This window comes from Salmo trutta, chromosome 3 (assembly GCF_901001165.1).
Source record: "Salmo trutta chromosome 3, fSalTru1.1, whole genome shotgun sequence".
In the NCBI taxonomy this organism is placed as follows: Eukaryota; Metazoa; Chordata; class Actinopteri; order Salmoniformes; family Salmonidae; genus Salmo; species Salmo trutta.
The window spans coordinates 37,845,765-38,134,122 of NC_042959.1; the positions used below are offsets into that span (position 1 = coordinate 37,845,765).

General features: G+C 42.6%; 8 protein-coding genes across 20 annotated transcripts in view; 5 read left to right on the forward strand and 3 right to left on the reverse strand.

Moving 5' to 3' along the window:
• The first annotated feature begins 51,127 nt into the window (after positions 1–51,127).
• Positions 51,128–56,672, forward strand: LOC115174769 (C-X-C motif chemokine 14). Of its 2 annotated transcripts, none has more exons than XM_029733660.1 (4): positions 51,128–51,454; positions 52,302–52,407; positions 54,215–54,328; positions 55,278–56,672. In XM_029733660.1, exons 1-4 carry the CDS (start codon positions 51,388–51,390, stop codon positions 55,291–55,293), a joined length of 303 nt encoding a protein of 100 aa, XP_029589520.1. In that variant the 5' UTR covers positions 51,128–51,387; the 3' UTR covers positions 55,294–56,672. The 2 variants fall into 2 exon arrangements, with proteins under 2 accessions (XP_029589520.1, XP_029589509.1); XM_029733649.1 differs by having other exon boundaries at positions 51,129–51,454; positions 55,275–56,672.
• A 13,582-nt stretch (positions 56,673–70,254) lies between these two features.
• LOC115174779 (protein FAM13B) lies at positions 70,255–146,948 on the forward strand. 3 transcript variants are annotated; one of them, XM_029733671.1, is made up of 22 exons: positions 70,255–70,474; positions 87,698–87,859; positions 88,550–88,741; positions 91,408–91,620; positions 91,871–92,048; positions 92,680–92,821; positions 114,954–115,001; positions 117,225–117,352; positions 133,545–133,586; positions 134,586–134,681; positions 134,964–135,117; positions 136,304–136,413; positions 136,922–136,973; positions 137,083–137,197; positions 139,171–139,387; positions 139,669–139,810; positions 139,938–140,019; positions 140,443–140,592; positions 141,245–141,456; positions 141,614–142,095; positions 142,647–142,748; positions 142,993–146,948. In XM_029733671.1, the coding sequence occupies exons 3-22, from the start codon at positions 88,591–88,593 to the stop codon at positions 143,114–143,116; spliced, it is 2,940 nt and encodes a 979-aa protein (XP_029589531.1). In that variant the 5' UTR covers positions 70,255–70,474; positions 87,698–87,859; positions 88,550–88,590; the 3' UTR covers positions 143,117–146,948. The 3 variants fall into 3 exon arrangements, with proteins under 3 accessions (XP_029589531.1, XP_029589550.1, XP_029589540.1); XM_029733690.1 differs by lacking the exon at positions 140,443–140,592; XM_029733680.1 differs by lacking the exon at positions 114,954–115,001.
• A 1,439-nt stretch (positions 146,949–148,387) lies between these two features.
• LOC115174793 (kelch-like protein 3) lies at positions 148,388–186,352 on the reverse strand. 2 transcript variants are annotated; one of them, XM_029733703.1, is made up of 15 exons: positions 174,129–174,759; positions 171,717–171,839; positions 170,281–170,387; positions 169,946–170,067; positions 168,558–168,720; positions 165,284–165,393; positions 164,525–164,641; positions 164,141–164,290; positions 163,847–163,964; positions 156,226–156,423; positions 155,763–155,864; positions 155,366–155,494; positions 151,427–151,567; positions 151,152–151,295; positions 148,388–151,039 (listed from the first exon to the last, which is right to left on the reverse strand). In XM_029733703.1, exons 1-15 carry the CDS (start codon positions 174,146–174,148, stop codon positions 151,011–151,013), a joined length of 1,773 nt encoding a protein of 590 aa, XP_029589563.1. In that variant the 5' UTR covers positions 174,149–174,759; the 3' UTR covers positions 148,388–151,010. The 2 variants fall into 2 exon arrangements, with proteins under 2 accessions (XP_029589563.1, XP_029589572.1); XM_029733712.1 differs by lacking the exons at positions 148,388–151,039; positions 151,152–151,295; positions 151,427–151,567 and adding exons at positions 175,434–175,564; positions 185,229–186,352 and having other exon boundaries at positions 154,946–155,494; positions 174,129–175,170.
• Positions 186,353–186,465: 113 nt separating this feature from the next.
• LOC115174804 (heterogeneous nuclear ribonucleoprotein A0) lies at positions 186,466–188,093 on the reverse strand. The gene has a single exon (XM_029733722.1). The coding sequence runs from the start codon at positions 188,003–188,005 to the stop codon at positions 187,106–187,108; it is 900 nt and encodes a 299-aa protein (XP_029589582.1). The 5' UTR covers positions 188,006–188,093; the 3' UTR covers positions 186,466–187,105.
• A 1,690-nt stretch (positions 188,094–189,783) lies between these two features.
• LOC115174812 (heterogeneous nuclear ribonucleoprotein A0-like) lies at positions 189,784–192,800 on the reverse strand. Of its 2 annotated transcripts, XM_029733742.1 has the most exons (3): positions 191,642–192,800; positions 190,266–190,372; positions 189,784–190,133 (listed from the first exon to the last, which is right to left on the reverse strand). In XM_029733742.1, exon 1 carries the CDS (start codon positions 192,718–192,720, stop codon positions 191,791–191,793), a length of 930 nt encoding a protein of 309 aa, XP_029589602.1. In that variant the 5' UTR covers positions 192,721–192,800; the 3' UTR covers positions 189,784–190,133; positions 190,266–190,372; positions 191,642–191,790. The 2 variants fall into 2 exon arrangements, with proteins under 2 accessions (XP_029589602.1, XP_029589594.1); XM_029733734.1 differs by having other exon boundaries at positions 189,784–190,372.
• A 27,593-nt stretch (positions 192,801–220,393) lies between these two features.
• On the forward strand, positions 220,394–229,401 carry spdl1 (spindle apparatus coiled-coil protein 1). The gene is made up of 12 exons (XM_029733751.1): positions 220,394–220,688; positions 221,308–221,475; positions 221,740–221,916; positions 222,667–222,861; positions 224,157–224,306; positions 224,413–224,511; positions 227,208–227,318; positions 227,417–227,557; positions 227,691–227,791; positions 227,965–228,152; positions 228,268–228,550; positions 229,145–229,401. The coding sequence occupies exons 2-12, from the start codon at positions 221,308–221,310 to the stop codon at positions 229,299–229,301; spliced, it is 1,770 nt and encodes a 589-aa protein (XP_029589611.1). The 5' UTR covers positions 220,394–220,688; the 3' UTR covers positions 229,302–229,401.
• A 9,227-nt stretch (positions 229,402–238,628) lies between these two features.
• LOC115174834 (nucleotide exchange factor SIL1) lies at positions 238,629–242,798 on the forward strand. 3 transcript variants are annotated; one of them, XM_029733783.1, is made up of 10 exons: positions 238,629–238,802; positions 239,358–239,471; positions 239,601–239,736; positions 239,852–239,960; positions 240,083–240,191; positions 240,323–240,505; positions 240,690–240,811; positions 240,921–241,017; positions 241,276–241,440; positions 241,544–242,798. In XM_029733783.1, exons 2-10 carry the CDS (start codon positions 239,370–239,372, stop codon positions 241,910–241,912), a joined length of 1,392 nt encoding a protein of 463 aa, XP_029589643.1. In that variant the 5' UTR covers positions 238,629–238,802; positions 239,358–239,369; the 3' UTR covers positions 241,913–242,798. The 3 variants fall into 3 exon arrangements, with proteins under 3 accessions (XP_029589643.1, XP_029589624.1, XP_029589633.1); XM_029733764.1 differs by lacking the exon at positions 238,629–238,802 and adding an exon at positions 238,955–239,035; XM_029733773.1 differs by lacking the exon at positions 238,629–238,802 and having other exon boundaries at positions 239,043–239,471.
• Positions 242,799–255,182: 12,384 nt separating this feature from the next.
• The window catches only part of csnk1a1 (casein kinase 1, alpha 1), a 34,973-nt gene continuing 1,797 nt past the window's right edge, over positions 255,183–288,358 (forward strand). The window contains exons 1-12 of one of the 6 annotated variants that reach the window (XR_003871864.1): positions 255,183–255,959; positions 256,392–256,498; positions 273,975–274,101; positions 274,337–274,435; positions 276,755–276,838; positions 279,314–279,453; positions 280,401–280,479; positions 283,439–283,513; positions 284,184–284,290; positions 284,614–284,762; positions 285,337–285,435; positions 288,183–288,358. The exon at positions 288,183–288,358 is cut by the window's right edge and continues 1,797 nt beyond it. Coding sequence is in view for 3 of the 6 variants with exons in the window: in XM_029733794.1 (XP_029589654.1) it covers positions 255,837–255,959; positions 256,392–256,498; positions 273,975–274,101; positions 274,337–274,435; positions 276,755–276,838; positions 279,314–279,453; positions 280,401–280,479; positions 283,439–283,513; positions 284,184–284,290; positions 284,614–284,762; positions 288,183–288,190 (1,098 nt within the window). In the remaining 3 variants the exon portion in view is untranslated. Of the gene's footprint in view, positions 255,960–256,391; positions 256,499–273,974; positions 274,102–274,336; positions 274,436–276,754; positions 276,839–279,313; positions 279,454–280,400; positions 280,480–283,438; positions 283,514–284,183; positions 284,291–284,613; positions 284,892–285,336; positions 285,436–288,182 lie in introns of those variants that run through there. The other 5 variants (XR_003871869.1, XM_029733794.1, XM_029733812.1 and 2 more) reach the window with 5 other exon arrangements.

Sequence of the window (288,358 nt, forward strand, 5' to 3'; positions counted from 1 at the left end):
GTATTTACTCTACTATACAATTCTATAGTAAGTACTGCACATGATCGAGAGATACTACAGTGTGTAGTATAGTATTCTACAGTATACTACAGTTTACTATATAATAAGTACTGTAGTGTTCTATCATGTGGGTATGGCCAGCAACCCAGGCAGTCATTGAAAAGATGTGGGGAAATGTGGACAACCACAGTGCCAAGGGATCTATTTTTTACGAGTATAAAAATAAACCTGTCAGTGAGAGAGAGAAAAATAGCCCCAATTTTTCACACAATCGCCAGTCGATCCTGTAATTTAAATTACCTTTCCACGTAAGCAGTTGAGTAATAATTTATGATGTATTGAGAGCAGGGCAAGTGCAGGTAAAGTAAAAGTACTTTCTCATATTTCTAGAGAAGACAGTATTTAACTAGAAGACAATAGCACAACTCCCTCTTAATGAGCCATTGCGTGCAGTAGGTGTCACTCCAGCTAATTGTCACTGTGGCAGATTTGCTCATCAGTGCCAATCCAATTTCCCAGCACAACTACTGCAGCCACATGCATAATGATAACCATAAATATATCAAAGGTTATTCAATCATCCTGATGCCTTAGAGCACTGTTATACCTGTTCTCACCAGACAAGAGCCTCACACACACACCCAGAGACTTGTCAGAACACAACACACACTCGTGTGTGTGTGTGTGTGTGTGTGTGTGTGTGTGTGTGTGTGTGTGTGTGTGTGTGTGTGTGTGTGTGTGTGTGTGTGTGTGTGTGTGTGTGTGTGTGTGTGTGTGCGTGTGCGTGCGTGTGGGTGTGGAGTCCTCAAATTATACATTAAGAGACATAACATACATTGTTGATAGAATTAATGCTAAATAGACACGGAACAGTTTTTTTGGTCAAAAGCCATATTTTGGAATTATACACTATCAAGGAATTATGCTTAGTTTGACGTCAGTATCTCTTCACTGACTCCTTCCTTACTCCTTAGCAAGATCTTAGTCTACTTTGACTCTTTCTACTTCTGTGACCTTCCCTAACCCTCTGTGGTCCAGCAGAATGAATTTGGCCCTCATTACACCCCCAGTTATCCTGTGTCGTCTGTCTGTGTTGACTTGGGGCTGTGACTCAGCACCCCTTCACCTGCTGTGTTTTCCTGGCTATGGTCCTGCTTCACTGAGAACAGGTGGGCTTCCTCCTTCCCTCCTTTCTTCCTTCCCTCCATTGAGGAAGGAGGCCGCCGCTGTCACCGAGTGACCTGAGCCACTGCTAACCTTTGATTTAGCCAAAGCAGCGAACACACGACAGGTCACCCATGCAACTACTTGTTACCAGTATCTTTCAAAGTCCCTGGAATTGTTACTGTACACATAACATTAATTGACAGTGTTTGAAGATTGTAAAGTTTTGTGAGTTTTTACTTCCACATGGTTTAATAGAAAAATACCCCAATATTGTCCAAAACACAAAAGGCACCAACATTAAAAGGAGCATGTGTCCATGTGAGAGCGTGAAGAGAATAATGTTCTAGTCTTGTGGTTTGCTTACAAGAAAAAAGGGTGTTGTTTGTTGTCAATGGAGAATCAAACCAAGGTGTGGTACCTGGACACTCAGGTATACACCTATGGAATAATACCATGAAGATCTACTGTAGGGCATAAAAAAAAGTCATTTAGAGTGCTTCATTAACATAGTGAGGCTGTCAGTTGGTTAATTACATAACTCTTTAGGAGAAGAGCTCCAGGCAGTCACTTCAGAGGAATACATTTACATTTGCATTCATATTTCTAAGTTGATGCAACCTGGACTCAGGGGTAGATGTAACATAGTAAATGTAAATCTGTGTCACTCCAATTTGTATGATATGTTACATTTTATGGCATGTATTAATATGTGGATGTCCATAATCCATTTTGTATGATATGTTATGATTTATAATATGCATAAAACGTTATGAATTGCAATTTGTACAATATGTTATGAATTTGCAAAATGTATGACATGTTAACGTTAGCTAGGTGGCTAATGCTAACGCTAAGGTTAGGGTTAGGAGTTAGGTTAAAGGGTTAAGGTTAGGGTTATGGGAAGGGTTAGCTAACACGCTAAGTAGTTGCAAAGTTCCTCAAATTCTAAAGTTGTCTGTGATGAGATTCAAACACACAACCTTACCTAAACTTACGCCTTATACGTCCAGCCATCCACCCCAAACAACCATACTACTTTAGTTTTTGCCTTAAGTAACCTTCTCTCCCAGAAAAGAATGGCGCCGGTGGGGATGGCTGCCATTTAATGGGCTCCTAACTAACTCTGCTATTTTGTCTGTTTTTTTTATTGTTTTGTCTCTTATGACCGAAAAGAGCTTCTGATATCAGAACAGCGATTACTCACCTCAAACTGGACAAAGATTTTTTCTTTAATGAGTCTGACGCGAAGGATATAATGTTGCTCCCTGACAAGGCCCAAATCCCTGTCATTCGCATGAAGAAAATAAGGAAATACAGGGGGCAGTAATCAGGGTGCCTTGTAAGAATTTGTCAGCAAGTGGGTAACTCATCTCTACCATCCATTCTATTGGCCAACGTACAATCACTGGAGAATAAACTGGATGAGCTCCGTTCGAGGCTACCCTACCAACGGACATTAAAAACTGTAATATCTTATGTTTCACGGAGTCGTGGCTGAATGGCGACACGAATAATATACAGTTGACTGGGTTATCCTTGCATCGGCAGGACAGAGCAGCTATGTCCGGTAAGACGAGGGGAGGGGTGTGTGTCTATTTGTCAATAACAGTTGGTGCGCGATGTCCAATATTAAGATAGTCTCAAGGTATTGCTCACAAAAGGTAGAGTACCTCATGATAAGCTGTAGATCACGCTATCTACCAAGAGAGTTTGCATTTATATTTTTCGTAGCCGTCTATTTAACACCACAAACCGATGTTGGCACTAAAACCGCACTCAACGAGCTGTATAAGGCCATTAATCAAATCAAATCAAATCATTTAAAAAAAAATCTAATCAAATTTTATTAGTCACATGCGCCGAATTCAACAGGTGTAGACCTTACAGTGAAATGCTTACTTACAAGCCCTTAACCAACAATGCAGTATAAAGAATAAGATTAAGAATAAGAAATAAAAGGAACAAGTAATTAAAGAGCAGCAGTAAAATAACAATAGCGAGACTATATACAGGGGGTACCGGTACAGAGTCAATGTGCGGGGGCACCGGTTAGTCGAGGTAATTGAGGTAATATGTACACTATCGTTCAAAAGTTTGGGTTCATTTAGAAATGTCCTTGTTTTTGTCCATTAAAATAACATCAAATTGATCAGAAATACAGTGTAGACATTGTTAATGTTGTAAGTGACTATTGTAGCTGGAAACGGCAGATTTTTAATGGAATATCTACATAGGCGTACAGAGGCTCATTATCAGCAACCATCACTCCTGTGTGATGGCACATTGTGTTAGCTAATCCAAGTTTATAATTTTAAAAGGCTAATTGACCATTAGAAAACCCTTTTGCAATTATGTTAGCACAGCTGAAAACTGTTGATTAAAGAAGCAATACAACTGGCCTTCTTTAGACTAGTTGATTATCTGGAGCATCAGCATTTGTGGGTTCGATTACAGGCTCAAAATGGCCAGAAACAAATAACTTTCTTCTGAAACTAGTCAGTCTATTCTTGTTCTGAGAAATGAAGGCTATTCCATGCGAGAAATTGCCAAGAAACTGAAAATCTCGTACAACACTGTGTACTACTCCCTTCACAGAACAGCGCAAACTGGCTCTAACCAGAATAGAAAGAGGAGTGGGAGGCCCCGGTGCACAACTGAGCAAGAGGACAAGTACATTAGAGTGTCTAGTTTGAGAAACAAATGCCTCACAAGTCCTCAACTGGCAGCTTCATTACATAGTACCCGCAAAACACCAGTCTCAATGTCAACAGTGAAGAGGCGACTCTGGGATGCTAGCCTTCTAGGCAGAGTTGCAAAGAAAAAGCCATATCTCAGACTGGCCAATAAAAAGAAAAGATTAAGATGGGCAAAAGAACACAGACACTGGACAGAGGAACTCACTGTTGACGTTGAGACTGGTGTTTTGTGGGTACTATTTAATAAAGCTGCCAGTTGAGGACTTGTGAGGTGTCTGTTTCTCAAACTAGACACTCTAGTGTACTTGTCCTCTTGCTACCTGAGTTTTTTTTTGAGTCCCCTAAACCTGTGCATATCTGGCAGGTAGCTAGGAGACTGTAGCTATGAAGATGGAGGAGGGAGAACCTGAAGGAGACAGGAACTGTGATGAGAGAAGAGCTGAAGTGAGGAGGAGAAGAGTTGGAGGAGAGTTGGAGGAGAGAGGAGATATGAGATAGGAAAAGAGAGAGAAAGGAGTGTTGGAGGATATAGGAGCTGTGATGAGAGAGAAGCTGGAAAGAGAGGCATGTGGAGCTAGGGGAGAGAGGAGTTGAAGGTGAGAGGAGTGTGGTAATGGAGTAGAAGAAAAGAGAGAGCAGTGTGAAAGTGAAAGAAATGAAAAGAGAGAGGTTGGAGTGAAGATAGGAAAGTGTAGAGGATTTGGGGTAAGGAGAGAGAGAGGGCTCTCTCAGGAGTCTCTGTATGCCCCCAGGCAGAGCCATCTGGCCGACCCTGTGAGTGCTTCTCCGGTGCATTTATCAGGCAAACACACAGAGAACAAAGCACCTAATAAACTCCATACCAGGGGGATAATTAGCCAGGCGAGAACTCTAAACGAGACCAGATTAATGTCAAAGGAGTGCCATTAGTTCTACTTACACAACAGGAACTGCCTGGTAGTCAGGATATTGCCAAAAGCCAAGACAAGAATGTTAACACAAAGGATGAAAAATGGCTTGCTGAGTGAGCTAGCCCTTTAAGGGGTCAGAGGTGGGTGGATGGTTATATTGGCAATATACATTGAGTCTACAAAACATTTCCATGACATAGACTGACCAGGTAAATCCATTTCAACGCTATGATCCCTTATTGATGTTACTTGTTAAATCCACTTCAAATCAGTGTAGGTGAAGGGGAGGAGACAGGTTAAAGAAGGATTTTTAAACCTTGAGACAGTTGAGACATTGATTATGTATGTGTGGCAACATCCCTGTAGAATGCTTTTGACACATTTGCCCCGACGAAAAGGGGGCAAAAGGGTCAGGGGGGGTGCAACTCAATATTAGGGAGGTGTTCTTAATATTTTGAACCCTCATTTTGAACCCATTGGTTGTTTTCTTTTAAACTCCTATACAAGACTACTACATTTAAACTCCTATACAAGACTACTACATTTAAACTCCTATACAAGACTACTACATTTAAACTCCTATACAAGACTACTACATTTAAACTCCTATACAAGACTACTACATTTAAACTCCTATACAAGACACTTTGGATTTAGAGGTCATTCTGTGGCTGTTTAAAGAGGAGAAATAGTATGCTTGATGTGTAAAAGAGTTGGATTTTGTGCGTCCGGCTGATTGGTTTGTCTTTGGCTATCTTCCCTGGTGGTCTTCCGAGTTTGCCATCTGTCCTGTCATATTGTAAACCTGTCACTCTGTAGAGTGGAGGAGGGAGCAGCAGCAGCATCATACTTGTGGTCTTCGCTCTTCTGCTCCCTGCATGGAAAAACTCCCATGTCAACACACACTTACTAATTCCACCGTCTTCCTCCCTCTCGCCTTCCCTCTACCTCCCTCTCCTTCTCTCTTTTCCATCTCACACCAGATGGTCTGTATCTCAGAGGCATTTCTCAGGGTGTAAATGTATTGATGAGTTGTCCATGTCTTTTTCCTTGGGAGTCTGGCATGAGACAGGTATTAGGGGTTGAAGAGCCTCACCCTGACATAACCAACCAACCCAGATAAACCTCTACAGCTCCTCTCTCCAATAAGACACCAGAGGTGCTGTTAACTTTCAAACATCTTTGAAGATAACTTGACCTCTCTATGATGGGGTATTAAAACATGTCTGGTTTATAGCTTAGTGTGCCGACAGCCTGGAAATAGCTTTTGAATGTGTAAGGAGGTTAACGTGCTGAGGTTCCATAGGGTTAGCCAGTGAGGATTAAGCGGTGAAGACTACATTTACATTTTAGTCATTTAGCAGACGCTCTTATCCAGAGTGACTTACAGTAGTGAATACATACATTTCATTTTCATTTCATGCATTTTTTTTTGTACTGGCCCCCCGTGGAAATCGAACCCACAACCCTGGCGTTGCACACACCATGCTCTACCAACTGAGCCACAGGGAATATCAGAGTGAGCAATATCAGAGTGGTACAATTCTTTGCTACCTTGTCATTTTTTTCAGATCATGTATTGTGCAGATTGTACAGATCATGCTCGGTATAACAAGTAGGGAATGTAACGGACTGGGAAAAATAATAATACCACACCTGTTATATGGGCACTCATGCAGCTCATAAGCTTACATGGCGTATGCCTGTACTGCCTTAGTTGGTGCATGCTGTATATGAAGGCATACTGTACATTTACATTTACATTTACGTCATTTAGCAGACGCTCTTATCCAGAGAGACTTACAAATTGGTGGATTCACCTTATGATATCCAGTGGAACAACCACTTACAATAGTACATCTGTACATACACTGTATGCTATATTGTATCAAGTTGGGCCTGCTCCAGTTATGACTGATTACATCTAGTTGTGATTATACACAGTCGTTTTTCACCTCTCCTTGGTCTTGTCAACAGGAATGCTTTAGGGCAATACTGTATACGGAACACACAAATTACACTGGGACTCTTGGGGCAGCAGGCAAAGCAGTAGACTGAACCAACTTTGATCTCTTCAACAATTTTGGGGGTGTCCACATCCACATTAATATTCCAGCACACAGGTGGTACCCTGGTGAGTTGTCGGAGGGAGTGCCAAAGCAGCAAGCCATCACCCCTGGTCACGCCCGTCATTTGAAACCTGGTTGTTCCATATTGATGGGGGAATCCAGCAGGTGTGAAGTGCTGCTGTTAACCTGATTAGAGTGTAACACAGGCTTCCTGTTCATGTACACCTGCCCTGGCCTGTCCTGATGCCAGTGTATTTAGTACATCTATAGCAGGCCTGGTCTATAGGGTCATTCACAACAAGGCCTTCACGTAATCATAAAACTAATGCAGAAAATGTAAAAATCAACATTGATTCCTTGAAAAAGAACAGGTAGGATTGTTTTTATGTATAGATGTTAACCTTATTTGTCAGTGTAAACATATTCACAAGTTCTTAACCAGCCCAAATGGCAGCCAAAAGGATTAGTGTTATTTGATACGCATCTGCTACTCAGCATGGTCTTTAAACAACACCTTTAATTTAAAAAAGAAACCTGTCTTAATAGATAAACATCATCATAACAATATGTATGTGGGCTTTGTCTTGGACCATATACTAGTATATATAATATTACACTCATTGTGATATTGCTTGTAAAAGGTATGCAATTTTTCTCCATGGTTGGCACATGTCTTTCTCTCCACATACTCCCTCTTTAATCACACAGGCATGTGTATCATGTTTCTGAAATCCCACATTAGTAAGCACAGCTTAATCACAGCCGCGGATTGTTGAGACGGGCCCATTGTACTTTATCATGCGAAACTGGAATGCATTAGTATTGATGTACACCAGCGCCCTGAAGACTTCTGCCCTGGCTCCTTGGAGACACTGTTCCCATCAGTGTGGGGTTGGAGGGGGGATGGGAGGGGTGTGCTGGTTATGACCGGGCACAGTGCTCTGTGCTCTTTGGTAAATGTCACTCCTACCTGAGGGAGGCCTGCTACTAATGAGGACAAATACCAGACCAAAGGGGGGAAGAGGCGCTGTGACCTCATTCTGTAATCATGAAACACACAGAGAATCTCACTGCCGATAGACTGCGGATAGGTACTTACCACAGCGGGAGGCCATTCCTTCTCTTGCTAGAACAAAAGTGGTACCTGCTGCGTGCCGATCTGGTAGCGACAAACCTACCGTTTCTACTTATAGAATTGCAATGCTCATCAGTGGCCAACAACTTGACTTTGAGCCAATCAGAGAACACAAATAAAATAGGCATTTTTCTCCGTACATCCACGGATGAGCCAGTCACACTTCATATGCAATGTAGGCTATGGAATGGTAGTTGGCTAAGTGCACAGATGCATTACACACAACATTAAATACTTCCTCCAAGCTAGCTAACCACTGTAGCTAGTATAGAATCCGCTTGATCCCTTCTGTTGAAGACACTTGGAACTTCTTTTTTGATATTTTCAATGGTATTGTTAACAAACACGCCCCCATAAAGAAAATGAGAATTAAGAACAGGTTCAGCCCCTGGTCCGACTGTGATCTTGCAGAGTTACTCCACCTCAAGAGTTGCATTTGGTGAAAGGCTCGGCAGAAGCATACTCAGGCTGACTGGCTATCGTTCAGGCAAATGAGAAATAAGTGCATTCAGGTTATCCGGAAGGACAAAGTGCGTTACTTTAAGGAGCAGTTCTCTCTCTCTGGGTCTAACCCCAAGAAGTTCTGGAAAACGGTTAAAGACCTGGAGAATAAACCCTCCTCCTCACGGTTGCCCATGTCCCTTAATGTTGATGATGTGGTTGTTACTGACAAGAAGCACATGGCTGAGCTCTTTAATCACCACTTCATTAAGTCAGGATTCCCATTTGACTCAGCCATGTCTCCCTGCCCGTCCAACATTTCCTCATCTCCCACCCCTTCTAACGTGACTATCCCCAATACTTCTCCCTCTTTTTCTCCCTCCCTCTTTTTCCCCTGCCCTGCTACAACGTTTCTCCCTGCAGGCAGTCACTGAGTCCGAGGTGATAAAGGAGCTCCTTAAACTTGACCCTAAAAAAACATCTGGGTAAGGTTGCTGCCCCTATCATCGCCAAGCCCATCTCCAACCTTTTTAACCTGTCTCTCCTTTCCGGGGAGGTTCCCACTGCTTGGAAGGCAGCCACAGTTCGTCCTTTATTTAACTGTTATAGGCCTATTTCTATTTCGCCCTGTTTATCAAAAGTGTTGGAAAAACCTGTCACTAATCAACTGACTGGCTTTCTTGATGTGTATAGTATTCTCTCGGGTATGCAATCTGGTTTCCGCTCAGGTTATGGATGTGTCACTGCAACCGTAAAGGTCCTCAATGATGTCACCATTGCCCTTGATTCTAAGCAATATTGTGCTGCTATTTTTATTGACTTGGCCAAAGCTTTTGATACGGTAGACCATTCCATTCTTGTGGGCTGGCTAAGGAGTATTGGTGTCTTTGAGGGGACTTTGGCCTGGTTTGCTAACTACCTCTCTCAAAGAGTGCAGTGTATAAAGTCAGAAAATCTGCTGTCTCAGCCACTGCCTGTCACCAAGGGAGTACCCCAAGGCTCAATCCTAGGCCCCACGCTCTTCTCAAAATAAATCAACAACATAGTTCAGGCAGTAGGAAGCTCTCTCATCCATTTAAATGCAGATGATACAGTCTTATACTCTGATGGCCCCTCCTCGGATCCTGTGTTGAATGCTCTACAACAAAGCTTTCTTAGTGTCCAACAAGCTTTCTCTACCCTTAACCTTGTTCTGAACACCTCCAAAACAAAGGTAATGTGGTTTGGTAAGAAGAATGCCTCTCTTCCCACAGGTGTTATTACTACCTCTGAGGGTTTAGAGCTTGAGGTAGTCACCTCATACAAGTACTTGGGAGTATGGCTAGACGGTGCACTGTCCTTCTCTCAGCACATGTCAAAGCTGCAGGCTAAAGTAAAATCTAGACTTGGTTTCCTCTATCGTAATCGCTCCTCTTTCACCGCAGCTGCCAAACTAACCCTGATTCAGATGACCATCCTACCCATGCTAGATTACGGAGACATCATTTATAGATCGGCAGGTAAGGGTGCTCTCGAGCGGCTAGATGTTCTTTACCATTTGGCCATCAGATTTGCCACCAATGCTCCTTTTAGGACACATCATTGCACTCTATACTCCTCTGTAAACTAGTCATACCCGTCACAAGACCCCCTGGTTGATGCTTATTTATAAAACCCTCTTTGGCCTCTCTCCCCCCTATCTGAGATATCTACTGCAGCCCTCATCCTCCACATACAAAACCTGTTCTGCCAGTCACATTCTGTTAAAGGTCCCCAAAGCACACACATCCCTGGGTCGCTCCTCTTTTTAGTTTGCTGAAGCTAGCGACTGGAATGAACTGCAACAAACACTCAAACTGGACAGTTTTATCTCAATCTCTTTATCCAAAGACTCAATCATGAACACTCTTACTGACAGTTGTGGCTGCTTTGTGTGATGTATTGTTGTCTCTACCTTCTTGCCCTTTGTGCTGTTGTCTGTGCCCAATAGTGTTTGTACCATGTTTTGCGCTGCTAACATTTTGTGCTGATACCATGTTGTTGTTATGTTGTGTTGCTACTGTGCTGTGTTGTCATGCGTTGCTGCCTTGGAATGTTGTTGTCTTAGGTCTCTCTTTATGTAGTGTTGTGTTGTCTCTCATGTTGCAATGTGTGTTTTGTCCAATATTTATATTGCATTTTTTTGTATATTTTTTTTCCAAGGCCCCCGTCACTGCAGGAGGCCTTTTGCCTTTTGGTAGGCCGTCATTGTAAATAAGAATTTGTTCTTAACTGACTTGCCTAGTTAAATAAAGGTTAAATAAAAAATAGTATTGAAATTATAATTACATCACAATGAATTAGCTAGTTTCCATGAAAGAGCTGCCTGTGTTAGCTGCTGAGTCCTTAGTTAGCTAGCGAATATGCTAACATTAGGTAGCTAGCTAAACATTTGGCTATGGGCTGGCTCTGGCAGTATGGGATTATGGAGAGTGAATTAAATTGCTTCTTCATCATCTTGGTAGGTAGTAATCTAGCTGTGCCCATCTGGCAAGTGTCAACAAGGGCTTTCTACAAAACAGCAACATTAGCGCAGCTAGCTTGGAATCTAGACCATTAGCAACACACACGGACATGTATTGCCAAACAACTCTACTGCCACCTTCTGGTTTGGAGTATTTTAACAATCTGAGTGGCTGACGACTTCCATGGTCTTTGCTGTTTGAACACAAAAGAGATTGACCAATTGCATCACCACCTGGTATGGCAACTGCCCGGCATCTGACCGTAAGGCGCTACAGAGGGTAGTGTGTCGGCCCAGTACATCACTGGAGCCAAGCTTCCTGCCATCCAGGACCTATATAATAGGCGGTGTCAGAGGAAAGCCCATACAATTGTCAGAGACTCCAGTCACCCAAGTCATAGACTGTTTTCTCTGCTACCGCACGGCAAGCGGTCCTGGAGCGCCAAGTCTAGGACCAAAAGGCTCCTTAACAGATTCTACCCCCAAGCCATAAGACTGCTGAACAATTAATAAAATGGCCACCGGACTATTTACATTGACCCCCCCCCCCCCCATTTGTTTTGTACACTGCTGCTACTCGCTGTTTATTATCTATGCATAGTCACTTCACCCCTACCTACATGTACAAATTACCTCAACTAACCTGTACCCCTGCACACTGACTCGGTATCAGTACGTCCTATATGTAGCCTTGTTATTGTTATGTTATTGTGTTACTTTTTATAATTTTTTATTGCGTTACTTTATTTGTGTTAGTTTATTTGGTGAATGTTTTCTTAACTCTTCTTTAACTGCATTTAAGGGCTTGTATAAGTAAGCATTTCACGGTAAGGTCTACACTTGTTGTATTCGGCGCACGTGACAATTAAAGTTTGATTTGATTTACAGACACTCTGTTCAGAGGTACTAAGTACTGTCGGCAGGCAAACTTTTGGCAATCCAACCGATGTGTCTGAGCTTGCAGTATTCACTAGACTGCAGTTAGGTTTTCAGAACCACCCATAATAACCACCCATAGACGATGAGATGAGATTGTATTTTGCCAGCTTACACAGGAATTAATTTTACATCACACGCTTCATGTCATACAGGTATGATCATGATTAGCATCAGAGCTACTGTACTATCTGGTTTAAAAGTACCCCTGCTCTTGCTGCTCCAAGATTGACTAAAGCCTTTAGCCAACTGTAATTCAGTGTGTTTTCCACAACAGTGCTTAGGTGGACTATATAAGGAAGGCGCAAACATGGATGCCCCAAAATAACTTTGAGTAGAACGGGAACTAAAGGTAAGCTGCCAAACAGGCTTTGGACCATTAGTAGCAGAGCAGTCTGGTCTCTGCCTTGTGTGCCAATTTATTTTCAATCAAATATGGCATATTTATTAAATATTTAAAGAAATCAATCATTCTGACATGGTCAGAATGTGCAACCAGCAATCAAAGTGTGTTTTAACTAGACTGGAGGGTTGAGTGGGAAGTTTAGCTTAGCCCCGGGGTCTGTAGCCTCACCCTATTGCTGAGTACAGTATGTCATTATTCTCAGTACCTTGTTTACAGACTCAACCTCCCACCTATGTCTAAGCACCACTGCTTTAGCCTGGTTCCCTGAAACGAGGATGTTGCACAACTATCTCTTAGTCAAATAAACGTTCCTTTTCCTCCAAACACGCCGAAACATTCCATTTCATGTTCTGAAGGACTACAGCACTGGCAGCAGCCAGTCTCATTTCCAATGTACTGTACAACTGAGGTTAAATCTTCCATGTTATCTAAGTTGAGCATCTCTTTCATAAGGAACATATGAAACATAAGCCTCAGGGACAGCACTGTAAATAACAAAAACAGAATTCCTCTGAACTTGAGGAATGCAACTTTGAGGAAAATCTGTGGATACTACTGAGTCAGTTACAAAGTAATGATATGGTCAGAATGTATGATGGAATTCATCGTGAGACATTAGATTACCTATCGTTTTATGGTGCCAGAAAAGATAGACTATGAGAGTAGAAGATAGCTTTGTTCTTTATAGACTTTACTACGACAAGGGTAAAGTACTTCCAGTTTCATTCATTCTGGTCTAATCAACCGAACATGACATGGCAGTATTCTCACAGTATCCAACGATGGGAACTAGTACCAGCTCAGTTCCCTTTGACAACATAAAGTGCCATTATTTCAAGATCTCCTTTTTCAAGCCAACTCATTTGGCAGTTGAAAGGGGGCATCAAACACTCCATCAGGCTAGTATACACATAAAGTGGTCCTCTCTGTCAAAGACAGAGTAGTGTCCTTGCTGGAGTGTTGACTTTCGTTTGGTTCATAAACTAATTGCAGTTTATGTCTAGCACAGCTCCAGAAACACAGGACCAACTTCAACTGCAGCTGTTAACAAACAACAATCCTCAATCCACCCAGAGAGCCTTGCAGTCAAACAATAATACTGTAGAAAAGAATCTCAAAACAAAAAACAAATTGCCTGTGAATGAATGCTATTGCCATCCATCTCAGTAGGGCATACATAATTCTACATAGATCCTCTCAACATCACGTGAGTTTTGATTGTGTCCCATGGGAGCCACTGCCGTAGCCTCAGATGAAAGGGGAGCGGAGCTGGGGCCTTTTTGGGAGAAGGAGAGGAGAAGGAAAAGGAAGTGGATGTGGATTTGTTAGGTAAAGGGGCTCAGGGCCCAAGAGAGAGACGAGGTACAAGAGAGAGGCAAGAGAGGGAGGTAGGAAGGGATAGAGAGAGGGGTAGAGAGAGAGAGAGAGAGAGAGAGAGAGAGGTAGAGAGAGGGAAAGAGAGAGGGGTAGAGCGAGAGAATAAAGAGAAAGAGATAAAGAGAAACAGAGAAACAGAGGCTAGCTCTGTCACCCTGCTCTACTTTTTTTCTCCCCATCATGGTGTGTCGGAGGCAACATTGTCAGACCCCTCATGGCGCCAAACAGACAGTAATTAGCCTCATGCTGGGGAACAGTAGCTAGGATCCAACCACCTAATAGTGTGCAGGAAGGGGTGGATGCACACACCATCACCACCACCACCACTCTCCTTCAACTCAACTCCACCACCACCATCACCCCTCTCTAGATTAATGGAATGTTCCGGTCCCACTCGCTGTGTAATTGTGTTGTCAGAGTTTGTCCTACATTACTGTGTTTCAGTGCATTCAGAGGCATGTCTAGGCATGTTTATGGTAAACACTGTTACTAGGAGACAAAGAAAGAGTCAGAAAGGTGTCTTTGTGTGTAACATAAAGGTTGTCACAGGTGAAACAGCTTTGAAGTTTGTGGAATACATTTCCCAAATGTGTTTTACATTTGGAAACTTTATTTTCTGACAAAACAGGAGCAAAAGAACATCCCACGCAGAGCTCACTTTGGCTAAGCTCAGTCATTTTGGTAGATGAAAGGCAAACTAACTAAAGTCATGGCTCCTGGTTTCATCTGTAATCCCAGGTTTACAATATTGGTTTCTTCAATCAGACAGAGGGGGAAGCAGTGTTGTTGCACAACAGTGCAGTAAACAGAAACACTAACTCCACTAATTGTACATGTTCTCTTTACCCTTTGAATTGTCGGAAGTGGGAACAGACAGAGTACATTATTTATCTCTGAAAAATGAGCACCCGCCCTTTGTACTACTTTTCTGCTGAGCAATTGCAGTTAGACAACAAAAGGTACTTTTTGGTCCCATCCCATCCTCTCTGACTGCTCTTCCTCTCCTTTTTACTGTAAAAGACAGTGGAAAATGTTGTCCTCTATGTCTGAGCTCCTTGGAAGAATATTTCTCTATTTAACCAGGCAAGTCAGTTAAGAACAAATTTGTATTTACAATGACAGCCTAGGAACAGTGGGTTAACTGCCTTGTTCAGGGGCAGAACGACAGATTTTACCTTGTCAGCTCGGGGATTCGACCTAGCAACCTTTCGGTTACTGGCCCAACACTCTAACTGCTAGGCTACCTGCTGCCCCAATAGCCCTGTCCACAGCTGTAATAAGATCTTTATTAAGTGGATCAGTGGTGTATCCCCTCTGTTTGCCTAATGATAGCCGTCCTGGACTCAATGCTTCTAGCTAGCCTCTTTTCAAGTGCCTCTTTGACCTTCTCTGTCAAATACTGCTTCCCTCACAGACAGACAATAAAAAGGTCAAACTAAATGTTGTTTATTCCAGGTGCATGTGGTGGTTTTCTTAAGTCATCGTCAAATCAAATCAAATTTTATTGGTCGTGTACACATATTTATGTTATCGCGGGTGCAGCGAAATGCTCATGTTTCTAGCTCCAACAGTGCAGTAATACCTGACAGTACCTAACAATACACACAAATCCCCAAAATAGACGGCGTGTTGGGCTCAGCAAAAAGAAAAACGAAGTAATTGAACCGACGTCAGTCAATTAGTTGTAATAACCAAAGATATATACAAAAATGGTCAGTACCCGACACCCTGGACCCACAACAATTTGCATACCGCCCCAACAGATCCCAATTGACGCAATAGCCATCGCACTGCATACTTCCCCATCCCATCTGGACAAGAGGAATACCTATGTAAGAATGCTGTTCATCAACTGTTATCTGCTCATCACTAATCTTGGGGTCTTGGGTCTGAACCCCACCCTGTGCAACTGGTTCCTGGACTTCCTGGCAGGCCTCCCCTAGGTGGTGAAGGTAGGCAACAACACCTTCGCTATGCTGATCCTCATCACGGGAGCACAAGGGTGTGTTAAGCCCCTTCTTGTACTCCCATGACTGAATGGCCACGTTGCCCTCACGTCTCCAACTCAATCATCAAGTTTGCAGACAACACAACAGTGGTAGGCCTGAATGCCAACAACAATGAGACAGCCTACAGGAAGGATGTGAGGGCCCTGGCGGAGTGGTGCAAGGAAAATAACCTCTCCCTCAATGTCAACAAAACGAAGGAGCTGATCGTGGACGTCAGGAGACTGCAGAGGGAGCACGCACCCATCCAAGTTGATGGGGCCGCAGTCGAGAGGTTGAAAAGCTTCAAGTTCCTCTGCGTGCACATCACTGACAACCTGGTCCATCCACATAGACAGTGTGGTGAAGATGGCGCAACAGTTCCTCTTCAACCTCAGGAGGGTGAAGAAATTCGTCTTGGCCCCTAAAACCCTCACAAACTTCTACTGATGCACCATTGAGAGCATCATGTCAGGCTGTATCACCCCCTGGTACAGCAACTGCACCGTCCGCAACCACAGGGCTCTCCAGAGGGTGGTGCGGTCAGCCCAATGCATCACCGGGGGCACACTGCCTGCCCTCCAGGACATCTACAGCACCCGGTGTCACAGGAAGACCAGGAATTTCATCAAGGACCTCAGCCAGCTGAGCAGCAGGCAGTTCACCACGCTACCATCAAAGTGCAGGTGCATCAAAGCTGGGACCGAGAGACTGAAAAACTACATTTATTGAAAATGAAATACAGAAATATTACATAAGTAGTCACACCCCTGAGTCAATACATGTTAGAATCACCTTTGGCAGCAATTACAGTTGTGAGTCTTCTGGGTAAGTCTCTAAGAGCTTTGCACACCTGGACAGTAAAATATTTGCACATTGTTATTTTTAAATTCTTCAAGCTCTGTCAAGTTGTTCATCATTGCTAGACAGCCATTTTCAAGTTGCCATAGAGTTTCAAGATGATTTAAGTCAAAACTGTAACTAGGCAACTCAGGGACATTCAATGTCGTCTTAGTAAGCAACTCCAGTGTATATTTGGCCTTGTGTTTTAGGTTATTGTCTTGCTGAAAGGTGAATATCTCTCATTGGAAAGCAGACTGAACCAGATTTTCCTTTTGTCTGTACTTAGCTCTATTCCGTTTCTTTTTATCCTAAAAAACTCCATAGTCCTTGCCGATGACAAGCATACCCATTACACGATGCTGCCACCACCTTGCTTGAAAATATGAAGAATTGTCACATGTGCTCCCTCTCCGGCCTCTAGGTCACCAGGCTGCTCGTTATGGCGCACACCTGTCACAATCGTTACGCGCACCTGCGCGGCATCAGACTCACCTGGACTCCATCACTTCCCTGATTACCTTCCGTATATATGTCACTCCCTTTGGTTCCTTCCCCAGGCATTATTGTTTCTATTCCTGTGCGATGTATGTGCGTTGTTTGCATTTCTTATTTTGTATTATGTTGTGTTTATTTATTTTAACAATCACTCCCTGAACATGCTTCCTACTCTCAGTGCACATCGTTACAGAATAACGCCTCACCTAAGGGAAGCATCGGGGAGTGTTTATTTTGTTTTGTTTTGGTGGGAATGACGTTGGGTCTAGGAGCTGCTACAGGCTCTCATGCCTCAGACAGATTGCCAGGCTGCCCTGCCTCCGCCGGCTCGTCAGGCTCTCATGCCTCTGCCGGATACTTTCTGAAGGAACTTTATGTTTGATTTAATTTTATTTGGAAAGGTGAGTACAGCAGCAGTATATAGGATGAGCCTTGACTAGAATACAGCATATACATATGAAGTGGGTTAAACAGTATGTAAACATTATTCAAACTATGACTATGTACATATGGAAGCAGTCTCTAAGGTGCAAGGTAGAACACCAGGTGGTAGTCACATAGTAACAGTGACTAAGTTCAGGGCAGTGCTTGATTTTAGCCGGATATTGCCGGAACAGGAACCGGCACCTCTCAGTTTTGGACAGTTTCGTTTTGGAACCCATTTGCCAAGCTCCGGTACAAAAAATTGAAATGTCAAAATTATAATGAAATCATTCCGACTAAATTCAAGTTGCCTCCTCTGTAATTCTCCTGCCCCCTAAAAAACATAACGTGAAAACGTTCCTGATATTGTAAGAATTGATTTGTGTTTGTGCAACATTGTAGCCTGTAGACCAGGGCTGTTCAACTATATTCTTACAGGGGCCATTTTCCACAAGCGATTATTGTTCGGAAGAGCTGTATAAAAAAGCAACACACACACACACACCAACAAAGCACTTTTCTTAAAATGAAATGTTGCTAGAAGTAATTAGGAAAGAAGTGGAGGATGCTCAACCAACATGCAACCAAAAACATTTACAATCATTGAAAAGGAAAAGGCACAACACTCGCACAGCATTTTTTAAATTTTTTTAAATCATTGGAAAACTAAGCATCTCAATGAATAACACAAATAAGTCAAATCAGGTCATGCCAAATTCCAGTCTGAAGGAAGTATGCTTTGAATTAATTTCCCTCAGTCATTAGGTTAATTGTTTTTGTCACACTCCCTTCTAACAAGTTATTGTCAGCATCCTGAGAGTCACAGCTTTCAGGAATGGGGTCATAATATTATTTTGCTTAAACCGCTCAAACGCTAGAGCCAAATTCATATGAAGAAAAAATAATCAACATGCCATATAGGCGCTAGAAACCGCAAAAAAATGCTAGAAAACACATAGACAACCACACTATAGACAACCACACTAGAGACAACCACAATAGTGCTTGTCATTTTGGCACTGAATGTTGGATTTTGGCGGGGATTGTTTTGCAGATCCTTTATAAATGTTCAGAATTGATCAAAGGGCCAGTCTAAATTAAAAAACGGGACAGATCTGTTAGTCCTGCTTTAGACCAACACGTGGTCATTGCTGTGGTGAGAGAGAGAAGCGCCTGCCTATATCTCTCACAGAACTAGAATGAGAAAAAATAGCCTAGCTGTGGATTTTGTGTAGCCCAATGACAAGTCATCCCTACAGTCGGGAATGCGCAGCAAATCTGTCAGTGAACACTATGCAGACAATACAGGCCTTTTTCAATATTTCAAATACAATTGAGGGAAAACACAGGTTGGAAAGCAAATGGCTACTGCTGAAAAGAGAAGACTAATCTGTCTGTAGGCTACCAAATATGTTATCAACTTCCAAATAGGCCTATTGAGCAAAGAGCATTTGTTTTAGAAAGTAAAACAAGAGAGAGATAGGCTTTTGGCAAGAGCGCATCGGCCATCGCCTGAGAGTGAGCTGCGCATCAATGTGAAACTGGAAAGCTTTTTTAGGACTATAATTTCTTCCTCATATAGTATAATATGTGTGTTTCTCTAAGCCTAGGCTATTGATGGTTTCAAGACAAGGTCGTTTTTATTAATTTCAGATTCTCAGTTTGTCAGTGTCAAAGTAGCCTGTCATTTCGATCATTTGTTAGGTATTAAAGACTCTGCTAAAGTCTCCAGACATCTGAAATGATGTAGAATTTCATGAAATGCGGTTATAAAACGGCAACATTTTCCCGGACCGTAGGCTTGGAACCTCCCCATGTGTGCAACTTATGCAAGCGTCTCTACTCTGCTGCTCTATGTAAGCACGCAAAAGCAATGATAATGCATGTGATGCTTTATTATAAAGGTGATTTATTATTATGCGTTACGGTACCTCAGAGCCCCCGAGGTCACCCCCCCCTCTCGGCTCACATTTTGTTCTGGCACCTCCCAATTCGCAAATGAAGCACTGGGGCAGTGGTGATTATTTAACAGTCTGATGGCCCGTAGAAGCAGTTTTTCGGTCTCTGTCCCAGCTTTGATGCACCTGTTCTGTCTCCGCCTTCTAGATGGTAGTGGGGGGGGGGGGGGCAAGACAAATTTCTTCAGCCTCCTGAGGTTGAAGAGGCACTGTTGCACCTTCTTCACCACACTGTTTGTGTGGATGGACCATTTCAGTCTGTCAGCGATGTGCACGCTGAGGAATTTGAAGCTTTTCGCCCTCTCCACTGCGACTCCATCGATGTGTTTAGGGGCGAACTCTCGCTGCTGTCTCCTGAAGTCCACGATCAGCACCTTCATTTTGTTGATGTTGAGGGAGAGGTTATTTTCCTGGCACCACTCTGCCAGGGCCCTCACCTCCTCCCTGTAGGCTGTCTCGTCATTATTGGTAAATCAGGCCTACCACTGTTGTGTCGTTTGCAAACTTGATGATTGCGTTGGAGACGTGCGTGGCCACTCAGTCATGGGTGAACGGGGAGTACAGGAGGGGGCTGAACAAATCAAATCGTATTTGTCACATACATGTGTTTAGCAGATGTTATTGCGGGTGTAGCGAAAAGCATGTGTTAGCACGCACCATTGTGGCTACCCCATGTTGAGGATCAGCGTGACGGAGGTGTTGAATCCCATTTCTGTACCCCACACATACAATTATATGTATGGTCCCTCAATCGTGTAGTGAATTTCAAGCACAGATTCAACAAATAAAGACCAGGGAGGTTTGTCAATGCCTCACATTGGGCACCGGTTGGCAGACTGAATATCCCTTTGAGCATGGTGAAGTTATTAATTTGGCTTTGGATGGTGTATCAATACACCCAGTCTGTAAGGACCGACGTCGGGGATGAGAAGCAGGTACAAGGAGTCAAACATTTAATCAGGAACAGACATAAAACAAGACAGGATCAGACTCAGCATACGGGTATACAAAGACATAAGACAATCAATGCAGAAGCAGGGAACAGAGCGGGGAACCAGACAGATATAGGGAAGGTAATGACCAGAGGTGATTGAGTCCAGGTGAGTCCAATAATTGCTGAGGCGCGTGACGGGGAGAAGGCAGGAGTGCGCAATGCTGGCCTGGCGCACTCGAGCGCCAGGGGGGTAGAGCGAGAGCAGGCGTGACAGTACCCCCCTCTAGGGGTGCCACCCGTTGTTCCACCTGGGCGAGCCTGACGGACCGGCCGAGGCACAGGTGCTGGACAAGCCGGCTGGGCGTGAAACCCCAACGAACCGGCAGAGGCATGAGAGCCTGACAATCCGGCTGAGGCATGAAGGCCTGTCGATCCCGCTGAGGCGTGGGAGCCCGATGATCCTGCTGAGGCGTTGCAGCCTGACGAGCCGGCTGGGCGTAAAAACCTGATGATCCGGCTGAGGCCTGATGTGGGATAGGCGCCTTCCGAGCCAACTGGGGCAAGAAACCTCTCGAGCCAGCTAGGGTGTGACAGCCCGACGAGCTGGCTTAGGCACCACCGGTTCCATCGGTATTGGGCCCCAGACCCGACGTCACCACTAACCGGAACGTCAGCACTCCCTGATGCTTTGTATGATGGATTCTGCATTCTGTAAGGACCAACGCCGGGGATGAGAAGCAGGTACGGGGAGTCAAACATTTAATCAGGAACAGAAATAAAACAAGACAGGAACAGCGTCAGCACACGGGTATACAAGGACATTTACATTTACATTTACATTTAAATCATTTAGCAGACGCTCTTATCCAGAGCGACTTACAGTAGTGAATACATACATTTCATAAATTTTTTTTAAAATATATATATTTTTTTGTACTGGCCCCCCGTGGGAGACATAAGACAATCAATGCAGGAGCAGGGAACAGAGCGGGGAACCAGACAGATATAGGGGAGGTAATGACCAGAGGTGATTGAGTCCAGGTGAGTCCAATAATTGCTGATGCGTGTGACGGGGGGAATGCAGGTGAGCGTAATGATGATGGCAGGAGTGCGCAATGCTGGGGAGCCTGGCGCCCTCGAGCGCCAGTGGGGAAGAGCGGGAGCAGGCGTGACACAGTCACTACAAAGATACAGGTGTCCTTCCTAGAGAGGAAGGAAACTGCTCAGGGATTTCCCCATGAGGCCAATGGTGAATTAAAAACAGTTACAGAGTTTAAAATGGTTGTGAAATGAGAAAACTGAGGATGGATCAACAACATTGTAGTTACTCCACAATACTAACCTAAATGACAGAGAGAAAAGAAGGAAGCCTGTACAGAATAAAACATATTCCAAAACATGCATTCTGTTTGCAACAAGGCACTTAAGTAACAATGCAAAACTTTTTGTCCTGAATAAAAAAGCGTTATGATTGGGGCAAATACAACACAACACATCACTGAGTATCACTCTTCATATTTTCAAGCATGGTGATGGCTGCATGATGTTATGGGTATGCCTGTCATCGGCAAGGACTAGGGATTTTTTTCTGATAAAAAGAAACAGAATAGAGTTAAGCACAGACAAAATCCTAGAGGAAAACCTGTTTCAGTCTGCTTTCCAACAGACACTGGGAGACAAATTTAGCAGGACAATAATCTAAAATACAAGGCCAAATCTACACTGGAGTTACCAAGATAACAGTTTTTACTTAAATTTGCTTGAAAATCAATGGCAAGACTGGGAAATGGCTGTCTAGCAAAGATCAACAATCAACTTGACAGAGCTTGAAGAATAAAAAGAATAATGGGCAAATATGGTATAATCCAGGTGTGCAAAACTCTTAGAGACTTAACCAAAAAGACTCACAGCTGTAATTGCCGCCAAAGGTGCTTCTACAAAGTATTGACTCAGGGGTGTGAATACCTATGTAAATTAGATATTTCTGTAATTTTCAATAAATGTGCAAACGTTTCTAAAAACATGTTTTCACTTTGTCATTACAGGGTGTAGATGGGTAAAAAAAATGTTTTAATTCAGGCTGTAACAACAAAATGTGGAAAGGGTAAGAATACTTTCTGAAGGCACTGTATCTACTTCAGGCTTTCATTCAAACAGTGACGCACTCTCACTTTGGGACGACTCTCAGTGCAATGACTCACAAAGTATTTCAAGCCAGGGATTTCAAGTCAATATAAAACAATGAGAATATTTTATGTCATAAACTTACAAAGTATTGTCATCTTTGCAGAAGCCCATGTTTTTACAGAACACACCAATTTTTCCATTGCGGGCTGACATTTCAGGTCCATGTGCCAGTAGTCTTTTGTTTTCCCTGATTCTAGGAAGACAAGGCATAACAAAACCTCAGCACATTTCTGGTAATCTTAGGGAAATTAATCCCTGTCCCGTTGGTAAAAGGATTACATTATAGTAAAGGTAATTATTGACTTGACTTCTGGGAATACAAGACTATCTACCCATGATAATCATTCCATCATTTCTCAGAGAGCAAGATTTATAGATGTCAATTTCCCTAACCATTTTTTGTGGAATGACCTCCTGTAGTCTTTCCTGTAAACCCCTCATTGTCAGTTTCCAAATATTCATGTGGGGAAGTTTAATGACGAAGGTATGTAAATGTCCCTTACGTCAGATCAGATGTGCTCCAGAAGTGTGTCATGTAAAAATATGCATATTGAGTGGGACAGTCGGATATAAAGTACGTCACTGAATATTTCTGGGGGACAAAAGGATTCCTTGATGGATTTTGCTTTGTTTAATTTCCACCCTAAAACAAACTGGTAATTTCTGTACATGAAAGGGGAGGACAACCCACTGGGCACACCATATAATTTCAACGTGAAAATGTGTGTAATATTTGGTCGTAATGAGTAGACCAAGGTGCAGTGTGGTAAGTGCTCATGTTCAATTTATTTATATAAACTCAGAACACTAAATCAAAATAACAAAACAAAAGGAAAATGACCATCACATTCTGCAGGCTATACTGAGCTGTACAAAAACAAGATACCACAACAGAAGGTGAGGGAAAAAAAGGGATGCCTAAGTATGATTCCTAATCAGAGACAACGATAGACAGCTGCCTCTGATTAGGAACCACACTCGGCTGAACACAAAGAAATAGAAAACATAGAATGGAACATAGAAAACAACAACCTAGATTGCCCATCCCATATCACACCCTGACCTAACCAAACTAGAGGAAAATAAAATGTCTCTCTAAGGTCATGATCAATGAAATTTCAACCTTTATTCACCCACTCAAAAAGACAGCCAGAAGTTTGGTGAATTCCCATTGTGGTATCAACCATCTAAAAGCACAATCAAATTCCAAAGGGAAAACAATGTCTGATTTTTGGTTTAGTTGTCATCTGAATGTGTTATCATTGCGCTTTCAACCATTTAAAAGCACAACAAAGTTCAAATGGGAATACAGTGTCAGATATTTTGTATCAATACAACAACTAAATGTGTTCTCACTGTGCTTCATCTAATTGCACAACTAAATGACCTGGACTGCATTTGAGATTACATAGTGAAAGTGATCAATGCTGTTCGAGATTCTGCTCAGATTATTATAGCAATTGTGAAGATCTCTACAGACCTGCAACCTTTGCAAGCTATCTTGAACATGCTTTCTTTGATTACATTAGAAGACATTTATAGTTAAAGTAACCTTAAAATATGGCCATGGATGTCTTACTAATTTTAATGTTGAATAAATACTGTTACACTATTACATATACACACTATCATTCAAAAGTTTGGGGTCACTTAGAAATGTCCTTGTTTTTGAGAAGAAAGGCACATTTTTTGTCCATTAAAATAACATCAAATTGATCAGAAATACACTGCAGACATTGTTTTAGTTGTAAATGACTATTGTAGCTGGAAACAGCAGATTTTTTATGAAATACCCACATAGGCGTACAGAGGCCCATTATCAGCAACCATCACTCCTGTGTTCCAATGGCATGTTGTGTTAGCTAATCCAAGTTTATCATTTTAAAAGGCTAATTGATCATTAGAAAACCCTTTTGCAATTATGTTAGCGCAGCTGAAAACTGTCGTTCTGATTAAAGAAGCAATAAAACTGGCCTTCTTTAGACTAGTTGAGATTCTGGGGCATCAGCATTTGTGGGCTCGATTACAGGCTCAAAATGGCCAGAAACAAATAACTTTCTTCTGAAACTCGTCAGTCTATTCTTGTTCTGAGAAATGAAGGTTATTCCATGCGAGAAATTGCCAAGAAACTGAAGATCTCGTACAACGCTGTGTACTACTCCCTTCACAGAACAGCGCAAACTGGCTCTAACCAGAATAGAAAGAGGAGTGGGAGGCCCCGGTGCACAACTGAGCAGGAGGACAAGTACATTAGAGTGTCTAGTTTGAGAAACAGACGCCTCACAAGTCCTCAACTGGCAGCTTCGTTAAATAGTACCCGCAAAACACCAGTCTCAACGTTAACAGTGAAGAGGCGACTCTGGGATACTGGCCTTCTAGGCAGAGTTGCAAAGAAAAAGCCATATCTCAGACTGGCCAATAAGAAAAAAGATTAAGATGGGCAAAAGAACACTGGACAGAGGAACTCTGCCTAGAAGGCCAGCATTCCGGAGTCGCACTTTAAACGCACTTTAAATGATGACTTTTTTCAAATCAAGTGTATTTTCCACGTAGATTCCATGTCACAATACGTTAACACATTACCTTGAAACAACATTGATTCAACCAGTTTGTGCCCAGTGGGAAATGCCTCAGGGGCTGAATTGCTCTTATACAGTATATCCTTTCATAATGTCTGAGTCATAATAACCAAGAGTCAGAAAGAGGTTTTACTCAGTTCTGACTCATTCCATGACATCTCTGCTATCTGAATCTGATTAATGGCAGGATGGAGATGGAGTCAAGATCTGACTATAAGTTGCTCTGAATAAGAGCGTCTGCTAAATGACTCAAATATAAAGATGGAGGCTCAGATGCCTGCTCTGAAATGCAAAATGGCCTGTTCCTCCTGGCTTATGCAACAGTTGTGGCTGTGTCCAGTCCAAGACTGCAGCCTGCTGACGTTGGAGCAATTACGCCAATAGGCATCAGCTTTCCCCCGTGCCTGCCATTCCAAGTAGGGTTCTCCAAGCCGGCAGATAATGTGTGTACAAAGCAGCCATTATGACCGATGAAAAAATACCCTACCCACTGAGTGCCGGCTTGTCTCGAACCTTGTGTCTCTTTCACAAATAGTTTCCACAGCAGGTCAATAGCAGTTGCTTGGACGCTGGATTGGTCACCCAGGCCTAGCCGAGGTTGAGCTTAAATCAACGAGGAAGGTGCCTGATTTTATGCCTGAGCTCAAATCATCTGCACCCTGAGCAGTATTTGTTTGTTTTAAGACGATATTCTTGCATGTATTTGTTCTTGGTCAGCTGAAGGTGTAAGCTGTGTGTACATTTTCTGTGATTCTTTGGATAATGCGTTACTCTAGGTTAAGAATGACTTCTGTACAATCCTTGTATATGTATTTGGGCTGATTACAATGTTTTTTTTGTGATAAATAACACTACTTTACAGTAATTTAGCAATGCTTCTGCAGGAAACAAAGGAAATCAAAATCATACTGACTTATAGTAATATGTTTTAGGAAGGTCTACATGAATAATAAGGTCAGTTCAGACTGTTTGTGACTGTGCTTATGATGAACGTATACACTAGTGAGTGGAGAGATGGTCTAGGCTATTAGTAAAGTCAAAGGCAAAGAAATATTAGACTTGCGAGGAGAATCCAGTTCCGAAAAAGCCAGGTGATAGTGTCTCTGATGCATGCTACATATATACTGAACAAAAATATAAACACAACATGTAAAGTGTTGGTCCCTTGTTTCATGAGCTGAAATAAAAGATCCCATAAATGTACCATAAACACAAAAACATATTTATCTCAAATTCTGTGCACACATGTGTTTACATCCCTGTTAGTGAGCTTTTATCCTTTGCCAAGATAATCCAGCCACCTGGCAGGTGTGGCATATCAAGAAGCTGATTAAACAGCATGATCATAACACAGGTGCACCTTGTGCTGGGGACAATAAAAGGCCACTCTAAAAGGTGTAGTTTTGTCTCACAACACAATGCCACAGCGTGCAACTGGCATGCTGACAGCAGGAATGTCCACCAGAGCTGTTGCCAGAAAATGGAATGATAATTTCTCTACCATAAACCACAATGCCATTTTAGAGAATTTGGCAGTACGTCCAACCGGCCTCACAACCACTTGCTGATGTCAACGTTGTGAACAGAGTGCCCCATGGTGGGGATATGGTATGGGCAGGCATAAGCTACTGACAACGAACACAATTGCATTTTATTTATGGCAATTTGAATGCACAGTGATGAGATCCTGAGGCCCATTGTCTTTGTTCTGCCCCTGAACAAGGCAGTTAACCCACTGTTCCTAGGCCGTCATTGAAAATAAGAATTTGTTCTTAACTGACTTGCCTAGTTAAATAAAGGTAAAATAAAAATTGTCGTGCCATTCATCCGCCGCCATCACCTCATGTTTAGGCATGATATTGCATGGCCCCATGTTGCAAGGATCTATACACAATTCCTGGAATCTAAAAATGTCCCAGTTCTTCTACGGCTTGCAAACTCACCAGACATGTCACTCATTGAGCATGTTTGGGATGTGTATGACATGATCAATGTGTATGACAGCGTGTTCCAGTTCCAGCCAATATCCAGCAACTTCACACAGCCATAGAAGAGGCATGGGACAAAATTACACAGGCCACAATCAATAGCCTGATCAACCCTACGTGAAGGAGATGTGCCACGCTGCATGTGGCAAATGGTGATCACACCAGATACTGACTGGTTTTCTGCTCCACGTCCCTACTTTTTGTAAGGTACAGTGCATTTGGAAAGTATTCAGGCCCCTTGACTTTTTCCACATTTTGTTACGTTACAGACTTATTCTAAAATGTATTAAATACATGTTTTCCCTCATCAGTCTACACACAATACCCCATAATGACAATGCTAAGACAGGTTTTTAGACATTTTTGAAAATGATTTACATAAGTATTCCGACCCTTTGCTATGAGACTCGATATTGAGCTCAGGTGCATCCTGTTTCCATTAATCATCCTTGAGATGTTTTTACAACTTGATGGGAGTCCATCTGTGGTATCTTAAATTGATTAGACATGCTTTGGAAAAGCACACACCAGTCTATATAAGGTCCCACAGTTGACCGTGCATGCCAGAGCAAAAAGCAAGCCATGAGGTGGAAGGAATCTTCCGTAGAGCTCTGAGACAGGATTGTGTCATGGCACAGATCTGGAGAAGGGTACCAAAACATTTCTGCAGCATTGAAGGTCCCTAAGAACACAGTGGCCTCCATCATTCTTAAATGGAAGATGTTTGGAACCACCAAAACTCTTCCTAGAGCTGACCACCCGGTCAAACTGAGAAATCAGGGGAGAAGGGCCTTGGTCAGGGAGGTGACCTAGAACCCGATGGTCACTCTGACAAAGCTCCAGAGTTCCTCTGTGGAGATGAGAGAACCTTACAGAAGGACAACCATCTCTGCAGCACTCCACCAAAAAGGCCTTTATGGTATAGTACGCCAGACGGAAGCCACTACTCAGTAAAAATGCACATGACAGCCCTCTTAGAGTTTGCCAAAAGGCACCTAAAGGACTCTCAGACCATGAGAAACAAGATTCTCTGGTCTGATGGAACCAAGATTGAACTCTTTGGTCTGAATGCCAAGTGTCATGTCTGGAGTAAACATGGCATCATCTCTAAGGTGAAGCACGGTGGTGGCAGAATCATGTTGTGGGGATGTTTTTCAGTGGCAGGGACTGGGAGACTAGTCAGGATCGAGGGAAAGATGATCGGAGCAAAGTACAGAGAGATCCTTGATGAAAACCTGCTCCAGAGCGCTCAGGACCTCAGACTGTGGCGAAGGTTCACCTTCTAACAGGACAACAATTAATAAGGCTGTAACGAATCACAATGTGGAAAAAGTCAAGGGGTCTGAATGCTTTCCGAATGCACTGTATATATGAAACCTAATCACGTTGAAGAACATCGTTTCTGAGTATTCAGCCATTTTTATATTCTGAGAATTAATCATCTTTCAAAAACATTGACACAGCTGTTCTTGCAACAGTTGATTATTTGATGAACACCCAAGATAAGTGATTCACACATACTGTATGTAATAGCTCCAAAATTACTCCGATCTAAACACTAAGACATACTCTGTGCCAGAGAAGATACAGACAGATAGACTACACATTGGTCTTATTGAGTGAAAGGAGTGATAGATGTTGCTATGACCGAGGGTGCCAAAATCCCAGTGCAGACAGACGTTAAGTCATAATGGTAACCTATTCCCTATATAATGCATTACTTTGACCAGGGCCCATAGCCATTTCACACGCAGCCTGAGAGCATCAGTGGTATGGAGATAATGCGGGAGGCGTTGGGCCTCGTGGGGCTAATCAGGTTATTTAACTGCTGTTTATTTACATTGTGGTGTGATGATGTTCTAGTTCTGGCCTGGCAGCCTCAATGACAGCTGAAACCTGCAGGGCTTTATTTTCCCACGAGCCTCCCTCACTAATCTCACCCTGCCTCCATTCCTTCCCATTGTTCTCCGCTCTGACAATTACTCCGCTCCCTTCATCTTTTCTGACGTGCCCAGAGCTCTCTGTTTGGACAGCAGGTTTTCAATGCAGATGGGTTTATCGCGCCACTGGATTACATCACTCCCACACTACACAGTTCAAATAAACCATCTCTCTCTTTCTTGACACAAACACTTACAGATGAATCATGTTCAGGAAAAACAATGAAATGGACCCTCTGAGAAAAAGTTTACCTCTGATTTGATGCTGCATTAATCACTTGAATATGTTTTGGAGGATCAGTGGACTAAGATGTCATCCTTCCTACCAGAAATCACTTACTGTCTTACAAGTGTTTGTTATATTCCAGAGGGCCAAAGGGGTTCTCTCAGTGACATGAATGATTCTGGAATGTTCCTAGTTCTGGAATGCATCACAGAGTAAAATCCCAAAACACCAGTAAAGTAATAAAAACACATAAAAAGTAGCCTAAGTGATAAAACTACTTGGCATCCCAGATAAGGACAAATCCCTATGAACATACCAGATAAATGTTCCATGTGTTCTCTTTGTACATACCACAGAATGTTCTTCCTGCTGCCTGAATCTGTAATCACCATCTATCTGGGACTGTTGACAGCCTGATGATAAGAAGTACAGGGACATCGCAGGATTACATTCAGCCCTGGATTCCTTTACTTACATGAACAAACCTGGAGCCTGATGAAAGCTTACTTTTTCAACCCAAGCCAATCTGACTGACCCTGCCTCTGGCTCTGAAAAAAGCTAAATAAAACAAAAAGCTAAATAAAATAAAAAGTTAGCGAGTATCTATTTCCTTTGTGGATTTTATGTAAAGTTGATATAATTCAAGTAAACAGTGACTACAGAGTTCCATGAAGTATATATTTGATGCATTTCAAATTTCAGCTAAATATGTAAGCTGATAAATGTGGACTGCACTGTATGTTTTAAGAATTGCACTTTATATCATGGTAACTTACATAACATCAACAACCAACCTGCTCACTTAGAAAACCTCAAAATAGTACAAATCCTTGGCAAAAATGTGCTGCTTCAATTAGGACCTGCTAAAGCTATAACTTACATAACATTCTTTGTGAGTGTCGTTCTCATCGCACATTAACCCACTCACCAAAACCCAGCCATATTAATGATGAGAATTATGTATGTAAATCTGCTGAGGCATAAGGCACGGCATGTGTATGGTTGTGGCCAAAGGTTTTGAGAATGACACAAATATTAATTTCCAAAGTTGCTGCTTCAGTGTCTTTAGATATTTTTGTCAGATGTTACTATGGAATACTGAAGTATAATTACAAGCATTTCATAAGTGTCAAAGGCTTTTATTGACAATTACATGAAGTTGATGCAAAGAGTCAATATTTGCGGTGTTGACCCTTCTTTTTCAAGACCTCTGCAATCCGCCCTGGCATGCTGTCAATTAACTTCTTGGCCACATCCTGACTGATGGCAGCTCATTCTTGCATAATCAATGCTTGGAGTTTGTCAGAATTTGTGGGTTTTTGTTTGTCCACCTTCCTCTTGAGGATTGTCCACAAGTTCTCAATGGGATTAAGGTCTGGGGAGTTTCCTGGCCATTGACCCAAAATATCGATGTTTTGTTCCCGGAGCCATTTACTAATTTGCCTTATGGCAAGGTGCTCCACCATGCTGGAAAAGGCATTGTTCATCACCAAACTGTTCCTGGATGGTTGGGAGAAGTTGCTCTTGGAGGATGCGTTGGTACCATTCTTTATTTATGGCTGTGTTCTTATGCAAAATTGTGAGTGAGCCCACTCCCTTGGCTGAGAAGCAACCCCACACATGAATGGTCTCAGGATACTTTACTGTTGGCATGACACAGGACTGATGGTAGCGCTCACCTTGTCTTCTCCGGACAAGCTTTTTTCCGGATACCCCAAACAATCGTAAAAGGGATTCATCAGAGAAAATGACTTTACCCCAGTCCTCAGCAGTCCAATCCCTGTACCTTTTGCAGAATATCAGTCTGTCCCTGATGTTTTTCCTGGAGAGATGTGGCTTCTTTGCTGCCCTTCTTGGCACCAGGCCATCCTCCAAAAGTCTTCGCATCACTGTGCATGCAGATGCACTCACACCTGCCTGCTGCCATTCCTGAGCAAGCTCTGTACAGGGGATGCCCCGATCCTGCAGCTGAATCAACTTTAGGAGACGGTCCTGGCGCTTGCTGGACTTTCTTGGGCGCCCTGAAGCCTTTTTCACAACAATTGAACCGCTCTCCTTGAAGTTCTTGATGATCCGATAAACGGTTGATTTAGGCGCAATCTTACTGGCAGCAATATCATTGCCTTTGAAGCCCTCTTTCTGCAAAGCAATGATGACGGCACGTGTTTCCTTGCAGGTAACCATGGTTGACAGAGGAAGAACAATGATTTCAAGCACCACCCTCCTTTTGAAGCTTCCAGTCTGTTATCCAAACTCAATCAGCATGACAGAGTAATCTCCAGCCTTGTCCTCGTCAACACTCACACCTGTGTTAACGAGAGAATCACTGACAAGATGTCAGCTGGTCCTTTTGTGGCAGGGCTGAAATGCAGTGTAAATGTTTTTGGGGGATTCAGTTCATTTGCATGGCAAAGAGGGACTTTGCAATTCATTGCAATTCATCTGATCAATCTTCATAACATTCTGGAGTATATGCAAATTGCCATCATACAAACTGAGGCAGCAGACTTTGTGAAAATTAATATTTGTGTCATTCTCAAAACTTTTGGCCATGACTACAGTCTGTCGTCTGCCTGGTGTACTGTAGCATAGAACAGATCAACACTGCTGCGGGTTTCTGTTACGTCCTAATGCCTCCTTCTGTTTATGTGTTGAATGAGATGTGGGAGCATTTGGTTAAAAGGATTTTAAATGGTTCTCGCTAAGATAAACTGTTTTGTTAGAGAGTTGAAAGAGTTTATTAAGATAACTATTTATGTGACAGTACAAATCATATACAGAGGACATTATGGTCTGCTTAAGTTCTTTCCACTGTTCCTGACCTGGTTCAGACATACAATCTATACTCTCATGCGAAATCTTTACACTGCTCATATGCATGTAATATTATGTAACACTTTATTTTAAGGTACACATATTGGCCACTAATTTGTTAGTATATAAATATCTCTATACGTAGCTTATATGGCTTTATTATGTCTTATTATCCATTTTATTAGGCATTAATTATACTGAACAAAAATATAAATGCAACAAACATGTAAAGTGTTGGTCCCATGTTTCATGAGCTGAAATAAAAGATCCCAAAAATGTTCCATACACACAAAAAGCTTATTTCTCTCAAATTTGGTGCACAAATGTGTTTACATCTGTAACGCCCTGGCCATAGAGAGGGTTTTTTGTTCTCTATTTTTGGCTAGGCCAGGGTGTGACATGGGTGGGCGTTCTAGGTTTCTTTTTCTATGTTGGTGGTTTTCTTTGTTTCGGCCGTGTATGGCTCTCAATCAGGAACAGGTGTAGATCGTTGTTGCTGATTGAGAGTCATACATAGGCAGCCTGTTTTTCCTTTGGGGTTTGTGGGTGAATGTTTTCTGTTTAGAGTTTGTTCCTGACAGAACTGTTGCTGGTCGTTCTTTTGGTTTCTTTTTTGTATAGTGTTCATTCGGTCATTAAAACCTTTCAAGGTGAACACATCCTCCGCTGCACCTTGGTCGCATTTCAACGACAGCCGTTACAACATCCCTGTTAGTGAGCATTTCTCCTTTGCCAAGATAATCCAGCCACCTGACAGGTGTGGCATATCAAGAAGCTGCTTAAACAGCATGATCATTACACAGGTGCACCTTGTGCTGGGGACAATTAAAGGCCACACAAAAATGTGCAATTTTATCACAGAACTCCATGCCACAGATTCCTCAAGTTTTGAGGGAGCATGCAATTGGCATGCTGGCTGCAGGAATGTCCACCAGAGCTGTTTCCAGATCGTTTAATGTTCATTTCTCTACCATAAGCTGCCTCCAACGTTGTTTTAGGGAATTTGGCAGTACGTCCAACCGGCCTCACAACTACAGACCACATGTAACCAGGCCAGCGCAGGACCTCCACATCTGGTCTCTTCACCTGCGGGATTATTTGAGACCAGCCACCCGGGCAGCTGATGAAACTGAGGAGTATTTCTGCCTGTAATAAAGTCCTTTTGTGGGGAAAAACTAATTCTGATTGGCTGGGCCTGGCTCCCCAGGAAATGGGCCTGGCTCCCAAGTGTGTGGGCCTATGCCCTCCTAGGCCCACCCATGGCTGCGCCCCTGCCCAATCATGTGAAATCCAAAGATCAGGGCCTAATGCATTTATTTCAATTGACTAATTTCCTTATATGAACTGTAACTCAGTAAAATTGTTGAAATTGTTGCATGTTGCGTTTATATATTTTTTCAGTATAAGTGATTTGTTATTCAAACACTGTTTATTTTATTTATTTATTTATTTCACCTTTATTTAACCAGGTAGGCAAGTTGAGAACAAGTTCTCATTTACAATTGCGACCTGGCCAAGATAAAGCAAAGCAGTTCGACAACATACAACAACACAGAGTTACACATGGGGTAACACAACATACAATCAATGATGCAGTAGAAAAAAATAAGACTATATACAATGTGAGCAAATGATGTGAGATAAGGGAGGTAAAGGCAAAAAATGCCATGGTGGCAAAGTAAATAAAGTATAGCAAGAAAAACACTGGAATGGTAGATTTGTAGTTTGAAGAAAGTTCAAAGTTAAAATATAAATAATATGGTGCAAAGGAGCAAAATAAATTAAATAAATAAATACAGTAGGGGAAGAGGTAGTAGTTTGGGCTAAATTATAGATGGGCTATGTACAGGTGCAGTGATCTGTGAGCTGCTCTGACAGCTGGTGCTTAAAGCTAGTGAGGGAGATAAGTGTTTCCAGTTTCAGAGATTTTTGTAGTTCGTTCCAGTCATTGGCAGCAGAGAACTGGAAGGAGAGACGACCAAAGGAGGAGTTGGCTTTAGGGGTGACCAGAGAGATATACCTGCTGGAGCGCGTGCTACAGGTGGGTGCTGCTATGGAGACCAGTGAGCGGAGATAAGGGGGGACTTTACCTAGCAGGGTCATGTAGATGACCTGGAGCCAATGTGTTTGGCGACGATTATGAAGCGAAGGCCAGCCAACGAGAGCGTACAGTTCGCAGTGGTGGGTAGTATATGGGACTTTGGTGACAAAACGGATGGCACTGTGATAGACTGCATCCAGCTTGTTGAGTAGGGTATTGGAGGCTATTTTGTAAATGACATCGCCGAAGTCGAGGATTGGTAGGATGGTCAGTTTTACGAGGGTATGTTTGGCAGCATGAGTGAAGGATGCTTTGTTGCGAAATAGGAAGCCAATTCTAGATTTCACTTTGGATTGGAGATGATTGATGTGAGTCTGGAAGGAGAGTTTACAGTCTAACCAGACACCTAGGTATTTGTAGTTGTCCACAAATTCTAAGTTAGAACCGTCCAGAGAAGTTATGCTGGACGGGCGGGCAGGTGCAGGCAGCGATCGGTTGAAGAGCATGCATTTAGTTTTACTTGGAGACCACGGAAGGAGAGTTGAATGGCATTGAAGCTCGTCTGGAGGGTTGTTAACACAGTGTCCAAAGAAGGGCCAGAAGTATACAGAATGGTGTCGTCTGCGTAGAGGTGGATCAGAGATTCACCAGCAGCAAGAGCGACATCATTTATGTATACAGAGAAAAGAGTTGGCCCAAGAATTGAACCCTGCGGTACCCCCATAGAGACTGCCAGAGGTCCAGACAGTAGGCCCTCCGATTTGACACACTGAACTCTGTCAGAGAAGTAGTTGGTGAACCAGGCGACGCAATCGTTTGAGAAACCAAGGCTACTGAGTCTGCCGATGAGGATGTGGTGATTAACAGAGTCAAAAGCTTTGGCCAGGTCAATGAATACGGCAGCACAGTATTGTTTCTTATCGATGGCGGTTACGATGTCGTTTAGGACCTTGAGCGTGGCTGAGGTGCACCCATGACCAGCTCTGAAACCAGATTGCATAGCGGAGAGGGTGCGGTGGGATTCGAAATAGTCGGTAATCTGTTTGTTGACTTGGCTTTCGAAGACTTTAGAAAGGCAGGGTAGGATGGATATAGGTCTGTAGCAATTTGGGTCAAGAGTGTCACCTCCTTTGAAGAGGGGGATGACAGCAGCTGCTTTCCAATCTATGGGAATCTCAGACGACACGAAAGAGAGGTTGAACAGGCTAGTAATAGGGGTTGCAATCATTTCGGCAGATAATTTTAGAAAGAAAGGGTCCAGATTGTCAAGCCCAGCTGATTTGTAGGGGTCCAGATTTTGCAGCTCTTTCAGAACATCAGCTGAATGGATTTGGGAGAAGGAGAAATGGGGGAGGCTTGGGCGAGTAGCTGTGGGGGGTGCAGTGCTGTTGAATGCAGTAGGGGTAGTTAGGTGGAAAGCATGGCCAGCCGTAGAAAAATGCTTATTGAAATTCTCAATTATAGTGGGCTTATCGGTGGTGACAGAGTTTCCTATCCTCAGTGCAGTGGGCAGTTGGGAGGAGGTGTTCTTATTCTCCATGGACTTTACAATGTCCCAGAACTTTTTAGAGTTGGAGTTGCACGAAGCAAATTTCTGTTTGAAAAAGCTAGCCTTGGCGTTTCTAACTGCCTGTGTGTATTGGTTTCTAACTTCCCTAAAAAGTTGCATATCGCGGGGGCAGTTCGATGCTAATGCAGAACGCCACAGGATATTTTTGTGTTGGTTAAGGGCAGTCAGGTCTGGGGAGAACCAAGGGCTATATCTGTTCCTGGTTCTAAATTTCTTGAAAGGGGCATGCTTATTTAAGATGGAGAGGAAGGCATTTAAAAAAAATAACCAGGCATCCTCTACTGACGGGATGAGGTCAATATCCTTCCAGGATACCAGGGCCAGGTCGATTAGAAAGGCTTGCTCGTTGAAATGTTTCAGGGAGCGTTTGACAGTGATGAGTGGAGGTCGTTTGACCGCTGACCTATTACGGGTGCAGGCAATGGGGCAGTGATCGCTGAGATCTTGGTTGAAAACAGCAGAGGTGTATTTAGAGGGCACGTTGGTTAGGATGATATCTATGAGGGTGCCAGTGTTTGCGGCTTTGGGGTTGTACCTGGTGGGTTCATTAATAATTTGTGTGAGATTGAGGGCATCAAGCTTGGATTGTAGAATGGCTGGGGTGTTAAGCATGTCCCAGTTTAGGTCACCTAGTAGCATGAGCTCTGAAGATAGATGGGGGGCAATCAGTTCACATATGGTGTCCAGAGCACAGCTAGGGGCCGAGGGGGGTCTATAGCAGGCGGCAACGGTGAGAGACTTGTTTTTGGAGAGGTGGATTTTTAAAAGTAGAAGTTCAAATTGTTTGGGTACAGACCTGGATAGCAGGACAGAACTCTGCAGGCTCTCTCTGCAGTAGATTGCAACACCGCCCCCTTTGGCCGTTCTATCTTGTCTGAAAACGTTGTAGTTAGGGATGAAGATTTCACAGTTTTTGGTGGACTTCCTAAGCCAAGATTCAGACACAGCTAGGACATCCGGGTTGGCAGAGTGTGCTAAAGCAGTGAATAAAACAAACTTAGGGAGGAGGCTTCTAATGTTAACATGCATGAAACCAAGGCTATTACGGTTACAGAAGTCATCAAAAGAGAGCGCCTGGGGAGTAGGAGTGGAGCCAGGCACTGCAGGGCCTGGATTCACCTCTACATCCCCAGAGGAGCAGAGAAGAATAAGTATGAGGGTACGGCTAAAAGCTATAAGAATTGGTCGTCTGTGACGTCCAGAAGAGAGAGAAAAAGGAGCAGGTTTCTGGGGGCGATAAAATAGCTTCAAGGTATAATGTACAGACAAAGGTATGGTGGGATGTGAGTACAGAGGAGGTAAACCTAGGCATTTAGTGATTATGAGAGAGATATTGTCTCTAGAAACATCATTGAAACCAGAAGATGTCATAGCATGTGTGGGTGGAGAAACTGAGAGGTTGGATAAGGTATAATGAGCAGGGCTAGAGGCTCTACAGTGAAATAAGCCAATAAACACTAACCAGAACAGCAATGGACAATGCATATTGACATTAAGGAGAGGCATGCTTAGCCGAGTGATCAAAGGGTCCAGTGAGATTCAGAGAGCTAGCCGGGCCATAGGTAGTAAGCTGGTGGAAGATGGGAGGGAGGTCTGTTTTTAGCCACCTCGTGCGTTTCCGTCTGTGGGTTAGTGGGGTTCCGTGTGGAAGGGGGGACCTGTCCAAGTTGGCAAAATAGTTAGTTATAGTGGCCCAAGAAAAGTGTCCGATAGACCTATTCAGATCGCAGCCGAAAAGACAGCTAACGATTAGCCGGCCGCAGATGGGCGATCAGGTTACGTCGCGACGGAGGGGCCAGTTGGATAACTCCCTCGGGCAGATAACGTCGGTGGTCCAGTCGTGAAGACCCGATGGGGCTCCGCATCGGCAGTAAAACGGGTCAGGATAGGTGAGTTGTAGCCCAGGAGACACTTCAGCTGGCTAGCTCAGGAATAGCCCACGAGTGGCTGACGGAACTCTTCAGCTGGCTAGCTCCGTAATAATGTGTGTTAATTCCGTGACCGACGTTGCCAATAGTCACTCAGGTAGCAGCTAGTTAGCTGCAAGATCCAGGTGTAAATGTCCAGAGCCTGCGGTAGAAATCGGGGAAAGGAGAGAGAATAGGTCCGATATGCTCTGGTCTGAGTCGTGCTGTACAAAAACTGGCGATAGCTTTTCGAGCTAATGGATAGCTGAGGACAGCTAACCGTGGCTAGCTGAACTTCAACGTTAGCCAGTGAAAATGGCTAACCTCTGGCTAGCTTCTGTTGTGGAATTCAGATGAGGTAAATAATACTTTCTTTTTTTTAAATTGGTGAGGCGGGTTGCAGGAGAGTGCTTTGAGGTTGAGTATTTAGAATAAAAAATGTAAAAAGATAAGTGAAGAAAAAATATGTAAATATATTTATACACGGGACACGACAGGACGTCTGAACTGCTACGCCATCTTGGATCGAAAACTGTAAGTCATGTTGTACTGGACAATCCTTAATAATCCAATTATTAGCTATAATAAAGGCCTATTTAAAATGAATAAAGAGCAAGTTACACAAGAAACAGACTCTTGATGTATACAACTGAAGTTCCATATAGACTTCCATATATGAATGTCGGCTGTATAAAATGGAATTGTAAATTGCAAAGGGGCACACCTCCCCACACCCTTGAGCAAAAGCATATAATGTTTGCCTGAAACTAAGGATTTGTGTAGTTTGATGACATAATAAAATGATTCATATATATGTCATACAACCAACATTCAAGTCTGATGTAAACTATTTATGTAACGTTTGTCGTCGGGAGACGAGGAAGCGGACCAAAACGCAGCTGGGAGCGAACACATGTTTATTTAACACACTAGAATTAAACATGTACACAAAATCAAGGAAAAACTGCCAATACGTTACGTGCTCAAATAACGAGACAACAACCCACAAACATCGTGGGGGAAAAGGAACTTAAATGTGATTCCCAATCAGACTTCACAAGCGACAGCTGTCTGATTGGGAAATCACCCCCGAGCCCAACATGGAAATAAAACACAAAGGCTATAACCAAAACATAGAAAATAAAGCATAGAAATGCCACACCCTGACCAAAATAGCAGAGTTCACCTGGTCAGGGCGTGACAGTACCCCCCCCTCCAACGGTGCGTACTCCCGGCGCACCAAACTAAAGTCTATTAGGGGGGGACCCGGGTGGGCGCCTCACCCTCGGTGGAGGCTCTGGCCCCGGGCGTGTTTCTCCCCCTGCCTCCACCCTAGCCCTACCCCTCTGGCCCGGACTGGACCACTGTGGAGCGGCATGCTCAGGCTCCGGAGCGGAGCCGTCGACCGGAACATGATTGGGCACCGGTGGACCAGACACGGGCCGTGCCGGACTGTGGACACGCACCGTGGGCTTGGTGCGGGGAACAGGAACGGGCCGGACAGGACTGTGGACACGCACCGTGGGCTTGGTGCGGGGAACAGGGACGGGCCGGACAGGACTGTGGACACGCACCGTGGGCTTGGTGCGGGGAACAGGGATGGGCCGGACAGGACTGGGGACACGCACCACTAACCTGGTGCGGGGAGCAGGGACGGGCCGGGCCGGACTGGGGACACGCACCACTAACCTGGTGCGGGGAGCAGGGACGGGCCGGACAGGACTGGGGACACGCACCACTAACCTGGTGCGGGGAGCAGGGACGGGCCGGACAGGACTGGGGACACACACCACTAACCTGGTGCGGGGAGCAGGGACGGGCCGGACAGGACTGGGGACACGCACCACTAACCTGGTGCGGGGAGCAGGGACGGGCCGGACAGGACTGGGGACACGCACCACTAACCTGGTGCGGGGAGCAGGGACGGGCCAGACAGGACTGTGAACACGTACTGGTGACCTGAAGCGTGGAGCCGGTTTAGCCACTCGTCCTGGCTGGATGCCCATCCTAGCACGGCATGTGCTGGGCATGTCCACCGGACGCACTGGGCTGTGCGGGCGCACTGGCGACACAGCGCGCAACTCTGCATACCATGGCTTGGTGCGGGGAGCAGGGACGGGCCGGACAGGACTGGACTGGGGACACGCACCGTGGGCTTGGTGCGGGGAACAGGAACGGGCCAGACAGGACTGTGAACACGCACTGGTGACCTGAAGCGTGGAGCCGGTTTAGCCACTCGTCCTGGCTGGATGCCCATCCTAGCACGGCATGTGCTGGGCATGTCCACCGGACGCACCGGGCTGTGCGGGCGCACTGGCGACACAGCGCGCAACTCAGCATACCATGGCTCCTCCTCCAGATCTTCCCTCTGCAGGTCCTCAATCAAACGCCTCATCTCCTTCTCTTCCGCCGTCATCCCCCACGAGAGCAGTGGTCTGGGCTCTTCCTCTGCCCTTCCGGACCACCCCATTAGCCCCCCCCAAAATTTTCTTGGGGCTGTTTTCCGGGCCTCCTCGACCGCCGCCTGCGACTCCGTCTACCGGCTGGCTTTTCCTCCTCGACCTGGGAGTCCGTCCGCCAGGGTCCTTTCCCCGACATGATCTCCTCCCAGGTCCAGAACTCCTTTCCCTCGCGAGCCCATCTCTCGCGCTCCTTTTCCTCCCGCTGCTTGGTCCTGGTTCGGTGGGTTGTTCTGTAACGTTTGTCGTCGGGAGACGAGGAAGCGGACCAAAACGCAGCTGGGAGCGAATACATGTTTATTTAACACACTAGAATTAAACATGTACACAAAATCAAGGAAAAACTGCCAATACGTTACGTGCTCAAATAACGAGACAACAACCCACAAACATCGTGGGGGGAAAAGGAACTTAAATGTGATTCCCAATCAGACTTCACAAGCGACAGCTGTCTGATTGGGAAATCACCCCCGAGCCCAACATAGAAATAAAACACAAAGAAAGGCTATAACCAAAACATAGAAAATAAAGCATAGAAATGCCACACCCTGACCAAAATAGCAGAGTTCACCTGGTCAGGGCGTGACAATTTATGTAAACAATTAGTTTCAGACAAACATTTTATGGTTTGGCTCATGGGTGTAAGGATGTATGCCCCTTTGCGATTCATAATATAGTCTCATAGAGCCAACATTTATACACTGAGTGTACAAAACATTAAGGATACCTTCCTAATACTGAGTTGCACCCACATCCATAAGATTCTTAGTAGGCATGTATTCACAAGACATAAAAAAACCTAATCAAAACAAGAAATCCCTCATATTTGTCTTTCAACTTCTCCCTCATGAACCTGTCCTGTACTGTTGCACCGATGAGAGAGCGACCTTATTGGTGCCGCTGTTGTAGTCATTCCCTTTAATGCAAGTTATTGGTCAGCGACTACGCTGAGTGTAGAAACATTATGAACACCTTCCTGATGTTGGGTTGCAACCGCTTTTTTTCCAGAACAGCCTCAATTCGTCGTGGCATAGACTATGCAAGGTGTTGAAGCGTTTCACAGGGATGCTGGCCAATGTTGACTCCAGTGCTTCCCACAGTTGTGTCAAGTTGGCTGGATGTCCTTTGGGTGGTGGACCATTCTTGATACACATGGGAAACTGTTAAGCGTGAAAAACCCGGTTCTTGACACAAACCGGTACGCCTGGTACCTACTACCATACCCCATTCAAAGGCACTTAAATATTTTGTCTTGCCCATTCAATCTCTGAATGGCACATACACAATCCATGCCTCAATGTGATTGAAGTGGATTAAACAAGTTACTTATCAATAAGTGATCATAGCTTTCACCTGGATTCACCTAGTCAGTCTATGTGATGAAAATAGTTCTTAATGTTTTGTCCACTCAGTGTATATGGAAGTATAGTTGCTAATTATATACGTCAAATGTTTTACTTGCATGGTGGCTGTATGGCACATGAGGGGAGGTGTGCCAATGAGGTAATGTCTGGAAAAAAAATTATACAAGTAAAGATATGGTCAGTTCTGAGTAGGGAACACCTATTGAGGTGCTATGTCCTTATTAGTCCCACATTGAGACAGCTTACTAAGAGTCTGTTTATTTTGTAACTTGATAATTATTAACTATAAATATGCCTTTATTATAGCTAATAATTAGGATATTAAGGATTGGCCACTACTACGTGACTTATAATGTTTGAATAACAAATCACTTAAGGCCTAATATATGGCTAATATAATATAAGCTACTTACAATACCAGTAAAAACTTTGGACACACCAACTGATCCCAGGGTTTTGCTTTATTTTTGCTCTTTTCTACATTGTATAATAATAGTGAAGACATCAAAACTATGAAATAACACATATGGAATCATGTAGTAACTAAAAAAGTGTATATCAAATATATTTGAGATTTGAGATTATTCAAAGTAGTCACCCTTTGCCTTGATGACAGCTTTGCACACTCTTGGCATTCTCTCAACCAGATTCATGAGATAGTCACCTGGATTGCATTTAAATTAACAGGTGTGCCTTGTTAAAAGTTAATTTGTAGAATTTCTTTCATTCTTAATGCGTTTTGAGCCAATCAGTTGTGTTGTGACAAGGTAGGGGTGGTATACAGAAGATAGCCCTATTTGGTAAAAGACCAAGTCCATATTATGGCAAGAACAGCTCAAAAAGAGAAACGACAGTCCATCACATGAAGGTCAGTTAATCCAAAAAATGTCAAGAACTTTGAAAGTTGCTTCAAGTGCAGTCGCAAAAACCATCAAGCGCTATGATGAAACTGAGTCTCAAGAGGACCGCGACAGGAAAGGAAGACCCAGAGTTACCTCTGCTGCAGAGGATAAGTTCATTAGATTTGCCAGCCTCAGAAATTGCAGCCCAAATAAATGCTTCACAGAGTTCAAGTAACAGACACATCTCAACATCAACTGTTCAGAGGAGACTGTGTGAATCAGGCCTTCATGGTCAAATTCCTGAAAAGAAACCACTACTAAAGGACACCAATAAGAAAAAGAGACTTGCTTGGGCCAAGAAACACGAGCAATGGACATTAGACCAGTGGAAATCTGTCCTTTGGTCTGATGAGTCCAAATTTGAGATTTTTGGTTCCAAGCTGTTTCTTTGTGAGACACAGAGTAGGTAAACGGATGATCGCCGCATGTGTGGTTCCCACCTTGAAGCATGGAGAAGGAGGTGTGATGGTTTGGGGGTGTTTTGCTGGTGACACTGTCTGTGATTTATTTAGAATTCAAGGCACACTTAACCAGCATGGCTACCACAGCATTCTGCAACGATACTCCATGCCATCTGGTTTGCGCTTAGTGGGACTATCATTTGTTTTTCAACAGGACAGTGACCTAACATACCTTCAGGCTGTGTGTAAGGGCTATTTTACCAAGAAGGAGAGTGATGGAGTGCTGCATCAGATGACCTGGCCTCCACAATCACCCGACCTCAACCCAATTGGGATGGTTTGGGATGAGTTGGAACCCACAGAGTGAAGGAAAAGCAGCCAACAAGTGCTCAGCGTGTGGGAACTCCTTCAAGACTGTAGGATAAACATTCCAGGTGAAGCTGGTTGAGAGAATGCCAAGGGTGTGCCAAACTGCCATCAAGGCAAAGGGTGGCTACTTTGAAGATGTCACGTCCTGACCATAGTAAGTTGTTATTTTCTATGGTAGAGTAGGTCAGGGCGGGACAGAGGGTGTTTGTCTGTTTTGTGTATTTCTATGTTTAGTTTCTAAGTTTTGTATTTCTAGGTTAGTTTTTGTTTGGCATGAGCTCCAATTAGAGGAAGCTGTTTGTCGTTGTCTCTAATTGGAGGCCATATTTAAGTTGATGTTTGTCTCACTGGTGTTTGTGGGTGATTCATTTTGTGAAGTAGTGCATACCTGCTCTGTGTCACTGCTTCCTTATTTTGTATTCCAAGTTTATTGTTTATAGCATTAGTTTAACTATTGAAATAAAGATGTGGAACTACGATCGCGCTGCGTATTGGTCCGATCCTTCCGAAAGCCATGACAGAAGAATCTAATATATTTTGATTTGTTTGACACTTTGTTGGTTACTATATGATTCCATATCTGTTAGTTCATAGTTTTAATGTCTTCATTATTATTCTACAATGTAGAAAATCGTAAAAATAAAAGACCTTTGAATGAGGTCCAAACTTTTGACTGGTACTGTATATACATACTTATAAACTCTGGATTATTGGCTGATATTTGTACCTTAAAATAAAGATTTACCTGAATATTACACAAATGTTTCAGGTTAATACAGGTTATTATCAGGATTTGAGAATTACCAAACCTTAATGGTTGTGCACAATTTTGTTTGACAGTTGATAGCTACTGGAATTGATACAATGCTTATTCTATCATCAATAAAACTGTGGTCTGTTCAACGTTGAGAGTTCTTCAACAGGATTTTGAACTAACAAACTTTCTCTGGTGGTAGGACTCATGTGGTGAAAACAGGGCATCTGACACCCACCCATAACAACAGGCCTAAGGCCATCTGACTCACACACACTTCCATCACCTGAGCTTCTTCATTGCCAGCAATTAGCTTTCAACATCTGCCTGACATTTTAATTCTGTATGGACACGTCAATAGTGGAATCCTCCATTCAGGGCCGTCTCTAACAGGGTGTCAAAGCCAGGCATGGACCCCCCAGATAGAATGTGTGCCACCCCAGTTTTGTTTCCCCATCAACATAACAAATGGTATATGAATTACCCTGCTCGGTTTTGCCAATGTAGCACTGCTGGGCCTGCCAGCAGCACAGATCGGGACAAAGGCTATATGCTGGGTGTGTGCTCATGATCTGAGGAGGGGTGGGGGAGAGGGAAGTAATAATGTCATGTTTAGTAGTTAAAATCTAAAAATGTATTCTGATTTTGTCACGTCCTGACCCGTATAAGGGATTATTTGTTATTGTAGTTTGGTCAGGACGTGGCAGGGGTGTGTTTGTTTTGTGTTGTCGGGGTTTTTGGGTTGTGTTCTATGTTTTGTATTTCTATGTTCTATTTTCTAGTTTTTCTATTTCTATGTCTAGTTTATTGTTTTGACCTTCAATTGGAGGCAGCTGTTCCTCGTTGCCTCTAATTGATGGTCCTATTTAGTAGGGGTGTTTTTCCATGGGTTTTTGTGGGTAGTTGTTCTTTGTATAGCCAGTAGCCTTACAGGACTGTTTCGTAATTTATTTTTTTATTTTTTTATTTTTTAAATATATACGTGTTTAATTTTCTTCTGCAATAAAAAAAGATGAGTATATACGTTCCCGCTGCGTTTTGGTCCAATCCCTACGACACCCGTGACAGATTTGGCACCTAGCAATGCAATGTCATAAGGTACTGCCTTCATTACCTTTACCCAGGGCAGGTTTTTTTTCTAACAGAGGGGGAAAAGTTGTTCACTTTTGCAGACAGCTACAGCTAACAATAGGCTAGCTAGTAGGTACTAGATTCATTACATTTTGGTAATAATAATTATAGCTAGTTGGCTAAGCTTTCAGCAGCATGGATATCTGAAAATGGCTGAGCACTGTCAACAGCAAAAAATCTGAGGACCACCATGTCGAGAGCGATGCCAAGCTCACCGACCAGCCTGCAGCAGGCCCAACCACCAAGGTTGAGGAGCCTAGCATCAAATCGAATACCCGCCCATCCCCCAGGCTGCCTGCTGACCAACAAGATCGAGAAGAGCCAGGGCCTAGCACTAGCAGCACGAGTGTAACATAACAAGCACCTGCACCTCCGTTACCCCAGACACTAGCGCCTGACGACCTGTTGAATCTAACAAAAACTGATCGAATGGAAGCATAGTTTATTGTGGCTCGCAGCCTCACACATTCTTGGAAAGTGAAACCACCACAGCCAGCAACAACAAATGGACCCCACTCGGTGTTCTTCAAAGATACAGCGGCCCTTTGTCAACAATGCTGACAATGCTGAAACATTATTAGCATTTTTGGGGCATCTACAGCAATGTGTGAAAATTCGTTCTCCACCCTGAACAACATACTCAGTGAACACAGACTCTGAACACAGAGCATGCTACATCAACGAAAAGCCCAGCTTGTCCAGCTGGCATTTAAGAGGGACCTGACAAGTACATTTTGCCAGGAAGGAGAATAGAATTATAAACTTCTCATGAGGAGCATCGAGGAGGCTGCAACTCTTCAAAATGGAAAGCTACAACCTTTATGGCCCTTTTTTATTCATTGGTTTCCTCGCATGTACACCTACTGGTTCTTTGGGTCATTTTTGAATGTAATGTATAGTTTAGTCCTTTGCTTTGTACTTCAATGCGTCTTTTAGATTTATCTCTGATTCTTAATGTCATTAGGCTACTTGCTTTTGCGGGTCTAACTGCCATTGAAAGATATACACATTTGCGTTATTTGATGGGTATAAGGACAATGACCTGTGGTGTGTGTGTGTGTGTGTGTGAAGCTCTCACACACAGAAAATATTGCGCATCTGGAGAAGTGGCTATTTGTGTAGTGTCACAAATTCGACAGCAATGTAGCCTCTAATTCTAATTATTGAAGTTTACGCTATGAAGCCTGTAAGAATCTTTGATAGCCTAGTGGTGCTCATTCTGTTGAGCTGATCTGTGCGTGTTGGTAGGCGCGTACACTTGTATGTAGTAGTGGGGAACATATCTTTTTGGTGTTATTCTATAAAACAATGGCTGTTGATGTGTATGGCTACATTTCATATACATTTTTGTACATTTTGAACATTAGTAGGACCAATCTACCTTGTTTTATTAGAGCTCTAAAGCAATACTAGTTGTGCTTCCAACATGTATTTAAAATTCCCTCTCAGGTATGTTATCCTGAAGCTGGGTCTGCCTCCACTGAACTTCCTCAGTTTAGTTTCCCAGACTGACAGTGATTCACCCAAGCATCCGCTATTACTTTTAATGGCTTCAGTATGATGGGACCTATACACTGAGTGTACAAAAAGGAGGAACACCTGCTCTTTCCATCACATAGACTGACCAGGTGAATCCAGGTGACAGCTATGATCCCTTATTGATGTCACCTTAAATCCACTTCAATCAGTGTAGATTAAGGATTTTTAAGCCTTGAGACAATTGAGATATGGATTGTGTATGTGCACCATTCAGAGGGTGAATGGATGGGCAAGACAAAAGATTAAAGTGCTTTTGAACAGGGAATGGTAGTAGGTTCCAAGCGGACCGGTTGAAGTTTGTCAAGAACTGCAACGCTGCTGAGTTTCCCACGTGTATCAAGAATGGTCCACCACCCAAAGGACATCCAGCCATCTTGACACAACTGTGGGAAACACTGGAGTCAACATGGGCCAGCATCGATGTGGAACGCTTTCGACACCTTGTAGAGTCCATGGCCCAACGAATTGAGGCTGTTCCAATGGCAAGACGGGTTGCAACTCAATATTAGGTAGGTGTTCCTAATGTTTTGTACAATCAGTGTATATGTAACACAATAAACAAAATTACTTTATGTATAAATTAATTTGTGGTCCATAAAATCATATTCGTCGCCAAACCCACTGGCTCCAGGTCATCTATAAGTCTTTGTTAGGTAAAGCCCTGCCTTATCTCAACTCACTGGTCACCATAGCAGCACCCACCTGTAGCATGCGCTCCAACAGGTATATTTCACTGGTCACCCCCAAAGCCAATTCCTCCTTTGGCTGCCTTTCCTTACAGTTCTCTGCTGTCAATGACTGGAACGAACTGCAAAAATCACTGAAGCTGGAGACTCATTTCTCCCTCACTAACTCTTAAGCACCAGCTGTCAGAGCAGCTCACAGAACACTGCACCTGTACATAGCCCATCCAACTACCTCATCCCCATACTGTTATTTATTTTATTTATTTTGCTCCTTTGCATCGCAGTATCTCTACTTGCACATTCATCTTCTGCACATCTATCACTCTAGTGTTTAATTGCTATATTGTAATTATTTTGCCACTATGGCCAATTTATTGCTTTTACCTCCCTTATCCTACCTCATTTGCACACACTGTATATAGTGTGTGCAATATATGTCTATTGTATTATTGACTGTATGTTTGTTTATTCCATGTGTAACTCTGTGTTGTTGTTTGTGACGCACTGCTTTGCTTTATCTTGGCCAGGTCGCAGTTGTAAATGAGAACTTGTTCTCAACTAGCCTACCTGGTTAAGTACAGGTGAAATAAAAAATAAAATAAAAATACACAATTACATGTAATCTAATTATATCCTGTCCTAATATAATCTAATTTAGAACACAAGCCAGTATTATGTTCTATCTACACTAATGATCATTCACTCTTTTTCTCCCCCCTCTCTCTGATTTGCGTGCCTTTAGCTGCCAGGCAGAACCGTGCCTTTCTTATCAGGCTGTGTGGTGCATGACCAGGCCGGCTCCTGTTGGACTATATTGGGAACCAGGGTAACTAATGTCCCATCACAGTAGAGGACAAGGCTATCACGCAGAGTCAAGGGCCTGCTCCCTAATTCCCCCGACAGACAGGGTGTGCATCCCAAATGGCAACCTATTCTCTTTATAGTGCACTACTTTTGACCAGAGCCCTATTGGCCCTGGTCAAAAGTAATGCACTCTAAAGGTAATAGGGTGCCATTTGAGACGCAGACAGGATGATCTATGGCCCCTCCCGGCCCAGGCCAATTAGAACGGGGCGCCAACGTCTTTATTTGCCTGCCAATGTCAACACTGGCACAGCCATGATGCTGATTTCACTCATATCTCCCAGGACTCACACTGCACCGTATAAATTCATGTAGGCTAGCAGCCAGGGGTCAATTGGGTATGGCCCTAGCTCAACACCAACAAATAATTCCAATCAAGATTAAAAGGCAAATGGAGTGTAGCGGTATAAATAGCTGGCTTTAGGACCATGCGGTAGGCTCAGAGCAGGGCGGGAAGGCTGTTTGCCCAGCTGGCTGGCTTTAGGACTATGGATGGTGTATCGACACAGCTATGCAGTGAACAGCGCAAAACAGTGCAGAGGAAGATGGCTAGGTAAATTATGTTTAACTTGACATGAAACTAAATTAGAGTTTTTGATCCCGGTGTTGAGCTAGTGCATAGCAGCTAATTGCTGTATGACATGTGTTTGTAGAATGTTAAGTCCACTGTTGACTGAGGTGAATGAAGTTACAGCAGCCAAGGTAATAATGTCTGGAGTCAATTTTTATTTTCTTATTTTTTTATTGTGTAGAAATGCAGTAAATGAGCTTCAGTCATCGCATAAGTCATCCATGGGGGGTGAGAGCCAGCATAAGTCACATAGCATATATCAACTCAATGATGTCTGAGGCAGCTCAACCCACATGGCCAACTTTGATTGGGCCGCCAGAAGACAGACCCTGTATATCAGTGAGGCTCCATCACCAGGATCCGATATGATGAGTATCCGACAGCTCTCCTCTTCAGGAGTTGATTGTGTTTCCTCAAAATGACTCAGAAGGTCACAGGCTCATATGATGTCATACATGTAGGCCTTGGTGCTGTCCCAGTGGAAGCCTGACGGGGGAATCTGTCAGTGATCAATGTGAACCAATGTGTTTTTTGCGGTCAGCAAGCAGGCGTCTGTGGTCGAGATGGACTGTGTAGACTTGATAAATCGTTGCCTTCACTGGAACAACAAATGTTTGGAGAGACAGAACCCATCCCCCCATCTCTCCCCGCCTTGCCGCCCAACTCCCCAGGCCAGAGAGACTGTCTGCCTCCCAAATGGGTACACTATTCCCTATATAGTGAGCTTCTTGGGTTCTGGTCAAAAGTAGTGCACTATGTAAAGAATAGGGTGCAATTTGGGATACATCATATGACAATGCTGTGTGCGGGTTGCCTCCTTATTTAGTGGTGTTGCTGCTGCTGCTGAGAGCCCAGAGCATTGAACCGTTGCTTAGCTGATCTGTTTGGGTTTCATGGCATGACCGTCTCTTGGCAGACGAAGGGCTGCGTTTAGGCTATCTCTGGCAGGGCCCCTCCATCAGTCCCAGCACCGCATCCAGTGGAAGACAGAGAATAGAACTAAATGTTTGACTTTGGAATAAAGTTTACTTAGGGCTGTGAATTTGATCTGGGATAGACCATTGCCAAGTGTACTAAAAGCACACAGACACAATACAGGTGTGTTCCTATGAGATAGGGAGTTTATAATTTCATAAACAGTTGTGCACCTTGTGTAACCGATAAATGTAAACACAGCTATTTTTGGAGTAGAAATAATTCTGATTAATCAACTAAAGTGTTCAACTGATGCTCTGTTGAATGTTCTGTAGTATTTGACATTTTTTACTTTTGGGATAACAAACTGAATAACAACCCACCAACTTACAACCTCGTTTTTGCTTAAAATCCATCCTGAATGGATGGAGTAGATATCACTACCTTCTTTGAAGATGCATGAACCAGGTCAACAAACATCAACTTTAATTGATTTGGACTTATCCAATTGATTGGAATCCAGCTTCATCAACGTCTTCACATTGTGATCAGCATCAAGTCAAACAGGGCAAATGTTACATTATGATTGCAAAGAATGACGTAAGGCTTGCTTCACATTTAATTTGCTCACTTTTTACTTTCCACACAGCTTTTGAGAGAATAAAGAGGGAAGCTGGTATGAGTGATGAAAGATGGGATGAGAGGATTGGCTGAAGAGCAAAAGGGTATATTCTGATGAAGGCTTTTTTTGTTCCCAAAATTATTGTAGAATGAATGGGTGGGGTAAAATGTTCTGCTCAGGATGATCTTTTACAAGGAAATACTCTGCATGGTAATCTGCAAAGAAGCAATGGGTGCATTTATTTATGTCACCCTATTAACATTGTTCATCCACAAATGTTCCAAATAACTGTTTTATTAAAAAAATATTCATATATAATAATAATAATAATAATAATAATAATAATTACAACCAAGACACAATCTGCCAACACGTCTACAGTCTGTCACTTTTCATTAGGACTTTATAAGAACCATGGCTTCAGTTAGCTGACTAAATTCCTCTTTTGAAAACAATAATTTTGTTTTGATAGAGTCTCAAATACAACAGCGCTCTATTGTTTTATGGTATGGAAGAAAACAGAACGGTGACAATTAATTGAGTACAAATGTATTCCCATCAATTTCTATTTAAGGTCCCTCCATCAATCCTATTACTTTCAGACGTGTCAGTGTCTGTTTCTCAAGAGTTTAAACAATATCTCTGAAGTGCCTAAGTTGCTAGAAAGTCCTGAGATGGTCCCAATGTACTATTTATTTCACCACCACTGTGATTACAAGACATGTTTGCCCTCAAATCGTGTCATGTCTCAGTCTGAAGTCAGGAGATTCAATCCATCTGAATAGCCTGAATATAAATATTTGAAAATCAGAGGCAATTTCTGGGTTATGCACAAATGATCTTACATTGTTAGAATATTTGAGTAAATTGTGCTCTGTCCCAGGCAACTTTGAGAATCAGCATAATAACTTTAATCAACTGGTATCTAAACTTTCCACTCCTTTAGTGTTCTTCCACTTATATTACCCTCTCTTTTATGTATGCCACTTCTCTTGTACAAGTGTTTGATTCGTTGGCTGGCTGTGCATGTTAATGAGATGGGACAGAGATGGTTTTTAAAAGCTGCTGCTCAACAACATATTGGGATAGACGGCAAGCAGCGTGAAGTCCGAATGACGTTTCTGAACTGAGCTCGCTGTACGTACCTACGGAGTTCGTGAAAACTCAAGAGTATTCGGAAGGCTAGAAATCAAACGTTGTACCTCTTGTCATCTCCTAAAATTAAAGGGCGAATACCAAGATATAGTCGATTGAGTGAGGTTTAGTTGGGGTAACCAGCCGGGAGGAGGTCCGAATTTGAGGTTCCTTATCAGCAGACGAGATGCATCGTTGTACAACGGCAGCGTTGCTTTTGTTAGTTATTGCCTTATATTCCCTCCACACAGAAGGTAAATATATATTTATATTTGAGCAACGTCAAACTTATGTGAAGGAGCCAGACCCTATTGAAACTTATCGGAAATAGTATGTGTTCAGCCGTTAAACATGTTAATCTGATGGTAATGAGTTTTTTTTTTTTTATTATGTTGTGCAGCCGAATTGCTCCTGTAATGTTTTACCATCTCCAAATCTACTCCCTTTTGGCAACAGTATAGGCTATTGTTGTTCATAACAGTTATATTACTGTTTTTGTTTTGTACAATTGTGGCTTTGTTCGTTTATTGCGTTAACCACTCAGCCACAGTCTGAAGCCAGGCTACGTTGTATAAATGTTATCCTTTTAAAGGTTTTACATTTCACCAAATTCATGATGGTTGTTAGCCTTTTATGCTAACCGGCGTTGGTCTTTATCTGATTTGTTTGGTTCACGTGGTTGATGAGAATTGTAATGCCCGGTGTTGAGGAATTGGAGATGACTATTGATGAGGGAGCCTGGAAGATGTGGGTCACACGTTTCAAAGTAAGCACGAGCCTGCTACAGCGGTTCACCGGACCACCTGCATGCGTGTTAAACAGTCTCAGTGGCGGTGGGAATCCGCAAGCCTTGATTTACAGTGGAGACAATAAGGAAGTTTAATGGTTTACAATAGTTACTGAGTCCTATTCAATCGTTCTCTTTGTTCGTTTTTCATACAGGTTAAGAACTACACCAGACAATCTGTGAAGTCGAAAATCATAACTGATCAGTTATTCTCATTAGAAAATATAGATCTACTGATGGTTAAAAACGTTCAGACCAACGTGTTCAGTTGACCTCAATTTTATTGTAACATGTCTGTTTTATTTATTTTACAGCCTACAAGTGCAGGTGCACAAGAAAAGGGCCAAAGATTCGCTACAAGGATGTGCAAAAGCTGGAGATCAAACCCAAACATCCTTTCTGCCAAGAGAAGATGATATTGTGAGTCATTTCTGTGAATCATTTCTATCCTGCTCTCTCTCGCTCTCTCCCTACAATGTTTTTTTTGTCTGCTTGTCTCAGAGATGTCAGTCACTCCTTGTGCTATTCAGTTTGTTTACCAAATGCACAAACTTTTATAAATATTCACTCCCAATTTTCTAATCTCATACTATATCAAAGCAGCTGATTGACCTATTCATATATTTATATGGAATCTAATAACTGATATTTTGAGAACCTATTAGCTTAAAGGTGTTACACATAGTATTTTTTTGAATTGGAATACTGTATATCTGGTGCTAATAGTGGAATGATAGTGTTTCACAGTATTACTTACCCGCCAGTGTTGTGATTGGCTGTGATATTCGCCTATTGATTTCTCCTGCCGGACTTTGTGGCTGTTGTCTAGTGGAAATCGCTGTATCATTTCGTGGTTGCAAAAATTCTATGCTTTTCGCTCCAGTTTGTGAGAAAACAAGCACAGAATAGTGTAGGGAATCATTGTACCATCTAAATCGCTGTGAAATATTATTTTCCATAACAGAAATACAGTTTTTACATCTGTTTGAAGCCGGTAGACAAATTAAAGTTTTGTTTTTTGTCCACCTGCTTCAAACAGCTGTAAAAACTATATTTATTGTTATTAAAAATATTTCACTGCGATTTAGATGGTACAATGATTCCCTACACTATTCAGTGCTTGTTGTCTCACACAAACTGAAATTGAGCAAACAGTGTAGAATTTTTGCAACCAGGAAATTTGTGATTTCCACCAGATAACACAGCCACAAAGTCAGAACCCAGTTTGAGAACAGATGCTGCTCCGGTGGGAGAAATCAATAGGCATCCAATATGGACTTTACCTCTTTAGATATGAGTGACTTTCTAACTCTCTTTTTGAGGGTTCCAAATGGAATTGAATCACCCTATACTATTGCTTTCCCTTTCCAAAATAGATGCTGATCTCACGTTTTTAGTCATTTTCAGTGGAGGTGGCGCTTACTTTTCAACAACAAAAAAAATCACATACTCTTTCGCCATCTGTAGTTCACTTGAGGTATTGCATAGATGTGTTCCCATGAACGGAAAAACCAAAACCATGAATTCAAATGTTTTTCTGTCCCGTTGTCATGGATTATAGTACATTGCTCTTGATTTTATCAAAAGGCCTTAGGGTCCATCCAACAAAGATTTGTTGGCTCCTTGGACCATTAAACTGACATTTATTGCTGGGTCTTATATTCTGGGGGCAATGTGATACATTTTAGTTGAACACCGAACAGTTAAAGCTGGTCTATTTGCATAAAATAGTGGCCACTGACCTAAGTGAAAAATGAGACTCAGCGGGCTCCGGAAACAGTGCCCCTTCTCTCCTTTGTTGGCTGGCATGGCTCACGTCTCAGAATTTAACATTCTGCGGGGCCACCTCCACTGTCACAGCAGTGCCTCCAACTCCGACCAAGAGTTAGAAATTAACCAAATTATCCAAGGCCTCTGTTGGCTGGGCAGGTGAATAATTAATTAAGAAGCAGAAAAACTATAAGAGATTGATTTGAAAAGCCCCTGCAGAGCTCTGGGCACAACACACAGCACATGTCACGGCTGGCTCAAAAATGCCATACAGACGGTCTCTCCAACTGCTGCTCTGAATGTCAATGGGTTCATCTAGCCAGGCTCAGAGATCATGTATACCCAGTGCTGTTTTTAAAGCCTATTCATGCAGTAATGTGGATTAGCTGTTTTCTCTTACACACACTCTCTCTCTCCCCTCTCCCCTCTCTCCTCTCTCTCCTCTTTTGTTCGTCAGTGTCACCATGGAGAATGTGGCGCGCTTCAAAGGTCAGGAGTACTGTCTGCACCCCAAACTGCAGAGTACCAAAAACCTGGTCAAGTGGTTCCGGATCTGGAAGGATAAGCATAGGTGAGAGGTCATCCCACTCCATGATTTGAACGGCCCCCACCAGAGGGCAATACCGTCTGTATTTCGATGTAATTTCTCCTACAGCGGAAATTCTTGTTTAGGTTCCACCTCCGAAGAATGATGCAGGCTGTTAATACATATTCCCGAATTGGGGGAGGGAAACATTGTGGTGATTTCCACATGGAGTGGAGAAATAACAATAAGTAACTGACAGCTGTCAGTGTAGCTAGCTAACATGCTAACCTTATCTACCTAGCTAATGATATCTGTTGCTACAGCATATTCCAAATATTAGCCAGCTGGCTAGGCTATGGCTGCTTCTGGAGCTGGATTTGTCATAAGCATTTAGGGACAACTTCACCACAGATGGGTAGGGAAAACCAGTATCTTTGACTTCGCCATCTATTATCTGCAAGTGTTGGCGTTTTCCATAAGTTGTAGCTGTGAATCTGCCAATACAAAGAATAAGATGAAGCTCTGGTAATATGGATAGCCTAACTATTGAACAGTTTGGACTAGAGGCCAGGGTGACAGCCAAGGCACATTTATTGTGGTGATTTTCACCAAAAATGTACAACTACGGCATTAATGTTTAGCTACTTAAAAAAATAAAATATATCTATATATATATACTCTGCTAAAAACGTACATATTTTGAACACTCTCCCAAGTCACAACTTCAGCAGACAAGTCTCAAATTTCTAGCCACAAGCATAAACTAGCTAGTTGGGAAAGGCTCATCAGGACGACTGACTGAACAGACTAAACTGAATCCATTCGTCTACACTCGACTCTAACTACGCGACATGCGTCGTCAATTTGGGCACCAGGTGTCCCCGTGTAGCATCTCCTGCTATGGAAAGTATGGTTATAGGAATCTATATAGCTAAGTAATCATGTACTGTATATTTGGCTGTATTTAACAACATTTTCCCTTCTCTCTTAGCAGGGTGTATGAAGCTTAAACCATGGATTATGTGCACAAAGGGAACAAGTGGAAAAAAACGCCATTAAGACTGTTTTTATGAAGTACAAGACATAATCTCCGAGCAATCAGTACTTCGTCTTGGAATGAGATTTATCACGCATATAAGAGATTTCTAGTTTGCTGGTGCCGTTTTAGTTGGCCATCAGGCTAATTATTGTTACTCACTTAAGTCATTTCAACTCTAATAATGGTAGTATTTCTCCAATGCCAACGTTCAAGGCTGTTTACCAGTGGATTAGGATACTGGAGGAAATACTGTGAGAAAGGTCCTTGATGAATCTGGCCCATGTTGTTTTTTTGGATAGGAGATGTTAGCCCTTGAACCTTCTGTTTGTTCCAAGGACTATTGTATGTCGATGTCTTGTAACATAAAGGGGTCATGGGATTCTTGTTATTGTATACTGCTACTTCTGTATCTTGGTGTGCTTCCAGAAGTGTTAAACACAGCATACTGTATACATGTGTAGGGAACATGATGAAGGGAATTATTAATTACAGACCAAGCACCCAAATGTATGACAATAATTTTGTAAATTTGAGTCCATTCGAAGAGAAGAGAAAATTGGACACAAGAGAAACACACCCAGGTCAATGTGTAGTCATTTTAGATTTCATTGGTGCCATGCCATTCCCATATGCAATCATTAAGTTGTAGTTTATTATGAGCAGTATATAAAGTCAACATGTTAATTTAGATCTTGTAAGACATATATTTTCTGTACCTGATATGAACAATTGTAAACAGCAATGGTATTATACGTTGTCCATTTACTCTCATTTGTATCCTTGTCCTGATGTCTTCTGTTTTCTTATGGTCTATTCCACAAAGACTGGAGTTCATCAACATGTTTAATTTTAGAAGAAAGTCTTCATCACCTATGGAAAATAAACCTTTTAAGAAATATCTCATTGTACCCCTCATAAGAATCAAGACATTCAATCATTACATTTTTTTAATAAAAAGTGGTTAATTATAGAGCATGTTCATGATATTATCCAACACTTTTTGAATGATGACCTTTGAAAAGGTGTGATTGTTTTGTAAGCTATTGATATACGTTGCTACAATGACAGTTGAATTTTTATTTCACCAAACAGAATGCTCAATATACATTTTCTTCAAAGAATGTGCATTCCTCTTGTTTAATATATAAATACAAATGTTGTATTCTACTGTGAGAATTCTTCTAAGACTTTCTAGTGTAATTTATTGTGTTACTGTTTTGCTATTTAAATGTTCATTCGGTAACAAATGTTAAGTATCTGTGTTTGGACTGACTCACCAAGCACACATTCAAAATATTCCAAGGAGTGTGAATCAACAAGCACAGCAATAAAAAACACTGTCTGAAAACAGTCCTTTCATTGTTTCCTTGATATTTTATCTTAATTGCTAAATCAAAATATTTTCACTCCACACATGAGCTTTCAGACAGCCTAAATATAAAAATATCAGTCCATATGTTATCGCTAGAAGGCGCTATGTGCTCCCCAATGAACTGGGATGGAATTAGCGTTCTTCTAGCAGCAGGATATTTTGCTGGCAACTCAATCGTGGATCATTTCTTTCAAAATAAGACTCACCATGCAAAAAAATGTTTGCACTCTAGTACAGCACGGCTGTGGAAAAACAGCATTGCAACCACATTTGAAAAGTAAATGGATAATTTGATGTATTATTTATACCAGTATTTATTTTGAAAGTTTACACAAATACTGGTATGTTGAACGCTATTGTCAAATCAAATTTTACTGGTCACATACACATGGTTAGCAGATGTTAATGCGAGTGTAGCGAAATGCTTGTGCTTCTCGTTCCGACAGTGCAGTAATATCTAACAATTAATATAACAATTCCACAACCACTACCTAAAACACACATCTAAGTAAAGGGATAGATTAAGAATATGTACATATAAATATATGGATGACCGAGGGGCATAGGCAAGATGGTATAGAATACAGTATATACATATGAGACGAGTAATGCAAGATATGTAAACATTAAAAAGTGGCATTATTAAAGTGACTAGTGATAATTTATTAAAGTGGCCAATGATTTCGAGTTTGTATGGAGGCAGCAGCCTCTCTGTGTCAGTGATTGTTTAACAGTCTAATGGCCTTGAGATAGAAGCTGTTTTTCAGTCTCTCGGTCCCAGCTTTGTGCACCTGTACTGACCTCGCCTTCTGGATGGTAGCAGGGTGAACAGGCAGTGGCTTGGGTGGTTGTTGTCCTTGATGATCTTTTTGGCCTTCCTGTGACATCGGGTGCAGTTGGTGTCCTGGAGGGCAGGTAGTTTCCCCCCAGTGATGCATTGTGCAGACCGCACCACCCTCTGGAGAGCCTTGCGGTTGTGGGCGGTGCAGTTGCCATACCAGGCATTGATACAGCCCGACAGGATGCTCTCAAATGTGCCTCTGTAAAAGTTTGTGAGGGTTTTAGGTGACAAGCCAAATTTCTTCAGCCTCCTGAGGTTGAAGATGCGCTGTCTTCACCACGCTGTCTGTGTGGGTGGACCATTTCAGTTTGTCCATGATGTGTATGCCTAAGAACTTAAAACGTTCCAACTTCTCCACTGCTGTCTCGTCGATGTGGATAGGGGGGTGCTCCCTCTGCTGTTCCCTGAAGTCCACGATCATCTCCTTTGTTTTGTTGACATTGAGTGAGAGGTTGTTTTCCTGACACCACACTCCGCGTGCCCTCAGATCCTCCCTGTAGGCTGTCTCATCATTGTTAGTAATCAAGCCCATTACTGTTGTGTCGTCTGCAAACTTGATGATTGAGGTGGAGGCATGCATGGCCACGCAGTCATGGGTGAACAGGGAGTACAGGAGTGGGCTGAGCACGCACACTTGTGGGGCCCCAGTGTTGAGAATCAGCAAAGTGGAGATGTTGTTTCCTTCCTTCACCACCTGGGGGCGGCCAGTCAGAAAGTCCAGGACCCAATTGCACAGGGCAGGGTTGAGACCCAGGGCCTTAAGCTTAATGATGAGCTTGGAGGGTACTATGGTGTTGAATGCTGAGCTGTAGTCGATGAACAGCATTCTTACATAGGTATTCCTCTTGTCCAGTTGGGATAGGGCAGTGTGCAATGTGATGGCGATTGCATTGTCAGTGGACCTATTGGGGCAGTATGCAAATTGAAATGGGTCTAGGGTGGCAGGTAAGGTGGACGTGATATGATACTTGACTAGTCTCTCAAAGCACTTCATGATGACAGAAGTGAGTGCTACGGTGCGATAGTCATTTAGTTCAGTTATCTTTGCCTTCTTGCGTAGGCTATATTGGAAGAAATACAGTTTTAATAAATTACAAATATTGTTATTGGAATTACTCAATAGAGTCTGCAAAATTGAAATGGGTCTCTTGTGCTGGGCAATGGGTTTAATACAGAGTACTGGTGACTCCTTATTCCATCTACTCCATTCTCTGGAATGCAATACACAGTATATGGGATACTTATTTTCTTGTAGAGAGAAAACTTTTCGACCTGTCTCAGCTAAAGTGTGTTGAGAAATACTCAGTAGGGTCTCTACTAACCAAATGTGGTTAGTTTTGGAGGGGGATTGTGTCGTACATACCCAGAAGCACTTCGTTCTCCACCCCCTTTATAGCCCCCAATGCAATGTACTGTAATAGACTGTACATGAGGTACATATTGACTTGTAGAAAGAAAACCTTTCTACCTGCCTCAGCTTAAGTGGGGTGGGAAATACTCAGTAGGTTCTCTTGGCACTTTTTGTAGAGTTTAACATGTATTACAAGAGACAACAAGGCTACAAGGCTAACAGTACACAGTATAATCAAGCTTCCAGAAAAACAATGGAGAACGTTATCTACAAGTTATACGCCTCTATGTGTTGTTTTTCATTCAAGGTTAGCAGTACACTGCAATGGCCTATTAACCAAGTTTTCAAAAACCAATAACAGAGACAAGATGGAAAGATAATACATAATACAGAGACATGATGAGTATCTATCAAGGTCATTAAAGGCATTTTCTGTAGAGTTAAAAAAATACTAATAATAAATAAATAAATAAAAGATTTCACCTTTATTTAACCAGGTAGGCTTGTTGAGATCAAGTTCTCATTTGCAACTGCGACCTGTTCAAGATAAAGCAAAGCAGTTCGACACATACAACAACACAGAGTTACACATGGAATAAACAAACAGAATCAATAATACAGTAGAAAAATCTATAAACAGCATGTGCAAATGAGGTAGGATAAGAGAGGTAAGGCAATAAATAGGCCATGGTGGCGAAGTAATTACAATATAGCAATTAAACACTGGAATGGTAAGGTGTGCAGAAGATGAATGTGCAAGTAGAGATACTGGGGTGCAAAGGAGCAAGATAAATAAATAAATACAGTATGGGGATGAGGTAGATTGGATGGGCTATTTACAAATGAGCTATGTACAGGTGCAGTGATCTGTGAGCTGCTCTGACAGCTGGTGCTTAAAGCTAGTGAGGGAGGTAAGAGTCTCTAGCTTCAGAGATTTTTGCAGTTCGTTCCAGTCATTGGCAGCAGAGAACCGGAAGGAGAGGCGGCCAAAGGAGGAGTTGGCTTTGGGGGTGACCAGTGAGATATACCTGCTGGAGCGCATGCTACGGGTGGGTGCTGCTATGGTGACCAGTGAGCTGAGATAAGGAGGGGCTTTACCTAGCAGAGACTTGTAGATGACCTGGAGCCAGTGGGTTTGGCGACGAGTATGAAGCGAGGGCCAGCCAACGAGAGCATACAGGTCACAGTGGTGGGTAGTAATGGGGCTTTGGTGACAAAACAGATGGCACTGTGATAGACCGCATCCAATTTGTTGAGTAGAGTGTTGGAGGCTATTTTGTAAATGACATCACCGAAGTCGAGGATCGGTAGAATGGTCAGTTTTACGAGGATATGTTTGGCAGCATGAGTGAAGGATGTTTTTTTGCGAAATAGGAAGCCAATTCTAGATTTAATTTTGGATTGGAGATGTTTAATGTGAGTCTGGAAGAAGAGTTTACAGTCTAACGAGACACCTAGGTATTTGTAGTTGTCCACATATTCTAAGTCAGAACCGTCCAGAGTAGTGATGCTGGACGGGCGGGCAGGTGCGGGCAGCGAACGGTTGAAGAGCATGCATTTAGTTTTACTTGCACTTAAGAACAGTTGGAGGCCACGGAAGGAGAGTTGTATGGCATTGAAGCTCATCTGGAGGTTAGTTAACACAGTTTCCAAAGAAGGGCCAGAGGTATACAGAATGGTGTCGTCTGTGTAGAGGTGGATCAAACAATCACCAGCAGCGAGAGCGACATCATTGATGTATACAGAGAAGAGAGTCGGCCCGAGAATTGAACCCTGTGGCACCCCCATAGAGACTGCCAGATGTCCGGACAACAGGCCCTCCGATTTGACATACTGAACTCTATCAGAGAAGTAGTGGTGAACCAAGCGAGGCAATCATTTGGGAAACCAAGGCTGTTGAGTCTGCCAATAAGAATGTTGTGACTGACAGAGTCGAAAGCCTTAGCCAGGTCGATGCACAGTAATGTCTCTTATCGATGGCGGTTATGATATCGTTTAGGACCTTGAGCGGGGCTGAGGTGCACCCATGACCAGCTCTGAAACCAGATTGCATAGCGGAGAAGGTATGGTGAGATTTGAAATGGTCGGTAATCTGTTTGTTAACTTGGCTTTCAAAGACCTTAGAAAGGCAGGGTAGAATAGATATAGGTCTATAGCAGTTTGGGTCTAGAGTGTCTCTCCCTTTGAAGGGGGGGATGACCGCGGCAGCTTTCCAATCTATGGGAATCTCAGACGATACGAAAGAGAGGTTGAACAGGCTAGTAATAGGGGTTGTAACAATTTCGGCAGATCATTTTAGAAAGAGAGGGTCCAGATTGTCTAGCAGATTTTGCAGCTCTTTCAGAACATCAGCTATCTGGATTTGGGAGAAGGAGAAGTGGGGGAGGTTTGGGCGAGTTGCTGTGCGGAGCGCTAGGCTGTTGACCGGGGTAGGGGTAGCCAGGTGGAAAGCATGGCCAGCCGTAGAAAAATGCTTATTGAAATTCTCAATTATTGTGGATTTATCGGTAGTGATAGTGTTTCCTAGCCTCAGTGCCGTGGGCAGCTGGGAGGAGGTGCTCTTATTCTCTATGGACTTTACAGTGTCCCAGAACTTTTTTGAGTTTGTACTACAGGATGCAAATTTCTGTTTGAAAAAGCTAGCCTTAGCTTTCCTAACTGCTTGTGTATATTGGTTCCTAACTTCCCTGAAAAGTTGGCTATTCGATGCTAATGCAGAACGCCACAGGATGTTTTTGTACTGGTCAAGGGCAGACAGGTCTGGAGTGAACCAAGGGCTGTATCTATTCCTGGTTCAACATTTTTTGAATGGAGCATGCTTCTTTAAGATGGTGAGGAAGGCACTTTTAAAGAATAACCAGGCATCCTCTACTGATGGGATGAGGTCAATGTCATTCCAGGATATACCGGCCAGGTCGATTAGAAAGGCCTGTTCGCTGAAATGTTTTAGGGAGCGTTTGACAGGGATGAGGGGTGGTCGTTTGACCGCAGACCCATTACGGATGCAGGCAATGAGGCAGTGATCGCTGAGATCTTGGTTGAAAACAGCAGAGGTGTATTTGGAGGGCGAGTTAATTAGGATGATATCCATGAGGGTGCCCGTGTTTACGGATTTGGGGTTGTACCTGGTAGGTTAATTGATCATTTGTGTGAGATTGAGGGCATCAAGCTTAGATTGTAGTGTGGCCGGGGTGTTAAGCATGTCCCAGTTTAGGTCACCTAGCAGCACAAGCTCAGAAGATAGATGGGGGGCAATCAATTCACATATGGTGTCCAGGGCACAACTGGGGCCAGAAGGTGGTCTATAGCAAGCGGCAACGGTGAGAGACTTGTTTCTGGAAAGGTGAATTTAGTAGAAGTAGAAGCTCGAATTGTTTTGGTACAGACCTGGATAGTAAGACAGAACTCTGCAGGCTATCTCTGCAGTAGATTGCAATGCCGACCCCTTTGGCAGTTCTATCTTGGCGGAAAATGTTATAGTTAGGGATGGACATTTCTGGGTTTTTGGTGGTTTTCCTAAACCAGGATATAGACACGACTAAGACATCCGGGTTGGCAGGATGTGCTAAAGCAGTGAATAAAGCAAACTTAGGGAGTAGACTTCTAATATTAACATGCATGAAACCAAGGCTTTTACGGTTACAGAAGTCAACAAATGAGAGCACCGGGGAGTAGGAGTGGAGCTAGGTCCTGGATTATGCTCTACATCATCAGAGGAACAGAGGAGAAGTAGGATAAGGGTACGGCTAAAGGCTATAAGAACTGGCCGTCTAGCACGTTCGGAACAGAGTAAAAGGAGCAGGTTTCTGGGGGCACGATAGCATAGATTCAAGGCATAATGTACAGACAAAGGTATGGTAGGAAGAGAGTACAGTGGAGGTAAACCTAGGCATTGAGTAATGATGAGAGAGATATAGTCTCTAGAGACGTTTTAACCAGGCGATGTCATCGCATATGTGGGAGGAGGAACAACATGGTTGGTTAAGGCATATTGAACAGGGCTAGAGGCTCTACAGTGAAATAAGACAGTAATCACTAACCAGGACAGCAATGGACAAGGCATATTGATATTAGGGAGAGGCATGTGCAGCCAAGTGAATTGTATGGGTCCAGTGAGTGGTTGGGTTGGCTGGGGACACGGCGATTCAGACAGTTAGCAGGCCGTGGCTAGCAAGCTAGCAGTTAGCAGGCCGGGGCTAGCAAGGTAGCAGAAGGGCCTTAGAGGGACGTCGCGATGGGGGAAAGTCTGTTTCTGCCTCCTCGTGCGGTGACGTCGATAGACCAGTCGTGGAATTAGTAGGGTTCCAAGTAGCAGATGGGTCCAAGTCAAATTGGCAAAATGGGTATAGTGGTCCAAGAAACTGGCCGATGGATCAGCTAATATGCTCTAGATTACTGCCACTAACTATATGTTGCATTTCTATGGCTATAACTGTCCAATGTGACTTTAAATTCACAGGCACTATCAGATGCTCAAAACACCACCAATTGTGCCCTGTTCCAGGCACATTTGGCATAACCTTTTTGTCGTCACAAAACAGACTATGTAATTCCTGACTCGCAAAAGACACAGGGGACATTAAAACCTCTTAAGGATCATACCCTTTGTTCAATTTTCGGCTAAAATGACATACCCAAATCTAACAGGAGGGTTGCTCAGGACCTGAAGCAAGGATATGCATATTCTTGATACCATTTGAAAGGAAACACTTTGAAGTTTGTGGAAATGTGAAATTAATGTAGGAGAATATAACACATTAGATCTGGTAAAAGATAATAAAAAAACAAAAAACATGCGTTTTTTTTGTTGTTGTTCCGTCATCTTTGAAATGCAAGAGAAAGACCATAATATAATATTGCAGTTTAGGTGCAATTTCGATTTTGTCCACTAGATGGCAGTAGTGTGTGTGCAAAGTTTCAGATTGATCCAGTGAAGCGTTGCAATATGTTGTATCAAGTCTGCCCAAATGTGCCGGATTGGTCAATTGATACATTTTCAAGTACATAACTATAGAGAACATACAAAAATGATATGGTGATGCAAAATGTAAGTTTACACACTCTCAGGATCATTAGCTGACACTAGAGGTCGACCAATTATGATTTTTCAACGCCAATACCGATTAATCGGCCGATTTTTTTATTTTATTTTTATTTATTTGTAATAATGGCAATTACAACAATACTGAATGAACACTTATTTTAACTTAATATAATACATCAATAAAATCAATTTAGCATCAAATAAATAATGAAACATGTTCAATTTGGTTTAAATAATGCAAAAACAAAGTGTTGGAGAAGAAAGTAAAAGTGCATTATGTGCCATGTAAGAAAGCTAACGTTTAAGTTCCTTGCTCAGAACATGAGAACATATGAAAGCTGGTGGTTCCTTTTAACATGAGTCTTCAATATTCCCAGGTAAGAAGTTTTAGGTTGTAGTTATTATAGGAATTATAGGACTATTTCTCTCTATACGATTTGTATTTCATATACCTTTGACTATTGGATGTTCTTATAGGCACTTTAGTATTGCCAGTGTAACAGTATAGCTTCCGTCCCTCTCCTCGCTCCTACCTGGGCTCGAACCAGGAACACATTGACAACAGCCACCCTCGAAGCAGCGTTACCCATGCAGAGTAAGGGAAACAACTACTCCAAGTCTCAGAGCGAGTGACGTTTGAAACGCTATTGGCGCGCACCCCTCTAACTAGCTAGCCATTTCACATCGGTTACACCAGCCTCATCTTGGGAGATGACAGGCTTGAAGTCCTAAACAGCGCAATGCATTGCGAAGAGCTGCTGGCAAAACGCAGTAAAGTGCTATTTTGAATGAATGCTTACAAGCCTGCTGCTGCCTACCATCGCTCAGTCAGACTGCTCTATCAAATCATAGACTTAATTATAACATAATAACACACAGAAACACGAGCCTTAGGTCATTAATACGGTCGAATCCGGAAACTATCACATTTATTCTTTCAGTGAAATACGGAACCGTTCCGTATTTTATCTAACGGGTGGCATCCATAAGTCTAAATATTCCTGTTACATTGAACAACCTTCAATGTTATGTCATAATTACGTAAAATTCTGGCAAATTAGTTTGCAACGAGCCAGGCGGCCCAAACTGTTGCATATACCCTGACTCTGTTGCAGAGGTGACACATTTTCTCTAGTTAAAAGAAATTCATGTTAGCAGGCAATATTAACTAAATATGCAGGTTTAAAAATATATACTTGTGTATTGATTTTAAGAAAGACATTGATGTTTATGGTTAGGTACAAGTTGGAGCAACCTTTTTCGCGAATGCGCACCGCATCGATTATATGCAACGCAGGACAGGCTATATAAACTAGTAATAATATCAACCATGTGTAGTTAACTAGTGATTATGATTGATTGATTGATTGTTTTTTCATAAGATAAGTTTAATGCTAGCTAGCAACTTACCTTGGCTTCTTACTGCATTCGCGTAACAGGCAGGCTCCTCGTGGAGTGCAATGTAAAGCAGGTGGTTAGAGCGTTGGACTAGTTTACCATAAGGTTGCAAGATTGAATCCCCAAGCTGACAAGGTAAAAATCTGTCGTTCTGCCCCTGAACAAGGCAGTTAACACACTGTTCCTAGGCCGTCATTGAAAATAAGAATGTGTTCTTAACTGACTTTCCTCGTTAAAAAATATTTATAAAAAAAAAATCAAAAATTAAAATAAAAAAATCGGTGGCCAAAAATACCGATTACCGATTGTTATGAAAACTTGAAATCGGCCCTAATTAATCGGCCATTCAGATTAATCGGTCGACCTCTAGCTTATGCACTAACTTTCTCACATCTAGATGACCGGGCGGGGTGGGTGTGGAGCCAGAGACAGCAGGGGTTCAAACTGTAGAACCCAGTTCTTACATTTGAATATAAACATTTATTTTATCAAATAAAACTATGCTACATTTTATCTCTGGGACCCTCAGGATGACAAATCAGAGCAAGATTACTGAATATAAGTACATTATTTACCTTCAGGTGAATGTATCAAACCAGTTGTCGTGATAAGCTTTTTGTTGTTGTGCACTCTCCTCAAACAATAGCATGATATTTTTTCACTGTAATAGCTACTGTAAATTGGACAGTGCAGTTAGATTAACAAGAATTTAAGCTTTCTGCTCATATAAGACATGTCTATGTCCTGGAAAGTTTGCTGTTACTTACAACTGTCATGCAAATCACATTAGCGGACGTTAGCTCAACCGTCCCGGTATAGTTACACCGATCTCATAGAGGATAATAGAAATTGCATCTTCAGATGTGACTTCAAAAGATAATTGTACCCATCAATTATTCGATCATTGTCGTTGTTTAATGTTATAATCCTCGTTAGTAAGTGAAGATGGAAGGTTGTCTTTGGAATTTGAAGTTTAGTAATTTTTTTGTGCATTTGTCAGAGCACAGATGACCTTTGATATTTCTGAAGAAAATGTAGTACTTTCTCAATGTATTTATTTTCATATGATACCAGATAGAACACAGCTTGCTTCAGGAATTATTGGACCTTCTCTAAGGTAAAGCACACACTTGATTTTGAAACTTGAGTGCAGTCCGTATACCAGAGCTTGCCATGCAGTGTGTACGATTTCCCAAATGGGTAATTATATGAAAATGCTATAATACTAGATCATTCGAAGAAGTGTATGTTATATACAGTATACTATATGCAGGATATTTCATTTGTCAGGCCAAGCGATTGACCTGATGGAGTTTTTGGCACATGTCAAGCTTGGCCTTGGGCTGATTTGAATATGTGTAAAGGCGTAGCCATTACCATCACCATTAGGTTAATCTAGGTCGTTAACAGGTATGCCAGTCCATCATTGTTTACATTTTATTTCACACTGGAAGCAACAAAAAAAAGTGTTAAAGTGTTTTGTCTTTACAACTGATAGTCAACACAACAGAACATTCATTTATTGTTTTGGAATTAGTTTAACACGCAGGACTAAATGCATATGTTTATAACACTGTCTCCCTACAAAACTAACCATATTTGGTCAGTAGAGACACTACTGAGTATTTCACACCCCAGGTAGAAAATGTCTCTCTCTACAAGCCGATATGTACAGTAGCAGTCAAAAGTTTGGACACAGCTACTCATTCAAGGGTTTTCTTTATTTTTACTATTTTCTGCATTATAGAATAATAATGAAGACATTAAAACTATGAAATAACACATATGGAATCATGTAGTACCCAAAAAAGTGTTTTATATTTGAGATTCTTCAAAGTAGCCACCCTTTACCTTGATGACACTCCTGGCATTCTCTCAACCTGCTTCATGAGGTAGTCACCTGGAATCCATTTCAATTAACAGGTGTGCCTTGTAAAAAGTTAATGAATGCATTTGAACCAATCAGTTGTGTTGTGACAATGTAAGTCCATATTATGGCAAGAACAGCTCAAGTAAGCAAAGAGAAACAACAGTCCATCATTACTTTAAGACATGAAGGTCAGTCAATCTGGAACATTTCAAGAACTTTCAAAGTTTGTTCAAGTGCAGTCACAAAAACCATCAAGTGCTATGATGAAACTGGCTCTCCTGAGGACCGCCACAGAAAAGGAAGACCCAGAATTACCTCTGCTGCATGACAAGATATAGAGGATAACATCATTAGTTAACTGCACCTCAGAAATTGCAGCCCAAATAAATGCCTCACAGAGTTTAAGTGACAGACACATCTCAGCATCAACTGTTCAGAGGAGACTGTGTGGCCTTCATGGTCGAATTTCTGCAAAGAAACCACTACTAAAGTACACCAATAATAAGAAAAGACTTGCTTGGGCCAAGAAACATGAGCAATGGACATTAGACCGGTGAAAATCTGTCCTTTGGTCTGATGAGTCCAAATTTGAGATTTTTGGTTCCAACCGCTGTGTCTTTGTGAGACGAAAGTAGGTGAATAGATGATCTCTGCATGTGTGGTTCCCACTGTGAAGCATGGAGGAGGAGGTGTGATGGTGTGGGGGTGCTTTGCTGGTGACACTGTCTGTGATTTATTTATGTCTGTGATTGAATTCAAGGAGCACTTAACCAGCATGGCTACCACAGCATTCTGCAGCGATACGCCATCCCATCTGGTTTGTGCTTAGTGGGACTATCAATTGTTTTTCAACAGGACAATGGCCAAACACACCTCCAGGCTATGTAAGGGCCATTTGACCAACAAGGAGAGTGATGGAGTGCTGCATCAGATGACCTGGCCTCCACAATCATCCGAACTCAACCCAATTGAGATGGTTTGGGACGAGTTGGACCGCAGAGTGAAGGTAAAGCAGCCAACAAGTGCTCAGCATATGTGGGAACTCCTTCAAGACTGTTGGAAAAGCATTCCAGGTGAAGCTGGTTGAGAGAATGCCAAGTGTGCCAAGCTGTCATCAAGGCAAAGGGTGACTGCTTTGAAGAATCTCAAATATAAAATATTTGTTTAACACTTTTTTGGTTACTACCTGATTCCATATGTGTTATTTCATAGTTTTGATGTCTTCACTATTATTCTACAATGTAGAAAATAGTAAAAATAACGAAAAACTCTGGAATGAGTAGGTTTGTCCAAACTTTTGACTGGTACTGTATATATATATTTATACTCTATACTCCAACATTGCTCATCCTAATATTTCTTAATTCCATTTTTTTACTTTTACATTTGTGCGTTTTGTTGTGTATTGTGAGATATTACTGCACTGTTGGAGCTAGAAACAAGCATTTCACTACACCCGCAATAACATCTGCTAAACATGTGTATGGACCGATAAAAAGTGATTTGATTTTGATTTGAGAAATGCAGAAATGTCTGCATTACAAACACTACATTTAATACTGTGGCTACCAAAAATACAAAAACAACAACAAAAAATGAAACACGTTTGGCCGTTTACCTCTGATAGAGACACTGATGAAGAATATATTTTGTCATAGAAAGATGATGGTTGTCTAAAAGCTGGCTGTACACTACCCGATTATGTCCCCGATTTAACAGTCCCAGACAAGTTTTTGAGATCAGACACAAAATGCACATGTTGTTTCCTACTCTGGGCGCGAGGCCGTCATCGACGATCGTTAAATGTGAGCGGGTCAAAGAGACGCCATCGGAGAGCTTTCGATCCAGTCTTTGAGCAGTCACAGGCATCCCGATATTTTCAAACATGCTTGATTTTTCCCGCACAAAATCAGCAATGCTCTTGTAGTGTGAGATATGCAACAGCAAGATTTGAGAACGGCGATCAGCAATAGCCAATGAGAGCTATCCAGAGAACGAGCCAGTGAGACGATGACGTATGGAATCATCCAGAATTTGTACTCTCGAGCAAGAGCAATGACTAGTACTAGTTTGTACTTACGAAAGTGTAAAATCGTTACAGTTCTGACAAGCTCTTTACACGCAGTGTTATTCAGTTGAAAATGTATTGGCTAGATATTTGAACTCTATATGGCAAACGTGAATGTCTGACAAAAAACGTTTATTTGGCTGCTTTGAGCCACAGCTCGTTCTAGCTATCAAATCACATCACATCCTTGTTATTGAGCAAGAGCCTCAACAGCAAAAACAATCTGTAGTATTTCTCCCAGTAGATGGCGCACAAACTCTTTCCGATCATTATGGACAGTCCCAAATTTCAAATCCAAGATGCATCGCATCAGATAAAGTAATCTTTGTTTGAACATTTTAAATAATTTCGAATAAATTTATCCACGATATTCAGGTTGGAACAGTCTGAAAAGTCAAATAATTTAGCCCAAAGGTGGAATGAGCAGTGGCCTACATGTTCATGCTATGTATGTTTTAGTCATTATTTTAAAGCCATATGTTTTAATTTGATCAACATGATTTGTGAACTGCTGCGATTGTATGGACAAGGTGATACTTGAGTATTTATTCACATGGAAGATTGTTTGTAAACCACTTGTATTAATTTGTGTAATTTTACCTTGAAATAATTTCTAATGAAACATCTAACTGTCTGCACTGTGACTGTGTGTTCAAAATATGTAATGGCAACATGTAGCTAGCGATTATATCATATGCTATATCATAAACTGCTACTGTATCTGACATTCTTGCTTCTAGAGATGTGAGATGCGATGTGGATGGATGAGGAAGTTTTCCACTTGCTTTTGTGGTGATATTCATTAGAACACAACGTAGCAAAACGTTTAAAACATTTTTTGACGGAACACGAAAACAAGCGATTTTTATTGGACAATTCCATAAAATCCCTCCATGTTTTAGTATGTTGGATTTAGTTTGGTGCCCAATGAATACAACCCCGAGCAATGGGAGAGGCGGGGACAAAATTTGGCAGCTTCATCTCTTGTGGGTGTGAGCTGAGACGTTATAGCAACGAGCTACAAACGGTATCTGAATTTCAACAAACGGGAACCGAATTGTTTTCAAATAGCTAGCTATGTTATCAATTGTTTGTTTTGCTAATATCTGTTTCATTTTGATCAAATTTGTCGTCCGTTAAGACCTCAATTAAAAACTCAAAACGATAATTGATGGTCATTGCTCTCCGTTCCTGTTGGATTTAATCTGGTAGGTTCACAACATTTGCTCCCCAGTTTAGCTAACATTGTTAGCATGCTAACATTTCCTAATTATTTGTACAGGTGTTTTTGTTTGACTAAATAATTGCATTATTCTGTAGTCACATCCGCAGGCTGATGGGTATGAATGTGCTAAAACATCTACTAGCGATGTTCATTTATTTTCATTTAACCCATTGCCAAGATTTTGATGCTAGCTAACGTTAACAAGGTGAAAAGCAGCTTCTGCCAGTTAGCCTGCTAACATTTACTATATGCTAACCCGAAAGCTAGCTAGCTTTCCACTGTCAGTCCTGCCAGAGATTGGTTTAATTTCGGTTTCGTGTTAGCTAATACGAATGTTCGACATGACCACAATTTTCGTTTTCTCACAAATGCTTACTCAATAGTTTATTTTTCTATTGCAATTTAGTAAACGTTGCACACTGAATTGGCTAGTCTGATTAATCAGACTGTAATACACACAATGTTATGTAAACAGCCTGAAATGAATAGCTACAAAACCGTATAAATGTTCCTTCCTTTACAAGCCAGAACGTTGAATAGAATGACGGTTGTCTGTGAGGTTGGTCCTTTAGCTGCTTGAAATTTTAGACACACACAGCCACAGGAATAAAGCTAGTTATACGTTATAAAACATCTTTAGTATTCTTTACCCGACTTTTTAGAGAGCTGGTAGGTAATTTTAAGTTTGTTTTATATTGGCTATTCGGTTATATTGGATATTCGGTTTTCTCTCGTCAGTAGCTATTGAAACAAGGATGCCATGAAATTGGTATAGTCTGAATCAGGAGAGGATGGATGGAGAACAATCCACACCTGTTTTATTTTTTTAAATTATCCGAATAAAAAAGAAATATAAAATTCACACACAAAGGTGCTGACTGTTCTTCATCTAGCATGTTATTTAACTAGCTAGCTTGTTAGCATATTCTGTGGTCACCATCAACAGGATGCCACAGTTGCATGCTATTTTTTTATGCTTTTCATGTTCTGGGTTGACACTTTTTTTATGTGTGATTGAGTTTTTAATTTGGCTGTTTTCTTTAAACATCCGAGTAACTTTTGACAAGGTCTCTAAAGAAAAACACCAAGCTTATTTATTGCATGGTGGATTCCTGAAATATGATGGAATGATCTCTAAGAATAGTCTGCAATGTGAAAGCAACACAAGTCTTCCTCATCCAACAATAATATTGTGATTAAAATGCATTGTTGTCCTCTGCAATTCCATTTTATTCGGAGTAATCAATGCCAAGCTGAATGAAAATGGCCTACCTCAATAAAGCTAACACCAGCTTGAGATTGTGAAGTACTACAAATGTGTGGGATCCAAAGGTCAGCAGCAATGATGCTCTGATGATGGAAAGCTATAACTAGGCCATGTCCACACTGGTGCTATTGACTTAGATTCTACAAACTACAGTATTACATTTAGGCCTAATCTTTTGGATTTTGGTTATGAATGAGTAACTTTTATTGTTTTAAAATGAATACCAGAATGTTTAACTGCCTGCTATGTTACTGAATGTCATCTCCTCTCTTCAATTACTTCTATGTCAGACAGATAGTTAATGAGTTTTATCTGCAGGCAAACTTTTAATGGTACCTTAGCATTTGAGGGAATGTCAAGAAAGGAAAATAAAGTCACTCGAGTGCACAGCCTCCTGCCATGTGAGATTGTTGTTGCTAGAGGATTGTTTTGTGACGCAAACGGGCCAAGCATAACCAAATCTGGTCAGATGAGCCTAGGACAGGACATCCAAAAGGCCAGAAACCGATGTGTTCGCAGCAGAATGAAACGAACCGGGCTAACCCCAGAGGTTCTCTAAACAGAAAAAGGCGGGCGCTAGAATAACTTGGCTTCTTGGAGCCCCTGAGTAGGCCTATGCCTATATCCAGTAAGAATCCGATCACAAGATAGACCTAGGCCCCACTATGGGGTACAGGTCTATCTTGTGATCGGATGCTTGCAGCAGATGCGTTGAGGTGTCCTGCCCTTTAAACCTGCTGAATGTGTGTCTGTTCAGATTACCACAGCCTAAACCAGCTGTCCATCAGGCCAGGGGATTTCTCTGCTTGGTGAGCTCTCCTCCTGGTGTTGGATTAGGCTCTCCTTTCCATCGCCATCCCTGGCAGCTTAGATGGACATTGGGCAGTCCTGAGACAGTTGGTGCACCAGTATGAATTATCCCCTCTACATAACTGTTTTTGCCTGTCTTGTGAATCTCTATCAGTTTTTATTGAGTGAAAAATGTTCCTATATCTTGTCATGTGATAACTAGACCGATGAAATACGTTTTTAATTTTTTATTATTGTATATCCTTATGAGTGAAATGTTAGAACCTGATGTAATGTTTGATATTATCTAATGTCTGTAGGCAGGGGAGTGGTTTGTAAGCACAAGATTAACATGCTCTGGTGAAGCACCGTCTGCCAAAGGCTATATTGAGCTGAGTTTGTTTTCCTGTTGATTGAGTGGAGAGAGCAGTGGAGTTGAAGGCACAAGATCAGTTTCCCACTGTATGTACGCACTCAAGGTCAGAGGACGTAGGAAGCACAGCAAAGCAAACTTTCTGGACTGATAGGGTCCAAATGAGCTTGGGAGTAAAGTCTCCTATTTGGCACCCGACCCAATGCTTCTTGGATACTCTTAGGGGCGAATTCAATTGAAATGTTTCGTCAATTCAGGAAATTAGTTTAAAATCCTTCATATGGAAAATTACTACGCTAGCAACAGATTCGGCTCCACCCACAAAGGGTAAAGAAAAAGGAATTTCTCATTGAAATGCATTCATTTTAGTGCCGCATTAAATTGCTTAAGTATTTTCAGAAAACCCTGTTTTCTATAGTCTTACTGTTGTTATTGTAGGAGTGGACCCGTTGTTTGCAGAGTGCACAACCTAGGCTACACTAAGTTTTGGTTTATTTATTTCCATTTAAGAGTTGTCAATTTATTCATTGTCTCTTGTTTGGAGCGCTCCTGTCAATCGTGAGTAAGGACACACCTGATTACGCATATAGAAGTAGGACTAGTCTACCTGGCCTGTGTGCAAATGTAGGCCTGCAAATGTAGGCCTATAAATATGCCCATTTGGGGATCTAATACTCTTTCTGATTTGTCTTAACTCACCATCACTGGAGCTTTTCAAAGTAACTTTTTTCTTCACCTCGAACGGCAAGTAAACAAAGTCTGTTTTTACATCCATTTAGAATGATAATAGTTCATCAATGTAATCTTTCGAGCTCTCTCTATTGATTACCACTCAGCATGAAAGGGGAAAAATATGTCATGCTCTGATCAGATGGAAACATCATAAAATAGGCCTACCTGATTACTTCTTATCCCCTGCACAAAATGGCTTACAGCAGTGTATGTCTGTCTGGAGCTCACTGGGACAGGATACCCTTGAGGGAATTTTTTTTTTATACAGTGTTGCAAATTTGCTAGCACTGGACCAAGTTAAGAGTTGATACAATTTTGCAAGTTCGTTACAGACAAGCCATGCTTAGCCATTGTGCTTTTATAGGATATTTATTTGTATCAGGATATTTTCTACCTATGGGCTGCAATGTTTTTATCTGTTGGCTTTATTTAGGCAATTTTTACATGTTGGCAATAAAAGCTACTTTTTAGATTTGTATCATTTTTATTTAGATATAATTTTAATTAACATGACATTGATTTTGAGATATGAAGACTTTATAAATTTTAAATTGTGCCACAAATGTGCATATGAAAATCATAACTGGCATGCAGATCAGTAGAAATGGTACGATAACGTGGCACTCCATATTGAAAAGGTTGCTGACCCATGGTGTAGCCTATTACCAGCAACTTCAGGAGCTTAATGGCAGAATCTGCGAAGGCTAGCAGTGGGAGGAGGGTTGGGAACAGTTTTTTTCCCCCCCTTCTGGCTAGCCTATTGATCTCTGGCGCCCTCTTTAGTAATTTGTCTTCATTTTTAATAGCAGTGTTTAAAGCATCAGACAAGCTCAGCAGCCTACATGGTTTTTTTTTCTGAGTGGTGCAGCGGTCTAAGGCACTGCATCTCAGTGCTAGAGGCGTCACTACAGACCCTGGTTCGATTCCAGGCTGTGTCACAACCGGCAGTGATTGGGAGTTCCTATAGGGTGGCGCACAATTGGCTCAGCGTCGTCCGTGTTAGGGTTTGGCTGGGGTAGGCCATCATTGTAAATAAGAATTTGTTCTTAACTGACTTTCCTAGTTGAATAAAGGTTAAAACCTATTTATTTTTTTAAAAGCCGAACAAGTGAGCGTGGTTTAGGACGAGCAGAAAACAACAGTTGCAGTCAACCAAGACTACTTCTTGCATCACGATAATTAATTTTATTTTACCTTTATTTAACTAGGCAAGTCAGTTAAGAACAAATTCTTATTTTCAATGACGGCCTAGGAACAGTGGGTTAACTGCCTTGTTCAGGGGCAGAATGACAGATTTGTACCTTGTCAGCTCAGGGATTTGAACTTGGAAACTTTCGGTTACTAGTCCAACACTCTAGCCACTAGGCTATGATAAACCAAATATGTTGTTTGGAGAGATCCTCTCTTTGATAAGCTGAACTCTTTTGTAATCTTTTTTTAAATTTTATTTCACCTTTTATTTAACCAGGTAGGCAAGTTGAACAAGTTCTCATTTACAATTGCGACCTGGCCAAGATAAAGCAAAGCAGTTTGACACATACAACAACAGAGTTACACATGGAGTAAAACAAACATGCAGTCAATAATACAGTAGAAAAATAAGTCTATATACAATGTGAGCAAATGAGGTGAGATAAGGGAGGTAAAGGCAAAAAAAGGCCATGGTGGTGAAGTACATACAATATAACAAGTAAAACACTGGAATGGTAGATTTGCAGTGGAAGAAAGTGCAAAGTAGAAATAATGGGGTGCAAAGGAGCTACATAAATACAGTAGGGGAAGAGGTAGTTGTTTGGGCTAAATTATAGATGGGCTATGTACAGGTGCAGTAATCTGTGAGCTGCTCTGACAGCTGGTGCTTGAAGCTAGTGAGGGAGATGTGTTTCCAGTTTCAGAGATTTTTGTAGTTCGTTCCAGTCTTTGGCAGCAGAGAACTGGAAGGAGGAATTGGCTTTGGGGGTGACCTGTGAGATATACCTGCTGGAGCGCGTGCTACAGGTGGGTGCTGCTATATAACTCTAAATGCACTGCGGTCAAACGGACTACTTTTGGTTGACTAAGATTTATTTATTTTTTTTAGCCGGGGAGATACCAAGAACATTATCAAGTTTTTGCTTTGCTTACTCTCCACTGCAGTGTATTTCAGGAGGCTAGGACAGGATCAAGCTGCTGCTAGCTGTTGAGCATTTTGAATGTGACAACATTCAAGCAACCCAAAGACTCTAAGCTAGCTAGTTGGCTAACTATTTTTAAATTAGACATTCGTATCATAACCCTTGTAGGTAAGGTTGAAAGCAGTGTTATCTAGCCGGTATAAAACGTTTTGCTTTGTTTGTCGATCTCCAATGCTGGCTAGCAATGCAATACTAACCTGCTTAGCTTCCCATCCAACCAGCAAACAATGGGCAACTAGCTAGCTAAATATTTCTAGTACAGAAAATACATTCTTCAAGTTGGATATTAGTAGGGCTGTAGTAATGGATATATTATACAGCCAGTTAAGATGGCATTAAAATGATTTACACCTACAAATATAGCAGGTGCTTTGCTTGAAATTAACATGTAAGTGAAGTTTTCCAACGTTCTGAAGCTTTGCCCTTCTTGGTTATTGCTAAACAATGGGCCTCACAACATTGATGACACAAACCTGTCTTCCTCCATTGTAACATGCAAGTCTTTGATCTGCCCAGCGAGGTTTTTGTCATGATGACTCATGTCTCAGTGAGGCACTACCCTCGTTATAAATCAGTTGTTACTTCCTTTGAGCGGCAAAGGAGGGAGCTTCAGTTTGCAAAGTCATTCTGATGTGCATTCTTTTTCATTGTCTTGGTTGTAGTAGGCTCAGGCAAGGTAAGGCTAATTTCTCTGAAGCTATTATAGTTTTACAAGAATTTCTCTCTTTTGACCTGTTGTTTATAAGAAGTTGCTATGTGCTAAGCAATGCATTAGTTATTCATTGCCTCTATTCATAGCTCTCAAATATCAACTCTCATTAGCAGCCATTACTCACCCCCATCAACTAGGTCTGTTTATCCCCACCCCACACATAACAATCTTTTGATAATGGTGAAGGACTGTTCCTTGCAACAAAGCATAGGATTTTTGTTTTGCGCTGGTACAGAGGTGATAAAGTCAATGCTAAATCCATAATCAGAATGTCATTGTCCAAGGCAAGAGAGCAAACTCGGCTGAGTTGCAGGCATTTCAAGCCTACACCCACACCTCAAGCCTTCAGACAGCCGACATCAGTATCCAAGATGGAAAATGTATGCAAATGTACAATAAATGGTTCGGTCTGCCCATGCTCAGACAGTAAAATGGCATTGTGACTGAGACATTTCACACCTGGGTCGTAACTGATTATCTGTTCAATATATAAACTTAGTATGTTATCTACAGAACAATAAATTGGCACCCTGTATAAATTTAGGCTACATCAGTGCTGTAAACTGTAACTTATGAATAGGTGCTGATTTACTGAGAGAACTATTACCTTTTTCTCTCTGCCACCCAGGCCTCTGGGTTAAATAACAAGCCCTTCTCATTCCTGTCCCCTAAAGATCTAGTTATTATGGAATCAGTCCCATGGGATGCTCAGGCAACTGCTGTGTCAAAGGCAAGAGTAGCACAGCATCCCCTATCCCCTACTACTACCCCCTATTTTCTCTTTCTTCCGATATTATTAGCACTCAATTAGAAAATAGGCTATTGGCGAATAGTTAAGGTCAATGAGTTCAACCTCAGGACTAGCATTAGGGTCAACTCAGAGGTAGTGTTGACTCTGCAGACGTTGTCTCTGTCTGCTCCTAGCCTATGTCTTTTTCCTCTCTTCCCTCCAGTCAATATCAGACTGCCCTGTTGTGAAATCTGTTTCTCAGTGCTGTCAATATATCAACCTCTCCTGTTATCTTTACTTGGCAGTGCCACTTAAGGCTTCCACATGCTTCATTTTGGCTGGCACCTAACTGAACGAGTGTGCTCGCATACTCCCTAAGACATTCGCTTGAAAAATGAGAGAAAAGCGTCAATAGTACTGTTTTTCCATCTTGAGACGCTGTAGCCAGTATACACTCCCTCAAAATAGTCAGAATTAATCTAAGATAACTCAAGAAATCTGTCATTCATTTTGCCGTTTTTGCTTAGTCACGCAATTTTACCTCTTAGATGTTTGGTGCAGTATTTCGCAGGTGAAAAAATGTGCATGAAAACTCATTGAATCACCCTAGGGTTTGGCCAGGGTAGGCTGTCATTGTAAATAAGAATTTGTTCTTAATTGGCTTGCCTAGTTAAATAAAGGTTGAATAAAAAATTCATTAATTGAAGAATCCCTACTGTTAACCAATGACCTTCGGCTAATGAATTTCAGCTTGCTTCGAAAAAATGTAGTGTCCACGATCAGCTGAAAAACCCCTTTGCCGAAGACCAAAATGTTGTCGTAATATACACACAAACTGTTCCAAACTGTTTTGGATGGGAAGCATGCGGACGCCTTTAGAGGTTAGGTGAGGCAGTCACCTCAGCCCTACAATAGAAAGTCTGTCGGGGTGAAAGTCAATTACTTGTGTGTTTTTAGTTGGAATACATAGTCTCCATTGAGCTTTCTACTTGCTTTCAGCAGATTGCCACCAAAACGCTCTATAAAAATTAAATAAAAAACATTTGTCGCATTCACACTCTCAATTCTCTGCATCAAGTTAAGTAGCCTACTTCTCCCCTAGTTGGGCATACGTGCATGCAAGATCAAGTACGCCTCGTATGTCTGGTCTCAATGAAAGAGAGTAGGCTGCCTATGCATGGGGCAATTCTTTCCAAGGAAATGTACTTAATAAATATGATTAGGCTATAGATTGCAGGGTTTCTGTTAGGAAAATGTGGTGACAGAAACTTGTCAGCATTAAAATTTACCAAACATTTTAAGAAAGTTACTGGACCCATATGTATTGGTTGTGTAACCTGATTAGGGCGTCCACTAACGGTTCTCAGAATGAGAAATCTCATTTAGTTTATGGTAATTCATCTTAACAGAACATGCAACTCGGATGCAACGGCGTGTGTCATTCTTACCAAATTCCGATGAACAATTTTAAAGATGGAATACATAGGTGGTGAGTCCATAAGGCTAGAGGAAGCTAAGCTTTCCCCAAAGTATACTGAACAAAAATATGAACACAAGTAAAGTGTTGGTTTCATGAGCTGAAATAAAAGATCCCAGAAATGTTCCATACACACACACACACACACACACACACAGCTTTTTTCTCTCAAATGTTGTGTACAAATTTGTTTACATTCCTGTTGGTGAGCATTTCTCCTTTGCTAAGATAATCCATCCACCTAACAGGTGTAGCATATTAAACAGCATGATCATTACACAGGTACACCTTGTGCTGAGGACAATCAAAGGCCACGCTAAAATATGCAGTTGTCAAACACCATGCCACAGATGTCTCAAGTTTTGAGGAAGCATGCGATTGGTATTCTTACTGCAGGAATGTCCACCAGAGATGTTGCCAGAGAATTGAATGTTTAATTTCTTTACCATAAGCTGCGCCAATGTCCTTTTTAGAGAATCTGGCACAATACGTCCAACCGGGATTCAACCTCAGACCACGTGTAACCACGCCAGACCAGGACCTCCACATCCGGCTTCTTCAACTGCGGGATCGTCTGAGACCAGCCACCCAGACAGCTGATGAAACTGTGGATTTGCATAACTGACGAATTTCTGCACAAACTGTGAGAAACCATCACAGAGATACCTTGTGAGATCCTGAGGCCCATTGTTGTGCCACTTATCCACCGCCATCACCTCATGTTTCAGCATGATAATGCACGGCCCCTCGTCGCAAGGATCCGTACACAATTCCTGGAAGCTGAAAATGATCCAGTTCTACTATGGCCTGCATACTCACCAGACATGTCACCATTTAAGCATGTTTGGGATGCTCTGGGTCGACATTTACGACAGTGTTCCAGTTCCCGCCAATATCCAGCAACTTCGCACAGCCATAGAAGAGGCATGGGACATTACAACGGCCACAATCAACCCTATGTGAAGGAGATGTGTTGTGCTGCATGAGGCAAATGGTGGTCACACCAGATACTGACTGGTTTTCTGATCCACAACCCTATTTTTTTGTTGTTGTAAGGTATCTGTGACCAACAGATGCATATCTGTATTCCCAGTCATGCGAAATCCATAGATTAGGGCCTAATTTATTTATTTCAATTGACTGATTTCCTTATCTGTAATTTAGTAACATCTTAAATTGCTGCATGTTGCTTTTTATTTTTTTCCTGTGTAAATGTTATTCAATTGTCAATTATATAGCTTAATTAGCTTACTCCGGTCTATACATAAATAAATAAAATCTTTCAAAATAGGCTAATACACCAGAAAGCATGATTTGGCCACAGAGGATAATTTAGCTTCTTTAAAAGGTAAAAAAGCTGTGAATTGTTTAAAATCACAACCTACCGAAAGGCACGCAATTGAGCTGAGCGCACGGCAAATACCAAATGGATGATTGTATTTTCACTGACAGTCGCAACTCAACAATCGAAGATAAACTGTTGGGAAAACAAATGATACTTTTTCTTGCCACTGTAGGTTAAATTATGTGAACACTTTGGAATTACCTGCGTAAATTGGTCATCAAATTTAATCTGATCTTCATCTAAATCACAACAATAGACACAGTGGGCTTAAACTAATAACACACAAATTATTGCATTTTTCTTGTCTATATTGAATACTTCATTTAAACATTCAGTGTAGGTTGGGAAAAGTATGTGAACTCCTAGGCTAATGACTACTCCAAAAGCTAATTGGAGTCAGCTAACCTGGAGTCCAATCAATGAGACGAGATTGGAGATGTTGGTTAGAGCTGCCTTGCCCTATAAAAAACACTCACACAATTTGAGTTTGCTATTCACAAGAAGCATTGCCTGATGTGAACCATGCCTCGAACAAAAGAGATCTCAGAAGACCTAAGATTAAGAATTGTTGACTTGCATAAAGCTGGAAAGGGTTACAAAAGTATCTCTAAAAGCCTTGATGTTCATAAGTCCACGGTAAGACAAATTGTCTATAAATGGAGAAAGTTCAGCACTGTTGCTACTCTCCCTAGGAGTGGCCGTCCTGCAAAGATGACTGCAAGAGCACAGCGCAGAATGCTCAATGAGCTTAAGAAGAATCTGATAGCTAAAGACTTACAGAAATATCTGGAACATGCTAACATCTCTGACGAGTCTACCATACGTAAAACACTAAACAAGAATGGTCTTCATGGGAGGACACCACAAAAGAACTGAACTTGGCTTCCCTGTGGCTCAGTTGGTAGAGCATGGTGTTTGCAACGCCAGCATGGTGTGTGCAACACCAGGGTTGTGGGTTCGATTCCCGCGGGGGGCCAGTACAAAATAAAATGCATGAAATGTATGCATTCACTACTGTAAGTCGTTCTGGATAAGAGCGTCTGCTAAATGACTAAAATGTAAATGTAAAAGAAGACACTGCTGTCAAAAAAAACAACAATGCTGCATGTCGGAAGTTTGCAAAAGTGCACCTGGATTTTCCACAACGCTACTGGCAAATTATTCTGTGGACAGATGTAACTACAGTTGAGTTGTTTTGGAAGGAACACACAACACAGTGTGGGAGAGAAAAAGGCACAGCACAGCACACCAACGTCAAAACCTCATCCCAACTGTGAAGTATGGTGGAGGGAGCATCATGGTTTGGAGCTGCCACAGGGCCTGGACAGCTTGCTATCATTGACGGAAAAATGAATTCCCAAGTTTATCAAGACATTTTTCACGAGAATGTTAGGCTTTCTGTCCGTCAATTGAAGCTCAACAGAAGTTGGGTGATGCAACAGGACAACGACCCAAAACACAGAAATAAATCAACAACAGAATGGCTTCAACAGAAGAAAATACGCCTTCTGGAGTTGCCCAGTCAGTCCTGACCTCAACCCTATACTTTCCCCACCCTGCACTGTGAATGTTTACACGGTGTGTTCTATAAAGACATGAAAACGTATAATTGTTTGTGTTAGTTTAAGCGAACTGTGTTTGACTATTGTTGTGACCTAGTTGAAGATCCAATCAAATTTTATGACCCATTTATTCAGAAATCCAGGTATTTCCAAAGGGTTCACATACTTTTTCTTGGCACTGTATTCGGTAGGTTATTTTTGCACATTTTAATATTGCCTGTACGGCACAAAATGGCTGTGACCATTGCTGCCAAGTGAGCTGCTTCACATGTCTAAATTAACATTGTGGGACTGTGGTTGGGTTCAGGACCAGTTCTTGCGGTAGCGGGTGGGAGTAGGACAGTAAGCCGGGGGGTGCAGGTGGAAGGTTGATGAGTAAATCAGTCCTTCGCAGAACTCTCTTTCAGAGTAATGTAAGGGAACTCAAGTCCCAATGGAGTCATGCAAGCTTCTCCAATAACCATAACCTTTCAAACTCCCAGGATTTATGCAGATGAAGTGGGAAGATTTAGGAAATTGCTTCTTTTTTTTTTCTCCAATTGCAGATATGTCATTAGCATTGGTGATGTTTTCATTTTTGAAAAGCAAAGAATAAGTGAGACGACTGCTGCTAGGCTTGGCAAATGAAATGCAGAACCGGACAGAAACAATGCACCACCTCATTGACTGATTGTTCTGTTCTGTCTGGCCTCCTCTCCTCCCCCTAACAATGGCTGACATTGTGGATGAAAAGGTTGTCACGCATGATATGTGGGATTAAGATGGACTGGCCCATTCTGTCCATGAAAGCCAAGTACAGGGGGATTTGGGAACATTTTGTCCCTGCTCTGTACACATTGCACCCATCTTCCTATTATATCAAGTCTGTCTGTGACCCTCGCCTAATTAAAAGCAATTTGATTAAGAAGACCATGCTTATTGGAGATGGTTCTGGAAATGGTATGTTGTAAAAAGACCACACTCAGTGGCCAAACCATAGCTTCAGAGGCTGGTGACAAAGGGTGCATCACAAATCGCACCTTATATAGTGCACAACCCTATAGTCCCTGATCAAAAGTAGTGCACTACATAGGGAATAGTGTGGTATTTTGGGATGCAGACACTCAACAAGGCAGTGAAATTAAGTGGTTGGTAAGACAGTAGAACTAGGGCTTCTGATGAGCACAAAAGAGCCCTTTCAAGAGGAATGCAAAGTAATTGAGGAGCTGCACCAGTTTCATGTACAGAACAAGAGGGCTTCTTTGAGATTTCCACCAAAAAGAAGCCAGGGGCAAGCGATTCATCGTCATCTTGTAGAAATGACTTTCATATTGAATGTAGGTCATTTGTTGCGGAACATGGTTGATGGCAAGGACTGACTCCATGAAAGGAAATTCCATTTTCATAGTGAGATAAATCAGAGGATTGTTTCAAATTTAGGTGGGCGTGTGCACAGGGATGGTGCAGCCTGGGTCAGAACACGGAAAATTTAGTAGCATGACGTCTAATCGCATCCCTCTGGAAGGTGAGAATGACCGTCACACCATGAAGCAGTGTGACTCTCGAGCTGGGAGTGGGGACTTCATTTCTTTCTTAAAGGCCCAGTGCAGTCATCAACCTGAATACATAATTTTTTCTTCTGTGTTTTTATATATACTGCTCAAAAAAATAAAGGGAACACTTAAACAACACATCCTAGATCTGAATAAAATAAATAATCTTATTAAATACTTTTTTCTTTACATAGTTGAATGTGCTGACAACAAAATCACACAAAAATAATCAATGGAAATCCAATTTATCAACCCATGGAGGTCTGGATTTGGAGTCACACTCAAAATTAAAGTGGAAAACCACACTACAGGCTGATCCAACTTTGATGTAATGTCCTTAAAACAAGTCAAAATGAGGCTCAGTAGTGTATGTGGCCTCCACGTGCCTGTATGACCTCCGTACAACACCTGGGCATGCTCCTGATGAGGTGGCGGATGGTCTCCTGAGGGATCTCCTCCCAGACCTGGACTAAAGCATCCGCCAACTCCTGGACAGTCTGTGGTGCAACGTGGCGTTGGTGGATGGAGCGAGACATGATGTCCCAGATGTGCTCAATTGGATGCAGGTCTGGGGAACGGGCGGGCCAGTCCATAGCATCAATGCCTTCCTCTTGCAGGAACTGCTGACACACTCCAGCCACATGAGGTCTAGCATTGTCTTGCATTAGGAGGAACCCAGGGCCAACCGCACCAGCATATGGTCTCACAAGGGGTCTGAGGATCTCATCTCGGTACCTAATGGCAGTCAGGCTACCCCCTGGCGAGCACATGGAGGGCTGTGCGGCCCCCCAAAGAAATGCCACCCCACACCATGACTGACCCACCGCCAAACCGGTCATGCTGGAGGATGTTGCAGGCAGCAGAACGTTCTCCACGGCGTCTCCAGACTCTGTCACGTCTGTCACGTGCTCAGTGTGAACCTGCTTCGTCTGTGAAGAGCACAGGGCGCCATTGGAGAATTTGCCAATCTTGGTGTTCTCTGGCAAATGCCAAACGTCCTGCACGGTGTTGGGCTGTAAGCACAACCCCCCACCTGTGGACGTCGGGCCCTCATACCACCCTCATGGAGTCTGTTTCTGACCGTTTGAGCACACGCATGCACATTGTGGCCTGCTGGAGGTCATTTTGCAGGGCTCTGGCAGTGCTCCTCCTTGCACAAAGGTGGAGGGAGCAGTCCTGCTGCTCGGTTGTTGCCCTCCTACGGCCTCCTCCACGTCTCCTGATGTACTGGCCTGTCTCCTGGTAGCGCCTCCATGTTCTGGACACTACACTGACAGACACAGCAAACCTTCTTGCCACAGTTCGCATTGATGTGCCATCCTGGATGAGCTGCACTACCTGAGCCACTTGTGTGGGTTGTAGACTCCGTCTCATGCTACCACTAGAGTGAAAGCACTGCCAGCATTCAAAAGTGACCAAAACATCAGCCAGGAAGCATAGGAACTGAGAAGTGGTCTGTGGTCCCCACCTGCTGAACCACTCCTTTATTGGGGGTGTCTTGCTAATTGCCTATAATTTCCACCTGTTGTCTATTCCATTTGCACAACAGCATGTGAAATTTATTCTCAATCAGTGTTGCTTCCTAAGTGGACAGTTTGATTTCACAGAAGTGTGATTGACTTGGAGTTACATTGTGTTGTTTAAGTGTTCCCTTTATTTTTTGAGCAGTGTACATTTCCACACTATGCAGTTGGAATAATACTGTACAATTTTGAAATGCTGATAATTCCTTTTTGGTCTGGAGTTTTGGCCTGCCTAGTTACATCACCAGGTGGTAAATTAGTGCTGTCAATAAGACTAATAAGAGTTCTAAACCTTTGCTAATAGGCCATTTTTATTTCTTTTTGACCACTTTGTTTTAAATTGATCACAGTAAGGTACTTAATTGTTACCCAGAAATTATGATATTGAGATATAAACTTTTGCTTTGAATTTTTTTTTTTTTTTTTTTTTTTTTTAAACGTGTGAAGCTAGCCTAAGATCTATGAGGCATAAATGTCTTATAAAGATATTACTGCACAGTGCACTTAACGACGCACCATTCATAAGTACAGCCTAGTCTGTTAATATTTTAACACCCCACTCTCTCCCTTGAGAAGGCAACTCCCTTACTTAGCCAACAGGCATTGGCAGCCTGTTAGTTATCGCAGCTTTGTTTTTCTTCATGATTCCTGAGCTGGTGGACTTGTTTGGGAGGCCATGACAGGCCAGTAAGCACAGCTTCCAGTTCCACCATCTAGCTTACACTAGCCTAATTTGGAAGAATCCTTGCACCACTGGGCTCTAACATAGCTGTCATGGCTCTCACACCACATGCATGTGGATGGCTTCTGGATGAAACATCTGTATTAAGGTATTCTCTAGCATGCCAACACTGTAAGCTTTCTGTGGGATCATTTGAATATCTTCATGTATTGTATAGGGCTGGGAATTGCCAGGGACCTCACAATATATTATGATATTTAGGGGCCGATACAATATGTATTGCAGTTTTATACTGCCTTATCGAAGTTCCACATTGCTCAACATAATTTTGTATGTATAGTTGTGGCCAAAGGTTTTGAATGACACAAATATACATTTTCACAAAGTCTGCTGCCTCAGTTTGTATGATGGCAATTTGCATATACTCCATAATGTTATGAAGAGTGATCAGATGAAATGCAATTAATTGTAAAGTCCCTCTTTGCCATGGAAATGATCTGAATCTCAAAAAACATTTCCACTGCATTTCAGCCCTGCCACAAAAGCACCAGCTGACATGTCAGTGATTCTCTCATTAACACAGGTGTGAGTGTTGACGAGGACAAGGCTGGAGATCACTCCAGCCTGGTGCTTGAAATCATTGTTCTTCCTCTGTCAACCATGGTTACCTGCAAGGAAACACATGCCGTCATCATTGCTTTACACAAAGATGGCTTCAAAGGCAAGGATATTGCTGCCAGTAAGATTGCACCTAAATCAACCGTTTATCGGATCATAAAGAAATTTAAGGAGAGCTGTTCAATTGCCAGGACTGTCTCCTAAAGTAGATTCAGCTGCGGGATCGGGGCACCACCAGTACAGAGCTTGCTCAGGAATGGCAGCAGGCAGGTGTGAGTGCATCTGCACGCACAGTGATGCGAAGACTTTTGGTGGATGGCCTGGTGTCAAGAAGGGCAGCAAAGAAGCCACATCTCTCCAGGAAAAACATCAGGGACAGACTGATATTCTGCAAAAGGTACAGGGATTGGACTGCTGAGGACTGGGGTAAAGTCATTTTCTCTGAATCCCCTTTCCGATTGTTTGGGGTATCCGGATAAAAGCTTGTCCGTAGAAGACAAGGTGAGCGCTACCATCAGTCCTGTGTCATGCCAACAGTAAAGTATCCTGAGACCATTCATGTGTGGGGTTGCTTCTCAGCCAAGGGAGTGGGCTCACTCACAATTTTCCCTAAGAACACAGCCATGAATAAAGAATGGTACCAACACATCCAGAGCAACTTCTCCAAACCATCCAGGAACAGTTTGGTGACGAACAATGCCTTTTCCAGCATGATGGAGCACCTTGCCATAAGGCAAAAGTGATTAGTAAGTGGCTCCGGGATCAAAACATCGATATTTTGGGTCCATGGCCAGGAAACTCCCCAGACCTTAATCCCATTGAGAACTTGTGGTCAATCCTCAAGAAGCAGGTGGACAACCAAAAACCCACAAATTCTGACAAAGTCCAAACATTGATTATGCAAGAATGGGCTGCCATCAGTCAGGATGTGGCCCAGAAGTTAATTGACAGCATGCCAGGGCGGCTTGAAAAAGAAAGGTCAACGCTGCAAATATTGACTCTTTGCTTCAACTTCATGTAATTGTCAATAAAAGCCTTTGACACTCATGAAATGCTTGTAATTATACTTCAGTATTCCATAGTAACATCTGACAAAAATATCTAAAGACACTGAAGCAGCAAACTTTGTGGAAATTTAATATTTGTCATTCTCAAAACTTTTGGCCACGACTGTATAGTGTATGTGGACACCCCTTCAAATTAGTGGATCCGGCTATTTCAGCCACATTCGTTGCAGACAGGCGTATATAATGGAGCACATTGCGTGGCAATCTCCATAGATCAACATTGGCAGTAGAATGGACTTACTGAAGAGCTCAGTGACTTTCAAAGTGGCACCGTCATACGATGCCACCTTTCCAACAAGTCAGTTCATCAAATTTCTGCCCTGCTAGAGCTGCCCTGGTGCTGTTATTCTGCCCTGCTAGAGCTGCCCCGGTGCGCCGCCCCATGGGTCTCCCGGTCGCAGTAGAGCCTGGACTCGAACCAGGGTCTCAAGTGGCACAGCTAGCAACTGCAATGCAGTGCCTTAGACCACTGCGCCACTCGTTAGGCCCTATAACAAGCATGTTTTGTTGTTTTTTTTAATGTGGATCAGCTCTTGGCAGTTAAGTGGTCATTGTGGCCTTGTAGTTTCAGAACCTAAGCAAGCAACTTCTTTCCAACACTTTTGTTCCTTTCTCCCCTGCAGCTTAGCTACTGAAGTCCTGATCAGGATTCGCGGTCTGTCAATGAGGAACTACAGGCTCATCTTTTGCCATAGCCTGAAGCAGCCATAGATGACCATTTGATTCACTACTAGTGAGTGGTGCTGAAGATAAGGTGAACTACTGGGTGTTTTAAGTGCTAAACGGTGAGTACATCAACAAAAACAACACACAGGTCAAATTGCAGCCTAAAAATTGAATCCATTTCTGTTTCTGTACATTTAACATTGATGTAATATGTTGGTCCTGAACATGTTTACTATAACAAATGGCAAGCCATTTGGAGTGTGAATCATTCCAACATAGCCAACAACACACTCCTGTGATTTTTAAAACTACAGTCAGTAATTGGTGTCTGGATGGATTGGTATTTGTTTTCACAGCCTAATATGCCCCTGGCTGACCTGTAGCAGAGCCGATCTTTAGAAAGGTCCGCTAGCCTGGTCAGTGTGTGTTTGTTTAATAGGGCACAGATCATTGAAGTCTGTCACTGAAATGTAGCGTAGCTAGCGCTCAAACGCTCCAAGCCCAGGCACCTGCTCTTGTTAGCATTGTGAACATGCCTGTTCTGATGGCTGTCAGACACACTTGTGGTTGACTCTCACTATACTTACATAACCCTCTGGCTCCAAGCTAACTGTGCCTGATAGCTGCACAGGGTGGGAGGGTCAGACGGGTCCCGATCAGATTTTGTCAGATTTCATCTGTATAATGCTGGGACCTGCCCCGCCGTCCTCTCTGTGTGTGTGTGTGTGTGTGTTTGTATATGTATGTCGGATGGAGAGCACAGCCTGTGAATCTGCCTTCTGTCTCTCCTCGGTGTGGTTTGGCGGTAGCGGGTGTCCAGACCTTCGGAAACAGCTCGGCTGTGGAAGCGATGAGGAAGAGCCTCTCTCCTTCCCCCAGCGACTCCCTGACACCAGCCAGGGTTTTTGGGGTTCCCCTAGATGGGGTGCAGCAGAGCGGCCAGCCAGGCCAGGAGGTTCCCCTACTGGTCAGGCACATCGTAGAGTACATCGAGGAACATGGTGAGTGGCACATACACACTGCATTTCTAACTGCAGAGGTATTCCTTAGGCAACAAATGGAAGGCCACTACCTTGTCCAATAACTTATTTAGTGTTTGTGCCTATCTACCGAGTGCGACACAGGAGAGCTGCATGAATGGGACCTAAAAAATACACGCACTCTCTCTCTCTGGCAAATGATTCACCTCTTTGAGCATCACATTTACCTTAGAGTATCTTTTTACGTGCTCAGTAAATCCCATTATTCTTCCACTGTGTCTTGCTTTATATCGTTGTGGCTTGTTTTGACAACTCTTCCAGGTACTTTAGAGAGATTTACCTTTTACCTGTCATAATTTCAGTTTCTTCTATGAACCCCCACTGGAGATGCTTCTACTTGTTTTACATCAAAGCAGAGAATATATATATATATATATATATATATATATATATATATATATATATATATATATATATATATATATATATATATATATATATATATATATATATATATATATAATGAGAGAGAGAGATTAAATGATGGTGTGCGTTTTTATTATTTGTAAAAAATCTGTTCATGTTCCATGTAGCCTAGCCCACGGTGTGCAAACCACGGCCCATGGGCATAAAAATATATTTTGGGGGTTAGGGGGGGTAATTATTTTTGGTACATGTATAACATTTTTCTATTCCAGGCCACAATGGAATGTCTAAAACTAGATAGGAAATATGTAGTAATGGACCTATATTTTCAAATAACTGCTCTTTTTCTGGGTTGCAACTTGATTTTGACTGACAAATTGATTTTGACTGACAAATAAGTCTGGGAATTTAGAAATCCCGACGTGGCCCTTGAGACAGTTTTCACACCCCTGGCCTAGGGTTCCCGCGTGGCGCAGCGGTCTAAGCCACTGCATCTCAGTGCTAGAGGCGTCACTACAGACCCTGGTTCGATTCCAGGCTGTATCACAACTGGACGTGATTGGGAGTCCCATAGGGCATCGCACAACTGGCCCGGCGTCGTTAGGGTTTGGCCTGGGTAGGCCATCATTGTAAGTAAGAATTAGTTCTTGCTTAGTTTAAATAAAATAAAAAAGCTGAACAAGTGAGCGTGGCTTAAGACGAGCCGAAAAGAACAGTTGCAGTCAACCAAGACTACTTCTTGCATCACGATAAACCAAATATGTTGTTTGGAGAGATCCTCTCTTTGATAAGCTGAACTCTAAATGCACTGCGATCAAAAAGATGTGCTTTCTCCGTTGCGTAACATTTTAGACTCCTTTCTACTGAAAGTTTGGGTGCAGGGGGAAAAAGAGCTAGTCAATCCAACACAGGCATAAGCTGCAACTCCAGAGGCATAAACATCTATTTAGTTCTTCTTACAATGACAGGGATTTTCACTTCCTCATTCGTTTCAACTTGATTTATCTCCAGTCAACTGAATGTGACATCAAGCAGACATTGGGTGGTTATGTAATACACTACACCCCCCCCAAACACACCTCCTTTCATTCCCCTGCTGCCATATTAATGATAATTGTGCAGTCCAGAAGTTAATCAGGCATTGAAAATACTTTAATCTGTCTGTTTGCACTCAGAACGGGATGCCATAATTGTGACTTAATGAGACCTCTGTAAGCTGCAGCAGGGGCCCAGGCCAGCGAGCTGCTGCTGTAGCCCCAGTGGGGTTAGGGTGGGCATGGAGGGAAGGGGGGGGAAGGTCATGGCACGTACCAGGGTGTTCTGCCTTACAGCTACCGCCCACCCACTGTTTTCCTTAACCAGGCAGCTCACTTTGAACAAATCCCAGTTGCAGATCTCCTCATTCTCTGTGGTGAAACAAACCAGAGTTGTGGAATGACATGACAGTGTAATGATGGTGTGCTCTTCTTCCTGGTTGAGAGACTTCCTTGTGTTTAGTATCACCCCCCCCCCCCCCCCCCCCCCCCTCCTCAAATCTGTCATGATTTATGTATTGTAACAGGCCCACAATGTGGTTACTTGTATATCCTATTTGGCTGTTTTAGCTGCACAACATTTATAAGTTGTTCCTTTTCAGGTTTAGAGGAAGTGACCTCTAAATGCAAACTCCCATTCGTATAAGCTGGTTAGCATAGCTAGCATACAAAGATAGGTGGTGGTAGTCAGTCGTTTTTAACTGTGGTGACATGAACGTGTTGGGGTTGACATCATACAAGCATTATACTCAGATTTTTACCTCAACCTAATGTGAAATAAACAATAGCCTAAATGTAGGCTAATTTCAATGAGGAGACTTGGGATCATTCCCCCATGGCCCTTTCCCCCCCCCCCACCCCACGCGTTTCCATGGCAATTCCATTTTTGGTTGCGTTTACCGCATCTATTGTGGGTAAAATAACATTCCTTACATGTAATATGCCCTGTGATTGAGCTGTTAGTACAACTGCATAAATTATAGTACAACTGAACAAATCTGAGAAATTGTCAAATTTGACCCATTTGAGAAATTAGGCCTTCAACTTGATCAGTTTATTAATGTACTAAAATCAGTGTGGAATCTGTTGGAAAAATTCATGTAGCCGTTCTACTCAAAGTGAAAGATGTATTCACATTCTATGCTCACAGAGAGGAGTCATTCATATATAACTGTTTAGCAGACCGAGCAAGTGATTGACTGCTGTCCTCTTTGTCTCTGCTCTCAGGGCGTCTGGATTTGGAGGGGCTGTTCCTAGTCAACGGTAACGCGGAGCGGGTGGAGTGGCTACGGCAGCGCTATGACTCTGGGGAGGAGGTGGACCTGGAGAAGGAGGCTGACCTGGCCTCTGCCGTCAGCCTGCTGCGTCTCTTCCTGCAGGAGCTCCCAGAGCCCATCATCCCTGCAGGCATGCAGTCCCACATCCTGCAGCTCTACCAAGGTACGTTCATCTTAGTCATCCTCATTTTCATAATTATTATTCTCCTTCTCTTCAGTCTTCTACCTCTTCATCCTCCTCCTCGGTTTCTGTTTGTCTGACCTGTACCCCCTATACAGGCGCTGCGCATAATTCCTTCTCTCTTCATCATCCTTCTCCATCTTTTTCCACCTTCTCTCTCTCTCTCATCTGACTCTCTTACTTCTTTCCTTTGGCACCATCTATCTCCAATCCCCTGTTGTGTGTTGTCCAGACTACAGCAGCGAGGAAGAGCTCGCCCGCAACATGAAGTACTTCCTCCAGCAGCTGCCTCAGGTTAACTACAGCCTGCTGCGCTTCCTGTGCCGCTTCCTGTCCAGCGTAGCCTCGCTCCAGGAGGAAAGCTGGAGCGTCGGCGCCCTCGCCGCGGTATTCGGACCAGACATCTTCCAGTAAGGCCAACAACAACACAGCACCTCACCTATCCATACACCCATACCTCCACAGGCCTTTAGTACTTGTACTTGGCGTTCAGTTTTTTTTACGTGTACATACCTGCATAATGGCAATCTCACGTTGCTTGGAATTCTCACAGGAGATGGTGCTGTATAAGTGCTTATAGAACAGAAATTATATTTGGTAACATGTTCATTTATATCATGAAATATATAACACACCCTGGTGATCAAGCTTAGACATGTATGCAGCCACGTGAGAGGTTGCATTGCGTAATAATAGTAAGAGCATCTTCTAGACGAGAGCGTCTGTGGCCAATGCTCTGAAAACAGCCGTGTTCTGTTGACTTAAGGGAGACAACAGCTGTTCTGTCAATGCCAGAGTCTAATTATTGAATATGAATATTTGATCTTTGTGTACTTACGAGCACCAGTTCTTAGTCATCTGATGTGGAGTCAGATTACTCAAACTAAAGTTAGTCACTCATTGCATCATTAAGTTTATTGTAAGGTGGGATGGTAGTGATAAAAGCTGATCTAAGGTCGTTTCTTGTCTGTATATTGTAGTTCCGACACAGATGTGTGTTTATGATAACAGCTGATCTGAGGTCATATCTTCTATCCTTAGTTTAGACACGGACGTGGAGGATCTGAAGGAGCAGGAGTCAGTTAGCCGCATCCTGGCGGAGCTGCTGGAGAATCAGGAGGAGTTCTTTGACTCGGAGGACGATGACGTTTCCACCACCGACTACAGCTCCATCAATGAACAGGTAAGGACACTCCTATTCTCCCCTCTAGAGATGTTCTATTCTGGGCCATTGTCTTGCGTCAGCACGTTGATTCTGCCTGGGCTGATCTATCTTGTATTTCGCAAACAGTATTGGGATAGATCAGAAGTAGTTTGGCCACAACGTGTTGTCATAACATTTGAAAAATATTACCTAGGTTACATCATCTGTCGAACCCAATTTCTGCCTCTAATCAATCTGAATTAATCTAAGCTAAAACAATAATTCTGTCAATTTTTTGGGGGGTGAAGAAATCTTAGTCGTGCCATTTTACATCTAGCAAAGGAGTTTTATACTTCAACAAGCAGTATTTCTCAAGATTGTCAATGTGCTTGAAAGCTAGTATAAACTTGCTAGCTGAGCCAGTCAGATTTCACATTTCATATGTATGGGTCTTCCAAATGGACAATGACCCCAAGCATAGTTCCAAATTTTGGGAAAAATGGCTTAAGGACAACAAAGTCAAGGTATTGGAGTGGCCATCACAAAGCCCTGACCTCAATCCTATAGAAGATTTGTGGGCAGAACTGAAAAACTGTGTGTGAGCAAGGAGGCCTGCAAACCTGACTCAGTTACACCAGCTCTGTCAGGAGGAATGGGCCAAAATTCACCCAACTTATTGTGGTAAGCTTGTGGAAGGCTACCAGAAACGTTTGACCCAAGTTAAACAATTTAAAGGCAATGCTACCAAATAATAATTGAGTGTATGTAAACTTCTGACCCACTGGGAATGTGATGAAAGAAATAAAAGCTGAAATAAATCATGCACTCTACTATTATTCCCACATGTCACATTCTTAAAATAAAGTGGTGATCATAACCAACCTCAAACAGGGAATCTTTACTAGGATTAAATGTCAGGAATTGTGAAACTGAGTTTAAATGTATTTGGCTAAGGTGTATGTAAACTTCCGACTTCAACTGTGTTTTAGATTCTTCAAAGTAGCCACCCTTTGTCTTGACAGCTTTGCACACTATTGGCAGTCTCTCAACCAGCTTCACTTGGAATGCTTTTCCAACAGACTTGAAGGAGTTCCCACATATACTGAGCACTTGGCTGTTTTTTACTTCACTCTGCGGTCCAACTCATCCCAAACCATGTCAGTTGGGTTGAGGTCGGGTGATTGTGGAGGCCAGGTCATCTGATGCAGCACTCCTTCACTCTCCTCCTTGGTCAAATAGCCCTTACACAGTCTGGAGATGTTGGGTCATTGTCCTGTTGAAAAACAAATGATAGTCCAACTAAGTGCAAACCAGATGGGATGGCGTATCGCTGCAGAATGTGTTAGCCATGCTGGTTAAGTGTGCCTTGAATTCTAAATAAATCACAACAGTGTCACCAGCAAAGCACCATCACAACACCACCTCCATGCTTCACGGTGGGAACCACACATGCAGAGATCATCCATTCACCTACTCTACGTCTCAAATTTGACTTATCAGACCAAAGGACAGATTTCCACCGGTCTAATATCCATTGCTTGTGTTTCTTGGCCCAGCCAAGTCTCCTCTTCTTATTGGTGTTCTTTAGTAGTGGTTTCTTTGCAGAAATCCGACCATGAAAGCCTGATTCAGGCAGTCTCCTCTGAACAGTTGATGTCTGTTACTTTTACTCTGAAGCATTTATTTTGGCTGGTAACTCTAATGACCTGGTAACTCTGGGTCTTCCTTCTCTCTATTGGCCCTCATGAGAGCCAGTTTCATCATAGCGCTTGATGGTTTTTGCGACTGCACTTGAAGAAACTTTCCAAGTTCCTAAAATGTTCCGGATTGACTGACCTTCATGTCTTAAGGTAATGATGGTCTGATCTCTTTTACCTTGTCAGCCCCTACCTTGTCAGCCCCTACCTTGTCACACCACAACTGATTGGCTCAAATGCATTTAGAAGGAAAGAAATTCCACAAATTCACTTTTAACAAGGTACACCTGTTAATTGAAATGTATTCCAGATTATTACCTTGTTAAGCTGGTTGAGAGAATTACAAGAGTGTCATCAATGTAAAGGGTGGCTACTTTGAAGAATTTCAAATATGAAATACATTTTGATTCAACTCTTTTTGGTTACTACATGAATCTTAATTTATTTTCATAGTTTTGATGTCTTCACTATTATTCTACAATGTAGAACATAGTAAAGATAAAGGAATGAGTAAGTGTGTCCAGACTTTTAACTGTTGCTGTATATGCATCAGCCTACTAACTATACAAAAATATATTTTAAAATCAAATTCATTAGCCTATACTTGTAACTCTGCAACAGAATCGCATGTTTTCTCCCTGCTTTATCATGGTTTGAATAATGTGCGTAATTCCAGGCCATATAATACAGTACAGTTATATAGTTCACACTCAAAATGATTTGTCTACTGGAGCTAGTTTCATTTATTTACCAAAGAGAGCATTGACAGTGCATTCGGACGTATTCAGACCCCTTCCCTTTTTCCACAATTTGTTACATAACAGCCTCATTATAAAATGTATGAATTTTTTCCCTCATCAATCTACACACAATACCCCATAATGACAGAGTTAAAACATGTTTATAGACATTTTTGCTAATAAAATTTAAAAAATGAAATACCTTCTTTACATAGGTATTCAGACCCTTTGCTATGAGACTCGAAATTGAGCTCAGGTGCATCCTGTTTCCATTGACCATCCTTGATGTGTCTACAGCTTGATTGGAGTCCATCTGTGGTAAATTAAAATGATTGGACATGATTTGGAAATGCACACAACTGTGTGTGTGTGTGTGTGCATATGGTCCCACAGTTGACTGTGCAAGCCATGAGATTAAAGGAATTTTCCGTAGAGCTCCGAGACAGGATTGTGTCGGCACAGATCTAAGGAAGTACAGTGAAGGACATTTCTGTAGCATTAAAGATCCCCAAGAACAAAGTGGCCTCCATCATTCTTAAATGGAAGAAGTTTGGAACCACCAAGACTTCCTAGACCTGGCTGCCCGGCCACACTGAGCAATCTGGGGAGAAGGGCCTTGGTAAGGGAGCTGACCAAGAACCCGATGGTCACTCTGACATAGCTCCAGAGTTCCTCTGTGGCAATGGGAGTATCATCCAGAAGGACAACGCTCTGCAGCACTCCACCAATCAGGCCTTTTTGGTAGTGGCCAGGCACCTAAAGGACTCTGACTATGAGAAACAAGATTCTCTGGTCTGATGAAACCAAGATTGAACACTTTGGCCAGAATTTTGAGCGTCACGTCTGGAAGAAACCTGGCACCATCCCTATGGTGAAGCATTGTGGTGGCAGCATCATACTGTCGGGATGTTTTTCAGCGGCAGGCACTGGGAGACTAGTCAAGATTGAGGGAAAGATGAACGGAGCAAAGTACAGAGATCCATGATGATAACCTGTTCCAGAGCGCTCAGGACCTCAGACTGGGGTGACAGTTTACCTTCCAACAGGACAATGATCCTAACCACACAGCCAAGACAATGCAGGAGTGGATCAGGACAAGTCTCTGAATGTCTGTGAGTGGCCCAGCCAGAGCCTGTACTTAAATGTACTGAGTTAAGGGTCTGAATACTTGTCATACGTTTTTTTTCGTTATAAATTTGCAAACATTTCTTAAAAAAATAAAAAACCTGTTCTTGCTTTGTCATTATGGGGTATTGTGTGTAGATTGAGGGGGGGGAAATGATTTAATACATTTTTAGAATAAGGCTAACTTAACAAAATGTGGAAAGGGGTCTGAATACTTTCCGAATGCACTGTAAAACCTCACTCGCCCTGCTGCATGGGTTAAAGGCTGAATGTGTGGCGGCTTGGAGGTAGGGAGCCCGTACGTCAAGGTATAATGGTCTGGTTGTTATTACCTAACATAATTATTAACTCTATTCCGCCATGCCTGTGTTGACGGAAAATATGTTCATTTGAATTTCCGTAATGAGGAAGTAGAGGGTTTTAACATTATTCCAGACACTCTGGCACTGCCATGAAAAAAACTGAGATTAAGAAATGGAGATTATGGAATTACTGCAGTGTTTATTCAAAGCAGTCAAATGTTGGGGACAGTTTTTCCGTCCCAAGCCAAAGACGACTGTTGCGAGAATAGAGAAAGTGAAGAGGCTTTGGGGTGGAGTTGAAGTTCCCTTTGTTGTCTGCATGCCTTTTTTATAATGGCCTTCTACTCCCATGGAGACACCTAGAGGTGTGTCATTAGCAAGTGTTCAGTCATGGTCCTGAGCCTGAGAGATGGCTTCTGTTACACCTGCCTGCATGCCTTTATGAAGTAGCAATGGTTGCACCAGAAGTTCCCAGCATTTTGTGGGAAAATGGGTGTTCATGAGCTCCTCTCAGCCATGGCTCCCCCACACACACACACACACACACACACACACACACACACACACACACACACACACACACACACACACACACACACACACAGCAGTCTTCAGATCAGCGTTAGGCAGATGTGCTGCTGCACCCTCTCAAATCTGGACCTAATCCTCGATGGCGGCCGCATATTTGCGTTCCAGAGGCAGGCACTCTTACACAGGAAACTGACAATGATAAGCCACATTCCTTTCATATGACTCTCTTCTCCCTCTGTTTTGTAACTGAATAGTTCAGGGAAATGCTGTTCAGGAATGGCCCTCTGTTCTGTATGAAGAAAAATGTGTAACCGCAGTGTTTACATAACCATGGTGACGTAGCGGTGGAACCGACACCTGCGGCCATCTCCGGGGACGTCTGGGTTTCCTAACGGACCTCAAGGAGTATTAAGACTGACTCGCCAGGATAAGTCACTCTCACACCGCACAGTCAGGCAGCCAGCAGTGCTTATTCTATCCTGCCTGGCCAGAGACCATAGGGCGGTGGGAAGCGCTTCCTTGCCTTCAGTTTCACTGCATTTAATCAGGAATAGTAGTAGCCTAGAGCCTTGAGGCAGGGTTGGGCTAGTCATAACTGCGAGGGACTGAGCTGTGTTGTTGCTAGGAAAGGTCATCCTGTTGCACAGTGACACTCATCTGAATGAGGCAGGGTCATCCTATTCTGAGGAAGCTCTGCAGGGTTGACCAGGTTCATTGTTGTACAGCTGTGGAGTAGGAGAGGAAGGCATGAAGGTAGGCAGCTAATTGGAGAAGGAAACAGCAACCGAGTTGGAGTTGAGCCAGGGTAGCGGAGGAGCACTTGACAGCTCACAAGGGTCCCTGGTAATTAATCCAGGCATAAATCTCAGGTTCCCTGCCAGCTTCTCTCCTCTCAGCTTCTCCCAACTCTGCTGCTGGAGTGGCTGATTGTGATGGGGACATTGCCGTTACCTATCGTCTCCCTCCAGGCCTGTTCTACATAAGATACCCTTCTCTGGCCCATTCTGATGAAGCTGCTCTACTTTAGCCTGGGATAGTGCATTGTTTTTTACAGGCAAGGCATATGGCACCTGTGGGTGCCCTATAAAGTCAGCGCTGCAGACGGAATCACAGAATCCAGAAATTAAAACTTAGTAGGAAATCAACTAAATGTATTGAACTTATTAGAAAGATCATGAATTTGCCCAAGTTAATCATAAGACATCAACAAAGTGATTCGTATTTTCCTACAACTTTCTGAAACGGCACAGAAATGCACCACTTTGTGTAGCCTTTAGCGATGATTCTATTCATAACCTTCTAGTATAGTTGGAAAGGCTTTTCCAAAAACCTTCTCAATTAAATATTATCTACAAAGTAGCCTATGCCTGGCAGAGTGATATGATCATTTGCAACACAATTGGCTGAATTGATGCGAACACTGCAATCACATGAGCACTAAAGAAACATCGCTAATCAAACAACAGTCTCATGCTGGTGCGCCCTTCCATTAAAGGGTAGCTGCAACCAAAAATCAAATTGTCTTTATTTTTCCCAGACCTCAAAGTGGTCTGATGTGGTTTAAGCATTGTTGTGGACTTAGAATATCCACTTTTGTTGTTTTTTTCTATTAAAAAAAAAGTGATTTTTGAGAGAGAGCGAAACTTTAAAAAAAAATGGAAACCTGGAAAAACTAAACTGAGAAAATTACATACCCGCTCTTGCAAGAGTGAAACCGAAGGCAGGGGAATTTGAGTGAATATTATGCTCTTCTCTATTCAATTGTATATTATATTTTATTTTCTAAGGTTCGACCTCCAATCAATCAATCAACCGATATCACAAAGTGCTATACAGAAACCCAGCCTAAAACCCCAAACAGTAAGCAATGTAGAAGCACGATAGCTAGGAAAAACTCGCTAGAAAGGCAGGAACCTAGAGAGGAACCAGGCTCTCAGGGGTGGTCAGTCCTCTTCTGGCTTTGCCGGGTAGAGATTATAACAGTACATGGCCAAGATGTTCAAACGTTCATAGATGACCAGCAGGGTCAAATAATAATCACAGTGGTTATAAGACGGTGCAACAGGTCAGCACCTCATGAGTAAATGTAAGTTGGCTTTTCATATCCGAGCATTCAGAGTTTGAGACAGCAGGTTCGGTAGAGAGTAGCACGTCCAGTGAACAGTTCAGGGTTCCATAGCCGCAGGCAGAACAGTTGAAACTGGAGCAGCAGCACGACCAGGTGGACTGGGGACAGCAAGGAGTCACCAGGCCAGGTAGTCTTGAGGCATGATCCTAGGGCTCAGGTCCTCCGAGAGAAAGAAGAGAGAATTAGAGGGAGCATACTTAAATTCACACAGGATAAGACAGGAGAAATACTCCAGATATAAGACTGACCCTAGCCCCCGACACAAACTATTGCAGCATAATTACTGGCGGCTGAGACAGGCGGGGTTGGGAGACACTGTGGCCCCGTCCGAATATATCCCCGGACAGGGCCAACCAGGCAGGATATAACCCCACCCACTTTGCCAAGCACAGCCTCCACACCACTAGAGGGATATCTTCAACCACCAATTTACTACCCTGAGACAAGGCCGAGTATAGCCCACGAAGATCTCCCCCACGGCACGAACCCAAGGGGGGCACCAACCCAGACTGGAAGATCACTTCAGACTCAACCCACTCAAGTGACGCACCCGTCCTAGGGACAGCATGGAAGAGCACCAGTAACCCAGCCCCTATAATGGGGTTAGAGGCAGAGAATCCCAGTGGCGAGGTGGACCGGCCAGGCAAAGACAACAAGGGTGGTTCGTTGCTCCAGTGCCTTTCCATTCACCTTCACACCCCTGGGCCAGACTACACTCAATCATAGGACCTACTGAAGAGATGAGTCTTCAATAAAGACTTTAGAGGTTGAGACTGAGTCTGCATCTCACACATGGATAGGCAGACCAGACCATTCCATAAAAATGGAGCTCTATTGGAGAGAACCCTGCCTCCAGCTGTTTTCTTAGATATTCTAGGGACAATAAGGCCTGCGTCTTGTGACCGTAGCGTACGTGTAGGTATGAATGGCAGGAGCAAATCGGAAAGGTAGATTGGAGCAAGCCCATGCAATGCTTTGTAGGTCAGCAGTAAAACCTTGATATCAGCCATAGCCTTAACAGGAAGCCAGTGTAGAGAGGCTAGCCCTGGAGTAATATTTGTTGGTTCTAGTCAAGATTCTAGCAGCCGTGTTTAGCACTAACTGAAGTTTTATTTAGGGCTTTATCCGGGTAGCCGGAAAGTAGAGCATTGCAGTAGTCTAAACAAAATAAAACAATGAATGCACAAGGTGCAATTTCAAAATTGGGTAGTGCATCATCAGTTCCTCTTGTCATGTTAGTCATTGCATACCTTAAAGCTATTTATAGCTTGTCAGAAATGTCCAGATCAACTAGCCCATGTCAGCTAACTTGTTTGTATATTTTTTTGCCCATAGATGTTATTTTTTTGTCACTGAAATATCACATGAATACACATTAGACATGGCAAAATGTATAGAAGTGCAAGAAAATTAGCTTTAAAACTGCAAAAACTTTGTTGAACCCCGTGACAAAATGTCTAGAATTGGAGGAAATGAGCTTTAAACCTTCAAAATTCTCTCCACCAACAAGAGGGATGTGAACAGTTTGTGTCATGAACAGTGCCATAGAAATAGACGTGAGGGGCCCCTGAGTGGAAAAAGTTTGGGAACCCCTTCTCTAGCCCTAGCCAAGGTTATGCCCTTTTGTTCCTCACATTGCTGTCGCTACCCACTGGTCCTTAGTGAGCGGGCAGACTTGCTCGGGCTGAGTGGCTAACACACAGAGCCCTCTTTCTGAAACATTTAATCCTCTAGCCACCCTCAGCGGGGACGGAAGAAACCGTATGCATCCGGTTTTCAGGGGAAATGGAAAGAGCCTGTGATACGACATCCACTTTTGGACGGTAACAAGGCGACACTCCATCTCAACATCACATTTTATTGGATTAGTTGAACAGTGCAGAAGAGAACCTCCCCCGACAGTTTTTTTCCCTCTCTCTCTTTGGACCTGAATGCCAAAACATTCAAGAGAAATGTGGTCAATGTTTACCTATTTTGTATACCCCACCACACCAGGAGACATCCATGTCTTCATCACTGGAAAAGATAAATGGTTGAGATTGCTGTAATTAATTGAAAAGCTTACAAACAGGGTTGTCAAATTTTGATAATTTCTAGATTTTTTTAAATTTTATTTTTTACAGTAAATGAGAATTATTATTTTCTTCATATTTACATATGTCGTAGCTTTGACCCTATTTTACAACTGGAGTTATTGTCTTGTGCCCGCCATCGGTTGAGACACATGCTCTTGAATACAGGGTGGGTGTCATGTTTTGGCTAATAAATGTACAAAAATGGGCCTCAAATAGACATTTCTACTTTCAAATGGTACCACAAATATGGAGGTCCACACATCAGAGAATGTTTGAATGGGATTATCTGTTGTAAATGATACTGTCAATCCTCTATAGGTAACCTATTGAAATCATATAAATACTGTACAGTTCCTTCATAAAGTATTCATACCCCATGACTTATTCCACATTTTGTTGTTACAGCCTGAATTCTAAATGGATTTAAATAAAAACAATTCCCAACCATCTACACACAATAACCCATAATGACAAAGTGAAAATAAAATGTCACATTTTTTGAAATAAAGAAATATCTCAATACATAAGTATTCACACCCCTTTGCTATGACACCCCAAATTGAGCTCCGGTGCATCCAATTTCCTTTGATCATCCTTGATGTCACTACAACTTGATTGGAGTACACCTGTGGCCAATTCAATTGTTTGGACAATATTTAGAAAGAAACACACCTGTCTATATAAGGTCCCATAGTTGACAGTACATGTCAGAGCAGAAACTATACCATGAAGTCCAAGGAACTGCCTGTAGATCTCTGAGAGAGAATTGTGATGAGGCATATCTGGGGAAGGGTATGAAACAATTTCTACAGTGTTGAAAGTTTCCAAGAGCACAGTGATCTCCATCATTGGGAAATGGAAAAAATATGGAACTTCCCAGACTCTGTCTAGAGCTGGGTGTCCGATTTAAACTGAGAAACCTGGCAAGAAGGACCTTGGTTGGCGAGGTGAACAAGAACCCATTGACCACTGACAGAACTACGGAGTTCCTTGGCTGAGATGGGAGAACCTGCCAGAAGGACAATAGTCTGTACAGCACCTCACCAATCTGGGTGGCCATACAAAAGCCACTCCTAAGAACAAGGCACATGACAACGCCTGGTGTTTGCAAAAAGGCACTTGATAGACTGAACGCATAAGGCAAAAATATTCAGTGGTCTGATGAGACAAAGTTGAACTCTTTGGCCTGAATGAAAAGCACTATGTCTTTGTCCACCGTGAAGCATGCTGGTGGCAGCATTATACTATGGAGATGCTTTTTACCGGCAGGGATTGGTAGACTGGTAAGGATAGAGGGAATAGGGAATGTAGCCAAGCACATGCAAATCCTTGATGAGAACCTGCTTCAGAGTGCAAATGACCTTAGAATGAGGGTGAAGATTTACGTTCCAACAGGATAATGGCCCCCAAGCATAAAGCCAATGAAACGCTGGAATGGCCTCAGAACAAGTGTGTGGAAGTCGCCCAGACTTGAATTCCATTGAAAATCTGTGGAAAGACTTGAAGAATTCTGTTCACTGCCGATCCAACTTAACAAAGCTTGAGGAAATCTGCAAGGGAGAATGGGAGAAAATCCAAATGTGTAAAGCTGATAGACATATCCAAGACTCAAAGCTGTATTCGCCGCCAAAGGTGCATCTACTAAGTATTGATTTAAGGGTGTGGATACTTATGCAAATGAGATTTCTGTATTTAATTTTCAATAAATTTGCAAAGATTTCTAAACATGTTTTCACTTTCGTTATGGGGCATTATGTGTAGATGGGTGAGGGGAAATCTATTTAATCCAATTAGATTTCAGGCTGTAACACAACAAAATGTGGATTAAGTCAAGAGGGATGAATACTTTCTGAAGGCACTATATATAGAATAGACATGTCCAATTAAATTGACCGGCAGCCATCTTTTGTGGTAGTAATTAGAATTTAACGTTTCAATTTCAATGGTGTATCAGCTAAATGGCAGTGGTCTGAACGGATCAGTCCATTCTGTTTCTGTTTGGGCAGGGACGATACCAGTATTGTGATATTCGTTACTATCGCGGCAAGGAAACAAAACATGAAGCGGATTTAACTTCTTTAGGGAAATAAAAAAGCCCTAATGTTGTACACATACATCATTATGTTGTCTTTGCAGAGTCACATTTGTTTATTTTCCATGCAATAGCACATAAGATTTTACAGACAGCTGGTTTTGAAGGACCTAATAGTTAGATCTGCTTCGTGTTTTAATTTTTTCCATGGAACAAATATTGCAATACTGGTATTGTCCCGGCTCTAATTTCTATGATTTGAAAGTACACCTACCCTGTATTTAAGAGCATGTCTCAACTGATGGCGGTCACAACACAAACCTCAGATGTAAAGTAGGGTCTAAGTTACATAATGTGAATGTGGTTGTAGCTTTATATATGATTTTACAAATTTACAAGATAGTTTGACAACCCTGTTTTTTTGTAAGCTTTTAAATTATTTCTAACTCAACCGTTTATCAGTTCCAGTGAATGTTTTGGCATTCAGGTCCAGAAAGTAACTATCTGACCACTTCTTCCATAGGCAAAAATGTCTGGAAAGTTTTGTTTAAATCAAAAGGGATGCTGTCAAAAAGTGATTTGAATTCAAATGGATTTACCTGACAGCCTAGGATATTAGAAATCACATTCACTAGTCAGAAACTCTGAGGTGTCCTATTCATAATAACAGGTGACTGAAACAACGTTTTCCACTTCTTGAGCTCCCTGCTTGGTACTTTCTGTTCTGTATGATGACAATTTTAGGCATGGTGGAATTAGATGAAGTCAGCAGATACTGTTACATAATATTCATCTTTCATAGACAGACTACGGAAACATAAATGCTATCGTATGTCTGTCAAGATACAATGGGATGCGTGACATAACGAGCAGCATTAGTTGCGTGAGGGGACATTTGGCCCATAACCTCTGCAAGTTACAGGCAAGTCTATCACTCTTTGTTCTCTTAAAGGAAAAATTCACCCAACCACTCATTCCTATTATTTAGTGTTACATAACACTATGTGAGAACAATTACTTTTTTTTGTCAACAAATGTTTCATTTTGTATAATAAGATTGGTAGCAAAATGTGTGAATTGTTGTGGAAATCTGTTACAGCTAAAGTTAACCACAAAACCTGCAATGCTCTCTCTATGGACTGGCTGGCTAGCTAGGTAACTTGCTAGCAAACGTAGCTACACACAATAATACCAAAGTCATTATCAGCGTGTGCAGTAGCTAATTATCTGTAAAATCGCCTAATCAAACTGCACTATCAATTTAGGAGTAAATCTCACCATGTTCAACCTGCAAATTGATGTGCCTCAGAGTGGGGTTTGACATTCACAATGGCACCATGCAATGCACCCTGGACTGCGAGGCAGACAAATGGGACAAATGTGTTATACCCTCTGGTATATTACACATTTCCAGAGGTACGGGTATCGCAAAAATATGATCAATGGCTTATGAAATCTGACTTGTATGATAGATGTTTTCGCAATCTTAAAGTTGCGTTCCTTTTAACTTCCAGTGTAGTGAGACCGGCTTTATCTCAGTGCTACGTCATACCGGCCAAATTTCTGCCTGCTAAAACGGCAATATCTCAGATACAAATTAATTGACCAAGGGAATCTATAGAACATCGCTCAGAGATCCACAAAAACTATCATTCAAAATGGGTGACTCTTTAATTGAACATGTATGGACTCATAACTTAATCGACCGTCTGACCAATTACACAAGACCTTATTTATGGGTTAACCAAGATTACATAATATGAATGCATGGCTTCCTCCTTGTTTAACATATACAGTGCCTTCAGAAACTATTCACACCCATTGACTTTTTCCACATTTTGTTGTTACAGCCTGAATTTAAAATTAATTACATTTTGGGGTTTTTGTCACTGGCCTACACACAATACCCCATAATGTCGAAGTAGTATTATGTTTTTTTGAAATGTTTACAAATTAATTAAAAATAAAAAGCTGAAATGTCTTGGCTCAATAAGTATTCAACCCTTTTGTTATGGCAAGCCTAAGTAAGTTCAGGAGTAAAAATGTATTTAAGTCACAAGTTGCATGGACTCCTGTGTTCAATAATAGTCACTACAAAGATACAGGCATCCTTCCTAACTCAGTTGCCAGAGAGGAAGGAAACAGCTCAGGGATTTCACCATGTGCCCAATGGTGACTTTAAAACAGTTCGTTTTTTCCTATCACAGCCATTAAACTCTGAGGATGGATCAACAACATTGTAGTTACTCAACGATACTAACCTAATTGACAGAGTGAAAAGAAGGGAGCCTGTTTGCAACAAGGCACTATAGTAATACTGCAAAACATGGCCAAGACAATTACTTTTTGTCCTGAATACAAGGTGTTATCTTTGGGCCAAATCCTATAGAACATATCGCTGAGTACCACTCTCCATATTGTCATGCATAGTGGTGGCTGCGTCATGTTATGAGTATGCTTGTAATCGCTATGGACTGGTGAGTTTCAGGATTAAAAAATAAACGGAATGGAGCTAACCACAGGCAAAAACCTGGTTGTCTGATTTCCACCAGACACTAGGAGATTAATTCTCCTTTCAGCACGCCTAAAACCTAAAAGGGCAAATCTATAGTAGATTTGCTAAAGAAGACAGTGAATGTTCCTGAGTGGCTGAGTTACAGTTTTGAAAACCCATGGCAACACCTTAAAATGGTTGTCTAGCGTTGATCAACAACCAATTTGACTGCGCTTGAATAATGGGCAAATGTTGCACAAACCAGGTGTGGAAAGCTCTTCGAGACTTACCCAGAAATACTCACAGCTGTAATCGCTGCCAAAGGTGCTTCTATAAAATATTTACTCGGGGGTGTGAATACTTAAGTAATTGAGATTTCTGTATTTCATTTCCAATTAATGTGCAAACATTTCTAAAAACTGTTTTCACTTTATCATTATGGGGTATTGTGTGTAGACAAGTGAGAAAATAAATACATTTAATCCATTTAGAATTTAGGTTATATCACAACAGAATGTGCAGTAAGTCAAGGGGTATGAATACTTTCTGAAGGCACTGTAGATGTAAACATTGATTAGCATATGACCTAATATTTTGGATAAATATTCCATGTGTTTGAGAAAAATATTCTAAACTTTTGAGAAAACAATCCACAAAAAGTTAGTAGAATCAAGCCTTTCTACATCTGAATTTGACATGGGAAATGGTTCTAGGTAATTGTCAATGCGTAATAATCATTGTCCGCACCCGGCGGTTTATGAAAAGCTTGTGGAGATGATACAGAAAGTTCCATGGTCTCTGTAACACATTGTGAGCATTTACAGCTGTCAGGCCCTTGTGTTGTAAAATGTGAAGGTTATTTTGACTCCCCATTCATCCAACAGAGACCTTTAGTAGTCTCCCCCTTCAGTATATTTAACCTTTGGAGAAATGCTCAATGTTCTGGGCTTTGTTGATGTGGATAAATGTGTCTAATCCGTTAAAACGGTGTGAGAATCCTCTCCCCTGGGCTCTCTTTCTGTTGCTATACTACAGACAGCGGACAGATACCGCTGCCATGACAACACACAACCATTACTCATAACCGTCTGCATACACAATGAGGGACAAGACCCTGAAATGCAATCAGTGGTGTCAGGGAGCTGTTGCCATGGCAATGTGGCTGTGACACGGCAGCAGCAGATGCAGTTGGCGAGGGGGAGAGAGAAAGTCGGCGTTTATGGGTTCTGAAACATCTCAGAATAGGAGGGGGAATGCGGTGTCTTACAGTGGGGGGAAAAAAGTATTTGATCCCCTGCTGATTTTGTACATTTGCCCACTTACAAAGAAATGATCAGTCTATAATTTTAATGGTAGGTTTATTTGAACAGTGAGAGACAGAATAACAACAAAAATATCCAGAAAAACGCATGTAAAAAATGTTATAAAATGATTTGCATTTTAATGAGGGAAATAAGTATTTGACCCCTCTGCAAAACATGACTTAGTACTTGGTGGCAAAACCCTTGTTGGCAATCAGAGGTCAGACGTTTCTTGTAGTTGGCCACCAGGTTTGCATCACATCTCAGGAGGGATTTTGTCCCACTCCTTTTTGCAGATCTTCTCCAAGTCATTAAGGTTTCGAGGCTGACGTTTGGCAACTCGAACCTTCAGCTCCCTCCACAGATTTTCTATGGGATTAAGGTCTGGAGACTGGCTAGGCCACTCCAGGACCTTAATGTGCTTCTTCTTGAGCCACTCCTTTGTTGCCTTGGCCGTGTGTTTTGGGTCATTGTCATGCTGGAATACCCATCCACGACCCATTTTCAATGCCCTGGCTGAGGGAAGGAGGTTCTCACCCAAGATTTGACGGTACATGGCCCCGTCCATCGTCCTTTTGATGCGGTGAAGTTGTCCTGTCCCCTTAGCAGAAAAACACCCCCAAAGCATAATGTTTCCACCTCCATGTTTGACGGTGGAGATGGTGTTCTTGGGGTCATGGGCAGCATTCCTCCTCCTCCAAACATGTTGAGTTGATGCCAAAGAGCTCCATTTTGGTCTCATCTGACCACAACACCTTCACCAGTTGTCCTCTGAATCATTCAGATGTTCATTGGCAAACTTCAGACGGGCATGTGTATGTATTCTTGAGCAGGGGGACCTTGCGGGCGCTGCAGGATTTCAGTCCTTCACGGCGTAGTGTGTTACCAATTGTTTTCTTGGTGACTATGGTCCCAGCTGCCTTGAGATCATTGACAAGATCCTCCCGTGTAGTTCTGGGCTGATTCCTCAACGTTCTCATGATCATTGAAACCCCATGAGGTGAGATCTTGCACGGAGCCCCAGGCCGAGGGATATTGACAGTTCTTTTGTGTTTCTCCCATTTGCGAATAATCGCACCAAATGTTTTCACCTTCTCACCAAGCTGCTTGGCGATGGTCTTGTAGCCCATTCCAGCCTTGTGTAGGTCTACAATCTTGTCCCTGACATCCTTGGAGAGCTCTTTGGTCTTGGCCATGGTGGAGAGTTTGGAATCTGATTGGTTGATTGCTTCTGTGGACAGGTGTCTTTTTTACAGGTAACAAGCTGTGGTTAGGAGCACTCACTTTAAGAGTGTGCTCCTAATCTCAGCTCGTTACCTGTATAAAAGACACCTGGCAGCCAGAAATCTTTCTGATTGAGAGGGGGTCAAATACTTATTTCCCTCCATTAAAATGCAAATCAATTCATAACATTTTTGACATGTGTTTTTCAGGATATCTTTGTTGTTATTCTGTCTCTCACTGTTCAAATAAACCTACCATTAAAATTATAGACTGATCCTTTCTTTATCAGTGGGCAAACGTACAAAATCAGCAGGGGATCAAATACTTTTTCCCCCACTTTATGCTGCGTTTACACAGGCAGCTGAGTTCTGAACTTTTTTGGCCAATCACATCAGATCTTTTTCAGAGCTGATCTGATTAATCAAAAGACCTCTTAGTGAAAGAAAAGAGACAATTTGGGCTGCCTCTGTAAACGCAGGCAAAGACACAGACCGAATATCTATTAGGAATCATTCCTATTCTCAGTTAGGTTACCCCACCGAGTCTCTCTCTCCTTGCAATTATAACATTAAACATAGGGCACGGAACAATTTTCAGCCAAGGTGATGAATGGTGTGATCTATCTTTAGATCTTTATGGAACGTCTTGTACAATGTAATATACCTCCCACCATATTAGCAGCAGGCTCTGCACTTACTGCACCGACTGCAGTGTCAACGTCTAACGCTAGGTACATTTCAAGGGATGTCAACACCACTGATTCAATAGGACCTATTCAAGGTACAGCCAGCCTGGCTGAAAATGTACAGCAGCAACCACTAATTGGTAATTGTAACAGATGTCTTGGTGTTTATAGTCTCTCTGTGTGTACACTGTACATAGAAAACATCTGAGCCCACATGACCTGTCCTGCATAAGAGATGCTTGCTTTGTTTGCAGACTGTATAGAGTACCAGTCAAGAGTTTGGACATCTACTCATTCAAAGGTTTTTTTATTTTTACGATTTTCTGCGTTGTAGAATAATAATGAAGATATTAAAACTATGAAGTAACACACATGGAATCATGTAGTAACCAACAAAGTGTTAAACAAATTAAAATATAATGTATATTTTAGTTTCTTCAAAGTAGCCATCTTTTGCCTTGATGACAGCTTTGCACACACTTGGCATTCGCTCAACCAGCTTCAGATGGAATGCTTTTCCAACAGTCTTGAAGGAGTTCCCACATATGCTGAGCACTTGTTGGCTGCTTTTCCTTCACTCCCAGTCCAACTCATCCCAAACCATCTCAATTGGTTTGAGGTCGGGTGATTGTGGAGGCCAGGTCATCTGATGCAGCACTCCATCACTCTCCTTCTTGGTCAAATAGTCCTTACACAGCCTGGGGGTGTATTGGGTCATTGTCCTGTTGAAAAACAAATGATTGTCCCACTAAGCGCAAACCAGATGGGATGGCTTATCGCTGCAGAATGCTGTGGTAGCCATGCTGGTTAAGTGTACCTTGAATGCTAAATAAATCACTGACGGTGTCACCAGCAAAGCACCATCACACCACCCCTTTCTTTGCAGCAATTTTCCAATGAAGGCCTGATTCACACAGTCTCTTCTGAACAGTTGATATTGAGATGTCTGTTACTTGAACTCTGTGAAGCATTTATTTGGGCTGGAATCTGAGGTGCAGTTAACTCTAATGAACTTATCCTCTGCAGCAGAGGTAACTCGGGGTCTTCCTTTCCTGTGGCGGTCGTCATGAGAGCCAGTTTCATCCTGACCGGTTGCATCACCACCTGGTATGGCAACTGCTCAGCATCTGACCGTAATACCCGGACTACACCGCTCGCGTCGCAAAATAAATTCAGGAATCTGTTATTCAATTATTGTACCCACACTGCTCACGCGCGTCAACGAGCGTCTGCGTTGCCAAAGGCTAAAATGGAAGTCATTCCTATTTCTGATGCAGATCGCGCTGCAAGTCCTGCCTCTCCCATCTCTTCATTGGTTTATGCCATCCAGTGGCGGTTCTAGACCATTTCAACTGGGGGGGGCCAAGCTGGGGCCAGTTGTACTGTTAGAGGGGCCAGTTACATTAGACGTTATAGTTGTCATATCGTTTTCTTCACTGCATTGCAGGCATTAGCAGGCAAAAGACCATGTTCAGCGTTGCCACTGTCTAATAACGGATGTAAAAAAAGAACCATAGCAAAAATTAGTTATGTAAAAATTATTTCATACTCCACATTTAGGGGGGCCACAAGGAGGTCCAAAAATTGTTGTTACAGGGACATCGACCTGTACCCAAATTAATGTAATTGGTTCAGAGTTTGTTTTGATATTTTAACCTGCGTGTCATGATCGCGTTTGGTGTAGAGGGACAAAATTAATTTATGCACGATGTCGCACGTGCGCAGCCGGTTTGGGTTCTGTGTGAGGCGCTACGTAGGGTTGTGTGTACTGCCCAGTACGTCACTGGGGACAAGCTTCCTGCCATCCAGGACCTATATACTGCTGAACAATTAATGAAACGGTCACCCGGACTACTTGCGTTGATTTTAGAGCAGGGGAGTATAGGAGGAGGTATTTTCTGCATATGCATTGTTATTTCGAAAGTCAAACCCACCTCTGGTGTGCATTGCCAAATACGTTTTTATTTTCGTGTGATATACGGCCTCTAAGCATATAATATAGCTCATTATTTGTATTTATTTTATACTTTTTTTTGCTCATCTTTATCAAGGGATCCAATAATTCCGGACCCCACTGTAAAGGGCTGTCCCCGAAAATAACAACAAACAAATCTTGGTTGTCTGAAAAGTGGTCGAAAGTACAGACAAATGTGGAATTTATATATAGACATACCCTATGTGTTTTAATAAAATCAACTAAATTAATTGAGCTTGTCTGATGCTTTAAACTTACTGTTTGAGATAAGATACATGACTCAACCTGACCCAACCATTCTCATCCAGTCCTGCTGGCCTTTTCAGATTCTGCAATTACTCTCCTGAAGTTGCTGGTAATAGGCTATACGAGGAATCAGCAACCATTCTCATGTGGAATGCCAATTTATCTTACCATTTCTACCGATCTGAGTGCAGTTATGGTTTTCATATGTACATTTTCATGGAACAGTTTAATTTATAATAATGTCTTCCTATCTCAATCTTTTTCATGTGGTTAATCAAAATTGTGTCTAAATTAAAATGATACAAACCTAAAGTAACTTCTATTGCCAACTATGTAAAAATGGCCTACATAAAGCCAACAAATAAAAGTTAAATATCCTGATGGGAAAAAAAATATATATATAAATGACATTGGCTACTCATGGTCTGTCTGTAACGAACTTGAAACATTGTATCAACTATTAACTTGGGTCCAGCCTGAAGCTTGTGCTAGCGAACTTGCAACATTGTATAAAATATTCTGGGCCCTCAAGAGTTTCCTGCACCAGTGAGCTTGGGACAGACACAGCTGTGGAGAAGATGGAAAGCTTAAAGTTTCTTGGCGTACACATTACTGACAAACTGAAATGGATCACCCACACAGACAGAGGCTAAAGAAATTTGCCTTGTCACCTAAAACCCGCACAAATTTTTAGATGCGCAATTGAAAGCATCCTGTCGGGCTGTATCACCGCCTGGCACTGTACCGCCCACAACCGCAGAGCTCTCCAGAGGGTGGTATGGTCTGCCCAACGCATTACCAGGGGCAAACTACCCGCCCTCCAGGACACCTACAGCACCTGATGTCACAGGAAGGCCAAAAAGATAATCAAGGATATCAACCACCCGAGCCACTGCCTGTTCATCCCGCTATCATCCAGAAGGCGAGGTCAGTACAGGTGCATCAAAGCTGGGACCGAGAAATTGAAAAACAGCTTTTATCTCAAGGCCATCAGAATGTTAAACAGCCATTACTAGCACATTAGAAGCTGCTGCCTATAGGCATAGACTAGGAATCACTGGCCACTTTTTAAGGAATCGAACACTAGTCACTTTAATAATGTTTACATATCTTGCATTACTCATCTAATATGTACATACTGTATTCTATACTATTCTATGGTATCTGTCGCTTAATGCTTACATATCTTGCTTTACTCATCTCATGTATGTACTGTTTTTCTATACTATTCTACTGTATCTTAGTCCATTCCGCTCTGACATCGCTCGTCCATATGTACAGTTGAAGTCAGAAGTTTACATACACTTAGGTTGGAGTCATTAAAACTCATTTTTCAACCACTCCACAAATTTCTTGTTAACAAACTATAGTTTTGGCAAGTCGGTGAGGACATCTACTTTGTGCATGACACAAGTAATTTTTCCAACAATTGTTTACAGACAGATTATTTCACTTATAATTCACTGTATCACAATTCCAGTGGGTCAGAAGTTTGCATATACTAAGTTGACTGTGCCTTAAACAGCTTGGATAATTCCAAAAAATGATGTCATGGCTTTAGAAGCTTCTGATAGGCTAATTGACGTCATTTGAGTCAATCGGAGGTGTACCTGTGGATGTATTACAAGGCCTATCTTCAAACACAGTGCCTCTTTGCTTGACATCATGGGAAAATCCAAAGAAATCAGCCAAGATCTCAGACATTTTTTTGTAGACCTCCAAGAGTCTGGTTCATCCTTGGGAGCAATTTCCAAATGCCTGAAGGTACCACGTTCATCTGTACAAACAATAGTACGCTAGTATAAACACCATGGGACCACGCAGCCGTCATACCGCTCAGGAAGGAGACGCATTCTGTCTCCTAGAGATGAATGTGCTTTGGTGCAAAAAGTGCAAATCAATCCCAGAACAACAGCAAAGGACCTTGTGAAGATGCTGGAGGAACCGGGCACAAAAGTATCTATATCCATAGTAAAACGACTCCTATATCGACAACCTGAAAGGCCGCTCAGCAAGGAAGAAGCCACTGCTCCACAACCTCCATAAAAAAGCCAGACTACGGTTTGCAACTGCACATAGGGACAAAGATCGTACTTTTTGGAGAAATGTCCTCTGCTCCGATGAAACACAAATGGAACTGTTTGGCCATAATGACCATCGTTGTGTTTGGAGGAAAAAGGGGGAGGCTTGCAAGCCGAAGAACACCATCCCAACTGTGAAGCACGGGGTGGCAAGTGTCATGTTGTGGGGGTGCTTTGCTGCAGGAGAGACTGGTGTACTTCACAAAAAGTCAAGGAATTGGAGTGGGCATCACAAAGCCCTGACCTCAATCCCATAGAAAATATGTGGGCAGAACTGAAAAAGCATGTGTGAGCAAGGAGGCCTACAAACCTGACTCAGTAACACCAGCTCTGTCAGGAGGAATGGGCCAAAATTCACCCAACTTATTGTGGGATGCTTGTGGAAGGCTACCCAGAACGTTTGACCCAAGTTAAACAATTTAAAAGCAATTCTACCAAATACTAATTGAGTGTATGTAAACTTCTGACCCACTGGGAATGTGATGAAAGAAATAAAAGCTGAAATAAATAATTGTTATTATTCTGACATTTCACGTTCTTAAAATAAAGTGGTGATCCTAACTGACCTAAGACCGGGAATTCTTACTATGATTAAATGTCAGGAATTGTGAAAAACTGAGTTTAAATGTGTTTGGCTAAGGTGTATGTAAACTTCTGACTTCAACTGTATATAGTTTTAATTAATTTCTACTTCGATTTGTGTGTGTTGGGTATATGTTGTGTAATTTGTTAGATATTGCTTGTTAGATATTACTGCACTGTCAGAGCTAGAAGCACAAGCATTTTGCTACACCCACAATAACATCTGGTAATTATGTGTATGTGTCCAATAAGATTTGATTTTTAGGCTTTTTGCGCAACGGATAAGAAGCAGTGCTTGACTTGGGCAGGAGCTCACCGGAGCTGAGTACCGGCACCTCAAATGTTCTACTGCTTGAGCTCCTGTTCCTCTTAAAGAATATTAGCTCAAAAGTATTGTGGCGCTCCTGCACCCAATATAAACAGCACTTAAATATAAAAAATGACCAGCGCCCAAAATGAGTACCGGAACCTATTTCAGTCCAAGTCAAGCACTGATAAGAAGTAATCAGGTAGGCCTATTTTTATGACGTTTCCACTGGATCAGAGCTTGACATTTTTCCCTTTCAGGCTGAGTGGTTATCGAAAGGGAGAGCGACGTTAAGGTTTTTCAAATGGCCTACATTGAGGAACTATTGTCATTCTCAATGGATGTAAAAACAGACTTTGCTTGCTTGCTGTTTGAGGTAAAGAATGAACATTACTTTGACAAGCTCCACAGCTCATTAGTGGTGGTGCGTTAAAGTTATCAGATCCCCAAATGGGCACATTTAAATGCCTACATTTGAGCACAGGCCAGGTTGCCTATAGGCCTGTATACGTCTATGCGTAATCAGGTGCACATCCTTACGCAACATTGACAGGATCGCTCCAAACAATAGACAATGACTACATTTAAATTGACTAAACTCATAAATGGTATGAAATTAACCAAAACTTGTTTCTCTCAAGTGTAGCATTGGTTGTGCCCTCTGCAAACAGTGTCCACTTCGACAATGAGAACGGTAAGACTGGAATAATATATTGAATGCATTAACATAATCATAACCAAACAAGCATGTTAGATTAGAAATGATAGGAATTAACAGTAAATGTACTACTGGTGATATGTAATGTGGAGGTGATATACACTAACAATCAAAAGCAAACAATTCACACAATGAAGTTATGAAACAATATATGTGCACAAATTGTTGGGAGAGAACACATTATGGAGAAGTGCATTGGGCTTCTTGGGCGCTGCGTGGTCAAGCCGACGTCTCTATTGGCAATGTTGCATTTACGATGATATGGCTCTGCAGAAGTCAGGGTATTTATACTTGCGCTTCGTAGAGCATTACAGAGCTGTTTGTTGTGAACGGAGTTGTCAAGGAAGGGAGTTTGTGTTTATACAGGATCTACCGCCCCCACCAACCGTCAACCAATTGTGTCAATGCGGAGCTATACAGAGCCCTCCGCATTGTTACAACATATGGGAGGTGCATGGCAATGCGGTACTGAGCTCAATTTGGCGCCTCCGCAATTGCGTCACACCCTCCATATGGAGCCTCCGACCACATTTTCGGATCAAGCATAAATCGGCTTTTAGTCTAGTCCTCCAAAATGGATTAGTTCACTAAGATGGTGTGTGTGTGTGTGTGTGTGTGTGTGTGTGTGTGTGTGTCGGGGAGCCATGGCTGAGAGGAGCTCATGAACATATACATACATATACATACATACATACATACATACATACATACATACATACATACATACATACATACATACATACATACATACATACATACATACATACATACATACATCTTAGTGAACTAATCCGTGTGTGTGTAAAAAAAGAAACGTCCCTTTTTCAGGACCCTGTCTTTCAGAGATAATTGGTAAAAATCCAAATAACTTCACAGGTCTTCATTGTAAAGGGTTTAAACACTGTTTCCCGTGCTTGTTCAATGAACCATAAACAATTAATGAACATGCACCTGTGGAACGGTTAAGACACTAACAGCTTACAGACGGTAGGCAATTAAGGTCACAGTTATGAAAACTTAGGACACTAAAGAGGCCTTTCTACTGACTCTGAAAAATACCAAAAGAAAGATGCCCAGGGTCCCTGCTCATCGGCATGAACGTGCCTTAGGCATGCTGCAAGGAGGCATGAAGACTGCAGATGTGGTCAGGGCAATAAATTGCAATGTCCGTACTGTGAGACGCCTAAGATGGCGCTACAGGGAGACAGGACGGACAGCTGATCGTCCTTGCAGTGGAAGACCACGTGTAACAACACCTGCACAGGATCAGTACATCCGAACATCACACCTGCGGGACAGGTACAGGATGGCAACAACAACTGCCCGAGTTACACCAGGAACGCACAATCCCTCCATCAGTGCTCAGACTGTCTGCAATAGGCTGAGAGAGGCTGGACTGAGGGCTTGTAAGCCTGTTGTAAGGCAGGTCCTCACCAGACATCACCGGCAGCAACGTCCCGTATGGACACAAACCCACCGTCACTGGACCAGACAGGACTGGCAAAAAGTGCTCTTCACTTAAAGGTCACAGTTTTGTCTCACCAGGGCTGATGGTTGGATTCGCGTTTGAGTGTTACACCGAGGCCTGTACTCTGGAGCGGGATCGATTTGGAGGGTCCGTCATGGTCTGGGGCAGTGTGTCACAGCATCATCTGCCTGAGCTTGTTGTCATTGCAGGCAATCTCAACGCTGTGCGTTACAGGGAAGACATCCTCCTCCCTCATGTGGTACCCTTCCTGCAGGCTCATCCTGACATGACCCTCCAGCATGATAATGCCACCTGCCATACTGCTCGTTCTGTGTGTGATTTCCTGCAAGACAGGAATATCAGTGTTCTGCCATGGCCAGCGGAGAGCCCGGATCTCAATCCCATTCAGCACGTCTGGGACCTGTTGGATCGGAGGGTGAGGGCTAGGGCCATTCCCCCCCAGAAATGTCCGGGAACTTGCAGGTGCCTTGGTGGAAGAGTGGGGTGACGCGCAATCGACCAGTCGACTAATTGGGGTCAGCTCTAACACTGTATTACATAATGTTGTCTGGGTGCACAGTTTATGCTGGTACAGCTCAGTCACAGTGTCCTGTCAGAGGTGTCATGTATGATGATACTTAAACCTCCTAGCCTACTTCTATGAAAAGGCAGCTGTTGGAGTGGAGTTCCCCCTTCTAAAATGTCCCACGACCCTTCTCTCTCCCCTGCAGATCACTGAGCTCCTGGACGATGAGAAATTAGAGGCATGTGAGGAGCTGCCCCAGGACGGCGAGGGCGAGGAAGGCTCCGCTTCCGAATCCCCCCAACACAGTAACACCCAGGTCACTCCCTCTTCAAGGTAAGATAAGTTGATGAATGACTTTATGAACCCCATGGGGAAATTTTGTTTTGCGGCTTTGCGTATACAAAAATATATCAAGCATAGACTTTTAGGAAATAAATACAATGAAAATTAAAAGGGGCAGTTCATGTGCGATTTATCAATGATTCATCTGTACTACAGCTGGGCGATATGTATTGTGATAAATAAATATTTTGCTTGATAAGAGAACTTTTTTTATCAACAGTTACTTCACATTAGCGCCATGGCTCTATACTTTTTTCCCCAGTGCCAAATCAGGACAACTGACATGGTAGCAAATGATTTAAAAAGTAAGATATTTCATCGAACATTCCCTGGATATGTATGTCACATTCCAACCAAGCTGCCTGCTCCACCACAGCTATGTTCTTGTATCTGGGTTAAGCCATAAAGATCTCTTACAGTATAATGTTATTGGGTCAGCTCAGCTCCCACATGAGAGTATTACATAATTGGAATCACAATTTCCACAAAATGCTGAGTGATAAGGCTTATTTATTACAGTTAAAATCAAATTTTATTGGTCACATACACACATTTAGCAGATGTTATTAAGGGTGTAGCGAAATGCTAGGTCCAACAGTGCAGTAGTATCTAACAATTCACAACATTACACACCAATCTAAAAGTAAAAGAATGGAGTTAAGAAATATATAAATATTAGGACGAGCAATGTCGGAGTGGCATTGACTAAAATACAGTAGAATAGAATACAGTATATACATATGAAATAGGTAAAGCAGTATGTAAACATTATTAAAGTGACTGATGTTCCATTATTAAAGTGACCAGTGATTCCATGTCTCTGTATATAGGGCAGCATTCTCTAAGGTGCAGGATTGAGTAACCGGGTGGTAGCCGACTAGTGATAGCAATCATGGTGGGAAATGTTCAGGGCTCTACGCTGACATTTTTTACAAGGAGTAAATCATTTGACATTTAGGAAAAAAAATACATTATTTGAGTGTTTTTAATGATAAGAAATTACTTAAAGTTAATGAATACATGTTTTAGGGAAGACAAAAAAAATTCTGCTGCCACTTTAAGGGGCGGGCCGTTACCATGGTAAAGGGGCATGCCGTCTCTGTCAAACATGCGAATCACTGTTTCTTCCGTAGCAGCAGACATTTGAAGCAAACCCAACTAATATTGAAAAACGATGTAAATAGCCAACTCGACCAACTTCTACATCTGGGCTTTGGCTTTATTAATTTTTTACTATTCCCAAATGCTTTGGTTGTTGAAATAGACATTCTTACCTAACAATGTCAAAATCTACCTGCATTTGGCGGGTGATCATTTCCCGCCGTGATCGTAACTATTTTTCAATCGGGTGACTCCACGAGGGCTCCTGACCCCAAGTTTCAATACACTGAGCAAAATAGTGTATTAGATCATAACGTTTTTTCTCATTCAATGTACTGAGCAAAATGGTGCTAGTTCAGGACCAGGTAGCAGCGTGTCTGCCATGTAAAAGCTGTGCTGATCTCCACTCTACTAAACGGATGAGTCTCCCTTCAATAGTCCAGAGGTCTAGACATGAAAGATAATCTAAGTCTTTCTGTTGATCTCATCTCCTCCTCGCCTCTCTGTTAAGTTCCAGTGCACCTGCACCCACTTTGATCTCAGCAGAGCGCCAACAGGGCTATTGAGAGCTCCACCGCAGGGCCACCATACAGCAGCTAAATGTCAGACTGGTCTGGTATGACAGGCTGCTTAAATCGTATTAATGGAGAACAATTTTAGAGGAGCGAGTCTGTCATTCCTTTACACAATTTTGTCTGTTTTTATGGCCACGCTCCTCCACATTCTGAGCATACTGTTCAACACAGCCATTACAGGAAGCTACACCAACCCCGCTTTTACACTAGTGCTACTCTGTCCATCATATATGCATAGTCACTTTAACCATATCTACATGTACATACTACCTCAATCAACCTGACTAACCGGTGTCTGTATGTAGCCTCGCTAATGTTATTTTTTTCTGTCTTTTTACTGTTGTTTTTATTTCTTTATTTACCCATTGTTCACCTAATACCTTTTTTGCACTATTGGTTAGAGCCTGTAAGTAAGCATTTCACTGTTGTATTCAGCGCACGTGACAAATAAACTTTGATTAGATTATAAGAGTATGCAGAACAATAGGGATTTAAGAGTGACTCATTGTACTCCTGGATTGTTTCAAGAGGTACACGAGGCTGTAAAGATTCACTAGTGCAAAGTAAACAAAATACTTTCAAGATAAAGATCCCAGTCAGCCTCCAATTTAGAGCATAGGCCTCTAGATGTTCTGCTTTTGCTTAGGAACTTTTTTTTCACAGATTGTTGGGGGTGTAGCTTCCTGTTCAAATCGAAACAGAGCTATAAAGCTCTGCCTCTATCAGAGTGGGTTTGGGTGGCTCTGCCTGGCCCACTTGCCCTGTATTTACCCCTTTACACTCGTGCCCATATACTGGTTGAAAATGGCACATTTTGGGCACTGATAAACGCCTACATTGGAACGCAGTGGCTACAGGGTACGCAACTAACTTTTTTCATCACCGCCCCAGTACCGTGCCGAAGTGCAATTTCAACTGTCCCAAACTGAACTTGAACCGTCCCATATTTTAAATTAAACTTTTTTTTATTTTATGTTTTGATATGCCAGCATGGATCTAGGTCATTTGCAGTGCTTTTAAAGTAATTGGTTTATTTCGGAGACCGATTAAATACAGTCTATATTACAAAAACCTTTTTGCATTTTAATGTAAACAAACACCCTTTACATTATTAATAATTATAGTTTATTAATAGAACATGCTAACCATATGCATACAATATATTGGAGAGAAGATTTTTATTGTGAACTGATTACTGAATAAACTTAGACATTCCATTACACCACCAGCTGCCCCATTTAAACACAGCACAACAAAATACAATAAAGAATGCGTGTGTTCCCCAGCCTGACAATGCCAAAATCTACCTGCGTTTGGCAAAATCTTAGTCATTCAGTTTTTTTTTAACAGCCCAAATATTTTTTGTTGTTGCTAAAATCACACCAACAAAACGCAAAAAAACAGATGAGCATGCTTTGTAATGTTTCTAAAACAATACATGTAGTACTAGTAAGAAGTAATGTGGTATATTGTTTAATTTCATTTTCTGTGACCTGAGTCATTTAACCAAAATATCACAGCAGCCTGTAATTTAATGTCTGTGCGCATCACTTCTAAAAATGAATCATGTCACTCTGTTCTTCACTTCCGCACACACAGCGCCAAGACAGGCAGTGTTGCGGCGCGAGGGAGAAATACATTGCACATTTTACAGTGTGCATTCGGTTTAAGTCAGGGAGATACAGCCATATTCTCAAGAATACCATAGTAGCTAGCCATAGCTTACAGACAATGCAAATGCCATAGCAACTCCCGGCACACAAAACCTCAGCTCCGGGCCGGCAGGCCGCAAACAGGCTGGAAGAGAGTCAAATGGGCATTCTAGTAGGCCTATTTGCCAACATTGGAATGATATTCTAGTATTATACATTTATATTAACCGAAATAATTACAAATGCGATGCCTAGCCAGAAATATCATAGGTTTCAAACAATCGTACCTTGATTTTAATAGCCTACAGCCAAAATCCGACCATAGAAAAAAAGCGAAGATTTTCATCTGATATGCCATTTAAACCAACATTTCTTATTCTACTGTCCAAAGGCAGTAAGGCACAATCGTATTGTTGCATCTTCAGATATTCCCTCTTTCTAAGTTTCTACCATTAGGCTGTACCAGTGGCGGTTCTAGACCATTTCAACTGGGGGGGCCAAGCTGGGGCCAGTTGTACTGTTAGAGGGGCCAGTTACATTAGACGTTATGGTTGTCATATCGTTTTCTTCACTGCATTGCAGGCAAAAGACCATGTTCATAATCATTCAACAATTTATTTGCATTTTCTGTCTAATAACGGATGTAAAAAAAAGGACAATAGCTAAAATGAGTTATGTAAAAATTATTTCATACTCCACATTTAGGGGGGCCACTAGGGGGTCCAAAATTGTTGTCACAGGGGCACACTGCCCCCCCCCCCCCCCCCATTATAAAACCTGCTCGCATCAGGTGCGCGTTTGAGAATTGTGTTCTCCCGTAATAGCATTTTGGAACATTCACGCATATGGTTGAGATGAGGGAACATATTTGTGTACTTGTAATGTGAATTATTCATAGTGTATCAACTTTTAAGCTAAATGTTGTAATCGGTTTCATCCTCGTCTTTACGTTTAAACATTTTAGTATGGAACCACTGTTGTATGCATTTTTATATTTTCCCACAACTTTCCCAACATCCCAGACATATTTTTTACCGTCCCCGGGACGACGGAACGCCCTTAATTTCGAGCCCTGAGTGGCTGTACAGTAACATGCTGCAGTATACAGGAAGTCAGAGCTCTGGCTATGCGCTTCCCAGCGCTGTATGGGTTTTGACTGACAGTCGTTCTGAACTTGAGCACCTCGCGCAACAAGAAGTTGACCCATCCCTCCTGCTAAGTTGGCAGCTTTTGCACATTTCTTGTCTGAGTGAGGGAAATCCTTTAAATTAAGAGGGCTCTATGTATTTTTAAAGATGAGACGTTGAGGATTATAATAAATACTGCGTTGATGTCATACAAGCAAGCCAAACACCCTTTAGTCCAAATGTGCAATTTCCATAGAATAAAACTAATGTTATATACATTGTCAACGTTTATGATCACTATGTTTAATGTACAGTTACAGGATGACATGCTGTCACACCCTGGGTTGTTCTGAACAGAACGAGTGTGAAGAAGATTTGCTGCGTCACACGCACCTGAATGCCTCCTTTCTATGCGCATCAAAATTACTCTGTTTCCCTGAATTGCACTGTGAAAGCCTAACACTAATGTCATATTTTATAGCTTAGCTAGCCATGTTGGCAATAGAACACGCTTTCAAATGATGCCCACCTGAACCAGATTGCGATTTAGAATGGAGTGTTTTGGGATTTCGTAAACAACACATTTTTTTGATGGCGGGGATGCAGGGTTGTGTTCCAACCAAAACAACTACAGGTGTGCTTGCTCAAGTTCAACGGCGCAGGAGAAGGAGAACTAGGAGTACCAACAACAAAAAAAGCTAAGGTGCTTTGAGTCATAAAAGTGCATTGAAATTACTTAGGAACTGTGCACACTTTGGAGAGGTGTGTGTGTGTGTGTGTGGCCACTTTGAGATCCCAGTTAGTCCCTTTACTCAAACCCTTATCATTTTTTTCCTTATTTCTTATTTTTCTATAAGAAACATTTACATTTAGCCCTATCCATATAGGCCAATTCTCACTAGTGTAAAGGGTTAAGGTGATTTAAACCCACTAATCCCTAATCCACACAAACAGACAGCCACATGCACCACGGCAGGGGGAAATAGTCTACATGGCTAGAAAGGCTTAAGACAGTGACGCTTGACCCACTGCACATACAGTGAGCTCCAAAAGTATTGGGACAGTGACAGTTTTGGCTCTACTCCAGCACTTTGGATTTGAAATTATACAATGACTACGAGGTTAAAGTGCAGACTGTCAGCTTTAATTTGAGGGGAATTTTCATCCATATTGGGTGAACTGTTTAGAAAGCATTTTTGGTACATAGTCCCCCCATTTTCGGGGACCAAAATTATTGGGACAAATTCACTTGTGTATTAAAGTAGTCAAAAGTTTAGTTTGGTCCCATATTCCTAGCACGCAATGGTTACATCAAGCTTGTGACTACAAAGTTGTTGGATGCATTTGCTGTTTGCTTTGGTTGTTTCAGATTATTTTTGCCCAATTTTAAATGAATGGTAAATAATGTATTGTCATTTTGGAGTCACTTTTATTGTAAATAAATAAGAATGGAATGTTTCTAAACACAATGTGGAGGGCCAGAGAGCAACGGAGATCAGTTCAGAGCGCAGAGCCACGCGTGTGCACATTTGTTGATATTCTTTGCTAGTTAGCGAGTTATTAGCCCACTTATAAGTATAGGTCAGCAATGGGGAGTTAGTGCTTCCTTACAAGAGCATAAAATGTGTAGGCTACATTTCAAGCTGTCTTTGAAAAGCCAGTCAGGTAAAAAGCTAATGTCTTAATTAAAGGGGCAGTGTTGTATTTTGAGACAGGCTTGAATATTGTCATTCTCTGTATGCTAATAATAATACATTGTATTTTGTAAAGTGGTTTCTTGCATCATACAACACAATACAATGCAATTTACAGTCACCTATTTGGCCCATGGTGTTATAAACCAAGTAAAAAAATAATGAATTAATGTCAAGCCCTTCATAATGTAAAAACGTTTAAGTCTCATGCAATGTAGGCCTGCATTGAACACCACATATAGGCTACGGTAGACTATATCATAGAAATCAAAAGCTATTTCCATGTGAAAATGTTATGGGATTTGCTCCATTGGTTTTGTTGGTAGGCCCACATTATGCTCAAATAGCCACAATAGCCTATTGGCTACTGTCTAAAACAGTAAGGGAACAACATTCTCACGTTTACGCTCACAAGACCAAACATTTGCTCTATTCCCCAAAAGATTTGAGGGAACATTACGTATAAGTGAATCTTTCCCAATACTTTTGGTCCCCTAAAATGGGTGGACTAAGTACAGAAAGTCTGCACTTTAACCTCAGTCATTGTATAATTTCAAATCCATAGTGCTAGAGTACAGAGCCAAAACAACAAAACATGTCACTGTCCCAATACGTTTGGATCTCACTGTATTTGTTACCAGTCTTTACTGGTTGTTTTCCTGCTTCGACTCCCAAACCATACACACAGTGGGTTGGCACGCGCTTCTGGGCTATTGTTTTCCCATGGACCCTACTGCTGCAGTGTTTAACACTTTATGGTATGCCAAACAAGGACCGAGAAGGCCCTTTTCAGCTAACTTGACCTCACTCTGTGCCTCCGGTTTCTGAATCATGTCACCAAGGAGCCAGACATGAACTGTGGGGGTGTATGTACAGTGCTTTGGGAAAATATTCAGACCCCTTGACTTTTTCCACAATTTGTTACGTTCTGAAATTGATTCAATAGTTTTTTCCTACCTCATCAATCTACACAGTGATTACAACCTCGAGTCTTCTTGGGTATGACACTACAAGCTTGGCACACCTGTATTTGGGGAGTTTCTCACATTCTTCTCTGCAGATCCTCTCAAGCTCTGTCAGGTTGGATGGGGCGCATCGCTGCACAGCTATTTTCAGGTCTCTCCAGAGATGTTTGATCGGGTTCAAGTCTGGGCTCTGGCTGGGCCACTCAAAGATATTCAGAGACTTGTCCTGAAGCCACTCCTGCGTTGTCTTGGCTGTGTGCTTTGGGTCATTGTCCTGTTGGAAAGTGAACCTTCACCCCAGTCTGAGATCCTGAGCGCTCTGGAGCAGCTTTTCATCAAGGATCTCCCTGTAATTTGCTTTGTTCATCTTTCCCTCGATCCTGACTAGTCTTCCAGTCCCTGCCGCTGAAAAACATCCCCACGGCATGATGCTGCCACCCCCATGCTTCGCTATAGGGATGGTGCCAGGTTTCCACCAGATGTGATGCTTGGTATTCAGGCCAAAGAGTTCAATCTTGGTTTCATCAGTCCAGAGAACCTTGTTTCTCATGGTCAGAGTCCTTTTGGCAAACTTTTGGCAAACTCCAAGCGGACTGTCATGTGCCTTGTACTGAGGAGTGGCTTCTGTCTGGCCACTCTAGCAAAAAGCCCTTGATTGGTGGAGTGCTGCAGAGAGAGCTCCAGAGTTCCTCTTTGGATATGGGAGAACTATGTCAGTGACTATCGGGTTTTTGGTCAAATCAAAATGTATTTGTCATATGCGCCGAATACAACAGTGAAATGCTTACTTCACAAGCCCTTAACCAACGATAGCAAAGGGTCTGAATAATTTTGTAAATAAGGTATTTAAAAATTTTGTTTTATAAATTTGCCAAAATTTTGAAAAACCTCTGCTTTGTCATTATAGGGTATTGTGTGTAGATTGCTGAGGGGGAAAAAATTGTTTATTACATTTTAGAATTTGTCTGAAACGTAACAAAATATGGAAAAAGTTGAGGGGTCTGAATACTTTCCGAATGCGCTGTATGTGCTTGTCCTGGTCGTTCTGTAAATGTTAAGGGGATTTGGGTGGTGGCTGGACTTTACATTTACATTTTTGTCATTTAGCAGACACTCTTATCCAGAGCGACTTACAGGAGCAATTAGAGCTAAGTGCCTTGCTCAAGGACACATCGGCATATTTTTTTACCTTGTCGGCTTGGGGGATTTGAACCGGCCAAACACTTTAACTGCTTGGGGGGATAGGGAGAAGCTTTGGATGACAGCTGCTGCAGAATTAGGGCCCAGTCCCAGACAGACTCATGTAGATAGAAGGGTGGAGTTGGGGCAAGCACTGAAATTAACAGAGATTAAATGGCAACCATCAGAATTGGTAGCTGCCTGTATCCCCCACAACTATTGCTGTGATGCCGGGGATTATGCAGTTACAGCTCTGCCTTTGGTGGTATTATGTCATTTTATAAATGTCTTAAATGTAGTTTTTTTTTAAATATATTTTTAATTCTCTTGCTTATGAAATCATGACGGTAGTCATTGATTAACAATAACACTTGACTGGTCATGTACGATGTGGTTCGGTCGTTGATAGGGTTGCAAAGCTACCGGTAAGTTACCGGAATATTTTGTAATTTTGGTCATTTATACTTGAATAAAAGTATTCATATACAGTACCAGTCAAAAGTTTGGACACACCTACTCATTAAAGGATTTTTCTTTATTTTTACTAAGAATCATGTAGTAACCACAAAAGTGTTTAAAGTGTTTAAAAAATCCTAATATATTTGAGATTCTTCAAAGTAGCCACCTATTGCCTTGATGACAGCTTTGCACACTCTTGGCATTCTCTCAACCAGCTTCACCTGGAATGCTTTTCCAACAGTCTTGAAGGAGTTCCCACATATGCTGAGCACTTGTTGGCTGCTTTTTCTTCACTCTGCGGTCCAAGTCATCACCCAACCACCTCAATTGGGCTGAGGTCGGGGGATTGTGGATGCCAGGTCATCTGATGCAGCACTCCTTCACTCTCCTCCTTGGTCAAATAGCCCTTACATGGCCTGAAGGTGTGTTAGGTCATTGTCCTGTTGAAAAACAAATGATAGTCCCACTAAGCACAAACCAGATGGGATGGCGTATTTCTGTAGAATGCTGTGGTAGCCATGATGGTTAAGTATGCCGGGAAGTCTCAATAGATCGCTGACGGTGTCACCAGCAAAGCACCATCACACCACCATGCTTCACGGTGGGAACCACACATGCGGCGATCTGTTCAGCTGCTCTGCGTCTCACAAAGACAGGGCGGTTGAAACCAAAAATCTAAAATTTGGACTCATCAGACCAAAGGACAGATTTTCAGTGGTCTAATGTCCATTGCTCGTGTTTATTGGCCCAAGCAAGTCTCTTCTTATTATTATTGGTGTCCTTTAGTAAGGGTTTCTTTGCAGCAATTTGACAATGAAGGCATGATTCTCCTCTGAACAGTTGATGTTGAGATGTCTGTTTCTTGAACTCTGTGAAGCATTTATTTGGGCTGCATTTTCTAAGGCTGGTAACGAATGAACTTATCCTCTGCAGCAGAGGTAACTCTAGGTCTTCCTTTCCTGTGGCGGTCCTCATGAGAGCCAGTTTCATCATAGTGCTTGATGATTTTTGCAACTGCACTTGAAGAAATGTTGAAAGTTGACTGACCTTCATGTCTTAAAGTAATGATGGACTGTAATTTCTCTTTACTTATTTGAGCTGTTCTTGACATAGTATGGACTTGGTCTTTTACCAAATAGGGCTATCTTCTGTATACCACTCCTACCTTGTCACAACACAACTGATTGCATTAAGAAGGAAAGAAATTCCACAAATGAACCTTTAACAAGGCACACCTGTTAATTGAAATGTATTCCAGGTGACTACCTCATGAAGCTGGTTGAGAGAATGCCAAGTGTGTGCAAAGCTGTCATCAAGGCCAGTGGCTACTTTGAAGAATCTCAAATATAAAATATATTTTTATTTGTTCAACACTTTTTTGGTTACTACATGGTTCCATATGTGTTAGTTCATAGTTTTTATGTCTTCACTATTATTCTACAATGTAGAAAATAGTACAAATAAAAAACCATTGAATGAGTAGGTGTGTCCAAACTTTTGACTGGTACTGTATATAAAGGATAATTTGCTTAAACACCAATGCTATTCACTAAGTTGATGGTTTATATTTAGAATAATGTTTTGCAGCTTTTTCATTCTATTTTATTTAATTGTAATATATTTTACATAATGCCACAGAGGGCCAGAGATAATTAGACACCTGTGATAATCTGAAGTTCGCAAAAGGGCTACTAGATGTAAAATCAAATTGTATTTATCACATGCGCTGAATACAACGGGTGTAGACCTTACCGTGAAATGCTTACTTAAAAGCCCTTACCAACAATGCAGTTCAAGAAATTAAGAAAATATTTACTGAATAAACTAAAGTAAAAAATAAAATAAAAAGTAACACAATAAAGTAACAATAACGAGGCTATATAGAGGGGGTACTGGTACCGAGTCAATGTACGTGGGTACAGGTTAGTTGAGGTAATTTGTACATGTAGGTAGAGGTAAAGTATGACTGCATAGATAATAAACAGCGAGTAGCAGCAGTGTGAAAATGAAAGGGGGGGGGGGGGGGGGGGGGTGCAATGTAAATTGTCCAGATGGCCATTTAATTAATTGTTCAGCAGTCTTGGGGTTAGAAGCTGTTCAGGAGCCTTTTGGACCTAGACTTTATTACATAACATCTTTGAAAGATACTACAATTTTGGTAGTTTACTGGTGAACTTCTAAGGTTTCCAGTAATCTATCCTCCCTTTGCAACCCTAGTCAGATGGAGAAAGTGCAGGCTTTGCTGACTTGTTTGTGCAGAGCCTTGACAGCCATTAAGCCTGGCAGCGACAGCTCCCATCAAATCTAAATATACCCTCCATCATACATCCTGCTCCTTGGAAAGTATTTTTCATGGGGCACAAAAATAAACTCCAGTGATGAAGACTAGTGTCCTATAGACACGCTGTTTGGCGAGGTTTGAGACTGTGTGAACAGGTGTTTGTGCCATAATGACCGTCTGAGGGAGGTAGCAGGGTCACAGACCTCCCTCCTCCTACCCTCCACCTGTCCTCCTCCTCTCACCCTTTCACCTCTCCAACTCATGAGTGTCAGCCTGCATGCCTTCCCTCACAACACCACCAGGCCAGGCAGGCCTGTAAACCTTTGTCCCAAATGTCACCCTTTTCCCGAGAGTGCACACATTTTGACCAGACCCCGTAAGGACCAGGGACCACTATATAGGGACTAGGGTGCCATTTGGGACTGCTTCAGAACCAGAGGATCAACAGCCCCTGGGTCCAACCTGTTCTCATTGTCATAGTCCATCTTCTCCAGCCAGACCTGTCCTGAGGAGCCTGTGGACATTATTTATGAGGGCTATCAGGCCACTGCATGCCACAGAAACCTGCCGCTCTTATGTGTCAACGGAACTCTTGCTGTCTCTTTCATGAGGGCGGTTGAGTGAAAGCCCAGTATTCATCATGGACACACAACCAGACGTTTACATGGTTAACGGCACCCCACAAGGTGGACACCTGCTCCTGTCTGTGCCCATCAAAACAAGTGCCTCCTACTACTTCTATTCCATATACCCACTCCTGGTATTGCGATCTACTCCTTGCTTTATTTTGAGTAGCTTATCACTTTATGTCCATTGCTCTCAGCTACCTCCCATCCCCTTCGCATCTTAGTTACTTTTTACTGCCCCCTCGCGACCTTATTACCTCATCTCACTACCTGATTTGTCAAGGCTATAGGCACCGGCACCATATACTGTATTTAGCATATATTACTCTGATAGGCAGGTACTACACTGCTTGGAGTATGATGTCCATGCGACCTAGATAACATAACATATATTATCAGTTCTCAGCCACAGTACTTGGACAGGCTTCTCATCTTACATTCCTAGGAGTTCTGACACACTTTCCACCCAGGAAAGATTACTTTCATCGCAACTTAACTGTGGCAATGATAAATGGGTCACGCAAGATGGGATTAAGAGCAAACCTGACCCGCTTCCTGCTAGTGGACACAGTGAAGCATTCTCAGAACACATGGCACTCGCTGGACTGTCGTCGTCAGTTCAGACAGTCCTGTGACCTTACTCAGGATGTATGTGATTTTGTAACTGTGTGTGTGTGTGTGTGTGTGTGTGTGTGTGTGTGTGTGTGTGTGTGTGTGTGTGTGTGTGTGTGTGTGTGTGTGTGTGTGTGTGTGTGTTCACTCAGTGACAAACATAGATATGAGCGAGCAGAAGTAAACTGCTAAAGAGGGCCTGTGATTCAGTGTGTGGGTGTGGCCTGGCCAGTAGCCACCCTGTCCCCCTAGGTGAGCTCCAGTCAGAGCTATTAAAGAACCAGCCCTGTCAGTGAGCCAGCCCAGCCATTGGGCTATGATTGAATAGGATGTCAGTGGGTACCAAGCGGACATAGGGGTGATGTGCAGGTTATATAAAAGCCAGTGGATGACAGGTGGGTGGGGGGGGGGGGGGGCTGCTGTGTTATAGTCAGTTTTTACTGGCCGTTGGTTGGGGAAGCCTGCCCCCCTCGGGTCAGGTGATTGGCCAGCGGTGTTGGTTGCCCGGTTGCGTCAAGCAGCCCTGTATTTGAGCAGGGTTCTGGATTGTTTACTGCAGCACTTTTCAGCAGAGAGTCCCGAGCCCAACACGACGCAGCAAGCCAGCTGAGGACAGAGCTCTCCACAATATGTACCCAGGGAGTCAGGTTTTGCTCTTCGACCTTCTCATACAGACTTTATCGCCAATAAGCGCTCAGTCTGGATAACCAGAGAACCCACCAAACAAACGTCAGGCTTGATAAACAAAACAACACGACTAACCAAGCTGAACCGACAACCGGTGAAAATGGCGTGTGAAATTCTGCTGCTCAGGTAAAGCCATGGGGGGGGGATTGTAACAGTGTGTGTACATTGTCATGTTCAATTTTTGAGATGTATTCAGTATGTGGGGATGCGGGGCTATTTGTGGCGTATGATGATTTATGATAACTTAATGCAGCCCCATGGTATCTCTGATGGTTCATGACCGGTTAACCTTTACGGATGAACTTGTTAAGGGTTCACATTACATCGCGGGGGGTGGGTGTGGGGGGGGTGTTTGGTGTTTAAGATTGACTGACCAATTCTACAAATCTCACGGGAGGATGCTGGTCTGCGTAACCGACACGTTTAGTTTTAATCCTCAGATTGTGTATCAAGGGGAAAACAGGTGTTTACGAGCTGAAGAGTGATGCCTGGTAGAGAGTGTGTGGGCTTTTCTTCAAGTACCTGCTGAAACTGTGATGTATGGCAAGCACACTGCGGCGCTACTCTCTGCCAGAACCAGTACATAACCTACAGACGCAGTGCTGAGCAGAGCAACACTGCTGAATCACAACTACCTGGCTACCTCTTCAACTGCTGCGACTCAGCCACTCATACTAATAGCAGGACTGTGTGTGTGTGTGTGTGTGTGTGTGTGTGTGTGTGTGTGTGTGTGTGTTTACAGTATGTGTTCATATGACAGCTGACTATGGGATGATGAAGCTAAATTGCGGAGTTGGAGGAAGCTCGTTGTTTCCTGGAGCTTTGCCTCTGGTGATCTTTTAGTTGGGCAGCAGATCACACACTGATCTCTCATTAGAACAGCAATAGACATCAGTAGGTCCTCAGCTAGCTACCTTACTGAACTCCTGTCGGTGTTACCAGTCAGGCGGTGGTATCCTAGGATGTCTCTTCATCCGGCACTGTTAAGTAACCTTATTAGTTAGTGGAAGGAAATACGGACTGTTAAGCAACCGCCTTAGTCAGTGGACCAGAAGTCCACAATAGGCATCAGCAGTTCCCTTAAGATTCATCTTACTGCAATTCTATTCCTATCTGTCATACCCATGGTTCTCCATGACGTGACTAGGCCAGACGCTGTTAAGCTACCTCTATTTTGAAAGGAGAACGCTGGTCTGACCTACCACTAGAGCCCTTTGCCCTGAGGTCAGGTCAACATACTACAAAGAGCTATGTGGCAGATTATATGGCATTCCTCCTTATCCAAATCACTTTGGCAAAGCTGGTACGGTTATTCCACCTCATTAGGTTAGCCGATTGCGTGAGGCACTCCAGGGCTTTTTAAAAGCTGGTAAAGCTTTTTTGTCTCTGACTCCAAAAACCTTGGCTGGTGTTCCGTCTAGTCACACAAACCGATTTCTCCACAGCCTGGGAATCAGGCCTGAGCTGAGTCAGTCTGATCTGATTCAGAACAAGTAATAGAATAATCCAGAGTGTTTGAGAGGGAGATGCGCAGTAACAGATATCTCTGTGCTGTGCTCGCTGGCCTGTGTGTGGCCACATCCAACAGTGCGCTCTCATTGTTTCCAAGGCAGAGCGAGAAGGTTCGACTTACAGAACATTGCTGACTCTAAAATGACTACTACCTTGGAGTCGGTGAGATGGAATGGTGTTATGTCATCTAAAATTGGTAGACAAATAGTCAACTCTCTTTCTCTATTGATCCACACTGGCAATTTCACTGGCCAAAGTCCAAATGCAGGCATCAATGTGGAGGTGTGCTGGAACTTTTACGTGACTCTTCTCACAGGGTCGATCTGTATGTTCAACTTAACTGTCAGAACAGGAGGTGTGATGGTGGGCGTCTGGGCGTCTGGCCTGTGTTGTCTGACAGCCTGAGGCTTCAGTGTTTAATGCCTCTTAGTGCAGTATCTCACTGTACGGCTCTGTACAGCTCTTCAAGGACACAATGTCAGTCAGTGCGGAATCCGAGCGCTGCCTTTTTCTCAGTAAACAAGAAGAGGGGGAGGGGTGACTGTGTAAATAATTAAGGTGCTATTGATGTGATTTGAGCTGCTGGGCAGATGCAGAGACTGAGGTGTGAGCCAAAGGGATGTATCTTTAACGCTAGAGAGAGAGCACTCTGAATCCTATTGGCGTATGTAGGTCCTGTTGGGGCTTGGCTGTGAAAAGCGATACTGGAGATGGACCACACGTTCTAACATTCTGTGGCGGGTCTGAGTCTGAGAATCCTTACTGTCAGTGGTTTCAAAGCTGGAGCCTAACTAAGGGTCCAGTGGGATAGCATAAGATAGGGCAGGCTAGACTGTCTCTAGGTAGCAGCCATCTCCCAGGTTTAGCTGGTTAATAGATAGGATGATTCTAACTATATACACTGGTGGATGGAACTGTTGACAGGAATAGGCCAACACCATCCTACAGTTAAACTTTGTGCCTGTTTGTGCGTGTTTGTTTGTGTTGCTTGCGTGAGGAGTTGACCCACCTTGTCAATATCAACCTTTAGAGTGCCAGTCCCCCCCCTAGGTGCCCTGTTAGTTGCCCCCCCCCAAAGGAGACCGCTAAACCCAACACGGGCGTTAACAGCGACGGGATAACCAGCCGGGCCGGTGCGTTATGCAAGCTCAGATTCCTGGCATTGTTTATGAGGCAGGCGAGCGCAGACTGCTGAATCAACCGGCCCCTTCTTCCTGTCACAAGCAACGGCACTGCCTGATGAGAGGCAGGCTGTGTCCTGTTTGACATTTGCCCACATCAATGGAATGGTCCCTGTTTTTGTGTGGCGGGTACAGAAAGGGGACGCTATTTACAGTAAATGGGCCTCTGCCTACCCGCCAGCCCACTGTACACCCTTGGCGGCGCCTGGGAGTAGCTATTGAGAGGCGCGAATTGAATGACATAAAGAAAGAACATGCGTGTGTGCGTGCTCTCATGCAGTGCTCTCCAGAGGTGTGTGTGAACTCCCTTGATACCCGGCCCTTTGGATGTACTTCCCCTCCCTAGGTAGAACTGTTGCATAACTGGCCCAGATTAGGACCCAGCTGAACTGAGGCCATGACCTGTTGGGTCACCCCACTGCTCATATAGTTTCCAATGGAATACACTCAGAGAAGGTCCTGGTTGAACAGGGAGGACGAATGCGAGTAGGTGGTTCATGATGTTCTAATGTTGCTTTCTGTTTCCTCCCAGTTCACACATCTCCCCCATCAGCGTTCTTCCAGGATCTGCAGAGTAAGTACTTCTTCTAAATCACCACGTACCCCTTTTTAACAGCAGGCGCTTCAACCCTATAGCCATTTGAATGATTTAGTGAAAATGTTTTGCTTTTAGCAACAATGTCCCCCCCCCCAAAATACAATTTCTGCCATACCTTAATGCACTAAATCAAGTGTGAAATCAAAGGATCCCCCAAAACGTGTAAACCGCTTTCTGGTTAGACTAGGTTTTTCAAAGACGTAGATAAAAGCTCATTGTTAATCCACTGAGGAGGAGTTGAAGGGAAGGGGAGGAGCAAGCCATGTCAACCCATCACCAAACCATTTGCGTCACAAAACATTGAGACTTGAGCACGTCCATCACATGACATGCCTTCTCTGCTTCCTCTGTGGGTGTAGAGAAGGGGCGAGTGACGCTGTTGACTGGTCGCTAATGGATTGTAGCTTCAGGAGGCTTGTGCAATGTGCATCAGCTGGTGGTTAACTTCAGGGCTAGTAATGCATTAGCTATAGCTGGTGGCTAGCTCCAGGCATAGTAAATCTTATGCATTAGCTATAGCTGGTGGCTAGCTTCAGGCATAGTAAACCTTATGCATTAGATATAGCTGGTGGCTAGCTTCAGGGCTAGTAATGCATTCGCTAGGCTATAGCTTCCAGCTAGATTTTACAGACTACACAGTCCCGTGTTTGTTCACTAAAGCTAAGCCTTTATCCGTGGGTTTTAAACTTCAGAAGCCAAAGAATACAGTAGAGTTCCGTACAGCTAAATGAGCAGGGAGTTTTGGTGCTTAGTTCAGATAGCGCTGGATTTATGTATCTCAGGACTCTAGAGCACAGGACTGTTCCCTTTTTTAGTCAGAGTTCCCTGCATGACCTTATTAAACGTGACAGAGAGCAGGAAATGGGTCGCCGAGCGGTTGAACTCCTCTGCTAATATTCACTCATTAGATGGGTTCAGAGGGTTCTTACTTTGCCAACAGAAGTTAATACGTTTTGCTTGTGTTGTTCCCCGCAGCATTATAGAGAGGACCATCCGCGCCGCGGTGGAACAGCACTTCTTTGACCTCAAGAGCTCCATCGACCAGGACATCAGCAGCTATGAGAGCCAAGGGTGAGCAGTGAACACACACACTTGTGCTCAATCTCACACTACACGCACATAATGCCCATACATGACGCAAATATTTTCACACATGTACAGAACGTGCATGGAATGTATCCATTTTCATACGAACATACTCACTTTAGCCACACACTCTAACATGCATTCCCTTGTCACCCATACTGTTGCCTAACACTGGGCGGCAGGCAGCTCCAGAAAGTTCATGTTACCGCAGTTGACAGTGAGCAATGCTGATAGTTGCTTAGTTAATGACTTGTTTGGTTTCCACAGCGCGGGCCCCAGTGAAAAGCAGGTGACGGGGCCAGGGCCATTTGATGGCCATGGAGAGGAGGGTCCGTGTACGAGTAAGGAGGGCCCCGCAAGCAGTCCCCTGTCAGCCCCAGAGACAGAGAGGCACACTGAACACAGCCCACAGGCCCAACAGGTCAGTTATACAGTCAGTCAGTCACTCCAGGTCACCGGAGAGCGACACACACCCACATCCCAGACAAACAACTCCGCAAGCTCTGGCCGTAAACAGAATATTTAACATTTACCATACCGAGCCCTGTCGCTGAATAGCGGCTATCACTTTATTACAAGGTTGATGCTTGTTCTACTGTATCAGCAGGGCCTTTTGTGTGACCCATAACAAAGATGTCATTCTCCTGGGAGGGCCGAGGTGGTGGGGGGACAAGGGAAGGCTTGTCAGATACAGACTGTCTTCTGTTCTCCCCGAGCACAGTCAGTCTTTCTTGATAACATCATCATAGATAAGAGATGAGAGACAATTCCATGAACTTTAGATATCCTACATAGAATCAGATTTAGCCTATATAGCATAAAATTACAGGTCATGGATTGGAGGGGGGTGGAAGAGAGACATGGAGGTGGGAACCATTTTAGCTCTCCTGGCTAGTAACCTTGGATAGAGGCTGGCTGAACCCTAGATAAAATGGCAGCTAGTTTCCGCTGACATCTGGCCCACCCTCTCCTCCTATTCTTCACCACCACAGACCTGGCTCCTGGCTGGGCTCCACAGCCACTCAGCCCAGAGGTGGGACCCTCTATGAATTGGGTCACCCTCTTTTTAAATAGTCCGCTTGCCCCCAAAGAATGACTGCAACATCTGTTCAGACCTCAAACACTCCTCCCACCCCACTCATACATACATACACACACTGTATGCAGTTCAACCAGGTCCATCTCCACCTACTTTGTAAAAATGGAGGCCACCCTCCAGGAATTCAAGCTAGCGTCTCATCAATATAATGAGTGTGGCTCAGTTGGTAGAGCATGGTGTTTGCAACGCCAGGGTTGTGGGTTCGATTCCCACGGGGGACCAGTACGGGGGGAGAATTTTTTTTAATGAAATGTATGCATTCACTACTGTAAGTCGCTCTGGATAAGAGTGTCTGCTAAATGACTAAAATGTATAACTTTAAAAAAAAAAACGTTTGCTATTGACGCAGCCTCCGTTTGATAGTCTACATGTTGGGCTGTGCTTCAGGGTACTGTTTCATGTTGGGTTTTTAAGCTTGGCAAGTGGATGCTCTTCAATGTGTCAATTGTGATCAAGAAATGAGGTAAATCTAATCCTTGATATGTTGTTTCTGCGTGTTTTCTCCTAGGAGGTCCAGGATTGTGACTCCCAAGGCGCGATCCTGGAGGAGAGTTCTGGAATGGACCTGGATGCCGCAGAGGCTCTTGTTGATGCAGAGAACAATATCAACACTGCCAGGTTGGCTTTAAACCGTTTTAACAGTATTACTACACAACACAATTACCTCAACTGCTTAAACACCAGGCTTTGCTGTCTTCCCAGAGAAGGCTGATGGCTGGCATTCAATGAAACAAGCTAATCATACTGTTGTATGCTAATCGGGACTTGGGGAATTTGTTGCTGTTTTATTTGGTTATGTACAACACAAACAGCCATAGCACGGCTTTGAAAAGTTTTTGACTTTGCTGCGATGAGGCGTTCTTCTGTTGAGACTTTCTTGTGCTGCTGAGTGGAGGACACTTGACATGTTGTCTATTCTAATCAGTTGGATAGGGTTTTGTCCTCCCTCAGCTCACCATTGGGGTCAACGTGAAGCAAGCGTACTCGCACAGAAGCCTGCCAGTAGTCGTCAGTCAGCTGGTCAATGGTCACTATCATGCATTGTGCATAATGCGTTGTGTTCAATAGCCATAGCAAAAACGCATTTCAAACCGGCCAGTACTCATGTCTCTCTCTCTCGTTGCAGGCAAGAAAGCCAATCCTGTGACAAGATGGACCAGGCCGATCTCATCACCTGTGTAAGTGTCTCTGGCAACCCCTTCCTCTCTCCTTCACATGACTAATGTGTGTTGAACACTGTCTAACCCTCCTATCTCTCTCCCTCTCTCTCTCTCTCTCTCCATCCAGGACTCTGTTGAGTGTGACCAGAACCCCAACACAGAGGCCAGGGGGTACCCCTACCACCCTGCCAGCTCGCACCACCTCCAACTCAGCCGCATCTTCCCCCACAGCCAGTGGGAAGGTAACTTTCTTACCATTGTTGTTTTGTGCTTTATAGACCAATGTTCCACAGGGGACAGTTAGGATAGTGATAGAGTGAAGTTAGTTGAAACGAAAACAAAATGCATTTTCAGGTAAACCCGGATGCTAATTATTTGAATGATGGGTTGTGGTAGCTAGGCATGAAAGTGCCTTAGAAAGTAGTTTAAGCTCCAGCTGGTTGCCTCAAACCTCGGCTCACGGCGGTGTTCTCTGCTATATCGCTCTCCCTCCCTCTCTACTGCATTAGCACCATCCCTAAACCATCTCCCCCTCATAGACTTCACATGTACAGTGCCTTCGGAAAGTATTCAGACCCCTTGAATTGTTCCACGTTTTGTTACGTTACAGCCATATTCTAAAATGTATTCAATAAATCAATTTGCTCAGCAATCTACACACAATACCCCATATTGACAAAGCAAAAACAGGTTTTTAGAAATTTGTGCAAATGTATTAAAAAATAAAAAATGGATACCTTATTTACATTAGTATTCAGACCCTTTGCTATGAGATTCAAAATTGAGCTCAACAAGGTTCTTTGGTCTGATGAAACCAAGATTGAACTCTTTGGCCTGAATGCTAAGTGTCATGTCTGGAGGAAACCTGGCACCATCCCTACGGTGAAGCATGGTGGTGGCAGCATTATACTGCGGGTATGTTTTTCAGCTGCAGGGACTGGGAGACTAGTCACGATCGAGGCAAAGATGAACGGAGCAAAGTACAGAGAGATCTTTGATGAAAACCTGCTCCAGAGCGATCAGGACCTCAGACTGGGGCGAACATTCACCTTCCAACAGGACAACAATCCTAAGCACACAGCCAAGACAATGCAGGAGTGGCTTCAGGACAAGTCTCTGAATGTCCTTGAGTGGCCCAGCCAGAGCCCGGACCTGAACCCGATCGAACATCTCTGGAGAGACCTGAAAATAGCTGTGCAGCGACGCTCCCCATCCAACCTCACCGAGCTTAAGAGGATCTGCAGAGAAGAATGGGAGAAACTCCCCAAATGCAGGTGTGCCAAGCTTGTAGCGTCATAGCAAAGAAGACTCAAGACTATAATCGCTGCCAAAGGTGCTTCAACAAAGTATTGAGTAAAGGGTCTGAATACTTATGTAAATGTAATATTTCAGTTTTAAATGTTTTATTAATTTGCAAACATTTCTAAAAACCTGTTCTTGCTTTGACATTATGGAGTATTGTGTGTAATTTGATGAGGGGGAAAAAACGATTTAATCAATTTTAGAATAAGACTGTAACCTAACAAAATGTGGAAAAGTCAAGGGGTCAGAATACTTTCTGAAGGCACTGTATTCACCTGCAAGGGAGAGGCCATGGTAAGTAGGAGATCATTCATTCATTCATTCTTCTTCCCTCTCTTTAGTAATCCAGGCCTTCAGAGAGACTAATCCAGAGAGCTCGCGCTCGCTCTCTTCCTCTCCTGGGCGACCCACTTAGGGCTAGCTGATTCTTTGTTGTTAATCACACAATGAGTCAGTCAAGTTCATCACACCTCACAAGTATCTTATAGTTCCAGAGAGGAAGGCCACTAGCCCCATAGAGTAAACCTTCTCCTGCCCCACACCTGCTCCAGTGTTGACCCTTCACGTGTGTCAGTGCACCACTTCCGCGTGCAGAAAATCCCCAAACACCACCCTCAGTAATTCAATTTATGTGCAAGTTATAAGTGCCACTTGATGCACCAGGCCACAAGTGTTTTGCTGTTGTCTTCCAACTCTCCATCCTTCTCTCTCCTATCTCTAGATGTGTCCAGAATGACAGTGTGCTTTCCCTGGCCCTATCCCGGGACATTATCTGTATATCTGTGTGTTTGTGTCCTGTCTCTTTAGATCCTGGAACTACAGTGCTGGCAATGGTAACATTTTTCTCCAACTTATCCATTGACTCATGTTACGTTCCGAGACTCATCTGTGTTTATTTTTGTGTCCCGGCCAGACCCAGTGCCAGCCTACAAGTCATGGCAGGACGAGAGTGACTCTGGCGAGGCCCAGCTGTCCCCCCTGGCGGGGCGCATGGTGCCCTTGCCCCACGAGGAGGACGCTCACCCCCTTATGGCCCGCCGGTTCCTGGACTTTGGCCACAGCCAACGGTTCCTGCAGCACTCCGACCCCGACGCAACCTCGCCCACCAAAGCCCACCACTCCCTGGGGAGGTGAGACCACACACACACACTGACAAATCAGGAATGGTAATTTGTGCAGACATGACAGGCAGCTTTGATGTTTTCATGTTTAGCTATTCTAGCTGATGAACAGATTGCCTATGGCTCATTATGATTCTTCGTTATGATTCCTGTATAAGCAGTGTTTCAAAGAGGATATGTGCTTTACACACTGTATGTAGAGCATAGATGGGCTTTTGCATTGAGACTGCAGGTGCAGGTCAACCACCTCCTCTCTCACTTGCCTCCGTCGTTGTGTCCCCCTCATCTAGGCCTCGCCGTGCCTCCTTCAGTTCCAAAGAGAGCGGTTTGAGGAATGACTCGGTCTCCCACCAGCTCACTAAAAAACTACAGAGCCTCAAGAAGAAGATCAAACAATTTGAGGAACAGTTTGAGAACGAGAGGAACTACAAGGTAAGAGGGATACTTCAATATGAGGAACAAGTTAGTGTTGAGAAATATTGAGTAGTTTAGTGTTGCTAGTTTCATACTTCACCATTAGACTCGGATACTTCTATTCACTGTCCTCCACTTCCCCAAGCCGTCTCATGGAGATAGAGCAGCTAACCCAAAAGTCCTCAAGTGGATGACAGACCTCACCAAAATCCGCAAACAGTTGAAAGGTAAGAGCAGTCTCTGTGTCTGTATGGTCACGTTAGGGGGAGTGGGAGGGTGCTTGGTTCCATGACAGGGATGGGGTGGGCTCGGCGGGGCGGGGCGGGTGAACTTCTGTGTGCCATCCTGTTCCTCCCCTGGGCAGCCTGGTCCTGCCCTGACCCACCTGCCCGCCTGACTGCCCAGTTGTGGCAGAGCTGGGTCAGTCTCACATCACTGCATGCATGCGTGTTAGAGTACACACCAACTGTGGCTCTCACATGTGGCCTTCCTTCACTGTGTTGGTCCATTTGTGAAAGTCCTCCCCCACCCCCCTCCACCCATCTATATCCATTCCATATGAACGCCCCCCCCAATCAGGAGATGCAAAGCCGAATAAGTTTCTCTCTCTTCTTTAAAATAAAAAAAAAACGGACGTCCCTCATCGGCAGGAAGACCGCATCTCTTTCCCAAAGGGTCCCTGAGGCACCAGGCGGTGCTTCAGTCATACAGACGTCACCACCCCTCCTCCTCCGCCCCGAACACATCCCATTTTACACTTGCACGCCCCCTCACTGCCTGTAGACAGGCACCCTACCTATGTAAGTACACTCTAACAGCAGTAAGTAGAAACCAAAAACACTTCCAACTTGTTAAGTTTGAACTGCAGGTAGACTCTCTTTGCCTCTTCTTATAGCTCTTTTCCTCTCACTTTCTCTTTTTCTCTACCTCTATTACTCTTGTGCGTTCTCTCTCTATCTGTTTGATGCGCTCCACTGGTCATACAGAAGCACATCCCACAGTCTCAGGGGTTTGGCAGTGTGTCATGTACTCTGTAGTGTTGTCATTTGGGTGTGAATTCTGCGGTGAGCATCTTTGTGGGTGGGAGTCTAGCCAATGTGTGGAAGCTGGATTCCTTGAATGGACATGGTCCTTGAGAACATGCCTTTTTATGACATTGCAAAAATACCTCCGTGCAGACAGACTGGTTTGTTTCATTTGCTGCTCATCCATCCTCTCCTGTGGTTTCAGACAGACCTGTAGTAGTGGGTAGTTTGGCATGTTTGTGTGGGTGTGTGGTTGGTCGTCAGGGCTATCCCCTTTTTCGGTCTCTGGCAGACAGACAGACATGAGGACTCGTGGCAGCTGCAATAACATCCCATCAAGCACCTGCATGCCCACTTTCAACTGTGTAAACTAACCGCTCTGTTCCTCAGTCACCCTCATGTCTCTCCTCTCCCCCCCCCCCCCCAGATGCCAAACACAAAGCTGAGCTGACTGAGCTGACTCCTCAGACTCGGCCACGAAGCAACACCTTGCCCAAGAGCTTTGGTTCCACCCTGGCAGTCCACGAGGTTGTTGAAGAAGCCAAGGGCCACCGGCCCACCAAAGAGGAGACCCTGGACCTCATCCAGCGCCGCGTCAAGGGCAAGAGAGAGGAGGACGGCTGGCCAGAGGACATCAAGGTGAGACTGGTGAAAATACAGTCTTAGAGAGGCCGTAGAGACACTTGGAATAGAACCCTACAGCTACACAGTCCAATGAGTCCTGTCCTCAGACATACATTTACAAGCGTCAATCGATATTATGTCAATTGCTTATGTTTCCTTTCTCTCCATGTAGAAAATGACCAAGGAGGAGCTGTCGTGTGAGAAGACGGTCCTACAGAAGAACCTCCTGCACTACGAGGGACTGCACGGCCGACCTGTGACCAGAGAGGAGAGGCTGGTGGTCAAACCGCTGTACGACCGCTACCGTCTGGTCAAGCAGATGCTCACCCGCGTCAGCATCACCCCCATCATCGCTTCCCCCTCCAGCAAAAGACGCAACCAGACCCTGCAGCCCATCATCGAGGGCGAGACGGCCCACTTCTGCGACGAGATCGAGGAGGAGGAGGAGGAGGAGGAGGAGGAGGGCGAGGAGGAGGCTATAGCCGAGGAGGTCCAGAGCTCAGGGTCGGAGGTGATCATGGCTCTAGACCCAGTGTGCCAGCCCCAGACCAGCTCCCAGAGAGACAGAGACAGCCTGCTCAGGCCCAAGATGGAGGAGACCTCTGGGAAACTGGCCCTGGACCTGCGCCTGTCCAGCTCCAACGCCTCATCCATGTGAGCACAGACACACTTGCAAACATCCACTACACTCAAAATTCACAACAGCCTCCTCAATAATCTTAATACAGTAACCAGTGTAACTCTGCCATGTTTGCTACACATTAACACAACTGAACATCCACACAAACGCGATCGGCCGTTGAGGTTAAATGGGCTCTGGCCGTCATATGACGTCTATTTAAAGCACCTGGAATGGGGTTCATATCTACTACAGTCGCTGGTCTTAGGAGCTCAAGCAGGATAAAGCAGTAATCTGGTTAGGGGCGTAAGCTAGCTCATAGCCCCGGGCAAGCAGCAGAGAGAGCTGCCAGGCCAGCTCTAAGCCCAGGCAGCAGGGCTGGTTCAGGTGCCATGACCCAAGGTCCTAACCTAACCTGACCTCTGTAATCTGGTCTCGGTATGCCCTGGCCACAGCTTGACCTGCTTCCATGCCCAACGCAGGGCCACTGCCAGGTCATTTCCTGTCCCTGAACTCACACCGACTTCCTATTTTGATATGAGGCCCCTCACTTAGTGCGCTAATGTAGACCTTCTGTATCCCGTAGGCCCGAACTCCTGGAGCAGCTGTGGAAGACCCGGGCAGAGAAGAAGAAGCTGAGGAAGACGATCCGCGAGTTTGAAGACGAGTTCTACCAGCAGAACGGCAGGTCGGTACACACGCACACAAACACAGTCCTACAAAACAGTGGTGCTGAAGCTTCAGCACCTGCCTCAACAACAGTCTTGGTGACCAAGGAAGATGATTGGTTGAGTAGTCTCAGACGAGCCCTGTTTGATCATAACTTATTTACAACAACTGCTTGTTTGTTGATGATTGTGCAACCCCTTGGGATGCAGTAAACGGGCCCATATCCAACTGGTGTCTCAGACCTTCTCGCTCTCCCTCTACAGGAATGTCCAGAAGGAGGACAGGCTCCCCATGATGGATGAATACAAAGAGTATAAACGGATCAAGGCCAAACTGCGTCTGCTGGAGGTGCTCATCAGCAAGCAGGACTCCTCCAAGTCCATCTAGAGAGGGAGATCGGCCACCCTGCTTCCCTCCCTTCATCCCACCTGACACAGAGGGTCAACCGCCTCACCCCAGGCCTTACATGTCACCCCTACATGGCCCATACCCCTCCCCATCCCTTATCAACCATCCCACTACCTGCACCCCTGAGGGAAGGCATGGCAGCCACCATATCCCGCCGCTGTCTCACCACCACAACCCATCTGTTTCTACCACCGCCAGCTCATGTACAGTCAAGGGGTCCTCACTGGGGACTCTGAGGGAGAAGAGTCACATCTTCATTCCACCAGTCAAGACTCAACACACCCCTTTTTACTTATTTCTGTCAGTTTCATTCGGAGGAGTTCCCCCCTTTCCTCATTAGTTTTGTTTTTGTTGTAACTTTTTTTTCCCCCCCTGAACTTTTCACGTACGGTAGTTTCTCATACTGAGAAATCATATTGGAGAGGACATGAGCTCTGTTTTGTAGCGCATTTTAGTCACCTGACCACCTGTTTAGACGTAACAAACTGAACTCTCCCTCCCTTGGAGCGAAGAGACTGGTCATCCTGTTTCAGACATTCAGACTCGCATGGATTCAGTTGCCGAACTCGATCTTCATCCTTCAACACTGGGACGCTTTTGTGTCGTCTGAGTGAGTTTTTGGGAGAGAGGGAAAAAGTAATTACTGTGTATGTATTCTTGTAAATCAATATGTACACATAAATGTTTCTATGTTACAGTATGTTATTTTTCTTGAATGAAGAGTAATTCCTTCTTGGGTTTGAAAAGAAACTTACTGTGTTAGTGTGTTAATCTATTTCCTTTGCCACTATGGAAACTGAGTGAGTTTTATCAGTTGGGACTGGTTGTGCTGTTCCTTTCTCTTCGTTTTTTTAAAAATATTTGGATCTTCAGTCGTCACTGAAAGGAGTTTTGGCACACACCAGGTGGGCAGGACAGCCAGTTAGGTGTATCACTTAGTGTTCCTGTACCTTAACCGTCTCCATTTTCTGGCAATAAAGCTAGACAGCTTGACTTATTTTCTATATATATATTTTTGTTTTATACGCGTTAAAGTTCAGTTGCGGAGTGGATCTTTGTGCGAGGTGTCCAGAATGGGGGGGGGGATGGGTTGTTAGATTAAAGCTAATGTAGTTTCGACCTCATCAGTATTATGCTAAATACAGCATATGGTAATGTTAGGGCGTGATGGACGGTTCCTAGCCCTGTTCGATGGACTTGAACCTAGCGTGCCGTCCTACAGTCCGTGAACACCTTTTAGTATGGCAGACAGACACTCCCTATCACTCCCAGGTGCCTAGTTATACAACCAGGTGTGTTGACCAACACCCTACGGCCACACAGCCCGTATTTAACCCCCAGTGGTGTGTGTGTGCTGATGGACAGTGGTCAGGCGGACCATCCGGCTTCTTGAGGACAGCCATAGATAAGTTATCACAATTTGGCTGCCAGTCAGTCTGGAGGTCCGGTCAGCCCTGTGCCCAGGTTAAGATGAAAAACAGTCCTCGTGGCATAATCTCCTTTTAGTCACTGGGGAATGTGAACACCAGCTAAAAGAGTTCTCATGCATCCCATATCCAGTGTGAGGTAAACTAGGCGTCTCCGTCTAAGGTTTCACTTAGTACGCAGGACGGTGTCTCAAAGGGAAGTTCCCAAATCTAGCCGAGAACAGGATCAGCTGACTTCCTGGCTTGTAACCACTTGTCACAACATCTAGCTACTGTATGTTGTTGCACCAAAAGTTCAACGTGTCCTTGGTTAGCGATCACTGACCCACTGCAAAACAGCAACATTCCTTCGATCTAGAGTCACACAATGTCAGGCTATTGTTATACATGTTTTCTCTGGTGCTAAGGTCGCTGGGTGTTGGTTGGTTGGTTAAGTCTATTATTCATTATGGGATATGTCCCATAGTGAGCCAGAGTGTTTGGCCAGGCAATGTAGAGCCAGGTCATTGTCAGGTCCTGGGGAGTTGTCTGACCACAGGGCTCTGAGAAGGCTTTACCACGGCCAAGCAGAACCAACAGCACCTTGACCCCTGACAGACAATTTACGTCAAGGGTCAACTTATTGATGTCTCTAGAGCCCGAAAGCTCTTCTGGGCTTCAATATAAAGGTCACATACAACAAAAACAGAGTCCAAGTTATTCATATTTGGAATGAGGTGTGTCTGGTCTGTCGGCGTAATGCCGCCTTGGGAGTGCTGTCTGCCACTCCTTAAAGGTCATTGATCCTAGCCTTTGACCCCAAGCTAAACTAGCAGTCAGCCCAGAGGCAGCATCACATCACTATCCTTCAGAAGCTCTCTGGACTTGACAAAACCAAGCAGGAGCTTTAGAGTGGAGAAACGACCCTTCGTCTGTTCAGTTGACTAGTTCTAGTCCTGGCAATAAAATACAAAAAAAACAAAAAAAAACATTTGAGATGTTGTAGACTAAATGTCTCTGCACATTAGGGTGGGGAGGGGAATTAGTGCTGTTTCCTTGTTGGGAATGGGAAGGCGCCATCAGTGGCACCAACTGTAAGGATCTGCATCTGCTTCAGGAGGTGGAATAATGGAGTACATTGTCAGTCAGACCAACACACCCAGAATATAGGGAATCTAATTTTTCCTGAAGGATGTTTGCGCTGAACCAAGAGTTTTGCCTTGGTCCCTCACTGGGTCAAAACCAAGTCATGTAACCTTTGTTTGAGTTGGCAGGGTGTGGTGTATGCATGAGTGGACAGTGTGGGGAGGTTTCTAGAAGTTATTTGCACAGCATTCTGAGAATGCAGCCCTTGTTTTGTTTGTCAATTTGTTCCTTGTTTTAGAAGCACTACTTATATCTGAAGGATGAATGTCAGAATTTAAATGATTTCTAACACATTTGGCCCCTTGTTTCAATTTCTGTGATGTTCAAACTTGAGAATGTGTTTTGTTTTTTTATTACATTATTTTGTATTTAAAAAAATGTACCCTTCACTAATACATCTATACAGTGTAGTACCTCTGTATTGGCTAATAATCTGCTATGTTTTTGTTTTGTATAAGCTAGTCTCAGTAGTTGGCTTGCATGGCAAAGACTTGTATTGTTTCTATTTTTGTGCCATGAAAATGAAGCAATAAATTAGCATCAATGGAATGTGGGGCCTTGTTAACCCTTTATGTGCATTTTCTGAGTATACGGCTGATTAATGTTTAATCTATTAATGGGACTAACTTGGTTTGCTGTTTTTTACCTCGCAGGCCAACCCATGAAACTGTCACTTGACTAACTGCTGTGAGAGTTCCAACGCGACTCAGTTTTCTGTCTGCTAAACCTGCATTTTTACCACTTGTTGTCAGCATTATGTTTTCTGGGGCACTGCTTTAACCAAAATGAGAAGAGATTATCAATGTGGTGACAACGATGGAGGTATAGTTGGACCAAACATTCCCGATTTGTATTATTTTAAAAGAAAAGAAATGTGAAATTGGTCGATCGATTTATTTCCATGTCAAATTGAAGGGCTTTTTTTACTCTCATTTTGTGTTGTGCCTGCAACAAGTGTTAAAAATCATGTGAAGCCCACAGGCTATAAGGATGTACACTGACCCTGTTCATAGCCCCATGCCATCCCTCGCATGTTTGTTTTTCTGGCCCATGGAGCCGGTGGCAGGTTGCATCAACTGACTAGCCGATCAACCACTGGCTCCCAGAGCCTCCCTATCTATATGTGGAGCTGTGTTTTACATCTATATATATGTATCTATAAATGTTTTTGTGAATGCTTGTTTTCCTTCATTTAAACATTATAATAAAGTACAATCAGTAATAATGTATAATAAAATTAAAATAAATATTGTAATTCACATGCCTCCTGCTGAAGTTGTCTTCAAACTAATGGGAAAGGTTACTTAAACCAGATGCACAATTGAAATCCAAGTCAATATAGCTTATGTATGTCAAAGTACACTGCACCCAATATCGCCCAGTATGCATGCAATAACTAGCTAGGTGGTTTGCAGTTTGTTGAGTCAGGTGAATGCCATTATTAAGAGCAGGAATTTGTTTTCATGGAGGACAGAGATGGTTGTGAGGGCGGGCTGACCATGACCTGGCAGAATAAGAGTGTTCTTTGCAGACTCAGGAGTTTTTCCAGAGGTCAGCACGTGAAGCCGCAGTTGGAACAAACCCAAACAGTGATATATTACACCCTATACACATAAATCCATCTTCATGGGCCCCTGAATTGCCATAGCACATGTTGATCAGCAGACCATCTTTAGGCTTTATCACGTGCATCTTTAACAAGATTTAGTGAATGGTCAATGTATCCCTGAGCCCCAAAAAAAAACATATTTCATTGCCTGGCTTTCACACACTTCTAGAATGAGCATGGCCATGTCTTTTTTTGTTGTTGTTGCTGCCCTCTAGTGTTCACAGCCAACACTAACACTTAGGTAACACCACACTTTATGAAAAGTTTTGGTAATGCTTAAAAGATGCCTTCTAGGAGCTTAAGTGCAGCAAATTCATAACATATATGAATTGCAAAAATAAAACGTAGCACACAAACGGGGACTACTTTTGGCTCGTGAGCACCACTTTCAAAACAAAATTATGAAATTATATGAAACTTTGAGAGGACCTCTTTTATTTCAAGTCTGCCTAGATGGTCAATAGCTGTGGTGTATTCATTACCACTTGCAATGAAAACTGTTTACCATTTTAGAAGCAAACAGCAAATGGAACGAAACGGAGGGACTTGGCTGAATTTGTCCAATAGAAATTCGTTTTCCATTTGGAGTAAACGGTTTCTGTTGTAAACTTCTTGCAACAGACGAAACTGTTTGCAACAGAATTGACATAACGAATACACCCCAGCTCAAACTACCAACTGCAAAAGTTAACCCTAACCCAAGTTTCATGTCCTCAAACCTAACCTTAAATTCATGTCCACACAGGATGTCAACCCTGACCCTAAACTTAGCTATAACCCTAACATGTCCACACTATGGGGTTGAAATAACACTGAAATTGCGCAAACAACGATAATGCGCTTTTTGTGTAAGAGCTGGGTTTTTAGCCTGTTCAGGTGTGATGGAACTTTTGGCCCACATCATGACATCACAATGTGATCTGATTATAAAAGAACAATGACTTTGTCTGTTCTAGACCATAAGTACCCGCCAATCAGGGGCTGTGTGTGTAAATATCTTCAAATCTGTTTCCTGACACCCACACAATCAGACTGAGCATTTTGAGGGGCCAAAGGAGGCTCAGGAAAATACATATAAATAAATTGGAGTTATTTTAATAAACAGTGATTTATTAGATATACAGTGATGATTTTAAAATACAATTACAAAGACTGCATGGCTGCTTTAACCCTAACCCTAGTATGTATATTTGATCCCTGCGGGAATGGAACACACAACTTTGGTGTTGCAACTTGCTAGTGTGCCATGCTCTTTTAATGGTTACATATATCGTTGTTGAATTATATAATATATCATAAAAAGAATGACACCAAATCCATGTTTTAATTCATATAGATATTCATACTAACGCACACAGTCCCTACCAGTCTTGTGTTAATGTTCAGCACAGTTAGACAATGATTCAAGGCCCCACTTAAAATGAAAGGCCATTTTTGTCCGTCATAAACTGAGCAGCCGAAGACATATGAAGACTGTCAGGCGGGATGGACACAGTCGGTCCATGCAGGGTTTTGGACACTCATGGTCTGTAGATCTAGGCTGGTGTCCTTAGGCTGGCTCAGTGCAGATCCCTGAGTGGTCCAGCTCTGACATAACCCTCTCAAGAGGGACCCTGTGACTCAGCTGTGAGAGGTTAAGGAGGATGCAGTCTGGGATTGTTAGTAATGTGTGGCTAGCTAGTAGAAATGTTTTAAGTTTTACCATTACCACCAATGGAGAGATTATCCCTACATTCCGTGTCACAAGTGGCCTGAAATCTAATGTACAAGGCCACGAACATGGCTGCTAATGGCATTCCCTGACAACAGATGTCATTGTAAATAAGACTTTGTTCTGAACTGACTTGCCTGGTTAAATAAAAAAATATGTTATCCTCATCTACTCCCAGTCACAAATACATCTTCTCTCATCCACCCTCTTAACGCCATCTTACAATGGTGGCTCACATAGTCAGCTGCATAGTCCAAGTTAATTAAAAAGCCAGGTTAGGTTATATGTTATGGTGAGAGGCGGATGTTCTATACATTATAATGATCAATGTACCCACGGTAACCATGTATCCACTTCTTGAACATACGAGAAGATAAATGCTCAAAGGGATTCTAGGTGGTCGTAGTACACACAACAAATGCTCATTAAAAATGATATTTACTATAATTTAATATCCACAATCAAAGAAACTTTAGAAAATATTTCACCGATCTTGATATAATAATACTTAATATTATACAAGTTGCCTATGTCCTGCATATTTCAACATCGCTCTGGGGTGGCTAAGTACAACCATAGTAAACCTATGGATTGTGCAGTAAATTGAAATGATTCTATCAGAAATACCAGAATCTCTGAAGAAAATGACAGTATAGGCGAGAAGTAGAAAAAAGACAGTAGGGGTCAATTCCATTTCAAGTCAAGATATTAATTGAAAAGTGCCTTGGTTTATTCTCATTTCAAATTTCCAATTCATGAACTGAATTCAAAATTCACTTCCTGAATTGATGAGAGCTGAAATGAAATTGAACCCAACCCTGGTAAAAAGATGTGTTGAGCTTGGAATAATGTTAACCATAATTACCGTGCCTGATGCAGAAGTTGTAAAGTAGTCTTTTGGTTATGTTACAGGAAATTAGCTTTATACAAAACAAAACAAAAGTGCTAATGCATTCATTCTTTGACATGATGTCTATTGTCTAATGTTTTTGCATCAATTTGGCACATATCCTTCAGACACAAAAGGTTTGCAAACAAACACTCAAATACAGTATGAGAGAGCATTATGGCACACCAAGTAAGCCAAGTCAAGACTGACAGCATATTGGTTATCACTTTGCAAATATGTATCTACAGTGCATTTAAAACACCTCATTAACATGGTCTCCCATTGTGCCCAATTCTAATATGAGGGGAAAAAAACATGATCGATTCCAAATTGGAAATTGTATGCATTTGAGGCATGTGGCTCCCGGTGAATGCTGGTCCAGGTTGGTCCTCCAGTCTGTCTTGAGTTCCTCCGACAATTATCTCAGGTGGTATTTAAAAGAGAGGACCCACTCAGGCTTCAGACAGTGAGAGAGCCTGTGGGCATCACCTTGGACTCTACAGTCCATCCATGGCTTTCCAGTAGAGAACAGACAGACCTGACCTGACCTGATGATCATCTGTGCATTTCTACGGCAGTAACACGACATGGCATAGCAAGAGCGCATGGTTGGTTTGAGAGGCCTCTGTTGGCCACAGTGTAGTTTCCTAGGCCAATCAACAACCTTCTTCTTGGTCATAGCTCATTTAGTCTATCCCTTTAAAAAGGCCAGTATATTCTCCCTCTCTGTTCAGTTGTAAAGGAGTATGAGGAGAGTGTGGCCCTCCTAATACTAATATAGCTAAATGGCCCCCTATGAGTCTGTAGGACAACGGTCTCCCTCCAGCCCTGCTTGGCCCAACACATTGGCAGCCAGTCTTAAGACACTCTGCTTCAGGCAGCATTGTTTAGTCTTGGGGTCACTTTGACCATGGAAGCCAATGTTCCCCCCGCTCTCTTTCTCCCTCTCCTCCTCTCTCTCTATGGCAGCCCAGGCCCATGCTCAGAGCCACCTGTCAAGCTAGTGTTGCTTCAAGGAGTTGACTGTGAAATCAGACGTCTGTGTGTGCATCAGAGTGGCTCCCTTTGGCTGCTGCGTCTGGCTGTGGGGTCCTGCAGTCGGGGGCTGATAGTCATAAAGGCTTGTCTATGACGGATACACCTGTAGGGGAGATAACAGAGGACTTCATTCTTCAGACCAAAAGGTCCCGAGTTTGGATGCACGGACAAGCATTTGAATAGGGGGTATGAAAAGGTCAAAAGTGAAAGGTTACCTGCATAGCTTCGGCCGTTGCTCATGTTGGTGGGGATGAGGCTCCACTTGTCTGTGGCAGGGTTGTAATACTCCACTGAGGAGAGGTTACACGAGCCGTCGTCTCCTCCGATCACATACAGCAGTCCGTTTATGGCACACACTCCTGCACGAACACAGGGGAGAGGTTAGAGACACACACACACACACACACACACACACACACACACACTATGCCCAAATGTTCTGCATTTCATGGTCTCTAGTGTGTGTGTGTGTGTGTGTTAGGATATTTACCGGCATTCCTCCGACACATGTTCATGTCGCACACTTGTTTCCAGGTGTTACTAGGGGGATCGTACACCTCCACACTCTTCCTCACCAGGGGCCCGTCGTGGCCCCCCGCCGCATACAGCTGCCCACTCAGCACCCCAACACCTACAAACACCACCACACAGCACACACGTCTAGTTATATCTCGTCACACATAAACACATACACATGTTACAGATGTTCACCAGCCAGAACTGTAGTCCATTAATAACCAGCAAGCTGGGGCTAAGTATCAGCTCCAGTAGTTCTCTTGTGAACAACACCCTCTACCTCTATAGCAGTAATCTCATTACAGTGCTCATTCGGTTTAGATCGCTGTATACTAGGGTTGGGTGATGTTAACCTTATGTACCCATAAAACATTGTGATGCATACGAATGCAACTGGACGAATCGTGACAACAGTTTATGATGAAAGCCTGGGCAGAGGCTAAGCGCTGGCAAATCTTTTCTAACATTCCTTTCTGGTGGAGGAGAAGAACAGAGGTGTGTGTGTGTGTGTGTGTGTGTGTGGCGCACCTGATGGAGTAGTAACTATCTGATAAGGAACCTTACCGTAGTGGGCAAGGTTATAGGCCTCCATCTTGGGCTGAATAGAAGTAGTCAACCTTCTTCAGAACTGGATAATAATTGCTTTATTTGCCTCATAAAATAGGAAAATGAATAATATGGTTTGTTCCATCTCTCATAAAAGGTGTGACTGAGAATAGCCGACGCTATAGAGACTTTCATTCTTGTTACTCTTGAAAGTCACAACTTTAGGACAACACCTTCGTAGGTTAGAAAATGTGGGCTATAAGCTACTGTTTATAACTGTAACTTGTATGATAGGCCTAGTAGGAGGATCATTTATTGACCATTTTGTTTTCAACCTCACATGGCGGGTTTGTCCCGGGCCCGCACGGATCATTGCTTTCTTAATAAGCTTCAATTTGATTGAACTTGTCATTCGGTTTTTCTACAGGCTACTGATATAGTTTTTTCCTCTCTCATTATTCATCCCCTGGCTACCTTGTGTTTTTAGGCTATCCAAATAACTTTTTGAGATGGAACTCCATTAGATTCATTGTTTGATCGGGCGAAATCCATGCATAAAACCATGAAGTGTAGCCTTCAGTCATATTCATAGCCTATCGAATTGAGAGAGAGAAGGGAATATAGGCTACATTTTTCATTAAACACCTAATCAATATAGTTAAGGAGTGTCCGTTATATATAAAAAAAAAATGCTTTAAAATGTTTAGGCTATAGCCTAATGCCCATGCATCCAACAGAGAAACAATAGTTTCTGACTAGACATTTGGCGCTGCTTTGGTGGAATTCTTCGCTCTGTCTGGCCTACATTCCTCTCTTGCATTCTGAAGGCTATATAACGTATTTATTGAACATAACGATGTCGTCACCGTCGAAGATGGCTGTCAATTATCATCGCTATTGTAATATCGCTCAACCCTAACATATACTCATGCAGGGAAAACAATAATGAGTTGTAGGTATTGATATGGTGGCGCTGTTCCCTCACTGCTCCTGCTGCCAGCTAGTTAGTTAGCAGTGTAGTCCTAGATGAACCCAGGCAGCATCACCAGGAATTATGGGGCTGCATTGTGTTGGTGCTACTTCCTCTGCCCAGCTGAGCAGACTGCACAATGAGCACAGGAGACTCATTCACATTCCCAACAACAACATTGACTGAGAGACACTCTCACAATACCAAAGTTAACAGAACGGGAGGGAAAATACACAACGGCACCCTTGAGAAAGAGACAGACGCATAGCTACCATCCCAATAGAAAATAATTTACAAGACATTTCCTATTTCCAGGAATCTCTGTAGGCAGTAAATGTTACTGTGTGAGGTTAGTTGAGGTCTAGAAGTCCATTATAACTCAAACACACACACACACACACACACACGCAAAAGTTCAAACGCATTAAGGAAAGAAACTCTACAAATTAACTTTTAACATGGCACATCTGTTAATTTAAATGCATTCCAGGTGACTACCTCATGAAGCGGGTTGAGAGAATGCCAAGAGTGTGCAAAGCTGTCTCCTAGAGAAGAACATACTTTGGTGCGAAAAGTGCAAAACATCCCAGAACAAAAGCAAAGGATCTTGTGAAGATGCTGGATGAAACAGGCATAAAAGTATCTATATCCACAGTAAAACAAGTCCTATATCGACATAACCTGAAAGGCCGCTCAGCAAGGAAGAAGCCACTGCTCCAAAACCACTATAAAAAAGCCAGACTACGGTTTGCAACTGCACATGGGGACAAAGATTGTACTTTTTGGAGAAATGTTCTCTGGTCTGATGAAACAAAAATAGAACGGTTTGGCCATAATGACCATCGTTATGTTTGGAGGAAAAGGGGGAATGCTTGCAAGCTGAAGAACACCATCCCAACCGTAAAGCACGGGGTTGGCAGCATCATGTTGTGGGGGTGCTTTGCTGCAGGAGGGACTGGTGCACTTCACAAAATAGATGGCATCATGAGGCAGGAAAATTATGTGGATATATTGAAGCAACATCTCAAGACATCAGTCAGGAAGTTAAAGCTTGGTCGCAAATGGGTCTTCCAAATGGACAATGACCCCAAGCATACTTCCAAAGTTGTGGCAAAATGACTTAAGGACAACAAAGTCAAGGTATTGGAGTGGCAATCACAAAGCCCTGACCTCAATCCTATAGAAAATGTGTGGGCAGAACTGAAAAAGTGTGTGCGAGCAAGGAGGCCTACAAACCTGACTCAGTTACACCAGCTCTGTCAGGAGGAATGGGCCAAAATTCACCCATCTTATTATGGGAAGCTTGTGGAAGGCTACCCGAAACGTTTGACCCAAGTTAAACAATTTAAAGGCAATGCTACCAAATAATAATTGAGTGTATGTAAACTTCTGACCCACTGGGAATGTGATGAAAGAAATAAAAGTTGAAATAAATCATGCACTCTACTATTATTCTGACATTTCACATTCTTAAAATAAATTGATGATTCTAACTGACCTAAGACAGGGAATTCCTCCTCTTCTTCAAGGTCCTTTGCTGTTGTTCTGGGATTGATTTGCACTTTTCGTACTTTTCGCATCAAAGTGCGTTCATCTCTAGGACACAGAACGCGCCTCCTTCCTGAGCGGTATGACGGCTGCATGGTCCCATGGTGTTTATACTTGCGTACTATTGCTTGTACAGATGAACTTGGTACCTTCAGGCGTTTGGAAATTGCTCCCAAGGATAAACCAGACTTGTGGAGGTCTACAATTGTTTTCTGAGGTCTTGGCTGATTTCTTTTGATTTTCCCATGATGTCAAGCAAAGAGGCACTGAGTTTGAAAGTAGGCCTTGAAATACATCCACAGGTACACCTCCAATTGACTCAAATGATGTCAATTAGCCTATCAGAAGCTTCTAAAGCCATGACATCATTTTATGGAATTTTCCAAGCTGTTTGAAGGCACAGTCAACTTAGTGTATGTAAACTTCTGACCCACTGGAATTGTGATACAGTGAATTATAAGTGAAAAAATCTGTCTGTAAACAATTGTTGGAAAAATTACACATTCCATAGATTCCCTGGACTTAAAGCCACAACACTCCCATGGCTTATGTTTTCTCTTTGGACACTGACGATGCGAGTGTAGCACAGGAGGTTGGTGGCACCTTAATTTGGGAGGATGGGCTCATGGTAATGGCTTGAGCGGAATTGTATCAAATACATCAAAACACGTGTGTTTGATGTCAATCCATTCGCTCCCTTCCAGCCATTAATATGAGCTGCCTCCTGTGGAGTGCAGTGTGCATGTAGGCCACTGAGAGGTGGCACTGCATACTTCTCGAGACAGAAGCTACTGCTGTGTCTGTGAGGAGGACAAGAGAGGGTTGTTGATGCTGAGGTCTGGTCTGTACCTGCTCCGCTACGTCTGGTGCTCATGTCAGCCATGTAGCCCCACTGGTTACTGACTGGGTTGTACTCCTCCACCGTGCTGAGACACTGGCGCGACGCCCCGTCGTAGCCACCCACCGCATACAGCTTCCCTGTGCAACACAACACACACCCACTGAGGAATACAACAAGGAACACGTACAAAGAGATGCTGAATGGACACCCACCCAGAAACACAACACCCCCACGGATAAATACACAAGCACAGATACACACAGAAGCTCTGTATAGACACAGAAGCACTCACACACACTGATATACTGTAGACAGACAAAATGAGAAGTTCACAAATAGCACTGTTGACACACACACACACACACACACACACACACACACACACACACACTGTTCTTCTCTTACCATCTACCACTCCCACTCCGACGCTGCTGCGTCTCGTGTTCATGGGAGCAACAAACATCCACTCATTGGTCTTGTAGTTGTAGGCCTCCACTGACGACAGGCCTGAGATGGAGGGAGGGAAGGAGGGAAAAGGGAGAGGAGAAAGCTCTAATGTACTGAAAGCAGGACACAATACTCAAATGAAATGAGGCCCAACACTAATGCTCTCTCCTCTCTGCTCCAGCGTATCAGTATAATCAGATGCGGTTGGGGTGACATCGCCACTGTGTCTAACCATACAATCTAGACATTCATTCTGGAGCCACTACTGCTCCTTGCTCCATTTAGTCACACTGTAACACACTCCGCTGCCCCTCAAAGGCCTGCTGGAACACTTAGAAAACACACAAATCTTGGACAGTGGTGACAAAAGGGGGGGGGGGGGGGGGGGGGGGGGGGGGGGGGGGGGGGTAAAAATGGGTACCTGTGCTTCCGTCGAAGCCCCCCACGGCATAGAGCAGGTCCCCCAGCACGGCCGACCCAAGGGTGCTGCGTCGCTCTTGCATGCTGGGAACTGTAGTCCACTGGTCCCTCACCCCGTCATACACGTCCACCGTCCTGACTCGCAACGAGCCGTTGAAGCCTCCCACCGCGTACACCCTCCCTGCCATGAACACCACACCTGAGAGAGAGACAGTGAGAGAGAGAGACAGAGGGAGGCAAAGAGAGAGACAGAGGGAGGCAGAGAGAGAAAGAGAGAGAGAGAGAGAGAGAGAGAGATTGGCATAAATCTCTTACCCCTGCCTATGAGTGCACCCATTAAAGCAGGCCTTTTCAACTGGCGGCCCGTGGGCCAGATCCGGTCCATTTATTAATTTAGAATGGCCTTTGATCAATTCTGAACATTAATAAAAAGAATCAGCAAAAAAAAGGCCATGTTTAGTTCCAAAAAGAGCCCTAGTTCAATATTCTCCAAATGGGAGAATCTGTTATGCATCACTACATTGGATCACTCCAATATTGTATCCTTCTGCTCGGCAGGATACATTCTGAGTAAGAATTTCAGATTAGTCCCGTGAACTGGGTAGTGCTGCGGCTGACCCCCTCAAATAGCTGCCGCCGCACTACTCCCACCTCTTCCTTTTCTCAGCTCATACCAAAGAGGATTAGCTTGGTAAGGGCTCTATGTTAGAGTGTATAAGGGCAGAAGTATACCCACAGCTATTCAATAACTTGGAGCAGCTAGCTAAGCTAGCCTCTCCATCAGGGAGCTCTGTAGTCCCCCCACTCGGTTTGGTTATTTAAGTGTGAACCACTGGTACCATTAATGCTTGTTAATGGTAGTTTGACCACCAGAGGGCATCTTTGAGAAGCATTTGATAGCCTTCAATAGTAGCTGTACTAGAGAATTGAAAACCTTTTTTTGTAAGAACATAGTATATGGGACTGATTAAGAAATGTTGCTTAATTAATTTGATTAATATTATGGTGTTTCTTTTCCAAGAAAAACAAAAAACACTGTGTTTCCGTTAGGATGGAACGGAAAATATGGCACTGTACAACGTGACGGTTTGGGAGTACAGTACTGGGCTATTTAGCTAAAGAATCCTCGTATCATGTGGGCATGCGGGAGAACGGGGTTCAATTCTCCGACGGGGAGGAAGGAATAGGCTGTCCCTGTAAATAAGAATTTGTTCTTAACTGACTTGCCTAGTTAAATAAAGGTTACACTATAATATCCTAATTCAAGTCTAACCAATACCCAAACAGAGATTCAGTGAAAATAAAAATCTAATTTATTTATCAAGACCAGTCCCCATGCTTGTCTCAGAGCAGCGCATAACGGTGCAAAGAATAGTTGTAGGCTATTGCTTCAAATCCTATTGCTTCTAACTTCAATATGCTCTTTAAATAAATAACACCTACAGCACATTACTCAACACTAGTGAGACTCAAGTCACCTACGGTAGGCCTACAGCATATTGAAAAATTATGACATCTCTCTGCCAATAATATATTTAGAGCACTGGAGGATATTTCTGTAATTCAGTGATATTTATTCCCATAGTAATTTGTTATGGATCCACTAAATAAACATCGGTATTTTGAAAGAGTATTTTTATAATTATCTTATTAACGAAAGCATAAAAATGCCATTATTAGTTACATTGTTTTAGTTCGAACGTGCAGACCGGCACTAAGAAAAGAACAGCGGGAACGTTTCTCTAGTCAGCTCCATTATTAGTGCAATGCCTCTTAAAGTGTTGCCAGTGTGGCGGTGTGGGGGGTCCATCACCCCCCTTCCTCCTCCTCCCTTCCCCATGGGCGCGGCTCTGCGGCCCATCCCGTGCCCCCTGCCCCCATCCTGTGCCCCCTGATACAGCTGGAGAACTGCAAGGCAATCCCATTGTGTGCCACTCGTGAGCCATGACCAATATATATTGTCCTGCTAATAACAGGGTTAATAATATAGCTGTGAGAATATCCAATGGGATTTTATATAATTCTAAATTAATGATAATAAATCGCTTTGTTTAAAAAAATAATATTTTGGAGATGATTTCGTTTTCAAATAACGTAAAATGAGTGAGAAAAAGGCCATTCTTGAACATGGGCTGAGACATTGTTACTAACTTGTAAATAAAGCCAGTTTGTTATTTTGAATAATTTATTTCTGTTTCTAGAGGGACAGAAACCAAAAAACTACAGCATGGGTCTCCCGGTCAAGGACGGCACGGGTATTGAACCAGCATCTGTAGCAACACAGCTTGCACTGCTATGCAGTGTCTTAGACCGTTGCACCACTCAGGCGCTGTACAACGTGACCGGTCAGGAGTGGCCTACACTACTACAGTAAGAGCAAAATAATCCTAACAAAATAAAATAATAAAAACCTTAGTGTAACAACAGTTTAAGTAAGTAATACTGAAGTCGTGCACAATTACCAGTTTCTATTTAGGTTTGTGTCACCCATTCCTTGTCAGTTAGTGACACAGTAGGACCCAAAAGCATAATCAGTGCTCTAACTCCCCCTTGCGCTGGTCTGGACCAATGAAGTGGTGACACAGGGTACCGTACTAAACCACAAATTAACTCTAAATCCCACAGCATAATTGCACAACTTTTAGTGGAGCAACCACTGTACCAACCTGGGCGATACTCGGTTTGGTCAATCAGTATTGCGGAGCTGAGGGTTTGTCCTAGTTTTCTGTGTCTTGTCTGCCCACCGGAACCCTCCCGGTGGTGCCTTCGGGCTTGGGGACCACACCTAACCACGCAGGATTGGGAGTCTGTGTATGTTTCGCTCTGGCGGGCTTGCAGTTCTCCCCGGAGAATGAGTCACGTGTCCCTAGGTGCACCACACTTCTCCCTCACAGGGAGCAGCCATCTTGCCTAGACTCTTGTGTGTTCCACAGTGAACAAACTATGCAGTAGCTAGCTTAACAAGAGGAGACCACCGCAGGACTAAGCACACTCTTTACATCCTGACAACACCCCCACGTATAGTAGAATAAACTATAACGTGGCGTGAGTTACAGCCGACTCATACGTACAGTGCATCCGGAAAGTATTCAGACCCCTTGACTTTTTCCACATTTTGTTACATTACATTATTCTAAAATTGATTAAAACATTTTTTTCCCTCATCAATCTACACACGATACCAAAGCAAAAATAGATTTTTATAAATTTTTGAAAATATATAAAATATTCTAAACTGTCCAAACAATTGAATTTACCACAGGTTGACTCCAATCAAGTTGTTGAAACACCTCAAGGATTATCAATGGAAACAGGATGCACCTGAGCTCAATTTCGAGTCTCATAGCAAAGGGTCTGAATACCTATAATAAATAAAATTAATAATTTATTAATATAATTAATAAATTAAATTAAATCTAAAACCTGTTTTCGCTTTGTCATTATGGGGTATTGTGTGTAGATTGATCAGGCAAAACATTTATTTAATACATTTTAGAATTAGGCTGTAACGTAATAAAATGTGGAAAAAGCCAAGTGGTCTGAATACTTTCCGAAGATTGAGATTGAGCTAATGTGTGTGAGTTCGTGTGCTCTGCCCCTCCTCCCACGATCAGGCAGTTCATACCCTGTTCACGTCTCCTCTCCTTCAGATAGTCTCATACACTAAGGCTGGTACTGTAGGTCTATAGTATCTGACTTTTACAGTATTGCGCAGTATAGAGACATAGTAATATCCCACTGTTGGCTTCACTTTCACAGAGAAACGAAATAACTATTATTGTGTTCCATTGTGAGAGATGTGGGGTACCCCTGCCTACGGGGGAAGCACACTCTGCCTGCATGACCCGTCTTGGGTTAGATCACGCACGGAGAGTGGTTAGAGAACCCAACAGTTGTTTGTTCTGCACCTCCTTTGGAGAACACATGCTCTTAGCACACCTGGAGGGGATGAGGGCCCCAGTACAGTCCTACCCATCTGATGACCATATTCCCCCCCTCTGGGGTGATGAGTCGTCGCGGCAGCACCCCTTCGGCCACTTTTGGGGCCCCTTCCAAACTTAGTACGGCTGAGTAGTTGATCTGCCTCAAACGTCAGGCGAAAAGACTGCGGGAGGAAGTGAATGCTTTACGGGGGGGGGGGGGGGGGGGGGGGGTGATGACAGCGACAATGCCCTCGCTCTCCCCCAACACGGGAGCTTTTAGCAAGAGTGGCTATCGCCCTTGATATCAAGCAGTAAGAAGCACCATCTGAGCAGCTCCTTATCCCCATCCTCCCTGACAAGGAGATCATTGGCAAGGTGCCTTGCCTCAAACCAGGACCAGAAAGAGTAAGCAATAAACGGCTGCAAAGCACTTTCGGTACCCTCTCCATCATGGTGCACCTCGTAAACGCGGCTACGATGCTGCAATCATACCTCGCCCTGCTGATCACTCGCATCTCAGGGGTTCGTGATGAGCTTAAGGAGGTCACAGAGGTGTCAAGGCTACTCACTATGCTCCAGACAGACATGGCATGTGCCAACGGCAAGGCTTTGGCTTCAGTGATGACTTCACACCGCCATCTTTGGCTGACAGAGTCTAAACCGCCACCGCCAGTTCAGAAAACATTCTTGGAGCTCCCCTTCACGCCAGGTTCCACCTTTAGACCAGGGGTCAACAACGTCATCCAGCAGACTACAAAACTGTGTAAAGACAGAGAGACTTTGCAGGAGTTCTTGGTAACTGGACACCCTACTGCCACCGCTCCTCGGAGGAGCTGGAAGACAGGGCAGGATGTCCCGAGGGCTCCAGCAACTTCTTGGCCACCCTCCTCCCCCACCGAGACAGCAGGGGCAGGGAAATGGGAACCAGCGTTTTACACCCCGACAGCACAAGGACAGGTGTCGTGACCACCCTTACAAGCAGCGGCACACGGCTAAGAAGGATGGGCCCTGGCACCCCTCCTGAGGTGCTGGCGGTCGGTCTCGGCCGGGAGCACGGCTGGAGATTCAGGTGGAGTCTCCCTGGGTACTGGGCACAGTCCTGGGGGGATACAAACTCCCTCCTACAGGGGCATCTGGGTCACCTCGTGGAAGACGGGGTGAGGAAGGAGGCACTCCGGCTGGAGATAGCCTCACTTCTGAGCAAGGACACAATCAGGAAGGTAGAGGTAGGCTAAGTGGGTTCTACTCCACGTATTTCATAGTGCCGAAAAAGGACTGCAGCTTTCGGACGATCCTGGATCTGCGCGGCCTCAACAAATGTTTAAAGGAGCCCAAGTTCAAGATGCTCCCGAGACGACCATGGTTCAGCCTCCTGTTGTCCCTCCTCTCTGGGACCCAATGGCAGCTGCCGCTGAGACCCGACCTGCTCTCTCAGGCTCGAGGGACCCTCTGGCATCCAGACGCACGCAGCCTCCAGCTTTGGGCTTGGCCCCTGAGAGGCGTAAATGGGAAAGTCTAGGCTTTCAGGACAAAGTGGTTAACAAGTTGCAGAATGCCAGGGCTTCCTCCACCAACGCGTCATATCAAATGCGGTGGGGCATATTCTGTACTTGGTGTGAGGGTCATAATGTTACCCTCGAGTCGTGTGATGTACAAACGGTTTTACACTTTTTACAATCACTGCTTGATGTGGGCCGAGCGTCATCTACTTTCAGAGTGTATTTGGCCAGATAGTACCTAGCAAAAGTGCTGTATGCCTATCAAGTCAATGTTGTTGCCGCAACCAGGCGGGATGGACGTGTTGAGTGTTGCCTCCACTTCGCTGGAGGGGGATAGAGGCACACAGCAACCATGACTGCCCTGAGCTCAGTCCTACGGGATTTCGCTCGTCTGGCCATGCCTAGTTCACCGATTAATATGGTTTTGTGATACCAGATTGGAGTGATCCAATATAGTGCTACATAACGAAGGTTACATATCTAACCACAGATATGCGAGCTATTGGATCACTCTAATCCTCTTGTCGGTGATCTACGGCATCTAGAAAAGGACACGAGGTGGGAGTAGTGCGGCAGGCAGCTGTTTAAGGGGCCAGCCACAGCACTACCCGGTACATGTGACTAATCTGAAATTCTTAATCAGAATGTATCCTGCCGAGCGGAAGGATACCATATTGGAGTGATCTAATAGCTCACATAACCGTAATTACATACGTAACCTGTTTTCCTGTAGTCCCGCCCATTAAGTGCTGTCAATCAATATCATCCAACATAGCAGTTACAGCCAATTAGAACTGCTAACAGGGGTACAGGGTCTGTCTGCCCAGCTATCTGCTCTTTCACCACAGATGAGATCACTACACTGCCTGATACACCAGAAAGTGCTTTGCACTTAAATCAGCAGCGAGTTAAAAAACACTATGGACTCAGTTATGGCCAATGTTCCCTCTAAACTGCGGGCGCGCGCTCATCTTCCCTCGGATTGCCGCACAAAAGAAATATGAGCCTGCGCAGAGAAGTATGAGATTGTACTTCATTCAACGTTCTACAGTTTTTCCCATTAGTTAACACTATCAATGTTTCGCTCTACTGTGGGGAAAAAAGTGGTTTCTTGCATCAAAGGGTAATAATGCTCTCAAGAGAGCAGCCTAACCAGGCTGTATCACATCCGGCCGTGATTGGGAGTCCCATAGGGCGGCGCACAATTGGCCCAGCGTCGTCCGGGTTTGGCCGGGGTAGGCCGTCATTGTAAATAAGAATTTGTTCTTAACTGACTTGCCTAGTTAAACAAAAAATGTAATTTAAAAAAAAAAAAAAAAAAAATGTGAGCTTAGGGAGGAGATATGCTTTTCTCCATGATTGCAAACCCCACAAGAAAGCCAACGCATATCTAGCAAACGATTGATGAGGAGTTCGTATCAGATGGGTTTTTTTTCCAGTGACATCTTCATTCAATTGAATGGACTTAATTTGGGACTACAGGGTTGAATAACGGATTTATTTTCTAAATAAAGTGGCTATTTTCTCCTCTGATTTTAGCCCCCAAAAAACACTAGATTTCTCTACACTGCGCAACTATATTCAGTCATCATCAGTACAGACCAATGTCAAAGTTTTTAGATAAACTGAAAGCTGACTATGCAATGAGATTTGATGAGTTGAAGTCCCCATTGAGCTGGTGCAGTTTGTTACAGGGACCTGTTCTCTACTGATGCGCAGGGAGAGTCTTCTCCGCAAAAACTAGTCAACTGTGATATGCTGTGCATAAAAGGTTTCTATGTGTAAATGAAAACAAAAGATGAAGCTATGTATGTAAAACAGGAAAGTAAAAAATTATTCATGTGATGCAGGTCAACTGTGTTATAAGTACAAATGTCTTCCATTATTTAAACAATTTGATGCACTGAATTAGGCTAATCTTAAAGCACTTTAAATTCACTCTAAGTGAATTTTTATTTAATTTAAACAAAAATTCTTTATAAGATTATAATCCATAATTATAATGCATTGTGTTTATACCGGTTTTAGGAAGAGTAATCCCATGTAGAAAATGTCCCTGTAAATAACCTTCTTCCAATCTGGCCCCCATAACACAATAGTTGAGCCTTGCATTAAAAGGCTTTTAGGTTTCCCCAGCAGAACAGAAAAGTCAGAGGGTAGTGTGTGATTTCAGAGGTAGTAGAGACCAGAGTGTGTTTACCTGCTCGACAGCGTCTGGATGGCAGGTCAGCAACCTGGTACCAGCGGTCCTCCTTGAAGTCATAGCACTCCACACTACGGATGGCTTTAGGAGCCTGGCCACCCACCACTATCATCACCTAACACACACACACACGCACATAAACACACACACACAACAAGAGGGCTCCTATTTAGCTACATGTAACAGTCTCAAGGTATAAATAACAGTTTGTGTGTGTCTGTACGTGTGTGTGTGTGTGTGTGTGTGTGTGTGTGTGTGTGCGCGCGTGCGTGCATATGTGTGTTGTCTGACCTTGGGCAGGCTGATAGGCGTGCGTGGGCGTGTACGGTCAGTCTTGATCAGGTGGCGCTGATCAGAGGGCAGGAGGTGGTACTTCATGGCCTCGATCAGGAAGTCCTTGCAGATGTTGTTGTTTTTGATCAAGGCCTCCTCCTCCACTATCTACTCCACGGACACAGCACAGTGAGCACACAAAGTGCAGACAGGAACACAATAGAGCCACATGAAAATATTGTACATATTGTGCTTGTTTCAAGTTCACCATCTGGAATAAAACATATACACAGGTTTTCACATCTCACAGTATGATTTCTATGCTGGAGAATTTGGGAGCTTGATTCATTATTAATGCTACGTGAAAAAACATGATGAATGGTGGTGATGAGTGTGACCCACCTGCACCAGGTAATCTCTGGACAGTAGTGGCAAACGAACGTGCTCCATCAGCTTTGGCATGTGCTCCAGACGAGCTTCCTTGTTGTGTTTTATCCACGCAACCATGGCCTCAAACACCTGAGAGAGAGAACACAGAGTTAATTACATTTATGGGGGAGGACAAGAACTGGATCTAACCGGTGCTGTGACTCCCCTCTATCTGAACACACAGACAGACAGCCATCTGCCATATCTCTCTCTCTCTAGCTCATCCAACCTGCTCCGTTCCCTGAATATAGATAGGATCAGAACCATGATTGAAGAGACAGGAGACGGGGGCAGAGACATTAGAAACAGTGCTGGTGTCATGTTGGTGTGTACATGTGGGTTGGCTTTGCTTTGTAAGCACATTAGCAAGTGGAGCATGAGGCCTGGAGTGGGTTGGTCAGCACTGGCAGCAGCAGCTCTCTCTCCCTCTGTGGTAAGTCACTCTGGGACGGGGATCAGGCTGTTTGTGACATGGCTGTCCTCTACTACAGCAGGAGTGAGTCATGAGGAGTCTGTTGTTATGGTGAGTGTCGTCTGAATAAGACCAGGAGGAGAGAGCTTGAGAGCCAGAGCTCTACTGAGCTAATTCATAGCACAGAGAGTGGAGTTCCTGGAATGCACTTGTCTTGCATAGTAATTGGAAGTGAAGTACTCTTCATAGGATAGGAGCCTGCAGTGTGTGACTGAACAGAACAGAAGCAGAGGGAAGTTTGGGATGTTCTGGTGGCTGACCTTCTCCTCTGTGGACACGGTGAGTTTGTCGCTGGAGATTAGACTGCACACCTGCTGTAGAGACAGGCCCATGAACTCCTCTCCCAGCATCACCTCTGAGAAATGCTGCTCTGTTAAACAAACACAAGCACATTTTTTTTATTTATTTTTTATTTCACCTTTATTTAACCAGGTAGGCAAGTTGAGAACAAGTTCTCATTTACAATTGCGACCTGGCCAAGATAAAGCAAAGCAGTTCGACAACATACAAAAACACAGAGTTACACATGGAGTAAAACAACATACAATCAATGATGCAGTAGAAAAAATAAGACTATATACAATGTGAGCAAATGATGTGAGATAATGGAGGTAAAGGCAAAAAAATGCCATGGTGGCAAAGTAAATAAAGTATGGCAAGAAAAAACACTGGAATGGTAGATTTGTAGTTTGAAGAAAGTTAAAAGTTAAAATATAAATAATATGGTGCAAAGGAGCAAAATAAATAAAATAAATAAATACAGTAGGGGAAAAGGTAGTAGTTTGGGCTCAATTAAAGATGGGCTATGTACAGGTGCAGAGATCTGTGAGCTGCTCTGACAGCTGGTGCTTAAAGCTAGTGAGGGAGATAAGTGTTTCCAGTTTTAGAGATTTTTGTAGTTCGTTCCAATCATTGGCAGCTGAGAACTGGAAGGAGAGACGACCAAAGGAGGAGTTGGCTTTAGGGGTGACCAGAGAGATATACCTGCTGGAGTGCGTGCTACAGGTGGGTGCTGCTATGGTGACCAGTGAGCGGAGATAAGGGGGGACTTTACCTAGCAGGGTCTTGTAGATGACCTGGAGCCAATGTGTTTGGCGACGATGATGAAGTGAAGGCCAGCCAACGAGAGCATACAGGTCGCAGTGGTGGGTTGTATATGGGGCTTTGGTGACAAAACGGATGGCACTGTGATAGACTGCATCCAGCTTGTTGAGTAGGGTATTGGAGGCTATTTTGTAAATGACATCGCCGAAGTCGAGGATTGGTAGGATGGTCAGTTTTACGAGGGTATGTTTGGCAGCATGAGTGAAGGATGCTTTGTTGCGAAATAGGAAGCCAATTCTAGATTTCACTTTGGATTGGAGATGATTGATGTGAGTCTGGAAGGAGAGTTTACAGTCTAACCAGACACCTAGGTATTTGTAGTTGTCCACAAATTCTAAGTTAGAACCGTCCAGAGAAGTTATGCTGGATGGGCGGGCAGGTGCAGGCAGCGATCGGTTGAAGAGCATGCATTTAGTTTTACTTGTGTTTAGGAGCAGTTGGAGACCACGGAAGGAGAGTTGAATGGCATTGAAGCTCGTCTGGAGGGTTGTTAACACAGTGTCCAAAGAAGGGCCAGAAGTATACAGAATGGTGTCGTCTGCGTAGAGGTGGATCAGAGATTCACCAGCAGCAAGAGCGACATCATTTATGTATACAGAGAAAAGAGTTGGCCCAAGAATTGAACCCTGTGGTACCCCCATAGAGACTGCCAGAGGTCCAGACAGTAGGCCCTCCGATTTGACACACTGAACTCTGTCAGAGAAGTAGTTGGTGAACCAGGCGACGCAATCGTTTGAGAAACCAAGGCTACTAAGTCTGCCGATGAGGATGTGGTGATTAACAGAGTCAAAAGCTTTGGCCAGGTCAATGAATACGGTTAAGCAACACAACTAGGCTTCTCACAGAACGTTACACCCCTGAGAAATGACAAAGGTCATCAGCATATGGCCAGCAAGCTCCAGTAGTTTACCATGTCTCCACAATGTAAGGTCAAATTTGATATACTCAGTCTTGACAGCTAGCTGGGATACTGGGCTTTGGCAGAAGACTGTCCATGCAAAACAGGACAAGGGTAATATCTTCTAACAGTAGTCTTAATCAAGAACTTCCACAGGGTTTTTTCTGGATAAAAAATGAGTGTGGTAGTGGGTGTGACAGGGGGCGTGGTAGGGGGGCATGGCAATGAGCGCGGTTGGCAAACATTTTAGAGCCCACAAATTTCTCCATGGAGCTGAGAACGTATTTAGCAGTTTTAAAGCGACTTGCAGTTTTAAAGCGAATTTCCTACAATGCTACCCATTTTGCCATGCAGCCGAGAGAAAATGTTGCAGTTTTAAAGCTAGTTTCCTGCAATTCTATGCATTCTGCCATGTTCTTCTGCTCAAACATAATAACAAAATGAATACTGCTAAATTAATTGTTTTTGAAATTTTCAGTTCTCCCTGTCTAGCTTTTATTTTGGAGATTGTTGGTTCTCAAAGATTATATTATTTAAAAAAAAAAATATATATATATATATATATATATATAGGTCCATCATCTCACAGATCACTGCACCTGTAAATAGCCCATCCAATCTACCTCATCCCCATACTGTATTTATTTATTCATTTAATCTTGCTCCTTTGCACCCCAGTATCTCTACTTGCACATTCATCTTCTGCACACCCTACCATTCCAGTGTTTAATTGCTATATTGTAACTACTTCGCCACCATGGCCTATTTATTGCCTTACCTCTCTTATCCTACCTCATTTGCACATGCTGTATATAGATTTTTCTACTGTATTATTGATTGTATGTTTGTTAATTCCATGTATAACTCTGTGTTGTTGTATGTGTCTTACTGCTTTGCTTTATCTTGGCCAGGTCGCAGTTGCAAATGAGAACTTGTTCTCAACTAGCCTACCTGGTTAAATAAAGGTGAAATAAAATTTAAAAAATACAAATATCTGGTTTTAGTCTTTTGAGTCCTCTGAAACTGTTTTTCCATCCCGAAAATATATATTTTGAAATTATAATAAATGACAATTTGGACTTAGGTGACCGGAAAAAAGACTTAGGCGGCCCGCCCAAGGATTACAGTGGTAGAAAGTAGCCTATCATAAATGCAACTTTATACAGTATAGGGTTACGACAAAACCAGTATCACAATACAATAAAAGAAGCATGTCAAGGAAAGAAAACCTGAAGCGGAAACAAACATCATTATGTTGTCATCTAGAGTTACATTTGTTTCGTTTTCAAGCTACAGCACACAATATTTGACATAAAACAGGTTTTTGAAGATCCAAAGAGTTTGGTCTGCGCCTCGTTTTCATTTTTCCCCATGGAAAATCGAGTATTGAGATTCTGGTTTTGTCACAACCCTTCTGCAGTTAGCTTTTTAACTGCCTTCTGACTAAGACAGAGGCCAGTTTCTCCATCCCCTCCCCTATTCCCACACGCTCTGCCTGGTGAATCCTAGAAGTGAGGTGGGAGTCCACTCACCAGCATAGGCATGGGACTGGTTGAGGAGCTGTGTACATGTGTGGAGGTCAGCAAAGGCTCGGATGCCCAGACAGTTGGTGGAGTGCAGCTGGCTCTGCAGGAACTCACAGCACACCTGCCTCACATCCATCAGCTGCAGGAGACTGGCTGCAGGCAGGAGTACCTACAGAGACAAGCCGTAGGTCAGAACACACAGCAGGAGACACTATAAACATAACAGACATCCAAGCAACCCACAAAAGGGAGAGAGAGAAAAGAGAGAGCAGGCCACATAAAAGACACAGCCCACTATCTCATCAGGACAACTAATAGAATACACAGTAGCAGGGAACAAATCTCATTGTGCTTGTTTGTCTAATGCCAAGCAAATCTCCATGTTTTCATTTAGAACTCAGAGGATTTGAATATTATTGAATGGTTTGAAGAATATTTTGGAGACTCATTCCAATTTAATTCCAGAGTTAGAGTTAATACCAAAGTAGAAGCCAACCGAAACAGAGCCCAGACTCAGAATGGACAAAGGGCAGGAAACAGCCAAATATTTACTAGGATAAGGGCTTAAACTGGGAAAACCACAAAACAAGGACAGCAGGGATTACAGGGGAACTCTGCATCCCTGGCTGTTTCTCAGACTTTAACTGGACAACTGGAATAATATGTACTGGTGGTATATGTTGGTCAATTCTAAAGAAGCCATTTGGCTTCTCTGGTTTATTAGCCTCCATCCTGCCAGTCTGTTGGTACTATTGTGTGCTTTAACAGGCAGCCCAGCGCTCCCATTTGCCCACATCCCCACGCAGTGCAGACACATAGAAACTAGGTCACTTAGCTAGGCTCTCCTTTGAAAAGCCCTGTGATTATTCATGTTTTTGCCTGTTGCCCTTAGGTCTGAACAGGGAGCTACAGGCTGACTATTATAGTGGGTGTTTTCTGCAGCTGTGGTCCACACATTCTGAGAGAGCCCACACAGAAAGTACTGTAGCCCCACACACACACACACACACACACACACACACACACACAATGAAAAATGATCCAGTCTTATGACGAGACTTGGATGCCATTCTAAAACACACACACATCTAAGCAGGCATGTTGCAAACACAGAGGATTTCCCCTCGCTCCACGCACATTTCCTGAGCTAATAATAACAGGAAATACCCCCGCCTGCTGAAACCCTGGCCTCACCAGCAAGGAAGGAGCAGACTGTCAACGCAGGAGAAAGGGAAAGACCCGGGTAGGTGGAGACAATTCTATGCCACTTAAACAGCCAGTAAATTTGAAGAGTCCAATCAAGGAATACCAAAGCAACATGAAAGGATCCATGGAATCCAATGCTGTACTCAGTTTAACTTGGTTGAGACACAGATAGGGACGCTGGAGCTCACCTGAACGTTGTTCTCTGTTACTTCAATCTCAGCTGTATAGATATAGTCCACCAGCATCCTAAGTGTCTGGCCATCCACATCCCTGATCTCCACCTGCTGGGCTTTGCTCTCACTCATGTCCCCTGTCCACCACACACACAGTGAGAGAAACCACTTGAGAAGGTTTTATGTGACAAGAGGAAAAACAATCATCTCACTGTTGCAATAAAGCGGGCCTCACTTTTACAACATTTTTCAGTTGACCCATTACTTTCACAATGATGACAAATGTAATCTATACACACAAATGTATACACTTCAGTATTTACCTTGAACTATATGAAGTGTAATAATACCTGTGAACATGGCACAGAAGTAGGGGCTGCAGGAGGCTAGCACCAGCTTGTGAGCCGACACCTCTATGTTTCCCGCCACCAACAGAACGTCGCACAGCATTTTCTTACTGTAAACACAAAAGATCCGAAAGGTTGGCTGTTGATGAACGGTATTTTCAACAATCATTATACTGATGATTTCTTAAGAACTGTTAACTGATGTATAAATGCTCCCGCTGCATGCCAAGGGCATTGTATTAGGTAACTGCACAGTAGGCTACTCGGTGCCAACAATAGGCTGTTATGTATAATGTGTAGGCTATTAATGTGTATAATGAGTTATATTATCTGGGTTATATTATCGACAACTTACAAGGTTTATTTTCAATGATGGAAAAAGGGGATACTATGGAACTAGATAAAAACAAAAGAACACCACGCTTTGCAATGCAGGGGGGTCGTTCCATGTAATTTCAGCCATGACACCCACCATCTCAAATTGTTCTGAAATCGATTCTGTACTTAGAAACAGATAAGACCCCACGCCAATCCCACCCCAACAACATCCAGCCATGATTGGGAGTCCCATAGTGCGGCGCACAATTGGCCCATCATCGTCCGGGTTTGGCCGTCATTGTAAATAAGAATTTGTTCTTAACTGACTTGCCTAGTTAAATAAAGTGGGGGTTCCGTGGGTCGGTTTTAACAATGTCTTTGGATTACTTGTGTCTTACTCACTAACCAGGTTTCCATCCAACCTTTTTATGCGAGTAAAGTACATGTCAGATCAAAAATGTCATGACAAGCCTGATGGACACATAAAATGTTTCGGTAAACTTTCCAAATGTTGACAAAACAAAATATGCCAGAGAAGGTGGGAAATGTAGGTGGAAGCGCTTTTATGAGCAAATATTGATATAATAACCATCATATCAAAGTAAACTTGTAGTCACGCAATGACATGCTGTGTGGTCCTCCCACTATGACTCATTGGGAAGGAAAGCATGCCGTTTCTTAGGCTACAGATGAAATAAATTATGATTACTTCATTGTTGGTTTTAGAGCTTGCAAGAAAAGCTTTTCACTGTACTTTTGCATGTGACATTAAAACTTGAAGATGAAATAAGTTATGATGAACTTCACAGGGTGGTGAAAGTGCAAGGTGATGAGCTTGATGCTCCTTTCCAATAACTATTGAGGGTATTTTTCTGGTGACATGACCATCGATGCTTGGCTGCCATTTGACAAATAAAAATTCTCGCTTTTTTGTCCATAATAATATCATTATGTAGGCTATAGGTGTGCTCTAGCCAACAGCGCTATCCGCTCACACGGTATCAAATCTAAATGTATTCAACATTCTGGCTTGAAGAGGATTAGAGAGGTCCATTTCCAGACTTTAGTGTACTTAAGAAATTTACTCGTCATGTGTCCTGGCTAGGGTGAAAGCAACCCACCTCCTTAAGTCATTCATCAGCTGAAAAGCCTTTCTCATATGGGTGTGGTTGAAGGTGTGCATCCCTGCATCCACTGCATCCTCCTCGGAGTCACAGGTCGGCTGCTGGACACTAGATTCTTGACTGGTCAGGGATAAACTGGACATAAATAGACTTACCTAGCTAGGATAGCTCAAAGATTATTAACCTCAGTCATAAACCTTGCAGACTAAACTCCACACCATGGTGAAGGAGTGGAGCAGAGACCTGGCTTTGTGGAACCTAGCTCCGACTACATCCATTTTCCCAAATTCAATACACACACACACACATATATATATACATACACACACACCACCGTTCAAAAGTTTGGGGTCACTTAGAAATGTCCTTTTTTTTTAAAGAAAAGCACATTTTTTGTCCATTAAAATGACATCAAATTGATCAGAAATACAGTGTAGACATTGTTAATGTTGTAAATGACTATTGTAGCTGGAAACGGCTGATTTTTAATGTAATATCGACATAGGCGTAGTGGCCCATTATCAGCAATCATGTGTTCCAATGACACGTTGTGTTAGCTAATCCAAGTTTATCATTTTAAAAGGCTAATTGATCATTAGAAAATCCTTCTGCAATTATGTTAGCACAGCTGAAAACTGTTGATTAAGGAAGCAATAAAACTGGCCTTCTTTAGACTAGTTGAGTATCTGGAGCATCAGCATTTGTGGGTTTGATTACAGGCTCAAAATGGCCAGAAACAAAGTACCTTCTGAAACTCATCAGTCTATTCCTGTTCTGAGAAATGAAGGCTATTTCATGTGAGAAATTGCCAAGAAACTGAAGATCTTGTACAACGGCTGTGTACTACTCCCTTCACAGAACAGCGCAAACAGGCTCTAACAGAATAGAAAGAGGAGAGGGAAGCCCCGGTGCACAACTGAGCAAGAGGACAAGTATATTAGAGTGTCTAGTTTGAGAAACTGACACCTCAAGTCCTCAACTAGCAGCTTCATTAAATAGTACCCGCAAAACACCAGTTTCAACGTCAACAGTGAAGAGACGACTCCGGGATGCTGGCCATCTAGGCAGAGTTCCTCTGTCTGTGTTCTTTAACCCATCTTAATCTTTTATTGGCCAATCTGAGATATGGCTTTTTCTTTGCAACTCTGCCTAGAAGGCTAGCATCCCGGAGTCGACCTCTTCACTGTCGATGTTGAGACTGGTGTTTTGCAGGTACTATTTAATGAAGCTGCCAGTTGAGGCAAAGGGTGGCTATTTGAAGAATCTCAAATATAAAATATATTTTTATTTGTATAACACTTTTTTGGTTACTACATGATTCCATATGTGTTATTTCATAGTTTTGATGTCTTCACTATTATTCTACATTGTAGAAGATAGTACAAATGAATGAATAGGTGTCTTAAAACTTTTGACCGGTAGTATGTATGTATGTATGTATGTATGTATGTATGTATGTATGTATGTATGTATGTATGTGAAACGCCTACCTATGTTTGTACTCTGTAGTTGTGTTCCTTTCTTTGTTTCCCGAAATCCACACTTTTCAATAAACGTGAATCAAATACACCCACCGACTGTTTGCTCATTGCTGTAAAATGGCAACTCCGCGCAAATTCCAATTAAATCTCAACGAAGAAACAGTCGGTAGTTGTATTTGTTTAAGGTTTATTGAAAAAATATAGATTTCAGCTAACAAAATGGTTCACAACTACAGAGCACAAACCTATGTACACGGTAGTTGATTCATAATTTACATGTTTTGAAGTATTGACTTTGGGCGAATCGATGTGGTCGGAGCTAGTCATCAGAAACTTCCTTCACCATGGAGTTAAGTCAACTATCGTTACCCCAGCTTGTACAAAGATAGCATTAACAAAATACAACTGTAATTTCAAAAGACAATGCTGGGTTCTCACTGCTCAACAACTGAACAAAATATATTTTAAAGGACAACGTATAGTAACGTATGCTTCAGTACAGTGGCTAGTTTCTAGGTGGCTAACGCCTGTGCTGTGTGCTAACACAGAGAATACAGTAACGTTACTAGCAGCTGAAGTGTTGGTCGTTAAATAGTTACCTAGCTAGCAAGGTAGTAATTTGTCTGTTATCTTTAGCTATGACTTGGTTACTAGTACCACGATATAATAAGTATGTGTTACCCTTATTGACAAACTAGAAGATAGGTACAGCTGTCATGGGCTTGCTTTTTGTTCGCTTAGCTTGCTAATGTTAGCTAGCTACATCGGCATAAAAATGCGTGCAGTACAGTAGTTAGCTAGCAAGTTAGCCAGCTATTCATGGAAAATGCCAAATCTCTATAAATCAACTGGCAAGTTATATACGACAACAGGTATACAGTATTCATCGGAAGACTACACTTTCATCACGACCCCTCTGACAACTTACCCCAACGTTGCACAGTCCATGATATCAGATATGCTGCATGAGTTGTACCGGGGTTGGCTACGGGCCCATGCACAAAATGAATCGTTCAAAGTCCAACACAACACTCACTGCATGAGGTGGCTTATCGAATCTACACTTATTCATTAGCTGACAAATAAACCTAGCTAATAAGCAGACATCTTCTCGTGGTTACTGCTTATTTCTTTTCTACCCTAAACTATTACAAAATGTGTTATTTTCTGACTGAGCAAGAAAGGCTAGAGAACGTCTTTCCCATTCACTGCTGCTTCATCCTGCCCCATTTCCAATCGGCAAAGCTTTGTTCCACCAGAGAAAAATCTTGGTTCTGCTTGCTCCCGCGTTGCTAGGTTACGGCGTGTCAGGACGATGAAGAAGGATCCAATCAAGAAATTGTCGTTGTCGATTACAAACTAGCAAGCCATCAATTAGGTAACGTAGTAATATATCAACATAATCAGATAATTTAGAATACTCTTGTATGAACTAATTACATTTGAGTTAACTATTTTGAATAGCCTAATGTTAGCTATCACAAAGTTTTAGCTAGCAAAAATGTGTGGAAGCTTATTTAGGGCTAGCAGTGTGAGGGTCTATGACAGTGAATTTCAAATCTGAGAATGTAGGCCTAATGTGTTTCACTTTTTTTTTTGAAAGTCATTGTTTCAAGGTTGCTTACAATTCAGATAAAACAGCATGCATCCTACATTACATCAAAATTAGCTCACACACAAACATAGCTTTACATTTGAAAAGAATGAGGAATGTAGCTATAGGTTTAAAACAAGTAATGTTTACTGAATCCACAAACAAATATCACAGTACAGAACAAGCAGTATGTGATTCCACATACTGGAATACAAAACAAGGATACATATCTTAATGACTCATTGAAAGTTTCAACCTTCCTAACAGGTGGATATTAGGCCAAAGAGGTCCTTCAAAACCCCCACATTTTCAACAGACATTCTTCATCCTGTAATGACAGGACCACTGGAGCTGGATCAGCAGTCTGGGGTCACACCTGTCAAAATACATTCGAATAGATCACCATTAAAACAATTTCTAAAAGCCATGCAGTATCTAGTTACTATCCACTGGCAATTTAACATTTTAAACCAGATAGTCAAAGAAATGCTGCCCTCCTTAGGCTAAAGACAAAAACATACAGAAGTTCCTTGACTGAAAATAAACACTGAATTAATACAATTGTGTAGGTCATATCAAATTACATGTATGTAAACAGAATGCCTCTAATAAGTAAATGAGTACAACAAGTAAAATCACCCTAGTCATTCCAGTGCCATAAACAGGGTTTCCCTCCTTATAGGAACTTTTCCTCATCTTGGTCCAATCAATCCCTTGAGATCCTCATCAACCAGCAGGATTTATGAGGAAGAATGTGTCATCTATCCATTCTGTGGAAGAAAATAACATTTTAGAAATTGTCATCCAGACAGGCAAAAATGTGTTTCTCAGTGAAGTGAAATAGACCCAGGACTATTTCAATGACGCATGTTTGAACAAGGACCATGTGGTTGGAATTACTATCACAACTTGTCATGGAAGGGGGGTAGAATGCAGGACAAGTGGTCTCGTGTGGCTCAGTTGGTAGAGCATGGTGTTTGCAACGCCAGGGTTGTGGGTTCGATTCCCACGGGGGACCAGTACAGAGAAAAAAAAATTATGAAATGTATGCATTCGCTACTGTAAGTCGCTCTGGATAAGAGCGTCTGCTAAATGACTAAAATGTAATGTAAGTACTTGTCAAGTGTGTGATGTATTGTGTGTAGCCAATCCTTCAAAATAAATTGAACCAGTCATTTAACCAAATGAACCTAAGCTACTATGGAAAATACTTAGATGCAAGACTAGGCCTAGGGCAAAACTATAGAAGCAGTTAGAACAGGACTAATTGACTTTCCAATGTAAAATGGTTCATAACAAAAGCAGAACCCACAGGCAAAACACTGAGTTGATGAGGGAAGGGATACTTTATGTACGGCAAATAACTGAAGAGTCAAATCTTGCAAATAATACGCGGTTCTCCTTACTCTACCAGCTAGCAGTACTGTATCATTTTTAGTCAATAAGATTTTTGCAACGTAAGCTTAACTTTCTGAACTTTCGAGTTGTGTAGTCCACTTGTGTAGCTAGCAGGACTGATTTTGTGTTAGCTAGCCAACGTTTAATTACTTCTGCGTTATGAAAGGAACTAGACACGGAAACAAATGATCCATTGGTAGTTTGTTGTAACCAAGTATTGGTGCTAACCGTGTGTTATTGGATGCTAGTTAGCTACGGCGTCATAGGATACGGCACTGGGTGGGTTTCATGGAAGAATACTGTACCAAGTTATCTAGTAGAATAAACAAAGTTTGAGCCTATTCCTGGAAACATCGAACCACTGTAGTTTACATCAATTATAATTTCTAAAGTGGAAGTTGGAAAAGTTATATTTGAGTGTTTCAGTGAATGGTTAGTGAGGGAGGCCCTGCTCTCTCGCTTCCCCAGTTGTTTAGTTAATTTTCATTCCAATCTCCTTTGCATTAGCGTAGCCTCTCCTGTAGCCTGTCAACTATGTGTCTGTCTATCCCTGTTCTCTCCTCTCTGCACAGGCCAAATAAATGCTTCACACCGCATGGCCGCTGCCACTCTAACCTGGTGGTCCCAGCGCGCATGACCCACGTGGAGTTCCAGATCTCCGGCAGCCTCTGGAACTGCTGGTCTGCGGCCAACAAGGCAGAGTTCATCTCAGCCTATGCTACCCTCCAATCCCTCAACTTCTTGGCGCTGACGGAAACATGGATTACCACAGAAAACACTGCTACTCCTACTGCTCTCTCCTCGTCTGACCACGTGTTCTCGCATACCCCGAGAGCATCTGGTCAGCGGGGTGGTGGCACTGGAATCCTCATCTCTCCCAAGTGGACATTCTCTCTTTCTCCCCTGACCCATCTGTCTATCTCCTCCTTTGAATTCCATGCTGTCACAGTCACTAGCCCATTCAAGCTTAACATTCTTATCATTTATCGCCCTCCAGGTTCGCTTGGAGAGTTAATCAATGAGCTTGACGCCTTGATGTTCCTTTCCTGAGGATGGCTCACCCCTCACAATTCTGGGTGACTTTAACCTCCCTACGTCTACCTTTGACTCATTTCTCTCTGCCTCCTTCTTTCAACTCCTCTCCTCTTTTGACCTCACCCTCTCACAGTCCCCCCCTACTCACAAGGCAGGCAATATGCTTGACCTCATCTTTACTAGATGCTGTTCTTCTACTAATCTCACTGCAACTCCCCTCCAAGTCTCCGACCACTACCTTGTATCCTTTTCCCTCTCGCTCTCCTCCAACACTACTCACTCTGCCCCAACTCAGATGGTACTGCGCCGTCGCTCTCTCTCTCCTGCTACTCTCTCCTCTTCCATCCTATCATCTCTTCCCTCTGCTCAATCCTTCTCCAACCAATCTCCTGATTCTGCCTACTCAACCCTCCTCTCCTCCCTTTCTGCATCCTTTGACTCTCTATGTCCCCTATCCTCCCGGCCGGCTTGGTCCTCCCCTCCTGCTCCGTGGCTTGACGACTCATTGCGAGCTCACAGAACAGGGCTCCGGGCAGCCGAGCGGAAATGGAGGAAAACTAGCCTCCCTGCAGACCTGGCATGTTTTCACTCCCTCGTCTCTACATTTCTTCCTCTGTTTCTGCTGCTAAAGCCACTTTCTACCACTTTAAATTCCAAGCATCTGCCTCTAACCCTAGGAAGCTCTTTGCCACCTTCTCCTCCCTCCTGAATCCTCCCCCCCCCTCCCTCTCTGCGGATGACTTCGTCAACCATTTTGAAAAGAAGGTTGACGACATCCGATCCTCGTTTGTTAAGTCAAACGACACCGCTGGTCCTGCTCACACTCCCCTCTCTCTCCAGATTAAATCTTGTGACGGCCGGCCGCCCAACAACCTGCCCGCTTGACCCTATCCCCTCCTCTCTTCTCCAGACCATTTCTGGAGACCTTCTCCCTTACCTCACCTAGCTCATCAACTCATCCTTGACCGCTGGCTACGTCCCTTCCGTCTTCAAGAGAGCGAGAGTTGCACCCCTTCTCAAAAAACCTACACTCGATCCCTCCGATGTCAACAACTACAGACCAGTATCCCTTCTTTCTTTTCTCTCCAAAACTCTTGAGCGTGCCGTCCTTGGCCAGCTCTCTTGCTAGCTCTCTCAGAATGACCTTCTTGATCCAAATCAGTCAGGTTTCAAGACTGGTCATTCAACTGAGACTGCTCTTCTCTGTGTCACGGAGGCTCTCCGCACTGCTAAAGCTAACTCTCTCTCCTCTGCTCTCATCCTTCTAGACCCATCTGCAGCCTTTGATACTGTGAACCATCAGATCCTCCTCTCCACCCTCTCCGAGTTGGGCATCTCCGGCACGGCTCACTCTTGGATTGCGTCCTACCTGACAGGTCGCTCCTACCAGGTGGCGTGGCGAGAATCCGTCTCCGCACCACGTGCTCTCACCACTGGTGTCCCCCAGGGCTCAGTTCTAGGTCTTCTCCTATTCTTGCTATACACCAAGTCACTTGGCTCTGTCATATCCTCACATGGTCTCTCCTATCATTGCTACGCAGACGACACACAATTAATCTTCTCCTTTCCCCCTTCTGATAACCAGGTGGCGAATCGCATCTCTGCATGTCTGGCAGACATATCAGTGTGGATGACGGATCACCAACTCAAGCTGAACCTCGGCAAGACGGAGCTGCTCTTCCTCCCGGGGAAGGACTGCCCGTTCCATGATCTCGCCATCACGATTGACAACTCCATTGTGTCCTCCTCCCAGAGTGCTAAGAGCCTTGGCGTGACCCTGGACAACACCCTGTCGTTCTCTGCTAACATCAAGGCGGTGACCCGATCCTGTAGGTTCATGCTCTACAACATTCGCAGAGTACGACCCTGCCTTACACAGGAAGCGGCGCAGGTCCTAATCCAGGCACTTGTCATCTCCCGTCTGGATTACTGCAACTCGCTGTTGGCGGGGCTCCCTGCCTGTGCCATTAAACCCCTACAACTCATCCAGAACGCCGCAGCCCGTCTGGTGTTCAACCTTCCCAAGTTCTCTCACGTCACCCCGCTCCTCCGCACACTCCACTGGCTTCCAGTTGAAGCTCGCATCTGCTACAAGACCATGGTGCTTGCCTACGGAGCTGTGAGGGGAACGGCACCTCCGTACCTTCAGGCTCTGATCAGTCCCTACACCCAAAGAAGGGCACTGCGTTCATCCACCTCTGGCCTGCTCACTTCCCTACCTCTGCGGAAGCACAGTTCCCGCTCAGCCCAGTCAAAACTGGCACCCCAATGGTGGAACAAGCTCCCTCACGACGCCAGGACAGCGGAGTCAATCACCACCTTCCGGAGACACCTGAAACCCCACCTCTTTAAGGAATACCTGGGATAGGATAAAGTAATCCTTCTAATAGATGTACTATTGTAAAGTGGTTGTTCCACTGGATATCATAAGGTGAATGCACCAATTTGTAAGTCGCTCTGGATAAGAGCGTCTGCTAAATTACGTAAATTTTCTTTTTTGGAAAAACCATCTGGACTAATGTGTCAAGAACCCAGGAACTCCAAGCTCCTGTCTAAAATGGCTTTTGGTTATTATTATCAAACAAAAAAGGTCCAGAATCACATCCAAGCTTGACTTTTTAGGTTGTTGTATTTACACTGTTAAGATAACAGCTAAAGACACCAATTTCCAGAAAGTACAAATATAATGGATTTACTTATTTATCTGGAATTAGTGACAGACTGTTGAGCTATAGTTCAGATGAATGCATGTTTGACCAACATGTGAAAACCTGACTGTAGTACAGAGCTTAACCCCTCAATGGGACTCCATGTTAAAGATTAAATATTGATATTATGTAATAATGTCTTGTGTATAAAGTATTGTAACAAACCTGATGTCTTATGGAAGCATATCCTATGGACTTTCAGCTGGAATTCTACAGCTCGGAGTACCATGGAGATTCCCATGATGTAGAGGATACAGTTTAGGTATCTCCAGCCTATTTGTTCACTAAGGGTGTTGGAACAGAGCTCTAGAATTCATTTTATGAAGAAATAGACATTCTGAAGGTAATATGTATATGGTGAAAGATATACAAAATAGTCTATTCATTACTCTTCCAAATGTGATTGATTGAATAGAAAATATAGTTTGCCTTGAATAGCTATCAAAACAAGAGTGGGTAGAAAATAAGTAAAGAATACATTCAGTAAAATCTAGGAATTAATTTCAAGGTGCTTAAAAGCACAAACCCTGATTACGTTTTCCGTACCACAGCAGGTTACTTACTGTTGTTTCATACCCTAAGTTATACCTAATTTAATTCAAAGTACCAAATAAGGTATTTTTTGGACCATTCCTCTTTACAAAACTGTTTCAGTTCAGCAATATTCCTGGGATGTCTGGCGTGAACTGCTCTCAAGGTCATGCCACAGCATCTCAAATCGGGTTGAGGTCAGGACTCTGACTGGGCCACTCCAGAAGGCATATTTTCTTCTGTTGAAGCCATTCTGTTGTTGATTTACTTCTGTGATTTGGGTCATTGTCTTGTTGCATCACCCAACTTCTGTTGAGCTTTAATTGGCAGACAGAAAGCCTAACATTCTCCTTAAAAATGTCTTGATAAACTTGGGAATTCATTTTTCCGTTGATGATGGCAAGCTGTCCAGGCCCTGAGGCAGCAAAGCAGCCGCAAACCATGGTGCTCCCTCCACCATACTTTACAGTTGGGATTAGGTTTTTATGTTGGTGTGCTGTGCCTTTTTTTCTCCACACATAGTGTTGTGTTCCTTCCAAACAACTCAACATCTGTCCACAGAATATTTTGCCAGTAGCGCTGTGGAACATCCAGGTGCACTTTTGCAAACTTCTGACATGCAGCAATGTTTTTTTTGGACAGCAGTGGCTTCTTCCGTGGTGTCCTCCCATGAACACCATTCTTGTTTAGTGTTTTACGTATCGTAGACTCGTCAACAGATGTTAGCATGTTCCAGAGATTTCTGTAAGTCTTTAACTGACACTATATGATTCTTCTTAACCTCCTTGAGCATTCTGCGCTGTGCTCTTGCAGTCATATTTGCAGGATGGTCACTCCTAGAGTAGCAACAGTGCTGAACTTTCTCCATTTATAGACAATTTGTCTTACCGTGGACTGATGAACAGCCAAGGCTTTTAGAGATACTTTTGTAACCCATTCCAGCTTTATGAAAGTCAACAATTCTTAATCTTAGGTCTTCTGAGATCTTTTGTTCGAGACATGGTTCACATCAGGCAATGCTTCTTGTGAATAGCAAACTCAAATTTTGTGAGTGTTTTTTATAGGGAAATGCAGTTCTAACCAACATCTCCAATCTCGTCTCATTGATTGGACTCCAGGTTAGCTGACTCCAATTAGCTTTTGGAGACACTATGTGTGTTTATTGTTGTGACTTAGATGAAGATCAGATCAAACTTGATGATGATCAATTTATGCAGAAATCCAGGTAATTCCAAAGGGTTCACATACTTTTTCTTGCCTTGTTACTGAATTCCTTTGTGGTTCTACTGTCAAATACAAAAACTGGAACGCTTAGATAAAACCTGTTTTCAGAATTTGAAGTAGTTGAGAAGTGAAACAATGTTCATGGTAACAACTATGGCATAATCACCATAGTAATGATACAATTATTTATTAACATTCAAACTAAATGGGAATCACAAATCAAACTAAAACAAATAGCCTACATTTCAGGAACAGCAGCAGTGAACCTAGAATACTTAAAAAGTGTGACCTAGTCCTTACAGCCTAAATACTGCATGGAGATTTTCCTTTGACCAAACGCTATTGGGCAATTTTTATCATATACTTTGGTATAGTGCCGGGGCAAGTAATAATATATTTTATGGCCAATATAACTTCAGTTGCCTTTTAACTAATAAGATGCAGAAAATGACTAAAATCAAGTTCACTGCAATTGACTACATGGCTCTAGTAAGTCAAACATGGGGTCCCATATTAATAACACTCCAACTTAAATCCAAATATTTCAAACAAAATGCAGTTTACTTACAACACATTACCTAAAGAAAATGCACTAACAAGCAAAGAGACTTAGCTATTAACTTAATTTCAATAATATCTGGGCAAAATACAAAACCACAGTCCTCCACTGCTCAAAACAAAATAATCCAAAGGAGTAGTCCTATTACTTGTGGACAATGGACATTTAGACCTAAGTTATTTGAGACCTTTCGGAGTGAAGACATCTGCCTTCTAGTGCTCTGCAGTTGCTATGGGCATGAAGACCGCTGTCTAGAAATTTACAGGGCATTCGGAAGGTATTCTAACCTTGTGACTTTTTCCACATTTTGTTTTGTTACAGCCTTATTATAAAATTGATTAAATTGTTTTGTCCCCCCCTCAGTCTACACACACTACCCCATATTGACGAAGCAAAACCGGTTTGACATTTTTGCAACTGTATAAAAAAAATATATACTGAAATATCACATTTACCTAAGTATTCAGACCCTTTACTCAGTACTTTGTTGAAGCACCTTTGGCAGCGATTACAGCCTCAAGTCTTTTGGGGTATGATGTTTCAAGCTTGGCACACCTGTATTTGGGAAGTTTCTCCCATTCTTCTCTGCAGATCCTCTCAAGCTCGGGCAGGTTGGATGGGGAGCGTTGCTGCACAGCTATTTTCAGGTCCCTCCAGAGATGTTCGATCAGGTTGAAGTCCGGGCTCTGGCTGGGCAACTCAAGGATATTCAGAGACTTGTCTCGAAGCCACTCTTGCGTTGTCTTGGCTGTGTGCTTAGGGTCGTTGACCTGTCGGAAGGTGAACCTTCGCCCCAGTCTGAGGTCCTGAGCTCTCTGGAGTAGGTTTTCATTAAGGATCTCTCTGTACTTTGCTCTGTTCATCTTTCCCTTGATCCTGAATAGTAAGGATTGTGCCAAGTTTCCTCCAAACGTGACGCTTGGCATTGAGGTCAAAGAGTTCAACATTGGTTTCATCAGACCAGAGAATCTTGTTTCCTTCCCTGTAGCTCAGTTGGTAGAGCATGGTGTTTGCAACACCAGGGTTGTGGGTTTGATTCCCACAGGGGGCCAGCACAGGAAAAAAAAATAAAAAAATGTATGAAATGTATGCATTCACTACTGTAAGTCGCTCTGGATAAGAGCGTCTGCTAAATGACTAAAATGTCTGAGTCCTTTAGGTGCCTTTTGGCAAACTCTAAGCAGGTGGTCATGTGCCTTTTACTGAGGAGTGGCTTCCATCTGGCCAATCTACCATAAAAGCCTGATTGGTGGAGTACTGCATAGGTTGTCCTTCTGGAAGGTTCTCCCATCTCCACAGAGGAACTCTGGAGCTCTGTCAGAGTGATCATTGGGTTCTTGGTCATCTCCCTAACCAAGGCTCTTCTCCCCTGATTGCTCAGTTTGGCCTGGCGGACAGCTCTAGGAAGATTCTTGGTGGTAACAAACATCTTCCATTTAAGAATGATGGAGGCCTGTGTTTTTGGGGACCTTCAATACTGCTGAAATTTGTTGATACCCTTCCCCAGATCTGTGCCTCAACACAATCCTGTCTCGGAGCTCTACGGACAATTCCTTCAACCTCGTGTCTTTGTTTTTGCTCTGACATGCACTGTCAACTGTGGGACCTTTTATAGACAGGTGTGTGCCTTTCCAAATCATGTCCAATCAATTGAATTTACCACAGGTGGACTCCAATCAAGTTGTAGAAACATCAAGGATTATCAATGATAACAGGATGCACCTGAGATTAATAGCAAAGGGTCTGAATACTTATGTAAATAAATTATATATAAAACATTTATAAAAACCTGTTTTCGCTTTGTCATTATGGGGTATTGTAGGTGGATTGATGACAAAAAATATATATTTTATCCATTTTAGAATAGGACTAACGTAACAATGTGGAAAAAGTCAAGGGGTCAGAATACTTTCAGAATGTACTGTAGTTATGAAGGTAGAGACATCTGCTTCCAAGAGTATCTGTAGTTAGTTGCTAGATGGCCAAAGTTACTCTGGCTAGATGGCAAGGAACTCTAGCTACCTATTTAGGCCAGCTTTAAATAGTGAATACTGTAGTAACTTTCCTGTCTGAAACACTTGGGCTCAGTATTCCGTCACTCTTGTGCCATTATAGAATGTTTGGTCGGAACAATGTTATTAAGAGTTCATCATTTTTACTAGGCAGCGGTGTAAAGTACTTAAGTAAAACATACTTTAAAGCACTACAAAAGTAGTTTTGGGGGGTATCTGTACTTTACTATTTATTTGACAACTTTTACTCCACTACATTCCTAAAGAAAATTATGTACTTTTTACTCCTTACATTTTCCCTGACACCCAAAAGTACTCGTTACATTTTGAATGCTTAGCAGGACAGGAAAATGGTCTAATTCACACACTTATCAAGAGAAAATCCAAGGTCATCCTTACTGCCTCATCTGACAGACTCACTAAACACAAACGCTTTGTTTGTAAATTGTCTTGAGTGTTGAAGTGTGCCCTTGGCCATCCATAATTATTTTATTTAAGTAAATTAAGAAAACAACACCGTCTGGTTTGCTAAATATAAGGAATTTGAAATGATTTATACTTAAGTATATTTTAGCAATTACTTTTACTTTTGATACTTAAGTACATTTAAAACCAAATACTTTGACTTTTACTCAAGTAGTATTTTACTCAGTGACTTTCACTTGAGTCATTTTCTTTTAAGGCATCTTCACTTTTACAATTGGGTACTTTTTCCACAAGTTACTTGGGGTATGGGACTGCTTTCAGTGAGATTTGATGGGGCTCCCCCCACTATAGTTGCCATAGCCACCAACATATCCATTTTAAGACCTTGCTTCCCTCCCGCCACGGGGTTCCAGCAGCCTGCATTTCTTGCTTGGTGAGGGCTTTTTCGCCTCAACTTTATGGCCATTAATGGTGTGGAACTAAAGAACAACTGCTTAGTCGGCACAATCATTATCTTCGAAAAACAAAACCCTCTTCTTACCAGTTTGATTATTGATAATATCCTCGGCCTTCTCGATAGTACCGAACTGAAATTACTCGTTCAGAAGTTCATCCTCTGTAGCTTCTTTAACCACCGATAAATGTTTTCTTAATCTTTGCCAGGTCCTCCCGCATCTTCATGTGCCACTGTACCTTTCTGTTCAACATTGTTGCCACCCAGGGCATGAGCCCGCGCGGACATTGCAGCGTCTGCCTCCACAGCACTAGCAGTTACAAAACCAGACCGCAGTAGTTGCAGGTTCTGAATAACTACGCAATCGGTTAGCTCGCCATACTGTTCAAATGGTTTACCAAGGCGATCGTCAGTGGTGTAAACATTTTGTCCACCAACAAAGAGCTTGCAGAGTTGATTTTACAGCTCTAGTATCTTGCTTTGATTATGCTATGTCAACACTGACTTGACCGTGCTTCTCCCGGTGTCTAAAATGGCAGATGTAGAGATCACCGAGGGAGACAGATGGTGGGGGTTGACGTAATGAGTACAAGTCCCCTAGTGGCAAGCTATTGTAAATTGTTGGCATATTTGGCCTATTATAGTACAAAATTATCATTTTGACAGCAAAAAGGGTAAATGCTGACATTTTGTATATTTCCATAACCACAGACCTAATATTTGTGCACATTGGTAACTTGGAATAATAATCTAAATTAAAAATCAGCCCTGTCATGTAATTTGAACAGGACAACCTAGAATTATATGTAATGGTATGGAGTAGTTTATTTTTGGCTACCTGTGCAGCAAAAAAATTGGGAGTGTTGAAAGGCTGTAAAGCAGATGCACTGGAGAAAAATCCCAATACTCACGGCCATTATCAAAACAAACTAGTGTCAGACAAATGTGTCTATTGACATGGGATGTTACCTGCAAAATTCTTGTCCCATTAAAAAATAAAATCTGATTATAAACCAAGAATCCCTTTCATTGAAAATGTGATTCAAAAAAGCCTTTACAGTATTAGCAAGAATGCTTTTTTGGTATTAGCATAACACAGGAAATGGTAGAGGGCCTAAAAAAATGCGTGACTGTTGGCCAGTTAGCAGTCCCAGATTAGTCCATTCATGAACAAGAAAGTTGTGATAGAAAGAGAGTGATAGTATGTCAGTATGGTGTGCAACTACCTCATGATAGGACTGTGATCCTGAATGATCTGAAGGCTTAACTTGATTCTCTTTTGATAACAAGAGGTCAGAATGGTTACATTGACAATGAGCACTTATTGCTTTCAAACATTAAAAACTTTAATACAGCCAAAAGAGTTAGGCTCAATAGCTAACTAATATTTAAGTAACATTCCACAAAACTGCATTGCTTTGCAAGGTATTGAATAGCACATCTTGGACGGAGAAAAGCATTTGGAGGTAACCATAAAAAAGTATAATAATACAATAACCATAAGTACTTAATACTTGACACGAAATATTATGATCTTAAAAACACTCAAGCATACACTAAGACTGCTTTCAACTCCATTAATACCCCTGAGTTTCATGTTGCTAAAGCAATATGTCTTGTTATTAACCTGGCTGGTACTAATGACATACAGTATCATACCAAAGTCTTGGAAGCAGCGACGTTAACTACAATTAAATAAAAAATATTTAAAGGAATCACTACATTGACAAGTCAGAAAGTTGAATTGGTAATAAAGTGTCCATGTCTTTAGTAGCGTCGCCTAGGGACAACCGTGTAGTCCGGATGGAGGGGGGAGGGTACATCAGGGTGGGCGAGGGGCACGAGCACTTTAAAATAGTAGCAACAAAGAAATGGGCAACTCCGACCCGTGTGTGTAAATGCAGGTCATTGAATCAGAAATTCAGAACATTTCAAATTATTGGGTCAAATGTGGTCAACGGTGTCTAATAACCACCATATCCACCCCTGCCATAACCACTGCCGCCTCCACGGGAGTACGGTGCTGCGCTCCTGCCTGAATAATTACCCCCTTTCATTGCACCATAGCCGGAGGACTGCTGTCCGTAATCTTCGCCAAAGTCATTATAACCGTTCCCACCATAACTGCTCCCCATTTGATCTCCATAACCTCCTCCGTATCCCCCTTGGTTACCGTAACCACCTCCATTGCCGTATCCGCCACCGTAGCCGCCATCGTTTCCTCCATAATTACCGCCATAGTTGCCGTAGCCGCCACCTCTTCCGCCGTCGTAGCCATTTTGAGACCCCCTCATTCCTCGCCCGCCTCTTCCCCGACCACCGGCGGACTGCATCTCTTGCTTGGTGAGGGCCTTCTTCACCTCCACTTTGTGCCCATTGATTGTGTGGAACTTAAGCACCACTGCTTTGTCGGCAGAGTCATTATCTTCAAAATAGACAAAGCCGAATCCTCTTTTTTTGAGAGTCTGTTTGTCACTGATTACTTCGGCCTTCTCAATTGCCCCGAATTGAGAGAAATAATCATTCAAATGGTCGTCTTCTATGTCGTCTTTCAACCCACCGATAAATATTTTTTTTACTTTGGCGAGTGCCTCTGGCCTACCGGCATCTTCCCGTGCAACGGCCCTTTTTAACTCCACGTTGGTACCATCGACGACATGTGGCCTAGCGGCCATGGCTGCGTCGGCCTCCTCCGCGCTTGAGTAGGTTACAAAGCCGAAACACCGGGACCTTTGTAGCTGCTGGTTCTGGACCACTACGCAGTCGGTTAACTGGCCGTACTGCTCGAAATGTTGCCGAAGTCCATCGTCTGTAGTCTCGACGTTCAATCCACCGACAAACAGCTTACAAAGTTGGTTCGTCATGATTACTAGCCGAGTTGTTATGGCGCAAATACAATTGAACCTGACAAAATCGTATCCCTCTTTGAAAGCAGCGACCGCTGACGCAATGACGTCTGACGTAGGATTGGTAAAATAAATCACCAGTCCTGATTGGTTGTTCCACTCAAATCCCACCATTTTATTTAAATAGATGTTTTTCTTATTTGTCAATTGACTTGTTTGTTGAATCAAAAAGACAAAGCCTATTCCAAGCACATTTTTCTTTAAAATTATTTTTAAATTCGTCTATTTAGCTGGCTGTTCTTGATCCTGCTTTGTAGTATACCCCAACACTTCATTCCGGTGTCCACGCATTGCACATTCATTGTCAGAAAGTGGCCACTTCCGAAAAAATATATACACACTGATTTCTATATGCAATCTTGCCATACAAACTTGACGTGGACACACCTCATTCCATTTTTTCCCCCTTTTTTTAAACTATTTTCTACATTGCAGAATGAAGACAAAATTGAAACATGGAATCATGTACCCCAAAGTGTAAAAAAAAAATATATATATACATTTGATTCTAAGAAACCAACCTTCGCCTTGACAGCTTTGCACACTTGGCATTCTCTCAACCAGCTTGAGGTGTCACGTGGAATGCATTTCAATTAACAGGTGGAATTTATTTCCTTAATGCATTTGAGCCAATCAGTTGTGACAAGGTAGGGGTGGTATACAGAAAATAGCCCTATTTTGTAAGACCAAGTCCATGTTATGGTAAGGACAGTTCACATTAGCAAAAAAAAAAAAAAAGGCAATTTCTTTGGCATGGTTAATCCAGGAAATATCAAGAACGTTAAGTTTCTTCCAGTGCAGTCGTAAAAACCAAGCGCTGATGAAACTGGCTCTGAGGACCGCCACGGGAAAGACAAAGTTACCTCTGCTGCAGAGGATACGTTCATTAGTTACCAGCCTCAAATTGCAGCCCAAATACATGTTTGAGTTCAGACACAAGAGCAACTGTTCAGAGACAGCGTGAATAAGGCCAACATGGTCCAAATGCTGTAAAGAAAAAAAGGACACGAATAAGAGATTTGCTTGGAAGAGCAATGGACATTAGACCAGTGGAAACCTGTCCTTTGGTCTGTCAAGTCCACATTTTTGGTTCCAACTACTGTATGCATGTGGTTTCCACCATGAAGCATGGTGGTGTGATGGTGCTTTGCTGGGGATTTAATTAGAATAAGTCACACTGAACCTGCGTGGCTACCACAGCGATACACCAGCCCATCTGGTTTGTGCTTAGTGGGACTGCCAATTGTTTCAACAGGAAAATGAGCCAACACATCCAGGCTGTTTAAGGGCCATTTGACCAAGGAGAGTGATGGAGTGCTGCATCAGATGACCTGGCCTCCAAATCACCCAACCTCAACCCAATTGAGATGGTTTGGGATGAGTTGGACTGCGGAGTGAAGGAAGAGCAGCCAACAAGTGCTCAGCAGATGTGCGAGCGAACTCCTTCAAGACTTTAGGGAAAGCATTCATGAAGCTTGTTGAATGCCTGGAGTACACAAATCTGTCAAGGCAAAGGATGGCTACTTTGAAGCTAAAATAAATATTTTGATTCATTGTACACTTATTTCATAGTTTGTCAACACCCTTCTACAATTTGTAAAATTAAAGAAACCTTGAATAAGTAGGTGTCCAAACTTGACTGCTACTGTACATTAGAAAATCAGAACCTGCGCCATTCATGGCATTATCTGCATTAGGGCTGAGAATTGTCAGGGACTACATGATATCACAATACGTACTGTGACTTGACTCATTTTATTGCAAACATGAACATGGTCAGCTGCAAAAGGACAACATAGAAAGAAATGCGCAAAACAAATTTGCTACCTTCTCTAAAATATGGAGAAGCTAATTTGAATTAACAGGTTAATATGAGTAACTTATTGTTATTTACAAACACTTGAGTAAAGAGTGCAAGCCATTGGCTATAACTCCCATTCAACACAATGTTACTTCAAACCAGTTGTACATTTTCCAATTTAAAACAAAAAAATTGTAGCAAGTGATGAATAGATAGCATGGCAAGGCCAACAATGCAGTGTCCATTTTCCCATAGTACACGATCTAACATTCACACCCAGTCTTCCTACAAACGGTAAGAGAACAGAGGTAGTCAATTACACCAACCAACTAGATTGACTTGACACAAGTCGATACCTGCTGGCCATCATTGCAACCCGATTTTATATGGGCAGAAGGTCCTGGTATTCCAAATCACCTGCAGCAGTGGGACAGCTTTAGCTGTGCCTCATCCACCACCACCGGTCTTGATGTAGCCAAGTCCTTGCCAGATTGGTTTCCTGGCAGCCAGGTCACCATGGCTACCTGGCAGAGAGGGGAAGAGTAAAGAATGAGACACTGCAGTTAAACCATCATGCCATGACAGGAGGTATGCCTAACGTGCCAGTTTATAGATTCATTAATGTAGAATACGCATATAATCTCTTGAGCCTCATTTTATAGATTTAGGACCAAATGCGTGCAGTAAACACTTAAACTAAGATGCATATGGCAAAATAAGAGCAACTATGGATAAATGCAAGAACTATAAATAAGTGACATAAAGTACATTTCAGTACCATATCTGAATACTTGACCAACACAGTAAAGACAGGTTGATTTACATACCTAGTTTGCTGGATGTGATCCTAAAGAGATATTTCAGAATCCTATGACAATCGACCCCAGGTATTGCACAGGGTCCCTGTATAAAGTCAAACTGATACTGCTATTTTGGCGTACTTGGATAACAGTATGAACACCTAAATGTAGGAATCAAAGATAAAATGAGCCCCCAGGTCCACAATATTCAAAAGCCTGGTAACGTCATGGAACAATGTTATTGCCAACCTACAATGCCTTCATGCATTGGCCATGGTGGCAAACTGCAATCCATCTTCACCCAGGAAGTGTAATGGAAGAAATGCCTCGAAGCTACTAAAGATTAAATAAATCACATAATATAACCATATCAGAAGTGGACTTAAGGCATCCTAGTAAAATGAGTAAAAACTAGCTAAATTTGTTTGACTTTTTATTTAAAATGAACATACATATGCATACCAATGCTTAACAATTGTAGTTTGATGTTCAGACAGATAATACAATATACATGAGATTTATGTAGTAAATTAAAGGAACATTAAGCTCATAGCTGAACGCTGTGTGTTGGGAAATTACTGGCGTACTTCGTTGATTTACAAAACATCTTGGCAAGAAAATTAAATGTTTAAACTGGATCCGGCCTACCAAACACGCGTAACCAACAACCTATAGGCTAGTGGACAGAATATACATTTACATAGTCAGCTAATAAATCCAATTATATAGCACATGCGTCCCAATCCTCTGTAGACTAGATCCATGGGAATTTCCTTACTACTTGCTAAAATGTAGATAAGAGAAAGTATAGTATCAAAACAAAATGTAAGACTAAACACGAACGTACGCATACGTAAAATAAAAAGCAGGTCAACTAACGACAGCTACACGCCCTCATCTTGGAACAAAAATGATAAATGAATTTAGCAATCGAACGTGTCCTATAGCAAGAGCTGGACGTGCAAATCAGGTTCTGGGAAGTGATCTTCCTACCTGTTTGGTTTTGAGGTCTTCTTAAATGATTTGGTTTCACAGTGTCCGCATTTTGCCAAATGCCCGAGGACTGAATTTTGAGTACGGTTTGATGATCAGGCGGGTATGTGTGGAGAATTATTTTCAAATAGTCTGTCGTAGCCACCGGTTTAGTAGCCGCCATACGCCCCTCTGCTGTAGCCACCTGCACCGCCTCGGGGGGCGTACGGAGCAGGGCTCCTACCAGCGTAGCTGGTGCCGCCTTTCATGGGCCCATAACCGGAGGACTGCTGGCTGTACCCACTGCCAAAGTCACTGTAGCCATTGCCGCCACCATAACCTCCCATCTGGTCGCCGTAGCCACCTCCGTAGCTTGCGCCTCCCCCATAGGCCCCGCCGTAGCCTCCACTTCCGTAGCCACCGCCATAGCCACCAGCACTGCTCCCATAGCCCCCACCGAAACCACCCCCGTAGCTGTCGTAACCACCTCTGCCGCCCCCGAAGCCATTTTGTCCTCCTCTCATGCCTCTTCCTCCCCTACCGCCACGGCCTGTAGCTTGCATCTCCTGCTTTGTGAGGGCTTTCTTCACCTCCACCTTGTGCCCATTGATGTTGTGGAACTTAAGTACCACCGCCTTATCGGCCGAATCGTTATCTGTGAAGTGAACAAAGCCGAACCCTCTTTTCTTTCCGGTTTCCTTCTCTGCGATAACTTCGGCCTTCTCGATCTCGCCGAACTGGGAAAAATACTCATTCAGATGTTCGTCTTCGATGTCGTCTTTCAGTCCCCCAATGAATATTTTCTTGACCTTGGCGAGTGCCTCGGGTTTACCGGCATCTTCACGAGCGACCGCTCTTTTCAACTCCACGTTGGTGCCATCAACGACATGTGGCCTTGCCGCCATTGCTGCATCTGCCTCCTCAGCGCTCGAGTAGGTTACAAAGCCAAAACAGCGGGACCTCTGTAGTTGCTTATTCACAACCACAACGCAGTCGGTCAGTTGACCGTACTGCTCAAAATGCTTGCGGAGCCCGTCATCGTCGGTATCTACGTTCAATCCACCGACAAAAAGTTTACAAAGTTGAGAGGAGTTATCCATTTTCGACAGGAACGACCGCGTTGCTCGACAGAAACAAAAATAAGTACAAGCAATGCTTAGAGGTGGAGTCAAGAAACAGAATCCAGGTCTTATTTATACCGACGTTATAGTGACGTCATACTACAGCAACACCGTTACGCCCCTTACATTGGGTTTGTTAAGGAGGGTCAGTATGTAGTAAACGCTGCGCAGAGATTATTTGATCTGTAGATCACCTCAACCGCCAAAATCCTAGCGCCAAAGTAATTTATATGCATGACAGATTAGCGAATTTCCACAGCACCAGTCCCCAGTTGACCCTCGTGAATAAACAGATGATCTTTTGTTCGTGTGTGGGTTGGAAAATCGTTTTGAAAATGAAGTGTATATTTATGTTGTAGTTAGTATCCTTTTTATGTGCGACTAACTTCATTCACTTTATTGTGATTTTGCGAATTTATACCCACCATTCAATTGAATCAAATCACGTTTTATTTGTCACATTCGCCAAATACAGCAGGTGTAGACCTTACAGTGAAGTGCTTACTTTACAAGCCCTTAACCAACAATGATTTAAGAAAAAAATAAGTGTTAGGTAAAAATAGATAAGTAAAAAATAGAAAATAAAAGTAACAAATAATTAAAAGCAGCAGTAAAATAACAAGCAAGGCTATATACAGGGGGTACCGGTACAGAGTCAATGTGCGGGGTCACCGGTTAGTTGAGGTAATATGTACATGTAGGTAGAGTTAAAGTGACTATGCATAGATTATAAACAAAGAGTAGCAGCAGCGTAAAAGAGGGGTCTTGTTCAGGAGTCTTATGGCTTTGGGGTAGAAGCTGTTTGGCGCTCCGGTACCACTTGCCGTGCGGTAGCAGAGAGAACAATCTATGACTAGGGTGGCTGGAGTCTTAGACATTTTTTAGGGCCATTCCCCTCCATGTTTCTATCCCTTAAAATTGCCTGTATTAATTGCATCATAAAATGATACCCCAAGCCAGTTTCCAACAAGCTGTATAGAGGGGTTGGTTGTTAAGCAACAAAACGGATGCGTGTGCAACTATGGGGCAAAACAGACAGGGTTGGCTCACATTGTTGACAATGTAAACTATATTTTGTCTCCAATGTTAATTGAAAACAGAAATAAATGTGCACAATGAGCACTTGTTGTCTCTCAAATACATCAGTAATGTTGTTGGTTAGCTAGCTAGTGATTTTTGCCGTACTAGCATAGACGACATCAGTCAAAACATCTCAAAACAAGACATAGTATCAACAACAAGATAAAACTAGCTGAAATTAGACACCGATGATTCGTGAAGTTGTCAGTAGACGGGTTGACTGACAACGTCACAAAAATTATGCGTGCGCATTGATGTGGCCGGAAGCTGTGCCTTGTTATGATTCTGAACCTTTCTGAAAGGTCAAATCGCTAACAACAAGGACATCTTTACTGTTGCCCTGTTTTATCTTGTTCTTACCATTTCTTGTTTTGAGGTGTTTTGATTGATGTCATGTCAATGCTAATATGGCAAAATTCGGTAGCTATCTAACAACAACTGTAATTATATATTTGAGAGACAACAAGTGCTCATTGTTCAAATGTATTTATGTTTTCAATAAACATTTGTAGACTAAATATAGCTTACATATTGTCAACAACCTAAGCTAAGCCCATCGGTTTCGCCCCTTAGTTACGTACGTGTGTTTTTTTTTTTGCTAAACAACCAACCCACCTATGGTGAAAGAAAAACTGTTAAGAGTGCCTTAATTTCCACTTCAGACTTGAAAATGTAGAAATAAAAATAACAACAGACCTTTAGGCCTCAGCATTTTTTCTAAAGTTAGTGAAAAACAGTAGCCTTTTAAGGGCCAATCTGCAGTTGCTACATCCATTTTTGGACTTATACATTAATGATATGTACCAGTGATTCTTTTAGAATATAATTATAAATGCTTCATAAGCTTAGATCAACAAGCTTAGAACCCCAAAAATACACTTGTTTTACTCCAAAGTTTGTAAACAAAGTAAATTAATACAAACACTGTATACCCTCAAAGCATGCATAAAACTATAATTTTGATATCATGTATGGTCAGTCCTTGCATCCATAGCTCTGCCTATGAATTTGAGAGTGGTTACATTTCTCCAGCCCCATCCCTCAGCAGTGGCAGGGAAAACGATTTGTTATTGTTTCAACTACAGATTGCCACTTTAACCTTCACATAATCTAAACTGCAATTGGGATAAATAATAATAACAGGCAAAGGCTATAAACTGTTTTATTTTAAGGTGCACTATGGAGCTAGTTCATAAAGCAAAAGTCATATAATTTAATTACATGTAACATTTACATAATCTAAAACTGCAATGATGCTGTTCCTGATGTAAATTGATAAGACTGATGTATTTACACAACAACAGAGGTATCGTCTGTGATCAGCACTTCAGACAATGGCATGGTATCACCCTATGCTGCTGCTCATTTGTGTTTGAATGGGGGAGGACCCCACTCTCTGGAGATGTGAAAATGTCTTTACCTGGGCAATCAAGACTTGTGGCGCCACCAGTGTTCTAACTATTATTTCACTGATCAAAGGTAAGCAGCCTTCATCATGTACATTGTCATCTTCAGGTTTATTGGCCAGAATTGTTATCCAATGAATGTCCCCGCTGGTCCCCTATTCCTGAAAAAAACAGGCCTCTGGCAAACAATTGTGGCAAGTCTTTGGCCAATTTGGTCAAATCAAGTGCAAATTAGTTTTGTGGCAAATAAATTGCAGCAACTTGTGAACTCCTGGCAAACAATTCTGCGAAATTTGTGGCAGACATTGTACTGTTTGCTGCAAATTTTCTGCAGACTCATTATGAATATGCAAATTACATCAGGTTTTTGTTTACTTTGTATATTAACTTGCTTCTCACAAAGTACACTAAACTAAATGTACTACATATGAACTAAATGTACTAAATAAACTAAACAACATGTATTAAATCTCTTCACAGATAAAAATAAATCCAATACAATTTGAAATTAAAAGAGCAAAGACTGAATATTTCCTAGCTAAATTGTTTATTTAATATTTGTATGTATACTGAACAATAATATAAACACAACATGTAAAGTGTTGGTCCCATGTTTCATGGCCTGAAATAAAATATCCCAGAAATGTTCCATACGCAGGAAAAAGCTTATTTCTCTCAAATTTTGTGAACAAATGTGTTTACATCCCTGTTTGTGAGCATTTCTCCTTTGCCAAGACAATCCATCCACCTGACAGGTGTGGCATATCAAGAAGCTGATTAAATCCTTCTAACCTCTGGGTCAACATGTACGACATGTCCAGCAACTTTGCACAGCCATTGAAGAGGAGTGGGACAACATTCCACAGGCTACAATCAACAGCCTGATCAACTATGCGAAAGAGATGTGTCACGCTGCATGAAGCAAATGGTGGTCACACCAGATACTGACTGGTTTTCTGATCCACGCCCCTGCCTTTATTTAAAGGTATCTGTGATCAACAGATGCATACCTGTAGGGCCTCATTCATTTATTTGAATTGACTGATTTGCTTTTATGAACTGTAACTCAGTAAAATATTTGAAATTGTTGTATGTTGAGTTTATATTTTAGTTCAGTGTATCTACAACATTTACAGTGCCGTCAGAAAGTATTTACACCCTTTGACTTTTTCCACATTTTGTTGTGTTACAGCCTGAACTAAAAATGTATTACATTTAGAATGTTTTTTTGTCCCTGGCCTACACACAATACCCCATAATATCAAAGTGGAATTATGTTTCTAAACATTCTTACAAATTAAAAAGAAAAAGCTGAAATGTCTTGTCAATAAGTATTCAACCCCTTTGTTATGGCAAGCATAAATAAGTTCAGGAGTAAATCGTACTCATAAGGGAATTTCACCCTGTGGGAATCTGGGCTTGTTTTCATCATGTCTGAGGCATTTCTAGGACAGTGACATGTGTTTTACACATAATTTCCCAAGAGGAAGTTTCATGGACTCAATTCCACCTACACCTACAGTATAGGTGGATCAGTAAAAAAACAGATATTGAATATCCCTTTGAGCATGGTGAAGTTATTAATTACACTTTGGATGGTGTATCAATACACCCAGTCACTACAAAGATAATTCAGTTGCCGGAGAGGAAGGAAACTGCTCAGGGATTTCACCATGAGGCTAATGGTGACTTTAAAACAGTTACAGAGTTTAATGGCTGTGATAGGAGAAAACAGAGGATGGACCAACAACATTGTAGTTACTCCACAATACTAACCTGATTGACAGAGTGAAAAGAAGAAAGCCTGTACAGAATACAAATATTCCAAAACATGCATCCTGTTTGCAAAAAGGCACTAAAGTAATACTGCAAAAAATGTGGCAAAGCAATTAACTTTTGGTCCTGAATACAAAGTGTTATGTTTGGGGCAGATCCAATACTGTGAGGGCAGACGCTGGGAGACGAGAAGCAAGTACAGGGAGTGCAGATTTAATGGTTAAACGGACATATAACAAAACAAGACCAGCGTCTGGACAGGGGAACAAAACAACATTAATGCAGACACGGTGAAGAAACTGAGGAAGTGACAGATAAAGGGGAGGCAATCAATAAAGTAATAGAGTCCAGGTGAGTCCCATGAAGCGCTGATGCGCGTAACGATGGTGACAGGTGTGCGTAATGATGGGCGTCTGGTGCCCTCGAGTGCCAGAGAGGGGGCAGGCGTGACAAATACAGCACATTATTGAGTACCACTCTCCACATTTTCAAGCATAGTGGTGGCTGCATCATGTTATGGATATGCTTGTAATTGTTAAGGACTGGGGAGTTTTTCAGGATAAAAAAGAAAAGGAATGGAGCTAAGCACAGGCAAAATCCTAGAGGAAAACCTGGTTCAGTCTGTTTTCCACCAGACACTAGGTGTCACGGTTGTCATTGGAAATGGAGGACCAAAACGCAGCAGGTATGTGTACGCTCATCTTGATATTTATTAACTTAGAATGAAAACAACAAAACGAAACGAACGTCTTGAAAGGCTCACTCGGCAAAACAAGAAACAATCTCCCACAAATACACAGACAAACACACCCAACTAATATAGGACTTCCAATCAAAGGCAACACCACACAGCTGCCTTCAATTGGAAGTCCACCCCAATTAACTCAACATAGAAATAGATACCTAGACTAAACATAGAATTACATAAACAAGGAACAGTGCCCAAAAACCCCGGAATACATTTTTAGAAAAACCACCACCCCTAACCACATAAAACAAATACCCTCTGCCACGTCCTGACCAAACTACAATACCAATTAACCCTTATACTGGCCAGGACATGACACTAGGAGATGAGTTCACCTTTCAGCAGGACAATAACCTAAAACACAAGGCCAAATCTACACTGGAGTTGCTTACCAAGAAGACAGTGAATGTTCCTGAATGGCCGAGATACAGTTTTGACTTAAATCTACTTGAAAATCTATGGTAAGACCTGAAAATGGTTGTCTAGGGATGATCAACAATCAATTTCACAGAGCTTGAAGAATTTTCTAAAGAACAATTGGCAAATGTTGTACAATCCAGATGTGGAAAGCTCTTAGAGATTTACCGAGAAAGACTCACAGCTGTATTCACTGCCGGAGGTTCTGACTCAGGGGTGTGAATACTTATGTAAATGAGATATTTATGTTTTGAATTTCAATAAATTAGCACCATTTAAAAAAAATATGTTTTCACTTTGTCATTATGGGGTATTGTATGTAGATGGGTGAGGAAAAACAATTATTTAATCCATTTTGAATTTAGGCTTTAACACAATAAAATGTAGAAAGGGCATGAATACTTTCTGAATGCACTGTACATGAGAGAAATGTAAACACTATAGGGATGTTGACCGTAGGACGTTTAAACGGGCAACAACAAAGTGATAACTGAGCAATGAGCTTTCAACCAATGAATGACCAATTAATGTTTAAAAGAGAATGAACATTTAAATAATTAAAACAACAAAAAACAAAATCAAACCCAGTTCAGAACTATTGCCTTTTTGAGTAAACTTTGGAAGTCGTCCAAAGCTTGTTGAATACATGCACTGAAACAATCAGAAAACACAACACAAAAACAACATTAGGATACTGAAAACAACTGCAGAAAACGTTTTCTATTTTGGCATCTTAAAAGGTTGACTCAGTGGCTAATGGGCGGGTTTGGCTTCGGAAAAACGGGGTCAACTGTAACAAAGTTGCCTTGATGTTGCTATGCTTCTCACTGAAATTGGCATTCTATATATTTTTCAGCAAGGAAACAATGTTTCTACCTTTTGCAAATGCTATATCAACAAAAAAATGTAGCTAGCATAAACTGGGACTTAGGCCTACTAAATCTACCTTTAAATATGTGGCCTACTGTTCCATCACCCACCTTGAAATCTGAGCAGAGGCAGTCAGCATTTTGAAGCTATTTTATTTTGTATTATTTATTTTTTACTTTTGACCCCTTTTTCTCCCTAATTTCATGATATCCAATTGGTAGTTACAGTTTTGTCCCATCGCTGCAACTTCCATGCGGACTCGGGAGAGGCGACGGTCAAGAGCCATGCGTCCTCCGAAACACGACCCTGCCAAGCCTCACTGCTTCTTGACACACTGGGACAAGGACATCCCAGTCTGCCCAACCCTCCCCTAACCCGGACGACGCTCGGCCAATTGTGCGCCATGTGCGCATTGCTGTGCTTATAATGTGAATAAATAATAGTTTAAGTTAAACATTCTGATCTGCTGCATCAGCCTCAATGCTTCTTATGTTTTTTGTTTATGTAGAGTGGTTGTATGAATCTGGGATCTATTGTCCCACAACTGTCCCAGAGACTATTTTGAATATTTCTTTCTCACAGAGAGCGACAAGCCACACATTTTTCTTTACATAGTGGCGCAGTCACATCTTACATTCTTTGGGGAGAACCCTGTAATAATAAGCCTTCATGGTGAGATTTATTATTTTGGAGTAATTACAGTACATTTGCAAAGTCTGAATCCAGTTGACAATGTGATACAAGGTTAACATTGGTTTTGTTCTTATGTGAGGATTGTGTGCTACTTTTATTTTATTTTTCAATGTTTTAGTGTTTAGTCCTGTAGTCACTATAGTCTGAGCTTTAGTGGATTGCATGAACTTGGAAGGTTGGTCATGGTTTCAGTTTGAGGTGACAGACTGAATATTCAGGAGCATTACCACCACAGCAGGGGATGTTCCACCACAACAGGGGATGTATCACTGGACATGTTTCACAAAGGTTAGGTCACACCCAGAGATGCATGTGAAAGTGTCTGGTGATCAACCCATTAACACCAAATCAATACATTGTTTAGCATGTCTGGTTGGCTCAATGACTGTATGTTGGTTACAACAGCAATCCTAACTCCTAGAATAAAAATGCAACATGTTTTAAAAGACAGTGTTCGATGTAAATATTATAATAGTATTCATATTTGAACAAGTCAAACAATTCCATATTGCCAGCAATGCGTTGTCAAGAGAATTACACATTGACACACCTGGGAGAACAGAATCTATTGAACCTTGTAGAATGGATAAGGTATTGGGCCTGTACAACAGAATGTAGGAGGAGGGGAAGCTACCCGGGCAGCTGGAAGGAGGAAATAGTGGTGTCAATCTGGAAGCCAGGGAAAGACCCAACAAGGCCAACAACCTATCGGCCAAAAGCCCTAGCATCCCATTTATGTAAGATTATGGAACATATAATTATGGAGAGATTAATTTACTTCCTGGAGAGCACGGGGCTAGTATCATCACATCAGAATGGGTTTCAGGAAGGGGAGGGGGAACTATGGACTCAGTGCTCTGTGTAGAAGCAGAGGTCAGGAAGGTCAAAAAGACTAGGAGACGGTTGTGGCTGTCTTTTTTTTGATGTGGAGAAGGCATACGATATGATGTGGAAGGAGGGGTTGCTAATCAAGCTTGATCTTTTGGGGGTAGGAGGTAGAATGTTCAACTGGATTAAGGACTTCCTGTTTGGAAGGTCTATCCAGGTGAGGGGTGGGGAAATCTCTATCAGGCAGCTACTTGGTGGATAATGGTACACTGCAGGGGAGCGTGATCAGTTCTCTTTTGTTCTGAATCATGATCAATGATGTGTATGGCTGGATATTAGGAGGTCTTTATTTGCAGATGATGGGGCCTTATGGAAGAGGGGAAGAAATGTACCTTACACAAATCAAATCAAATTTTATTGGTCACATACACGTGTAGCAGATGTTATTGCGGGTGTAGCCAAATGCTTGTGTTTCTAGCTCCAACAGTGCAGTAATATCTAACAAGTAATATCTAACAATTCGCAACAATACACACAAATCTAAATTAAAGGAATGGAATTAAGAATATATAAATATTTGGATGAGCAATGTCGGAGCGGCATAGACTAAAATACAGTAGAATACAATAGAATACAGTATATAGATATGAGATGAGTAAAATATGTAAACATTATTAAAGTGACTAGTGTTCCATTATTAAAGTGGCCAGTTGGGAAGGTACAGGAAGTAATTGATGAGGTGGAGTGGTGGTCATTAAAGTGGGGATTCAGGTTAGTTGTAGAGAAAACGTAGACAGTGCTCTTTACCAGGAGCAAGGTGGAAGGTGAGATACGCCTGAGATTGAATAGGAGAAATTTGGAGAGGGTGGGGTCCTTCAGGTTCCTTGGGTTGTACTTTGATTCTAAATTGGGCAGAGCACATTGAGAGAGTGGTGGGAAAATGTTAAAAAGTTATTGTTAACGGAAAACTCTAGAACCTTTTCTGAGTCAAGATCACTTTGAGTCAAAATGCAAGCCGAGATCTACCACTCTGATTTTTTTAAACATGACTTTAAAAAAACGTAAGCCTATGCAACATTAATCAATTAAAAACAATACTGTAGCGATGAGGTTTGTGCAGTAAGCCATAGGCCCAACACATTATCACCGCATATTGGCTTTGCTTGAATTGCCCTGCCAATGCATTGTTGTTCAGGCCATTTAAAAAAAATATATATATATCCACATTTGAGGTAGGCTGTATGAACACACTGGTAATAGATCCGTTGTTGTATTACAGCTGAGTGAGCATACATTGCTTTTTATTTTTATTTTACTGGGCTGATGGTGCCTGCATCTGATGGTCAGTCTCAGCGGAAGGAGAGAGGAGCAGACTGAGGCTCTGCCTCTCAACAGCCCTCCGCTCTCCGTTTCCTCTACTAACACTGACCAAAAAGGGACACAGCCTTCCAGCTGATGGCGAAACTCGAGTCGCACCACATTATTTCTGCCTCATGCCAAATTCATGTTGTTACTCCTATGAACAGAGAAAGTGTAATATTCCTCGATATTAAAGAAGACCCAAGCCGCTAATAATAAAAACAACGCAAGAATAAAGATACACTTTCCTACTCATTCATTGAGTGCTTGTAGCGCTGAATGGAAATAGCAAGCCTTTATGGCTTATAAAAGTGTTGAATACAAAAGGTTGACAGTGCTGAGTAAGAACTTAAACATGAACTCAATCATACAAACTCTGCCAGGAATGCAGAGTTTGTACCTTCAGACACAGGAAATGGTTCAAAATGTCAACTACCTAGCGCGCAGGGCAGCTGAATCTGGTGCTCCTACCGCCAACAGCACGAGACAAAAAATAAATTAAAAGGAACACAAGGCTTTATCGTTGTTTTTTTTACAGAAATGTTTGCCGATCGACTAGGAATGCCTTGGAGATCGACCAGTTGATCGCGATCGACCGGTTGGTGACCACTGTTCTAGAAAGTTGAGTGATGTTCAATCTTGTGCTTCTTCTTATTCTTTAAAGTTTTATGGCAGGCTACACCTATTGGTGTATTGCCACCACCTACTGTACGGGGTATTGAAACAAAACAAAAATAATATATTCCATTGCGGGAAGGGAATAATACCAAATACAAAAATAAATAAAGAACATCCCAGTCCTTCAGTCACATTCAAATCACATCCCTACAGGATGTGCTCAGGTGCCTATGAGGACCGAGCATTCATCGACAGGATTCCTTGTAATGCTTCAGCAGAAAAGTTCCTGAATACCAAAAAACAATCCAAAGAAAAATCAACCAGAATATTTTTGTTGTTGTTGAGAGACCATCCTCTTAGAAATGCAAGAGAAAGGTCATATTGTAACTTCAAAAATGAAAAGTAAGAGGACACAGTCTTGGAAATCCGTGTTTCTGCGCACCATGATGAAGTTGCGCACCTGCTAAAATCGGTTTCCTATTGAACATACTTCTTTCCGAAATAAATATTATAATTTGATTACATTTTAGGGTGTCTGAGGAGCAAATAGAAACGTACTTTGACTTGTTGAAACAAAGGTTAGGGGTAGATTTTTGGATTCCTTTCTCTGCAAGTTGAACGAGTGGATTACTCAAATCGATGGCGCCAACTTAACAGACTTTTTGGTATATAAAATATTAGTTTATCTAACAAAACGACACTACATGTTATAGCTGGGACCCTTTGGATGACAAATCAGAGGAAGATTTTCAAAAAGTAAGTGAATATTTTATCTTTATATGTGAATGTGCCAGTGGAAAAATATTTTGATGTGGGGGCGCTGTCCTCAAACAATCACATGGCATGTTTTCGCTGTAATAGCTACTGTAAATCGGACAGTGCAGTTAGATTAACAAGAACTTAAGCTTTCAGCCGATATAAGACACTTATATGCACCTAAATGTTTAAAATCCATAATAACTATTAGAATTTATTTGAATTACGCTCCCTCCAGTTTCACCGGAAGTTGTCGGTTGACACCGATCCTTAATTATATCATGCAACATGTCAGGATCCCTCTGTCGACAAGGAACATCATCTTGTGAACTATCATTACTTCTTCAACTTCACTCCTTTCTTTCACTCTTCTCAATGCCTCCGGATAGGAGACATTCTGGACAGCCTTTGTTCTTGCCACCTCTGTCTCCTTCACCCTAACAGGACACTTAAGAAATTCTAATGCATGTTCACCACCACAATTGCAGCATTTAGGCTCAGCCGGCATGTAATACTCCTCCCGTCTACATTCACTTGACACATATCACATTTCATGGATTTGGGCACGAAGGTTCTCACAGGGAATCTCACATAACCCAAATACACATGAGAAGGGAGAGACTCTTCATCAAAAAACAATAGAATAGATGGAGTGGGCTTCCGCTCTCCATGTGGGTCAGTCGTTGTGCACCAACCACTTGATCCAATTCTTCACGTATATATCCTTTGCATTTACTTCTAGCGCCACCCCAGAGATAACACCCTTGATAGGTACCTTGCTTCGAAGATCTCCACACACGACACATTCCAATCTTCTTGTGGTGCAAGGCACGCTCCTTCTGTTCCATAGAAACACAAAAAAACGAAATAATCCCACTTCTCGTTATTCTCATCGACGCCACCTCATCCAACGCATCCACAATTTTAATACAGACTTCAAATGGATCTCCCAGGTAACAACATTGATCCAACACCTTTATTCCAACCAAAAAAGTCACACTACTAGGTTTGGATTTACTCGTTTCCACTACCACTTTACTTCTTTTGTTTCCTTTTGCATTCGCCACTGTAATCCAATTCTTCTCACTCTCATCTCCACGACACGCAATCTGATTCAAACAGAACATCCGCTTCCGCCATTTTCCCATCCACCCCTCGACTCTCCCTCAATCTTGTGATTTTTCGAGTGAAGTAAAGACAAAGGTACAGGGGTCAGAGATCGGGGTGCCTTGTGAGAATTCGTTGGTGAGTGAAACCCGCCTCTACTATCCGTTCTATTGATCAACGTACAATCACTGGAAAATAAACTGGATGAGCTCCGTTCGAGACAATCCTACCAATGCGACATTAAAAACTGTAATATCTTATGTTTAACTGAGTCGTGGCTGAACGACGACACGGATAATACGTACAGTTGAAGTCGGAAGTTTACATACACCTTAGCCAAATACATTTAAACTCAGTTTTCACAATTCCTGACATTTAATCATAGTAAAAATTCCCTGTTTTAGGTCAGTTAGGATCACCACTTTATTTTAAGAATGTGAAATGTCAGAATAATAGTAGAGAGAATAATTTATTTCAGCTTTTATTTCTTTAATCACATTCCCAGTGGGTCAGAAGTTTTCATACACTCAATTAGTATTTGGTAGCATTGCCTTTAAATTGTTTAACTTGGGTCAAACATTTTGGGTAGCCTTCTACAAGCTTCCCACAATAAGTTGGGTGAATTTTGGCCCATTCCTCCTGACAGAGCTGGTGTAACTTTTTTATTTTTTATTTCACCTTTATTTAACCAGGTAGGCTAGTTGAGAACAAGTTCTCATTTACAACTGCGACATGGCCAAGATAAAGCAAAGCAGTATAACACATACAACAACATAGAGTTACACATGGAATAAACAAACATACAGTCAACAATACAGTAGAAAAAAGTCTATATACAGTGTGTGCAAATGAGGTAAGATAAGAGAGGTAAGGCAATAAATAGGCCATGGTGGCGAAGTAACTACAATATAGCAATTAAACACTGGAATGGTAGATGTGCAGAAGATGAATGTGCAAGTAGAGATGCTGGGGTGCAAAGGAGCAAGATAAAAAAATAAATACAGTATGGGAATGAGGTAGTTGGATGGGCTATTTACAGGTGGGCTATGTACAGGTGCAGTGATCTGTGAGCTGCTCAGGCAGTGTCACGCCCTGACCATAGAGAGCCTTTCTATTTCTCTATTTGGTCAGGTCAGGATGTGATTTGGGTGGGAAATCTAGTTTTCTTATTTCTTTGTTTGGCCGGGTATGGTCCCCAATCAGAGGCAGCTGTCTATTGTTGTCTCTGATTGGGGATCATACTTAGGCAGCCCTTTTCCCACCTGTGATTGTGGGATCTTGTTTTTGTGTAGCTGCCTGTGTGCAGCCCAGAACGTCACGTTTCGTTTCCTTCTGTATTGTTTTTTTGGTTTCACTTCGATTAAAGGATGTGGAATTCCATGCACGCTGCGCCTTGGTTTATTTACGATAGGGAGTTTGAAGACAGCAAATGTGACAGGCAGCTGGTGCTTAAAGCTAGTGAGGGAGATGTGTCTCCAGCTTCAGTGATTTTTATTTTTTTTGCTGTTCGTTCCAGTCATTGGCAGCAGAGTACTGGAGGGAAAGGTGGCCAAAGGCGGAATTGGCTTTGGGGGTGACCAGTGAGATATACCTGCTGGAGCGCGTGCTACGGGTGGGTGCTGCTATGGTGACCAGTGAGCTGAGATAAAGCGGGGCTTTACCTAGAAAAGACTTGTAGATGACCTGGAGCCAGTGGGTTTGGCGACGAATATGAAGCGAGGGCCAGCCAACGAGAGCGTACAGGTCGCAGTGTGGGTAGTATATGGGGCTTTGGTGACAAAACGGATGGCACTGTGATAGACTGCATCCAATTTGTTGAGTAGAGTGTTGGAGGCTATTTTGTAAATGACATCGCCGAAATCAAGGATCGGTAGGATGGTCAGTTTTACGAGGGTATGTTTGGCAGCATGAGTGAAGGATGCTTTGTTGCAATATAAGAAGCCGATTCTAGATTTAATTTTGGATTGGAGATGCTTAATGTGAGTCTGGAAGAAGAGTTTACAGTCTAACCAGACACCTAGGTATTTGTAGCTGTCCACATATTCTATGTCAGAACCGTCCAGAGTAGTGATGCTGGACAGGCGGGCAGGTGCGGGCAGCGATCGGTTGAAGAGCATGCATTTAGTTTTACTTGCATTTAAGAGCAGTTGGAGGCCACGGAAGGAGAGTTGAATGGCATTGAAGCTCGTTTGGAGGTTAGTTAATACAGTGTCCAAAGAAGGGCCAGAAGTATACAGAATTGTGTTGTCTGCGTAGAGGTGGATCAGAGAATCACCAGCTGCAAGAGTGACATCATTGATGTATACAGAGAAGAGAGTCAGCCCGAGAATTGAACCCTGTGGCACCCCCATAGAGACTGCCAGATGTCCGGACAACAGGCCCTCCGATTTGACACACTGAACTCTATCATAGAAGTAGTTGGTGAACCAGGTGAGGCAATCATTTGAGAAACCAAGGCTGTTCAGTCTGCCGATAAGAATGTGGTGATTGACAGAGTCGAAAGCCTTGGCCAGGTCGATGAAGACGGCTGCACAGTGTTGTCTCTTATCGATGGTGGTTATGATATCATTTAGGACCTTGAGCGTGGTTGAGGTGCACCCATGACCAGCTCTGAAACCAGATTGCATAGCGGAGAAGGTACAGTGGGATTTGAAAAGGTCGTTGATCTGTTTGTTAACTTGGCTTTCGAAGACCTTAGAAAGGCAGGGTAGGATAGATATAGGTCTGTAGCAGTTTGGGTCTAGAGTGTCTCCCACTTTGAAGAGGGGGATGAACGCGGCTGCTTTCCAATCTTTAGGAATCTCAGACGATACGAAAGAGAGGTTGAACAGGCTAGTAATAGGGGTTGCAAAAATTTCGGCAGATAATTTTAGAAAGAGGGTCCAGATTGTCTAGCCCGGCTGATTTGTAGAGGTCCAGATTTTGCAGCTCTTTCAGAACATCAGCTATCTGGATTTGGGTGAAAGAGAAATGGGGGAAGCTTGGGCGAGTTGCTGTGCGGGGTGCAGGGCTGTTGACCGGGGTAGGGGTAGCCAGGTGGAAAGCATGGCCAGCCGTAGAAAAATGCTCATTGAATTTCTCAATTATAGTGGATTTATCGTGTTTCCTAGCCTCAGTGCAGTGGGGAGAAGGTGCTCTTATTCTCCATGGACTTTACAGTGTCTCAGAACCTTTTTGAGTTTGTGCTACAGGATGCAAATTTCTGCTTGAAAAAGCTAGCCTTCCTAACTGCCTGTGTATATTTGTTCCTAACTTCCCTGAAAAGTTGCATATCACAGGGGCTATCCGATGCTAATGCAGAACGCCACAGGATGTTTTTGAGCTGGTCAAGGGCAGTCAGGTCTGAAGAGAACCAAGGGCTATATCTGTTCCTGGTTCTACATTTTTTGAATGGGGCGTGCTTATTTAAGATGGTGAGGAAGGCACTTTTGAAGAATAACCAGGCATCCTCTACTGACGGAATGAGGTCAATATCCTTCCAGGATACCTGGGCCAGGTCAATTAGAAAGGCCTGCTCGCTTCAGTATTTTAGGGAGCGTTTGACAGTGATGAGGGCTGGTCGTTTGACCACAGACCCATTACGGATGCAGGCAATGAGGCAGTGATCGCTGAGATCTTGGTTGAAAACAGCAGAGGTGTATTTGGAGGGCAAGTTGGTTAGGATGATATCTAAGAGGGTGCCCGTGTTTACAGCTTTGGGGTTGTACCTGGTAGGTTCCTTGATCATTTCTGTGAGATTGAGGGCATCAAGCTTAGATTGTAGGATGGCCGGGTGTTAAGCGTTTCCCAATTTAGGTCACCTAGCAGCACGGGCTCTGAAGATAGATGGGGGGCAATCAGTTCTATAGGAGAAAGCCCTGCCTGCAGCAGTTTTCTTATAAATTCTAAGGACAATAAGGAGGCCTGCGTCTTGTGACCGTAGCATACGTGCAGGTAACGTACGGCAGGACCAAATCGGAGAGATAGGTAGGAGCAAGCCCATGTAATGCTTGTAGCCCATGTAATGCAATGTAGTTTTGCAGTAAAACCTTGAAATCAGCCCTAGCCTTAACAGGAAGCCAGTGTAGAGAGGCTAGCACTGGAGTAATATGATCCGATTTTTTTGGTTCTAGTCAAGATTCTAGCAGCTGTGTTTAGCACTAACTGAAGTTTAGTTTGTGCTTTATCCAGTTAGCTGGAAAGTAGAGCTTTGCAGTAGTCTAATCTAGAAGTGACAAAAGCATGGTTTAGCTTTTCTGCATCATTTTCATTTTAGATTTTTGCAATGCTACGAAGATGGAATAAAGCTGTCCTTTAAATATTCTTGATATGTTTGTCAAAAGAGAGATCAGGGTCCAGAGTAACGCCAAGGTCCTTCGCAGTTTTATTTGAGACAACTGTACAACCATCAAGATTAATTGTCAGTCTTTCTTACTTGGTACCGAGAACTAGCATCTCTGTTTTGTCAGAGTTTAAAAGTAAAACATTTGCCACCATCCACATCCTTAAGTCTGAAACACAGGCTTCCATGTTTCATCAAAATGTACAGCTGTGTATAGTCCGCATAGCAGTGAAAGTTAATATTATGTTTCCAAATGACATCACCAAGAGCACATATATATATATATATATATACCGTAATTTCCGGACTATAAGCCGCAACTTTTTTCCCACGCTTTGAACCTCGCGGCTTAAACAATGACACGGTTAATATATGGAATTTTCCCGCTTTCAATTTTTTTTTCTCAAAGAAAACACATTCTGTGACGTGCTCAGTTTTTTTGGCGGCATGAAGTTTTCATTAGACCAATGAAATTACCGAACGGGTTAAGGTCAAACAACTTTTTTGTTTACTGTTTAGATTAAATCGAGCGCTCTCAAACTTCCCATCATTCTGATTACGGTAGTCATTTTGTCACCCTCATCATGGCAAAGACACGGAGAAATGCATATGATGCAGCTTTCAAGTTGAAGGCGATTGATCTGGCTGTTGGAAAAGGAAATAGAGCTGTTGCACGGGAGCTTGGTCTTAATGAGTCGATGATAAGACGTTGGAAACAGCAGCGTGAGGAATTGACTCAGTGCAAAAAGACAACTAAAGCTTACTACTAATTTTTTATTTTTTGTTACAAGCCGTGTTTCATTAAAGCCTATTTATTTTTGTTACAAGCCGTGTTTCGTTAAAGCCTATTTATTGTTGTTACAAGCCGTGTTTCGTTAAAGCCTATTTATTTTTGTTACAAGCCGTGTTTCATTAAAGCCTGTGTAAAGTTAATTTGTTTCAATGTACCAGTAAGCACCTGCGGCTAATAGACATGTGCGGCTTATTTATGTTCAAAATAATATTTTTTTTTTAATTCAGTGGTGCGGCTTATATTCAGGTGCGCTCAATAGTCCGGAAATTACGATATATAATATATATATAGTGAAAACCATCGAAACTTACAATGATCTGTCAGAGGACAAACCATTCGCAGAGACAAACTGATATCTTTCTGACAGATAATATTTAAACCAGGCCAGAATTTGTCCGTGTAGAGCAATTAGGGTTTCCAATCTCCCCCCCAAAAGAATGTGGTGATCGATGGCAGCACTAAGGTCTAGGAGCACGAGGACAGATACAGACTCTTGGTCTGATTCCATTAAAAGGTCATTTACCACCTTCACGAGTGCAGTTTCAGTGCTATGATGGGGTCTAAAACCAGACTGAAGCGTAGCGTATACATTGTTTGTCTTCAGGAAGGCAGTGAGTTGCTGCGCAACAACTTTTTCTAAAATATATTTTTATTTTTGGGATGGGTTTTTTGTTGAGGAATGGGAGATTCGATATAGGCCGATAGTATTTTACATTTTCTGGATCAAGGTTTGGCTTTTTCAAGAGAGGCTTTATTACTGCCACTTTTAGTTAGTTTGGTTCACATCTGGTGGATAGGGAGCCGTTTTATTATGTTCAACATAGGAGGACCAAGCACAGGAAGCAGCTCTTTCAGTAGTTTAGTTGGAATAGGATCCAGTATGCATCTTGAAGGTTTAGAGGCCATGACTATTTTCATGTGTCAAGAGATATAAAATTAAAAAACTTGAATGTCTCCATTGATCCTAGGTCCTGGCAGTGTTGTGCAGACTCATGACAACTGAGCTTTGGAGAAATGTGCAGATTCAAAGAGGAGTCCATAATTTGCTTTCTAATGATCATGATCTTTTCATCAAAGTTTATGAATTCATCACTGCTGAAGTGAAAGCCATCCACTCTTGAGGAATGCTGCTTTTTAGTTAGCTTTGCTATAGTATCAAAAATACATTTTGGATTGTTCTTATTCTCCTCAATTAAGTTGGAAAAATTGGATGATTGTGGAGCAGTGAGAGTTCTTCGATATTGCACGGTACCTGTTGGGGCTAGGGGGCAGTATTTGCACGGCCGGATAAAAAACGTACCCGATTTAATCTGGTTACTACTCCTGCCCAGTAACTAGAATATGCATATAATTGATTTGGATTTGGATAGAAAACACCCTAAAGTTTCTAAAACTGTTTGAATGGTGTCTGAGAAGATTCCAAACAGAAAGCGCTCTCTCTGACCATTTCATGGCCTTCTTGATCATCTCTAACCAAAACAGGGGATCTCTGGCATGACGTGACATTTTCTAACGCTCCCATAGGCTCTCAGAAGGCGCCAAAAAGCTGAATGGTGGCTTTGCGGCCCTGGCTGAAAAACATTAGCGCATTTTGTAAGTGGTCGATCAGAGAACAATGATACTGGAGGCGCATGCCCGAGTCGACTCCATGTTTACTTTCTCTCTCTTTGAACGAAAACAAGCACTCCGGGTCGGAATATTATCGCTTTTTTACGAGAAAAATTGCATAAAATTGATTTTAAACAGCGGTTGACATGCTTCGAAGTACGGTAATGGAATATTTAGAAATGTTTTGTCACGAAACGCGTCGGGCGCGTAACCCTTATTTACCCTTCGGATAGTGTCTTGAACGCACGAACAAAACGCCGCTATTTGGATATAACTATGGATTATTTGGGACCAAACCAACATTTGTTATTGAAGTAGAAGTCCTGGGAGTGCATTCTGACGAAGAACAGCAAAGGTAATAACATTTTTCTTATAGTAAATCTGACTTTGGTGAGGGCTAAACTTGGTGGGTGTCTAAATAGCTAGCCCTGTGATGCCGGGCTATCTACTTAGAATACTGCAAAATGTGCTTTCACCGAAAAGCTATTTTAAAATCGTACATAGCGAGTGCATATAGGAGTTCTGTATCTATAATTCTTAAAATAATTGTTATGTTTTTTGTGAACGTTTATCGTGAGTAATTTAGTAAATTCACCGGAAGTGTTCGGTGGGAATGCTAGTCACATGCTAGTCACATGCTAATGTAAAAAGCTGGTTTTTGATATAAATATGAACTTGATTGAACAAAACATGCATGTATTGTATAACATAATGTCCTAGGTGTGTCATCTGATGAAGATCATCAAAGGTTAGTGCTGCATTTAGCTGTGGTTTGGGTTTATGTGACATTATATGCTAGCTTGAAAAATGGGTGTCTGATTATTTCTGGCTGGGTACTCTGCTGACATAATCTAATGTTTTGCTTTCGTTGTAAAGCCTTTTTGAAATCGGACAGTGTGGTTAGATTAACGAGAGTCTTGTCTTTAAAATGGTGTAAAATAGTCATATGTTTGAGAAATTGAAGTAATAGCATTTCTAAGGTATTTGAATATCGCGCCACGGGATTACACTGGCTGTTGAGTAGGTGGGAGAGGATAAATAAATAAATAAATAAAGGTAAAATAAATATAAATAAACTGTCTTTCCAAGCTAGTCGGAAGACTTCCAGTTTGGTGGAGCGCCATTTCCATTCCAATTTTCTGGATGCTTGCTTTAGGGCTAGAGTATTTTCTGTATACCAGCAAGCTAGTTTCTTGTGACAAATGCTTTTTTGTTTTTAGGGGTACGACTGCATCTAGGGTATTACGCAAGGTTAAATTTTGTTCCTCAGTTAGGTGGTTAACTGATTTTTGTACTCCAACGTCCTTGGGTAGGTGGAGGGAGTATGGAAGGGCATCTAGGAATCTTTGGGTTGTCTGAGAATTTATAGCATGGCTTTTGATGATCCTTGGTTGGGGTCTAAGCAGATTATTTGTTGCGATTGCAAACGTAATAAGATGGTGGTCCAATAGTCCAGGATTATGAGGAAAAACATTAAGGTCCACAATATTTATTCCACGGGACAAAACTAGGTCCAGAGTATGACTGTGGCAGTGAGTAGATCTGGAGACGGGTTGTACAAAACCCACTGAGTCGATGATGGCTCCGAAAGCCTTTTGGAGTGGGTCTGTGGACTTTTCCATGTGAATATTAAAGTCACCAACAATGTGAATATTATCTGCCATGACTACAAGGTCTGTAGACAGAAGCTATAAAAAGTGATTGAGTAGGCAGCATAGATTTCATGACTAGAAGGTCAAAAGACAAAACGCAGTCATTTTTTTGTGAAATTGAAATTTGCTATCGTAAATGTTAGCAACACCTCCGCCTTTGCGGGATGCGCGGGGGATATGGTCACTAGTATAACCTGGCGGAGAGGCCTCATTTAACACAGTAAATTCATCAGGCTTAAGCCATGTTTCAGTCCGGCCAATCACATCAAGAATATGATCAGTGATTCGTTAATTGACTATAACTGCCTTGGAAGTGAGTGATCTAACATTAAGTAGCCCTATTTTGAGATGTGAGATATCACAATCTCTTTCAATAATGACAGGAATGGAGGAGGTCTTTATTCCAGTGATATTGCTAAAGCGAACACCGCCACGTTTAGTTTTGCCCAACCTAGATCGAGGCACAGACACGGTCTCAATGGGGATAGCTGAGCTGACTACACTGACTATGCTAGTGGCAGACTCCACTAAGCTGGCAGGTTGGCTGACATCCTGCTGCCTGGCCTGCACCCTATCTCATTGTGGAGCGAGAGGAGTTAGAGCCCTGTCTGTGTTGATAGATAAAATGAGAGCACCCCTCTAGCAGGATGGAGTCCGTCACTCCTCAGCAGGCCAGGCTTGGTCCTGTTTGTGGATGAGTCCCAGAAAGAGAGCCAAGTATCTACAAATTCTGTCTTTTAAGAGGGGCAGAAAACAATTTTCAAACGTGAACCAGAGCAACCAAGTGATGATCCAGAGCAACCAATCAGTGTCAATGTAGCTGTCCTTCCCACCATCCACACTGCTCTCCCTCCACAAGCAACCACATCCTCTTCTCCTGTTCAATTAATTTGCCGCCACACTGAAAAGGACTATACATACATACCTCTGTGCCCATCTCATTGCAACATGATCCATCCAAGGCCAAAGCTGGATGCCTAAAATGTAAGAAATGCAAACGAGATGCTACAGTAGTGTGTGTGTGTGTGTGTGTGTGTGTGTGTGTGTGTGTGTATGGGTGGAGTTCCAAGAAAAGACATGAGAAGATGACAAAGGAGATAGATGAGAACATACAGTATGAAAATAAAATGAGTGTGGGGTACCTTCTTGTGTCTCCTTTTTGTCCGTTTGAGGATACTACAGTCACCCCTGGTGGAGGATCTTGGAACACTGCTATTTAAGTCTGATTAGAGGTTGACGAAAACCTTTAAAGGTGGTGGTGCTATGTTGCGTGCTATCTTGAATACCAGGCAGATGTTTGAGTAGAGAATGAAATGGTGTAAACTTAACAGGCTAAACTTGTTGAGTACACTCTTTGAGAAAGGGGTTCCAACAGGGTTCTTTGGCTATCGCCAAAGAATACAAGTTTTTGGTTCCAGGTAGAAGTATTTTTGGTTCCATGTAGAACCCCCTGTGGAATGGAGCCCAAAAGGGTTCTACCTAGACACAGAAGGGGTTCTACCTGGAACTAAAAAGGGTTCTCCTATGGGGACAGCGGAAGAAATCTTTTAGTTTGTAGATGGCACCTTTTTATCTTAGTGTAGGCCTATATTGCAGTGGTGGTTCCGTGGTTTTCTGTATAAAAAACAATGTGTTCATTGGTAGGGGTGAGCTAAGATCATCAAAAATGCTATGAAACATCCCCACTTTTAGCACACATTTGCAAACAGGCAAACTAAAGAAAACATGTGTCTAACTTGCCCCGTTATACAATTATTAGGAGACTAGATACAAATAGCTAATCCTGGCTACCAATGTTCTAGCATTAATTTATTGAGGCAAGCAGATCAGATATGTCATGGTGGTACCCAAGCATATGCCATGTGTATATGTGACACACACAAATATGTATGGTCATATTTTTTATGTTTTAATTAGTTTGTTATATTATGGAGCCATCCCTTGTACTATTTTGTAGGCCTCCCAGGTATTTACATTTAATGTATGTATATGTTTACTGCCGCTAGGGGGAGCTGTAATGTCAATGGAGTGCGTTACTGAGATCGTGAGGTCTTGGAGGTATCTTCTTCAATCTTGGAGAATGACTACTACTGAGAACGATCGTTTCTCCGTCTCATCATTTTACCCTATTAATTCAGTTATGTAATGTGCAAAAGTGCAATATAATTCTCAAAATATTGAGGTAACATGGTTAATTACATAGTTCATGAATTTGGTGATGTTTTAAGGCAATTGTAGGGTGTTTTAACCGAATTAAAAACTGTTTGGTATTTTCCCCATTGTAAGTAATGGAGTTTGGCTAGGTGGTTAATGGTTTACATGCAAGAGCAGGGATTAAGACTTTAATGAACTTTTTAGATCCAAATTGTATTATTTTCTATGAACAAAGGCTCAGTTTACTTTAAGTAATATATGTAAATATGTGTTGTCACGATAAAATGTGTTAGTGTTAATATTTGTACGAAAATAGCGTTTAACTATTCGCTAGCTTGATGCTAACCAAATTTAGCTTGGCTAAGCTCTAGTTAGCTCTAGGCTAGTTGGTTTCAGTCAATGTTACCTTACATGTCAGTTGTTAATAATATAATGGTTGTAGCATTGTTTCGCATAGGCCTCTAGTAATTTAGTTTTTTCGAAATTGACACTGATAGTACAGTGAGTTATATATAATGTGAATGTGTAGATGCATGGTGACTCCAGGTTTGGATGAACGGACCAACAGGACTGCCATGGGCAAGTCCCTTGACGGGTACCAGGGATGGTGGAAGGACAATCTGAAGGAGATTATCTTTACACACAACAGCATCGTCCAGGCCTCCAGAGTACTCACCCTATCGCCTGCTCGCCTGCTGTACAGACGGGAGTCGCAGCTGATTACTGAAGTAAACAATGCACTTGTACATAACATTATTGCATATACTGTAGTATAAAAAAAATTGTGATTGACTTAGTGTTTGTCTATTGCTATTTTTGTATAACGTACTTAGAACTTAGAAGGATGTGGAGGTTTTTGACAAGTTAAAAATGATTGTCTGCTGTTAATTTATTTGTCTGCTGTTAATTTATCTCTGGCCTTCCAAGAGATATATGAAATGTATTTATAATAATATGAAATATAATTGCACTTATTTATATTATCAATCAAGGTGAAACTGAACATGGACAAGGCGCAGGAGAAACAGAAGGAGAGCCACCGGAGGAGAATCAAGGGGACCAAGTGCTTCGACATCCGGGCGAATGACTTGGCTTGGAAGGGCGAAAGGAAGGCAAGACCTGTGAAACATTGCTGCTCTTTCGCTCCTAGCTGGGGTCACCATCCGTTAAGGTGAATATAAAAATCTCATAACTATTTGCATTTGCCTCCTCGTGGTGGGCGGCATCGCCATGCTGTCAGCAGTACCAACACTGGCCCAAGGGTTTCTCAAAATAGTCAATCACGTTAGTAGATAATGTTAAGGTGTATGACTCCAGTGCTCATGACACCACCCTGGAGTTTCTCTCACAACTCCTCTCTCTATCTTTTCTAGGGACCATCCTTTACCTCTCTCATCAACCCCACTGAAATAAAAAAAATAGACAGCTATCCTTTCTTTTCTGTCTGCCATTAACATTGAAATCATTCAATAACAATTTTTACATACTTGATAAACCTGTAACCTGTGTGTTTGCTTGTTTACGTCTGTCTCCTACCCTGTTCCCTTTACTCTGCTCCTGTTCTTCAGGATATAGGGGTTCTGCCTAACATCCAGACATGGATCCATCTGATGTCCTCCATTACCAACCACCCTCTAACCTTTCATTACACCAGCTACTTTTATTGTCATGTTGTCATTATCTGCTAAGAAAGAGCAAGAAAATAATCATACTGTGCACATAATGTGAGATGCAATGAGCTACAAACACTGAGAATAAAGTGAGCAGCAACGTCTAGACATTGCAATTTCCCTGTTCGAGTCCCCCTTCCGAGACTGACTGCCTGTTGAAAATCCACACAGCACCCACCTCCTCTCTATTCCACACAACATAATTCAGTATTTCAGTCTGATTGCCATGTGAGTATACAGAAAATCTGTGAAAGTAAATTGACAAACATGTACCAAAAAAATATCAATGTTTATAAACTTAGCAATAAAAGAAATGTCCTCTCACTGTCAACTGTGTTTATTTTCAGAACACTTAACATGTGTAAATATTTGTATGAACGTAACAAGATTCAACAACTGAGACATAAACTGAACAAGTTCCAACAGACATGTGACCAACAGAAATTGAATAAGGTGTCCCTGAACAAAGGGCAGGTCAAAATCAAAAGTAACAGTCAGTATCTGGTGTGGCCAGCAGCTGCATTAAGTACTGCAGTGCATCTCCTCAGATTTTCCCGTTATTGCTGTGAGATGTTACCCCACTCTTCCACCAAGGCACCTGCAAGTTCCCGGACATTTATGGGGGGGAATGCCCCTAGCCCTCACCCTCCGATCCAACAGGTCCCAGACGTGCTCAATGGGATTGAGATCCGGGCTCTTCGCTGGCCATGGCAGAACACTGACATTCCTGTCTTGAAGGAAATCACACACAGAACGAGCAGTATGGCTGGTAGCATTGTCATGCTGGAGGGTCATGTCAGGATGAGCCTGCAGGAAGGGTACCACATGAGGGAGGAGGATGTCTTCCCTGTAACGCACAGCGTTGAGATTGCCTGCAATGACAACAAGCTCAGTCCGATGATGCTGTGACACACCGCCCCAGACCATGACGGACCCTCCACCTCCAAATCAATCCCGCTCCAGAGTACAGGCCTCGGTGTAACGCTCATTCCTTGGACGATAAACGCAAATCCGACCATCACCCCTGGTGAGACAAAACCACAAATCGTCAGTGAAGAGCACTTTTTGCCAGTCCTGTCTGGTCCAGCGACGGTGGGGTTTTGCCGGTGATGTCTGGTGAGGACCTGCCTTACAACAGGCCTACAAGCCCTCAGTCCAGCCTCTCTCAGCCTGTTGCAGACAGTCTGAGCACTGATGGAGGGATTGTGCGTTCCTGGTGTAACTCGGGCAGTTGTTGTTGCCATCCTGTACCTGTCTCGCAGGTGTGATGTTCGGATGTACCGATCCTGTGCAGGTGTTGTTAGGTCTGCCACTGCGAGGACGATCAGCTGTCCGTCCTCTCCCTGTAGTGCTGTCTTAGGTGTCTCACAGTACGGACATTGCAATTTATTGCCCTGGCCACATCTGCAGTTCTCATGCCTCCTTGCAGCATGCCTAAGGCACGTTCACGCCGATGAGAAGGGACCCTGGGCATCTTTCTTTTGGTGTTTTTCAGAGTCAGTAGAAAGGCCTCATTAGTGTCCTAAGTTTTCATAACTGTGACCTTAATTGCCACCATATGTAAGCTGTTAGTGTCTTAACCGTTCCACAGGTGCATGTACATTAATTGTTTATGGTTCATTGAACAAGCATGGGAAACAGTGTTTAAACCCTTTACAAAAAAGATCTGTGAAGTTATTTTGATTTTTACCAATTATCTTTGAAAGACAGGGTCCTGAAAAAGGGGCGTTTCTTTTTTTGCTGAGTTTATATTTAAATCTAAACATTTTCCAGATTGGTTTTCACAGCTGTTTCATAAGGTGTTCATTATTGTAAATTGTAACGTATCCCTTGATGGTATTTGTTAGTTCAACATTATTAATTGTTGTATCCTAGGACATACAATGGATATCTATATATTCAACCACAAAGGTGTACTAATGAGCTATGATTTTTTTTTTATCATAATAGAGGACTACTGAAATATTATTTCAGTGTAGATAAGGGAAGGCCTGTTTAAAATGAAAACATACCAGCCAGACAAGCCAGTGTATGAATCAAATGTATTTGCTTATGAATGGAGTAGAAATTAGAAGACTTTGTGATCTGTAAGGTAAGTAAATCAGCGAAATTATATTATTTTTTTACCCAGATGCCTGTTCATTCATAAAAAGCAGAAGTTGGTAAATAACATTCATCACAATGGTTAGCCTATGCAAGTTAATAGGAAAATAAAAGCTTATTAATAGGAATAAATTTAGCCTAATTGGTAACAAATATGTCATGGGGAAAAGTCAGTATCCTTGTCCGGCTATTGTTTGTCAAATCCAGATTAAATATAGGTCTTCATGTGTATCAAATCTGTAGCCGATTGTGGGCTAAATCAATGACTAACAGCTGAAATTCTCAGGCTTCATGATCTGTGATCAAAACAGGCTGGGGGGGGTTTCGGTTCCGTTTAAGGTAAGGTTATGTGTAAGAACGCAATAAACTGAAATTAATAGCCTGATTCAATGGGATTCTACTGAATGAAAAAGTTGTATCTGTTAAACTGTTTGGTCTATCTATAGGCATAGCCTACCACTAATATTCTACATTGCAGAGCATTTAATAAACCAAGCACATTTTCCTGTGATGTTAAGGCTGAGCAAGACCTTCGATAGGCTAGTAGACTATGCGGAAATAATCGTGGAATTAATTATTGTTATAGCCCAGATCGCTTTATATAATCTAAGGCTAAGCAAACAAGGGGTAGCATATGCTTTTTGCCCGTTTCTATAACAAAGGTTAGGCCTGTATCCTCACATACCCCCTCAATTTGAGCCCTGCTTTTAACCATAAGACATCTCCACAGAAATGTATAACCTAAGGATCGCATGGGACAGTGATTGTGTCTGTTAAACTGGGAACTCGGGGGAGAAAACGAGGTCAAATCATGACATCAACGATTTTCAGGTCAGAGAAAGATGCCAGTTTCTGAATTGGAATTTCGAGAAAGATGACCGTTCAAAACAAAACAAAAATCCCAGTCTGAGCTCGTTTTTTTCAGTGTTCCGGGTTGTCTTGAACGCACTGAAGTCAGAAGTCAGAGATTGCAGAGTTCCGAGTTGTTTTGAATGCGCTACTAGAGACCTAGGCTACCTCTTATTTCTGAATAGGGCTACCTCCAACAAAGAAGCCCTTGTGTCTGTATTGATGTGAGAAAAAGGCATATCTACACAGTATTGGTGGCTGGCTGCAATATTAACTAGCCTAATATTTTTTGTATTGAGGTGATATGCCTATTTTAGCTGAATCCACAAATTAAATTGATTAGATCACTCTGGCAATGAAACATATTTTGTACAAAATCATGTAGACGTTTTTAAGGCGTTCATGGTAAGATCTATAATAATAAACTAAACAGACACTTAAACTAACATGTGATGCGTGTAGATGTTTTTAAGGTGTTCATGGTAAGACCTTTCATAATAAACTTACAAGCAAACGTTACACTATGTCTACGTGACGTGAACGCGTCGAGCAGTTTGACACCTTAGAAAAAAACTTGTCTCCATACAGTCCATGTTAATTCATGGAAGAGTTAGTTCACTAGGAAGAGTTAGTTGACATGGTGAGAGGTAGCAGTAGCTTCTCAAGGCTTAATTATGGCACTTATCGCCCACCATACACCCCTACTGCCCTCACCACCAGTCACTCAGCAACAATCTGCACCACTGCCTGACAGCAGCAGGTCACAGTGAAATATATTTTTAGGAGATATGCCATGGCGGCCGCGGTGCAACTAAGAAATAGCACAAAAAACTCGAACCCGCGATCAATACATTTTCACCCGCGAAAATGGGAACACTGCAAACATGGTAACACTGTTAGAGGGAACATTGGTCACCACGCCCTTGTATAAAGGCAGACCAACAGACATCTCATTATCGCTCGCGATATTTGGCTGGCCAGAAAGTCTAAACGGGTTTCTTGGGAAGTCCAAACTCTGACGTCAGCCCATTGAACAGTCATTGGGCTGCAGGAGAATTCAAATCGTCTTGTGTAAGCGGTCGAAAACGAAGATTGTAGTTGTGGTGGTTCTGTCCCCTTTTTGACTGCTAGGTGGCAAGGTATGCTTACTAGCTAGCTAAATATAAAAGTAATTTTACAATAGCTTGCTAGTTATCCTCTTATGATCACATTTCCAATGGTAACTGTCTTTGTGCAATCAACAGTTAGTACTAGCTAGATAACGTAAGTTGCACGCTATGTCGTGCAAGTTTAACGTACTTAGCTAGCTACAGTAGCTAGCTCATCAGGAGGAAAAAGCTTGCTAATGTTAGTGTTTATCAGTCGTATGCTGTATTGTTAACTAGCAAAAGCAAGCATACAACGTTGCGTGTATACAATCGTTTTATCCCGTTTCGTGCCTACTAAATAGGACCCAATTACCGAGTCCAAGTTGTGGAACAGTAGTTAGTTACATTCTTTATCCATTGTTTTCATCTAGGTTTAGTTCAGGGTTTGACTTTATTCCACCATTAGGCTAATAGCTATATTTGTCATCCTTGTTTGTTGTGTTCATTTAATCAGATATGATCACAGAGTAGCCCACATTCTTTACATAATTGAACAACTATTCCACCTAACCCCATATGAACCATCGCTGGACTTAAATGGGTGTCCCACAATCTCAATAAGTGCTCCAGTTAATTTTCTCTCCTTTTTACTTCCCCTCAATTGTGAAAGATGTGTACTTCAGGAGACGATGAGATCCAGCGACTACAACGCAAGTTGAAAGAAGCAGATGATGCGCTGCAGAAAGCAGGCCAATATGGCCTTCAGCTGCTGGATGGGCAGCTGGATCTACAGAACAAACTGGAAGAGCAGCAGATAGAGATGACCAACGCTGTGGAGGTGATCATTCACACTGGGCAATGACCGACATCCCTAAAGACTGCTGTCTTCTTGACAGTTGATGAATAGGCAATGACAGTAGTAGTTTAACTCATTACAACATAAGACAACTGCTGTCCATAACAACTACTAATCATCCTTATATTTCATGACATGAATCTTGTTACAACTGATATTACAGTAATGTTGAGCAGGGTTTGGATGAGAATGCAGATGGAGTGGGTTGATGTTTGAGGTATGAATCTCCTGTGTGTCTATTCTCAGGCCCTGGAGCAGGAGAAATACTCCCTGCAGCGGGAAGTGGCACTTAAAAGCCGTGTGCTGGACAGCCTGCGCTCCGACTACGACTCGATCAAGAGCCAACAGAGGCTGCAGTGGGAGCAACGTGAATCCCAGCTGGAGAGGAATCACGCTATGGAGCTCAATGAGTGCAAGAACAAGGTTTGGGAGCCATTGATGTGGTTTTGGTTACCTGTACACCATTGGCTGGGGGATATGCTGAATCTAGGCAAGGACAAAAATAGCATGCAAAGCAGTGGTGGAAAAAGTACCCCACTGTCATACTTGAGTAAAAGTCAAGATACCTTCGTAGAAAATGACTCAAGTAAAATTCTACTTGAGTAAAAGTATTTGGTTTAAAATATACTTAAGTATCAAAAGTAAAAGTGTAAATCATTTCAAATTCCTTACATTAAGCAAACCAGATGGCACCATTTTCTTGTTGTTTTAATTTTACGGAAAGCCAGGGGCGCTCAGATATAACTTGCAAACAAAGAAATTGTGTTTAGTGACAATCCGCCGATTTATTAAGTGTGTGATTTTGACTATTTTCCTGTCCTGCTAAGCATTCAAAATGTAACTAGTAATTTTGGGTGTCAATGAAAATGTATGGTTTAAAAAGTACAATATTTTCTTAAGAAGTGTAGGGAAGTAAAAGTAGTCAAAAATATAAATAGTAAAGTACAGATACCCAAAAAAACTAATTTTGTAGTGCTTTAAAGTATTTTTACTTAAGTACTTTACACACTGATACAAAGGTACTTTTTTTGTGTGGAATTAGGCACACTGAAGTCATCTCTGCTAATTACATACTTAATTAGGAGTTGTTGCCTTTGACGCAATACTTATTTCTTGACAATACTATGTGTGCCCAGTCAGTGTAGTGAATGGGATATCTGTGTTTGGCTGTAGATGGAGAGAATGAGATCTGAACTGGATGAGGTGCAGCTCAGTGAGAAGCAGCTGAGGCATAAACTGGAGCTCCAGACAGAGACCCTGAGCATCAAAATGGAGGAGCTACGATCGGTCACAGAACGGACTCATGAAACCCTGTCCACAGAGATGATGGAATTGCAGGTGGAGAGGATGGAGCTTGAGGCTGCTAAGGTGAGGACCCTACCACACCGTCTGTAAAGACATAATCTCAGGAACCCAGAACTAAAATATTGCATCAGATGCTCAATTAAGTTCTGGAGTCAGATGTATGAGAATATACTACCAAGACTAGCATAGTCTCCATCCCCCTAAATGGAAGTTTTGGTCAAGTCCGTTGGCCAAATGTACCCTCTCTTCTGAAATTTGGAAGATGCCAACACCTGCGTAATCATGTTTTGGCTAAATTATCGTTAACGAAAAAATCTGCAAACTGGAAAAAAGCTCAGTCGTCTGATCCCACAGTCTGACAGACGCTACGCTCCACGCCTGGGTGACGTGTCCTAAAAATCATATCTCAATTTATTTCAAAACCATATTTCTACAAAATACATACATACATATACGTGTGTGTGTATTTTTGTAGAAATATTTTTTCTAAGCTTTGTTGTAAAATACAATGCATTTCAGTCAGCAATAATTAATGAATTCAGGGCTTGTGAAGATATACCTAGGCTAAATTAAGCCTTCCATAAGCCTAACTAATAATGTAATTATTTCATCAAATTAGTTTAACCTGCTTTTTTGCAATAATCACTGATCTGGCTTTTTAGTCTGTCTATGAAAATGCCCTTTTTGTTACAAGTTTAATCAGAACCCTGCACAATGCACATTCACTTCTTGTTGCAGGCAATATAGAAAATGAACACAAGCATTATAGAAAATGAACACAAGCATTATAGAAAATGAACACAAGCATTATAGAAAATGAACACAAGCATTATAGAAAATTAACACAGGTATCAAAAACAATCTCTCCAGCACAAGCCCACGTGCTAATGACTAGTCAGCTAATCTCTATAGCTATCATTATATTTCAAGTTTAGCCGACTTGCATCTATTTGCCAATCAACAAGGCAGAGCAGTTGAATTGTTAAACACCAAATCAATGTTCATTGATACTCCCGTTTTAGTAGTGTCTGCTCTGTGCGCAACTTGAGCAGTTGAGATATTAAAAAGGGTATCAATAGAAGGATAACTTCTCCTCTATTACAGTAAAATAACCGCTTGTCAGAGAGGAAGAAGTGATCTCATCTTTGTTGTTTGAGTGGCAGGGGAGGAGCTAATTTATTCTATATCAGGCCCAGCCCTACTCCGATTCCATCCGATGTTACGTCCATCTGTACATGAGAGATTAGTATAGGCCCATAAAGACACTGCTTTGTTTACTTTTAGTTGATTTAAATCTCAGTTGACAATGATTGCATGTGGTACAGTATAGGTAGCCATTTTTGTTTTTGTCCACTCAGGCTACCTTGGAGCTGGCACTTCAGGAGGCCCAGTACAAAGAGCAGCAGCTGGAGCTGACCAACACAAACCTTCAACGTCAACTAGAGAGAATCAGTGAGGAGAAAGAAGAGTGTGAGAGAGAAGCTGTATCCTGCTTCAACGCCTTGGAGGTAAAGATCACAATCTTCAGCAGTTTAGGATTGTGTGTATCATGCATACATTGCACTAGTCATTCATGCTAAGGAAACGAATGTCTTTCCTTTTTGCTTGCTTTAGAAAGCCCGAGAGGCCAACCAAGATCTCCAGATTCAACTGGATCAGCTGTTGCAACAGGCACAAGATCCCAACAGCAAGGGAAATTCTTTATTTGGAGAGGTAGGTACTGCATTGCCATCTGTCTCCGTAGCGTCTTTGAATGTGTTTCTAAGTTTTCACCATGTGCACAGTGTACAACACGTGTAAAACAGCACAGTGAAATTCTTACCTTGCGAGCTCTTTCCCAACAGTACAATAATAATAATAATAAAAATAGAATTAAAAACCTCAAGGACTACGATGAGGGTTAAATAAAATGAGTGCGAGAATATATACAGTAGGTCAGTGTCAGTACCTTTTTCAATGTGCTGGAGTGGTTGAGGTGGGTTTATACATACGACGTGACTGGTAGTAGGATTTACATGGAAACAGGGCTGGAAAAGGGACTGGTAGCAGGAATATATAAATACTTATGGTTACAGTATACAGTTGAAATCGGAAGTTTACAGACACCTTAGCCAAATACATTTAAACTCAGTTTTTCACAATTCCTGACATTTAATCCTAGTAAAAATACCCTGTCTTAGGTCAGTTAGGATCACCAGTTTATTTTAAGAATGTGAAATGTCAGAATAATAGTAGAGAGAATGATTTATTTCAGCTTTTATTTCTTTCATCACATTCCCAGTGGGTCAGAAGTTTACATGCTACAAAATAATAATTGAGTGTATTGCCTTTAACTTGGGTCAAACGTTTTGGGTAGCCTTCCACAAGCTTCACGCAATAAGTTGGGTGAATTTTGGCCCATTCCTCCTGACAGAGCTGGTGTAACTGAGTCAGGTTTGTAGGTCTCCTTACTTGCACACGCTTTTTCAGTTCTGCCCACAAATTTTCTATGGGATTGAGGTCAGGGCTTTGTGATGGCCACTCCAATACCTTGACTTTGTTGTCCTTAAGCCACTTTGCCACAACTTTGGAAGTAGGCTTGGGGTCATTGTCCATTTGGAAGACCCATTTGCGACCAAGCTTAAACTCCTGACTGATGTCTTGAGATGTTGCTTCAATATATCCAAATCATTTTCCTCCCTCATGATGCCATCTATTTTGTGAAGAGCACCAGTCCCTCCTGCAGCAAAGCACCCCCCACAACATGATGTTGCCACCCCCGTGCTTCACAGTTGGGATGGTGTTCTTCGGCTTGCAAGCATCCCCCTTTTTCCTCCAAACATAACGATGGTCATTATGGCCAAACAGTTCTATTTTTGTTTCATCAGACCAGAGGACATTTCTCCAAAAAGTACGATCTTTGTCCCCATGTGCAGTTGCAAACCGTAGTCTGGCTTTTTTATGGAGGTTTTGGAGCAGTGGCTTCTTCCTTGCTGAGCGGCATTTCAGGTTATGTCGATATAGGACTCGTTTTACTGTGGATATAGATACTTTTGTACCTGTTTCCTCCAGCATCTTCACAAGGTCCTTTGCTGATGTTCTGGGATTGATTTGCACTTTTCACACCGAAGTACGTTCATCTCTAGGAGACAGAGCACGTCTCCTTCCTGAGCGGTATGACGGCTGCGTGGTCCCATGGTGTTTATACTTGCGTACTATTGTTTGTACAGATGAACGTGGTACCTTCAGGCATTTGGAAATTGCTCCCAATGATGAACCAGACTTGTGGAGGTCTACAATTGTTTTCCTGAGGTCTTGGCTGAAATCTTTAGATTTTCCCATGATGTCAAGCAAAGAGGCACTGAGTTTGAAGGTAGGCCTTGAAATACATCCACAGGTACACCTCCAATTGACTCAAATGATGTCAATTAGCCTATCAGAAGCTTTTAATGCCATGACATTTTCTGGAATTTTCCAAGCTGTTTAAAGGTACAGTCAACTTAGTGTATGTAAACTTCTGACCCACTGGAACTGTGATACAGTGAAATAATCTGTCTGTAAACAATTGTTGGAAAAATTACTTGTCTCATGCACAAAGTAGATGTCCTAACCGACTTGCCAAAACTATAGTTTGTTAACAAGAAATTTGTGGAGTGGTTGAAAAACGAGTTTTAATGACTCCAACCTAAGTGTATGTAAACTTCCGACTTCAACTGTATACTAGTGGTAATATATACTTGTAAACCATAGTAATAGTGAACAGCAGCAGGATAAATGTAAATCAATGGACATCAGCGTAATGGTGTAATCTAATCATAACCTACACTACTGCTAAAATGACTTGTCTGTGTAGAGACCTGTGAATTGCCATAGTCAGTGTGGATAGTCAGTGGGAGAGTAGTAGTTGTTAGCCATTTAAGTCTTATGGCCAGGGGATAGAAGCTTTTTAGTAGTGTTGTCTGAGCTGGTACCGCCTGCAGGATGGGAGCACTGAGAACAGTCCATGTCTCGGGTGGCTGGAATCTTTTAGCAATTTTTCGGGCCTTTCTCAGACACCGCCTGGCATGTACTTCCTAGATGACTGGATCCTCACCCCCAGTGATGCCTCTGTAGGGCTTTCCGGTCGCGGGTGGTGAAATTGCCATGCCAAACGGTGATACAACCAGTCACGATGCTCTCAATGATGTTGCTGTAAAAGTTGCTGAGGGTCTGAGGGGCCATGCCAAATCGTTTCAGCCTCCCAAAGGAGAAGAGGTGTTGCCGTGCCTTCTTCACGACTGTTCTGGTGTCAGAGGACCTTGTTAAGTCCTCGTGATGTGGACACCGAGGAACTTGAAGCTCTTGACCCTCTCCACTGTGGCCCTGTGGCTGGGGGGTGTGCACCCTTCTCCCCGTTCTGTGTTATAGAGCCTCTTGATTTATTTTTTTAGCTTGAAGACAAACGAGCAGAGATGGAGAGACAGCTGATCAGTATGAAAGTACAGCACCAATCCCTTCAGAAGCAGCATGCCTTCTCCAAACAACAGCTCCATCGTATGAAGGTACGATAAAAACATTTTTTTTTTAAAGTATGTGAGACTGAACCCGAGGTAGACTTGGGATTCATTAATGTGCGTTTCCCTCATGCTTGATCCTCCAGGTTCAGATAGCCACACTCATGCAACTGCAAGGCTCTAGGGCAGATCCTGCCCAGCTGGAGCGCCTGCAGTCGATGCTCTCAGAGAAGAACAGTGAGATACAAGCCCTCATGATCAAACTACGTCGCCTGGAGAAAGTGGAGGTGTTGGCCTCTTGTTTGTTGTCATTTCAACTAAAATCCTGAACACTACAACATGTTATAGGGCAACAGATTCGCACCGTATGAAGTGCATGTTGTGCAGTTGTCACAATTGTTGGTTACTGTGTCTATGCAGATGACATTGAAGGCACAGCCCTCTTCAGCCCCAGTGGAAACAGACAGTGGTGATGGGACATACTACACTGACCTTCTGAAAATGCAACTTTCAAACTCTGCGTGAGTTATCGCTTGATTTTGGGCACAGTCAGTATTTACGTGCTGGATAGGTGATGACCTTCAGTTTGCCCATAAACATTCCACATTTAAAGTTTGGCTTACAAATGTTGAGATGAACCAAATTTGAACTGTCATACCTGCATCAGTGTTTGATTTTGTGTGTGTGTGTGTAGGAAGGATGCAGAGCGACTGGGGGATGAGTTGTCCATGCAAAGGATGAAGTCACTCTCTGAGAGTCAAAGAGCACTGGAGCTGGAGAGGAAGCTTTTCAGTGCAGAGAGGGCCCACAAACAGAGCCAGAGTGACAACATCAGGCTGCAAGTCAAAGTGGAAGAGCTTCGGTTGAAATATGAGCCCAATGGTAAATTTGCCTATATAGTGACATTCACTTGATCACAGTTGCAGTGTTAACTTACATATTTAAAAAATGTGACATTAGGTAAGAGAGATTTAAATCAATCTTATGTTGTCTTTAGAGGTGAATAAAAAACATATTCAGAAGCGCAAGCGCGAGAAGCTCCCTGTAGACATTCCAAGCAACATCCCAGAGGTGAAGAAAGAGGAGCCAGTGGTGCTGGAGCTCCCCAAGCACATGAAAGAGGAAATGGAAGCCGAGGCCCACCCTTTTACAGAGAAGAGGCTCACCGTTACCCCTCTGCAGCCCCCCAACAACCCCAAGCCTAACTCTGCCTTGACCCGAGACAGCAAGTGCGTGCGCATCTGCGAGGAGCCCCCAACCACTATCCCCAACCCTCCCAGGTCAGTGTCCCCATGGTCCTTCAGACTCCTGTCTCTCCTCTTCCACTGTGTCAACTTCAGTTTCTTTGTCGCCTTCCTCTTCCTGGGCTTTGTTTGAGCTCTCACCACTAGTCCACCATTGCCTACCCTTCCCTTGCCTTTTGGGAGGTCTGTCACAGGGAATAGTATTATACTTTCTGGGACATTTTTCCTACAAAGCTGACTGCCTGGATCAAGGCTAGAATTGCTGTTAGGTGAACACAGTTGTGACTTACTGTACCATGAGTCAGTGTGTTGATCTTCCTTTCCATGTATTTGGTGCATGTCATTTTAGGTACTAACAATGGTTTGCAGTCTGCTGCCAGTAGGAGCAATTTCAACTACGTTGATCCATGTCTTTGCACTTTTTTAACTTAATAAAACATGTAGAATTAAACTGTTTACCTTAAATCTAAACGGATTGATTGAATGGTGTACCACGTAGGCCTAGAACATTTCTTTGTAAATTAATCCTTTATATTTCACTAGAAATGATGACAACAGGGTTGTAAATGTAATCTGTATGGCTTTGGATTTGGCAACACCTTTATACAAATGAAATGGTTTGCCTTTTAGGTCTCCCTCAGCTGACTGTAAAACCATGACTGAGGAGCTGGAGATGGAGAAAGAAGGTGAAGAGAACAGAAGGGATGAAAAGAAAAAGCTAAAATCTCAAGAAGTCATCCATGTTACTTCGCAGAAAACACTGGAAAACCAATGTGCTCAGCAGTAGACTATGAAGTCTACACTTTTTATATTCCTTCAATCAAATACTAACGTTAGAGTATATTTAAAATGTTTGTTAATACATTAATAAAATTAAGACTATGGATTTCCGTCTGATAAATTATTTTATATTCTAATAGTGATTAAATTACAGATTTGGTCAGGAGATATGAATTGTATCAAATTAGTCTCGGCTTTGTTTGTTGTTTAAAATATTATGGGCCAGAGTGGACCCATGTGAAATTTGGCAATGTCTAATGATTTTCTATGAGGTACATGTTTGTGGGTTATATTTTGGTATGATAACCGCTTATCGGAGGTAGCTAAATGTGGTTATTAAGCTATGCGCTTAGTTGGGCCAACTGGATTGATGGTATGAAATGTTATAAGATGGCAATCTTCTCAAAACAAGGTATTGATGTGTTCACTTCAATATACAACACACAAGGAAGATATGGAAAAATAGGAATGGTAATAACATCTCTATGGGCCCACTGGGGGGGGGGTCAAAGGTCATACATGTATGGATTTTATGGGTATAAAATTACATCCACCATTTTAAAGTGCTCAACTGGATGAGACATTCCTATGCGTTGATGGATCACATGATTCCATCAGGAGGGATCAGACAAATAATTATAGTTGTGAGCAAACCTTCCATACTGTAGGTGGCAGTAAATTGCCAGCCTTAGCTTTATACCTGTTCAAATATTCTAGGTGGCAGTAAGCACCCTTTAAGTTTGCCAACTTATAGAAGTAGTAGAAGAAAATGGACCACTTTGAAATGGAGATTGCCTCAATGGCTCTACCAATGATTGATAAACACACTACACTAAATGGGGTCTGAAGCCGCGGCGCCTCCATCTTGGTACTTCCCCACCATTGTAAAAAATATTTTGGAAGCTATAGAAATGCATTTATAAATGTCTACATTTGTTTTTACCAGCAATCTGTTTATATACAGTACCAGTCAATGGTTTGGACACACCTACTCATTCAAGGGTTTTAATTTATTTTTACTATTTTATATTTGAGATTCTTCAAAGTAGCCACCTTGACAGCTTTGCACACTCTTGGCATTCTCTCAACCAGCTTCATGAGTTAGTCACCTGGAATTAATTTCAATTAATAGGTGTGCCTTGTTAAAAGTTAATTTCTGGAATTTCTTTCCTAAGGAAAGTGCGTTTGAGCCAATCATTTGTTTTGTGACAAGATAGGGTTGATATACAGAAGATGTCCCTATTTGGTAAAAGCAAGTCCATATTATGGCAAGAACAGCTCAAATAAGCAAAGAGAAAGGACAGTCCATCATTACTTGAAGGTTGTCATTATATGAAGGTCAGTCAATCTGGAACATTTCAAGAACTTCGAAAGTTTCTTCAAGTGCAGTCGCAAAAAAACAAAGCGCTATGATGAAACTGGCTCTCATGAGGATCGCCACAGAAAAGGAAGACCCAGTTACCTCTGCTGCAGAGGATAAGTTCATTAGAGTTACCAGCCTCAAAAATCGGCAATTAGCTGCACCTCAGATTGCAGCCGAAATAAATGCTTCACAGAGTTCAAGTAACAGACACATCTCAACATCAACTGTTCAGAGGAGACTGTGTGAATCGGGCCTTCATGGTCGAATTGCTGCAAAGAAACCACTACTAAAGGACACCAATAATAAGAAGAGACTTGCTTGGGCCAAGAAACACAAGCGAAAGACATTAGACCGGTGGAAATATGTCCATTGGTCTGAGGTTTTTGGTTCCAACCGCCGTGTCACTGTGAGATGCAGAGTAGGTGAACAGATGATCTCTGCATGTGTGGTTCCCACCGTGAAGCATGGAGGAGGAGGTGGGGGGGTGCTTAGCTGGTGACACTGTCAGTGATTTAGTTCGAATTCAAGGCACACTTGTATCAGCGTGGCTACCACATCATTTTGCAGCGATACGCCAGCCCATCTGGTTTGCGCTTAGTGGGACTATAATTTGTTTTTCAACAGGACAATGACCCAACACACCTCCAGGCTGTTTAAGGGCTATTTGACCAAGAAGGAGAGTGATGGAGTGCTGCATCAGATGACCTGGCCTCCACAGTCACCCAACTTCAACCCAATTGAGATGGTTTGGGATAAGTTGGACAGCAGAGTGAAGGAAAAGCAGCCAACAAGTGCTCAGCACATGTGGGAACTCCTTCAAGACTGTTGGAAAAGCATTCAAGGTGACTACCTCATGAAGCTGGTTGAGAGAATGCCAAGAGTGTGAAAAGATGTCATCAAGGCAAAGGGTGGCAACATTGAATAATCTAAAATATATTTAGATTTGTTTAACACTTTTTTTGGTTACTACATGATTCCATATGTGTTATTTCATAGTCTTGATGTCTTCACTATTATTCTACAATGCAGAAAAATTGTAAAAATAAAGAAAAACCCTTGAATGAGTAGGTGTGTCCAAACTTTTGAGTGGTACTGTACATCATTGGGCACTGCCTGTGCGCTTACAGACGCCATAATGGGAGATATAGTGCATTCGGAAAGTATTCGGACCCCTTGACTTTTTCCACATTTTGTTACGTTACAGCCTTATTCTAAAATGTATTAAGTACATGTTTTTCCTCATCAATCTTAACACAATACCCATAATGAAAATGCGAAAACAGTTTTTTTGCTTACATAAGTATTCACTCTTTGCTATGAGACTCGAAATTGAGCTCAGGTGCATCCTGTTTCCATTGATCATCCTTGAGATGTTTCTACAACTTGATTGGAGTCCACTTGTGGTAAATTCAAATGATTGGACGTGATTTGGAAAGGCACACACCTGTCTATAGAAGGTCTCAGCGTGCATGTCAGAGCAAAAACCAAGCGATGAGGTTGAAGGAATTGTCCGTGGAGCTCTGAGACAGGATTGGTCGAGGCACAGATCTGGTGAAGGGTACCAAAAAAGTGGCTGCAGCATTGAAGGTCCCCAAGAACATAGTGGCCTCCGTCATTCTTAAATGGAAGAAGTTTGGAACCACCAAGACTCTTCCTAGAGCTGGCTGCCCGGCCAAACTGAGCAATCGGGGGAGAAGGGCCTTGGTCAGGGAGGTGACCAAAAACCAAATGGTCACTCTGACATAGCGCCAGAGTTCCTCTGTGGAGATAGGAGAACCTTCCAGAAGGACAACCATCTCTGCAGCACTCCACCAATCAGTCCTATATGGTAGAATGGCCAGACGGAAGCCACTCTTTAGTAAAAGGCACATGACAGCCCGCTTAGAGTTTGCCAAAAGGCACCTAAAGGACTCTCAGACCATGAGAAACAAGATTCTGTGGTCTGATGAAAACAAGATTCAACTCTTTGGCCTGAATGCAACGTGTCACGTTTGAAAGAAACCTGGCACCATCCCTACGGGGAAGCATGGTGGTGGCAGCATCATGCTGTGGGGATGTTTTTCAGCGGCAGGGACTGGTAGAAAAGATGAAGATCGAGAGAAAGATGAACGGAGAAAAGTACAGAGAGATCCTTAATGAAAACCTGCTCCAGAGCGAGCGCTCGGGACCTCAGACTGGGGCGAAGGTTCACCTTCCAACAGGACAACAACCCTAAGCACACAGCCAAGACAATGCAGGAGTGGCTTTTGGACAAGTCTCTGAATGTCCTTGAGTGGCCCAGCCAGAGCCCGGACTTGAACCCAATCGAACATCTCTGGAGAGATCTGAAAATAGCTGTGCTGTCCAACCTGACCAACCTGACAGAGCTTGAGAGGATCTGCATAGAAGAATGGGAGAAATGCCCCAAATACAGGTGTGCCAAGCTTGTAGCAGAGGTGTGGACTCGAGTCACATGACTTGGACTCGAGTCAGATTCGAGTCACAAATATGATGACTTGCAACTCGACTTTAACACCAATGAGTTGACTTGGACTTGAGCCTTATGACTCGACCTGACTTGATACCCTCCCCAAGCCCAAATATTAAACATGATGCTATTAAAAAAAGTGTGCAGCGCATCAACTCTTCTTTTAACGGATTACAGTTTGAATCAGACAGCAGCCAATCAAATTGTGCCAGCTGAGAAAAAGTTGTGCGTGGCGTGCAGAGAAACGTCGGCGGGTGAATTCAGATGGAGCCCTTGGAAAGATATAAAGACGACGCTGTATCAACAAAAAATGGATTGCAACTTGCAAAACATGCGGGAAGAAAATTACGGACAATTTCCAACTTTGTTCGACATTTGAAGCTGCACAAAGAACGGTAAGTCGTGGCTAATATAGCCAACAGCTATATATTTTATTACTTTACTATCATCTAGGCTAACGTAACGATAAATCATGAGCCTCCACACAGTCAGTCTGTGTGGGAACGTGATCATTGCCCCCTAGAATTGAGCTACAACTGGCTAGGCAGTTGGTAGCCTAAATCCTGCCTGATGTTACTGCTGTTCCTTAAACCATTGACATACGTTAGCCTACTGTAACCACAGAGAGAGAGAGAGAGACAGAGAGTGTGAGTGTGTGTGTGTGTGTGGGCGATTGTGTACAAGCCTACATCGCCCGATTGTGCCCCATAGCGATCCTCAATAGTCGATCACTATTGGGGGGTCTTTCTCATGGCTACCCATGTACTTCCATGGAAATACAACGTTTATTTGGAAAGTAATAAATATATAGATATTTTTAAAAGCATTCATGATTTGCGTAAATGTAATATACAAACTATTACTCTTGTTAAAAATATGATATGATATTACATTTGGTGAAGAGCACATTATGACTTGTTTAGGACTCGAAACTCAAAGTTTAGGACTTGAGACTTGACTTGATACTTGACGCAGGGGCGAAAATCTGATATCAACTTTGGAGGGGACAATTACATTACATTTTCTCAAGAGCAATTCCTGAGGGGGACACCAAAAGTAGTGCTGTAACACATAGCCTACATTGTAATATGGTAAATGTATATTGAGGAACCAAAGAAATAAGCTGTTTGCCGTACTCCTAACTACCAGTACCCAAAACTACACAACTAATCACAACAGCAATACCATTGCCTTTAACAAATCTTAGTTCAGTCACCCGTTTAAGTTGAGTGGGGGTATCCATGGCATTTTCCAATTATGTTCCTATTTTACAAGTAAAAAAAATTGAGAACCTTTCATAATGTTGCCAAACAAAGACTCAACAAACTTACCTGAGACTCCCTGTCTCTGCCAGTCTGTCCCTGCATATCTGTCCCCAACTCTGCTGTCTGTGTGCCATCTGTTGCCTGCTCTGCCTAATGACATCATTGTGAAACATTTCCATTAGAATTTCATTTCTTTCTTATGAACATTTTATCAACTAGTCTTTGAGATATTAGGCTACTAGGGTTCTTACTTTGCGTTTTGGTGTACTGAAAAATACTCTGATGTCCGTCTTTTATTTTTCTGCCATTTTTCTACCTGGCTGGCTGGCTACACACACACACACACACACAGTGTGTAGGTTATTTACAGTAGGAGATGGGCTTCTATCATCTTATCTTTTATAATTCCATTTGGGCTTCGATCTAAAAGGTAGCTAACAAATGTGAAACGGATTAAAATGACAAGAGTTGACAGCTGTATGAGTTCACCATTTACACAACATATGCTGCAACCTTTTGTAATTTTAACAGTTTGTTTCATATTGGCTGGCTTCCAACAATAGCTGAATTTGCAAAGCTAGCGAGCACCAATTCCGTTTCAGTGGTGTTTGCTATAATCTTTGCTACCCGGGTTAAATAAAGGTGAAATAAAATAAATAAATAAAAGTTCCCTTGCGACAATTTAGCTTTTGCAACGAGACCATTAAATATATTTAAGACAATGGTAGAAGAGAGTGTAGTTCTGTTCAGTTTGGACTCCAGTTTATCGCTAACCTTATCACAGGGACTTTGAAGCACTAACTTACATCATCTGCGTGCTGATCTTGGAATAAATTGACGATAGCAAAGATTCCATCTTTGACGAGGCCACATAAATGGAATAGGTACTAGCTAGCTTAATAGTTAATATTTGCGCGCTAGCTCTGCATATTCAGCTAGTGTGTGTGCGCGATTGACTGGATTAACCTCACGTCAGTTACGTTCATTGAGTGCCTTTCAGACAGTGGATACGACCCCTCTGTTACCTTGCCAACTAAGGAACTGGCAGTGGATCAAACCATTGTGAGGCAAAGGGTGGGGGGGTCGCAATCTTTTCAAACTTAAAAACGCGCTATTAAGTGTCTATAATCAGCACAATTGCTTTCATTGCATATTATTAATATTATTTAAATTACATAGTTATGTTTCAGTGATAAATTGGGGGGGACAAATCATATTTTTCCCAGGATGGGGGGGTCGTGTCCCCCCCGTCCCCCCCGGGATTTCCGCCCCTGACTTGACGGTCTTGACTTGAGACTTGACTCGGACTTGCCTGTCTTGACTTGAGACTTGAGTGCTAAGACTTGAGACTTACTTGTGACTTGTAAAACAATGACTTGGTCCCACCTCTGGCCTGTAGCGTCATGGGTTTTCTTTTATACACTACCTTTCAAAAGTTTGGGGTCACTTAGAAATGTCCTTGTTTTTGAAGAAAAGCTATTTCTTTGTCCATTAAAATAACATCAAATTGATGAGATATACAGTGTAGACATTGTTAATGTTGGAAATGACTATTGTAGCTGTAAACGGCAGATTTTAATGGGATATCTATATAGTCTTACAGAGGCCCATTATCAGCAACCATCACTCACTCCTGTGTTCCAATGGCACTTTGTGTTAGCTAATCCAAGTTTATCATTTTAAAAGGCTAATTGATCATTAGAAAACCCTTTTGCAATTATGTTAGCACAGCTGAAAACTGTTGTTCTGATTAAAGAAGCAATAAAACTGGCCTTCTTTAGACCAGTTGAGTATCTGGTGCATCAGCATTTGTGGGTTAGACTATAGGCTCAAAATGGCCAGAAATAAAGAAGTTTCTTCTGAAACTCGTCAGTCTATTCTTGTTCTGAGAAATGAATGCTATTCCATGTGAGAAATTGCCAAGAAACTGAAGATCTCGTACAACACTGTGTACTACTCCCTTCACTGAACAGTTCAAACTGTCTCTAACCAGAATAGAAAAAGGAGTGGGAGGCCCCGGTGCACAACTGAGCAAGAGGACAAGTACATTAGAATGTCTAGTTTGAGAAACGGACGCCTCACTAGTCCTCAAATGGCAGCTTCATTAAATACTACCCACAAAAGACCAGTCTCAATGTCAACAGTGAAGAGGTGTCTCCGGGATGCTGGCCTTCTAGGCAGAGTTCCTCTGTCCAGTGTCTGTGTTCTTTTGCACATCTTAATCTTTTCTTTTTATTGGCCAGTCTGAGATACGGCATTTTTCTTTGCGACTCTGCCTAGAAGGCCAGCATCCCAGAGTCGCCTCTTCACTGTTGACGTTGAGACTGGTGTTTTGTGGGTAGTATTTAATGAAGCTGCCATTTGAGGACTTGTCATTATGGGGCATTGTGTGTGGGATGATGAGGGGAAAAAAACAATTTAATACATTTCAGAATAAGTTTGTAACGTAACAATGTTGAAAAAGTCGAGGGGTCTGAATACTTTCAGAATACACTGAATGTAAAAAACATTTGGAACACCTGCTCTTTCCATGGCATAGATTGACCAGGTGAACGCTATGCCACCTTATTTATATTACTTGTTAAATCCACTTCAATCAGTGTAGATGAAGTGGAGGAGACCGGTTAAAGAAGGATTTTTAAGCTTTGAGACATGGATTGTGTATGTGCTATTCAGAGGCTGAATGGGCAAGACAAAATATTTATAAGTGCCTTTGAACAGGGTATGGTAGTAGGTGCCAGGCGCACCGGTTTGAGTGTGTCAAGAACTGCAACACTGCTGGGGTTTTTACGCTCAACAGTTTCCCTTGTGTATCAAGAATGGTCCACCACCCAAAGGACATCCAGCCAAGTTGGCACAACTGTGGGAAGCATCCCTGTGGAACGCTTTCGACACCTTGTAGAGTCCATGCCCTGACACATTGAGACTGCTCTGAGGGCAAAAGGGGGTGCAACTCAATAATAGGAAGGTGTTCCTAATGTTTTGTACACTCAGTGTATAAAGATGATATCTCTATCACTCTCAATGTTCAAAATGGAGATGCCATCAATGGCGCTTACCGTGCGCTCAAGCCGTAATGGGACAGATACTATGATGCAACGTCTATGTATGAAACCAAAAATGACTCCTGAAATATAATAGAATTAGGAATTAGAATACTTGAATGGAGTTAAATCTTCACATGTGTTCAAGTTGAGCCATCTTGGTCAGGGAGTTGGTCAACCATGGTTTGCCAGTGCTATGATAAGATATTGTGTAAAATAATGAATTTGAATAATTTATCTGCGCTGTATGTTTGTTAGCTAGCCAGCCAGTTTTAGAGGAATGATTTCATAACGTTTTTTAATTAACTGCTAATATGCTAACATTCCATTCAAACAATGTAGCCAATCCACAGACATACACTGGCTAAGATCAGTTGATGATAGGACTTAGACAAGTTGTAAATGCAACAAGTACTGACATAATATCACTCACAACTTTCCAAGAAAACAAAAATGTTGTCATTTATGGTCTATTTACATATATTTTAGAGGCTATTTATACAGAAAATGTGTATAAAACCCTTAAACTTTATTTATAATTATATGACAGTATTTTAAGTTGACAATAATAATATTACACCATTTATGATATCACATGCCTAACTTTTATTTTCCTGCCTAAGTAAAATCAGGATTATGCCTCTTCTGCCCTTCATTCCAATTAAGACTGGTTTGGATTTCTCCCTGACTAATATGGCTGCCATTTTGGAACTTTGATTGATGCTGCCTTCAGAACGCCTGGCAACTCGGAAATCTCCGCCTTCAGTTCCCTCAAGGCAACTGGGGAAAAAATAGCTCAGACTGTGAAAAATCTTTTTGAACGATCATCCAACTGGGATTTCCAAGTCTTAAACTCTGGCATCTGTCAAGAGCTCCGAATTTCCGACTTGAAGATCCATGACGTCATGACCTAGTTTTTTTTTTTGTTCCCAGTTGTCTTGAAAGCACCACCACTTGTCTTGAACGCACCATCAATTGGATGCCTATGGCCTTTTCTCAATTAGATTTGCTCAATTTACTAAGCAGGTTAGGACAATTAACGTAGCAGGTTAGGGGACTGAGTATGTTCTCCTAAGATGCTACGAAAATCCCTTTGTATCTAAGTGGCGAGAAAAGAGCCGGTCCCCAGGTAGGATACACTTGTGCTTCCTCGCCATAAGAAGGCTATCGAGGAGGGGAGGACTGTCTTCATTTGCCAACTAAGGAATTGAAACACTCCTCGACCACGGTTTCCGGGTCACGGAGGAGAGGGGACGGACTTTTGCCCAAAGGAAAAAATCCCTATGAGAAATGTAATGTAATTGCTTCACAGGGAGCATACAGGAGAATTTCCATTAGCCAATCCGATTGCATCTAATTTGAAAACAAGGTACACGCTTTTAAATATGATTGGCTTCCGGTCGTGAAGACAAGTATTGTGGGAGTGGTCTAATTGCTGAAAAGTATGAGAGATATTAGAGAAAGATGGGAATCCCATTGGAAAATGAATGGAGGAACGTAAACGCCCCACCAAGCAGGCTGTCGACCAATCGCGTTTACGTTGTCATGCTGCGTCACTTGGGTGTTAAGACAATCGTCACGCAATCTTTTCTCAAAGTCAGGGTATGAATCGACTAATCTTGTAATGTTGTAGTTCTTGTTCACGAAATTCATGCTAATGTTAGGTTTTTGAGCTAGCACCCATTTACTTGCCTTGTCCCAGTATGCATTGTGCACAATGGGTATTAATGCGAATCCAATAGAGTTTCCCATCTCCTCAAAAGTATCTCTGGGCGTATCAACGGTACACGTCCATGCTGACACCTGGAATGGTGCAGTAGAATATTTAACTAGTGCAGTGCGTCGAAGTACTCATGAATTGTATTGGTTACCCTTTGCTGTGTCATATCAATATTGCCACTAATACGTGAGTTGTGTTAGCTAGCCTACAGCCAGTATGTTGATCGGATGCCGGAGAAGACGTCAATCCACCAGACAGAAGGTAGCACTCGTGCTCTTAGTATTCAGTTGTCAATTCGTCCATGTTATCAGCGAAAAAGTGAGTAATGATGAATTAAATAACTATTTACCTATACTAATTGTTATACTACTGCATAAATATAATGTAAAACAGTTTGTGTAGCCTAGCTGATTACAGGAGTCAGATACAATGCCCTTTGCCCTATAGTCTCCCTCTGCTCTGACTGTTGTGGAGAGCCCCGAGGCCAGCCTGGAGGGTGAGGAGGATGCCCACGTGGAAGAGGGAGATTCTGAGGATTTGGATGTGTTCCATCCAACAGATAAGTGGAAGACTCTCAAACCAGGTGATTGCTTTGCTAAAGCAGAAACGCACATGTCTGTAGTACACGGTAGTGTACTGGAGATGAATGTCTATGGCAGAATCAAAGGTATTCACTGTACAATTTTGGCATTGTTCAGGTCATGGGGTCCCAAGGGGCTCTCATGTAAGGCTCAACCTCCAGACTGGACAGAGGGAGGTCAAACTTGGGGAACACCAGACTCTCAAATACCAGATAGATGGACAAAGGTATGAGCTGAGGATCCTATTGAAATTGTTATATCAACCATATGAAACACCATTTAAAATGTTGCCATGTAGCTAATGTACGTTAGATAGCCACACACACACTACTTTGCTCTCTGAATCAGACAGGGGAAGGAGAACACACAGGGCCCATCCGTCAACGCTGAGGAGCTGAAGGCTTTGAAAAATATCAAAGAAGAGGTGGATCCCAAAACCAGTGACAAAGAAGAGAAGGTTTGCCCTGATTTGATGGATCTGTAGTGTCTTATCACAGTGGAGCGGCTGTGATAAGAGACTAATGCATCTGTGATCCCATCTGTCTTTGATTGTTGTCTTGGTCCCAAACGTTGTGTGTATGTGTTCAGGAGGCTCTCAGGGCCCAGTTTCATCCCATGGATGAGCTGAAAAAAGACATGGTCAAGCTAGACATGCTGATGGAGTCAGACTTCCAGATTATGAGCAGACTGGTGTCCCAATTCAACAGCTCTAATGCCACTGTGGAGGAGAAGGTTAAAGCTCTACATGATTTAGAGTACCTTGTTCATAAGGTGAGCCCCCCCCCCCCCCCCCCTCCAAGCATACATCATTTCAGGGAAGTGGGATTTTTTGTATACACTAATAGTTGGGGAGGAGAAACAAACACCTCTTTTACATCGTTTTTTTGTTAACCTTTCATTTGATTGTAGTAATGATTGTAGCAATGAAGTTATAATTATTGTTATGTGTTGTCAGGTGGACAATGCACAGAACCTGGCATCTAGAGGAGGGTTGAAGCTTGTGGTTGATGCATTGAACAGCACAGACTATCGACTTCAAGAGAGTGCTTCTTTCGTTCTGGGATCAGCTCTATCAAGGTATAGCAGTCTCCGTTAACCCATTCCAACTGTCAACTTCTAAATACCAGCCAAAAGATGTTTGTGTGTGTGCGGTCAGTAACATGATCATTCACTATCTTCTTTCTAGTAACCCGGTGGTGCAGGTGGAGGCAGTTGAAAGTGGTACCCTTCAGAGGCTGTTAATGTTACTTGCCACTCCACGACCCATGTCTGTTAAAAAGAGGGCAAGTCCTGTTCCCACATTATAAAATCCACTCATTAAGACATTTTTATTTTAGAATCAGTCCAGTATAACTAGCAGGATTAATAGTCCAGTCTTTAGCAGAGACACTTGATGGCTTTCAATTTAAAGCGGCAAGGTTTCATCACATCTGTCTTCAATTACGTTTAAGAATCTGAACAGAATTTAGCTCTGACAGTCACTTGTAAATCACCATTCTCTTCCTGGCACTTAGCTAAGGCTAATGTTTGTCTGTATACAGGCGTTGTTTGCTGTGGCCTCTTTGCTACGTCACTGCCCCTTTGCCCAAAGCCACTTCCTAAAGCTGGGTGGGCTGCAAGTGTTGGGGGATATTTTCCGAGCATCTGGAGGTGGGGCTCTCCGTGTGAGGATTGTAACCATACTCTATGACATGATCAACGAAAAGGTGGGGGGGGTGCTCTTTATGAAAACCTTGCCAGTAATACAAGGCTAGTCTTGTGAAATGAAATTTATCTTTGATATTAACTAAATGGCATTCTCTATTCTAGGAGCTGATCTCTCAGACTGGACTTGACCCCATCCCAGATGCTTCTCACAATGAGCGTTTGCGGCAGTATGCGCAGGTCTCCCTCCAGCCACTTTTGGCAGAGCAAGGCTGGTGCAGTCTGGTACCTGAACTGTTGGCCTCCCCAGAGCACGACTGGAAGGAGAAGGCCCTGAGAACTATCCTGGCCATGATGCCTCACTGCCAGACTCAGTATCGAAAGGATTACGCCCTGTCTTCCTCCCTCAGCGCCCTACAGGAGCAGTACCAGGAGCTGGTGCTCACAGAGCAGGTCCTCGGTGACGAGGATGGATACTTTGGGGAGATCCTGGCTCTGTTGGAGATGGTGGTGCTGAAACTGAAACGAGTATAGGGCTGGGTGAAAACCCTTATCAAAGGACAATTAAAAAAACGAGAATGTAAGATTACAGAAATGCATTCTAGTTTTGCGGCTGTGTGATAGGATCACACATTTGCAAATCACAAGGTTGCCTTGAAGTTGCTTAGCCTTCCTTACACCTTTTGTTCTGCATCTGTGATGCATCATGCCTTGGCTTGTGTCTCAAAATAAGGCTCTCCAGTCCTCCCTGAGGAATGCATTCAGCTGGGATAAAAGACAGTATTTTTCCTTATATGGCATTTGTGTTCCTTGTTCAGTGTGCTCCATCTATCTTGTTAGTGGATTGTCCACTAATGTGAGACTAGTGTGCCTAGTCAGAGCCTGCTGTAAGCAGTAACGAAATCTGAGCTATTTCCATACTTCCATATGCTATTAGTTTTCATGAGAGAAGAGACTGTACAGGCTCATGCATCGTCATTTTATTAGTCTAAGGTTTTCCATAGATTTGGAAAGCCAATGTCCAGTCAATGATATTCTTCCTTGCATTGGATCATTCTGGCAGGAGAGGTATCCAGAGAGAATTATTGTTATGCCTCACACATGCCTGCATGCTTGACCAGGACTTGCTTGTGTTTGAGCCTGTCAAAAAGAGATGTGTTCTGTAAACCACTTAAAATGGAAGGTTCAAATGTGGCACCTTCAATTCCAAAAGGCATGATTGAATGTAAAATGGTAAACATTTGGTAAAAAAATATTATTGAGCATAATATTGAGTCTAGCTCTCAAATACGCACAATTTATTCTAATGATTTGAACTGTCTTAGCTGATGATGTCTAAGTTATTTCTTTACTGTGTATTTACATTTATTTTGTTTACGTATTTGATAAGAATAAATTCATTGGGTAAAGGCACTGCTAATAATCTGCCTTTAATTGAGACATTTTTTAAAATCTTTTACAAACCCTACAAAAGATCTAGCCACAGTCAGTAGATAAGATGGGAGGCACATCTTATCTGTTTTTAGTACAAGGTCACAAAGTTACCTCACCAAAACTGTGGTGGAGTTGGGAGATCAGGGTCATTGATTCGAGGTGCACCTAGCACCTGCGCCATCTTATTTGTTCATGTTTCTGGTTAATATTTTCTTATTGATGTAATGCCAGACCTTTCTGTTTTGTCTGTCTCCACTTTGCCAGTTTTTGCTAGTGATTGAAGTGGCTCAGTGACTGCATCAATCTTCGATATTCTATAGGGAATCATTCTCTTTCAGAAACTTTCTAGTAAGTAAATAACCTCACCCTTGTGCTTTATACTTACATCTTTAGCCCACAATAGGACATGTATAGCCTATAGTAAGATAGGAACAATTCTATCAAATGTATTTACAGAAGGTAAATATCCTTGTGCTTTATACTTATCTACAGTACCAGTCAAAAGTTTGGACACCTACTCATGCCAGGGTTTTTTTCTTTATTTTTACTATTTTCTACATTGTAGAATAATAGTGAAGACGGTAACCAAAGAACTGTTAAACAAATCAAATCTATTTCATATGTGAGATTATTCAAAGTAGCCACTCTTTACCTTGACAGCTTTGCACATTCTTAACATTCTCTCAACCAGCTTCAGGAGGTAGTCACCTGGAATGCATTTCAATTAACAGGTGTGCCTTGTTAAGTTAATTTGTGGAATTTCTTTCCTTAATGCGTTTGAGCCAATCGATTGTGTAGTGACAAGGTAGGGGTGTATACAGAAGATAGCCCTATTTGGTAAAAGACCAAGTCCATATTAACAGCTCAAATAAGCAAAGAAACGACAGTCCACCATTACTTGAAGGTCATTATTACATGAAGGTCAGTCAATCCGGAAAATGTAAAGAACTTTTAAAGTTTCTTCAAGTGCAGTCGCAAAAACCATCAAGTGCTATGATGAAACTGGCCCTCATGAGGATGGCGACAGGAATGGAAGACCCAGAGTTACCTCTGCTGCAGAGGACAAGTTCATTGGAGTTACCAGCCTCAGAAATTGCAGCCCAAAAAAATGCTTCACAGAGTTCAAGTAACAGACACATCTCAACTGTTCAGAAGAGACAGTGTGAATCAGGCCTTCATGGTTGAATTGCTGCAAAGAAACCACTACTAAAGGACACCAATAAGAAGAGACTTGCTTGGGCCAAGAAACATGAGAAATGGACATTAGACCAGTGGAAATGTGTCCTTTGGTCTGGAGTCCAAATTGGAGATTTTTGATTCCAACCGCCGTGTCTTTGTGAGATGCGGTGTGGGTGAACAGATGATATCTGCATGTGTATTTCCCACCGTGAAGCATGGAGGAGGATCTGTTATGGTGTGGGGGTGCTTTGCTGATGACACTGTCTGTGATTTATTTAGAATTCAATGCACACTTAACCAGCATGGCTACCACAGCATTCTGCAGCGATATGACATCCTATCTGTTTTGAGCTTAGAGGGACGATCATTTGTTTTTCAACAGGACAATGACCCAACACACCTCCAGGCTGTGTAAAGGCTATTTTACCAAGAAGGAGAGTGATCGAGTGCTGCATCAGAAGACCTAGCCATCACAATCACTCAACCTCAACCCAATTGATATGGTTTGGGATGAGTCGGACCGCAGAGTGAAGGAAAAGCAGCCAACAAATGCTCAGGAAAAAATTCCAGGTGAAGCTGGTTGAGAGAATGCCAAGAGTGTGCAAAGCTGTCAGCAAGGCAAATGGTGGCTATTTGAAGAATCTCACTTTTTTGGTTACTAAATGATTCCATATGTGTTATTTCATAGTCTTGATGTCTTCACTATTATTCTGCAATGTAAAAAAAAACTGGTAAAAATACAGAAAAACCCTTGAATGAGTAGGTGTTCTAAAACGTTTGACCTGTAGTGTAGGTCTTCGTCGTATCTGAGCCTACACCGCAGCCCTGGACTTGCCCACTGGATTTCCTTCAGTGGCTGTGGTTGTATCCTTCCTTCACTGGCTGTCTGTGGCGCAGCAGTTGGTCACTTCTTGCTGAAATTAAAATGCTGTGTGTTGAAGTACTTGGAATCGAGTTGCTTCTGTGTTGAACACATGCAGCTGTCATCACAATATATCAGATGGCATAGACTTTCAGGGCAATTTACTTTAGACTGAGAAGTGAAGATCTAAGCAGAAATGTTGATTGACAAGAATAAAATGCTCCCTCCAGTGACGACTCTAGTAGGCCTATACACGTGGACTACTGTAGATTCTTAAAATTGACAACATTACAGTCAATTATGTATGTGTTATAGGAATGAAGATAAACAATAATAATGAATTTGAATTGGATAACTTGACAAACATCTCTATCACAGTCTCACAACCCTGTCATGATCAAACAAGTACCGGGATTGAGTGGGATGGGGTTTCGTTTTTTTTAAACTCAAAATGGCCAAAGCTCCTCATTTGGTGAAGAACAGGAGACCACATGGCATGCATGAAATTAAGAAATTAGAAAACTATTATCTTTATTTCATGTAACAGAGTTGAGTTGTTGAGCTCGACGACCCCAATCTAACAATAAATATCGATGAAATATAGATATAAAATGATTTGATAACTTTCCTGTCTTTGCACCAACAACACCTCCACCACGCTGATCCTCAACATGTGGGCCCCACAAGGGTGGGTGATCAGCCCCCTTACTACCTGTTCAACTGTACTACCTGTTCAACTCAATCATCAAGTTTGCTAACGACAACAGTGGTAGGCCTGATTACCAACAATGATGAGACAGCCTACAGGGAGAAGGTGAGGGCTCTGGCAGAGTGGTGCCAGGAAAATAACCTCTCCCTCAACGTCAACAAAACAAAGGAGCTGATCGTGGACTTCAGGAGAGAGCACGACAGGGCCACAGTGGTGAGGGTGAAAAGCTTCAAATTCCTCGCCGTGCACACCACTGTCAACCTGAAATGGTCCTTTCACACAGACAGTGTGGTGAAGAAGGCACAACAGCGCCTCTTCAACCTCAGGACCCTGAAGAAATTTGGCTTAGCCACTAAGACCCTCAAGAACTTCTACAGACGCAACATTCAGTGCATCTTGTCATGCTGTATCATCGCCTCGTATGGCAATTGCACCGTCCGCAACTGTAGGGCTCTCCAAAGGATGGTGCGGTCAGCCCAGCGCATCACTGGGGCCACACTGCCTGCCCCCCAGGATATCTAGAGCACCTGGTGTCACAGGAAGGCCAAGAAGATCATCGAGGACCTCTCACTCGAGCCATGGCCTGTTCACCCGGCTACCATCTAGAAGGTGGAGACAGTATAGGTGTATCAAAGCTGGGACCAAGAGACTGAAAAACAGCTTCCACCTCCATTACACACTCAGATTGTTAAATAGTCACCACTAGCCGGCCTCCGCCCAGTACCCTGCCCTGATCGTTAGTCACTGTTACTAGCCGGCTATCACCTGCTACTCTACCCTACTTCTTAGAGGCTGTTGCCCTATGTACATAGTCATTGAACACTGGTCACTTTAATAATGTTTACATACTGTTTTACACACTTCATATGTGTATTCTAGTCAAGGCTCATCCTATATAACTACTACTGTACACACCTTATCTATCCATATACTGTCTATAGACACCATTATATAAATACAGTATATAAACTCAGCAAAAAAAGAAACGTCCCTTTTTCAGGACCCTGTCTTTCAAAGATAATTGGTAAAAATCCAAATAACTTCACAGATCTTCTTTGTAAAGGGTTTAAACACTGTTTCCCATGCTTCTTCAATGAACCATAAACAATTAATGAACATGCACTTGTGGAACGGTCGTTAAGACACTAACAGCTTACAGATGGTAGGCAATTAAGGTCACAGTTATGGAAACTTAGGACACTAAAAAGAGACCTTTCTACTGACTCTGAAAAACACCAAAAGAAAGATGTCCAGGGTCCCTGCTCATCTGCGTGAACGTGCCTTAGGCATGCTGCAAGGAGGCATGAGGACTGCAGATGTGGCCAGAGCAATAAATTGCAATGTCCGTACTGTGAGACGCCTAAGACAGCGCTACAGGGAGACAGGATGGACAGCTGATGGTCTGCCACTGTGAGGACAATGTGTAACAACACCTACACAGGATCGGTACATCCGAACATCACACCTGCGGGACAGGTACAGAATGGCAACAACAACTGCCCGAGTTACACCAGGAACGCACAATCCCTCCATCAGTGCTCAGACTGTCCACAATAAGCTGAAACAGGCTGGACTGAGGGCTTGTTGGCCTGTTGTAAGGCAGGTCCTCACCAGACATCACCGGCAACAACATTGCCTATGGGCACAACCCCACCGTCGCTGGACCAGACAGGCAGGACTGGCAAAAAGTGCTCTTCACTGACGATTTGCGGTTTTGTCTCACCAGAGGTGATTGTTGGATTCACGTTTATCGTCGAAGGAATGAGCGTTACACCGAGGCCTGTACTCTGGAGCGGGATCAATTTGGAGGTGGAGGGTCCGTCATGGTCTGGGGCGGAGTGTCACAGCATCATCGGACTGAGCTTGTCATTGCAGGCAATCTCAACGCTGTGCGTTACAGGGAAGACATCCTCCTGCCTCATGTGGTACCCTTCCTGCAGGCTCATCCTGACATGACCCCCCAGCATGACAATGCCACCAACCATACTGCTCATTCTGTGCGTGATTTCCTGCAAGACAGGAATGTCAGTGTTCTGCCATAGCCAGCGAAGAGCCCGGATCTCAATCCCATTTAGCATGTCTGGAACCTATTGGATTGGAGGGTGAGGGCTAGGGCCATTCCCCCCAGAAATGTCAGAGAACTTGCAGGTGCCTTGGTGGAAGAGTGGGGTAACATCTCACAGCAAAGAGTGGGGTAACATCTCACAGCAACAACTGGCAAACCTGGTGCAATCCATGAGGTGGAGATGCACTGCAGTACTTAATGCAGCAGGTGGCCACACCAGATACTAACTGTTACTTTGGATTTTGACCCCTCCCTTTGTTCAGGGACACATTATTCCATTTATGTTAGTCACATGTCTGTAGAACTTGTTCAATTTATGTCTCAGTTGTTGAAACTTATGTTCATACAAATATTTATACATGTTAAGTTTGATGAAAATAAACGCAGTTGACAGTGAGAGGACGTTTCTTTTTTTGCTGAGTTTACAATCAGTTGCCAGTTTATTATGTACACCACCCCGTTAGAAAGGGCAAAACTAGTGACTTAAGAGACTTTAAGCGTGGTATGATTGTCGACGGTTCCAGTATCTCAGAATCGTCCAGCCTCCTGTGCTTGAAAAGCACGGCAGTGTCTAGGGTTTTCCGAGAATGGTGCGACAGACAAAAACATCTAGTCAGCGGCAGTTTTGTGGGCGAAAACAGCTCAAAGGAGAATGGCAAGAATGGTGCAAGCTAACAGGCGGGCCACAAACAGGCAAATAACGGCGCAGTACAACAGTGGTGTGCAGAACCTCATCTCGGGAACGCATAACCCGTCGGTCATTCGGCTATTGAAGTAGAGGACCACACCGGGTTCCACTCCTATCAGCTAAAAACAAGATGTGGCTCCAGTGGGCATGCGATCACCAACACTGGACAGTTGAGTGGAAAAAAACAATTGAATCCTGTTGCGTCATGCTGATGGCAGAGTCAGGATTTGGCGTAAGCAGCACGAGTCCATGGCCTCATCCTGCCTGGTGTCAATGGTACAGGCTGGTGTGGGGAATGCTTTCCTGGCACACATTAGGTCCCTTGATACCAATTGAGCAACGTTTACATGCCCCAAAGAATTTAGGCTGATATTTCTTAATTTCATTTTTGTGATGTGTGTATTGTTAGGTACTGTATTACTGCACCGTTGGAGCTAGAAACAATCATTTCGCTGCACCCGCAATAACATCTGCAAAATATGCGTACACAACAATACTATTTTATACTTGTTCTTCTGACACAGCACACACTCAGTGGTCTAAGTGTGGCCATCGCTTCCACACACAGTATCAAACTCTCTGGAGCACTTGCCGTCTTCGTACTGAGGCTATTTTATGGAGGGGAAGAGCAGTCATTACTTTAATAGTGCTTTTTACACACACATTCTCATATATATATATATATAGTAAAGACATTGTTTCCATAGAGTAACTTTCCTAATGTATCTCACCTCTCCAGGCTGTGGGGGTCTCACTTAGTGGTGAAAACTGTACAAATGAAGAAGAAATGGGTTTTCACTTTTCAAAGGGTGATTGTTCAGATGAATGTTGCTTAACAACTATCTGAACAGATGCCTTTTTGTTATTGGTCTTTGAAACAAGACATTCTACTTCTTTAAAGACCTTGTAGTTTTCCAGATGTGCTCGTGAGAAGAGAATATCACCTGAAAAATCACTTCTCATTGTTCCTGGTTGAACTTCCTCAATGTTTTATCTTGTACGTCAATGATGATACAGCCAGTGAGGTCCATGCCAGTAATCCCAATGTCAAGATATGTGACGGTCGTCAAAAGGAGTAGACCAAGGTGCAGCATGGAAAATGCTCATATTTATATTTATTGTAACTCAGAACACTCAAACAAAATAACAAACAAAGACAAAACGAACGTCACAATCTGCAGGCTTACTGAGCTGACAAAAACAAGACCCCACACTGAAGGAGGGGGAGAAAAAAAGGGCTGCCTAAGTATGATTCCCAATCAGAGACAACAATAGACAGCTGCCTCTGATTGGAAACCATACTAGGCCAATCAAAGAAAAAAAAACATAGAAGTATGACACATAGAATGCCCACCCTATGTCACACCCTGACCTAACCAAACAGAGAAAAACGGCTCTCTCAGGTCAGGGCGTGACAAGGCATCTATCTTGGCAATCATGTTTCCTTGGGGTTACTGGCATGGGGTCTCAGACTATGTTATCCCTATTCTTACCAGTGTCCTGTGATACTGGGGGGCATATATCCCCACACAATTAACTCTCCCATAGTCAGCTTAATAAAAGCCTTAGGAAGTCTAGACAGAAATGCATGGGTAGACAAAATAATATCACCTCGTATTCTTTTGTTGTTGTTGCTCTGACTTGCCATTTATGTGGGCTCTTAAACTGGGTATTCTATTCTAAATGTAGGTATCCTTAACATAATTGATCTGTGACCACTTGCTTATAGACTACAGTTCATTCTTACATTCAAATTGTCACATGCTTCATAAACAACATCAATGCAGAGAGAAAGAAAATATAGATATAATAGAAAAGTAATAACACGTAATAATAAAAGTAATAATAAATACACAATGTGTCACGATAACTTGGCCATATACACTGGGTACCTGTACCGAGTTGATTTGCAAGGGTACGAGGCAATTGAGGTAGATACACTACATTGCCAAAAGTATGTGGACACCTGCTCGTCGAACTTCTCATTCCAAAATCATGGGCATGAATATGGAGTTGGTCCCCACTTTGTGGCTATAACAGCCTCCATTCTTCTGGGAAGGCTTTCCACTAGATGTTAGAACAAGAGCATTAGTAAGGTCAGGCACTGATGTTAGACGATTAGGCCTGGATGGCAGTCGGCATTCCAATTAATCCCAAAGGGGTTCAATGGGGTTGAGGTCAGGGTTCTGTGCAGGCCAGTCAAGCTCTTCCACACCGATCTCAACAAACCATTTCTGTATGGACCTTGTATTGTGCACGGGGGCATTGTCATGCTGAAACAGGAAAGGGCCTTCCCCAAACTGTTGCAACAAAGTCGGAAGCACAGAATTGTCTGGAATATCACTGTATGCTGTAGCGTTACCATTTCCCTTCACTAGACCTAAAGGGCCTAGCCCGAACCATGAAAAACAGCCCCAGATCATTATTCCTCCTCCACCAAACTTTGCAGTTGGCAGTGTGCATTCAGGCAGGTAGCATTTTCCTCGCATCCGCCAAACCCAGATTTGTCCATCAGATTACCAGATGGTGAAGGGTGATTCATCACTCCAGAGAACACGCTTCCACTACTCCAGAGTCCAATGGCGGCAAGCTTTACACCACTCCAGCCAACGCTTGGCATTGCACATGGTGATCTTAGGCTTCTGTGCAGCTGCTCGGCCATGGAAACCCATTTTATGAAGCTTCCGACGAACAGTTCTTGTGCTGACGCTGCTTCCAGAGGCAGTTTGGAACTCGGTAGTGACTGTTGCGACCGAGGACAGCTGATTTTTACACGCTACGCACGTCAGCACTCGGCGGTCCCGTTCTGTGAGCTTGTGTGGTCTACCACTTTGCGGCTGAGCCATTTTTGCTCCCAGAGGTTTCCACTTCACAATAACAGCACTTACAATTCACCGGGGCAACTCTAGCAGGGCAGAAATGTTATGAACTGACTTGTTGGAAAGGTGGCATCCTATAACGGTGCCACCTTGAAAGTCCCTGAGCTCATCAGTAAGGCCATTCTACTGCCAATGTTTGTCTGTGAGGATTGCATAGCTGTGTGCTCAATTTTATACACCTGTCAGCAACGGGTGTGGCTGAAATAGCCGAATCCTCTAATTTGAAGGGGTGTCCATATACTTTTGTATATATAGTGTATGTACATGTAACTAGGAATAAAGTGACTAGGCAACAGGATAGATAATAAACAGTAGCAGCAGTGAATGTGATGGGTCAAAAAACGTGCAAAAAAGATCAATACAGATAGTTTGGGAAGGTATTAGGTTAAGTATTTAAATAACTATTTAGCAGTCTTATGGCTTAGAGGTAAAAGCTGTTCAGGGTCCTGTTGGTTCCAGACTTGGTGCATCGGTCCCGCTTGCTGTGCGGTAGCAGAGAGAACAGTCTATGACTTGGGTGGCTGACAGCGCCTGGTATAGAGGTCCTGGATGGCAGGCAGCTCGGCCCCAGTAATGTACTAGGCCATACGCACTACCCTCTGTAGCGCTTTGCGGTCGGATGCCAAGCAGTTGCCATACCAAGCAGTTGCCATACCAAGCAGTGATGCAGCCAGTCAAGATGCTCTCAATTGTGCAGCTGTAGAACTTTGAGGATCTGAGGGCCCTTGACAAATCTTTCCAGCCTCCTGAGAGGGAAGAGGCGTTGTCGTGCCCTCCTCACGACTGTGTTGGTGTGTGTGGACCATGATAGATCCTTAGTGATGTGGACACCGAGGAACTTGAAGCTCTCGACCTGCTCCGCTACAGCCCCGTCGATGTGAATGGGGGTGTGCTCGGCCCTCCGTTTCCTGTAGTCAACGATCAACTCCTTTGTCTTGCTGATGTTGAGGGAGAGGTTGTTGTCCTGGTACCCCCTTGCAGGTCTCTGACCTCCTCCCTGGAGGCTGTCTCATTGTCGTCTGTGATCCAGCCTACCACAGTCCCAGGGTCCTTAGCTTAGAGATGAGCTTGGAGGGCACTATGGTGTTGAACGCTGAGCTGTAGTCAGTGAACAGCATTCTCACGTAGGTGCTTCTCTTGTCCAGGTTGGAGAGGGCCATGTGGAGTGCAATAGAGATTCCTTCATCCGTGGACCTGTTGGGGCGCTATGTGAATTGGAGTAGGTCCAGGGTGTCTTGGATGATGGTGGTTGATGTAAGCCATGACCAGCCTTTCAAAGCATTTCATGGCAACAGATGTGAGTGCTACGGGGTGATAGTCATTTATACAGGCTACCATGGCGTTCTTGGGCACAGAAGTATGGTGATCTGCTTGAAACATGTAAGTACTGTATTACAGACTGGGTCAGGGAAAAGTTGAACATTTCAGCAAAGACGCATACCAGCTGGTCAGTGCATGCTCTGAGTATGCATCCTGGTAATCCGTCTGGCCCTGCGGCCTTGTGAACGTTAACCTTTTTATAGTTCTTACTCACATCGGCTATGGAGACTGTGATCACACAGTCTTCCGGCACAGCTGGTTCTCTCATGCATGGTTCAGTGTTGCTTACCTCGACACGAGCATAGAAGGCATTTTGCTCATCCTCCAGGATCGTGTCACTGGGAAGCTCGTGGCTGAGTTTTCCCCACAATCGCCCAAGAGCTTGTAACCAATTAAACTAGCACAACACTATTAACATTTGAAGGGTTACCTGATAATCCCCAAAACCTCATTGATCTAAGTACAGAATAAGTTAAATATTCCATGTAAAAAAATATGTATGTTACAACAGCTTGTAAGTGCTGTTGCTAGTTGGTTATGATAATGGCACTCACCAGAGAGAGAGAGAAGCATGGTAGCGCAGAGCACTATCGCCAGCTTCATGGTCTCTGTGAAGATATGGCTTGGAGCTTGTCTGCAGATTCGTGTTTCCCTTGCCATCTAGTCTTCCTTTTTATATGGGGCTTTTGGGGCTTGACCTGTCGGTCAAATACCACTCCTCCCACCTCTCCATCTCTCCTCCCAACTGGTTTGTTTATAATTGCCACTGAGTTTTTGCTGCAGAGCAGTGAGTTGGCCAGCAGAGGCCAATGTTGATGTTTTCCAATCTATTCGGTTGCTTCCTCACTCAACTTTGTCATCATGACTAACATACAGATATCAATAGTGGGCCCGCAAGATTTAAAAAAAAAATAGGAACTGCAGTTTGTGTTCTTGTGTATGTGTTCTGTTTTCATTTGCTCAATGCTTATTTAATCTCTGCAACAAAACTAACATGCAATATATATCTTCCCTTTTTCATTTCACATTGTCAGAATAGGATATACTTATTTCTAAATAATAAATATTTTTCTATTGTGTCTGTATATGCAAACCCCAGTTTCACTACAAACTACCAAAGTGAACGACAGTTCAGTAGTAGATAATGAGAGACTTGAATGACTGGAAAAAGTTGGACTTGCTTCCTAAAGAGGTCAATTGTGCTTTGAGACAGTAACAATGCAGCATGTCAGTTATCCTTTGTCAATGTAATTTGTAGTCCCTAAATTAAAATGTGCATCCACAAACGACTCCATTAGAAAGAAAACCAAGTCTCAGAAGACTTTGTACATTTTCAATTGAATAAGATAGTAGTGTATATTTTAGAATGAACAGACGAATCCGAGTAGGCCTAGTATGTACTGTAGGTTATTCATTTCTAAGGCATCTTTACAACAGGTCACATGCAGCAGGCTTTCTCTGAGTTCACAATATTTTTTTCTCTACTCAATTATCAGACGACTTTGGGGGCAGGCTTGTTCAATGAATGTTGGTATTTCATCAAAGAGTTAAGAGAGGATTTTTTGTGTCAAATTTGCATTTATTTTCTTTCACAAAACATATTTGTAGGCTGCGACTCAGTGAGGTAGTAGATGGCACCAATGAACCGCTGTAACACCAGTGACACTTATTACAACTACGTCGTTAATACAGTAGCCTATGTCAAAACAACTGTCATCAGAATTGCAACACAGATATGATGATATACTCTCGATAGAGAGTGCTGCTTTTGATCTGAAAACATCAGTGGAAACTACTTGCTATCTTGCACACTAGTTACAATACATACATTGAACTTTAATATTTGCCCGATTTCATGCAACGATAGTTATAATATGGTAAATGTTTTTTATTTTACTCATGTCCACTTGCTGGGCAAACCTCGATTTCACAAGTGCAAATTCACTGTGCCAGTTTGTTTTGCATGCCCGATTGCATGGCCCGAGGACCAATGGAATGGTCTAAAATGTGTAAACTACGGCCACTTGGGGCACCGGCCATGCAAAACTAACTTGCCCATTGAGAAGGCAGAGACCAATAGAAAGGGATGGGAATAATATATGCTTCAGTAAGGTAGGTTTCTTACACAGGAGATTGGTGGCACCTTAATTGGGGAGAATAGGCTTGTCCTAATGGCTGGAGCGGAATGGTATCAAATACACCATGTGTTTGATGCCATTTAATTTGCTCCATTCCGGCCATTATTATGAGCCGTCCTCCCCTCAGCAGCCTCCACTGGTTTCTTAGCATGGTTGTCAACTGTACAGCAGACATGGGACTTAAGTTACAGAAAATAGAGTTTGTGGTGGTAGCTGCAGAGAAGTACTTTGGACTGCGAGGTTTTACTGCAGAAGAGTTGCAGGGCGTGTTGAGTGGTAGTGTTCTGTTCTCCCAGACCGTTGGCCTGGAGTAACATTAGAAAGGGATAAATAATGGGGTGGTGGGTTTTTTACTGAGGGCTAATAGTTGGCAGGGTACTTTTCTTTTTTCCCCGTTTTGTTTTTACCTGCATGTAATGTAAGGTGAGCAGTGACTGGCCTCACAGTCCAGTACAGTAGGTGGCGGTGTATGCACCTAAAAGTTGGATGCGATCCGCCAATCCAATCCCAAAGAAGAAGAAGAAGAAGAAGAAGAAGAAGATCTAACCGTTTACGTCAAAGCTCGTCTCTGCCACTGCGCTCGCTCCCAGAAGCTAGCTAGCTAATCACCTCGAGACGGACGGTGGAATCAAAAGTAGTGACAAGAAGATGGCGGAGTGATTGGGTTGCGCTTTGAAGGAAAGCAGCGACCCTTGATTGTCCTAAAATATTCTACGAAGAAAGGAGAATCACATCCAAATTGTAGCCATCTTCGGAAATTTGACAAAAAATAAGAATATTGCCCCTCTTGCGGAGGTGGTTCAAACAGATCGAACGGAATTTCGCAGTTCCACTGGTGTCCGATAGCTCTAGTGGGCTAACGTTAGCTAGCTACCCCGAGGCACTGGGCGACGGACATACTAGGCACATTAGGAGTGTTTTCAGAAGAATCGTGTTCCCTTTTTCGTGATGTGTTGGTTTTATTTTTTCCAAGATTTTTTACTAGCTAGCTAGCGAATAACGCTTGAAAAGAAACACTGTTCTAGCTAGCTGGCTAACGTTACATTGTTTCAAGTACATCGCCCACGAGCAGCCAGGACTTCTGTGTATGTTCTGATACGAGCTGGCCGAGAAGGGAAACCGACGGCGCAGTCCCAGAAAATCCTATTTTAAACTGATCAGGAGTTGCTCGTGATTTTGAGGATATGGCAAGCAGCAGCGGCTCTAAAGCCGAATTTATTGTCGGTGGGAAATACAAGCTTGTCAGAAAAATTGGATCTGGGTCATTTGGTGACATATACCTCGCGATCAACATCACAAATGGAGAGGTAAAAAAATATATATATATCAATTTCACCAAGTGGGTAACTGTTAATGTTAACTAGCTAACCGTTTAGCTCTGTCAATCAACAGCCAAGCTGACTCACCGAGATTTAACAGGGGTATATTCGTACGGGAAAAGTTTACCGTTTAAGAACCAACCGAAACGGGGAGTAATTAACGTGTATTTATCCATTAGAAAATTGTTCAACGATACAGAATGATAGCTACGTTAGCCTAGCTAGCTACGTTAGCCTAGCTAGCCAACTGTCATCTAAGATAGTAGATATTGGTTACAGTAAACCGTATAAATAACGTTATTTTAGCATAGTAAATTAGGATTGCATTAATACATCTTTATTTAGTTAGCCAATTAGGCTACTGGAAAGTAACTTGGATATATTGTACTAAGCTACATAACTGATCATTTTGTATTGCAGGAGGTAGCTGTAAAATTGGAATCTCAGAAAGCCAGACACCCACAGTTGTTATATGAAAGCAAACTGTACAAAATCTTACAAGGAGGAGTTGGAATCCCACACATAAGGTAATATACACGTAAATGTATTTTGAACAGTTTAATATTTGAGATGTATTTGAAAATGAGACGAGACATATATTTGTCTAACATTTGTACAAAGTTACATCTTGCCTGCAAACACATTTCTAGTTTACTCTACCATATGCCAGCTGGCGCTACAAGCTAGCTCTTATAGCTAACGTTAGCAAACTAGCTGGCAGTACTTTAATCTCCTTGGCTTCATTATTTTCCTTGGTCTTTGCTTATGGAAACGTTGCACATTTACTTTTTAACTTTAAGATTATTTCAACGCAACATCCGCCATGAACCATGTAGGGTTGTTCAGTGTCAGCTTTTAAGAAATGATCATGCAATCAAAAATTCGTGGTTGGAAATGGCCGCTCCTCTTTTGTTTGTTCCAACATGTCTTCCTTCCCTGTTAGAAAATGGCGGCTCAGCGCTTGCGAAAACAACTATCTGGGCCTAGTGGTTTTGTCTCCTCAAGGTGACTTCAACGCTAAAGTGTCACCTATAACGTCAAACACCTTAAAGTATTTTATTTTAGGTTTTGTCATTTACAAGGCCATTGAAGAGTGAGACTTTGATAATGACTTGGTTCACAGACACTGAATTTAGAATCGAGGTTGGCTGTAAAATGGATGTGCACTTTTTAAAAGTAGAACTGAGTTGCGAACCATAGTACTTATCCTTTCAACATATTTATTATCAACTAGCAGTGAAACGTGTTATGTCTTTTGTTTAGTTGTCATTGTGAATTTAGGGTGTTGTGACAAAATACACCACTTGTTTGCATTTGACTTGGAAAATGACATAAGGATACTATTACTAATGTGTGAATTCAGTAAAAGTCGTCAAAGCTTCTGAACAAAGAAACAATTGCGTTGAAGTTATGTACCTATTTGTTTTTGGGTAATGGCACAGTCAATGCTATTTAATGCTGAATAGTTAATGCTCTGATTAAGCTGGGCTGTCACAGTGGTGATGGTCAGGCTGGTCATTAGGCTCTGCTGCTTCAATGACTTAATTGAAGAAAGATAGGACTACTGGCCCTAACATGATCCTTATGGATCAGTTTTCTCCCACATGAACTCTCACCATGCCATAGTGATGTAGGGGCATCTAACTATTTATGCACTACTGAAACATTTGCAGTAGACATTTTGCCACACAATTGTATCTGCTATATCTCCAGGTTCCTTCCCTGGGTATTAATCTTGTAATGAATAAGGGAACACTGCCCTAAATGAGCAAGACAGCTTTGGTGGTTAAGCAATAAGGTAAAGAGAATTTCTGAATAGGACATGCTACCGCCCTTAGATACTAGCGCAATAAGTACACAGGCTAGTTTCACAGCTTACTTCCTTGGTTATGCAATTTAATCAAAGCCTTTGTTGGCAGGTTAGGTTTGCTTTGTGGTGGAGTACCCTGTGGACTGCCTGGATAAATAAGAAAGAGGGTTGTATAAGAGGGCGCTTCATGCTTCCTCTGTACAGTCATAGCCGGTTGTTTGTTTTCAGGTACATCATCAGCATGTGGCTGGTGCACCTGTCTACTTCTGTGCTTGGGGCCATTCCTGTTATGGAACTCGCCTGAGGGTTCTGCAAACATTCTGGAAAACTGGCACCACTTAATTGACCTCAGGTTTTATCTGGTGGTGAGCCAAGTTATTGACATGAAAATAATTCCATTCTATTACTGCCTAGTGGGTTTGTGCAAACCACTTTCACTTTAGTAAAAAAAAAAAAAAGACCAACAGATAAAGTCCACTGGAAACGTATCCAAATGCCATCTGTGTGTTGGTATGCTGTAAAACCTAAAGTCTCAAATAACCGCCTGTCCCCTTACAAAAAAAACTAGAGTAGATTACCGCTCCCGTGCATCACATGGGGATTTTATTTTTATTGAATAGCTCCCAATGTGTGTATGCTATAGACTTACCGTTTCTTGTAAAATAAAATAATATATAAAACAAAAGTGAGGCTTATGTTCACTCAGCTGTGCTTCACAAGTAATACAACAAATCTTTTACCGGTGTGATAATATACCTCATGTAGAAATATAATTTCAACAAGGTCTGAGAAGAACAACATTGGCAGGGCAATTCATGCATAGCCAATATGCAGTGATAATGTATTGTGCCTGTAGCCTACTGTAGTGGTTCCCAAACCTTTTTCGGTTACTGTACCACCAACTGAATTTTGCTTTACCTGAAGTACCCCATGTGCATTTTACCAGTAGGCCTATGGTCTCATGAGTCTTCTCAAATACCCCCTGTGGATTGGCCAACTACTCCCAAGGGTCCTAGTACCCCTGGTTGGGAACTACTGACCTACTGCACAAACCTCACTGCTGTATAACTCTTTTTACCAAAGGTGCATCGACTTGCATTTTTTTAAAGTAATGTATAAAACATTGAGTGGTAGATCTCGGCTAGCGTTTTGACTAGAGGTCGACCGATTATGATTTTTCAACGCCGATTCCGATTTATTGGAGGACCCAAAAAAAAAAGCCGATGCCGTTTTAAAAAAAAATATTTATTTGTAATAATGACAATTACAACAATACTGAATGAACACTTATTTTAACTTAATATAATACATCAATAAAATCAATTTAGCCTCAAATAAATAATGAAACATGTTCAATTTGGTTTACATAATGCAAAAACACAGTGTTGGAGAAAGTAAAAGTGCAATATGTGCCATGTAAAAAAGCTAACGTTTAAGTTCCTTGCTCAGAACATGAGAACATATGAAAGCTGGTGGTTCCTTCTAGCATGAATCTTCAATATTCCCAGGTAAGAAGTTTTAGGTTGTAGTTATTAAAGGACTATTTCTCTCTATACCATTTTGTATTTCATATACCTTTGACTATTGGATGTTCTTATAGGCACTTTAGTATTGCCAGTGTAACAGTATAGCTTCCGTCCCTCTCCTCGCACCGAACCAGGAACACATTGACAGCAGCCATCCTCGAAGCATCGTTACCCATCGCTCCACAAAAGCCACGGCTCTTGCAGAGCAAGGGGAACAACTACTTCAATGTCTCAGAGCGAGTGACGTCACTGATTTGAAACGTTATTAGCGCGCACCCTGCTAACTAGCTAGCCATTTCACATCGGTTACACCAGCCTAATCTCGGGAGTTGATAGGCTTGAAGTCATAAACAGCTCAATGCTTGAAGCACAGTTAAGAGCTGCTGGAAAATGCACGAAAGTGCTCTTTGAATGAATGCTCACAAGCCTGCTGCCGCCTACCACCGCTCAGTCAGACTGCACTATCAAATATCAAATCATAGACTTAATTATAGCATAACACACAGAAATACGCGCCATTAATATGGTCAAATCTGGAAACTATAATTTCGAAAACAAAATGTTTATTCTTTCAGTGAAATACTGAACCGTTCCGTATTTTATCTAACGGGTGGCATCCATAAGTCTAAATATTCCTGTTACATTGAAGGTTGTGCAATGTTATGTCATAATTATGTAAAATTCTGGCAAATTAGTTCGCAGTGGCCCAAACTGTTGCATATACCCTGACTCTGCGTGTAATGAACGCAAGAGAAGTGACACAATTTCCCTAGTTAAAAGAAATTCATGTTAGCAGGGAATATTAACTAAATATGCAGGTTTAAAAATATATACTTGTGTATTGATTTTAAGAAAGGCGTTTATGGTTAGGTACACATTGGTGCAACGACTGCTTTTTTTCCCCGAATGAGCTTGTTAAATCACCCGTTTGGCAAAGTAGGCTATGATTCAAGGATAAATTAACAGGCACGGGATCGATTATATGCAACGCAGGACAAGCTAGATAAACTAGTAATATCATCAACCATGTGTAGTTAACTAGTGATTATGTTAAGGTTGGTTTATTTTTTATAAGATACATTTAATGCTAGCTAGCACCTTACCTTGGCTCCTTGCTGCACTCGCATAACAGGTAGTCAGCCTGCCACGCAGTCTCCTTGTGGAGTGCAATATGATCGGTGTCCAAAAATGCCGATTTACAGATTGTTATGAAAACTTGAAATCGGCCCTAATTAATCGGCCATTCCGATTAATCGGTCGACCTCTAATTTTGACTCGGTGATCTTGACTCCTAAAAGGTTGGCAACCACTGCTTTACAACATCCACAACTATTTGAGCTACAAACAAACCACCATCGAAAGATTACTCTCACGAGCATAACAATGTTAGTTTCGCTCTACAACATCCACAAGATATATGGCAGTTGCCTGAACTCTGTCGCAGTCATCCTAATTTCGACAATGTCTTCTCACAAAACCGACTGTCCAGACAGTTGGCGCTACAAACTGTCACCAATTTCGAAAGGGGAGACTCCAACCAGCTTTGGGGGGGTAGGGGTCTAAAGTTAACCAGTACTGTGCTTTAAAAATGGCACAGCGTGCATAGGAGGTATGCAGCCTGAGTTTTCTTATCTCAGATATAGGACACACACACTACTTATGGTTTATTTGACTGTCTGTTATGCTATGTACAAATGCTTTATTCAATACATTTCTGTGGGCTATAGCACAAAAGCCAACTTCAATGTTTAATCAAATATCTATACAGTACCAGTCAAAAGTTTGGACTCACCTACTCATTCCAGGGTCTTTATTTTTTACATTGTAGAGATGATAGTGAAGATATCAAAACTATGAAATAATACACAGAATCATGTAACCAAAAAAGTTTTCAACAAATCATAATATATTTGAGATTCTTGAAAGTAGCTACCCTTTGCCTTGATGACAGCTTTGCACACTCATTGCATTCTCTCAACCAGCTTCATGAGGAATGCTTTTCCAATGATCTTGAAGGAGTTCCCACATATACTGAGCACTTGTTGGCTGCTTTTCCTTCACTCTGCGGTCCAACTCATCCCAAACCATCTCAAATGGGTCGTGGTCGGGTGACTGGAGTCCAGGTCATCTGATGCAGCAGTCCATCACTCTCCTTAGTCAAATAGCCATTACACAGCCTGGAGTTGTTGGAAAACTGTTGAAAAACAAATGAAAGTCACACTAAGCGCAAACCAGATAGGATGACATATTGCTGCAGAATGCTGTGGTAGCCATGCTGGATAAGTGTGGACCTTGGCATGGTGGCTTACTGGTAACCTGGACTCTAGAGCTGCATTTTGTGAGTTAGCTACATACCATGTAGACCTGTTGGGTAACTCAAGTCATGGATATGCCCAGCCCTTGACTGTTGCCAGGTAATGAGGATTTTGAATTTGCATGAATGAAAGCAGTGGTGATCAGCTGGTCCCTCTGGCAGAGACTGGGAGTTACACAGGCCTTTAAAGAATACTTGTTACATTTTATTAATTTTGCATTAGTGTGCACTGCAGGGCGGTACAGACTTTGAGGCCTAGTGAGTGGTGTCGTATGCTGTAAAGTGCGATTTTGAATTTAGCTGTTTTAGAATTTTTGGAAAGGTTGTTACTATAGGACCAAGCAGGGAGATTAAAAGAACTCAACAACTTTTTCAAAGCCAGAAGAACCTGCTAAACAAGTCCCACCTACCCCACACTGCCTGTTGCAATTGTATGGCTTTGTTATAATGAACAGAAAGGGAAGGCTTGTGCATTCTCTCTTGGGTCCATTGAGATTGAAACCTTGTTCTTTTATTAATTCCACCTTCAATAAATGCAGGGCCCATCTATTCGTTAGTGACACGTCTCTTGTTTCTTTCCTTAATTGAGTTCCTTTTTGTAGTTACATGTTGGATTGGGTCTCTTAAGCTTGGGTATCTACTGATATTATGCCCATATTTCTCCTGTTTTTGTTTTTGATCAGCATGCTGTTGGCCTCTCTAAAAGAGGAAATTATTCTGAGGCCTGTAGTTTCCTGTAATGTGTTTGCCTGAGCAGTTTTTATGAACAGTATTCAACTAGAGGATTGCTTATTGTGCTTGGACTCTAATTGACTGTAGTTTAACATGTAGCCTAGATGGCATGCACATTGTCTGTACAATTTTATATGGTTTGAGTAAAGAGTTGTCTGCCCTGATTTGCCAGGGTTCTTTGTATTGTCTTTTTTTCTCTGACTTTCTCCATATTGCTCAAATGTAGCAGCACACCTTCAGCCTGTCAAGGTACATGGTTTATCAGCATATTGAGTTTTTCCTGTTTTGCTTTCAGAAGATTGGCATGTTTTAAATTGTTCTGTATCTGAATTGGCTATGGCCTGGAATATTCCACTGACAATTCCAACATGGATCTACCCACCTCTAGAGCTTTGCATAGGCCTACCACATTTTACCACCATACTTTTTTGGCAGCCACATGTTGGCTGTTACTCATGTGCTTGGGGGGCTGTGTCCAGGGGGGGTATAAGGATGTTGAAGTGCAGAGTTTTCTTTATTCAAGGTACATTTGCTCTGCTGCCATCATGGACGGTCTTTTGAAATCGTGCTGTTGACCAACACACTTACAGTGCTCGACATTAATGCTTGTCCTCTTGTCTGGAACAAGTGAAAGAAACAAGAATATAGAATTAGGTTGTCCAAATGAAGTATAAAAAAATCACGTCAACCTATTACTCTGATAAGAATTGTATCAGAGAGGCCAATATTAAAATACATTTTTCATATAAATAAATAAAGCCTACATGTCAAGTTGTAGATATGCATATTGGCTACAGCCTTATGTCCATACCAATGCTGACATAGGGGAGGCACAAGACAATGTAGCCAACATTTTTAATTGAGACCAAATCATGTTTGACAACCAATAACGAAGGCTGAATAACATTAACGTCTAAAGGCTTGATTCTGTCGACATACTCGAGGCACGGGTTGTTCAGATGGTCACAAGACCGGTGAGTGAAGGACTGTCGGTGGCTGTTGCGCACCGCACATCACCCACTTTGAATCTGAGAGGAGGCGGTCACCATTTTAAAACTATTTAACCATCAACTTAATTGTTTAAAACTTGGACAATTTGTCATTTTATGAAGAATGTATTACCTTACATTTACATTTTAGTCATTTAGCAGATGCTCTTATCCAGAGCGACTTACAGTAGTGAATGCATACATTTCATACATTTTTTCCCCCCGTACTGGTCCCCCATGGGAATCGAACCCACAACCCTGGCGTTGCAAACACCATGCTCTACCAACTGAGCCACACGGGACCACCGTGTTTCTAAGACCATAGATATGTTGAGGGGAATTATATAAACATTTAGGCTTAATATGCCGTTTTCCTCATGCTATATTAGTTTTCCAATCTTTTTTCATTATTCAGTCCCCTCTTTCTTAATTTTAATCATTCACATGTAACCAATCGTGCGTGCAGTGCGCTTTTGAAAAAGGTGTTTTCCGCTTATTGCGTTTTGGAACAGTCCTGCATAGCCTACAGCCATATGCGCATTGAGCTTATAATATGAAAAAAAATATTTTTAGCAACATTTTTAAGCTAAACAGTCTGTTACATCAGCCTCGATGGTAATTAAAAAATATATATAATTATGTGCAGTGGTTGTATGAATTTTGGATCTGTCGTCCCAGAACTGTCCTAGGGTCTGTTTTTGAACTATTTTATGAAGACATAAAATGTATTTGATTTCGATGTTGCAATATTCAATAGGCTATCAAGGGTGGCCAACTATCCTCCAGGAGAGCCTTAAAGGGCAGTGTTGTATTTAAAGACATGCTTGTATATGCAAAGAAGCCAATAGGTAGACTTTAGCCTACATTTTTGTCTGATACTCTATGGTAAAAAAGATAGTAGGCCTAATGCATTTTATTTTCTAAAGTGGTGTCTGGAAATCCTACAATGTCAAAGTTGTTAGTTCATTTTTAATTGTTGGACAAGTGACTTGAGCTTTTGGACAAGTGAAAAATCAACCCTACTTGTCGTAATGACAAGTGGCTAAAAGGTTATTGTCAAGCCCTGCCTTAGCTAATTCCAAAAGATCTGTCGGAGCAGAAAAATGGCAGTGTGGACTCTTGCAGGGCCCTAATCGGTTTTATTTTTTAGCTTGACTGTTTTAGTTTTTCCTTAAATTCTGCTTGCTCAGGTTTCTGTTTACCCTGTTCTGGTTTTCGCTCTCAATCTACGTTTAAAAAAAAACCCATCTAAATTGTTGTTTTTCTAAGACTGCAACAATGCTTAAGCCACATCAGACTTGAGGTCTGGGAAGATTTTTGGGTGTAGTTACCCTTTTTAATTCCAGTGCTCACCAGTAAGAGGGTGTTTAGCTGTGGTTTTTGTAGTGCACGTGATGGTAGTTTGCTGAACAATATACCCACTGATTGATGTAAGTAATTAAGATTTAATTCTGCCAGGTAATAGGGATGTAACGATTCACTGATTGGCATCAGTTCCAGGTTCAAATTTGTAAGGTGGACGTAGCACGCATCACTCAAAATAGTTTCTAAATTTATGAATCGCCGATTCACTTTTTTCCCCCTCAGGTTTTTACTTTCTACCTTCCCAAATTACCTTGTTTTGTGACAGTTGGTGCGTCCTCTCCTTAAGTGTCGAACTAGGCATGTAACTGTGAATCATTGATCAAGTCATTTTGCATGCTGAACAACCCAGGCAATATCAGTAGCCTAGTCAAACGGTGCGCGGCTTCGTACGCTGATCAAACGAGTGGTAGGCCGCATGTCACCTTCAGCATTCAAATGTGTAATGGCTTAAGCAATATTATTATTGGAATTGCAACTGTCATTTGCTTGGTTATTGTAATCAAATGCGCTGCTAACTGTTAGGCTACATTAGATTTTATTTCAATTGTTCTGGTTCACCATCAGCAATAGCTTTGGTAGTTTTGCCTTAAACAATCAGTGTATATGGTCATTTTTTGAAATACTGGGTTAAGTTGATAATTTCATAACGGGCACAGCAATGGCTTTTTCTACCCGCACTGCACGGGTCAAAGCAGGAGGAAAATAACTTCCAAACAGTCTAAACCATTCAAGTTTGAGATGAGGGTGAAATCCTAAGTTCTATATATTTTCATTGGCTATATAATTGCATATTTAAGATAAATATCCATACATTACTTGCTCAAACACTTTGACTGGTGATGGTGATTTCCAAATCACTGATACATTCTGTTCATGGCGTCTTATAAACTTGGGCAAATGTAATAAATGTTCAATACATTTAGTTGATTCCCTACTAAGTACATCTTTTTAGGGGGTGACCTCACTGCAGTTCCCCCTCCCCGACGTAGAATATCACTGAATTACATTATCCTGAAATTTACACACTATTTACTCTATCACCCTTGTTTGTTTCTGGTCTTTCTCTCCTCCAGACATTGATGCTTTTGAAAACTGGGACTTACAGTTTTTCTTGCCACCACAAATCAAATGACACTACCTTAAAATTGGTAAATTTAGGTTTTTACATCAATGACCTTAAATTAATTGCATTTATCACTAATCAAAATGAAAAGACATCAGTAAATTAATTTGCTCAAGAACATTTTTCCATTAATATGAAGTTGGTCCCCCCTTTGCTGCTATAACAGCTTCTGCTTTTCTGCTAAGGCTTTCCCCTAGATGTTGGAACATTGCTGCAGGGACTTGCTTCCTTTCAGCCATGAGCATTAGTGAGGTTGGTCAGTGATGTTGGGTGATTAGGACTGGCTTGCAGTCGACGCTCCAATTGATCACAAAGGTGTTCAATGGGGTTGAGGTCAGGGACTCTGTGCAGGCTTGTCAAGTTATTCCATACTGATCTCAACAAACCATTTCTGTATGGACCTCTTTGTGCATGGGGGCATTGTCATGCTGAAACAGGAAAGGGCCTTCCCCAAACTGTTGCCACAAAGTTGCAAGCACAGAATCTTCGAGAACAGGTATTCCCAAACTGGGGTAGCGCAATGTGATTCACATTTTCAAACTGTCCATCTGTATTTTCCAACGGGGCTATACATTTGGGTGAGTTTTTTATTTTTTTCTTGCCTGACTAGCCTCGTTTCACTGCCAAAAATAACATTAAACCATCTAGTGTTTAGTGAAATAACACTGTCAAATACAGGTAGCCTAGTCCAATAATTAACATCCAATCACATTAACCGTTACACTCTCGCGTGAATTCCACTAACGGTCCGTATGTAGCCAAATGTAGCTGCTGCGCATGTTATCTGTACTAATCAGGGCTCTACACTAACTCCCCCCCCCACCCCCCCCACCCCCCAAGGAGTACATGTGCTCCTCAATTAAAACATGTAGGAGGACCCAAAGAAATTTAGGAACTTGTAAAAAAATGTTCAAGTAATGGAGTTTATTAACAAACAATTTATTACATACATATTTATTCTATGTGTGTGCGTGTACTACGGGACATACATATGTGCAACAGCACATACCACCAAAATCACACACTGACCCATGCCTACTAGACACAAAGGATATCAGTTGTCCAGCTGCTTTTGTATGTTGGCCGTCTGGTACGCTTAGAGGTCAGCCAGCGGTCCACGGCAGGAGTGGGATCGAACTCCTCGACAGAAGGGCCCCTCCAGGCTGATCCTCATCAGGTCTTCGGTGGTGGAGACCCCAAAGCAGCTTCAACCTTTGTCAACATGGTCTCCCACTGTAGGACTTGTCCTTGAAATTGTGGCTGACCAGGATTTTCAGCCCCTGCTACTCATCCTGGATTGGAGCCATGTTGCAGCCTGATCGGCAGGATTGAACAGAGCAAGTGAGTTTGCAAATATGCAAAGTTAACATTGTCTCATATGGCAATGCAGAGTCAAATAAATTCTTACCTTTTCTAGAGGCTCCTTAATGCCTCATCGGGTCTGCTACACGATTGCCAAAGGTGAGAAGGCTGGCCTGGTCTTCTGGCCATGTGTCAGGGTTTAGCACTCTGAAAGACTCCACTGGGGTCTGGACACCCTCATCCTTCAGCAAACCATCAAACCTGGTTTTGACATCATCCACGCTGATGTTGATGGCCGCCTCTGTGCTGCTTCAGCTGGGGATTGGTGAGGTCCGTGAAGCCTTTTAGATTCCCCTTCAGTGTTATTCCCTTTAACAGAAATAAAACACACAGAGACACGCACATATCATCAGCATGAAATGTCTGGCCGTTTCTGTCTCCATATATATTTTTAAGACCTCTCCACTGCATTTCCCTCCTTAACCTCAAATCTGTCTATTGGGCAACGAATACATTGATTCCCACATTGAGAATCTGTCTCAATCATCGATTTCTCACATCCTAACAAGCTCTCATCCTAACACACCTGGAATCTCCTTTCATCACCCTGCTGCTGAGCAAGCATGGTCTGGATCTTCTCCAGCATTCCTCCTGCCTTTGCCCTAAGCTTTAGTACTTCCAGTCTGGTCACTGTCTTCCTCAACTCAGATGTGGCTTGGGGGAGGATCAGGTCATTCCTTTACAGGGTGAGGCTGTGAGGATAGCTCCTCAAACATGTCTGAGAAAATGGCAGAATACATGAGTGCATTCTCCAATTCCCGCTTTCTGTTAAGTAGTGAGTAAATAAGCTGTCACCTGTCAATTACTTAATTCTGAAAGTTAATTTGAGTCTTGAACCTATTATTTAAAACTAGTGTGGTATTACATTTCCTGTTTAAAACTGACCTTTGCCCGCCCTTGAACTTCCGCTGTTGTTGATGCTCGGCCAGGTGCTCCTTGTGCTGCAGAACAACGGAGTACTGGCCTTCGTCAGTGGCAAGGTCCTTGTCTTGTCCATGCCGCAGGAACACTTTGTGGGCATGGGGGATCCAGGGAGTTCTCTTGACGGTAGACGGTGTGAAAATATCCACACTGAGCTCTTGCCTGAGAACATAGAGCTCTTGTTTGGAATTGCCGCTGAAGTGATAAGTCTTCTATATCGCATTCAGAAGATCGTACATGACAGACCCCATTGGCTCTTTCTTCTGAATGGTCAGTATTGCCAGCTCTAGCCTGTGAAAGTCAGAACAGAATCTTCCAAACAATTCACCTTCTTCCCCCCCGTCTCTTGAGCCAACAAAACAATAATTCAGTGGTATTTACCATTCCAACACTTAGCGCGTGCGCACGCACACACACAGTATTTAACATTCTCTGCTAGCAAATAAAACAAAATCATAGGTTTGTAACTAATAAATTCTGTGGCATACAGTGGATTGGGATTATATGCCCCCTTGCCTCTCTCTGCAGGTGGGAAATCACGCCCCCACGGTGGCCCATGCTCACGGAGGCACCATCTGCCCTGAAGGAGATGCACTTCTTCATCCATGACCCTCCATCCTCCTCTGGGCTAACGGCACGAAATGCGGCCTTGGTGGCATCCAAAAAACCTCGAATGACAACACAACAACAAAAAAACGATTATACAAAAGTATTTCTGACAAACTAAATTCTATCGCCATTACGATTAATGATTGAACTTTATACAAGATTAAAGCCTATAAGAGAAGCAACTTAGCAATGGCATGGGAGTGCTCAAGGGTCTGTTGTCCGACTAGGAGTTTGACTGGCTTGCCATCCTCCAACAAGCGCACGTAGACAATCTCGCATTCGGTGTTGGATTTATCAGTGTCTCTGTTTATTAGAACGGCAAGATGCTTCGCTGACAGGCTCTCTTATGTCAGCAATTTGACTGATCATCTCTGCACATCTTACTTCATTGTCATATGTGGGATTAATGTCAACTCCATTTTTGTGGTCGAGTCTGATAAGCAGCCCAAATTTGACGAAAGGTTATTTTGCAAATGAAGTATGCAATGTTTATTTTCAGCTGCCTCCTCTTCTCAGACAGCAGCACTTTCCTCCAAGGCTGCTGACACAGTGCCTGATGAGTATTATTCCCCCCCCCCCCGTCTCAACAGGTACAGATCTCTGCACTGGCTATGCCAACGCGAGATGTTATGTTTCGCTACGCTATCCTTTTCAGATGTGGGTTTCCTGACACGAAGGACGTGTTGACTGCCTGTTTCTGCCCTGAACAATATTTGCAGACCATGGCGTTGTTTTCGAACTCTAGCCATGGGAACATTTTGAGCCAATTCGCATTGATTCTGTATGTTCTCCCTCCGCCGGCTACAGTTGACGTGACAGCAGGGGTCTCGGCAGCTTCGCTAACGTTGTTCTCGGCAGCTTCGCTAACGTTGTTCTCGGCAGCTTCGCTAACGTTAGCCACCTCAGGTAAACCTTGTGAAGAAGCTTCATTAGTTGAACCTTGCGCATCCCCCTCGCCGGATTCCTCTTGTCTCTTTTTCGCTTAAATAAAATTGAATGGGCTTCATTTTCAGTGATGTCTGCACGTTACTTTTTCCCAGTGTTCACCTTTCTGTCACTCTGACTGGACTGTGTCATCACAGAACAATACTGTGGTTGGCGCATGACACTTAGAAATGTGAGACTTGTAGTTTTTAAACAATTAGCAGCGGGGGAGAAATGGATTACGGTAGGTTGAAATTATTTACGAGTAAAGATTATTCAGATTCGCACATCTATTTTTAGGGGCAAGTGTGAATGAAATACTTGCGCTGTAGAACCCTGCTGATGGCGCAAAAGCCATGACAGGGAGACATAGTTCAGTGGTAATGTGCGTGCAAACAGTTGCTCCCGACGCCACTTGGGTACACTGTAGCATCCACCGAGAGGCTCTTGCTGCCAAGGGAATGCCTGACAGCTTTAAAGACGTTTTGGAGCCTTACAGTGAAAAGGGTTAACTTTGTTAAAGCAAGGCTCCTGAACTCTTGTCTTTTTGCTCTATGCAATGATATGGGCAGTGACCATCTAATGCTTTTACAACCTACAGAAGTGCGCTGATTGTCAATCTGGGTGATGTTTTTTCTCGCCTGAATGATCTGAATCTAAGATTACAGGGACTCTCCAACTATATTCAATGTGCGGGACAAAATTGATGTTATGATTAAGAAGTTGGAGCTCTTCTCTGTCTGCATTAACAAGGACAACACACAGGTCTTTCCATTGTATGTTTTTATTTTTGCAAATGAACTCAAGCTTACTGACAATGTCAAATGTGATATAGCGAAGCACCTGAGTGAGTTGTGTGTGCAATTACGCATTTACTTTCCTGAAACGGATGACACAAACAACTGGATTCCTTATCCCTTTCATGCCCTGCCTCCAGTCCACTTACCGATGTCTGAACAAGAGAGCCTCATCAAAATTGCAACAAGCGGTTTTGTGAAACTTTAATCAGAAGCCACTGCCAGGTTTCTGGCTTGGGCTATGGTCAGAGTATCCTGCCTTGGCAAATCACTCTGTTAACCTCCCTGGGCAAGGTGGAACGTTTGCATCCCACCTAGTCAACAGCCAGTGGAATCGTGTGGCGCGAAATACAAATACCTCATAAATGCTTCAATTTCTCAAACATATGACTATTTTACACCATTTTAAAGACAAGACTCTCGTTAATCTAACCACACTGTCCAATTTCAAAAAGGCTTTACAGCGAAAGCAAACATTAGATTATGTCAGGAGAGTACCCTGCCAAAAATAATCACACAGCCATTTTCAAAGCATGCATATATGTCACAAAAACCAAAACCACAGCTAAATGCAGCACTAACCTTTGATCTTCATCAGATGACACTCCTAGGACATTATGTTATACAATACATGCATGTTTTGTTCAATCAAGTTCATATTGGCCTTCCCTGTAGCTCAGTTGGTAGAGCATGGTGTTTGCAACACCAGGGTTGTGGGTTCGTTTCCCACGGGGGGCCAGCACAGGGAAAGAAAAAAAAAAAAAAAATGTATGCATTCACTACTGTAAGTCGCTCTGGATAAGAGCGTCTGCTAAATGACAAATGTAAATGTCTAAAATGATATTTATATCAAAACCAGCTTTTTACATTAGCATGTGATGTTCAGAACTAGCATACCCACCGCAAACTTCCGGTGAATTTACTTAATTACTCACGATTAACGTTCACAAAATACATCATTATTTTAAGAATTATAGATACAGAACTCCTTTATGCAATTGCGGTATCAGATTTTAAAATAGCTTTTTGGCGAAAGCACATTGTGCAATATTCTGAGTAGATATCACGGCTAGCTAATTTGACACCCACCAACTTTGGCCCTCACCAAACTCAGATTTACTATAAGAAAAATTTGATTACCTTTGCTGTTCTTCGTCAGAATGCACTCCCAGGACTTCTACTTCAACAACAACATGTTGTTTTGGTTCGAAATAATCCATAGTTATATTCAAGTAGCTCCGTTTTGTTCGTACGTTCAGGTCAGTATCCGAAGGGTGACGCGCGGGCGCTTTCGTGACAAAAAATGTCAAAATATTCCATTACCGTACTTCGAAGCATGTCAAACGCTGTTTAAAATCAATTTTTATGCGATTTTTCTCGTAAAATAGCGATATTCCAACCGGGCGACGTTGTATTCTTTCAAAGAGAGAAAGAAAAACATGGAGTCCTCTCGTGCACACGCGCTCCAGTGTCAGTGTTCCCTGCCTGACCACTCTCAAGCTCCTGCTGTTTTTCGCCCAGAGACTGCAGAGCTCTCATTCCACTTTTCTGGCGCCTTCTGAGAGCCAATGAAAGCCTTAGAAAATGTCACGTTTCAGCAGAGATGGTGTATTTTTGATAGATGCCCTAGAAGGACAACAAATTGTCAGACAGGGCACTTCCTGTATGGAATCTTCTCAGGTTTTGGCCTGCCATATGAGTTCTGTTATACTCACAGACACCATTCAAACAGTTTTAGAAACCAAATCTACTAATTATATGCATATTCTCGTTTCTGGCTAAGAGTAGTAACCAGTTTAAATCGGGTACGTTTTTTATCCGGCTGTGCAAATACTGCCCCCTAGCCCCAACAGGTTTAAGACACTGATGCCTTTGAAACCGCGTACAACCCAACATTGCAGAGTAATATGCATCCTTTCAAGCACACCCTTCTCATTAACCTGTGGTGAGTTATTCACAATTTTCGATGAACAAATACGGTTTTAGATGGTTAAATAAAGAGCAAAAGTATTGATTATTATTATTATTTGTGCTCTGGTCCTATAAGAGCTCTTTGTCACTTCCCACGAGCTGTTTTGTGACACTCACTCATTCTTATGTTAATAACTGTATAGTATGTGTGTGGCAGGCTTACGATGGCAAAAAAAAAAACATTTGAGAGTGCGCTGACCCTGGTGCTAGAGGGGCTATGCAGCTGGAGGTTGAATGTTTGAATGGGTACAGGACTATAAAAAGTTTGGGAACCACTGGTTAGAATGTCAATGTAGGCTGTACCGTTAAGATTTCCCTTCACTGGAACTAAGGGGCCTAGCTCGAACCATGAAATACAACCCCAGACCATTATTCCTCCATTGCCAAACTTTACACTTTGCACTATGCAGGAAGCGTTCTCCTGGCATCCGCCAAACCCAGATTCGTCTGTTGGGCTGCCAGATGGTGACGCGTGATTCATCACTCCAGAGAACACGTTTCCACAGTCCAATGGCGGCAAGCTTTACGCCACTCCAGCTGATGTTTGGCATTGCGCATGGTGATCTTAGGCTTGTGTGCGGCTGCTCTGCCACGGAAACCCATTTCGTGAAACTTCCGACGAACTTCTTGTGCTCACGTTGATTTCGGAGGCAGTTTGGAACGCTATAGTGAGTGTTGCTACCGAGAACAGACGATTTTTACATGCTTCAGAACTTGGTGGTTCTGTGACCTTATGGCTTAACACTGCTCGGCTGAGCCATTGTTGCTCCTACACGTTTCCACTTCACAATAACAGCACTTACAGTTGACCAGGGCAGGATTTTGACGAACTGACTTGTTGGAAAGGTGGCATCCTATGATGGTGCCATGTTGAAAGACCCTGAGCTCTTCAGTAAGGCCATTGGAATGCCAATATTTGTCTATTGAGATTGCATGACTGTGTGCTCGATTTTATACACCTGTCCGCAACGGGTGTGGCTGAAATAACCCAATCCACTAATTTGAAGGGGTGTCCACATACTTTTGTGCATGTAATGTACGTCGTTCTCCTACAATACCTGTTTGTTTGGATTGTTGGACAAGATGGTTGCCTGGTGACTGCTGGTTTGGCAGTGTACTGGAGAGGTGTTGGGAATACCCCTGACGTCTAATGGCAGAGCTGTGAGGATAACATTTGATTACTCTTTAACTAGCACCAGGCCCCGCATGAAAAATGAAACCACCCGGTTAATGATAAATGAAGCCTCCCTCTGTAATTCACTAGAGTTCCAGGGGTTGTGATGGGGTTATGATGACCCCCATGCTCTTTAACCAGAAAATGCTGGTCATCTGTGAATAAAGCCATGCTTCTGGAACAACTGGTTAGGCCTAATCGCTAAACTCCACCCTCCACAAAATGTTTCGCCATGGTATTGACCTATGACCACACACGTTGCATTACCTTTTTTATGTTGCATAGGCCTAATAAATTACTAGGTGCAGTTTTACCTAAGACAACACCAATACTTAATTTTTATGGGTTAGCATGAATATTGACATATGGCTGGTGCTGTCTTGCAGGTGGTATGGCCAAGAAAAGGACTACAATGTCCTAGTGATGGACCTGCTGGGACCCAGTCTGGAAGACCTCTTCAACTTCTGCTCGCGCCGGTTCACCATGAAAACTGTACTAATGCTCGCAGACCAAGTAAGGCTTTGTTTCATCATTGCTCCTTATCTTTCACTTTGGCCCCTTCATGTGGCTGCTTTTTAAACATTTTATTAAGAAACCCAAAACACATACATTTTCTGGCTGCAAAAGGGAGAATGACTAAAACCCAAAAAATCTTACATAAACCCATTTTCTAAAGTGCCAAGACCAGTCTATTTTCAAGTTCTTGCGTTAACTGATTGAGAGCCGTATTTTTTTTTTTTCTCCACAGATGATCAGCAGAATCGAGTATGTGCACACAAAGAACTTCATTCACAGAGATATCAAGCCAGACAACTTTTTAATGGGTATTGGCCGTCACTGTAACAAGGTAAGCTTACAGCAGTTTCCCCGTCCTGAGATGCATTATGTTGACAATCTCTGACCTAGTTACTGCCTTTGTTTTATACAACGTTGTGTGAAGTGATCCAAGTAGGCCAAATGATCTTGTTTTTATACGCTTTGGTGGTGCCAAGTATTCTTTTGTAGAAAATATAATCCTCAGTGAGGCAAATCATGTGACTATTTTCTTTGAATAGGCTATGTGTCCTTGGTAATGGACATTTTAAGGCTAATTGTTTGTGGTTGGTTTAGTCCACTTGTTAAGGATGGAATGGTTTTGGTAGTCACATTAAGGTACTTTTACCATCAGGTAATACAAGCCCTCATGTTTCTTATAGTTGTGGATCTCTTTCAGATAATAGACAGGTGTTAGTAAGACAAAAAAAGGCTTCTGCATGATGTGTAATCCCATTTATTCTTTTCCCCCTTGCAGAAAATAATTAAGGTGTTTTTGGGATTCTTTTTTCATATACCAACTGTATTCAAGTTGCCTGATTTGTATTTTGTTTTTAAATAACTTACTATTTTGAGCCCTTGCAGACAGGCAACATTTGGCAAAGTTAAAGCAGGAATGCGTGTGTTTTAACACAGACCTGTCCACATGAACTGTGGAGGTTGTTAGTGTTATAAACTTATCAGTCAGCGACAGGCTAGTCTAATCAAAATGAAGCAGTACCTTTTGGGTATTCAAGCATTGAAGCCTGTATTACCATTTTTGGCAGTGCTGTCTGGAATAAGTGTTTACCATTGTGTGTCTGTGTGAATGCCAGCCTCAAGCTTCTTTTTTACATACACATAAAATTGTCACTTTTTTTAAAATCTTTATTTTTTTTTATTTTATTTTTTTTTACTAAACTCCACCAACATTTATAAAGGTGCACATACAATCCTTTTGGACTGCAAGCTCTGACACCCAAGCCCGAGATGTCTTGCGCAGGATGTGCACTGAACTCAATGGATGGGAAGACATGGCAGAGCAGTAGCTTTTGCGAACCCCACTCTATCCTCTTGATGATTAAATCAACTGCCGTTCTCTTCACCTGAACTCACTCTGCATTCTGCTTCCAACCTGCTCTTTTACAATGGTGCTTATTGTACCCAAAAGCCTTTAATTCAGGAAGTGTGTTTCTGAAGTAGTCTTCATTTGGACATAGCGCCATTGATGTAAATCTAACATTTTGCTAACAGTAGAGTGAAGAGCAATAGTTAAACTTTAACCCCCCCCACCACTCTTTAATAGATTGCAAGTGTACACCTCACCAACAATAGATTTTTCCCTATGGTTTGGAGAGTGATACTCAGCTTGGCATCATTGTAAACTAATTGCTTGTTTTGTTGCTTTGTCCTGGGCTGCTCTATTGAAATCTAAGTAAGAGTCACTATCACAAAGGCTGTCCTGTCATGCGTCTCTCGCAGCTATGCTAAATCTACTCCATGTATTGACGGCTCCATGCAGATTAATTCATGCTCCTTTCTTACTGCACGCTTTTCCTCTGTTTTGCGCTGTAGAGCTGCTCATTGCCAGATTGGGCTTTTCCAAAGTATTCTACCCTCTTCCTTACTGAAGGTTTCCACCGTTTCCAAGCCATCAGAATAAACTTTGAAACAATTATTTGATCCATTGCTTCCTGTGAGATCTCAAGGAGGTGATGGGGTTGGGTGGCTGTTTTTTACAAAGCTTTTTCACACATTGTTAAATGAGTGCCCATTTTAGGGAATGGCCTTAATTATTTGCCTCCTCCTTTAACCCTAGTTGTGCCAGTAAGTCAACTGCATATTGTGTTCTGTACCCAGACAGACTGTTACTCCAAATTTGTATAATGACTATTGTATAAAAGCACTTCTACTGGTGTGGCACTGCTAGCGTTAAATGCTGCAATATCAAAAAGCCACTGCAAAGTCAAAAACGTGAAACAGGTTTGGAAATAAGTGTTTGTTTTTTTAGCAAGATAAAATAATTTAGGGATTGGGCAGTTATTGTCTTCAGTTCTGCCTCTGACTGAAATTGGTATGGCAGTGTAGACTGCATATTCTGCAGGACCCCCCCATCTGCTTAACCTAAATACTGGCTTGCATCTAAGCCCAGGCTGACTCCTCTAGGAAGTCCTCCCACAGTCTGACTCCTCTCTGATTTTAGCTCATATGCTTGCTGGTGGACGAAGGATGGCCTTGGGCTTTCTCTCCCCCTCCCATTTTCCTCCCTCTCCTCCCGTTCTTTTTCTAAGCCTTGGTGTTGCCTGTCTGCGCTGGCCTTGTGGGGTTGTCAGCAATCCTGTTTGATGCACTGCACCCTCTATTGTTTGTTCAGTGTTTAGAATCTCCAGTGGGGAAGAGGAAAAGAAGCTTGGCTGTTAGTTCTTCTCAGGACCCATCTTTCTCAGGATTAAACCAGGTCTGAAACCACAACCGCCTCTTAATACTCCCCCAAATTCTGTTGACCTTTTTTCTTTTTTTTTTACAACTTTTTTAAACTTTTTTTTAAAAACCATTTTAGAAGCAGTACTACTACTTTTTATTTCATTGATTTGGTCAATATTTTATGACCACTGTATTGGCATTAAACCAGACACACATGCTAAACAGATCTAGAGATTAACACCAAATCTAGATTGCAGGGATCTGAGAGTAGGTGGATAAAGGACATGGTGACTAGTAGCGGAGATGCTGTTGAATTTTCTGGATTATGATTTTATTTTTTTTGAAGGGAGACGCTCTCCTCTCATTTGAAGTGGTCACGGTGCTCATTGATATTTTGGATGCTTTTCCATTTCCTTGGAGCTGCTTCACTGAGTTTTTCGTGCCTGCTATACACAAGATTATTTTATCTTCTTGGTTTCCCAAATGATTATCGCCTTCTGGGTTTTAGAATACTCAACCAAGGCAAATATCAGTCACTAACCCTTATGACTAGTGTGTCCATTTCAAGTGACCGTGCTGGCCAAAACGAGCCGAAATTGAGGTGAGATCACGGCAATTTTTCAAGTTCCTAAAGATTTTCTGTCTGCTCAGTACAACTGTAGCTACTTGGTTTATATGACTTGCACCTTGGCATTACAGAGAAGGGATAACTGGGCCATGTGGCTGTGAAAACTGCTGTGGTGATTGCCAGTTGCTCTGGAACAGAGGCCTATGTGGCAGCATTCGAGCTGGTCTGAACCAGCTGCTTGTTAAGAGACTGCTGCTGACTTCACAGGCTGCCTAGCCTGGCCAACTGTTGGCCAGAAGCCAGAGGCACAATGAGCAGAAAAAAAGGAGTGTTTGGAAATACTGGGCCTGAAAACCCCGAATGAGGACCTGCACGGCAGATGGGTGTGGTTAGGTTATGCGTGCTCGCAGACCTACAGTTCAACATCAAGTTGGAAGGGAACTAGACTGTGCTTGAAGGCTAATTACTAGTATGGCTTTGCATAACCAGAACCCTCAGTCAGAAAATGATGCATACTTTGACTTAGCTTTAAAAGTATCTAGATTTGTGCTACTTTGTTTCACAGTTTGGTTTGTTAGGATGGGCCTGTTGAGTCAATATGGTTGTTTTTAAGATTAATGTTTCAGTATGTTGACGCACATTGTTCCAGTAGGAACCAAAAATCCAAGAAATCGTAGTGACTCGGCATGTTAGAGCTGAAACCAACATGTATGTATTTTAAAGGTAATTGGCCTTTGAGATGACCTAAGTATTTTTTGCCAGGTAACTGATCCCCCCCGTTTACAATTGATGTTGTAGCAGTATGCTAACATCTATTTTCCTTCAATATTAGTGAATGGAGAAAATGGGAAGCATTTGGTCAGAACAGGTCACTTTTTTGTGAAAAGTAAAAAGGTTGTGTATTTGGACCACATTTTTGATTGTTCAAATTATGAAACTAACTTTCAGCAATCCTTTGACTGTGCGCATTGTTCGTGCATGTTCTGTAGGCTTAATAGTTGACCGATGTCTTGCCAGATAGCAGCTTACTTCAATTTAAAGCATTCTTGGTTTACTGTTTCAACGATGTAGGTTTAATGGAAGCTCCCATGCTTTTGTTCTGTGAAAGCTGGAATATGCTATTTAGGGTAGTCACTCACTCCCCTTGCTACATTGTGTATTTATCGACTCTCAAATGTTCCATTCTGCCTGCAATAAACCTCCTATTGAACTAAAGCAAAAGGCACACGTTAATGAATAACGTGGGAAAGTGAATGTTAGTTTGCAGCAAGTGGACGCTTGCGTGTGGCACTGCCTTTTCTCCCGACCAGACTTCAGATGGAAGCGTCCAAATAAAGTTTTACGGTTGGCGTAGCTATTTGTCTTCACAACAGGAAATGTTTGAATCCTTGGCTAAGCCAAGCAAGCAGAGGCATGGCTGAGGGGATCCGTTTCAATACGACTGCAGCCGTCAGTCAGTGCTGCCTCAGTGAAACACTTCTGTTGGACGAGGCATTTTCTCAGGGACTGCAACCTGCAGTTGTGCGTGGGTAGTAGAGTGGAGTAGTATGGCAGGCAGTCCACAAATTTAGATGTCATTCCGATCCAAGACAGACTTTGAAGGCCGACGCGTTCAACAACCTTAGAGGGCTGTTAATATGCAGGGAGAAACATTCGAGTTTCCTGCAGAAATTCCATTTGCCTCTGACTTTGACCCCTGGGTGTTTTCCTGATCCTGCCGTCACATGGCCAGCATTGTTTTCATAGATGACAATGAGGGGCCTTGAGAATGGCTGCTTCTCTAGTCAAATGGTACACCAGGCAAAGCAGGAAGTTGGAAGAATAGACCCATGGTCTTTCTCAGCTCCAGCCTCCAATTTTGTCAACCGCTCCTCTGAATCAGGACAACTTTAAAATGTGTTTTAAAAAAAAAAACAATTCTCTCCCCCCCTCCTTTTACAGTTGTTCCTCATTGACTTTGGTCTGGCCAAAAAATACCGGGACAACCGGACCCGACAGCACATACCCTACAGAGAAGACAAAAATCTCACAGGCACAGCTCGCTATGCCAGCATCAACGCACATCTGGGAATCGAGCAGAGGTAAGAGCAGTTCAGCACCCACTAATATATTTCAGCCTTCACCGGATGTTCTCTAATCCTTCCTCGTTTGTACGCTTATAGGCCACAGTGGCTAGGTTCCTAGGACTTAATATGTTGGTTAATGGGTCTCTTTCCCCACTTATATCGGTATCCACTCATTTTTTTGTTGTTGTTGTGGCGTGAAGGCGCTTTTGTTTGTTCCTGCTGAGGCTGCAGAGTGGCTCTCGAAGGACTTGTCCTCATGATGGCCAAGCTGCTCCCATGGTCACTCTAGAATCTAGCTGCCACCAACGGCTGCACTTCCCATTGACCCAGATTACCAGTTTTGACCAATGGGGCCATGTAATTTAGCCAGATCAATCTTGCTCCCCTTATCCACCATTGCTCTGTATTGAGCTGGAATGTAAGCAATTAAGTCCGACTGGAGATGTGGTGTTTTCCCCCTACTTTATCTTTTGACATACCATTATGGCATATGTCCGCAACCTAAGCTTGCAGCAATTTTTATAAGACTTGATTCATTGCTAAAATTGTATTTCGTGATAAGATGATAGTTTAACATGGTTAGAAATTCTATTGTTCCCTTGTTTTAACAAGCTTTTTGTGGATGCTCATTTTCATGTCATTTTAAGCATTCAGTTGGGATATGAAAAAACACAAATCATGTGGCTGCTTCACTGAGCCGTACTCCAAAAAACAAATTTGTGAAGGAGAAAAGGATTGCCTCCTGTTAAAGAACTATAACAGGATAGACACCCCACCCTCTTGGCATCTCGTAATTCAACTAGACCAGTAAAATGGTGTCAGTGGTCTGGAAGTTGGTACAGTCTTGTACAGATCGGCCGTTACAAAAGGCCTTGAGATGAATGTGAAATGTGTTGCGCTTGAACCAACCGAGATGTATTACCTTTGCACATGTACTGAATGCCAAATGTCTTTCTTTCCAGTCGCCGAGATGACATGGAGTCGCTAGGATACGTCCTGATGTATTTCAACAGAACCAGCCTGCCCTGGCAGGGACTAAAGGTAGGCCAGGCAGGTACTCTAGGGCCCCCTGTCCACTAAATAGGTGGTTAATATTTCATTCACTCGCCACAGCTTTTCCTCCCCCTGCTACTAGGCTTTTTTTCTCTTACGTTTTTTCCCCCCAGCTGTCTCATAACATCAATTCCAGCCGCTTTACCATTTTCATGACTTCACATTGGATTCATTTTTTACTCTAGCTGAATGGTTTATATAGTTTTGTCCTCTGACAACTTCAGGGAATCAATTTAACATTGTGTGATGTGCCTCGTACATTGCAGGGTAGCTTATTAGCGAGTCTTACTAGTAGATTATCCCTAACTTTCCATTCAAGTTGTAGTGTTCCTTGAGGTTAGCTACTTCCCAAAGGTTCAGCTAGCTACCTTATTTTTAAATTCATATATCCTGCAGAGAAATGGGGTGCCTCGAATGTACAGTTTTATGCACCTTCGCCCTTTCTGACGTGGCAAAAATCTGTGAGTGCAATTTACAACGAACAGGGTTAAATGGGGGAACACGAGGTCTGTGCTTTGTCTAATTTACATAGAACAGCAGTACTAGTGCTTGAAACTCAAGTCCTCGGCAAGGTGTTAGAAAAGTATTCATACTGCTTGACTTTTTACATTTTGGTTCAGCTTTTTTATTTTTTATTTAACCTTTATTCAACTTGGCAAGTCAGTTAAGAACAGTCTTATTTACAATGACGGCCAAACTCGGACGATGCTGGGCCAATTGTGCGCCGCCCTATGGGACTCCCAATCACGGCCGGATGTAATGCAGCCTGGATTCGAACCAGGGACTGCAGTGACGCCTTTTGCGCTGAGATGCAGTGCTTTAGACCGCTGCGCCACTCGGGAGCCTCCAATTTAAAATGAAAATGTTTTTTTGTCACTGGCCTACATACAATACCCCATAATGTAAAAGTTTTTAGAAATTTGAACAAATTACACTGAACAAAAATATGAACGCAACATGTAAAGTGTTGGTCCATGTTTCATGAGCTGAAATAAAACATCCCAAATGTTCCATATGCACAAAAATATTATTTTGTGCACAAATGTGTTTATTCCTGTTAGTGAGCAGTTCTCCTTTGCCAAGATAATCCATCCACCTGACAGGTGTGGCATATCAAGAAGTTGATTAAACAGCATGATCATTACACAGGTGCACCTTGTGCTGGGGACAATTAAAGGCCACACAACACAGTGCCACAGATATCTCAAGTTGAGGGAGCATGAAATTGGCATGCTAACTGCAGGACTGTCCACCAGAGTTGTTGCCAGAGAATTTCATCTACATTTCTCTACCATAAGCCACCTCCATTGTTTTAGAGAATTTGTCACTACTTCCAAACAGCCTCACAATTGCAGACCACGTGTAACCATGCCAGCCCAGGACCTCTATCTGGCTTCTTCACCTGCGGGAGCATCTGAGACCAGCCACCCGGACAGCTGATGAAACTGAGGAGTATTTCTGTCTGCAATAAAGCCATTTTTGTGGGGGGGGAAAATCATTCTGATTAGCTGGGCCTAGCTCCCAAGTGGGTGCCCCTGCCCAGTCATGTGAAATCCATAGATAAAGGCCCAATTTATTTCAATTGACTGATTTCCTTATGAACTCTAGCTCAGTAAAATTGTTGCGTTTTGTATTTTTGTTCAGTATAACAAAAAGCTGAAGTGTCTTGGGTCAATAAGTATTCAACCCCTTTGTTATGGCAAGCCTAAATAAGTTAAGGAGTAAAAATGTGCTTAGCAAGTTACATGGACTCTTTCTGTGTGCAATAAGTGTTTAGCATGATTTGTGAATGACTACCTAATCTCTGTACCCCACACATACAATCATCTGTAAGGTCCCTCTGTCGAGCAGTGAATTTCAAACACAGATTCAACCACCAAGACCAGGGAGGTTTTCCAATGCGTTGGAAGAAGGGCACCTATTGGTAGATGAAAACAAAGTGTTATGTTTTGGGCAAATCCAATACAACACATTGAGTGACACACTCCATATTTTCAAGTATACTGGTGTTGCATCATGTTATGGGTATGCTTGTAATAAGGACTGTGGATAAGAAAAGGAATGGAGCTAAGCACAGGCAAAATCCTAGAGGAGAACCTGGATTAGTTGCTTTCCATCACAGGGAGATTAATTATCTTTTCTGCAGGACAATAATCTAAAGCACAAGGTCAAATCTACACTGGAGTTGCTTAAAAAGAAGGCAGTGGAGTGGCCAAGTTAGTTTGGACTTAAATCTACTTAAATCTATGGTAAGACCTGAAACGGTTGTCCAGCAATGATCAACAACTAATTTGACAGAGCTTAACGAATAATGGGCAAATGTACAATCCAGGTGTGGAAAGCCCTTAGAGATCTATCCAGAAAGACTCCGCTGTAATCGCTGCCAAAGGTGCTTTTGCAAAGTATTGACTCCGAGGTTTGAATACTTATGTAAATGGGATTTCTGTATTTAATTTCTAATAAATTAGCAAATTAACTTGTTCACCTTGTCATTATTGGGTATTGTGTGTAGATGGGTGAGATATATATTTTGAGTTCAGGCTGTAACACAACTTACCTGGTAGAATGAGGGTTAATAAAAACAAAATGTAGCATAAGTCAAGGGGTATGAATACTTTCTGAAATGCCTACAGCACCAAGCCTTTCTTTACATGCATACAGACCCAATTGCCCGGCCTAGCGAGATAGACTAGGTTGTGAAACACCTTGTGTACACACATTTGACCCGTGAGTAGTCTAGTACAGAGTAACACAACTTTCTCTAATGACCCAATATTTCCCTCAGGTGGCTCTTTCAGTGCTATAAATCACATCAGGCCAAGCAAATTCCTTATTCTGTTACGTTGTTTATAGGCCACTGATCTCACCGGGGGTGAAGGAAAACTGCAAAGGGTAGTGTTAAACTGTGGTGCACAACATTTTCATTTCTCGCCCACATGTTCCACAGGCTGCCACAAAGAAACAGAAGTACGAGAAGATTAGCGAGAAGAAGATGTCGACTCCAGTCGAGGTGTTGTGTAAGGTGAGTGTGTGAAACCATAGAAGCGTGTTTCCCAAACTCGATCCTCGGAGACCCCAAGGGGTGCATGTTCTTGGTTTTTGCCCTAGCGCTACACAGCTGATTCAAATGATCAACTAATCATCAAGCTTTTGATCACTTCAATCAGCTGTGTAAAGGGATTCCACTGTGTTAAATTGATGAACTCCGTGACACGCCGTGCCGCTATTTTTAGTCAGGGTCACAGGGACCGAAAGGTAGATGCTTACGATGGAAGTCGAGAGATTACGGGAGTTTGAGTGGCCTCGTCAGCCAGTGAAGTATGTGCCTTGTAAACGGTTGAAGGCTGTCTCATAGTGTACAAGAGCAGAGATGGTGGCTGGAGGTGCTAATCTAATCCCGTCTTTAAATAGTGGCTGTTATGCATAGCCTTGGAACTGAAAGCATAGTGGCCATTGGTCATTAAAATACTTAAGTAGCTGGCTGAGAGTGTATGCTCAAGCCTTGCATTAGGCTGTGGAGTAACTTGTGTAACCTCACAATCACTTTTTTCCTGTCAGTAATTGCCCTTATTTTACCAAGACGCGTCTTAAAGAAATGTAATAGGCGCTGACTGTCATTGTAATGTATAATAACCAAAACAGTTGAAAAATGGATAAGTAGGTAACATTCGATCTCCGACACTTGTTTTCAGGGTTTTCCCGCAGAGTTTGCCATGTACCTGAACTACTGCCGTGGGCTGCGGTTTGAGGAGGCGCCTGACTACATGTACCTGCGTCAGCTGTTCCGCATTCTCTTCAGGTGCTCGTCATTTCTCAACCTCTTACCTCTGTCCCCAAAGGAGCTGAACTGCACACCAAGTCCTGATTTTTTTTTTCTTCTCAGTGTTGACACACAATGCAGAACGACGTGTTAATAAGTTTGTACTAATGTTAATAGTGAAGTGTTCTTTTTTAAACAAGAATGTGAAAGGACAAACAGCTATAGGCCTAATGTTTTGCATGTAGTCTGTCTGCTTTCATGTATGTTAAGGCTGAAAACAAATTCAGCCTAAAGAGTAAAGAGGGATTTTAATAAAGCAGAGCTCAGTGTGACAATGTCTGAACATGCTTGTGTTTGTCCAGGACCCTGAACCACCAGTACGACTACACGTTTGACTGGACAATGCTGAAGCAGAAAGCAGCACAGCAGGCCGCGTCCTCAGGGGGACAGGGGCAACAGGCACAAACCCCTACAGGCAAGCAAACTGACAAACCCAAGAGTAACATGAAAGGTTAGTAGCAAAAAGCCAAGCGACGTTTGGAGTGCAAAAATGGAGACACCAATTGCTTTCATTTTCATTCCCCCTTCAAAGTGGTAAAAAAAAAAGTGGATTTGGAACATTCTCTCCCACCAGATTAATGAGAGAAAAAAAAGTGTTAGTTCGAGGAGGCCCCCAAAAGATAGAGAAATTCAATTGGTCTGTCTTGCAGATGCAAAGACGTCCTTGGGAAATTTGACTACTAACTTTGTACCCAAATGTCTTTATTCTTCTCTGGGACAAAGGGGTGGCTTTATCATCTTCTTTGGATGTTAAAATCATAGTGATTTCGCTCTTTTGAATTAACCCCTTCTCTAAATGGGATGTACGATTCACTCTTTCTCGCAATCATTGTTCCTGGATCTAACACTTGTTAATCTTAATTTGAATGCTCTAAAATACTTGGATGAGCAGGAGTGAGATTCTAACCACATACTAATAAAGGTTTCATACATGTTGGTGCAATGGTTAATAAATTGCTGTCTGTTTTCATGTGTAATTTAGTGCTCATGTGATGTGACTCTTGAATGCCCTCTTTTAATTCCAGTCGCCCCCCTCCCTCTCGTAGAGGGTATCCCGGGTGCCCAGGGTTGATGGTGGAGGAGTCAAACCAATTTTTCAAAAAACCTGAAGCTGTTTTCATCAGGTGACGACTAGGATTTCCACAGGGATTAGGCTATAGCCCATTTAGATTTGTAATCTCTGGCATGAAATTGCAGGGCGGCCTTGTTGGATACCAGCCACCTGACCTGTATTATATTTAGTAGTAAAAGGCACGTTTACTACAAGTCAATGCCAACCCCCTATTACTTAAAACCACCACAAATAATATCTGTCGCATTGGCTTCATCAGACCTCACTGCTCCGCACACACCATGCGTTTATCCACACACTGCATGGAGGACTCTAATGAAGCCCTCCCTCCGTTCCATGTGTATTAGTCCATGTGTGCCAGCTTGGTTCAGACGGCTTAGGCAGGGCTGAATTAAGTCCTCAATACACAATGGGAATCATTTGAGCTATGTGGATTAAGTATTTATTATTAGACCAAAAAATGTTTTTGGGGGTTGAGTGCAGGGTAATTGGAGAGGGGGAAAAAAGGCCCGATGTATGTTGGTGACGTGACACGGATGGCGCCCCTGAGAGGGCTCAGTGTATCAGTCCTGCTCTTCCCCAGCACGCTAGCCCCTCTGACTTAGCAGAGAGGCTACCATTTTGTGTGACGTATTGTTGGTCAAATCCTGTCCCAAACAAGGCTTTCCAGTGGCTTAGATTTGCTGATGGTTATAGTTTTTCTTGTATGAGATGCTTTCTCCATGATGTCAGGCAAATCCTCTTCTGCCCCAATCAGGGCACAACTAATGACAGTGCTCGGTCTCCGCTCTGCCGAGAAGAGCTTTGAAATCCGTTAAATATGAAATCAAAGCAGGAGGACACTCTGTCTGCCCTCCTTTCTCTTCCCCTCTCTTTCAAGGCACATCCTGCATGATGGCAGTGAACAAGTGCTGTGAAGAGGCTAGTTTATAAATAGGATTTGCTGATGACGTGGTATTGGTCTAATCCTTTGTGCACTATGTCTGTTTTAGTATGTGGACTCCATGCGCACAGTTGAGCGCTGCTTATGTGCCTTCCCTGCAGGGGTGGAGAGATCAAAGTTTTCCCTACGTAACTGATTTTATTTTTTTTAAAGGACCTTTTGTTAACGGGACCCCCTGCTCACAAGCAAAGCTATAAAATATATAAAAGGACATCTCTTTCTAGGTCTGGTGACGATGGTTATTTGTTCTCTGCTACTCTCTGTCCCTTTAAGATAACACTACCAGTGAAGGGTGCCGAGTAGCCACATCCAGGAATTTAAATAGCCAAGCTCTGGCGTATTGGAGCTTGAAAGAACTTGCTGGTTTCTTGGATACCAATTTGACTTGGCCACTCTGTTAGCCTTGTAACAATGGAAACCTTGTTAATGCGAGTTTGCGTTTCAGCCCTCTATTGCTCAATTGCCTCGTATTATATGATAGTTGTTTAGAGCCAACCACGTTGATATAATCAGGCAAACGCAAGTAGCTAACGCTCATAGCATACTCCATTAACCCAGGCCTTTACTCTTTAAAACATTGATCATCACATGGTCATTTAGTGTCTGTGTAGGGCCTAAATGTCATCGTCATGTTGCTGGGAAGTCTCCTAAAGGATATTTGCTGTATTAGAAGAGGCTTGTTCTATTAATAGCTCGCATATGGAGAATTGAGCTGCCCTTTCACCCCTGAGTGTGACTGGTCTGTTACATCAGCTGGCCCCTCCACTCCAACGAAACGAAATACGGACACTTGAAACGGCAGGGACCTCCTCCTTCATATCCGTATATTTTATTTTATCATCGAGCCAATGACTCCCATTGACATCAAATAAGCAAAAGCTCCATTACTTTTGCTTATTTCTCCGGCGGATTGATCCTCTGATGCCTCTCTGAACACACTCCCATGTAATGCCTGCAGCAAAACTGCACCTTTCCTTTGAATCCTACCACATCGGAGAGAATTGCTGTAGCAGGAGGTGACTCAGGAGCGTTCGTGTCAAATTCTTCTCATATCACGCAGATCTGATGAGATCATGTCCAGACTTGAGCTGCAGTTATCTAAACCCACTCGGTGAGTCTCGGAACGCATCATCAAGGTGTGAAGGCTTGCTCGAGGAAGACAAAAGATTGCCAAAGCCCATGAGAAAGATTGAGGAATCCTCATACATCTTAGTGTTACCCAATCCTGTTCTGCCCATGTTCCTCTCCTTTGGATTGGCGCCTCTAAAGGCCAGCTGCTGAGCTGCATGGGTGTGGCTATGGAGATGGAATACATGTCATTGGGTAATGGCTGTCTGTAAAGATTACTTCTCACTGCATTGAAGCATGATGGGAGGTTGACTCTCACAGGCAGGACACATCCCCGTTTGTCTTTTTAGAAGTGTTTTTGTTATCTCGGTTGAACTACGCCCTTTAAAAATAGATTTATTCATAAGACTCATTGTTTCCTTATGTGCTTTCCACTCGTCTTTCTGTCTATACCCACTCCTGGTACACTACACTGCTGCTGTTGTCTCCTGTACTAGTTGTGAACCTCTTAAGGTGGTGGTGAATGTCTTCATTACAGGAGGCTCAGAGTAAATGTTTGATTCCCCCTCTCAGGCACTCTGCAGCAGTGGGTCCGAGCTTGCTGCAGAGCGGGACTGATGACTGGGCACTTTTTTTATTACAGGGCTGGAAAACTGCCGTGATTTACTTGGCCTTGTTGATAGCAGTCGCTCAACCCTTTTTTGATAAAGATAACCCGTTCTATTTGATGTGTAACCTATGGCCTCTGTCTCTTTGTCTGTCTCTCTCTCTTCTCGTTTCTCTTGCAGGTTTCTGAGCAGTAAGACAAAGAAATGAAGACGAGTGGCCGTAGCAGGATTTGCCTTCCAATCACATCCCGGCATCCAGGATCAAATTCACCAGAACCTGCCAGGCATTGTGGGCAACCCTTTTTTCCTGTTAAAGAACTTTCGTTCCATATACTATATATGTAATTGCTCTATAT

Excerpts from the sequence above, each read along its gene's own strand:
- LOC115174769 (XM_029733649.1), top strand. The coding sequence starts at position 51,388 with ATGCATCGTTGTACAACGGCAGCGTTGCTTTTGTTAGTTATTGCCTTA. Across the intron at positions 51,455-52,301 it reads ATATTCCCTCCACACAGAAG|CCTACAAGTGCAGGTGCACA; the intron begins GTAAATATATAT and ends TTTATTTTACAG. Across the intron at positions 52,408-54,214 it reads TGCCAAGAGAAGATGATATT|TGTCACCATGGAGAATGTGG; the intron begins GTGAGTCATTTC and ends TTTGTTCGTCAG.
- LOC115174779 (XM_029733671.1), top strand. The coding sequence starts at position 88,591 with ATGAGGAAGAGCCTCTCTCCTTCCCCCAGCGACTCCCTGACACCAGCC. Across the intron at positions 117,353-133,544 it reads CAGGTCACTCCCTCTTCAAG|TTCACACATCTCCCCCATCA; the intron begins GTAAGATAAGTT and ends GTTTCCTCCCAG. Across the intron at positions 140,593-141,244 it reads TAGACAGGCACCCTACCTAT|ATGCCAAACACAAAGCTGAG; the intron begins GTAAGTACACTC and ends CCCCCCCCCCAG.
- LOC115174793 (XM_029733703.1), bottom strand. The coding sequence starts at position 174,148 with ATGGACTGTGCAACGTTGGG. Across the intron at positions 171,840-174,128 it reads ATGGACTGTGCAACGTTGGG|TCAAGAATCTAGTGTCCAGC; the intron begins GTAAGTTGTCAG and ends ATCCCTGACCAG. Across the intron at positions 164,291-164,524 it reads CCAGAGATTACCTGGTGCAG|ATAGTGGAGGAGGAGGCCTT; the intron begins GTGGGTCACACT and ends TCCGTGGAGTAG.
- LOC115174804 (XM_029733722.1), bottom strand. The coding sequence starts at position 188,005 with ATGACGAACCAACTTTGTAAGCTGTTTGTCGGTGGATTGAACGTCGAG.
- LOC115174812 (XM_029733742.1), bottom strand. The coding sequence starts at position 192,720 with ATGGATAACTCCTCTCAACTTTGTAAACTTTTTGTCGGTGGATTGAAC.
- spdl1 (XM_029733751.1), top strand. The coding sequence starts at position 221,308 with ATGTGTACTTCAGGAGACGATGAGATCCAGCGACTACAACGCAAGTTG. Across the intron at positions 224,512-227,207 it reads GAAATTCTTTATTTGGAGAG|CTTGAAGACAAACGAGCAGA; the intron begins GTAGGTACTGCA and ends TTATTTTTTTAG. Across the intron at positions 228,551-229,144 it reads ACTATCCCCAACCCTCCCAG|GTCTCCCTCAGCTGACTGTA; the intron begins GTCAGTGTCCCC and ends TTTGCCTTTTAG.
- LOC115174834 (XM_029733764.1), top strand. The coding sequence starts at position 238,979 with ATGCTGCGTCACTTGGGTGTTAAGACAATCGTCACGCAATCTTTTCTC. Across the intron at positions 239,737-239,851 it reads GTGGAAGACTCTCAAACCAG|GTCATGGGGTCCCAAGGGGC; the intron begins GTGATTGCTTTG and ends GGCATTGTTCAG. Across the intron at positions 240,506-240,689 it reads TAGAGTACCTTGTTCATAAG|GTGGACAATGCACAGAACCT; the intron begins GTGAGCCCCCCC and ends ATGTGTTGTCAG.